Source organism: Cupressus sempervirens, chromosome 10 (assembly GCF_028749045.1).
Source record: "Cupressus sempervirens isolate cs-2001-9-10 chromosome 10, ASM2874904v1, whole genome shotgun sequence".
NCBI lineage: Eukaryota > Viridiplantae > Streptophyta > Pinopsida > Cupressales > Cupressaceae > Cupressus > Cupressus sempervirens.
Genome location: NC_143127.1, coordinates 145,327,968 through 145,616,325, shown reverse-complemented (window position 1 = coordinate 145,616,325; position 288,358 = coordinate 145,327,968).

The window sequence follows — 288,358 nt, the reverse complement described above, 5'->3', positions numbered from 1 at the left end:
AAGGGCAACCCAGCATGCAACCTCATGCTCCTTGCGCGCTCTATTATAGTCTTGTTCATGCGTTCAACCACTCCATTTTCTTGTGGAGTCTTTGGAATAGTTTTCTGTCTACGAATAACATTAGTGGAGAAATAATCTTCAAATTCATGACTGCAATACTCACCACCATTATCAGATCTGAGACATTTTAATTTCTTACCAGTCTCATTTTCAACCAAGCATTTCCATTTCTTAAAAGTTTGAAATACATCAGATTTTTGTCTAAGGAAATAAATCCATACTTTTCTAGTTGCATAGTCAATAAATGTAACATAATAATGAGAGCTACCAAGTGAAGATACCTGAGCTGGTCCCCATACATCTATATGCACAAGCTCTAATTTCTCCTTTTTATTTTCCTTCCCAGTCTTTACAAAACTCACTCTCTTTTATTTTCCATACACACAACTTTCACAGAAATTCATATTAACACATTTTAGACCTGGTAAAACTTTCTTTGAATGAATTACTTTCATACTTTTCTCACTCATGTGCCCAAGTCTATTGTGCCACAACGCTATATCAAAATCTATAGCAGCTATTTGTTCTCCCTGCTCAACTACAACAATTGTTCTTGAACATTCATTTTTCTCTAAAACAATCAAAGTAGAAGAAACAATATGACCTGTACAAAGATATAAGGTGCCTACTTGCACACCTTTTGCTACTACAAGGGAACCTTTTGAAACCTTCCAATTTTTATCATTAAAAGTAACTACACAACCCTCATCACCGAGTTGCCCTACTGAAATTAAATTCCTACTCAGCCTTGGAACATGTCTTACCTCATGTAGTAGCCAATGATTCCCATTCTGCAACTTAATCTTAATTTTTCCCTTCCCAAAAATCTGACAGGGTCATTATCCCCCAAATAAACAAGCCCAAAATCCCCTTGGACATAATCAATGAAATAACCTCTATGAGGTGTAGCATGAAATGAAGGACCAAAATCTAAAACCCATGAATCATCAACACTTTCTAAAGATAGAAGGAAAGCATCCTCTTCGAATTTGTTACTTACCACATTTGTCTCCTTGTCTCCATTTGATTTATCTCCTTCATTTTTCTTTTGGTTTCAACAATATTTCTTTTTGTGCCCTAGTTTCCGATAGTACCAGTAGTCATTCAGTCCTCTTGATTGAGACCTCTTCCCTTTTGACTTTCCTCTTTATTTCCCACAATTTCTAGAGTTAATTCCTCTCTCAGTCATTTTGCCCCTGCTTTGTGCATTCAAAGCACTTCCTAATGTAGATCCACCTGAGGATTTCCTATGAGTTTCCTCACTCAAAACAACACCGATCACATCATCATATTTTAGGGTACTAGATCTAGGAACACAATTACTCACAACCATTACCAGGCCATTATAGCTTTCAGGCAAAGAACACAAAATCAAGAGAGCCCTAATTTCCTCATCAAATTGATACCCACAGAAGATAACTGACTAGTAATTGTATTAGACTCATTTAAATGATCTGCAATAGATCCACCTTCTACCATTTTCATATTAAATAAATGCTTCATGAGAAATACCTTGTTTGAAGCAGAGGGCTTTTCATAGAGTGTCGCTAGGGTTTTCATCAACTCTTTTGTCATCTTTGCTTTTGTAATATTAAATGCCACTGATGGTGCCAAGCATAATTGAATGTTTCTGAGTGCCTTTCTATCCAAAAGATCCCATTCAACATCTGACATAGTTCCCTGATTCTTGGCTTTGCCTTCCAACGGCTTCCGTAAATTATTCTGATACATATAGTCTTCCATTTGCATCTTCCATAACTAGAAGTTCTGCCCATTAAACCTATCAACCCTCAGCTTACCCTCATCTGCCATTGCTCTCACTCAACTGTGAGACTCCCACTCAACCGTGAAACTTTCCTACAGAGGATAACTGAAAAAAAAACTAGGCTCTGATACCACTTGTTAGGATAAACCATGGATAGAAATAAAAACTACATGCAAATATAACCAATAACAGAAAAATAATAGATCACATAGAAATGAACACAAGGAACCAAGATTTAACATGGTTCACCCAATCCCTAGGCTACGTCCACCAAACAAAAAGTCCAATCTTATTACAATCCAGTGATTACAACTTGATTACAGTTCGTAATCCCTTACAACTCAATACCACCGCAAGAAGCAATTTTGCATCACAACATAATGAAAATACCTAACCCTAAACCCTTTTTATACAAGTATTTTATTTGTTTGAGGGTTACAACATGTCGGCCATAATTATGAAGTATATACAGTACTTTCCTGATCAGTCACCATAATCTATCAGGGCAACCATTCTACAATTCTCAAGAAAGGGAAGGACAAGGGAAAGGGGGATGCTATCAAAGATGGGGAACCATGTGCTTTGCAGCGACACCCAGGAGAAAATAATATCTCTATTTTGCAACCAAGGACACTAGGAGGAGGGGTCCTAGGGGCCTAGGAAAGATGGACTAATCTATTTGGAGTCAAACCTTTAGGTAAATCATCTTTCCCTTAAGTTATAGAAAAATTTGATAAGGAAAAGGGGATTTTCACCATAGAAGTTTCCACTAAGATTACTGACCACAACATTTTGGGTATGGTTGCCACACTAGTGGGTAAATTTATTAGTCCTTGACCTAAAATTGATTTGGTAAGGATTTTCATTAGGAAAAAATGGAAGTTGAAAGGTTAGGATTTATGTCTTTTGAGATCTAATGCCCAGAAGATTACTCCAACATTCTTTGTGTGGGAAACTAGATGATGGGAAAATCTACTCTTATTCTCCAAAAGTAGACTTCCAACCTTGAACTGAACAATGAATTTCTAACCTAGGCCCTGGTCTAGATTAGGTTGCTAGAGTTTCCCTTAGAATATTGGCATGAAGATGTTTTTGATGGAATCACTAACTCTTTTGGGGGACTGGTATCTATCGATCTTGTTACTACAGCCAAGAAAAGTCTCACATATGCTAGAATTTGTGTTGGAGTGGTTGAAGGCCAATATATGCCTCAAGTGATTGAGTTTCAATCTCATCTAGGTAGATGAGTGTAGCAAATTGACTACAAGAATGTTCCTTTTTCTTATTTCCACTATAAAAAGGTAGGACATAAAGTGAAGGCTTGCCCTATTTTTAGAGAGAAGTAAGAGGCATGTAAAGCTAAAAAAAACAAGTGGAGAACAAGGAAAATCTTTTTGATGCTCCCAGAAAGGTGTGGAAGGAAAAAGATACAGAAGGAAAGGCCCAAGGGGGAGAAGCTAATGGAGAAAATGTCAAGGTAGATCCCCCAAGGGGACATAACACTCTAGAAGTAAACAATGATCCTAAGAAGGAGGCACAACAAAGACCAACAGGGTCTTGATTAATGTAGTACCAAGTCCTAAAATTACCTTGTAGAAGAATAGAGGGAAGGATATGGTAGTTATTACAGTGGGTTTAGGGAAGAATTCTATTAAGGAAACACCACTAATGCCTCATGTGTTCCAAAATCTTAGTTTCAACCTTTTGAGGAGGAGGTGAGACATTCACAAGAATCCAACTTCAACATGAACAAAGGGGTCTCCCCTACAATAGTCAATAATTTCCTTGAAAGTGTCTTGGCTGCTACTCCTAGTCACCTTTCCCACTTAGAGGCCCTCTTTGATAGCTAAAAGGAAGCCAATGAAGCTCAATGGGTATCAATCAAGAATAAGAAAAAGAAAAATAGTAGGGACCCTTCACTAATCTCGCCTATAGTCACTAGAAGTAGGGTGAAAGTTGATACTAGAAGAAAATATAGTACCCTAGGGAGGAAAAACATGAATCAAATTAGAAAGGAAGAACCAAGAGTAATATTCTAGATGGGACCCAAAGAACCATCCAGGAATCTTGTAGCTAAAATAAAGCATGAAGATAATTTCCTAGAACATTTATGGACTCAATGGAATCCAAAAATAGTAAATTGTTAGAAATATGATTAGGGATCATAGGCCACATATATTTTTAATTTAGGAAACTAAAATAAAGAAGGAGAAAGTTGATTTATTTTGGTAAAGGAATGAGGAAGATGTTTACTGACTTGGAAAGTGTTTTAGGTGGTCTACTAATAATATGGAAGGAAGCCTTTAAAGCCAACATCATCTATTACATAGGTAATATTTTTCTCATGAAATTTTTTTAATCCTAAGGATTAGGATAGATGGTTTCTTTTGAAGCTCTATGCTCCCAATGCTAAGAATAGCAAAAAAAAAAATTGGAATTTAAAAAAATAAAAATTTGGTTGCCCAGATGGGTTATTCTAAGGGCATTGTTATGGGGGATTTCAATACCCCTCTCTTGGCTTCTAAGAAGTTAGGAGGGTTACTACTAGATTTGGAGAGTAGGCAACACTTGGCTGACTTGATAAGGGATTTGGCCCTTCTGGATGTTGATCTAGGGGATGCAAATATACCTAGTCCAATAGGAGAATTGGTTAGGAGTGCATCCAAGTGAGATTGGATAGAACCCTTATTACTTTAGATTGGATGAGTTAATTTTAGTGCAAGCTTTCATTACTGGTGAGGCTTGGTTTGAACCATTCCCCTATCTCTCTTATTCTTGATAGAGTCAATAGTAAGAAGGCTTTTCCATTCATATTTGAGAAGATTTGGCCAACACACCTTGGCCTGTATGACAAAATTAAGGAGTGGTGGGGTATTGAGGTTGATGGTACAAACATATACAAGTTTTCTATGAAACTCATATTCATTAAGTTAGAAATTCAAAAATGGAACAAATTGGACTTTGGCAATATATTCCATGATAAAGAGAGGATACTAGAGGAACTTGTTGAGGTTCAAGAAGAAATCTAGACCTAGGGTTATGATGATATTAAGATGAATACTGAGAAGGAAATCCTTTTTTAACTTCACAACATAATGGGTAAAGAGGAAATGTTTTGGAGGCAGAGGTCTAGGTCAGTCTGGCTCAAGTAAGGGGACAAAAACTCTAGATTCTACCACCTATCTACTATGAAACACAAGACTGCCAACAAAATCTGTGACATTAAAAAAATAAATGACACCATTAAGGAAGATAATGAGATAGTAGAGGAGGCTATTAGGTACTTCTCTTCTATTCTTTCTCAAGATCTTAACTTAGATGTGAAAGACCAAAATGTTAGTCTTAACACCATTCCCAGTGTTATTAGTGATGCTCAGAATCAAGCCTAAGTGGCTATCCCAAAGCTTGAAGAAATTAAAGGAGTGATTTTTGCTCTACCAAGTGAGAAGGCTCATAAACTAGATGGTTTCCCCACCTTCTTCTTCCAGATGTTTTGGGATGTTATCCGATTTGATCTTGTCAAAGTTGTTTAGGATTTTTTAGTGCTAGGAACCTACTGAAAGAGATCAACGCCACCTTTTGGGTCTAATCCCTAAATTCATTGGGGCTAATTATTTTGGCTGTTTTAGACCAATTAGGCTTTTTAATTCTTTCTATAAGGTTCTTTTGAAGTCTTAACCAATAGAATTATCAAATTACTCCTAGAAATTATTGTGCTTCAACAATCAGGTTTTGTCCTTGGTAGAAAATTTTGGACTCCATCATTTGAGGTTCATGAAGTTATTCATTCCCTCAAAGTTAGCGAATAGGAGGTTTTATACTCAAACTTGATCTATCTAAGGCCTATGATAGGATGGATTGGGGTTTTTTGATAGAATCCTTGAAGCTTTGATTTCAATGCCAGAGTGAGAATGATCATCTCCCAATTGGTCTCCACCCCTTCCTTTGTAGTCATGGTGAATGGGACCCCCTTTGACTTCTTCAAATCCTCTAGGGATCTTTTTTAGGGGGGTCCTCTATCACTAATCCTCTTCATCATCCTAGTTAAAGGTTTAGGAAGGCTCATCTATTCTAAAAGGAGCAAAGGGGAGTTGGTGGGTTTGAAACATTCTTCTGGCCCCTTGGTCTTCATTCATCAAAAAATTTTGGATGATACCATTTTGGTAGGTGAGGCTTTGGTGAGAGAAGCCAAATCTATGAAATGCATCCTCAATACTTACTCCAAGGCCTCTGGGTAGCTCATCATCTAGGACAAGACTTTAGTGTTCTTCTTCAATACCCCTTTTGACAGACAGAAGAAAATTGTTGGCATTTTGGGCTATTCTACTAGGGCCCTCCCTTCCATCTATTTAGGCCTCCCCTTGGGGGTTAAACCTCTTGATAGCTTCTGGGACAATCTAATTTTCAAATTCAATAGAAAGCTGGTAGGATGGAAAGGCATCACTCTGAGTCAGGCTAGCAAAGTGTTTTTGATCAAGTCCACTTTGTAGAACTTACCAACTTATGCTCTCATCCTCTTCTCTATCCATTTTAAGGTTGCTAATCATTTGGAAGCTATTCAAAGGAATTTCATGTGTTTAGGTACTGATGAGAACAAGAAACACCATCTGGTGGCATGGTACAACATTTGCAAATCTAAGAAGAAAAGGGGGTCTGGGGATTAGGAAGCTAAAATAGTTCAACTATGCTCTTCATGGGAAATAGATTTGGAGATTCTTTAATACCGATGGTGAATGGAGATATATTCTAAAGTTAAAATATGTTACCAATCTCAATCTTAAATAGTTCATTAGCAGGGATCCTAACCCTAGAGGATCTAATATCTGGAATAGCCTTCTAAGGATGAAGAGCTTAGCCTTTGAGAAAGAGAAATGGAAACTGGGCAATGGTGAAGATATTAATTTCTATCATGATGAAAAGCTTAGATCTAGACCTCTTTTGGATATTGAGTCTTTCAAAAGATGGGCTAATGCTTGTATTGAAAGCTTTGGGAGTAGGGTGAGTTACTACAGGTCTCATAATGACTAGATTAATTTGATTGAGATATCTTAGGAGCTCAAGCCACTGATTGACATGGTCAAGAATATTCCTTTATCACATAGTAATTATTCCATTATTTGGGGGGAGACTATGAATGGCAATTATACAGTGGCGTATAGTGGCCTCAGGCTATGAGACTTTGAAAAACCTTGGTCCAACCCCAGTGTGGGCCAAATCCTAGTACCCAGGGCTAATCCCAAAAATTAAAATTTTCTCCTAGATTATGCTCCAAAATCATATCCTTATGGTGGAAAACCTCACCAAGAGGGGAAATATGATGCCTAATAGATGCATTTTATGCAAAAATCACTGTGAGAGTTTTGAGCACATGTTTATCCACTATCCTTACATTAGAACCAGCTGGTCCCTTTTGTTGTCTTTTTTCAAGATGTCTTGGTTTTTTCCTTCCAATATTTTGGGGCTCATTATGTTACCATGAATGCTAATGCTATGGGGGAGTAGTGCAAAATAGTATTATGATTGTGTTTGTCATTGATGACAACATAGTAAGACTGATAGAGTAGAAGACTGAGATTTGTGAATTAAGGACACCACATTGCATATCTGCCTATGCAAAGTTAACAAAAGGTACTACAACATGTATTTGACATGTGGTCAAGTGCATAGAACTTGAATCAACATCGTACAAAAGCTATCAGTAATTTACAGAGAATCGCAAAAATTGAGCATTAGGGAAACAATTTCTATTGTATGATCAATATAATACTATATATTTGGAATGAAGAGTTGCGTAGTTATCTGGAGGAAGAATACTATCAAATAATGACATCAACAAGTGTGTAGGTACAAAAGCTACACATGTGAAAGTTTGTGAACAACTCAGAGCTGACAACATTAATTAAATGTGCATTTCATTTAATTAAATATGGAGCCAACTCAAAATAATGTTAAGTATGTAGAGCTCACTCAAAATAATGTTAAGTATGTTGAGCTGACTTAGAAGGTTAATAATTGAGTATGGTATAAAGAAAAAGTGTTTTCCAAGTTCTAATCATCATTGGTATGATCAAGGAGTAGAGAAGACTTGTGAATTGCAAAGCAGAAGAGTAGAGTAATTTGCTATGTGTATAAGTGACCTTAAGGGTTATTGATGAGTTCCAAATCTATTTGAATGATCTGAAGGTGAAGAATTTTAACATATTGGACAGAGGAAGAGAGAAGGAGGATTGTTCCACATCTATTATTTTGAAGGGAATTATATCGAGGTCAATTAGATAGTGGGTTTGTTGATCTGATCTAGAAGCTATTTGGATAGTGGGTTCAACTACCCTTTTCAACTCCTAATAGGGTTGGAATCTCCTAACAAGGATTCAAAGTCTCCTAAAAAGGACTCTTTGTACTAAGCATTGTAATAGACTCCTAATAGGGTCTATCCTCTAACAATGAATATTCATATTAGTACATTATTCTGTGGGCATCACTCCCACTGGGGTTTTCCCTTTGATCAAGGGTTTCCCTAGTCAACAAATCTAGTATATGTGTGTATACACATTTCTTTATTATTTTTGTTTACTTAGGTTGATAAAGTAAGAATTTTTTAAGATTGATACATAAGATTCCTCCCCTCTCAGTTATATTGGTGAACTATCACTTCTAACAATTGGTATCAGAGCATCAGGTCCTTGAAAGAAAGTTTAATAACTTTGGGAGATCCATGGAAAATATGTTCAAAAAGAAAAGTCCTAGATTTGATGGCACAAACTATGATAGCTAGAAGGATAAAATTAAGACTCATCTCTTATGCATGGGACTAGGATATTGGCTTGTGACCAAGACATCTAAAAACATTGCAGAAGAAGACAATCTTGAAACCTACACCGAAGAACAAAGAGAAGTGTTTATGTGCAACATAAGGGCAAGAGAAGAAATACTATCAGCATTACCTAAAAGTGAGTACAATTAGGTAAAACTATTTAAAACATCTCATGAAATTTGGAAAACTTTAGAAGCTAATTATGAAGGTGATACACATGCAAAAAAAAGTTAGATTGCAAAACTTGTATTGCACATTTCAAGATGCTAAAATGATGGAAGATGAATTTGTAAGAAGCTATGTTGTGAGAATATTTGAGATTGTTGCAGGAATCACATCTCATGATGGAAAGAAATCTGATGATGAACTAATATGGAAGATCTTGAAAAGTATGACACCATCCTTCAAGTCAGTAGCACAAATGATTCAACTAATGACACCTTGCAGTACTAATTTTACCAAAGAGACATTGCTTGGTATATTGGAAGCTATAGAATTTGATTTGAAATAGTCTGGAGAATTGGAAAAATTTGAGATAACATTTAGTGTATTAAACATCAAACCTAGTTTAGCAAGGAGCACAAAAACATAGGGAGACATTGCTAGCAGCAGTAAATCCATTGAAGAAAAGATCCAAGAAGTAGTGGCTCTTCTTGTGGAAAGAGAAAAGGATGGTTAGAATATATTTAAATGTTGGACTTGTAATGAATATGGTCATTATGCATCTAAGTTTCCTAAAAGAGAAAGGAAGTTTAAGGGTAGATTCAAATCTAGAAGATCTAGAAATTATTTATACACTAATGAAGAAGAAATTGAAGAAGAATCTGATCAAAGAAAAAGTGAAGATGAATTAGGATTTTTAGCTATAAAAGAGGATGATCTTGATAGAGAAATTAGAGAAGAAAGTGTGCTAATTTCACAAGTTGAAAAGAAAGATTGGATCATTGATAGTGTTTGTTCACATCAAATGACTAGTGATATGAACAAGTTTTTCAAATTCAAAAGCTATGATGGAGGAATTGTCAAAGTAGGGAATAATTGAGCCTACCATATTACAAGAACTGGATCTATAACACTTGATGGTAAAACATATACTGATGATGTTTATTTTTTTGATAGACTTAAGCATAACTTGTTGAGTGTTGGATAGATTATGGACAAAGGCTATCAACTACAATTTGGTAAGGATACATGCATTATCAAGAACAAGGAAGGAACACTACTTGGTACTGGCACAAAAACTAGAGGTAATGTATTTTAGTTAAACACCACTAAAATAACATGTTTAGTAGCAAGTATTGACAATAGTTGGTTATGGCATAGAAGATTTTGTCACATTAACTTTGATAACATTGTAAAGGCTAGTAATACACTTGTTGTGAGAGATTTTCCCAAAATCTCTAAGCCCACTAACACTATTTGTAAGGAATGCATTTTGACTAAGTATAAAAGAATCTTATTTCCTAGTAGGCAATTTTGTACTACACAAAAACTAGAATTGATACATATAGATTTGAGTGGTTTGGCAAGAAAAAGAGGATTCTATGGAGAAAGGTACTTTATGATTTTTGTTGATGATTTCATTAGGATGATGTGGGTAGCTTTTCTTAAAGAGAAATCAGAAGTATTTGAGAAATTCAAGATATTTAAGAATAAAGTTGATAATGATTCTGGACTCAAGATCAAAAGCTTAAGATCAGACAGAGGAGGAGAATTTACCTCTAGAGAATTCAATATCTATTGTGAAGAACATGGCATCAGAAGATAATTATCCTCACCCCATAGACCTGAGTAGAATGGGATAGCTAAAAGGAGAAACAAATCAATTTCTGAAGTAGTAAGAGCCATGCTATTTGAGAATGATGTACCAAAGACCTTTTGGAGAGAAGCAATCAATACAATAGTATACCACTAAACAAAGTACATATTAGAAAAGGTATAGACAAAAAACCCTATGAATTATGGTTTGGTCATTCAACATCAATCAAATACTTTAGAATATTTGAAAGCAAATGTTACATCAAAAGAGATGATGATATTGGTAAGTTTGATCCAAGAAGTGATGAAGGTATGTTTCTTGGCTATTCATTAAAAAGTAAAGCCTACATATGTTTTAACTATAAAACAAAAAATATAGCAGAATGCACAAATGTTAAATTTGATGAAAAGTTTGGTACCAATGAAAAGATAATGGACTATAACTCTGATGGAGATGATTACTTTGGAATGACCAATAGAAGTAATGAGTTACATTTTAAGACTAACAATGACTTGTAGAATAATGTGAAAATTTAAAATGTTAGAGATGAATAGAGCACAGTACCTAAGATAAGAATTGAAGCAACAATGCCTACTCCAAATAGGAACTTGATAAAGAATCATCCTGTAGATCAGATAATAGGTAGTAAGGAAAAAGGGGTGATGACAAGAAGTAGAATTAATGAAGAACTATGTCTGATATCACAAGTAGAACCAAGAAGCATAGATGAAGCAATCAAAGATGATCATTGGATAAAAGAAATGGAGGAAGAACTCCAATAGACAATCAAGAATGACACATGGGAATTGGTTCCTAGACCAAACGACAAAAATGTGATTGGCACAAAATGGGTATTCAAAAATAAAATGAATGAACAAGGAGAAGTGATAAGAAATAAAGAAAGACTTGTATGAAAAGGTTATTCTTAGCAACAAGGAATTGATTATGATGAGACATATGCACCTATAGTAGGAATGGAAGCAGTCAGAAGGTTCCTAGCATATGTAGCAAACAAGAATTTTAAGGTATATTAGATGGATGTTAAGTCAGCATTCTTAAATGGAGAACTTGAAGAAGAAGTTTACATTGAGAAACTAGAGGGTTTTCCATTAATAGAAGAAAAGGATATGATTTGTAGACTAAAGAAAGCATTGTATAAATTAAAACAAGCACCAAGAACCTGGTATGCAAGGTTGGACAAATACTTAGCAAAGCTTATATTTACCAAAGGAATGACAGATGGTAACTTGTACTTGAAGAAAATAGAAGATGGTTTGATAATAATCATTATATTTTTTGATGACATCATTTTTGGTGGAAATGATGAAGTCACTAACAAATTCTTAGAAGACATGAAGAATGAGTTTGAAATGAGCATGATAGGTGAAATGAATTTTTTTATGGGATTGCAAATTGTTTAGAATAAAGAAGGTATTTATATTTCTTTGACCAAGTATCTAAAATACTTACCAAAAAGATTTGGTTTAGAAAGTATTAAACCTATTAGAACTCCTATGGTAACTATTCATATGTTATCTAGCAAAGATGAGACTCCTACTGTTGAACAAAAGAAGTACAGATCTATGGTTGGTGGCTTATAGTATCTGACTCATATTAGACTAGATATAGATAATGTAGTTGGAATTGTGGCAAGATTTCAAGCTGACCCTAAAGAATGTCACTATGCAGTAGTAAAAAGAATATTTGAATATCTGAAAGGGACATTAGATTATGACATTTGTTATGATAAAAGAAATGATTTCACTCTTTGCACTTATATAGATGCTAATTGGGCAAGAGATAGGGATGACAATAAAATCACTAGTGAAGAAGCATTTTTTCTTGGAGGAAGATTAGTTTCTTGGCTTAGCAAAAAGCAAGATTGTACCTCACAAAGTACTATAGAGGCAGAGTATGTTATAGTAGCAAACAACTGTAATCAAGTCATATGGATGAAGTAGATGATGAAGAATATTGGAATCACTTTCACATAACCTATTATAATTTATTTTGATAACACAAGTACAATCAACATTTCTAAGAATCATGTTTTGCACTCTAAAACTAAGCACATAGAAATAAAGTATCATGTACTAAAAGAGAAAGTTGCAGAGAAAGAAATTAGATTGGAATACATCAGCACCAAGGAACAGATTGCAGACATTTTCACAAAGCCCTTAACAAATGATACATTTGAATACCTGAGAGGTATTCTTTGGGTTATGCTTCTACCTAGCTTAGAGTAGGAGATGCAGAAGTGCATCAGTCCAGGGTACACGACACCATTGTTAAATTGGAGTAAATGCTGATGCTTCTCCAATGTGGGAGTATTTGTGATAAATAGAGTTAGTCAAGGACTCTTAGAATAGGTAAGTGGTATACAATAGTATCTTTAGATACTTTTAGTGTTTATAAAATAATTTTAGAGCAACAGACCAACTTGTGGTAGTGCTAATAGGTTGATTTTTGTACTACCTTTGACATTGATGTCAATGGGGGAGTGTGAGTGATATGAAAAACATTAAAATGGGAGAGAGAGTAGACATTAGAATAGAGTGATTATATTAAAGTGAACTTGCATTATGGGGGAGTAGTAATAAATATTTGATTGATTGGTATTCTTGGAACTAGATGTTTTTCATCTATGTTGCCATTAGTGCCAAAGGGGGAGATTGTTAGCATCAATGTTGATGCTATGGAGGAGTAGCGTAGAATAGTGTTATGATTGTGTTTGTCATTGATGACAACATAGTAAGATTGATAGGGAAAAAGACCGAGATTTGTGAATTAAGGACACCACATTGCATATCTACCTATGCATAGTTAATAGAAGGTACTACAACTTGTATTTGACATGTGATCAAGTGCGTAGAACTAGAATCAACATCGTACAGAAGATATCAATAATTTATAGAGAACCATAGAATTAGAGCATTAGGGAAATAGTTTCTATTGTTTGATCAATATAATACTATATGTTTGGAATGAAGAGTTGCACAATTAACTAGAGGAAGAATACTATCAACTAATGACATCAGCAAGTGCGTAGGTACATAACCCATATGTGTGAAAGTTTGTGAACAATTGAGAGCTGACAACATTAATTAAATGTGCATTTCATTTAATTAAATATGGAGCTGACTCAAAATTATGTTAAGAATGTGGAGCTGACTTAGAAGGTTAATAATTGAGTATGGTATAAAGGAAAATTATTTTCCAAGTTCTAATCATCATTGGTATGATCAAGGAGCAGAGCAGACTTGTGAATTGTGAAGGAGAAGAGCAAAGTAATCTACTATGTGTGTAAGTGACCTTAAGGGTTACTGATGAGTTCCAAATCTGTTTGAATGATCTAAAGGTGAAGATTTATATATCATACTAGATAGAGAAAGAGAGAAGGAGGATTGTTCCACATCTATTATTTTGAAAGGAATAGTATCGAGGTCAATTGGATAGTGGGTTCATTGGTTTGATCCATAAACTATTTGGATAGTGGGTTCAACTACCTTCTTCAACTCCTAACAAGGTTGGAATCTCCTAATAGGGTTTCAAAGTCTCCTAACAAGGACTCTTTTTACTATGCATTGTAACAAACTCCTAACAGGGTCTATCCTCTAACAAGGAATATTTAGATTAGTACATTATTCTATGGGCATCACTACCACCGAGGTTTTCCCTCTAATCAAGGATTTCCCTAGTCAAAAAATTTGGTCTATGTGAATTTCTTTATGATTTGTATTTACTTTGGTTGATAAATTAAGAATTGTTTAAGATAGATACATAACTAATTCACCCCCCTCTCAGTTATATTGGTGAACTATCACTTGTAACACTTTAAACAATGGCATCTTGAGATGTTGGGGAGTGACATAATGGTTTTATGGAACTAGACCTTACCCCATGTATGCTAGGGGGTTTAGAAAGAGTGGAACAACAAAATTTTTAGGGACAAGGAGACGAAGGCTGACATTGTTTTTCACAAATGTCTTAATGAATTGATGGAAAACTACACCAAGATCAAAGGCTTGATCTCCCCTTCTAGTACTAAGGGTAGGGATAATAACAAGAGGGATGAATGTAGATGGTCTCTTCCACCTAAGGGATGGCATAAGGATAATTTTTATGGGTGGGCAAAGGCAACCTAGGAAAGTTTGGGGTGGGAGGCATCATCAGAAATGCTTTTGGTATAGGGATTACTGCAATTGCAACCCCCCTTAGAATACAAACTAATCATTATGTGGAGGCTATAATAGCTCACCAAACTATTAAACTGGCAAGAGAAATGAGAGTTAAATTTCTTTGGCTAGAAGGAGATTAAAAAAATATTATTGATTGTCTAAATGAGAAGAATAAGCCAACTTGGACAATTGCAAATATCATTAATGACTGCATGCAACATCTCAAGACCTTTGAAAAGACCTATGTGGCACATGAGTACTAGGAAGCTAATCAAGTGGCAGATAGGCTGGCTAACTAGGCAGTTAAGAACAATGAAGTGGCTAAGTGGATAGATGGCTATAATATCATATCAGAAATTAATGAGTTAATTGAAAAGTAAATGATCCTGGGAAGATTGGATATCATGAAAGGTCATCAAGATTGTTAACAAGTTATGTGAAGAAGTCAAAAATATAATGTTTAGATTTATTATGATTGTTAGTGTGTTATAGGGAATGTGCAAAATTGTGATGTAGAAGTATGATAGCACTTGTACTTCACACATCAACAATTTATATCAACTTATTTCAAGTACCGACTTTAGGTAGAAAATTTATGAGGCAAAAATAAGGTCAAAGAAAATGATGAGTGCCAAAGTTTTGCTGATTTTGTAGAGCTTTGATACAGGCTACAAAGGTTACATGGGGGAAGATAACATGGTGGGGGAAAGACATAAGAGGAAACTAGATGACAAAGCCCAGAAGTGGTGAAGGCACTCCAAAGTGTGGAACATTATGAAAAAAGGGAAAATCACAAATTTCATTGAAAGACTCCATGGGTGGAAACCCTCCATTACCAGGAGCATGGTTAAGACCTGGAATAAGGGAATAGTTAAAATTGATGGGGTGGATTTCACAGTGATGGAGGATTTCATATCTATTGTTACTAGCATTCCTATCATGGGAAAGAAATTCTACAGAGATAGGAAAATCTCAAGGCAAGTGGTGGTGGAATTCATAAAGGATCAAGAGGAAAAAAGGCAGTAGTGAAGAAAGGAACACATCATCTCTTGAGCTCCATAAATCCATTGTGGAGGTTTATGCTATGGGTTATCATCAAATATCTCTCTCTCAATACTAGATTTGATCACCTTTGCACCCACCACTTTCTATTACTTAACCACTTTAGGTATGGGGAAAAAATTTCTATTCCCTTCTACCTATACTCTTCCATGAATGAGAACATTAATGATTTTCAAGAGAATCATACTACGAATCCAGTGCTCCATGAGGGGCTTTTATTGTTAACTATGAATTATTTAAGGCTAGGGAAATGAGGAAAAAAATTAAGTATACGAAGGAGGGAAAGAAGGGCAGAGGGAACTCTAAAGAATAGGAAGAGGACTATTTTCCTTCTAATACTAAGGATAGCCTTGAGATGCATACAAACTTGGAGGGAGAAGACTCCCCTCAGTGAGGCTCCAAAAAAAATTCATCCAAAAAAAAAGGAAGGAGAAGAAAACTCTTCCTAAACCTAAGTAGGGCCTTGACACCTCCTCAAATAGGGACTATAATAAAAGGGCTAAAGGAATGGACATAGGGGGAGAAAGTATAGAAGGGAGGAGGATCTTAGAGAAGGGGAAGGAAAGGAGAGGAAGAGGGGCAAGAGAAACATCATCATCAAAATCATTATTAACAAAGAGGAAGATGTCATGACTTCTTGGAGCCAAAAAAGGAAAATCTCTAAGGCCAAGGAGGATAAACAAGAGGTGGAGAAGGAGGGAGTGGAAGGGGACCTCAATTAGAGTGATAGGGAGGAGTAGGAGCAGGTCCATGAGGAATTTGGCACCAACAAGTATAGATGCTCAATCAAGAGGAAAGATAGGAATGTGGTGTGGCAGAACTTTGATACAACTTCTGCTAGAATGGGGATCAATCATGAGTTGATCATAAATCTCATCAAAGAGAACAAGGAGGGTAAAATACAAATGGAAGAGTTGATAGATCCAACCCTAGTAATTTTTAGTGACACCACAAAGGAAAATCTAGATATGGATGTCCTCAATAATGCCAAAAATAGTGCAGTGTGTAGCTTCTACACCACCTAGTGGATTTTTCATGAAATCCAAGATCTTAAATATAGGGTGAGCAGCCTAGAAAGGGAGAACTTCAACTTAAAGAATAGAATAATAGAGGAAGAATAGAGCTAGACAATAGAGTGGAGGAGGTCAAGAATAGGGTCCAAACAATGGAGAGATCAATGTAGATTGTAGTGGAATAAAGCTATAATATTCTCAAAGAGGCCAATGAGAATATTAAACTATTCATTAATAATATTGAGGAGCAAAGAATCAGTAAGGAGGACAACCCTGCCCCCCACAACACTAAGGACAAGACCCTTGAGGATAGATCAAGGAAGTACACCAGATCCAACATGAGGAAGAAGGACACGCTAGAACCTAACCAGGAACTATCAAACTTGAAGGAGGTGGCTGGTAGACTAATAGAGCTAGAAATAAGTGCAGTAGAAATGCTGAGAGATATCTTTTGAGCACCCTAGCTTTTTTTGACTTGTCCTATTTTTTTGTCTTAACTCCTTGGATTTTTTATTAGTTTTATCTTTTAGTTTTAGGGAGATGTTTTAGTTGCTTGCTTTTAGTTTCTTTTGATACTTCATGCATTCTTCTTTGTCCATTCTATGTAGTATAAGGGTCTTAGGGCCCAGTTAAATCTTGTTTTCCTTAATCAAAAACTATATGTAAAAGAAAATCTCAAAGATAGGGTAACAAGGAGCTTAAGAAAATGACTTGAAAAGTAAATTCTTAATGGAGATAAACTATAGAAACAACACATCTATGAATTAAGCCTTTGAAAAGATCAGTAGGTAACCAATGAAAATAGGAACAATGCTTCCTTAATTCTAGTGATGCAACCATTGAAGATAATTTAGTAACCATAAGATGATTCACTTTTCATCAGATCGCAAGGCCATGGAAAGTGTGCTCGTATGAGACAAAAAGCTATGCAAGAACAATGGGTGATCTCTTCTCAAACTAAGTTCATCAAATTTTTTTGTAAAACTATAGAAAACACTAGAATTAAAAGATCTCTCAATCAAAATAATGCAATAAAACTAATTGGCTCCATTACATTCTATGAACATACATTCACAAAAAATAACACACTCAGGAAAAAATAACTACACACTGAATGAGAGTGCCAATAGCATATATTATTGCATCAAAATAATAGCTTGGAATATATATTACATTATTGAATTTACAAGAAACCTTCTCATCAATTTTTTTTGAGAGTGAGATATCTCTTTATGCAAACATATGCTTCTAAACTAATAAAAAAATCTATTTATATACAAAGTGACTCTCTAACTGGTGCTATGTAGGACTCCATCCATATTTATATTATTAAATCAATGTATGAGTCTTAACATATCTTAAAACAAAGAAAGAATGAGAAATCCATTAGATGATGTAAGAGTCTCTAGAGATGCCAAAAATAGAAGCTTCATCTTCAATAGATGTTTGTAGGAGTTAAACTATCATTAGAATGTATTTTTGATGCATGGAAAGCTTTAAATTTGAAATTAGTGGTTAACTTTTGGCACATCTCTGACTTGCTCAAAAAAATTTAGTGTACCTTTAGAGAAGTTCACCTCAAAAGTAGTGCACCCAGTGCACTTGGCACACCTACACACCTCGAAAGCTAGTGCACCTCAGAAGTAGGTGCAAAAAAAGAAATTTTTTACCAAGTGTCAAAACTAAAATTCTAGCTTCTAGGTTTTGTTCCCCTTCATACCAGAGCTATGCCTTGGTATTTTCTCTTGAATTTCTCTATAATCATGGTGACTTGGGTTGCATCTAGAAAATCTAAAGCTTCATATTTGTCCTTCACTTTTTTCCTATAGTTGTCCACCTTGATGCGAGTCTCTGCAAAATCTCCTAATTTTACATCCAAATTTAATAATGCCTCTTTGGTCCTAAATGTCTATTTAATATCATCATCAGTGGAAGCTTCTTCAAAAGTCTTCTAAAAATATTCAACAACTACTTTTATAGTCATCGATTTATCCCTTGAATCATCTTCAAAAATGTCTAAACATGCATCATTGTAATATTTCTCTACCTCTAAAATTTTCTCTTGGGTTTGATACTTGAGCTTATGAATATCTACATGTAGTGTTTCCATTACTTTATTACCATTTGCAATCTTCTCTATCTAATCATCTATTTTATCTAACTTATTAGTTGTATACACATCCATTAACATCTGATGCCTTTGACCCTTTATTGACTACAACTCTTGAAGGTCTTTACCCCAGGTATGCACTTCATCCATTAACCCAAAATCCTAGTTCAAAATAGCCAATAGCTTATCTATATTATTGTGTATATGGTGTAGTAGTTTGAGATTTCTTTGTATAATTTGCATACCTTTCTCTTCAAAACTTTCTTGCCATTTCTTGAAAAGCTTTCAAAAATGGATCAAGTTGTACATTCTCCTTATCCCTTTTCTCAAGTGCTACATTTAAAGTCTCTTTAGGATTTCCAAGATCTAATGGACCAACTACTTCATTTAGATATCCCCTTAGGATCTCATTCTGCTTCTGAAGTGTTATCAATTCTATCTCATCCTATTCTAGGTGTCTAAACACTTTGATTCTTGTTTTCACCATTAATTTGGTAGTATCCACAATGGGTTTCCCAAGCATGACCTCCCTAATTTGATAATCTTTTGGAGTCAAGCCCTCAATAACTACATGTAGAGGAGGGACAACAACATGGATAAAAAAGTCTCAATTCTGATCACTCATTATAATGGCTAGTGCTTATGCATCTTTTGGGGGTGACTTAGGCTTCCTGAGAGCTTCAATTAATTCTCTCATTCCCTCTTCCTTAGTATAAAATTACTGCCTTTTTTTTCTAATCATCACCTCTTTCCTCAACCATCTTAGAGTATGTTCCATTGGAGATTTACCTTTTGAAGAAGAAGTTGTTTATTCTACTATGATTTTCCCTTATCATTCCTCTCTAAACTCTTCTCCTTTTGAGATGGATCCACATTGGGCATCTCTATGTCTGTTGAATCCATAACTCTCACCTCTATGTCTTGGGAAGTTTGTTGAGGCTCATGAACTATTTGTCCTTCTTCTAACACTTCAACAATGGGTATTTATTGTGGCTCTTCTTCCTATTTAGCGTGGACCTATTATTCTTCATTACTTGGAGGGAAAGGAGTAGCTAAACCTTTATCCATGCAAAATGAAACCTAATTTGGTGATGGTGGAGCTATTTCAAGTCCTTCTGACTGAGGTGGTAATTGAATCCAATCCTCTTATGGAGGTTGATTTTTTGGAGTATCCATTATTTTATCACCCACCAACTCAGTTCCTATAGGCATAAAATCAAAATATGACATCTATAAGACATCAGTCTGTTCATCTTCCTGCTCATCAATCCATTGTTGCAACTCATCCTCAGAGGTTGTAGACTGAAAAGGTTGTGTGGGAATGGATGGTGCGGTAATAGTGGAGCTTTTTCTCCATTCTAACTCTATAACCCTAGCAAGACAAGTCCTCTAACTCAATTGGAGGTTATCTTCATCATCTTCATCATCCTTTTCTTCCTCTTCTAGAATGACCTTGGATACTAATGGAAAAGGGATAACCTTTCTAATCACCTTTTGTCTCCTCTTGACTGGATTTTTTCTCTTTCTTCTCTTAGGATCTGATGGGGAGGCTTGTACCTCTTGTTTAGGTGGAGACACTTTTTTTTCTATTTCAAATCCTTGCCCTTGATCTAGTGGTGTCTTTTGAGGATTATCTTGAACTTGCATAACTTCTACATTCTCTAAACCTTGTAGATTCTTAGCTCCTTGTTGTGGCAATGCTTGAGTTGTTCCTTCTTCTAGCTTGACTTGTTGGGGCAAATTTCTTTTCCTCTTTCCCTTACCCTTCTAAGCCCTATAGTATCCAAATTCTCTATCAAGTTGGTGCACTATTTCTAGCCTTACTAGGGATTGAGCTATGAAAGTAGGCACTATCACCTTTGCTCCTCTACCTTTTGTTAGATAGGCTATAGCTTGGAAAACTACAATTTGAGGAATTGGATCCATCTTGAAAGGTATTTTAATCCAATCCTTGGTCAATTGGATGATATTCCTTGCCCTATGATTAATATCAACATTTTCTTCCTTATTGATCTCTGCATTCATAATCGGTCAATCAAAGATTTTATCTTTGTTGTATAAGGAATCTAGGAAATTTTTGTATCTTGTTGTACTATCTTTAAAGGTGCCTTTATATTCATAACACTACCTAATAGATAGATATTCATCCTACAATAATCCCTTATATGGATTTTGTAGTCATCAACTGTGTTCATCCAACGATCCTCTATAGCATCTTCATGTTAAAACTATTTTCTTGCTAAGTATTGCAATCTTTTGATGTCATCAAAATAGGGATGAGGAGAGTTATATTCATCTAAGGGATATTGATCCCACTTAGACTCAAAAGTAATAATATCCTATTTTTGGACCACACTAAATGGTCCTATAGTAATAGGCCATACCTTAGTTTTCTTATGTTGCTTTCTTACTCTCTCATATGTAGACAAGAGTTTTTGTACAATCTCTAGAAATATAAGCCTATCACATGGATACTTGGGGAGCTTCTTGGGATTGATAGCCATTCCATCTACCCTCAAATGAGTAAATGTCTTAAATTGGACATATTAGGCACTAATTTCTATGATATTTTCCACTACCTCCTTTGACATCCTTTTTGCATAATCTCCTTCAATGAACTGGATAATTGTGAAAATAAAGGCATTATTCACTATTTAATATTCCTTACTATGCTATGATAGCTTTTTCTTCACCAATTGGGGGTATACTATATAAGACCATCTGTTCGCATCTTGCATGCTACCCCTTTTGAACAATCCAAGTAGTCTATTGCTCTTACAGCTAAAAAGTACACCAAATAGGATGTCATATAGAACTTTTGATTGCTCTTTACTACCACCAATTGCTCATCCAAGTTCTCATTGAGAATTGAAGCCCAATCAATCGACATCTTTTCTGTTTTGATGGTCTCAATGAAATGTACCATCCATATATTTAGGTGTCTTGATATCAGTAACCCCATGACTCTACTCAAAAGTACTATAGAATATTCAATGTCATCTTTCATATATCCCTTTGTCATATCCACTTTTCCTTCTTTATGTCCAAGAAGAGTCTTCTCAATGAGATAAGAGGATTGAATGATTTTAGATGCTTCCTCTCCAAGTTCTTTGTGCCATGCTTCCACTTGATGATATGTCAATCTAATATATTGACCTGATCTCAGAAAATGGAATACCTTCTCTATGTTCTTAGATCTTAGATGTAGAATGATCTACCTAGTATGCTTTTTGCAACCATTTCTTCTGCGATGTAGTTTTCTACTAACTATTGGAATTATGATATATTTATCATTAGTTACAACACTTATTCAATTCTGAATGCTTACCAAGCTCATCACTCAGTCTATAGTTCATACCAAGCGTTCAATAGTGGTTATCAAGCATAACGATTCATACCATGTTGAACAGTGGTCACCAAGCAAATGGGAAGTTCAACAGTGTTTACCAAGTTCTTAGTGTTCATCGAGTCATCAGTTGAAATCAATGTTTACCAATTGATCAAGGTAAACAAAGGACTTAGTATTTACCGAGTGATCAAGGTAAATGAAGGACTTAGTGTTTACCAAGTGAACAAGGTAAATGAAGGAATCAATGTTTACCAAGTGAAGAAGGTTATCAATGGATTCAATTTTTACCGAGTGACACAATATTCACCAACTCACCAATGGTTACCGAGTTCCAAGCTACTTAGAGTGATTAGTATGGACCATGCCTCTACTCTTACCGAGTGCATGATGATGTAGTGTATTATAGTGGATGCTGAGTATCAAAAGGTCACCAAGTCAGTTTGAGGAACTCGAGTTTTCTACTATCTGGCCGACTCAGTAATGTTTTGTTCATTTGTGTTTGGTCAACCTTGCCAGTGTAAATATTGGAATGGTATATATAAAATGTATTATATCATTTGTAAAATATGATAAAATGTTGTATATCATTGTATGGTGTTGTATTGCAATATTTTGAGAATAGTGAAAGTGAATCAATAGCAGAACAGAGGAATATAGAAAGGTCAACATAGATGCAAAAAAGTTATATCTACCACATTAGGTGATCAGTGCATAAAGGATCTTATTAGCAATCAGTTGTAACTAGATCCATTGCTTCATCCTAACAAGTGAATCAATTTGTAAATCCTTTAACAAGGTGGACTTAGCAGTCTTTTGTAAATCTCCTAACAGAGTGCATACTTCATTGTATGTTTGTAAAAACTCTAACAAGGTGGATCTAGCAATCCTACTTGCTCCTAATAGGGCAGATCACTAGAAGTGATCATTGTAAGCCTTAACATGCCAACTTTATACTGCAGTATTGAAGTTTTGTGGGCATCATCCCCAACCTAGTTTTACTTTCTAACTAGAAGGTTTTTGGGTCACCAAATCAGTGTGTTCATGTGTTATGAATGTTTATCTTTTTATGCATACAGTAGATTAGATGAATGAATGGTGAATATGTTATTATACTAAATTGATTTAAAGTTTTAGAGTTATTGATTCACCTCTCCCCTCTTAGTAACCTTGTTAGTCTTGATTATTTCCAACAATTGGTATCAGAGCATTGTGGTTCTCAAGATAAAGTTTGATAGCTATAGCAAAGATCAAGGACAATGGACATATTCAGACTTGACAAATCTATTGAGAATGAAAAGCTAGATCTGGAAATGGCCATGGCTTAACTCAAAGAAGCAAAGGAGCATCTTTCTCAATCTATAAAAATAAGGAAGGAACTTGCAAGAAAAATGAATGATCATCAATATGTTGAAGAAAAGATTGAAGACCTTTTACCATCAAGAAGTTCAAAAGAGGCTAATGAGACAAACAATGCAATCAAAGAACTCTTAGAGAAGAATGGATCTCTGCAAGAAGAAGTAAGAATGCTAAGAAGAGAAGAAGAGATTCAATCAACAAGGTTATGTGAAATTTTGGAACAAAGGAACATGATGCAAGATGAGATAGAAGGAAGGAACAATGAAATTTAGAATCAATCCCTTTAGTATGAGGATCTTATAGAGAAACTTTCCAATGCAAATGAATAAATTAGAATTCTCAAAGCACAAAATGAAAGAATAAGGAATGATCTGAATGTTGAAAGACAAATCACTGAAAGCTTACAAAGTGACCTAAGATCTGAAAGACAAATCAATGAAAGTTTGGAAAATGACTTAAATGTTGAAAAGAAAGTCAATGAAAGGATGATAAAATCTCAAATAGATGTGGATCAATTGAATCAGAAAAATAAGCAAAATCTCCATAGAAAAAAAGGTAAAGCAGGCCTTGGATACAATAAAGAAGGTGAATCTTCCAAACAAGGTTCCCAAAAGAATCAAAGACCTACTTGCAATCACTGTGGCAAGATAGGTCATACATCTAATAGATGTTGGAGCAATGGTAAAGGAAAATTCAATGGTAAATGCTACAATTGCAATCAGCATGGTCACAAAGCCAATGAATGCAAAGAGAAACCAAAATTTGAAGGCAAATGTCACAAATGCAAGAAACAAGGTCACAAGGCATCTGAGTGTAGATCTAAATCATTCAATCTAGTAGAAAAAATTGTCAAAGCATTATTTGGTTGGGACTACAATACTTGGTGTAGATGTCACTATTGTGGAGAATATGGACACATTGGAGTAAACTGTACAAGGCATCACCTAAGGAAGAAAGATACTACCATAAGATGTTATACATGTACCGAACTTGGTCATATATCCAAGAATTGCATGAACATAGGGAGAGTTGAAGATGAAAAGAAAGCCAGAGCTGAAAACATTTGAAAACAGATGAGACAACAGTGGATTCCTAAATCTACCAAACCAAAAAGTTCAAATGATGGCAATGTCACTCAAGAAGTGGGTGACTCCACCATTTCTAATTAGACTCATCAAGCAGGATCAGGGACTGCATCTTCAAGCCATATCCTAAGCAGTTCCATAATGAAGGAGTGCAAATGACAAATTAGTATTTCAAATACAAGACATAGTTCACTGTGATGCATCTACCGAGCAAGGTTGGTCTCAGACTTAATTGATCTAGGTCCACAATATGAAAGGTTTTGTTTGTTCATCAAGTTTCAAGGTTTATCGAGTAAGTTGGTGACTATCTGACAAACCCTAGGTCATCTCATCTACCTTTGTACCTAAGCATTAATTGCAAATTTTTCATCAGAAAGGCAAAATTTGATCTCATTTTTCACTACGAATTTAGAATATATAGAGTGAAGAGATTTCCAAGAGAACGCAAGTGAGTTCAAGAGATTTGAAGTGATTTTCTAGTGAAGAATTTGTTTTACAAAATCGTTCACTCACCGAGCAGCAATGGCATCCACAAGCACTAGCAGCTAAATCGCTCGTTCCCGCCATAGCTAAATCGCTTGACCTGCATGGAGCTCAATCATAGGTTCCACCCAAGGTACTACTTATAAATGACATTCATACACATTTCAAATGAACTATTCAAGAGATAGGGACACTAGATATGGATAATGCCCTAGCTGAGTTATGCATGGATGGAACCCTTAAACCCAAGTTCAAACATCTGGAAACCAAAGGTTTAACCCATATCTCGCATTTGCCAAGAAATTTCCAAGTGAAATGGATAAGATACATTTTGAGCTGTGTTCATAATGGTTATTTGTGGTTAGAGCAACCCGCTTTGATTACAAAGAAGATGATTCACAGAATCATGGGTTTGCCTATGTTGAGAAAATCCAAAACCACTAAAACCCTAAGTTGGGATGAACTTTAGAAGTTAACCCTAGTTGAATGGGATGGAAAAGGACTAAAACTTAACAATGTATCAGATATAGAGCCAAGATTTGGAATTAGTGTAATTGCATACAAGTTGTATAGTTCTAGTAGATTGAATAGTGTTCCTTGTGAGGCTGTGGACGTAGCCTATAAGGTTGTGAAGAAGAACATGGAGTTTGACCTAGTAGATGTGTTGTTGAAACAACTAAATAAGAACATGGATAGTATAAGGACCTCAAAGACCAACCCCTGTAAATTTGGTTCTTTGTTAGCTTGTTTATTTTTCTATGTACAAAAGTTTTTCCCTTCTAAAGGTACAATTGTATGGAGAAAAGATGTTCCAGTTTTGTATCAGATAAATGAGTTTATTGCAGAAATGGGTGTAAATTTTGATAAGGTTATGGATAACTACTTTGAAGATTTCAAGGAGAGAATGAACAATAGGTTCAGGATTCCTCCTAAACTTGTTGAAGAATATAAGGAAGATGTATGTTTCATGGTTGACTATGACAAAGTATATATATAGGCAGTCAAACCCCGCATTGCATGGGTAAAATTGATTCCCTATGAAGTGAACATTGATGAAACTAGAGACATCATTGAGGCACTGGTAAATGAACCAGTGGATCCCAAATTGCCTGCATTTGGAATATTTGATGAGGCAAAGGTAAGAATAGAACTCGAGATCAAGCTTCCCTAGGAAATCTCCAAGGGAAAGAGGAAGATAGAAAAATTGAAAACTGACACTGGACCTCTAATGCTTACCAAAGGAAAAGGTGAGGAAGAAGAAGCAGAAGAATCTGAAGAAGAGGAGCCAGAAAAGGAGGTAGAGCCTATGAAGAAGAAAGGTAGGGTAATCATTACCAAACCTCAGGTAGTATTCATAAGGAGAACAAGGAAAGGCAATAAGGAAAGTGAAGTTGTGTTTAGCAAGCCTCCTCTCACATTTGTAGATAGGCTAAAACAACTTAGGATTGGTGCAGGAATTAGCAACTTTAAAGCCTTAAAGTATGAATCCAGGACTCCTACTGAGCAAAAGGAAATTGAAGATCTGGTAATGGAGAAGTTGGGAACTTGGAAATTCTCCCTAGACCAATTTGTCTCCCAAATTCCTACAATATTGTTTGATAAAATAAAGGTAAGATGGGAGAACACCGAGCAAACTGTTAGAGACATTTTTGAATAGAAATTGAGAGAACTGGTACCTAGCCTGACAGATGCAGAAATAAAAAAGGCAATGAAGGATCAGGAAGGAAGAATGAATATGAGATTCAATACATGTCTCATATTATTAAAGAATATTGAACTAGTTGTTAAGAATGCAACTGATGTTTGGAATGATACTTATAAACTGCATAAGCCAAGTGATGAACCTGTGGAAATCAAGGATGATGATAGTAATGATGAAGAGGATGTAGATGGTGATAACTCTATCACCATGGATGTAACTAATGAAGATCTCTAGAAATTAATGAAGGAGAAGGAAGAAGAAGAAAAGGAGGAAGAAGCAATTGAGGAGGAGGATGATCCAGTCAAAATTACAGCAGCTGTCATTGCCTCCCTTCCTCACTCTCCACCTAAAATTGTTAAATCTATGGAGATAGGTTCTTCGAGCAAGATTGTGAGCACCATAGAGACATCATTAGCTCAAACTCCTCCCGTAACCTCTAAGCTCCAGGTATCTACAATGGAAGTATCAAGTACTTCATCTACCGAGCTGAAGATCACTTCTTTGTCTATCGAGCATCAGGCAATATCTTCAGTCACTGAGTCATCCACTGCAGCTGTCACTACATTAGGTGTACCAATTCCTCCTACAGTATGTACAGTAAGTTTTCCAGTTTTCACTTTGATTTTGTCATCCCCAGCCACATTGGGTCCAATTTTTGCTCCAGTCAGCTCTTCTACTGCAAATATTCCAATTTGTACATCAGTTTTGGATATGGGAACATCAATTTTCCCATAGTTAGCACTTCTCTCAGTCTTCCTTTAGTTGGTCCTATTCCAATTTTGATAGCCAGTCCAGCCTCATCAACCATTGTCTCTGTTTTCAAAGGCAAAGATTTTAGCACAGTAGAAAAACCAAAGATTCCATTAAAATTTCTGCTTACAGGCAAGATAGTGGATGAGGATGTAGACTTGGATAATGAAATTGTCATTCCCAAGATAGATCTAGATACTACTTTAGTTGATGAACTAAGACTGCTCAATCAGCGTATAGATCTAAAGGCAAAGCAGAAACAACTAAGGAATGAGAGAGATAGAGAGTTTAATATTATTGAAGGAGCAAAGAATATTATTACAGAGGCTATAGGTGTTGATGTTGATACTTCTCAACACATTTTATTACAATTAGAAGAGGCAGTTAATAAATTCAATGAGGATATCTCTGCTCAAGAAAAGTTTATGGAGAAGGCAGAAAAGAAGTTTGATAATAAGGTGCTTGAGCACATTGCTCAGCATATAGCAATAAAATAAGTTGAATTAATGACAATTTTGGCCAACATTGAAAATTCTTTTAATAATGTAACATCTCTTTTTGCTAAGCTTTGTGATGTTACCGAGTATACTAAGGATATAAGAGAGAAATTGAATAAGATGGATAAGGATCTGAAGGCAAGTGCACAAAAGCTGAAGCTTGACCCCAGTTCAAGCTCATCTCATCACCTCAAGATCAATTTTTTGTTAGAGAAGCAGGTAGAGTTTCTTAGAGAAGAAGAAAGGATTCATTCTACACTGCTAGATATCCAGAACATGATTCTTCCTATCATGAACACAATGCAAAAACATATTGCATACTCCAACACATTAATCCATGACAACAATTTCTCTGTTACAAACCATGTGATTGGACTTTCTGTAGAAGTTCAAGTACCTCTATCCACATGCAAAATCTTGCAAGAGAATTGGGATAAGACTCTACAACTCATTCTCAAGGTACATTCTGAGTTTATCTCACATTTTGGTGTCTCTATGCAAATACATTATTTTATTCTTTGGCATTATTGTCAAAAAAGGGGAGAAAGAGATACTCAGAAAGAGATATTGGTGAGATAAATTTACAAAAGGGACAAAGAGATACTATGAATAAAAGTCATATAACTCATGTAAATACCTTGTGTATATTGTATGGGGGAATTGTATGTAAGGAAGCCATGTATATTCAGCAGAATCAGACGTCGGTATGTCAGATGTTGTATCTAAGTTTTGGCTCATAAGTGTTTTTGTCACTAATGCCAAAGGGGGAGATTGTTGGACTTATGATATATTTTGCATTAGTTAAAACACTTATTTGATTCTAAATGCTTAGTAAGCTCATAACTCAATCTACAGTTCATACCGAGTGTTCAGTAGTGGTTACCGAGTAGAACAGTTCATACCATGCTGAACAGTGGTCATCGAGAAAATGGGAAGTTCAATAGTGTTTACCAAGTTCTCAGTGTTCACCAAGTCATCAGTTGAAATCAATGTTTACCGAGTGATCAAGGTAAATGAAGGACTTAGTGTTTACCAAGTGATCAAGGTAAATGAAGGACTTAGTGTTTACCAAGTGAACAAGGTAAATGAAGGAATCAATGTTTACCAAGTGAAGAAGGTTATCAATGGATTCAATTTTTACCGAGTGACACAATATTCACCAACTCACCAATGGTTACCGAGTTCCAAGCTACTTAGAGTGATTAGTATGGACCATGCCTCTACTCTTACCAAGTGCATGACAATGTAGTGTATTGTAGTGGATGCCGAGTATCAGAAGGTCACCGAGTCAGTTTGAGGAACCCAAGTTTTTCTACTATCTAGCCGACTCAGTAATTTTTTGTTCACTTGTGTTTGGCCGACCTTGCCAGTGTAAATATTGGAATGGTATATATGTAATGTATTATATCATTTGTAAAATATGATAAAATGTTGTATATCATTGCATGGTGTTGTATTGCAATATTTTGAGAAGAGTGAAAGTGAATTAGCAACAGAATAGAGAAATACAACAAGGTCAACATAGATGCAAAAAAGTTATATCTATCACATCAGGTGATCAGTGCATAAAGGATCTTATCAGCAATTAGTTGTAACCAAATCCACTGCTTCATCCTAATAGGTGAATCAGTTTGCAAATCCTTTAACAAGGTAGACTTAATAGTCTTTTGTAAATCTCCTAACAGAGTGCATATTTCATTGTATGTTTGTAAATCCTCTAACAAGGTGGATCTAGCAATCCTACTTGCTCCTAACAAGGTAGATCACTAGAAGTGATCATTTTAAGCCTTAACAGGCCAACTTTATACTGTAGTATTGAAGTTTTGTGGGTATCATCCCCACCCCAGTTTTACTTTCTAATTGGAAGGTTTCTGGGTCACCAAATTAGTGTGTTCATGTGTTATGAATGTTTATCTTTTCTTGCATATAGTAGATTAGATGAATGAATGGTGAATATGTTATTATGCTGAATTTATTTAAAGTTTTAGAGTTACTAATTCACCCCTCCCCTCTCAGTAACCTTGTTAGTCCTTATTATTTTCAACACTAACACCATGATCAATTCTAAAGAATGCACCAACACTAGGTGAGACACAGCTTTGACTAACCCTATTCTAATAAAAGTAGATATTATTGGGGACTTCTTGATAGGTTTGTTGCATAGAACTAGGAATGTATTCCAGTCAATATGGCTGAGCTCAGTGTCTTGAATCTCTAAATATTCATCTTGGAAGTGTGATTTTGCCAAAACACCTTGAAACTTCAAAACCACTAGTTTCAGGGCCATCTTTGCAGTGAGAAAGGAAAAGGAAGAAGCCATTGAATATGCACAAAATCAAAATTCATTAGTCCAAAAAAAACTGACTAACATGAACCCTAATGATGAAAAAAATACAACCCAAAAACCCTAATCTCACAAAACTATTGAAAAACACCTAAAACTCATAAAAAACCCTCTAAAAGAAAAATATCACACCTTGCACACATCAGAGGTGTGTTGGGTGTGCTTTCCTACACTTAGACTCTTATAATTTTGGTTGTGCACCTAGCACACCTCATGGGGTGTGTTAAGTGCACACCCTTGTCTTCATGAGCATGCTTTGCCTTAGTGAATGTGCAATTGTGTACCTTTCACTAGGTGTATTTTTAGGTTTAGTTTTTTAAAAATTTCAATGTTTTATGAATGCAAAAGACAGGTAAGGTGTGCACCTAGTGCACCTCATGAGGTGCACTAGGTGCACACCTTATTTTCTATGTCATTTAATTTGTTTTTTGTAGTGTTGTGTATAGGTGCATGGGCGGATTAGTGCACCTCAAAAGATTGGCAGTTATAGGAGAGTGGAGATCAAAGGAGGGAATGAAATGAAGATGAGGAGAGGGGCAAGGGTCCTAGGCTTTATAGGCTTAGGATCTAGCACACCTCTTGGAGGTGCGCAACTACTCAAGTGCATAGCTATGCACTTCCAAGAGGGAAGTGCTTTCCCATTGTGACTTGGCACACTAACACACCTAGTGAGGTGTGCTAGGTACACTATTGTGCATCCTTATATGTTAAAAATTACTTTCCTCCTTTAGAATACAATTTATGGGAATTGGGTTTCTAGGTAAAGACTCAAAATTAGGTAAAACCCTAAATAAGACTAAGACCCTAGGCCTGGGATCTGAAATGCTAAAAAATGAAGTAGTGGGTCCCCATTTCTAGGTGAAATGGGGCATGCATTCTTAAATTGCAACAAATAACTAAAGAAAAGAAATAAAAAAGGAATTTCTTGATCAAAAAACATTCCTTTAATTTGTGTCAAACACCAACTAAATCTTGAATACTCCAAGAATATTTTGAGTCACTCTATAGTCAAAACCTTGGAATCTTGAATCTCCAAGTTTAGTGTGAGTTTAGTGTATCCATTTTCTTTGACATCTTAGAATTCAATCTATTGAAAACCTCTAACAAATTGGAAACACTCTTCCACACTTTTGATCCAATCATTAGGAATCATCACAAAATTTGTTTGTAAATCACCAATTTGACTAGATGAGAGAATTAGTTCTAAGGGCTCTTAATGGGTTATCACTTTTTTATTTAAAGTCATAGATAATCTTCTAAATATTTGCTTGATGTAGCTTGCATGCCACCATTTGATTCTTTGATAAAGCAATTGTTTTGAAACTGGATAGCATATTTGGAGTGCATATCCCTATAATCAAATTACCTTTATCAGAGTTTGTGGAATCTTTCATTCTTAACACCTTTTTATTTTTATTTTCTTTATGTACACTGACCATGCTTAGCTATATGGCCAAGACATTGGTTTCATTTCTCAAATTCAATCTTTAGTGAACATCCCTTGCATTCCTCTTTTAAGAACTTTTTAGAAACTCTCATGCCAAACAATGATCTTAGCAATTCCTTCTAGAAGACCCTTCTATCTAAACTAGTAGGATTTGGACTATCCCTTGTTGCCTTCAACCTTGGTTCAAAAATAGATAAGATAGTTGATCTTTAAATTTTCAAATTTTTGAAAACTTGTTGATCTACAATTCTAAATTCAAGACTAAAAGTACTCTATTACTACAAGTAATATCCATTCCTCAATTGGTATAAGAAAAAAAATCATTAAAATATCTTTCCAAAGAAATACCTCTTCCCAAAAGTTGAAACCAAAAGAATTTTTTTAAAGAGATATTTCAAAATAAAATCTTGAGTGCACCTAACACCTGGACTAATGCAAATTTGAAAGCAAACACACAACTAAAAGCAAACACACTTGTAAAAAGAGAATTTTTCTTTTCTTTTAGGCCTCAAAGTAATGTGTAAGGAATTTCCCATTAATTGGAAATGACACCAATTCCACCTATAAGGAACTTAGCCTAAAAGTATTTTCTCCTAGAATTTTTGTGATCTAATAAGGACCAATCCACAAGAGTTGAAACTTAGTATGGCTGCCCAACTTTTCTTTTACCTTATCCTAGAGTAGAACAAGGTCAGATATTTTGAAAAACTTTATTGTGGCCCTCTTGTCAAACCACCTCTTGACAATAGCCTAATGTTTTTCCATATGCTCCAAAGTATTTGTCCATTTCTCATCCATCTCCAAAAGGTTCATTAACCTAATCTGCACCCTATTAGCATCTTCAATTTACCCACTCATGAATTTTAAAATAGGAATTTTGAGGTTAAGTGGGAATATTGGTTTTTGTTTGTAGACAAGTAGATATGGAGATATTCCTAAAGCATTCTTAACCCTAACTTGGTCTATCCATAACACATATTTGAGTTGAGTGTGCCAATCTCTCAGATTTTCCTTCAACAAATGTCTTATTATTATGATCAAGTTCTTATTTGTAGACTTAGCTATACCATTTCCTTGCAGATAATAATTTGAAGAGAACTTGATAATAAGCTAATTTTCTAGTGCCCATTGAATAAGAAAGGCCAATGCAAAAGATGATCCATTATTGCACACTACACAGAATGACATCCCAAATCTAGCAACAATGTCTTCTTCCAAGAAGTTTGTAACCACCTTAGTCGTGTAATTTTTGAAAGTCTATGCTTCTATCCAATGTGTATAGTAATCAGTAGCCATGAGAATAAAAGTGTGTCCAGTTAATGATGGTGGGTTCACTGGATCAATGAAATCCAACCCCTACTTTGCAAAGGGGTGTACCTCAAACACTAGTTGTAATGGCATTGTAGGATGTCTTTCTTTGTTAGCACTAGTTTGACAAATGTGGCAAGTATGCACATGTTCAAAAGTATCTTTGAAGATCATAGGCTAGAAATAACCTGATCTTAAAATCATATGAGTCATAGCCTTTGCTAAACCATGTCTTGTGCCATACTTATCATGAAACTATTCTAAAACCTCTTTTAGTTCTTTGAATTCCAAACACTTTAGGTAAATCCCTTCATAGTTCATCCTGTATAATTGTCTATCATGTAGCATGTAAGATTTGCACTTCATTTTGAGTCCCCTATACTATGAACTATTCATCCAATTTGGATACTAATTTTGCAAAAGATAGTAAACAATATCTTGGTACCAGACATCTGTTATTATACCTTGGTCAATATCAACTTGAGATACTATAATATTCTTTTGGTCTTCTACATTTGTTTCTCCATTAAATCTAAATTTCTTTTCATCCTTTATCTTGTTATTTGCTATAATTTTTTATAATCCTTGGCCTCTTACTAGCTTCATGGGCTGAATCTCTAAATCAAATTCTTGAAGGATTGCTATCCATTTTCCTCACCTTTCACCTAGTTCATTTTGCATTAGTAACATCTTAACCATAGGATCAGGCACAATTGCATATACCTTGCTCCTAAGTATATAATGGTGGAACTTCTTCACTTCTTTAATCAAAGAAAAAGATTGTTATCAAGGTTATAATAATTCAACTCAACATTTCTCATAGGGAAACTCATAAAGAAAATCGGCCTTTCATCTTCCTTTTCTTTCTTCTACATAAGAATCCTAGCACATGAATGTTCCAAAGAAAAAGAGTAGATTTTGAAAGGTAGTTCATAATCTAGACTCACCAATATTGAAGCCATGGAAATGGCAACTTTGATATCCTCAAATGATTTATTTACCTTTGAAACCCATTATTTTTTTTCCCCTTTTTGAGTAAATCATTAGGGGGATAGACTCTCTCTATAAATCCACTTACAAAATTTCACACAAAATTTATCTTTCCAAAGAAAAACTTAATGTCTTTTCGACTGCACAGAGGTGACAATTTTAGAATGGCTTCAATTCTATTAGGGTCAATTGAGATTCCAACTTCAGAAATGATGTACCAAGGAGTTTTCCTTTAGTAATCCCAAATGAACATTTCTTGGGATTAAGTGATATGCCATATTTATGACATTTGTTGAATACCTATCTTAAATCAGCAATGTGAGTGCTTCAATCCTTTGAAAAGATAGTTAAATAATCTGTACAGATGACTATACACTTGTTTATTAAGTTTTGAAAAGCTTCATCTATGGCTTGTTGAAATGTAGCCCCTACATTAATCAGTCCAAAAGACAAATGCAGCTCCTACATTAATCAGCCCAAAAGACATTCTTTTGTAGGAAAATGTCCCCCATTTAGTCATAAAGGTTGTCTTTAGCCTATCCCCTTCTTCAACCATTACCTGGCTATATCCCAAATATCCATCTAAGAAATACATCATCTTGGAACCATTAACAATTTGTAGAACTTCATCCAGCGAGGGAAAAGGGTACTTATCATTTTACACAAAGATTAATCTCTCCAGTTCTTTTCTACATAGGAACCAAATTAGCCACCCACATAGAATGGCAAATGGGAAAGATCTTGGCATCAAGCAACTTCTTAACATCTTCCATTATCAATGGTTCAATAATGGGGTTAATAGGTCTTTTCCTTTGATAGAATGGTTTGGTATTAGGTTTCAAAGGAATTTCATATGTAATGATCTCAAGATCATATGTTTTAAGCTCTTTATAGCTCCAAGCAATGACACCCTTATATTGCACACCTTTCTGACCCTTACCATTCTAGGATCTTCATTTGTACCCAAATTATATGAATCACATTCCTCAATCCCCTTTTCTGTGATTTTTCTTCTATTAAGCATGAATTCATCATGATTGAAAATGTGCTCCAACTCAACCATTCCTTTAGGAATAGTGTTGGTTTTTAAGTTTAGGATCCCATCTTCATCTTCAAGATCATCATCCTTAGGTTTATCATCTAGAGTGTCATCAATATCTTGCCCTTTAAAGTGGCCATTGCACATGATAAATTTGAGTATATGTTGATCATCTTGAAAGACCTAGAATTTCATAATATTATTTGGGATAAAAGGGGCAGCCACTAGTTCTACTAAAAATCTCTTCAATTTTGTTCTTTTGATTGGTTATAGTGCACTAGATGAAATAGCAAGGGCATCTGCCACCATGTTTTTCCTCCTTGGAATGGACTTTATGTTCAAAACTTCAAAATCATCCATTATATCCCATAATCTCTTCTTGTAAGAAAGAAACCCCCTATCATTGCAAGAATATACCAATTTAACTTGTCTTATAACCAATTGAGAATCTCCTTTGATTATGAGAGCTATGGTTCCTTTCTCTAATGCAAAAAGAAGTCATCGGATCAAAGCTTCATTCTCTACTACATTATTAGTACAACTAAATTGTAATTGATATGTTGTGTAGAAAGACTTACCTTTTGGGTTGATTAACTCAATACCTATGCTAGCTCCTAATTTTCATTAGGAACCATTGAAGTGGAGCATCTAGATTGGATCTTCTTTGGAGCATGTTAGACATGTACATTTTGGCCTTTATTCATTTCAAATCTTCCATTGCATTATACTTTTTAGTAGACTAGGCATGATTTTTCAAGATTGTTAGCACATTTCCTTGATTCTAATTTTCTTGTCCTCTATATGGGGGCCTAATCAATACTAGATTGTTACTCACTCTTAGATTGGGGGGAGTTGATTGTAAAACCAGAGGGATTCCATTTGTCATAGGTTCTTTTTGACTTCAAAAATTATAAGTATTCTAATTGTCATTTCAAAAAGTAAACATTTCTTTAGGTTGAACGTCTGGTTCCTGACTAAATCAAAGGAGAATTATTCATTGGTTGGTTGTTCCACTTGTGTGTTTTGTACAGAATTGTAGGATTCTAGTAACATTGCATTATATTTCATAGGAGGCACATTATCATTTGCTTGTGAATTTTGATTCATTTCTTGATTTCCATTATAATATGAACCATCATTGTTAGGTGTATTTTCACTGTCATCATATTTGTTGATGTCTACATACTGAACATTATTGTTTTTATTATCTATAGGAATGCTTCCATTGTTTGGACAAGTGTTCCATTGTCTATTCTATCTCTAGAAACCATTATTTTGATCCAGAGGATTGAAATTATTTCCTCCATTATTATTTCCTATATTATTGTTCCTAGTGTTGTTGTTCCCACTGAAATTCCTATTGTAGTTTTGATCATAATTGTTGTTTTTGTAAGGGCCAAAATTATTTCTTTGAAATTTGTTATTCTGTCCTTGTGAAAACATCAAGCAAGTTAGATCATTTCTCATTTGAGACATGGTATTCTTTATTTGACCAAACTCAAAGGAAAAAATATTGTCTACTTGAGTGGAAGCTATTGCCTTTTTCTCAATTAAAGTAGCTTTTGGAGGTTCATATCCTAGGTATGTTATATCCAAGGTTTGTAGAGTGGGTGCATGTTGTAGTGGAACTAGATTCATTGGTATGAATTGGCTAGGCATTACAAGTCCTCCAATAGGATATGTTGGCATTGTTGTAATAGCTTGAGCTAGAAGTGTCAATCCTCCATTAGGATTGGCTAGCTTATTGAAGGTAATTGTTTTTGAGAAGACCTTTTCTAATGTGTTGATATTTGTTGCAAGAAGTCTTCTTAGGAAAATAGCAATAAGATGGTCCATAGAATTTAGATAAATCTGAATTGCAGCTTCAACTAGTATAGTGTATGGGTTTTCTAGCTTGCAGTATGCCATATGAAAGGAATGGTTAAAGTGTGAAACCATCTCAACTAGGTCTCTTTTGATTGCTATGAATTGTTGATGTATCACAACTAGGTTGATGAAAGTTTTGAATTCTCCAAGAACAATTTTTCAAAAGTATATCAGTCTCAAATATATCTAGGTGGAAAATTAACATACTAATTAAGGGAAACTTCTCCCAAAGAATAAGGGAATAAGCGAAGAACCACATACTCTTTAGTGATCTACTTTTAGTTGCAAATTTCCTTGAATACCTTGATGTGATCTTCAATAGTTCTTATTTCTCCATAGATAAACCTTGGGAAAAACTTCATAGGATTCTTAGGAAGGTCATTGAGTACACTTGTCAAGTTGATTGGTGAGTCTACAACATTTGTGAAAAAGGCCACCATAGGATTTGGTGTAATAACTAGTGGTTGTTGTGGAGGTGGAACTAAAGAAGATAATGTAATTTTGAATGGAAGTGGTGGAATCCAAGGGAATCCTTTTCACTGTGAGGCTTCTAAAAATAGCTAAGTTCAAAGAACGTGTGTGCACTGGGTGAAGATCTTAAAGCTCATTGAAATGGGGATGATGGATCATAATCTTCTAGTTTGTATAAATTATGGAAAAAAATGCACCTCTATAGAAGTACACTTTTTCAAAAATGTGGCACACCTTGGAACCTTACACACTTGGCACACCTTAGAAGCTAGCACACCTCAACCTTGGTAGTTCAAAAAAAAAAATTAAACTTGTAAAAATGATTTTTTTTGAAATTGCAAGTTGTTCTCTTCTATTCTGAATGATTGGGGCCCTCCTAATGACACTTTTTTTGAGCTATCATTTTGCACAATTTTTAATGATAAGAATCCTTTTGAAATTCTCTCTTAAAAAGCTAATCTGCGATCAACTCCAAGGTTCTAGGTGATCTTGTGACCTACTAGAATCCACTCAATTGAAGATAAATGTATTTGTTCACATGGAGGCCTTTGCTAGTTCTAGCTAATTTCATATAAGATTTGAATCTTCTTCCTATCTCAAAAAAAAATCCACAAAAAAATAAATATATTTTTGTATTTTATGTTTTTAATGAATGCAATCTAACAATGCAACTATATAAATTCCTAACTTAACCAAGTGTTTGTAAAAGAAATTAGTGAAGATAGGATAATAAGGAGTTTAAGCAAATGACTTGAAAAGTAAATTCCTAATAGATATTAACTATGAAAAAAATATGTCTTTGAATTATGCCTTTAAAAATATTGATAAATAACTAATGAAAATAGGAGTAGCACTTCCTTAATTTCACAGATGTAATTGTTAATGGGAATTCAATAATCATAAGATGTTTCACTTTTCATTAGATCATAAGGCCATGGAAAGTGCACTCATGCAAGACAAAAAGCTAAGAAAGAACTATAGGTGATCTCTTCTTGAACTAATTATGTTACTAGCATTTGTAAAACCATAGCAAACACCAGGATTAAAAGATCGCTCAATCAAAATAATGCAATAAAACTATTGTCTCCATTAAATTCCTTGAACATACATTCACAAAATATGACACACTTAGGAAAGAATAACTACTCTTTAAATGAGATCACAATAGCATATATTATTGCATAAAAATAATGACCTGGAATACATATTACATTCATGAATGTATAAGAAATATTCTCCTCAATTTGTGTTGAGATTGAGATAATTTTGTAAGAAAACATATGCTTCTAAACTAATAAAAGAAATATATTTATATGCAAACCAATTCTCTAACTAGTGCTAAGTAGGACTCCATCCATATTTATATTATTAAATGGACGCATGAGCCTTTACATGTCTTTAAAAAAAAAGCATGAGAAAATAAGAAGAAGAAAGCCATTAGATGATGTAGAAGTCTATGGAGATTCCAAAAATAGAAGCTCCATCTTCACTAGATGTTTATAGGATTTAAAATTTCATTAGAATGCATTTCTAATGCATGAAAATCTCTAAATTTGGAATTGATAGTTAACTGTCGATGCGCCACTGACTTGCTCAAAAACTTATAGTGCACCTTCAAAGAAGCACACCTCAAAAGTAGTGCACATGGAACACCTGTGCACCTTGGAAGTAGGTGTAAAAAATGTAAAATTTTACCAAGTCTCAAAACTGAAATTCTAGCTTTTGGGTTTTGTTCCCCCCTTTATACCAGAGCTATGTTTGGGTATTTGCTCTTGAATTTCTCTATAATCTTGGTGACTTGGGTTACATTTGAAAAATCTAAAGCTTCATAATTATCCTTCATTTTTTCCCTTTAGTTGCCCACTTCAATGAGAGTATCTACAGAATCTCCCAATTTTACATCCAAATCTAGTAATGCCTCTTTGGTCCTAAATGCCTATCTAATATCATCATCGGTGGAAGATTCTTCAAAAGTCTTTTGAAACTATTAAACAACTACTTCTACAATCATCAATTTATCCCTTGAATCATCTTCAAAAATGTCTAAACACACATCACTATAATGTTTCTCTACCTCCAAAATTTGCTCTTGGGTTTGATCCTTGAGCTTATGAATATCTTCATGTAATGTTTCCATTACTTTATTGCCATTTGCAATCTTCTCTATCCAATCATTTATTTTATCTACTCATCTATTGTAGACACATCCATCAACATTTGATATCTTTGACCCTTTATTGACTATAGCTCTTGTAGGTCTTTACCCTAGGTATGCACTTTGTCCATTAACCCAAAATCCAGGTTCAAAATAGCGACTAGCGTATCTACATTATTCTGCATATGGTATAGTAGTTTGAGATTTACTTGTATAATTTGCACACTTTTCTCTTCAAAACTTTCTTGCCATTGTTGACAAGCTTTCAAAAATGGATATAGTTGTACATTCTCCTTATCCCTTTTCTCAAGTGTTGCATTTAAAGTCTCTTTAGGATTTCCAAGATCCAGCAGACCAACTACATCATCCAAATATCCCCTTAGAATCTTATTATGCTTCCAAAGTGTTGTAAATTCTATCTCATCCTACTCTAAGTGCCTAAAAACTTCTTTGATTCATGTTATCACCATTAATTTGGTAGTATCCACAATGGGTTTCCCAAGCATGACCTCCCTAATTTGATAATATTTTGGAGTCAAGTCCTCAATGTCTATATGTGGAGGAGGGATAGCAACATGGGAAAAAAAGTCTTGATTATAATCAATCATTACAAAGGTATTGTTAATGCATCTTTTGTAGGTGATGCAAGATTCTAGAGAGCTTTGATTAATTCTCTCATTCCCTCTTCCTTAGTATAATATTACTGCCTTTTATTTCTAATCATCACCTCCTTCCTCAACCATCTCAAAGTATGTTCCATTGGAGATTTAGCTTTTGAAGAAGAAGGATTTTGTTCTACTATGCTTTTTCCCTTATCACTTGTCTCTAAAGTCTTCTCCTTTTGAGAGGGATATGCATTGGGCATCTTTGTGTCTTTCAAATCAATAGTTCTCACCTCTATGTCTAGGGAAGTCTATTGAGGCTCTTGACCTATTTTTCCTTTCTCTAACACTTCATTGGCGAGTATTTTTTGTGGCTCTTCTTCTTGTTTAGCTTGGGCTTATTCTTCTTCATTACTCAAAGGGAGAGGAGTAGCTAAACCTTTATAAATGCAAAATGAATGCTAATTTAGTGATGGTGGAGGTATTTTGGGTCATTATGACTGAGGTGGCAATTGACTCCAATCCTCTTTTGGAGGTTGATTTGTTGGAGTATCCCTTATTTTATTGCCCACCAACTCAGTGCCTACTAGCATAAAATCAAAATATGACATCTGAAAGATATCAACCCCTTCATCTTCTTTCTTATTAATCCATTGTTGCAACTCATCCTTAGAGGTTGTAGACTAAATAGGCTTCATGGGAAAGGATGGTGGAGTAATAGTGGAGCTTCTTCTCCATTCTAACTTTGTCACCCTAGCAAGATGATTCCTCTAACTGAAAGGGAAGTTATCTTATTTGTCTTCATCATCCTCTTCTTCCTCTTCTATAATGACCTTTGGCACTGATGGAAAATGGATAACCTTTCTAATCAAATTTTGTCTCCTCTTGACCAAAGTTTTGATATTTCTTCTAGTAGGAGTTGATGTGATGCAAGAGCATCCAGTGGTGTAAGGGAAATCCTGTATCACCCAAAAATATGCTTAGAGATAGTTTTTGTTTAATGTGTTTTCATTTTTGGATACCCATTTGGGTCCAATAAAGGTTCCAACTCTCACAATTCTGCGATTAGCTTTTTGGGTTAGAGTTTTATTAGTTTTTAATCACCTTGGGATACGTGTAAATGCCAAAAAATAGGAATATGTGATTGAGCCATAATTATGGTTTTTTAGAGGGTGTAAATTGGAGGGATGGTTATATTTTTAATTTAAAACACTCTAGAAAAAGAATCGGGTCAAAAGGCTTCACGGTTAGAAAGTTATTGCAATTTTTTGGTTTCTAGAGGCCTCCTAAGAATGCTTCAAAGTTAGATATGGGGCACTAAATGGCCTTTTACAAGGAAAAAAAATGAGGGACAAGTGAAGCTATCCATAGGGCCATAGAGTGCTTCAAGAGCTTTCCAGAAATGTAAATGGTTTGTCAATTGAAGTTACGGTTCAAAAGTTATGCCTCCCGAAAGTTGGACTACTATTTATGGATTCTTCTAATTTTACACCGACTTCTAACATGATTTTTGGAACCTTCTATTTTGGTGATGGATGCCAACTAGCATATTCTAGAATTTATTCCTAACCCAAAACCATTTGGGGCTTATTCAATACCATTTCTGGCATTGTAAAGGTAGCTTTTAGTGGAGTTAGAGAGAAGGTACTGTGTGGAGGATTTCTTTCTCTAGAATCATACTATTGTAAGCCCATAGGGAAATTTTCATTAATAATAATAATTCCCTTTTCCTATGTGTTCATTCTAGTCTTTGGATGTGTCTGCATAATGATGGGAGGTTCTCACCTCTTGTTCAGGCAGAGACACTTCTTGTATTTCTATTTTAGCTCCTTGTCCTTGATCTAGTGGTGGTACTTGAGGATTATCCTAAACTTGTATGACTTATACATTCTCTGAGCCTTGTAGATTCTCTACTCCTTGTTATGGTGGTGCTTGAGTTGTTCCTTCTTCTAGCTTTTCTTGTTGGGGAAATGTTATTTTCCTCTTGCCCTTACCCTTTTGAGCCCTATAGTGTCCAACTTCTTTGTCAAATTGGTGCACTATTTCTAGCCTTATAGGGGATTGAGCTATGAAAGTATGCACTATCACCTTTGCTCCTCTACCTTTTACTAGGTGGGATGTAACTTGGAAACTATATTTTTAGGAATTGGATCCATCTTGAAAGATATTTTAATCTAATCCTTGATCAATTGCATAAGGTGTCTCACCCTATGTTTAATATCAACATTTTCTTCCTTATTAATATTTACATTCATAATAGGTCAATCAAAGATCTTATCTCTATTGTACAAGGGATCTAGGAAATTTTTAGTATCTTGTTGTACTATCTTTAAAGGGACCTTTATATTCAAAAAACTATCTACTAGATAGAGAGTAATCCTACAATAATCCCTTATATGGATTTTGTTGTCATCCACTGTGTTCATCCAATGGTCCTCTATAGAATCTTCATGTTGAAACTATTTTCCCACTAACTACTGCACTCTTCTGACATTATCAAAATAGGGAAGAGGAGAGTTATATTCATCCAAGGGATATTTATCCCACTCAAACTCAAAAGTTGGAATATCCTATTTCTAGACTACACTAAACAATCCTATAGTAATAGGTCATACCTAGGTTTTCTTGTGTTGATTTCTTGCTCTCTCATATGTAGACAAGAGTTGTCATGCAATCTCTAGAAATATAAGCCTATCACATGGATACCTAGGGAGCTTCTTGGGATTGATACTCATTTCTACTACCCTCAAATAAGTGAATGTTTTAAATTGGATGTAGTAGGAACCAATTTTTGTGATCTTTTCTACTACCTCATCTAACATCCTTTTCACATAATCTCCTTCAATGAACCAGATAATTGTGAAAATAAAGGCATCATTCACTATTCAGTATTCCTTACTATGATTTGAAAGCTTTTTCTTCACCAACCAGGGGTATACTATATAAGGCCATGCATTTTCATCTTGCATGCTACCCTTTTTGAACAATCCTAGATAGTCTATTACTCTTACAACTAACAAGTACACCAAATAGGATGTCATATAGAACTTTTGATTGTTCTTTACTACCACCACTTGCTCATCCAAGTTATCATTGAGAATCAAAGCCCAATCAATCAACATCTTTGTTGTTCTTATGGTCTCAATAAAATGTACCATCCATATATTTAGGTGTCCTAATGTTGGTAACCCCATGACTCTACTCAAAAGTACTATAGAATATCTAATATTGTCTTTCATATAACCCCTTGTCATGTCCACTTTGCCTACTTTATGTCCAATAGGAGTCTTCTCAATGAGATATGAGGATTGAATGATTTCAGATGCTTCCTCTCCATGTTCTCTATACCATCTTTTCGCCTAATCATATGTCAATCTGATATACTGATCTACTCTTGGAAGATTGAATACCTTCTCTATGCTCTTAGGTCTTAGATCTAGAATGATCTCCCTAGTTATGCTTTTCACAACCCTTTCTTTTGAGATATAGTTTTCTACTAATGCCATGATGTATTCTAAAGACTGCACCCACATTGGGTGAGACACAATGTTGACTAACCTTGATAAGAGTATATATCATTGGGGACCTCTTGGTAGGTTTGTTGCATAGAACTAGGAACATGTTTCAGTTGATATGGTCAAGGTCAGTGTCCTAGATCTTTGAATATTCATCTTGGAAGCATGACTTTTCCAAAACACCTTGAAACTTGAAAGCCATTGGTTTCGAGGCCATCATTACAGTGAGGGAGGATGAGGATGAAACCATTGAATCTACACAAAATCAATATCCATTAGTTTGGAGGTAGAAAAATCTAACTAAAATAAACCCTAATGATGAAAAAAATACAACCCAAAAACCATAAATCTCACAAAATTGTTGAAAAACACCTAAAACTTATAAAAAAACCCTCTAAAAAATAAAATAGTGCATGTTGTACACCTTAGAGGTGCACCGAGTGTGCTTTCCTACATTTAGACTCTTAAAATTGTGGGTGAACACCTAGCACACCTCATGGGGTGTGCTAAGTATGCACCCTTGTCTTCATAGAATGCTTTGCCTTAGTAAAGGTGCACAACTACGCACTTTGGATAGGTGTGCAACTATACACTTTTCACTAGGTGTAAGTTTAGGTTTAGTTTTTTATGTTTTTTAATGTTTTGTGAATGTAAAAGAGGGGTAAGGTGCATACCTAGTAGACCTCATGAGGTGTGTGCACCTTTTTTTCTATGTGCTTTAATTTTTTGTATTGTTTTGTGTAGGTGCAAGGGAAAAGTAGCAAACCTCGAAAGCTCAACAAGTATGGGAGAGAAAAGCTCAAAGGAGGGAATGAAATGAAAGTGAGGAGAGAGATGAGGGTCCCAGGCTTTATAGGCCTAGGATCTAGCACACCTTTCCAAGAAGGAAGTACTTTCCCATTGTGACTTAGTGAACTAGTGCACCTAGTGAGGTGTGCTAGTTGTGCTAGTGAACATCCTTATACGCAAAAAATAACTTTCCTCCTTTAGAACACAATTTCTAGGAACTAGTTTTCTAGGTAGAGACCCTAAATTAGGTAAAAACACTAGGTAGAACCCTAAACAAGACTTAGACCCCAAACCAGGGATCCAAAAAGATAAAAAAAAATAAAGTAGGGGGTTCCCATTTCTAGGAAAAATGGGGCATGCATTGTAAAACAACAATAGGTTCGTAAACTCTTTTGTGCACTTTCTTCTCCACATTCACAACCTTATTCTTATTTTTAAGTTTTAGAGGACAATTATTAGCCCGATGACCCATTTTTTTGTAGATCAAGTATGAATTAGGGAGATCTTCAAAAATAACATCTTGAGTCCATTTTCCCAATCTTGAGTTAATTTCCACCTTCTGAGGAAGGTCCTTCAGATGTGCCACTTTGACATAGATCCTAGAAAACAAGAGTTTAGCTCTAGAAGCAGTCATATTATAAATAGAAATAATCTATCCAAAGGATCTAGCTATCCCCTTAAAAATATCTTCATGCCAGATCTCAAGTGGGAGCCTTGAGAGTCTTATCCATAGTGGAGTAGTGAGAAAGAACGTGTCTGAGAGGTCCATATTTGGTTCCCATTTTTTAATTGTTAAGGAGCTATTTCAAAATAACCATGGTCCACCACATAATAACATATTGAAATCCTCCTTACAAGTAAATAGAAAGGAGAAAAAAGCTTTAGAAATTTTTCTCTAATGAAAAACTATCCATACAATACAATCAAAGGGATACCACCACCAAGGGTAGAATCCACAATATTACTAGGATTAATGGGTTGATGCTATTAGATCCTCAAAGAAAGAGAACCAAAAACTTCAACTAGAGTAGAGTGTTGACCAACCTTTGCAATCCTAGTTTGGAGTGATAACATGTAGAAAGAGTTTACACTATCAAAGAGAATTGACTCAACAATAAGAGGTAGATCCATTAGAATGGAAGAGGATAGAATAACACCATCATACAAGGGGTTAACATCATTAGTATAGCCATCAAAGGAAGAGTTTGAGATTGAGACAATCAAATGATCATGATTTGCATCCTTCCACCAAGTGACATCACCCTTACATTGTGAGAGGGAATATTTTATGGAAAAATAGCCTATAGAAAAGCACCAATCATATTGAAAGGGAATGCCCTTGAAATCCAATGATTGGGTCATAGATCTATCCCTAGCTATGAGAACCGCATCCTTTGAGAGAAAATTATATGAGAAATAATGTGCAACAATGTTAATGTCAACTAAAATACTATTGTTATTATTATAAAAAATAATGTTCATAATCCTAAAATGATGAAGAAAAAGTAGAGGTTACTATGCCAAATATTTTTTTACCACACTCATTTATTTTAATTTTAAACATTTATTCATTTTCTAAAATGTTAATTTCCAAATTTGTTGAAAAAGAGAAGATATTTTTAATAGTTATCTTACCCTTGTTTTTGTAGGTTATATTCTTCTTTGACCTTTTTTTGTATCCATGTTCTTGATTTTTATGGTTTTTGACTAAAATATCAATTACTTCTTAGGAGAGTTTTGGGATCTTCTCTTTCCAAATATACACAAAATAACAAAGCAAAAGAAGTTCATCTCATCCTACCTAGTTTGCAACTCTCAAATGATGAACACTTCTCTTCAAAATGTTTTTTATATCTTAGATTAGGGGAGATGATTGAATAGTTGGACATATTATTATAGTTTTTAAAAACATTGTTGATTTAATGTTTAATATTTTAATATTTAATATTAAGCATTAGTAGTGATTTTAGAGTTGTGATTGTTGACCATGGATTCATGAGTGTTGGTATACATTAAATTGAATCCTTAGATCTAAAAAGTAACAAATCAAGTGATTCCAAATTAGTGCACTAATAAAACTTGGCTTAGTGTACAACTATCTATCATTTTTTTGTCATTCTGGACACCTTAAGGTAAAGCATGTGTTGATGTGGAATCATATTTAATGGACTTTAAACCTTAATTATAAGCATGATATTTGAAAAGTAAGCTGATGTAAATCTAAAGAGTAAATATCACAATGAGAAAAAACCATTTAGAAAATTCAAAAACACTTTCATAAATGTTAGATTACAAAGACCTTTTTTCCTTGGCCTAAAACTTGTCCAATTCATGGATCTTCACAAGCTCAATGATTCACTTGTCCAAATTTATGCCTCCCTTGTTTCTCATACTAATAAGTTTTGTTTTTTGGACTCGAATTTTGATTTTGGAATTCAAAACATGGTTTGATGGTCTTAAATTTAGGAACAATTTTATAGTTATATAGGATGGAAAGTTTTCATCGGAATTAAATTTGAAGGCAATTTTTTAATATTGTTATTTCTAATAGAATGAGGGTGCTTCAAAATAGTGGAAAAATAAGTTAGTTGAGAAGAGAGTCATTTTATCCATTCCAACTTATTTGGATATGGTTAGTTTTTAAATATTTCAAACAATAAGTTAGTTTTTCAATTAAGAGTTTAAAATTAAAACAAAACTAACAAACCCAATATAATTGGATTGTATGGTATTCAATGTATCATTCATATTTATGGGTCAAGCCATCATGATTGAACTAATGCATCCAACATCAAATATAGCTACAAAAAATTGTGTCTTTGTTCCTAGGAAAAATAGGATTGTTGGAGTATGTTATCACTATGAGGGGGTGCAAATTGTTGGTTTTAGAATGATCTTGACATTCGAGTGTCAACAAACTTAACCAATTCCACCATATATGCCGAGTACACTATGTATGCTAAGTGAGTGATAGTGGTTGCCAAGTCAAAATCTTATCAAGTGCTGAGTAACTTCAGGTGCCAAGCAAGTAATAGATGCTGAGCAAGATAGAGAATAGTATGTGCCAAGTGATTCAAGAATATTCATGTGTGGAGAAATGAAAAGTATAAAAAGTGTCGAGAAATATAGGAACATTCAAATGCTAAGCATCCACAATATAATATGTGCCAAGTAACACAGAATCAACATTATATTCTGTGCCTTCACAAACTAAGATGTAAACCATTTTTGGAGCTGACCTAGAGAGATTTTGAAGGAGAAAAAGGATAAGGATGAATCATTTACATTCCCTATGCAATCTAAATTCAACCAATTAGAAAAATGGATAAGGCATGCAACCAATGAGAAAAATGCAAGGTATGAGCAGGAATTTGAGATTCAATGTGGATCGTAGATCCATACCTAGCCCTAAGTCTTAACAATCTTTAAAAAGGAGGTTGAAAAACCATTGCATATGTGGATGAGAACAATGTATGGGGAGATTATAGAAAAATTTTAGTGTGAAGAGGGAAAGACTTAGAGGAATAGAGCAGCAATTTCATATCCAGTTGATCAGAACAACACAAGGAACAAGGAACACATAAAGAGATCAAATCAAGCAAGGATCAGAATAGGAAGAGAAAATCTAGTACTTGAAACTAGCAATTGAAGGTTGCACTCTATTAGGTCAAATGTTCTAATACTTTCTCACCATTGTATTAGATGCTGAAATCCTATATTGATAGGTTAGCTTAACAGCTAGGTAGGAGAACCTTTGAAGAAGGTGATTTAAAATCCTATGTATTAGGTGGGTTTAACAACCTATTGTAAATCCTTTAATAGGGTGACACTTCATGTAAAGTGTTTGTAAATCCTCTAACCAAGTCACTATTGATACAATTTAAAGCCTTTAATAGGGCAAGCCTTTCATAGGGCAGACCATCAAAAGTGGTTGAACATATTACTGTAGTAATTCTTGTGGGTGTCATCCCCACCCTAGTTTTACCTTCTTATTCCTAGAGGGTTTCTAGGTTACCAAATATCTCATGTTATGTGTTGATGCATGCTTTAATTTCATATTTTCTTATAATTTTACATGCATGAACTTTAGTTTTAGTTATGTGTTAATAAGGGTTTAAAGGCATAAATCTAGGTACTTCTGATTCACTCACCCCCCCCCCCCCCCCCCCTCTCAGAAGTACTCTTCCCATTTGAGAATTCCAACAATTGGTATCAGAGCTCTAATTCTCACAAAGAGAAGCCTAATAGCTTGGAGAAAAAGGTCAAAAGATGGAAGTCTTCAAAGTTGGGAAGATTATTGACAATCAAGTGATTGATGTGCATTTAGCTCTACACAAGGTAGAAGAAGCCAGAGAGGAATTGAGAAAATCCTTGAAAAGAAGAAAGGAGATAGCCATAGCTGAAAATGACATACACTACAAGGAGATTGACACCACACAAGTTTTTTCCAATGGAGATTCCAAGGAATTTGATGTAGCAATAGTAGAATTGATGGAGAAAAATAGATCTCAAGTGGAAGAGATAAAATCTCTTAAAATGAAACAAGAATCACAAGCCATAATGCTATGTGAAATAATTGAACAAAAGAAGAGAGTAATTGAGGATAGAGCCATGCTTGAAGATGATAAGAGAAACTTCACCAATAGACTAGAGGAGAAGGCAATTGAGTTTGAAAAGATCTCAAACATGTAGCTAGAAACCTTAAGCCAAATGATGAATGCTCATCATGAGCTAAACATGAAGGACATTGAGATCTCCACCTTGAAGATGCAGAATAAATTGAAGAGAGAAAAGGAGATAGAAAAAAGCTACAACAAACCCAATGAGGCTATCAAGTACTTTGAACAATTATTGAAATCACCAAGGGCTAGTAATGATACTTCAGGACTTGGTTACACCGGTATTGAATAAGGAGAATCATCCAAGGCTATAGCAGAAAGGATCAAAAAAGGTAAGAACACCAAACCCACTTGTCATTTCTGTAATAAAAAGGTGCACACTACTAATGTTTGCAGGAGTAGAAAGACCAATCAACATGAGACATCCAAAAATAAAGGTTATTATCACAAGTGTAACATGAAAGGACACTCAACACAATACTGTAGAACCAAAACCATGAGGAAAACAAGATTTGAAGGTCACTACTACAACTACAAAAAGTATGGACATAGAGCTTTTGAGTGCAGATGAAAGCATATGTGGACACCTAAACAGCATGTGAGGAGAAACAACTATGCACACTACTACAATTGTGATTACAACACTAGGCAAAGTTGTCACTACTATCAGGAATATAGTCATGTTCCTTAGAACTACATAAGAACACATTTCAAGGGAAATTATAGTAGATGGTTAAGCCAAACCACATGTTTTAGTTGCTTGAAGATAGGACATGTCAGTAGGAATTGCCCAACAAAGGCCAAGGCACACAAGCTAGAAATCAACAAGGGTAAAGAAAAAGTTTATGTGGAACACATCAGGGCATAAATGAAAAAGACATGGCAAAGAAGAGATGGATCAAGTACATCCAATGGAGAGATCACTTGTCCCAAGAGGTCAAGTGATCACATCTCATCCAATTAAGCACAAAATAGGTACATGCGGCTGATATATATAAAGATGTATCATACATCAGTCCAAAAGAACAAAGAAGAACTGCTAAGAAGAAAATCTGCATGAGAAAAGATGTCAAGTTAAAAATTGAAAATTTTGTAGAAGATGTTGAGCTACCCTTGGATGCCAAGTGAAACTCTAGTATATGCTGAGTTGGAAAGTCTAGTTGATGCTGAATGAGATATGTCAAGTGGAATCCAAGTAAATGAATTACAATGGAAGCCAAGTTATACTCAATCATTCAAGTGTCGAGTGTACAACTGTAATCACTATGCAATAAATGCTAGGATTTGAACCTAATAAAGTTGAAAATCGCTCATTTTCAATCCATTCAAACACAAAGTGAAAATGAGAAGAGAAAAGAGGCGACCAGAAAGTGATTTTGTAGCAATTTGCATTGATCTCAGTAACAATCCAACCTAAACTCTTCAATTTAAAGGTATTTCATCAAGTGTTGAACTACGCAGTATTTGAAAGTTTATTTAAATATTAAACCCTAGTTTAGTCAAGATGGCATTGAGGTCAAAACCACAAAGGAAAAAGATGATCATGAGATTCAACTTGTTAGCAATGAAGTTAAATAGCCTAAATTTAGGCTAATACCTAAAGTTGCCTATAAAAATGACCCAACTAGTGCTTTGTTAGTTATTCCAGACAAACTAGTAATGGTCCAAAATGTCAAGAAATGTTATAACTGTAAGATTGGAGCCATAGGTGACCTAGAAATTTTCAATGCCTTTGATAAGCTGTGTGACAAGGGTATATTGAAGGATGAGTTTCAAATTGTTAAGAAGAAGGGTTTAACTAAAGCCCTAGTTTTCCCCATTATATTTAAGACTAAATGGATTTGCATAGTGTTAAGCAAAATTCATGATGGATCGTTTTGGCTAGAAACAAGGGCTATGAAGATCACAAAGGAAATTGTTCATAGGATTATTGAATTCCCAACCCTAGATCAGCCCAAGACCTTGAGAAGTGACAAAAAGGAGGCCATAGAGAAAAACATTGGTGCCCAATGGAACAATAGGGGAATGACCATAGATATCATCACTAATCCCCTACTTGATTTTACTGTCAGAGTCATAACTCATAAATTCTATGAATCAAGCAGATCGAATAGCATGCCATGCATAATAGTAGATGTTACATACAAACTTGTGAAGAAGGACCACACTTATGATCTGGCAGAGCTCATGCTACAAAAAATTAATGAAAATTTGGGAGCCATAAGGAAATCTAAAGGATCTATAGCAAATTTGGATCAGTATTGGTCTGCATATTTTTCTATGTCATGAATCAATTCCCATCAGTTGGAAAGGTAAAATGAGATCCAAACAAGACAATTGTTACACAAGTCAATGAGTATATTGAGAAAATGGGAGACAATTTTGATGCTTAGATGGAAAGCTACTTTGAGGACTTCAAGAAGTCCATGAAATAAAGGATGAGGATACCAATATCACTGGTTGAGCAACATGTAAATAATATTTGTTTCCTGGTTGACATAGATTATAGCTACATCCAAGTTGTGATACCTAGAGTAAGATGGCTTAGGTCACTTGGATATGAGCTTGATGTAGACCAAGCTTCACCAGCAATCACTACTTTACTTGTAGAAGAGATTGCCAAGGATGCTCCTCATTTTGGCACTTATGATATTGTCAAATATAGGATGGTAATAGACTAGAAGACAACATCTATAGTGAAGAAGAAAGATAAAATGGTAAGAAAAATAAAGAAGACATTTGAGGCAAATATTGGAGGTGAAGCAGGTGAAGAAGAGGTAGATGAAGTAGAAGGTAATAGTGAGGAAGAAGGTGAGCAAGGTCAAGAGATAGAAGAGTTGACATAGGGCCTAGAAGAGGACAAAAAGGAAGGTGCTGAGGAAGAAGAAGTTGAGGAAGCACCCACTAAAGCCAAAGTCACCAAAAGGAAAGCCAAAACTTAGCCTGCACCCCAGCCCAAGGCAAAGAAGGGGAAAAAGCCCATTGAAGTCAAAGAAAATAAGCCTAATACAAGGGCTACCACTAGGGCTGCAACTCAAAAGGAAAAAGATGAAGCCAAAGAGAAGAAGAAAGCCACAATGCAGACTGGTGAAGAACCAAGGAAGAGAAGGAGATATGTTGCCCAACCTAAGTCAAATGAAGAAAGAATAGAGTCAGATGATATCAACTAGTTTAAAGTGGTAAGTTATCCCACAAAGTCAACCATTGACAAGTTATGTGTAAATATTAGAAAAGAAAACTTGAATGGTTTAAAGATTGTAGACTTTAATAAGCTCAATAAAGAAGAGAAAAATAAAATAGAGGAATCAATGTATGCAATGATGGCCGAATACAAACACACACCTCTAGAGTTAGATAGTACAATTCCCAAGGAGCTATAAAAGATAGTTGTAGATAAGTGGCATTTTTGTCTAAAAATGGAAAAGGAGATAAGAGAATCAACCCTAGCTACAATACTACCAGACCTGACTAAAGGTAAAATAGCTAAGGAAAATATAAGGCATAATAGAAAATTTTCTCCTAAAAATAGAGAATTTTTCTTTCTCCAAAATAAAATAGAGGATGTCGTAAATAAATCCACAAAATTGTGGAAGTCAATATACAAGTCAATTGATGATGTTTTTGACAAGGAATATAAGGCTCAGGTCAGCTCAAAGAAAAAAGAAGTAAAAGAGACAACAGAGAAAGTGGAGGAGAAGAAAGGTGAGGAAGAGAAGAAAGGTGAGGAAGGAAGAGTAGAAGAGGAAGTAAATAAGGAGGAAGAAGAAGAGAATACAGTTAAAGAAGAGGAAAAGGCATTAGATGAAGAGAAAGAAAAAAGTGTGCAAGACACACAAATGCCACCTCTTAGCCCTCCTCATGCCACCATCACACCTATAGAGACAATAAAAATAAAGGATGTTATTGAAACTTCATGTCAAAACATCAATCCTTTAACTATAGAGGATCTCTCAAAGATCCTTCACCAATATACTCTATAGGATAGTTGTGTTCAAGCCCTATATTGGTGAGTGTAGATGAATTACAAAGAGCAGTAGTAGCACCTTAGAGAGAAAAGGTGAAGCCAAAGGAACAACCTTTTACATACACTGCTACTAAACTCCAACTACTTCCACCACCATCTCCACCAAAAGTAGTAAGTGATGCACTTCAGATGCCAAGTGCAACAACAAGGGAAGATATAGGAAAACAAGAATAGTCAATAGGTTCACACCCAACAATTGTTAGAGATAAAGGGAAATCAGGAGAAAGGAAGGGAGAGAGAAGAGATGAGGAGCAAGCTACAATACAAACATTGGTTGAATGACCAAAAATAGTACTCCCACTCAAACTCTTCAGAAGCCGAGCACTAAAATGATATCAATGTAAGTTTAAACACTAGGCTTAGGCTCTAGAAAGGTAGCTAGGATGCTTCACTATGGAGATCCTAAACTTGATGAAGAGATCATCATTCCCTCCTATGAATCCAACACCCTCACCATAGAAAAGATAAATGAAATACAAGGTGCACTGGATAGGAGAAAGAGACAAGAAGTATTGAGAAGAGAATACAAATATAGGCAAGCATCGAATGAGATAAGGGACATCTTCATGGATGCCTTTAGCTTGCAGTCACCAGATGAAACAAGGCATATAGTAGAACAACTATTAGATATAGTTGATTAGGTGACTAATGAAGACCATGATACAAATGTAAAATTAATGGAATGGTCAAAAAGAAATTTTCAAGTAAAGGTTAATGAGAAGATATCAAGTTAAATTACACTTGAATAAGTAGAGTTGGTCAAGAAAATAGATAAGACCAAAATTGTTCTTGAAAACATTTTTTCATTGTATAGGAAGTTGTGTGACTTTTAAAATTTCACAAAAGAAACCAATCAAAGAATAATGAGCTTGGAAAGGAACTTGGAAATCTCGAGCATGCAATTACCTAGAGATCCAGCTCAGAGTGAGAAGCATTTTGTATAGACGCTTCACACAAAAAGGGAATTAGCTATATTAATAGAAAAGGAGGCAAACATAAAGGAAAAATTGATGCAAATCTAGTCCTCCATAACCCCACACTTAGAGGTCCTCCACAAGGAGCAAGCATATCCATAAACAATCCTTAAGAAAGATCCAAATCTTTCTACCCTAGATGGACTTGTACACCTTGCTGCAGAGACTGCCATCTAACACAAGTCATTGGACATTGCATTGGAGAATTGGGATGTAGCTCTGGAAACAATAATGGAGGTAAATAGTACATTTTTGGCTAAGTATGGTATTACTCCTTAGAACCCTTTGACATCAGTGTCAAAAAAGGGGGAGATATATAAAAAGGGGAGATATATACATTACGGGGAGATATGTATATATAAAGATATATGGAGAATACCAAATTTAACTTTTGATAATTTTGATTAAATTATTTCATTTTGAGAATAAACTGGAAAGTTTATAGGTAGCCAAAAAGGGAATAGGAATAGGACAAAGAATAGAGAGAATCAGGCACATGACCATAGAATTTTCAATTTAAGAATGGACTAGGCATAATCAACTCAAGGGGAGTCATAAGATCATTTCATTATTGCATAGTTAAGTGTTTTTGACACTCATGTCAAAGGGGAAGATTTTTGGTTTTAGAATGATCTTGACATTCGAGTGTCAACACGCTTAACCAATTCCACCATATATGCCAAGTACACTATGTATGCTGAGTGAGTGATAGTGATTACTGAGTCAGAATCTTATTAGGTGCCGAGGAAGTAATAGATGTCGAGAAAGATATAGCATAGTATGTGTTGATTGATTCAGGAATATTCATGTGCCAAGAAACACAAAGTATAATAGATGTCGATCAATACAGGAACATTTAAGTGCCGAGTATCAACAATATAATATGTGCCGAGTAACACAAAATTAGCATAATAGTTTGTGGCTTCACAAACTAAGATGTAAATGGTTTTTGGAGTTGACCTAGAGAGATTTTCAAGGGGAAAAAGAATAAAGACAAATAATTTACATTCCCTATGTGATCTACACACATCCAATTAGAAAAATGGAGAAGGCATGCAACCAATGAGAAAAATGCAAGGTATGAGCAGGAATTTGAGACTCAATGTGGATCGTAGATCCATACCTAACCCTAAGTATTCATAATCTTTAAAAAGGAGGTCAAAAACCCATTGCATATGTGGATGAGAATAGTGTATGGGGAGATTATAGCAAAATTTTAGTGTGAAGAGGGAAAGACTTAGAGGAACAGAGCAACAATTTCATATCCAGTTGATCAGAACAACACAAGGAACAAGGAACACATACAGAGATCAAATCAAGCAAGGATCAGAATAGGAAGAGCAAATCTAGTACCTAAAACCAGCAATTGAAGATTGAGCTCTATCAGGTCAAATGTTCTAATACTTTCTCACCATTTTATTAGATGTTGAAATCCTATATTGATATGTTAGCTTAACAACTAGGTAGGAGAACCTTTGAAGAAGGTGATTGAAAATCCTATGTATTAGGTGGGTTTAACAACTTATTTTAAATCCTTTAACATGTTGACACTTCATGTAAAGTGTTTGTAAATCCTCTAACTAAGTCACTATTGATACAGTGTAAAGCCTTTGCAGGCCTTTCACAGGGTAGACCATCAGAAGTGGTTGAACATATTGTTGTAGTAATTTTTGTGGGTGTCATCCCCACCCCAATTTTACCGTCTTATTCTTGGAGGGTTTTTGGGTTACCAAATCTCTTGTGTTATGTGTTGATGCATGCTTTCATTTCATGTTTTCTTATATGTTTACATGCATGTACTTTAGTTTCAGTTATGTGTTAATAAGGGTTTAAAGACATAAAACTAGGTACTTCTGATTCACCTCCCCCTAGATCTTCCCATTTGAACATTCCAACACAAATCAATCATAAGAAAACCAAGTATCAAATTTTAAAGCCATTTTCTTTATAATGAACTCAAATGAGACAAATGAAACAATGAGAGGGAGACAACACCATGCACATGAAATATACAACACAAAATATGTCTTGATTCAAAAAATGTTCCAGTAAAAAAACCACTCAAAATACCACAGTATATTAATCTAGAAATATCTTTTACTACTTCATAGGCTAGACAACTATCTCACTAATAAATGTTATCTCACTAATAGTCTTTTATGCCTCACCAGTTTCTAAATTCTTGTACAATCTACTTACATGTATACACAAATATCTTGATTTTAATGTGATGTTCACAAAGTTTTCAATAGATAGAAATGAACTAAATTAACTAATTAAATGGTCAAATAATTTAAATAATATTGTATAGGACCTTTAATGGGGGGGGGAATTAGTAAAATAATATTGGCAAATTGCACATATATAGACCTTGATTGTTGACCTTTATAAGGAGATGGTTGGGCATTGTAAAAAATCATTGTAGAAGTTTATGTTTTCTTTGTATTCCCAAAAGTTGAATGTCAAAGGTGTTGTTTATGCAGTTCTAGAGGTGGAGGATCCTACCTATTTTTTTATCATAGTTTTGATGGTTCACAACTAAAACGACCCTATTCCATCATTGGAAACATCATTTTTCTATTCCACATTGTTTGTCAAGTTTGTGAAAGTCTTTGTCCAAAGTAAAATCTATATCATGCCCTTTTGTCTGAGGTCATTATATTAAAGATATGTTCTAAGTAATATGAAGTTTTTAATTTGAAGAGCTATAATTATTTCAACTTACATGTCTATCAATTCAACGTATATGAATCTAATGTTCATAATGGTGCCAAATTCTGTTAATCATATTATATTCTCTATCTTGTACTACATAGTATAATATATTTATGTTTCCCTTTTCCCCATAATACTAGCGAATCAAAATTTGTGTCAATTGCATGAAAGGGTGGTAACAAAGGTCATAAAACCTTTGTCCATACACTACAATCAAAGGTAGTGATCATACAGTCACAAACATATCATGCAATCTATCACACATGGAAGACATAGTTGTACAACATCCTAGTGTTGTACATGAATTATTTGACCATTCTTTAAGAAGGTCATTAGGAGGGTCATCTATATAGAGTGTATGTTGTTTTCTATGATATTGTATAGAATTACAATACTTGTACATGAGTTTCATCTTGGTAAAATCATTAGGAGATCATATATACCTATAATGCCATTGGGAACTTTATGGTGATGCCTACAATGCATGAGCTATATATTTGAAGAGGCCTACAAAATATTATCTGTTAAAAATAGGGATTACTAAGGGGGTGAATCAGTAATCTACAAACTTTAGTCACTAGCTAGATATTATTTCTTACTTTAAACCATGCTTAATAAAGTAATAAAGTAATGTTGAGTAGTAATAGTAGCAATGCACAAAAATAGCTCATAATAGCATATTTTGTTAACTAGGGAAACCCTGGCCAAGGGAAAACCCTAGTGGGGATGATACCCACTAGATAATATACTAATATATAAGTTCTTTGTTAGAGGATGGACCCTATCAAGAGTCAATGAGAACATTTAGTATAAGGAGTTCCTGTTAGGAGACTTTGAATCCTTGTTACAAGATTCCAACCCTGTTAGGAGTTGTGGTACAGTAGGTGCAAGATAAGCTCACTACCAAAACATGCACTTCTAATTACAAGAAGAGATTACTGCCCAAACAAGTAATCAAAATTCTATAATATAAGTACTATATCTTCTTTCTCAATTGATCTATGATCTTTAGCTCAATTTCAAATTAAAAAATAGCTTATACAAAACTTTGCATATATCACTTTCACAGTAAGTTTGCACATCACAATATTTGCACAACTTACATTCTTCATCACAAAATGTCCTTTTCATAAATACCTTGCCTTTACAAAATATTTTTCTAGGTTTGCTAAGACCACAATCCAATTTTCCAACTTAGATTAAACATCTATAATGTCAGCCCTAATTGGACAAGTAATGATTTTGTAAACAAAATAATCCTTTCATTCAATTTTGTTGCCCTATTTTGCTAAAACATGATTATCTCTATTTTTTACAATTTGTACTAACTTTTGAGGTTATACACATCATCACCAACATGTATAATATCTCCATATAACTTCACTAGTCATAATATGATGTCAAAAATAAGTTATAAACAAAACAATACAGTGTTGTATACCAAATTCTATACTTAAACAATTTTTTGATTACCAAAAGCCAAGTCTCTTTATTTTTGAGGTTTCTTGTAAGAATGTACATCATGTGTTTCCATAATGATAACAATGACATATCTCTATTAGACAATTGTCAACAATCTCTCCCTTTGGCATTGATGGCAACAAAACAAGTAAAATTAGCCAAGTAACAAAAACTACATAAATAGTATAATAACATTACATCTATTACATTTGTCCATATTTACATAATCTCTCCCTTACAATATAATTTATAATATTTATCTTCCTTAAATGTACTTCTATCCTTAATAATTTTCATGTGTACTTCTCCCCCCTTGACATCAATGACAAAGGTTAAAAGTCAAAAACTGTCCAAAACTCTCAAAAGTGTTGTCCTTCCTTAAGCTGATAGGATCTTCATGCAATCATCAATTATTTTTTAAGATTATCCATACCCTTAGTCCATGTCTCCTAAGTGGATTTAGTAGAGGTGATAATCACACATAAAGCATATGATGCAATCTCAACTGCATTAAGATCTGAATAGAAAAAGTTAGAATAGGAGTCCTTGGCCTTGACACATTCTTCCAATTGTTTGTCAAAAAAGATACTTATAGAGAAATAAACTCTTTGAAATATGATATCCTCTTCAAAAATTGTTCCTTCCAAAGTTCCAATTTCTTGATATCATTGTGAATACTGACCACTTGTCCTTCAAAATCATCAACTTTACAAGATGGATGTTGGATCTGGCTAGATAGAGCCTCTAGCTCACTAATCCTTTCTTCTATCTGACTGCCAATGTCCTTAGTTTGTATGATAAAGTACAATTAATCTACAATATTTTCCCATCCTATTGACATTTTTAAAGTTCCTTGATACAAGTATCAAGACTAACCAAATCATTCTTAATGTTCTAACAGATGGTGCTAAACAAATTAGCATCATGTGAAATCTATGCATTTGCTTCTACAACATTTAATAAGTTACTAAATTCTTTATCAAACTATTTTAGTACTACTTGTGCCCTTTTTTTAGGATCTAATTTTGTGTGTTGTACTACCAAAGTACTGTACAATCTATCAATAACCTCCATCAAGGTTTTCTATAGGCTATTTACTATACTATTCTTCTAAATAAGCTTGGATAGGGATGATATCAAATCCACTTGGTCATCATCATCAGTTGCTAGGATGGCAAGTGAAATTGGAGTAGATGAACTAGAAGGTTTGTGTCATCCTCCCTTTTCTTCTTGGTTACTTCTTTCATTCTTTTCTCTTCTTCTTTTTTAGCTTCCAATCTCTTCTTCTTGTCTTCCTCTATTTTCTTTCTTATTTCTTCTTTTGCTATTCTTTTCCTTTCCTCTTCCTTTCTTCTCTTCTCATCCTCAAGTAATTTCTTCTTGGCCTCTTCTATTTTCTTCTTCTCTTCTTCAAGTAACCTCTTTTCTTCTTCACTCAGTCTCAATTTATCTTCAATAGCCTTGGTATTAGGTTCATTTAGTTCGGAGCCCTCAAATGGATTAGTATTATCAATGTTAATGGTAATATTGGTCTAATCTATCTGCATAGTGTCATTCCTCACTAACACTTCTGAGGTTCTAGGTGTATCACCTAATCTAGTAGTTTCATGAAGGAATATTAAACTAATAAAGCATTCACAAAACTAAATAAATAAACACTTATGATAGGACAAGGTTATCACCAAAAGAAAGGCAAACCAAGAATGCTAAGTTCGTTGGACATAACCTATGATGATGAAGCTATGTCCCTAATGGGATAAGGAATGTATGCTCATGTTGTGCTTAAGCTTCCAATGGGTGGGAGTTTTTAACTAAGTGTGTACATGGATGAGGGTTTCAACAATGGAGGTATGGATGGATTTCATCATTATGATGGTGTAAAATGGCCATGATGGAGTAGTTAGTGGAGCTTTATAAGGTTGCATAAAAGTGGGTGGTGGATTGTGAGAGGGAAAGGCTTTATTTATAGGCCAAAGGGTAGAGAATGGAGGGTCATGATGCAAGGATGGAAGAATTGTGAGGGAGGGCTAAGATGCTTTGAAAGGGAAGCACATGGATTGTGCTTGTTTAGAGCCAATAGGGGAGAAACACTTGTCACAAGGAGGATGAGTGTGAGGGGATGGGATAAAGGTTAGTCAAAGGGAGTAATGAGGGAGGATGAGTGTGTAAGAGGGATGTAAAAGACTTAAAGAGGTATGTAAGAGTCATTAATGGCATGTAAGAGCCATTAATGCTCTTGGATAGGGATGGAAGAGGATAAGGGAGACTTGTTGACTTTGGCTTGGGTTAGCAAGTCTTAACCCTTGCTTAAAGTTGTGCACATATTTAGGAGGGGGATTAAACTTAGTTTAGAAAGGGTGTTAGGGGGCAAGTGGCTTGGATTTGATGTGATGGATTAGTTAGGTGGCTAAGTGAGGTTAGTATGGGTGAATGGGTTGGATTAGAGGTAAAGGTAGGGTTTAGAGATATTTTAAGAGTTAGCATAATTTATTAAATGAATTATTTAATAAAGAGGGGATTGTGGGATTAAATTAAATAGATTTGAGGATTTATTTAATTTAATAGAAGAATAGAGATTTAATTGATAAATTAATTTTGGGTTATTGTTTGATTTTGTCAATTGGCCTATAGTTAATTAAATAAATAAATTAACTAGGGGATGATGGTTAATTAATTAAATAATAAATATTTAATCAATAATATGCTAGGAGATGACTAAATATGATTACCTATTTGTGTAATTAGATTTAGGTGTCTACACTAGGTGTTGGAGGAGATGTCTTTGATTCTATCAACATTTGGTTTATTATTGCTATAGTCTCACTTCTTAATTTATCTTTCTCACCCACCATAAATAGAAATGGTCTTACTTTATTTCTCAAGTAAGGTTCAAGATTAGTCAATAATATTTTATTCTCTTCTTTGTCATCAATCTTGCAAATAGTTCTAAGCATAGACTTTCAAAGTTCTAGATCTTCTTCTCTTGTAGGTGCCTTCTTCTCAATAAGTCTTTCATAGACTTTCTAGTTCACTATTCCCTCAATATCTTTCAATTTTAGATTGTTTTCTATAATGTATCTCACAATGGAGATATCAATCTGATCTTTCTCAAAACTATTATACAAATCATAAAATTTGTTCATTTGAACAAAGCTACCTTCATTAGCAATAGCTAAGTTAATCTTTTCTATCTTTAGCTTCCAGGATTGCCAAGCTTTTCCTACTAATTGCTTTGATGATGTCACCTTCTTTTCTTTCTTAACCTCTTGGTCTTCTTCCTCTTCATCACTAGACTCAACAATTGTCAATAATGTCTTTTTTCCTTTTTCCTAGTTTGATGACTTGTTGCTTGACCCTTTTTGTCTTAGTGGTCATAGCTTCCACCGATATCTTAGATTTTATCTTCAGCTCATTAGGCTAAACATCTGACACTACTACATATGGAATGCCTTGCTTCAAAGATGTCTCTACAACATGTTAGTAATGCTTTAGAATAATTGAGAGGGGGGGTGAATCAATTATTCAGGGTCCAAATGTCCAATTAAACTTTTTCATCAAGTAAAGTGAGCCAATTAAACTACTCTTGCATCTAAGCTTAAACTTTTTCTACTTAGCAAGTTACTATAAATCAACATGCAAGAATAACTCATGAAAGATCAACACATAACACAATTATTTACATGGAAATCCAATTTGGGAAAAACCACTAGTAACATGCTACTCAATTCTCACTCTTCTAAAGTGATACCCTATGAAAGGCCTACCCTATTAAAGGCTAAAAGACACTATTAAATGTGACATATTTAAAGGATTTAACCACTTTGTTAAAAGTGGGCCTAGTTAGAGCACTTTAGAACATTCACTTGGAATGCCACCCTGTTAAAGGATTTACAAATGGCTCTTAAACCAACTGAAGTCCATAGGATTTTACCCTAGCTTGCACAACTGTTAGGGAGTAACAACAAGGGCTTTTGACCTGATACAACTCACAACTTAAGTTGTAGATTTTAGATCTTTGTTCAGCTCTTCACAACTTGCTTGGCTTTCAGTCTCTGTAGCTTTGACAACTTTTCCTCCTTTCAAGTATTGTCTCCTTGAGTCTCCATGCTCGATATACCAGTGCAATCTCTATGTAACCACTTATCAAAGTAGAGCCTTTATGCTCTATTCTATCTTCTCCTTGATGCCTTCTTCTTGACACCCTTCAACCACTTCACAATTTGGCACACCAACTACTCTTGCTTCTTGGCATGTGACTCCTTAAATAGAAGTCTAGAATTTCTTTTCCCACTCAATTCTTCCTTCCTTTAATTTTAGTTTGAATTTATTAGGTAGGATTCATTTAATCTAACCTACATCTTATTCCTTCTAGAAACACTATGAAGAATCCTCTTGAATTTTCCTAAAAATGGTTTGTCTAAATTTTTGTGCCACTAGCTCATCATCCTTATCCTCCATTTAGTTCACAAAATTTAAGGTAACAACTTTGTTGACTCAAATCTGGAAAATCTTTGACTTTTCCAATAATGCAATAGCTTGGCACTATTGAAATTTTGGTACTTGGCACATACTGTATTACTCAGTATTAACTATGTTTTACTAAGGCTTGGCACTTACTGTGGATTCACTCGACATCCACTAAATTTTTTTTATCCTTGACACATATTACTTTTCTTAGCACCTAAATATTCTTAGCTCCTTTTGTATCACTTGGCAAACACTAGAATTTTCATTTTCTTGGCACTAACTGAAAATCTACTTGGCTTGAACTAGCTTGCTCGACAGTCACTAGTGAACTTAGTTAAGCTTTGCAGTCAACCTTGTTTCAACTTATTCCTCCAATGTTTCTAAGTGTGTCCAACCTCTATATCTCCACATATATATTCAATACATCACTTTACCATTTTCTTAATTGACCCTTGCACTTCATTACAAAACCATAACTCAACCATTTCCTTAGGTGCTTTTGTTACATCTTGTTGATTAAATCCTCTTCATCAATCAACTAAGTGATAGTACTTGGATCTTATAAGCAATTGTCATTCCAAAAAATAGTAGGTTTGACATCAATGACAAAAAAATAATTGAAAACATTCTTTAACAACCATCTTCCCTTTTTGCAATAATCTCCCTCTTTGATAGTGTTCTTTTTCAATCATATTTCCAACAATCTGCCTCTTTGGCATTGATGGAAAACCAAACTGATCAACCAAGTTATCAAAATGATAACTAGGTTAAAACTATAAATCAAATTCCAAAAAGAAAAATGTGTTACCATCAGTTTTCACATCTCACTCTCTAATCTACTATCATGATTACTTTGCTTCTACTTATCCCTCTTAGCTGTGGCTTACCACTATTCACTTTGATCTCTTATTGCTCTTGATTCCCTCTTACATTATTTTTCCATTCGTATGCTTTGATCATGTTTTGCTTATTCTAGTATCAGTTACTTCTCCCTCTATCCATTTGATCTTGTAGACAATTTCTTGCTACTTCTACCTCTTTGACAACAATCCCAAAGATGTACTATTTTAGCATCTTAATATGCAAGTGTAGCATTTGCAAGTACTTCTAATTTCTCTCTTTTTCACCTTTCTTGTGATTGATTTGGAACTTCAGCTCTTTGATTAGTTCAGGTAGAAATCCCAAAATAATTATCCTTTGCATTAATTCAAAATATTTTAACAATCAACTTATTTGATGCAGGCCAATCTTTGATGTTACTTAAGTAGCCTTGGCTAGGGGTATCACCCATAACTTACCTCTAGGATACTCAAAAGAATCTTTAGGAAGTGCTTTTGTAAAGATGTCAGCTATATGTTCCTTTAAGCTAACATATTCCATTCTTACTTCCTTGTCTTCCACCAATTCTTTTACATAGTGGTACTTAATTGTAATATGCTTTTTTTTGCCATGCATCATTAGATTCTTAGATATGTTGATGGCACTTGTGTTATCACAATAGAGTATCACAGGTTTAGTTACTTCTTCCTTCATACCTTGCAACAAATGTTTGATCCAAACAATGTTGGTGCAATTGATAGTAGTAGTAACATACTTAGTTTCTGCTATGGACTGTGAGGTACAAATTTTCTTTTTGCTAGTCCAAGTAACCAATCTTTTACCTAATAAAAGTGCTCTCCACTGGTGCTTTTGCTGTCATCAATATTACCTCCCCAGTCTGCATCAATGTATGTTCTCAACTCAAAATTTTCACTCGTCTTGTAATACAACCTAAAATAATATGTCCCTTTTAGGTACCTCAATATTTTTTTTACTGCCATCAAATGATTTTCTCTTGGATTTGCAAAAAAATCTTGCCACTATTCCAATAGCTAATGCAATGTCTAGTCTACTATGCACAACATACTATAAATTTTCAATCATTGATCTATACATTCTCTTATTCACTTTAGCTGACTCATCATTCTTGGATAACTTATGTCCTATTACCATTGGTATATTGACTGGTTTTGATTCTTCTAATCCAAATGTCTTGAGTATCTCCTTGATATATTTTGATTGGGTCACAAATATGGCATGCTTCAATTGATGTACTTGCAAACCAACAAAGAATTTGATTTCTCCAAACATTGACATCTCAAACTCATGTTTCATTTGGTCAACAAAATCTTTGCATAGGACATCTTTTCTTTCAAATATTATATCATCAACAAAGATTTTAGATATCAAAATATCTTTACCTTTTTCTACCTTGATATACGGATTGTTGTTATCATCTATTCTCTCAAATCCTATCTTCACAAGATATTTTTGCAATCTCTCATACCATGCTCTAGGTGCTTGCTTCAAACCATAGATTGCTTTATGCAATTTGCAAACCATATCTTTGTTGTTGTCATCAACAAATCCCTCAAGTTGTTCTATGTAAACTTCCTCTTCCAATATACCATTTAGAAAAGTAGACTTTACATCCATTTGGTAGACTTTGAAACCTTTATAAAAAGCATATGCAAGTTGTGTTCTAACTCCTTCCATTCTTGCAACAAGGGAAAATGTTTCCCCATAGTCTAGTCTTTCTTCTTGTGCATAACCTTTGTAGACTAGTCTGACCTTATTTCTTATAATCTCACCATTCTCATCAAGCTTGTTTCTAAATACCCACTTTTTCCCAATCACATTCTTATCAGTTGGTCTTGGAACTAGAGTCCAAGTTTTGTTCTTCTCAATCTGATCTATCTCTTCTTCCATAGCTTTATGCCAATTATCATCTTGGAGTGCATATTTCACTATTTTTGGTTCAACTTTACTTAGAAGACATGATTCATTCCTTAGTTTGTTCCTTGTCATTGGTCTAGCTTCCTTGTCTCCAATGATTTTTTCTGCAAGGTGATGTCTTCTCACATACTTGAATAGTCTTGGTTCTATCCTTCTTTCCATATTTGGTACTTCAACTTTACAGTCACTATGTACATCTTCATTTGGTATTTCATCATCTCTTTCATGTGTACTAATTTTAGAGTCAGAATGTGCATTATCTTCATTCTATAACTTAGCTTTTGAATGTAGCTCAATATTCACTGGCTGTGACTCAGCTGATACTGAAATTTGTTGTTGATTCCTAACTTGATTGGCATCATCATCTTCAATAGGCATTCCTTCATAGAAACATAAAAAAGATCTATAATCTTCTAGTTTCTTGTATTCATCAACTTGGACTTCTGCATGCTCATCAAAATTTAGATTTGCAGTCTCCACAATCTTGTTAGTGTTAGTATTCAAACACTTATATGCTTTACTTCTAGTGGAGTATCCAAGGAATATGCCTTCATCATTTTTTGCATCAAACTTGTTATTCCTAGTATCCTTAAGAATATAGCATTTACAACCAAATACTTTGAAATGTTTTAGATTAGGTGAGTGACCATACCATAGTTCAAAAGGTGTTGCATTTGTACCTTTCTTGACTTGGACTCTATTCAAGGTGTAAATATTTGTACTTACAACTTCTCTCCAGTGCTTCAGAGCAACATCTTTCTCCATCATAAAGGTTCTGGCATAGTCAATTACTGATCTATTCCTCCTTTCCATAGTGCCATTCTGTGGGGGAGTTCTTGGTGCTAATGTTTGTCTCTTCATTCCCTTGTCATTGCAAAATGTCTCAAATTACTTTGATGTAAAATCTCCTCCTCTGTCTAATCTTAGGTACTTCAGACTCTTTCTTATTTCCTTCTCAACCCTGGCCAAGTACCACTTAAACATTTGAAATGCATCAGATTTTTGCTTTAAGAACATGGTAGTCATCATCCTAGAATATTCATCCACAAATATCATTATGTATCTATCTCCTAGGTAGCTTTGTACTTCTATTGGACCACATAAGTCAATATGCACTAACTCTAGTACTCCTTTGGAAGTGTAGGTTTTGCTCTTGAAACTAGACTTAGTCATCTTTCCTAGTTGACATTTTTTGCAAATTGTATTTTTAGGCTTCTTCAACTTAGGGAGACCTCTGACTTTCTTCTTTTTGTTGATGCTAATTAGATTGTCAAAGTTGACATGACATAACCTTCTATGCCATAACCAAACATTATCAAGTCTAACAATAAGATAGGTTGCATCTTCCAAATCTAGGTAAAATAAATTACTCCTAGTTTGTTCACCTTTTCCTATTAGATTTACATTAGTGTCATAGATTTTTGAATTTTTTTTCCAAATTCTACTTTGCAACCTATATTTCCTAACGGTGATATACTCAGCAAATTGTAGTTCAATCCTTCAACATAGTATGCATTATCATATGAAATTTTCTCTATAAGTTTAATAGAACCTTTTTCTTTGATTTGATGTGGAGCATCATTACCAAATCTAACACTAATTCAATGATACTGAGTAAAGGTAATAAACTTACTTCTATCTCCTATCATGTGATGTGAGAATCCACTATCTATGATCCACTTATCATTCTTATTCACATAGGTTACCAATTTTGTTGCCTCATCCTCATCTAATTCATCCTTCATGGCTACATAGACTACTTCATCATCATTCTCATCAGAATCCTCTTCAAAAATGTAGCATCTTTCACCTTTGTCCTTGTAATCTCTGCTATCATCTTATTTTTTGCTCTTGTACTTGTTTCCTTCTTTGTAGTTCTTCTTCTATGTACACCTTGCAGAAATATGTCCTACTTCATTGCAATTAAAAAAAATGATAGGTAGCTTACCTTTGAATTTACCTTTTCCTCTATGACATCTTCTAGCTAGTAATGCTTCCAATTGTTCCACATCTTCCTCATCTGTGCTGCTATCACTAGATACATGTTTTCCCTTTTTCTTCTTTGATTTCACCTCCTCAATGTCTTTCAATGTCAGCTTGGTCTGGAAAGAAAATTCAAGATTCTTAGGTCTATAGTTATCAAATTTGGACAATTCAAATGTAGTAAGTCTTCCCACTATGCCTTCAAAAGTTAGTTAGTTTCTTGGTACACACTTTAGTTCTTAGATGGCTGAAACTCTAATAGCATAGATGGGGAGAAAATTTCTTAAGTATTTTCTACTAATAGTGTCATCTTCTAATTAACCACCTAACCTTCTTATTGCACTTACCACTTCTTTCATTCTTGAGGCATACTGAGTAGCATTCTCACCTTCCTCCATTTTCATGTCATCAAACTTTCCTCTAAGACTTTCTCTTTTTTATCTTTGAACATTCTGATCTCCTCCATAGATATCTGACAGGGCTTGCCATATCTTGAATGTAGAGTCACATCCCTTGATGTCATCAAATTCAGCATAGTTGAGGGCTAAGGCAATCTCTAGCATTACTTGATTATGCTCCTTCCTTTTGTTCAAATCATTTGTAGTAAGGGCTCTAGCTAGATCTACATGTTCCACTCCAATTGATGTTTTTGTATAATCACCTATTGATCCAAGACGTAGTTTCATTAGACTTTTCCATGCAATGAAGTTATCTCTATTGAGCTTAGGAACTTCTCTCTTGGACATCTTGATCTTTCTATTTCTAGCGCCTTTAAACTAAATCAATAGATGGCTCTGATACCAATTGTTAAAAATGCTTTAGAATAACTGAGAGAGGGGGGGGGGGATGAATTAGTTATTTAGGATCCAAATATCTAATTAATTTTTTTCATCAAGTAAAGTGAGCCAATTAAACTATTCATGCTTTCAAGCTTAAACTTTTTCTACTTAACAAGTTACTATAAATCAACATACAAACATAAATCATGAAAGATCAACACATAACACAATGATTTATGTGGAAACCAAATTTGGAAAAAATCACCAGTAACATGCTACTCAATTCTCACTCTTCTGAAGTGATGCCCTGTGAAAGGCTTATTCTATTAAAGGCTATAACACACTATTAAATGTGACTTGCTTAAAGGATTTAACCACATTGTTAGAAGTGGGTCTAGTTAGAGGACTTTAGAACATTCACTTGGAATGCAACCCTATTAAAGGATTTACAAATGGTTGTTAAACCAACCTAAGTCCGTAGGATTTTACCCTAGCTTGCACAATTGTTAGGGAGTAACAACAAGGGCATTTGACCTGATACAACTCACAACTTAAGTTGTATATTTTAGATCTCTATTCAACTCTTCACAACTTGCTTGGCTTTCAGTCTTTGTAGCTCTAACAACTTGTCCTCATTTCAAGCATTGTATCCTTGAGTCTCCATGCTTGATGTATGAGTGTAATCTCTATGTGACCACTTATCGAAGTAGAGTCTTTGTGCTCTATTCTTTCTTCTCCTTGATGCCTTCTTCTTGACACCCTTCAACCACTTTGCAATTTGGTACACCAGCTACTCTTGCTTCTTGGCATGTGACTTCTTAAATAGAAGTCTAGAATTTCTTTTCTCACTTGATTCTTCCTTCCTTTAATTTTAGTTTGAATGGATTAGGTAGGATTCATTGAATCTAACCCACATCTTGTTCCTTCTAGAAACATCGTGAAGAATCCTCTTGAATTCACCTAAAAATGATTTATCTAAATTTTTGTGCCACCAGATCATCATCCTTATCCTCCATCTAGTTCACAAAATTCAAGGTAACAACTTTTTCAACTTAGATCTAGCAAATCTTTGACTTTTCCAATAATCTAGCAACTTGGCACTATTGAAATTCTAGTGCTCAACATACTGTGTTACTCGACATTAACTATGTTTTACTGATGCTTGGCACCTACTATGGATTCACTTGGAATCCACTAAATTTTTCTAATGATCGACACCTATTACTTTGCTTGGCACCTAAATATGCTTGACTCCTTCTATATCACTCGGCACACACTAGAATTTTCATTTTCTTGGCACTAATTGAAAATCTGCTTAGTTCAAACTAGCTTGCTTGACACTCACTAATGAGCTCAGTTAAGCTTTGTAGTCAAACTTGTTTCAACTTATTCCTCCAATGTTTCTAATTGTGGCCAACCTCTATATCTTCACATATATTTTCAATACATCACTTTACCATTGTCTTAGCTAATCCTTGCACTTCATTACAAAACCACAACTCAACTTTTTTCTTTAGGTACTTTTGTTACATCTTGTTGATTAGATCCTCTTCATCAATCAACTAAGTGATAGTACTTGGATAAACAATTATCATTCCAACAAATAGAAGGTTTGACATTAGCGACAAAACAATGATTGAAAACATTCTTTAACAACCATCTTCCCTTTTTGCAACAATCTCCCTCTTTGATAATATTCTTTTTCAATCAGATTTCCAACACATCATATATTGACAAAGGTCTTATATTTAGTATGCCTTGGTTTATAGTTTGCCTAACTACCTTAGACTCAATCTCATTCATACTAGCCCATGATAAGGCTTTCTTCATAATAGACTCTATCTTCTTGTGTGATGCCTTCTCCAGGATTGCCTGATGAGCTGACTGGGTAATCTTGTCATAAGTTCCAAATCTATATTCTTCTTTATCTTTCTCTAGTTCCAACAATAAATTAATATAACTAACTACTATATCATCCTTTAATTCATAACATAAGGGATCAAGAAATGTTTCTCAAGGTGCTACTGCTTGTATATAAGTATAATCTATATCAAACATAATGAAAATGTCTTCTTTAAATCTATCTACAATTGCAAGTGCAATTCTGAATCTCTATCTCATCTTATTCTAAATTGTTTTCATTATTAGGTTTCCACTGTCCAATATCTTATCTATAGGATGCCTTTTGCATACTTTTGTGATCTTCTCCATTTTACATCTGTCACTACTCATTATCTCAGTGACTGATAAATATGGAAATCTTTGAAGTACATGAAAGAACATGTGATTGATCAATGACTGAAATCTAAACACACCATTCTTAGTCCTCTTGATATTTTCTAGGTTCTCTAAGAGCTGCATTCCTAGAATTTCACTAAGATTTACTTGTTCCTTCTCTACACATATCTTATATGTTGCATAAATCAATTTGGCTAATAGTTCATCAATCTTTGAGCTTGCACATATAGAATAGCAATGATTCTACTTCGAAATCTTACATCATCTTTCTTGATGGTGCTGATCACCATAGCCTTTCTATTATACACTACTTTAGTATAGCTCTCAACTTTCTTGTTGACCATTTTCTCACCTATACGTATACTGCCTTGTTTACTAAGATCAGTTACCTCATGAATAAGGTTGGTAGAAATATCAATTACATTATCTTGCATCCATAGTTTCCCATCATGTATCCTAATTAATATGATCTGTGTCCATTCATCTATGTCCAATTCATGGTAGAAATGATATTTGAATAGGTCTAGTTCCTTTAAATTTTAAAATCTTGGTTTCAAAGTCATGTCATGATTAAAAACTAATTCCATATCCTTGTTCATGTATTCACTACCAATAGACTCAAATTTACTATTAAGATGACTTCCTACATCTTCAAGATATACTATGTTGTTTAGAGTGATGGATAACGCCAAGTCAGGGTTTCCTTCATTAGGTTTTATGGAAACAACCTTCAACTTAGGTTTTTCCTCATTCTCAACATTGTGAACCACTAATATATCCATGATTCTATGAAATATGAACTTTTACTAAATAAATTTGCAGAAAAATGATAATATACCTCTTTCTAAAAATAGGGTTTGCTTCAAAATTTTCTTAACAAGTTACTTCTAAGTACTCTTCACTTTGGATATATTTGCAATGAAGTGAAAATCAATTCTATACTCCATTTATTCCTTCAACTTGAACTTGCATTAATTGCATACTTTGTAGACATGAAAAAGTTGTCAATTACATTCTATAAACAAATAAATACTCAAGATCATTTATCTAATCTTCAAATGCCACTTCAGGTTTTCCATAGCTATTTTCTATCATGAAAAAACTCTACTAAACTCTTCTCTATGAAATTCTTTTAAAAAACATACTTTTCATCTTCTGCTATAGAATTAACCTTTTCTATAATACTAGTAACTCTAAATTCCTTCATAACTTGTTTAGATAAGCTCCAAATTACAAGTGAGCTTAGGTACCATCTAAACTTAATTGGATACACTTTTTCCTAAATTTTCTATGTCTAATTCAATTTCTAGATGAATTTTCCAAATTATGATGTTGTGAACAAGCTTAATTCAACTTAGTTAAATCAAACTCAACAACTAACTTCGATCTTCTTGTCTCATCATCATCTAGCTTTTCCTTTGAGATATCTACTCCTCTTAAAAATGGCTCATTAATTTCTTCTTGAAATTCACTAACAATGTTTCATTGTCCCTCATTGTCTCTGTTAGTTTTAGAGTTCCTTTCATGGTTCCTTCTATCATTTCCAACATTCTTTCCATCATTCCTTTTGTTCCCAAAGTTTCTTCTATTGTTCCTTCTATCTCTAAAGTTTATGTCCATTCTATAGTACTTTTCTATATGTCCAAAGTTGTTGCACAACTGACATATTGATGATCTACTTCTAGGATTCTACTGATCATCAAGTGCATGATAATTATGAGCATTATGTCCTAAGTTGTTGCACTTATAACACACAAATTGTCTTCTATCTTCATAAGGTCTTCCTTCTCTTGATGTCGTTTCATTAGATCTTCTTCTATTTGTAGGCTTAGTATTTCTGGACATTCTACTATTCCTTCTATCATTATCATACTTAGTTTTCCTACAATCAATTGCTTTATGATGTGTACAATGACAATTATGACAATAAAAGTCCTTAACATGATTAAATGACTTATTTGTACAATCTCTTTTCATATGAATTATTTCATTAAAAAAAAAACACTTACCTCTAAATTCATACCCGGTTTCCTTAGGAGATTCCTCCTACTTTAGTTCATTCAAAATTTCAACGTCCTTGTCATGTCCAACTTCTTTGAATTTATCAGAAGATTGATTGGATCCAATCTTATCATCAAATTTACCTTTTTCTTTTTTATCTGATCTAATCTTAGGTTTCTTTGTAGACATGTTAATTAGATAACCAAGACCAGTCTTATCATAAGTAGGTTTTTGTATTGACATTGAATCATCAAGCTTTTCTCTACTAGAATAATGCTTCTCAAGCTACTACTTGTATTGACTTAATTCACCTTTCATAATAGTATGTAATGAACCAAAACTCTACTATTTCTCTTCTTCATTAAAATCTCTAGATGTTGATTCTCCAATTTGAATATTGCCTTTTCTTTTCTCCTCATTATCTTTCCTCTCATGAGACCATTTGGAGATCACATATAAATAGGTCATCAAGACCTCTGAAAAGTCACACCCTTTAGACAAATATGGTTATATTATTATTTATTAGGGTATGATTAGTTGGTTAGAGAAATATGGAATATATTGTAATATTAGTAAGAATGAATGTTTGCAAAATATATATTGATATATAGATTGATAACAATGATATATAATTAACATCTTATATTGATAATATGTATTATTAAAATCTAACATTAGAATAGATATATTTATTACACAATAATAATATATACATTCATATAATATTAATTATATATTATTTTTAATGATTATATATTGTATTATTATGTTAAATAATGATATATTATTATACATATTTGAGATATATCAATATATATGTATATATCACATATATTTAATATTATTTACCTTATTTATTATAAATAATATTTGTATATTTATATTGTACTATCATTTTTCATATTGTATTCATTATATTATTTACATGATATGGAGATATAGATCTATATGTGTACTGCAAATTTTCTTATTATATATTTATAATAGACAATAATAAATTATATTATTCATTTAATTACTAAATCTTGTAAATGTGGGGACATGATATTATCTTGTCTATATATTAATTAATTATATCAACTATATCATTAGCTCATAATATAGAACGTTGCTATATTAAATTAATTAATCAATTCATTACCCTTAGTTATCAATGTGATAATAGTTAGATATATTATCAATTATAGATTTATAATGTAATTATAACATATATATATTATATTAATAATATCATTATTCATAATACTATTACATAATATATTTCTTTGTATATTGTTTATAATTATTTTATAATATTATCATTTATAATCAAATTATTTATTTATTATTTAATGCAATATTTTATATTACAATTATGCTATAATCTAATATATTGTTTTATATTGTCAAATATATTATTGTTATAATGGATTATAATATTATTATTCTTAATTATTTTCACTGTATAATATGTTATTCAAATATTCATATATCCTTAAATTTGGGCTCATGACAAGTTCACCCTTCCACAAATTGCTTGTCCTCAAGCAATTCCTAATTTCCACTCAACTTAAAGATCAATGACCCATTCCTTGATCATTTTTCTTTGGATTATTAAAATAATGATTATGCTAACAAGATTATGAAATATAGATATATACAATGCATAAACTACTAATGCATAAAGTCACAAAGTAGACACGAAGTATACATTAATACAAGAAGACACGAAGTAAGCACGAAGTAGACACATAAGTGCATGAAAATACAAAGCAGACATGATGAAAACACATCATGCAATCTTTTTTGACTCTTTATATTTTGATTTTCTTAATGAAGTAGAGTAAAGGAAATGATTTATAAAATATACTTCCCTAATATGCCTTTTGATCATGGACCTGCAACACAAATAATTATTAGCATATAATAGCTCCAAAGGAAAGATGAGTCCCTTTCTCATTTACATAATCCTTTGGAAGGAATCAATTATGATGACCTCTTTTTAATCTTTAACCTAATATTCAATTTTAGGCATAAATTAGGAAATCATCAAATTTAAACAACCTATGATCCTTTCTGCTATTAAGTTATGTGAGGAGTTGAGCATTAACATTAATTTATTGGTTTCCATGGAAGATTTCTCCTCATAGTGTCAGGTCATCTTCTCTTATCCTGATTATGATCATTTCGAGATGGTAGAATGACGGTGCAGAGGGTGCATGAAATAAGCTCCAAGCATATCCAACAAGTGCTTGAAATTACTCTGCCTTTCCCCCCACCAACTCCCTATCTCATAATTTCATAATGTGAATGAGAAGATGAGTATTAAATTTAATTTACTTAGTTCATTTGAAAGATTTCTTCTTATAGTACACAAACAACCTTCTCTCTCCTTGTTACGATAATCTTGATGGTAGAATGATGGTGCAGAGGGCATGTGAAACAAGCTCCAAGTGATTTAGACAAGTGCTCAAAATTACTCCGCCTTTCCCCCCACCAACTCCCTATCTAAGATTACATAATTTGGATGAGAGATAGACAGTTTGTACTATAATTTAAATGTATTCTAATTGCTCATTTTTTCTTAAATCAACATTTCATTTTTCATATATTTTGATTTCATTTCTTTGTAACTAGAATCATTGATAGACTATTCAATATTCTTCACAATAACCAATGTGTTAGTAAAAAGAAAGACACTATCAATTATTTCATAGCAATGTATGCACAAAAAAAAAAAAAAATCTTACCTCATTATCCTTATGTGTTGAAGTGGTGATTATAGGATATTTATTCATTATTTACTCTTAACTACCTTAAGGATCCTTATAGATTCAACCACCTTTGCTGAATAGTTCCCCACTTCTAGGTGAATTAAGCACTTTGGGAGATTAGGTAAATCATGGAGATGTATCGAAATACCTTTGCACTAATGATTTTCCTTTGTCTATTTCTCTTTCTTTATGAGCTTGCCTCTAACAAAATTTTAGGCTCCCTTACCTTGGAAGTGTCAAACTCCCTCTGAATCTGGTATTAATATCCTCTTTCCTACAAGACATACTTGAAAGAAAAGATCAAAGCAAGTGCTCGTAGAGAAAAACAAGAAATAAGAGAAAGATTTATATCATACTCAAGATAAGTAATTTTGCACAATAAATAATTCCAATATATATAATAATCTAATTGAAATACATGTCTTTCCAACATTTTATTTCCTTATCAAATAACTAACTATGATTATAAATTCTAATTCAAAAATTAATAAGGAAACATTATACACATAGTTAGTTATCTACATAATTGAATAATTTATTATTCATCGTTTAATGATAATATAATAGTTCTATTGGTAATATTAAGCATGACTTTTTTATTTATCATTAACTCTATTATATTTAGGTTCATATAATGTTAGAAATAATAATAATGATAAATTTCAATAACCCTTATAAAAATATATATGCCTTATGTACTTTACACTTACCTATCTACTAATTTTAGTGATTGCCAACACAACACGAGCAACCATTGAGAGTTTGATGCACATTGTGCACTTTGGGAAAATCTCAATATTGTCAAATGCTTCTTTACTAAGGAGCAACGTAATTGTAGCACCATGACATCTCTCCACTTTGTAGTTGAAGGAGAGCATGACAAATTTGTTGTAGAATGAGCCCTGAGCATGATAGAGTTGTTGGATTTTTATATTTTCTTGATCTGAGTTTAGTAGTTTTGTTAAATAGTAATTTTGGTGATTGGAATCAGCTCTCATTACTTTTACTTTTTCATACTTATGTAACCTTTTACAGTATATGGTTTTACCATAGAGATATATTTTTCACAAGCCTCAATATAATTCATTGAATATATATATATATATCTGTTTGACTTTGTTTATAAACCACCTACTGCTGATCACCTAATCTCTTCCAATATTACTTATATTAAGTTTGTGGTCTTGGTTCAAACTCAACAACTGTACATGATACATATTTTCCTTTTCAATATTGTAATTATTTTGAGAACACATTATAACTGGATTTTTATGTTGAATCGAAAGTCTCTCCTTTGATGCCTTCATTATTGCTCTGTGGTTCCTCATAGTAGCATTTGCTCATTGTCGAACTATTGAATTTCCTTTTGAATAACTTCACAACCTTGAAGTATCAGCAGTAACAGTAAATACTTAACCAAACCATTGATTATATATTACTCACTTTGGAAGGGTCTGATTCTTTATACTCATTGTCATTTCTGATCTCACCAACTTCCACACGAATAGTGGACTCGATCCTCCCTTGTCTATGCTGCGTAGGATTATGGTAATGTTGGTAATTATTGATTATGTAACCAATTCAATAAATCTGATAATGAAGTCATTACAAAAAATGCTCATGGGCATTTGTGACAGCATTCAACCAAAATGTGGGTGTTGGGTGTCGATTAATGTAAAAAGAATCATGATGCAATATGTAGTCAGTGCTGTTAACCTTGAGTTTGTACGCTAATGTATCTTATTTTCTCACTTCATTTATTTTTGTTATCAGGGCTCCTTGCTTGATGAGTCTTGGTGAATGTTCACACTGCTCAATCAGAATTTCCTTCTTGTTTTTTCTATTTTTTCTTTCTACTTTTCCCTCATGTAGTGTGATTTGTCTGCCATTATTTCAAAGTGGAACGTTAATGCAGTTTTGTTTGTTGGGTATGTCTTTTTTCACTGCAATCACTTGCATATTTGACGTGAATGATCAGTTTGCATGCAGATCACACAGATCTATAAATTTTTTTATAAAAAAAAGTGTTGTCATTGGTCTCATTTGTTCTCTCTATTCCTTCATAACTGTCCTCATATTATTTGAATGATTCTCAATATTATATCAATGTTGCACCCATTGTCACCCATTATCTTAATCGTTGGCAAGTGTGGTAGTTATAATAGCTCCTTTTATTCGTTGATCAATCTTGGTATATGATCATTGTTAATAAGAATCTTTGGTTTCTCTAACTGTAATACAAGACAAAGATTTTTGGTTATCTTGGATAAGACATAGTCTCAGTCATAATATTTTTCATACGATTTAATTCACACTAATTCATTCTATCAATTAGTCAATGGTAAGGTGGTTTACATTGATCTTCCTATCCATGTGATGGATAGTACGAAATTCATTATTTTCCTTCAGCTATGACTGGTTATGTCTGACATTTGGGAAGCCTATCGATAATGTCATTGTGCGTATCGTAGATGTATGGGAATGGTGATTGGATGTCTCCATCTGCATCTATGTGACTAAAAATTTCTCAGTGGGGGAAATAATTCTTGATTCCTGCAATTGAGTGTTCTAATGATGTAAGTGCTTCAGTATCACTACATGGATTTATATTTCTTTTCCATTTCTTGCGATGATTGTCTTCGAGTCCTTGTCATTGAATTTTTTTTTTTTAACGTTTGGCTCATGATTGAATAATTAGGGCAAGTACATGGTTCAATCCTTTGAATCATCAAGTTAATACTTCCTTCATTGTTCCTATCTATATATGATCAAAATCTCCTACCATTTACATCCCAATTGCTGGCTGTGTATGGTTGATTGTGCTTTTTAAAACTGTTACTTGACATGAGACTCTCCTTTACCCATCTTTCAATGCACTCCTTGTGCTTTTCATTGGTCTAATTGTGCTTTTCATTGCTTTTAACTATGCTTTTCTATGTTGGCTTTTTGAATAACATCCATTTGTAGTTTGTCGAGAATGGCGTCTACATATTCTTTGGTGGCTAAGGTGAATATTATTATCCTGTAGTTGTTTCTCACTAGTTATGCCATCAGAAGGTCTATTGCGGGTCTCTTCTGTACGTAGTATGTGATTGTACTAGGGGCTGAGTGTTCCTGATGGCCTCTCACAGAGATTGTGTAGTCATATTGGGGAATGACTGTGGAGCTTGAATAAACAAGGGTGTTCTCTAGATCTAAGACCATTGTTTTCCATTTGGGATTGTCGTTCTTGTTGTTGACGATGAGTTTCATCTGATATATTCATATATTTCTATTGCTTAAAACTTGGACTAACTTCATTTTGATTAGTCGTCTCTACATTCAATCTCTTTTGGCTGGATGAGGGTCTCCAACTTGTTTGTTTCTGTGGCTTAAGTAATAGATGCATTCTATCTTATATCGATGACAAGCCTCTTTTCCTGCTGCAGCTTGCTTGATATTCTTCTTGTGACAATGTCCAATCTTCTAGCTGAAAATAACTTTTTTAAATTTTTATTTTATATACCTTTGATGACTATATATATATATATATATATTCCTTATATGTTGATCATTGTTTTCAGATTCACCCTACAAGATGGTAAGATCATGGCTCTAATACCACTGTAATGAACCAAAACTCTACTATTTCTCTTCTTCATTAAAATCTCTAGATGTTGATTCTCCAATTTGAATATTGCCTTTTCTTTTCTCCTCATTATCTTTCCTCTCATGATACCATTTGGAGACCACGTATAAATAGGTCATCAAGACCTTTGAAAAGTCACACCCTTTAGACAAATATGATTATATTATTATTTATTAGGATATGATTAGTTGGTTAGAGAAATATGGAATATATTGTAATATTAGTAAGAATGAATGTTTGTCAAATATATATATATTGATATATAGATTGATAACTATGATATATAATTAACATCTTATATCAATAACATGTATTATTATAATCTAACATTAGAATAGATATATTTATTACACAATAATAATATATACATTCATATAATATTAATTATATATTATTTTTAATGATTATATATTGTATTATTATGTTAAATAATGATATATTATTATACATATTTGAGATATATCAATATATATGCATATATCACATCTATTTAATATTATTTACCTTATTTATTATAAATAATATTTGTATATTTATATTGTACTATCATTTTTCATATTGTATTCATTATATATTTATAATAGACAATAATAAATTATATTATAATTTATTTTATTATTCATTTAATTACTAAATCTTGTAAATGTGGGGACATGATATTATCTTATCTATGTATCAATTGATTATATTAACTATATCATTAGATCATAATATAGAACATTTCTATATTAAATTAACTAATCAATTCATTACCCTTAGTTATCAATGTGATAATAGTTAGATATATTATTAGTTATAGATTTATAATGTAATTATAACATATATATTATATTAATAATATCATTATTCATAATATATTTCTTTGTATATTGTTTATAATTATTTTATAATATTATCATTTATAATCAAATTATTTATTTGTTATTTAATGCAATATTTTATATTACAATTATGCTATAATCTAATATATTGTTTTATATTGTCAAATATATTATTGTTATAATGGATTATAATATTATTATTCTTAATTATTGTCATTGTATAATATGTTATTCGAATATTCATATATCCTTAAATTTGGGCTCATAACATAGTATTATACTTATGAAGTTCTTCATGATCTTCTTTTAATGTTTCAAACTCAGATGTCTTCTTTGCCAAACTAGCTCTTAGATCTGCATTTTTGGTTTTCAAATCAAACTCAATTTTGCTAGGATCATTCCTCAAAGTCAACTTCAGATTTGTAATTTTCAATTCATACTTTAGGATCTTTTACTTTGTTCTTATCTTTGAATAATCATCATCACTAGTTCTAGATTCAGTAGATTTAGGCTTGGATCTGAGATGTTCAATCTTTTGCTTCAATTGACCAATGTATACTTTGGAATTTTCATATCTATCCTTTAGCTTATCTCTTTCTTCAATAAGGATATCAATTTGTTCAAGAGCCTCTTTAAGGTTCTTCATCAATTGTTCTATATCCATAGTGATCTTACTCAAGCTATTAAGCTTCTTCAAAGTAATTATGCTCTAATACCAATTGTTAGAAATATGGATTATTGAGAGAGGGGTTAATTAGTAATCTACAAAATTTAATCACCAACTTGATATTATTTCTTAATTTAAACCATACATAACAAAGTAATAAAATAATGCACAAAGATAACTCATAACATCATATTTTGTTAACTAGGGAAACCTTGGCTAAGGGAAAACCCTAGTGGGCATGATACCCACTAGATAATATACTAATATATAAGTTCCTTTTTAGAGGATGGACCCTATTAGGAGTCAATGAGAAAATTCAGTATAAGGAGTCCTTGTTAGGAGACTTTGAATCCATGTTAGGAGTTGTGGTATAGTAGATGCAAGATGAGCTCACTACCCAAACAAGTAATTAGACTTTTTTAATATAAGTATTATCTCTTCTTTCTCAATTAATCTCCAATTTTTAGCTTAATTTTGGATCACAAAATAGTTTATACAAAACTTCACATATATCACTTTCACAGTAAGTTTTCACATCACAATATTCACACAACTTACATCCTTCATTGCAAAATGTCCTTTGCATAAATACCATGCCTTTACACAAATTTCTGTTGGGTTAGCTAAAACCACAATCCACTTTTTCAACTTAGAGTAAACATTTAGGATGTTGGCCCGAATTGGACAAGTAATTATTTTGTAAAACAAAAATCCTTTCCTTCAATTCCACTATCCTATTTCATAAAACATGATTATCTCTATTTTGTATAGTCTGTACTAACTTCTAAGGGTATACACTTCATCGCCAATATGTATACTATCTCCATCTAACTTCGCTAGTCATAATATGACGTCAAAAATAAGTTATAAAAAAAACAATACACTATTGTATACAAAATTCTATACTTAGACAATTTTTTGATTACGAAAAGCTAAGTCTCTTTATTTTTGAGGTTTCCTATAAGCATGTACATTATGTGTTGCCATAAATGACAACAATTACATATCTTTATTAACCAATTGTCAACATTGCCATATTAGAATTATCTTTCGGACAAGATTGAGATTATCTTTGAGATGAGATATAGATCACCTTTAGGATGAGATTGAGAGATTCTTTAGGAAAAGATCCCCTTTGGGTTAATATTATGATGTAGTGCAAGGTAGGAGAATCCCCAAAGGAGATGTCCTAGCCTCCAACAAATAACCACACAATGGAAGATAACCAACAATGCAAGATTTGGAGCCAAGTCACAATAATTTATTCATAGATATAACTGATTACATGCAATGTGTCGAGTTGTAAGGCCTTCCTAATTATGGCCAAATACAAAGAAATTAATATTTTCACAATATCTCTCAAGATCCAATCCAAATCCTAGCTAGTCTAGATCCACACTTTGGTAGAAAACCTCCAAGGAAGATCCAACTGGTACTGGCAAGCCCACCAAGAAATCTCCTTGTTTCCCAAGCCTCAGGCACTAGCCTTTCTTCAAAATTTTCTCCTCTACCACCTCCTTTTCTCCAAGATGCATGAATAATGACTAAAGAATTTATCACAACCCCTACTTATACAAATCTAAGCTACAAGGCAGCCTAGAATGCTAAAAAATAAATAAACCTAACATTAAATACTTGAAGAGCCACAAGTTGGCCTCTAACAAAAATTAAATGCCAAATTCCCTTAAAGGCTTACAATACTTATTAAATACATCAAAATTAATTACCCAAGACCTAAATAGGTCCACTCAACCCTACTAAATTTTTTTAATCATGCAGGATAGCCAACTACCCTAGGAAGCTCCTACATCAGACTCCCTAGGTATGAAAAGATGTTCTCAGTAGCTGGAAGAACATCTTCTAGCATTCAACACATAAATCTCAAATTGGTTCTTCACATGCATGTCCTCTAAGTCTTCAAATTTTACACTCTTTCCCTTTCTCTTCTTTTGCTTCTTCACATCCATCCTTGGTGTTCCATAGGTTTTCTATCCACACTGATCACTAACCCTTTCATAATTTTTCAATTGAACTCGACTACCAATACTCAAGTTCCTTCTACTGACCTCTTCATTCTACAAAGGAATCATGGAATGTGATGCAGGAGCATCCAGAGGTATAAGGGCAATTTTATGTCAACCAAAAAATGTACTTAGACTTAGTTTTTTTTTCATGTGTTTTCATTTCCGAATACCCATTTGGGTCAAATAAAGGTTCCAACTCTCACAGTTCCACTATCAGTGTTCTAGGATAGAGTATTTGAACACCTTGGGATACATGTAAATGCCAAAAAAAATAGGAGTATGTAATTGAGCCATCATTTTGGTGAACTAGAAGTTGTAAATTGGTTGGATGATTGTAATTTTCATTTAGAGCATTCCAAAAAAAGAATCAGGTCAAAAGGCCCCACAGTTTGAAAGTTATCGCAATTTTTTAATTTTTGGAGACCTCCTAAGAATGCTTCAAAGTCAGGTTAGGGGCATTAAATGACCTTGAATAGGGCTTAAAAATGGGAGAAAAGTAAAGCTGGTACATAGGGCTATAGAGTGCTTTGAGAGCTTTTCAAAAATGTAAACGATTAGTTAATCGGAGCTACGACTCAAAAGTTATGCCTCCCGAAAGTTTGGTTATCGTTTCTGGATTCTTCTAATTTTGTGCCAACTTCTAATGCAACTTCTAGAGCCTTCTATTTGGTCGGTGGATGCCAACTAGCACTTTCTAGAATGTATTCCTAATCCTTAACCCTTCGAGGTCTATTTAAGCACATTTTTGGCATTGTAAAAGGCAGTTCGGAGGGGAGTTTGAGAGAAGGTACTGGGAGAAGAAATTATCTCTAGTTTTATGCTATTGTAAGCCCTTAGGGCATGTTTTGAAGTCTATTTTCTCTATACTGAATGTATTAGCATATTTACACAGTTAATACAATTTTCCCTTTCCTATTGTGTCCATTATGTGCTTGGGTTGTGTCCCCATCAGAATGCTTCCTACCTCCTTTCTCAATTGTAAACACATTCTTGACATAATTATGCACAACTTTGCAATCATACTTCTAAGGTATACCAAGAAACACATAACAACTGTTCATGTCAATAATATCACACAATACTTGATCCTTATAATACCTAATCTAGAAATTAACAAGGCATTGCTCCCTTACTTACAAAGCATGCTCACCTTGCAACTAGCCAATCCTATAAGGATAAGGATGTCTCACTCTTTTCAAACCAAGTTTCTAAACCATCTCTTCAACAACAAGATTACCAGTACTACCACCATCCACAATGACATTGTAGACTTTACCACCAAACTTACAATGAGTCCTAAAAAAATTAATCCTTTGACAAGATTTCCTCTGACCAACCAATACTCATCAAGCCAATAAACTCTTTCCCTACTCAGGTTCATGGTCTTCAACCTCATTCATAGTAACAACTCTTCTATCACCATCCTTTTGCAAACACTCATAAGATCTATGTCCTTATTCATGATATCTAAAACAAGTGCCCTTAAACTAGCCTCTACCCATCCTTCTCTTCTACTCAATAGGTTTTGGTTCATCTTCTGCACTTAGTTTAGCCTTTGCTGAGTAGTTTTGCTTCTTCTTCCCTTGAGAAAAACCTTGATTGTTCCTCTTTAGGTTCTCCTCTACTCTCAAAACATACTAATAAGCATCCTTAACTAAAGAAATATTCAGCATACCAACATCATCCCAAATATTGAATCTCAAACCATTAATGTCCTATACTACCTTCTCCTTTTACAATTATCCATGCCCAAATTGAATAGTCAACTTGTAGAACTCCTCAGTGTAATCTTTTATAGTCATATCCTTCTACTTTAGATTTTGTAACCTCTTAAACAAATCAAGTTCATAATTAGTAATAATGAACTTAGCCTTCAACTTAGTTACCATCAACCTCCATCTAGTGATCTCCACTTCACCTTCCTCTTCTCTATCCCTTTGTAGTTCCTTCCACCAAAGAGAAGCATTTCCCTTTAGCTTCGATTGTACCAACCTTACTCTAAGTGGATCCTTAATATCCTCAAGCTCAAAGTAGTCTTCTAATTCAGAAATCCAATTAATCAAGTTTTCAAGATTTAAAGTACTTGAGAAATTAGAAACCTCCATCTTATGCTTCAACTTCAATTGAGATCCAGGTCTAACAAAATGACCAACCCATTTTCCCATAGGTCTCTCCATACAATCATCTCTAACCTCACCACTTGATCTAGCAACTTTAGAGTCTTCAACAACTTCCTCATATCTTCCTTCGGCACCCACATGTTGAGGTACACTACCTAAAGCAATCACAATTTCAGCAATCATGTCACTCTTCATCAATGCCATCTTAGATCTAAAACTAGCTTTAACCTCCTCTATTTCAAATCTAAAATATGCTTTAACCTTCTCTAAGATCCTTTCTTCCATAGCATCACTAACATCATCAATAGCCCTAGGGTCCAATCTTCTTGGAGGCATCTTCCAAGATTTTTACAAACTGTAATAAATCTACTTCACAAGTCCTAGTGCAAACTACCTCAACTTCGATGCTTGGTCTACACACTTAGAAACAACCTTTGCTTTAATACAACTTGATGTAGTTCAAGGTAAGAGAATCCCCAAAGGTTATTTCCTAGCCTCCAACAAATAACCACACAATGGAAGACAAACAACAATTCAAGATTTGAAGCCAAGTCACAATAATTTATTCATAGATATAACTGATTACATGCAATGTGTCAAGCTATAAGGCCTTCCTAATTATGGCCAAATATAAAGAAAGTAATAGTTCCACAAGATCCCTCAAGATCTAATAAAAATTCTAGCTATTCTAGATCCACACTCTGGTAGAAACCTCCAAGGATGATCTAACTAGTACCCACGAGCTCACCAAAAAATCTCCTTGTTTCCCAAGCCTCAGCTACTAGTCTTTCTTCAAAATTTGTTCCTTTACCACCTCCTCTTCTCTAAGATGGATTCATAATGACTAAATACTTCACCACAACCCCTACTTATACCAATCTAAGCCATAAGTTGGCTCAAAATTCTAAAAACTAAATAAACCTAACATTAAATACTTGAAGAGCCACAAGTTGGCCTCCAATAGAAATTAAATTAAAAATGCCCTTAAAGGCTTACAATACTTATTAAATATATCAAAATTAATTACCCAAGACCCAAATAGGTCCACTCAACCCTACTAAAATCCCTTAATCATGCAAGATAGCCAACAACCCTGGGATGCTCCTGCATTGGATTTTCCTTTGGCTAAGTCACCTTTGGATGAGATTTAGATCACCTTCATTTTGAGATTGCCTTTGGGTTTAAATATGCTTCTAGACATCACTATTGTATCAAAGATGGTGATATTTCCATCTTGTTGATAAAATTTAATCATAAAGCCAAGTGATAGATTGGAAGATGCATTGAGGGAGCTAAGATGGAGTAAGCAAAGACTTTGTCTGACTTTCAACATGATATAGGAGAATCTTGGGTGTAAGAGCAATCTTGCATCACCCAAAAATATTTGTATTTCAGTCTTTTCTATTTTAATAAGGGCTAGTAGACAGGGTGGTTACTATTTATGGAAACTTGCCATTTTTAGTAGGTTTCTCATATGAGCTCAAAATATTCTCATTTTCTATAGGAAGGTTCATTTTTAAGTTGTAAGCCTGCCATAAAAATCTCATTGCTCAAGCATAAGTATTAGAGAATTTATTGTAGATTTTTGGTGGAAAATTTTGTTGAAAAATATTTAGGCTCACCATTGGAGGTCTTAGAGTGCCTAGATGAGGTCATAAAACTTGACAAAATAGCACTAGCATGATTTTAAGCCTATAGATTAGGAGCTGGCATTTCCAAAAAAGTGGTTATGATAGCCATTCAGAGAAACAATTCGTGAGTTAAGGCCTTTAGAAGTTGGGCTACCAAAATTTCTAAAATAATTTGTGAAAGATGTATTTGGCTGACTCTATGTGTATTTAGGATTTGTCAGCCCTAGGTATTAAGTTTGAGCATCTAGAAATTTCCCGAGTGGCATACAATTACCCATTTCAAAAGGCCCAAACATTGTCTAGGGCAGCTATGGGTGATAGTTGGTAGCTTGTCTTGCATATTGTTGTAATGAAGGCACCCATGTGGGTTAGCATATTGTATTTATGAATTCTGTAATTTTGCATTTGTGGTGCAAATAAGAAGTCCACATTTTGTTCTTGCATTTTCTATTATTTCTATGTTTCTATTATAAGTTTATGGTATTAAGGGGAGCTCACTGCATCAAGTGGTATCAAAGCTAGAGTTCTTGAGTGTGCAGACAGATCGCCAACTATGAGGCAATTTGCACTAGGACCGTGGTTTGGGCTAAGCATGTAGATAAATTACTTATTGTGAGGCAGTTTATAGCAAAAGCATGAAAATGCCTCCATGAAGAGAGCATGGTAGAAGAGCTATAAGTGTTACACCTGAGAGTTTTTGAGCCCTCCAAAGATAAATGCAAGCATTGGAAGAACAAATGCATAAAGGAATGAATCTTCCCATAAGAGATGTAAGCGAGGATGAGAATGAAGTAGAAGAAATGCCAAAGCAGAAGCAGTTCTAAATCAAGAGGAAGAAAGGTTTTTTAGGGCCATCTTTAAGATTTAAAAAAGACCTAAGTTTGAGATTCCCACATTTTTTAGAAATCTCAACCCAGAGGAGCTGATAGATTGGATCAATGAGCTAGAGGAGTACTTTGAGTATGAAGATATTGACAATCCTAATAGGGTCATGTTTGCAAAGGAAAAACTAAAGGGACATGTCAAGATCTGGTGGTAGAAGGTTTAGTTGGAGTAAAATAGAAAAGGAAAGGACAAAATCACCATATGGGATCAAATAAAAGATAAACTAAAGTGACAATTCATTCCTGTAGATTATGAGCTTGATCTATTGAAGAAAATGCAAAGGTTGAAGCAAGTGGGAAAATTTGTTCAAGAGTATACTAAAGAGTTCTACCAATTTCTCATTAGAACCAACCATGCAGAAGCTGATAAGGAGAAAGTTGCTTGTTATCTTAATGGGTTAAGGCTAATTCAGGATGGGCTAAGTCTAGTTTGAATGAATAGTATTGAGGAGGCATATCAGTTTTCCCTAAGAGATGAGGAGAAACTGAGCAAGAAGTTTAACAATAAGAATAGTGGAAGAGGTTGTGGTGGAAGATCTGGTGGATGATCTTATGGTGGTCATAATGATGATCAAAAGAACAAGGGTGAGGTTGGAAGTAGCAATCAGAACTAGATGGGAAATAATTTCAATCATTTTCATGATTAGAACAATAGAGATTAGAGAGGAAGAGGCAAAGGAGAAGGATTTGAAAGAGAAGGCTTCCATGGAAAATATTTTCATTATGGAGAAGAAGGGCATAGAGAATTTGAATGTACCCAATGCCAAGGAAGGACAAATTAAAGAATAGAAGGCTAGGTCAGGGTTACACATTTTGATGAAGATGTCAAATCCTCACATTCTTAAGATATTGAAAGAGGAGAAGTCTTAGTTAACTGAAGAGTCTTGTTGAGTGGTGAGAATGAACCTAAACAAAGAAGGAGCTTGTTTTGCACAAGGTGCAGATGTGAAGATGAGTGTTGTGATGTGATCATTGATGGTGGAAGTACTAACAATCTGGTGTCAGAAATAATGGTCACCAAGTTGAAGCTAAAGAGGCAAAAACACCCACATCCATACCACATTGCTTAGGTGCAAGATGACCATAAGGTTATAGTCAAGTGCTTAGTGATGTTCAAGATTGGAAGCTACAAGGATGAGGTACTATGTGATATCATACCTATGGACATATGTCATATGTTGTTGGGTAGGCCGTGGCAGTTTGATAGGCATGTTGTACATGATGGGTGAGAAATAACCTACACTCTAACTAAGGATGGAGTGAAACATAAGTTGAAGCCATTAAAGGATAAAAAAGAAAATGTATGTATGTTGTGAGAATATGTTTTATTGATAGAAAAGAGTTTCTTAAAGGTATGAAACATGAGCATATATGTTTTTCTATAATTCCTAAAGATAGTAAACAAGAAGTAGAGGAGGTACCTATAGAAGTTGCATATATGTTGGAAGAGTTTTTTGATATAGTATCAGATAATGTACTTGAAGAATTGCCTCTAGTGAGGAAGATTAGTCACCAGATAGATTTGGTTCTAGGAGATAGTTTTCCAAACAAGGCAATGCACAGAATGACACCAACAGAAAATGAAGAGTTGAATAGACAAGTTCATGAGTTGTTGTAGAAGGGGTTGATTTGAGAGAGTCTGAGTCCATGTGTTGTACTAGTAGTATTAGCACCAAAGAAGAATGGAGGATGGAGGATGTGCACAGATTCTGATGCTATCAAAAAGATCACAATAAAGTATAGATTTTCATTGCCAAGGATGGATGAAATTATGGACTATTTGAGTGGAGCTAAGTATTTCACAAAGATAGATCTGAAGAGTGGGTACCATCAAATTCATATCAAAGAAGGTGATGAGTGGAAGACAACTTTCAAGACAAGGAAAGGATGATATGAGTGGTTAGTCATGCCTTTTGGGCTAACCAATGCACCAGGAACTTTCATGAGGCTCATGAATGAGGTACTAAAGGAGTTTCTAGTTAAGCTTGTCATTTTTTACCTAGATGATATATTGATTTTTAGTAAGACATTGGAGGAGAATTTGATTCATATTCACAAGGTATTTGATAAGTTGAGGGAAGAAAAGTTGTTGATAAACTTGAGGAAGTGCAATTTTGTAAAGAAAGAGTTGGTGTACCTAGGATTTGTCGTCTTAGGAGAAGGTCTAAAAATGGACCCAGAGAAATTGAAGGATATCCTTGAATGGCCTATTCCAAGGAGTGTGATAGAAGTAAGATCTTTTCATGGACTAGCTACATTTTACAAAAAGTTCATAAGAATTTTTAGCAGTATTTGTGGAACCTTGACTGAAACAACAAGAGGGGATAGGAAGGAATTTAAGTGGACTGTAGGAGCATATAAGAGTTTTAATCTGTTGAAATAGAAAGTTACTAAGAAACCTATTTTAACACTTCCTAATTTTAACAAAGTGTTTCAAGTAGACTATGATGCTAGTGGTATTGCAATAGGAGCTATTTTGAGCCAAGAAGGTAGACTTATTGCTTATTTTAGTCAGAAGTTGAATGATGCAAAAAGAAAATATTTTGTTTATGATTAGGAATTTTATGCTTCAATTCAAGCACTAAAGAAGTGGAGACACTATCTCCTTCCTAAGGAGTTTGTTTTGCATATTGATCATCAAGATTTGTAATATTTGAATAGTCAAGGGAAATTAACCCAAATGCATTTAAAGTAGGTTGATTTTTTGCAGCATTATACATTTTTTTTGAAACACAGGAGTGAGAAGTCTAACAAAGTTGTAGATGCTCTTAGTAGAAGACAACTTTTGCTGATAGAAATGTAGAAAGGAACTCAACACATTGTATCTAGATGATCCTAATTTTGGAGAAGCGTGGATGGCTTGCAAAAAACCTGTTACACTTGATAGGAAAAAGTGGTTGAATTTCATGATCCAAGATAATATGTTGTTCAAAGGAAGCCAATTGTGCATTCCCAAAAGTTCAATGAGAGAGAATCTCATCAAGGAGAAGCATAGTGGAGGATTGGCTAGACATTTTGGCAAAGATAAAGCCATAGCTTTGGTTGCTGAAAATTATTACTGGCCACAATTGTAGCAAGATGTGATGATGTTTGTACAAACTTGCAAAGTATGTCAGATGGCGAAAGGAGTGAAGTAGTATATAGGGTTGTACCAGCCATTACCTATACCAAAGAAGTCATGGGAGGATATCAGCATGAATTTTGTTCTTGGATTACCAAGGACACAATGCAGGCATGATTCTATTTTTGTGGTGGTTGATAATTTTTCAAAGATGGCACATTTTATTCCTTGCAAGAAGACTAGTGATGTTGTTCATGTAGTAGAGTTGTTTTTCAGAGAAGTGGTGAGATTACATGGTCTTCCAAAGAGTATAGTTTTAGATCAAGATACCAAATTTATTGGGTATTTCTGGTGTACATTATGGAAGAAGTTGAAGATAGATTTGAAGTTTAGTTCATCACATCATCCATAGACTAGTGGATAGACAAAAGTTGTAAATCACAGTTTAGGAAACTTGTTGAGATGCTTGGTTGGAGATAAACCAAAAGGATGGGATATGATTTTACCATAGGTAAAATTTGCATATAATAATTCTATCAATAGGAGTACTGGTAAATCACCATTCCATATTGTATATGGGAGTAGTCCCATAAATGCTTTTGAATTGAGCCAATTGGATAAAGGAGAGATAAGTAGTGCTAAAGCAAAATATTTGGCTAAACATTTGAAGAACATCCATGAGGAGGTGAGAAAGCACATCATAAAGATTAATATATGGTATAAGGCTAAGGCAGATGTGAAAAGGAGATATAAGAAATTTTAGATTGGAGATGAAGTCATGGTTCATTTGAGAAAAGAGCATATTCCAGTGGATACATATAATAAGTTGAAGATGAAGAAGTTTGGACTGTGCAAGATAGTGAAGAGGCATGATTCTGGCAATGCGTATGAAGCGGAGTTTCTTGCTAAATTGAATATTTCACCAATATTTAATATTTTAGATATGATAGAGTATTATGAAGGAGGTGATGTAGATGAAGTTGCAGAAGCACAGTAGAGCATTCCAGCAGCTATTTCAGCTACAAAGGAGATTGAGGAGATACCAGATATTTGTGTTGGAAAAAGTACTAGAAACAAAACTTATGAGGAATATCTGGTCAAATGGAAAGGGAGACTAGTTGAGGATTCATCATGGCCAGCAAAGGAGGAGGTTAGCCATCTTAGTTTTCCTCTAAATACTTGAGACATGATGGGGTCACTTCTCAAATGACCTTGGGTGTCTGATGTAGGAGCATCCAAGGTGTAAAAGCAATCTTGAATCACCCAAAAATATTTATATTTTAGTCTTTTCTATTTTAATAAGGACTAGTAGCCAAAGTGGTTACTATTTATGGGAACCTGCTATTTTTAGTAAGTTTGTCACATGAGCTTGGAATGTTCTCATTTTCTACAAGAAGGTTCATTTTAAAGTTGTTAGCCTACCATAAAAATCTCGTTGCTCAAGCATAAGTATCAAAGAAGTTATTATAGATTTTAAATGGAAAAATTTGCTAAAAAATATTTAGGTTCACTGTTGGAGGCCTTAGAGTGCCCAAATGAGGTCCAAAAACTTGATAGAAAGGTGCTAGCATAGTTCTAAGCCTATAGATCAAGAGCTAGTGTTTCCAAAAAGTGGTTATAATAGCCAATCAAAGCAATGGTTCGTGAGTTATGGCCTTCAAAATTTGGGCTACCAAAATTTCTAAAATAATTTGTCAAAGATGTATTTGGCTGACTCTATGTGTATTGTTAGGATCTATCAGCCCTAGGTATTAAGTTTGAGCATCTAGAACCTTCTCAAGTGGCATACAACTGCCTATTTAAGAACGACCTAAACATTGTCTAGGGTAGCTCTGGGTGATAGTTGGTAGCTTGTATTGTAGATTATTGTAATGAAGGCACACATGTGGGTTAGCATATTGTATTTATGAATTCTATAATTTTGCATTTGTGATACAAATAAGAAGTCCACATTTTGTTCTCGCATTTTCTATTATTTCTATGTTTCTATTATAAGTTTATGGTATTAAGGGGAGCTCCCTACATCACAACACAAGGCCATTGATATTGACCTTCCTTCTAGGGATCAAGCAATAGGAAATGAAAAAACTCACTTTGATTGAGTTGTTGAAGAAAATCAAGTAGAATTATGTTATTGGTGGATGATAAAGGGAATATTTTTCAAAGATTATATATAATTGTGAATGAAGTATTCATATTTTCAACATCAAATAACATACAATAATAAGTTGAAGTGGTATATTGACAAATGGATATATGAGACTTTATATCCTAATAAGGATAAAGACATACTCCCAAACCCACCTCAACAATATGAAGACATGGACAAGAAAGACACAATAATTGTCCTTTCAAGTGGAGAGAACCTAAACCCTCAAGACTACCACTAAGGTGAAGAGGATTACATTATATTTGGTTGACTATGAACTTTATCCTTTAGTTTTGCATGAGGCATATATGATTTCAATCTTTCTATGTGAGAAGATTCCTCATAGAAATAAAAAAAATCTACCTAAGATATGAGACGTTAGAAGAGATTGATTAGCATGATTGCATGAAGGATATGGATTAGAGCATCAATATGTTTAATGATTGGATTCTATGGGATCCTAATGACTCCAAACATGATGATGCAACAAAAAAAATCTTGATATGATTTACTTATCTTGACTTGGTCCAATGGATACTGCTACCAACATTTGTGCTTAGTTTGAGATACTAAATCTTGGAATAAACAAACTATTTGATGATGAATATCTCGAGGGGAAACAATCTTTGGGTAGAGAGGATTTGAGATGTCCCTAGATTTTTGATAAAATGAATTAATTAATTAATTAAGTGTCCCTATATTTTAAATTATATTATTAAAGTAATTTAAATTAATTAATTAAATTAATAAAAGGGGGCCCAAATTAATAAAATAATGCCAGGTGATTGTAAATCTCTAGACACCACTTGGTGACCTTTATAAGGAGATGTCTAGGCATTATAAATTATCATGGTAGAAGTTTATGTTTTATTTTGAAGTTGAATGTTGAAGGTAGTTTGTACACATTTTTGGATGAGAAAAATCCTCCCTATTCTATGATTGTATTTTCTATAGTTAACTACCACAACCACCCTAGATGTGATTGGAAATATAATTGTGATATTTCACATTGCATATCAAGTTTATGAAAGTCTTCATCCAAAGGAAAATTTGAATTTTTCCCTTTTTGCTAGCAAAATGGTTAGTGCTCCTCTTTGGATTCTTGACAAGGGACTAACTACCTCTTGTGGATTCTATAGGTCTAGTGGTTGTGAGCATTGATAGCCAATATTTTGGTGCAATGACAACTACACATGTAACAAGTGGTATCACATTGGCAAGTAATTCTTTTGGTGTAACAAAACTATATGTGTAACACTTAAATCTGAGTTTATTATTTTGAAGATCTCTTTGAAGTAATATAATTTCTATAAATTGAAGCATTATCATTAATTCTACTTGCATGTCTGACAATTCAACATCAATCAATATGGTGTTCATTACTGTGCCAAATTGTGTGAACTAGATTATGTTTCCTATCTTGTACTACACAGTATAATATATATTTTTCCCCTTTGTACCATAGGACTAATTGTTTGAGCATGAAGGAAATTTATTGGAGGTGAACAAACATATGTGTCTATTACATAGAAGGGGGATAATTAAGGTCATAAAACCTTAATTATTGTTAATATTTTTAAAGGTAGTGATTGTATAGTAAAAATCATATCATACATTTTTTGGTACATGGAAGACATAGTGATACAAAATCCTTAGTTTTTTATGTGGACTATTTGACTATATAGATCAAAGGTCAATCAAAGAGTCATCCACACAAATTGTTTATTGTTTTATATGTTGTCATACAAAAATATCACACCTATGTGTGAGATGCATCTTGGTGGAATTATTGGGAGGTCATATGTCCCTGTAGATCCATTGGGAACTTTACAATGAGTCCTATAATGCATGAGTCATAAGAATGGGGAGGCCTATAGAAAATTACTAAATTTGAATTGCCTTTGGGCTAGAAATGAGATATCCTTTGAGTAGATACCAAAATTTCCTTTGGACAAAGATGGTTAGGTTGAGATCATGTTTTCAATAGGATTCCCTTTGGGTAGGCTAAGAGTCTAAGATTAACCTCAAAATAAGGTGGGCTTCAGGATGAGATTGACATCACCTTACATTGAGACCCCCTTAGGGTCAAAAATCCCTTCAAGTTGAGTTCCCCTTCAAAATGAGATCACCTTTGTACCAAAATATCCTTTGTTCAAACATCACATTAATTATAGCCACTACAATATAGCACCAAACATCATTAAATATAAATATCTTTATATTGGATAAGGCTTGATAGTAGGTCATGAATTTTATAGTTTGAGAAAAATAATTTTGTTCAATTACAACTGAGTGTGCAAAAAACTACAAAGATAATTCATTTGAAAATAAAATCCCTCATTGTATGTATGTCTAAAATTTCTTCTCTATAGGTATAAACAAGCTTCATAATTCTAATTTGAAAAATTGGTCACAAAATAACCAAGTGAACTGAATACAATTGTTTGATCACCACATTATAGTTCCACAATATGATATTGAATAATGAATACATATGTTGATATTTAACATTATTGGTAATCACTTTATCATAAATCCTTCATTTCCTTTTTTTATATGTTCATCAATTAATTATATCTTTTTCATGAATCATTTTCAATTAATTGAAATAATAAATAATTTTTTTCAACCTTCAATATAATATTTTCAACAAACTAATACTTAATCAAAGTTATCTTTGAATAAATCAAAAACCTCTTTTTAAAATGATACATTTATTGATGTAATATCCTTATCAAATGATCATAAATTGTGCATCAAGTAACATTCTTGATGATACTCCATAGTCATAACCAGAACTAAGCATGCCATAAATTTGGAAGATAATAAACACTACATGCATGAAGAGACATAACACTCTCGAATTGATTTATATGACAAATAAAAATGACTATATGAGATTCATATAAAATGGTTGTTTGTGACTGACATAGCATGAATATATGTGAATGTAACAATCAAAATTAAAAAAAATTAAACGCTTGAGTTGGGATTGTACTTGAAAGTCATAAGTACACATATGCATATGATACATAAAAAATTTAAGTATTCACAACATTACAATAATCACATACGAAACTTATATAGTTAAGAATAGAATAAACAAAGTCCAAATGCATGAAAATCATAAAATGCATTTTCATTTTTTCTCCATTTTGTATAGATTCCATTAGATTTTCATCTAATTCGCTTCTTTATTCCCAAAAGCTATCATGATAATTCATACCTCATTCCCCTTTAATGATTGAAATTCTCACATATATATATCAACACTTCATAGGGTTGCATCTTTACATTAATATATTTAATAAGGTAGTTATTATATTATTATAATAGTTATATATAATTATATATAAATAATATATATTAATATTAATAATATATGATTATATATTACCATAATTAAATATTACTTCAATATATAATAAAGATATAATATCATATATTATTGTCATATAGATATGTACTAATTATCTATGGCATATAATTATCTAACTCATAGATAGATTTATATGTATAATTAATACTTACAATTATAAATTATATAATATAATAAATGATTATTATAATATTATAAATTATATCTTAATATAATTATAATATTATCGATTATTAATATTATATACTATTTATGTATAATTAATTTATATACTGAAATGGGGATATCACAGTCATAATGCAACATAAGTTATAGGTTGATCATTATACTACCAACCATGGTTATTGAAGTTATTGGAAAAGATGAAACTACAAAGAGGTGAGATTAATTAGGATGAATCATTTTCATGTGTTACTTGTGAGCCACATTCTTCTTTATGCTCATGCACTTTAACGTCACTTTCACATATGGATGAATATATCAAAAGGTTAGGCTTATTACACATACCAAAAAGTATATCAAAATGAAATTCATATTAAATTTATAATATCAATTTCATGATACATAGCAAATAAAACATTTTTTTAGTGTCAAGGAATTAATCTGTTTCCATTTGACTACCAAATTTATTATGTATTTTTAAGTGCATTGTATCTAACCATAATTAGTTGAGATCAAATAGGGTGTGTCCAACCTTAGTATTGATGAGTAGACTATACACCAATGGATTTTTGTCTTTGATAATTAATATCAATAAAAAATAATAATTGATTATATTATGTTGTTAACAATAACACAAGATGTTGCAATAAGAAATCAAAATGTGCAAGATCACTTACAAGACTAGATGCCCAATGTTTCACTATAGAAAAAAGATATAAGAAGTGATGTTTCTTAATTTAATTCAAGATAAAAGGAATGAAAATATAAAAATACCTTTATAAATTTTTGAGCTTCTTCTTGTACGAAATAATTTGGTTGTAAAGAAGAAAGATTTTAATTAAAGTCTTTGAGGAAAAGTATATTATGTTAAAGAGTGATGTTATTATGTCTAAATGAAAAGTGTACTAACGAATCATATTAAATATCCATATATATATATATATATATATATATATATATATATATATATATATATATATATATATATATATATATATATATACACACACACACACACACATATACATATATATATATATATATATATATGTGGAATATTCATGTGTTGTATTTAGGAGAATAAAACCCAACAAACATTTTTTTTTCTATAGGGTCCACATATTGTGAGTTTCATATATTAGAATATTCTAAACCTACCATATTTATGTTTAAATATACACAAAATCATAGTTAGTTTTATTCTTCATGTGTTGGTTATCCATGATAACTTAATTAGATATCATGTTGGTTAAATAACTTGCACTTTAACCCAACAAATATAAACATGTCACTGTGTACATTAAGACAACGATTCTAGTAATTATCATAATCTACATTATTATTTATAATGTGGTCAACATACAAATTTTAGAAAAAGAAAATTATGTTATTTATAATGTGGTCAACATACAAATTTTAGAAAAAGAAAATTATGTTAGCAATTCATAAATCAATGGGCTTCACACATTTTGGATAGGTAAATCACTATAAGTATAAAACTAAAGATTGCCTATAGTCAATTTATAGGAAAGTTCCAATCAATCATTTTGTATGATGATTTGTCTACTCTTGATGTGGATTATATTATTAATTGAATTGATAATAAACTTAACATTATATGTATTATTTTTGTATTGGTAAAAAGGCTCATTGAGATTTTTCTATAAGATGTCAACTTATTATGAAACCAACTAATGATGAGCTTAACATGGTAGATAATATTGACATGTATTGAGTGACAACTTACAAATAAAATTCTAGAGTTGCATTCAATGACCATAATAATGATTATGTAGTATTTTTAATGTGTTGATAGATGCACTTCTTTTTAAAAAAGCATGAATACAATTATAATTAAGATATAATTACCACATTGAGACCATAATATATGCAACTTAGTTTTGAGACTCAATTGTGCAATAGGATTATTTTCTTTGGTCCCTTTGTATTTATGTACTTTGATCTTAATTGCCCATTATTAACACTAAACCATAAATATGCTAATAGATCCTTGTTATTGTGGTTGTCAACCAATTAATTTGAATCTCTTTGTGTTTTTGCATTTGAGTGTTTCCATGTTCCTTCTTAGACTATAGACTAGCATGTGGACTAAATTTTTTCTCAAATAAATTATCTACAATGGTCCTATTAGGCTAGAGAACAAAGGGATATTCTCAATTAGTTTAAATAAAAAACATGGCTTATGATAATGGGAAATAACATCATCTCTAGTTTAGAGTAGTTGTATCTTGTGGTCATGGTGATAATGCAAACCAAAGCAGAGAACCAAAAGAGACAAAGACAAACCCACATCTCAAGGAGATGATTTTGATTCAACTAAAAGATTACCCTTTTTAATTAAGAACTTCCTAGTTTACTTCAACCAAAAAATAGAGTTTATTTAGTTGTAAGAACTAGAAGGATATTAATATTAGACTCTTAGAAATGAGGCAATGAATAACAATAGTATTACAAGGGTTGCCATCTAAAGGCCTACATAGCACCCAACATGGCCTATGATCCAGTCACAAGATTTGTGTCATGTTAATTATATTGGGCACCATTATTCAGATCTAAGGTTAATAAATAATTTATAATGACCTATTATTATTATCTAGAGGGTTGCATATGATATGTAGAGTTTTTTGTGGGAGAGTTTTGATTGCTATTTTCTATGGTGAAGGTAGTGTCCAACTTGTTGGTGTTTTGAAAATACAGACCTAAAATAGCACCAAGATCCAAAATAGAGGTAGATACCTAGGGGTTAGCTATTTTCCATCTTCAGCAAAACCTATTCTAGATCTAGACCAACTTAACAAAGCACATGGTCTTTGTACACTTTAGGCTCTATAGGACAAGGTAGATAAACCTAGGGATTATATCATTCATTTATTCTCTTTACCCATTATTCATCCCTCACTATAGAAAATGGTCTAATATCTTCTTAAAATTGAAAATAACTATTAATTTACAACAACCAACTACAAACTCAAAGGCTACTACAATAATTGAATGACCAACATGTAATTCATTCTCACAGACTAGGATAATTGATTTAGATCTACATGTGAATTATGCAACCAAATAATTGCCTCAATTTGTATCTAAATTGATGACTAGTTCTTTATCCATTTTTTATATTAAGTAAAAAAATTTTTTTATAGGGGTGCCTAAAATCCACTAGTTAACAACAAAATACTACTTAAATCTATTGTTACACAAAGTTGTATCGGTAATTTTTCATCTACTCAATTAACTTGCAATTAAATATATTATCTATTAATCCTAATTCACATTCTTATCATATCCCTACCATATACTTAGAAACCCTATCAATTGATAGAAGCATTTACTTAATTTCTTGAATAAAAAGAAACAATGAATTGACATACAACATATCTAAGATGCATTAAACTGAAATGAACCTTGCTCATTTAGTCTCTGAATACTAAGTGATTCCTCTCTTTGTATTCATCTCCATGAGAATGATACATTCATTTGATACAAAACTCAAAATATAACATACAGTTCATTCATTCATCACTATGATCTTGAGATACAAATTTGAAACAACATCCATTTGACACAAAATTTGGACCAACTATAAAATAGCATAAGCACTAAAGAAAAAAAGAATCCACACCCTCACTCCACATATTGGAAATCCTTTTGTAAGAAAAGGATTTGAAAAAGCTTCAGATGGAAGGAAACTTGTCAAATTTTGATTTAAAACAAATATAAAGATAATTAAGATATTTTTTCTTTACAAAAATTCCTTGTACTTGGACAAAAAATAGGAAGCAATTCCAAAATTGGTAGGTGGCAATTTCTTTTTAGGTGTCTCCAAAATGAGCATGTGTACAACATTAACAACTTATCGTAATCACTATCATTTCTCTATTTTTTCTCTTCTTCCATCCAATTATGATCTCTAACTTCTTCCCATGGCAAAGATTTAATTTCTCAAACTACTTCCCACACATAAATCTCTCTTTTCATTAGCCATTCAGTGCCCTAACATCATCCAAATCACTAAGTTCCTTATTCCACATGGCATCTATTATGGATTTTGTTTTGGTTACAAAACGGTTCACATCAATTTCTATTTTGAAAAGAGAATCAATTAAATTATTGAAAGTGACATCATTTGTTTACTATCAAAAGTGGTTGTTACTCCTCCTAGAGTTGGTATTGAGTCAAAAGAATTTGACCACACTTGCCAATCTTTCAATTTATTTTTAGCATTCAAAATTGGTGGGATGTAAGAATCAATTCACCTTGTCATAATTTTCATCTTATTTTGCACAATTTGCAACTTACCAGTAAAGAAACCAATTAATTCTTTTATTGTCTCCAAGCCTTCGTTTACTTTGAAAATTTTATCTGCTAGATCAGGCTTCTTTTCCATTAAAAAAATTAATATTTCAAAGAATTGATTGTATGGACCCCATTGATTAAAAATAGGTGATATTGGGACTCAAAATTGCATCCCTAATTTTGAATACCATCCTAAAAATTGAGCCCTATAAGTACATTTAATGCATGTGTACTCGACTATCCTATTGAGACCTATGAATTTTTTAATATTTCTAACACTTTGAATAAAATATATCCATTTTTCCTATAAAGATAAATTATCATTTCAAGTCATTCTATGAAGTTCCATTTTGAGCAATGTTCAAACCTGCATTTTGCTCATGTTAAACAATGACAAGAAGCCTAGTTTACATTTGAATATCTTACACCTAATTATGTTTCATGACTCACTACTTTGGAAGTGATAAGTATACATATTAGAGAAACCTATATTTCAATTTTCAAGTCATTTTGATATGTTTTGACTAGATTTTTAATCCCTCTAAGTTGGTTGTTTGTTGTTGTCATGCTAATGCAATTTGTTCAAAATTCTAGGAGGCCTTGTTTGACTAGTTGTAACTTTGAATTAGTTGACTGTGTTGGTTTGATTTTTTAGAGTATAGAAAAAGTCTAAAATTTTGGTGAAAAATCAGTTTAGGTCTTTGCATTTTGCAGACTAGGGTTTTAACTTATCATAATTTTCAATAATTTTAGGTTACTCTAGTCATGCCCTGATTCATGTGTTGACAAAATCTTTTGAATTCTCAAAGTTTGTCTCTTAACATGGCTATTATAGTACCATAAGTAAGCCCTAGGTCTCCTGTGTTTTTCTTTTTTAAACTCAGGTGCGATCATTTTAAAGTTTCCAAATATTCCCTTATGTTCTTTAGCTTTCATGCCCTACATCTCCTTTCCTTTTAAGGAGCACTACCTGATTGTGACAAGATCAAGGGCTGTCATTTTGTCATTATGATAAGATGTGAGTTAAGTGACCATCACGACATAGCAACTGCCATCAAACTAAGATGTGGTGCCTGGATAAATGGAGGTAGTGACTGGAAAAGTTTTGCATTGGTTTTCAATCACATGAACTTTTTTTTATTCCTTGAGCTGGAAAAAAAATTGGGGATCCCAATAATATTTCAGGCTTTGGTACTCATGTCTTTTCTATCGGAAAGTTCAAGTCTCTTACCAATAGCGAGGTAGTGATCAACCTGGAAACCTATGTCATGACAGTTGTCAAACTTCCTAATGGTCATTAAAGAGTCCCAAGTGGCATAATAAATGATGCTATCATTGTTGTGTCAGAACTACTAAGTGGGTAATTGTGATGTGACATGCTTTTGTTTTCCAGTGCTGAGTTTTGTTAAGTCACTAGAGCTTGCTAGCTTGCTAATCAAAAAATCTAGGCCTCTTTCCATTAGCAATATAACGAGTTTCCATGAAATGAGCATACGGTGGAACCTAGGCAATGTGGAAAGATGATTGGAATTAAAATATTATTTTTCTTTCACTAGCTGTGCAATATTTATCATGTCATTAGTCTTCTGGACCCATCCCCCATTCATAAAATGTAGGAGGGATTTTGATTGTCAGATAAAGCTAAGATCAATGATTCTTGCTATCTCACCATTAAAAATATTGTGTGGTTTACTCCATGCAAGACAGTGAATATGGGACCCACCTCATCTTAAGAAGTTCATGAAGTTTCTTTACCCTTGGATTGATCTTAGATCAATGGCCATCACTATCTCGCTATGAAGATTTTCTCGAAGGATACATACAATGAGATAGTGAATATGGGGCCCACCAATATTCTTTTAAGCAATGCAGTTGTGTGTCATCCACATGATAAAGATCAAATCAATGGTTGTCATTACTTCACTGTGGCAAGGTGCTTGTTCTATTATGTATAGCGAGGTACTGACCTGTCGACACATGTCCCCAGTTGCTAGTGGATCCAAACAAAGATGCCACTAGGAAGGGAGCTATATATGTGGTCCGTTATCATTGGATTGATTGACCAACTTGTCAAGTAGAATACTTGTCACCTTTTTTTGCATCCCTTGATCATAGGATTTGTTAACATCAATGGCACAGATTTTAAAAACAAAAGGTGGTGCCTCTCTGTGTATTTATTTGATATGAAAGCTTCACATGTGTAAAAAAAAGAGTATAACACAGAATATTTTCTCAGTCCCACCTTATGCAAATAAAGATTTCAAGCCTTTTTTGAGTAGAAGCAATTAATGAGAAGATTGTATTTGGCAAGTGTGTGAAGTAATTTGTTCATGAAAAGATTGTAGAATTGCAGAAAGGAATAAGAAAGAACTTCAATTAAGTAACTATACTATAATTTATCTTGTGCTTCAGTCTTACAAGTATAGTCAAAGAATGCCTCCAATGGACTCATCGAATCTTAGGTTGTGGATAGCAGAGGGATTTCGTAATGAAGGCAATCGGGTCTGGGATGTTGATACCTCACAAACTAATTTAAATTTTCTCAAAAGATGGTTTGCAGAGAGGAAGTTGTTTACTCCACTTGCCAATATCTGGAATTCTAACTAAGGAAGACTAGTAATCCCAAATGTTTTTGTGGATTATGATCTCCTTGAGACTACGGCAAAGAGCTATGATCGAGCCACTACAGTAGTGAAAAGAGAAAAGGGTGAACTTGGAAAAATTAGAATCTTGTCAGCAATAACATCTTTCTTTAAAGAATTTTTCAAGAAAGTATACTTCAATACCAGGGTAGTAGAGATATATAGAGCCTTGTGCAAAGTTTTTTGAGAGGGTGAAGAATATTTTATACTCATGGGTTGCATGCGTATAATTACTCTTACCTTTTGTTAATGCACCTATTTCTTTTCAAAAGAGGGACATATTTTAGTAGAGGAATGGTTTTGAATGTAGATAAGGCTAAGGAAGTAGAAAATGCTCATTTTTTTTATATCTAACAACCACATTTCCTTTAAAGCTCTGATGCTTCATATTAAGTGGCAATCCCATTACTTTAGGATACTGGTATAACCAAGGAATGGTGACAAGTAAGAGTGACTCTCACAATACAATATAATGATGATGAAACCCATGGCTTTAGATTAGTTTCCAATCTTTAGAACAAATTTCATCATTGGTAGGCTTAACAGTTGCATACACAAAGGAATCAGAGTTGTAGCCAAATCAGAATAACAAAATATAATAGAAAGGGACTCGCAAAGGAATTTTTGAGCTGCATGTATTTTTGTTATTTGTAGTTTTGTCTTTTTTGATAGGTGTTTTAAGTCTCTTGTGTAAAGGACACCTATTAATCACAATTGCCCTTTGCTTGTGGTAACTCATGCTATATAAATGAGTTTTCAAGGCATTGTGATGGTCTAAAAATTTTGTATTTCTTCAGTTATTCCAAGATAGTACATTTAGTCTAGTCATATGCAGTTGTTCTGAGTTTATTTTCAGTGATATTTTTTTGATAATGAATAGAAATGCAGAGTTAGTATGATTCTCTGGTTTCCTTACTAAGTTCCTATTGGTTATTGTATTAGTCAGCAAGAAGGATAATGCAAAGGGATATTTACACCAAAATCTATCTTACTATTTTTCTATCTCCTTTTCATGAGTTTATTAGTTTTGAGATCATTTGGATAATGTTCATCTAATTGAATGCATTCTGGATGGGGTGTGTATTGGTTATATAGTTGCTTTTAATTCAATGAGTTATGCAAATGCTTCAATATGGTAGAATTAATGAGTTTATGAAGATGATATCATGTAAGAATGGAAATAGGTGATTATAGTTGATAGATTCAATTACAAGCTAATTGAAAAAGGTCTCCTGCCAATAATCAACTCTATTGCCCACTGGATAAGGTACTGGTCTTATAAATAAAAAATGATCAACAATAAATTCTACCTCTACATGTTAAAACTATTTTAAATTCAAAATCATTCATATAACTATTTTTTTCAAAGTTGTAATGCTAGTCACCACTCACTTACATCTAGTTTTTTCAGTCATAGGTAGCTACTATTCCCATAAACACTTGTAAAATCTAGGAGAATTAGGACTAGATCTGCTTATAGGGGATGCATATAGATTGAGAGTTTCAAAGAAATTGATAAACTGTGTATGTGCCTAAGGATAGAAGATGAGAATTAGAATGAAACTAAGATTAATTCATACAACAGTTTGCTTTAGAATCATCCCTAGGTATACCCACCTTGGTTTAGCAGAGCCTAAAGAGTAGGAAACCATCCTCGATTTTGTTGAAGTTGGGTCCAGATGATCTACTTGTGTAATTGATTATGAGAATTAGCTAATCTTTAGATTATTTGAGCATTTTTTTGCTCATTATTTTTAAAACATCAAAAAAATGGTGACTATGCTGGGGAATAATGCTTTATGTGTCATAAACTAGTGTATCATTTAAGATCTGTTATCCCTTGGGTAGAGTCTAAGGTAGATGTTTTATTGAGATATTTTCTATGGTCTTGAGGGTTATTTGTATTTTATCTGTGGAATTTATTGAAAGAAGTGTGATCCATTCAAAAAAATTTCCCATTCTCATAGGGTGGATGGTGACTCATAGGGTTTTAACCATTTTTCATTATTTAGAAGATTTGTTATCTCAAAATCATGGAAAAAAAAAGAAACACACGAGAAAATGTGAAGAAAAACTGGAGAATCAAATTACAAACTGATCTCCCTCCTAGGGGAAGACAAAATTGGGTTGTGAAGAGATCATAGATGCATAGAGAAGACCATCCTTGAGAGTAAGAAATAAGGGGAGAGAATGTTCATTTTTTTGCTATGGAAAGGGAATCATCTTGCCAGAGTTTTAGATCCCATCCTGGGCTATCTAGTGATGACTTTTTTAGCACACCCAAAGTAATATGCCAAGGAACTATAGAGCTACATAATACACTTAGTTTAGAAAAAAGGAATAACAATAATCTTTTTCAATGAAGTATGAACACTTTCTTGTCTAACTATTCTCAAGGAGAAGTAGCACCAAAACATCTAGATCCTGAGAGTTTCAATGATGAAAAAATTGCTAGTTAAGAGTTTACTATCCTAGATCCTATGAGATCGAAGTCTTGCAAATGCAATTGGCTGAGCAAGAAGCTATAAATAAAAAATTAAAAAAGGAAAGGAAGGAAAAGATTACAAAAGCCTTTGAAGAAAAACAAACATTACTTATAAAAATTGCTACCCTAAAGAAGAAAAATGAAATAATAGCTAAGGCATGGCAACCAGAGATTATAGGTCAGGTTGAACAACTTAAAATACAAGAACAAGAGCTATTGGAAACTTAGAACTTGAACCTAGAAGGACCTGTAATACAAAAAATTAAAAACTATAGTGCTCTAGAAGTTAACAACAAAAAAATAAAGAATATAGAGCATACTGTCGAGGTTAAAGATAAGGGAAAACAAAAGGAGATTGGTGTTAAGTTCCACGATTCCATGTCACTTTCAGATATTGAGCTAGAAAAGAAAAGCAAAGAGAAGGATGCCCTAGTTAAGAAATTGGAAATTGCAAAAAATGAAGCAGCCATAGTTGAGATAAACAATAAGATCAAATTCTTGGAGAATGATAAAAGGCAATCTGTAGCTATGCCTAAAAATGATGGTGGATCTAATGATGCAAATCAAAATACTACTAAGGTACTTGCTCCTTTCTTATCCTCATTTTCATATAAAGTAGATATTAACAAATATATTGGTGATGCTACCACTAGTAATACTGTGGGTAACATGAGGAAAGATATTGACCATTATCCTAAGCTTGATTTACATAGAAGACTCATCCAATTAGAAGGTTGTAGGCAAATATGTTTTGATGGAATCCCTAGTTACCCTAATCCTATTCCACAAGAAATGAGAAAAAGGTTGCCAAAATTCATTGGGAATAATTCTATAACTAATGAAGACCATTTGAGGAGTTTTCTTGATATAATGAGTGATTATGAGGTTGAGGCTGAGGATGTTATTATGAAGTTGTTTGTTCAGCCCTTAACTGAAGATGCTAGAGAATGGTTCAAGAGACTTCCTAAATTATCTATTATTGATTGGAAGGATATTGAATACTGTTTCAAGGAACAATATGGTGACAAGCAAAATCAAAGCTACATTTTGAGTGAATTCAATAATATCAAGAGGTTACCTAATGAATCTGTCGCTGAATTTAACATTAGATTCTAGAAGAGAATGTACAAGCTAATGCAAGCCATACAATTAGATGATAAGGTATGCTTGATTACTTATTTGAATGCTTTTGATGATAAAATGGCATACCAACTTAGGGATAAAGAACCTAGGACTTTAAGAGATGCTTTTAGAATTTCCATAAATGTGAAAAATAATTTGAGAATTTTAGGAAGGGTTGAAAGTAAGAGAGATAACCCTAGATTGTTTGGAAATAAGGGAAATAGAAAGGAGGATAGCAAAGGTGTAGGTGGGAAGAAGCAAGAGCCTAGTGAGATAAGTCAAGTTTTAAATGCTATAAAGAATTTAAATATCCCTCAGGTGAAAAATGATAGGAATCCTACTAAAAATAGGGTCCCTTGCCAGTAAAATTTCAATTGACAAAATAGGCTGCAAAATTTCCCTTATACTACCACTTGGAAAGATGGTTAGCCAAATGTCCCTTCCCCCAAGAATAAAAAAAATAGGGTCACCCCTGATCCCTTATCTAAAAACTCTTTAAATGTAGTAGATGAACCTGAATTCACTACTGAACCCATATGGTGTTTTGTGTGTCAATTACCCCATGCTCCTAAATCTTGTGCAATAGCCTTGTCTTTCCCTAGAAATGAGAAGGTAGTAGAAAAATGTCAAGAATATCAAGAAGACCAAGAGGATGTAGGGTGTAACACGTTTGAATGACATTATGATCATTCTGACTGTGAGGATCATGACAAAGATGTAAATAAGCAAAGGTAGTTTCAGAATAAAGTGCAACAACAAGTGTTCTCTAATGAGAGTGATGTTGAAGACACTATATGTAACATGGTAAGTGCCAAAGAAGAAATCACTTTAAGGAAGCCTTCTAGGGAAGAGATTGACCAAATTGCTACAAACATGATAGCTCAAATATAGACTAGAAACATGGTTAAAAGGGAAGGAAATAACAAGATGGCTGGCATGTTTATAAAGGGAGTTAATACTAAAAAAGGGGAAGCTATGAAGCCTAAAGAGATCCCTACTAAGTGTTGGAGTTGATGAAATCCAACTTTGAAGATGCCCAAGATCACCTACATGCAAAAACTTGTTAAAGAGAAGCCAAGGAGAGAAGAGCGTAGAGCTAGGGAAAAACCCTAAACGGACATGAGAGACAACAAATATGCAAACACAAGAAGATATGTATTTACAATATACTAAATATCTTGATATTGTTATGAAAATACAATGAGGGAGCCCGAATATAAAGAGCTTCAAGAATCTCCTAGAACAAGCTAGAAGATGCTAGGAGATAAGTGTGACAACTAAGCATACATCCACATAAGGTGGAAAGACCTCGAACAATGTGAGAGGATAAGTATGACTTAGGAGAAAAAACTCTCATATTGTCAACAACTTATAACAAACTCCTAGACTACAAATAATAAATAAAATGTATTTACCTAAGTAAGCTTAAGTAATAGAATAAATAATTAGTAAATTAATTATTTACTCTAGCACCCCCCCTTAAGTGCAACTTAGGGAAATTCCTTAAGCTCACAAAACTAAGAAATGCAACAATGTAGAATGGGTCTTAGCAACAAGGCCATTTTAGGTACCCATGTACAATGCAAAAGAATGCAACCTCTGAAAATAGGGAAAGAGAAAATCACATGGGAAAAACCCTCCCCCAAAAAGAGGTATGAACCTAGTGAAGAACTGAAGAAGCCTCCAACTAGGGGAATGTCCTCTAAAATAGGAACAAAGAGTGATCATGAAGAGCATCATTGAAACATGAAGAGCCAAAAAATCTACCATGAAAAAGAAAATTGGTGATCTAAAGAACCTCCATGGAAGAAGAAGGCATGAACCTAGCGTGTCTATATGGTAGGTGATCCATCTCACTGAAATGCATAGGTAGCCAGCTACTGCAATCACCTTGTATATAGGATCAGCCAATGAATACATAATTCACACTATTGAACCATCAAACCATAGATGTATTAGAACAACAGTATAACCCCCCCTTAATGCAAATGGGGTGAGATGATAGGCAACTAAAAAGGTGGGCCAAAAATCTCCTATAGACGAACCAAGAATGATAAGAGAGGAAGAGGTACAAACACCTATAAAGACACGGTCACATTGACGCTACATGGGGCTAATGTTATGGAAGGGACACTCACTTGACAAGGGAGAATTCCTAAAACAACAAACAACTATCCCCCCCATGGTGCTTTATAAAAATAGTGCATGTACAACTGACTCATAAACAACATTCATGACCCTTGGAATGCAAGAGTGACACTTTATCTTAGTGTGATACATAAAAATGCTTCAAAATAATAGCTACAATGATGAAAATTGAAAGCAAGCTGATATAAAACAAAGTATAGCCTAAAACAAAGGAAACCATGCCAAAAAAATGATCCTCGAGCCTAAAACACTCAAGATATCCACCATATAGCAAAAATGCCAAAAATATGATAGAAAGAGCATGGGCCAAAGTCTAAGGAAAATGACCACATTTCTGAAAAGGTGACAAAATCAGCTTTCCAAAAATATAAAGTTTTCAAAAAACTGATGTGGGATGCAAAAGATATGCTTGCTGGAGTCAAAAACACAACTTTGGACTTCAACTAAAAAAATATACAACAAAAATGCATCAAAACTTAAAAATACCTACATCAATGTCTCCATCTTGGAACCAACTTTGCAACACTTCTTTCAGATCGTAAAAATACCTCTATATGCTCAAGTTATGGCCAAACAACTACAAGTAGGTCAAAAAGGACCTCAAAGAGTGTAAGAGGTGTGTTGATGTAGTGCTAACATCATGCTAACATTAGCATTTCATAGGAAAAAATTTGACGGCCATGAGGCTGTCACAGTAAAAAAAGTGCCATGTGGCACCTAGGCCACGTGTCACCCCCACATGCTGTCAAGTGGCACTGGCTAGGCTGACCCCGCTGATCTGGCTATTGAGTTGGAGTTGGGCGGTGGAAATAGGCATAGCGGCACTAGATGCAGTGTGTTGATTAAAACTACCAGCAAAGGCATAAACTTTTAGTGGAGACTATGAAATAGGAGGAACCACTGGAAGAGGTAGCAGAATGGGTGGTGCCTAGGTTGCAGCAAGGGCTAGGTGCTATTTGGGCAGCACTACTACAGTCTGCCAATGCTGTTGCTAGCTACGGTGGTCCACGGGCCAAAAATCATTTGTACGATCATACAAAAGGGCCTGGGAGTAAAAAAAATTTGCCTCTTGGAACTCTGTCTCTAAAAATGATAAGTTTTATATGAATCATGACTACAAATAGCCTTCCAAATCCAATGGAAGCATCCATTTGGGCCGAAAGTACTCCAAAAATGTTCTATTCCCTTTATTTGAAAAAAAATGCACAAACAAATTAGGGTTTGTGACTCCAAATCATGGCTTCAAAAATTCTTCAACCAAGCAGTAGCAGGGAGGCTCTAATACCATGTTAGAATTGATGAAATCTAACTTCGAAGATGCCCAAGATTACCTACATGCAAAAACCTATCAAAGAGAAGCTAAGGAGAGAAGAGGATGTAGCTAGGGAAAAACCCTAAATGGACATGAGAGACAAAAAGTATGCAAACACAAGAAGATATGTATTTATGATATACTAAATGTCTTGATGTTGTTATGAAAATACAATGAGGAAGCTCAAATATAAAGAGCTTTAGGAATCTCCTAGAACAAGCTAGAAGATGCTAGGAGATAAGTGTGCCAACTAACCATACATCCACATAAGGTGGAAAGTCCTCGAACAATGTGAGATGATAAGTATGACTTAAGAGAGAAAAAACTCTTGTATTGTCAACAACTTATAACAAAATCCTAGACTACAACTAATAAATAAAATGCATTTACCTAAATAAGCTTAAGTAATAGAATGAATAATTAGTAAAGTAATTATTTACTCTAATACTAAGAAGGTTAAGATTACAAATAAAAAGTGGGAACCAAAGAAGGAAAATAATCCTAAAGTTGGTGAGTTCCCAAATAGTGTTCCAAGGAAGTTAGATGAGAAGATACCAAAAGAAATCATTACAATGATAGAAATCACCAAGGTGAGGTAAGTATTTTTGATAAGTATCATGATAAGAGGAGTATAGACATTGATAGCTCATCTGATTCTTTTATAGATATGACTACAATGTTATCACGAATCATTGTCAAACTTCCTTTATCTGAATTATTAAGGATCCCTGAACATAGAGATAAAGCTTTAGCATGGTTGGGAAATACTAGTACAAATGTAAGACATGAGTGTAATGAAAACCACAGTCCCAAAGAGAGTAGTAAGGAAAATGTAAAAAAAGAAGAAGCTGAAGTAGTTGTATCCCAGATTCCTTAGATGTTTTTGGAAAGCTCTATTAATGAATGTTTGGGAACTGTTGATCCATTCTTCTTGATTATCATAGTAAATGGTAAAACATTAAAAAATTGTATGATTGACACTGGTGCTTCCAACATTGTTATTCCTTTTGAAATAATGAAGGAACTAGGTTTGAAGGTTGACACCAGTCTAGATGCCATGGATAAAAGAGAAGTGATAGTCATAGGTACTATTAATGCCTTACCTTATAGACTGAGAGTCTGTCTAGACAAAGAACTTACTATGAGTGTACTAGTTGTTGATATTCCACCTTAGTGTTGGTGTTTTAAACCTACTAAACAACAAAATGTTCAATACCAAAATGATAACACTCATATGACCTAAGGATTAGCTAATTCCCATTATCAGCTACATGAGTAAACCATTTGGACCCAACTTCAACAAAACCAAAGGATGGTTTCCTAATGTTTTGGCTCTGCTAAACCAAGGTGGTTGTACATAGGGATAATTTTAATGCAAACTACTGTGTAAGGACTCTTTTAGTTTTATTCTAATTCTCATCAATTACCCACTAACATGTGCAATTTACTTCAATTCTTTCAATATTCTCAAACTTGTATACATCCCTTATTTGTAGATTTGGTCGTCATTCTCCTTGAGTTTACAAATACTCCTGGAAATAGAAGCTAGCTAAGACTCAGAGAATAGATATAAATGAGCATTGACTAGAACTTATAATTTTGAACAAAATTGAATGAAAAATGATTTTGATTTTATAAATTGATTTGATATGCAGCAGCGAAATTCATCCTTCTTACTTCTGATTCATGAGACTAGTGCCTTATCCATTGGGCAAAGAATTAACTATTGGCGGGAGATCTAATTTAGATAACTTGTAAATGAATTAATCAATTGTAATTAGCCATTTCCATTCTTATGAAATATCCCTTCATGAATTCACAAACCCTACTAATTTACTAAAGCATTTATATAATTTCTTCAATTAAGAGTGACAATGAAATCAGTATACAACCCATCCAGATTGCATTCAGCCAATTAAACCTTATTTAAATGACTTCAAAGTATAAAAACCCATAAATTGAAGACAGAAACTGATGACACAAATATAGTGTAAATACTCTTTTGTATTATCCTTTTCATATGACTAATATAGTGACCAATAGAAAACCAATTGAAAGCCCATAATAGATTGCTATTTTTGTCATTCAATATGTTATCAAAAAGTACAATGGAAACAAACTCAAATCAGCTACACTCTATTGGACCAACTAAATGTACTTTTCTTGAGAGAAAAAAAATTATACAAGTCTCGGACCCTCACAATGCCTTGAATATTCATTTATATAGCATGAGTTGCAACAAAAAAAGGGCAATGGTGACTGCTAGGTGCCCTTCAAATGATTTTTACATAAATTTTTAACAAAAGGAACAAACTATGCATAAGAAAAAGGCTATCACATCGAACATTTCTTGGTGGGTCCCTTTCTATAATATTTTCATTGATTGAGACAAGAGCTTTAATTCTTTTATTTATTCTTTATCCTCAGATTAAGTGGTCATTAAATTTGAAAGTGATGAATCATCTTTGATTACCTGCAAACTTACTTTAATCTAGGGATTTTCCTTGTCTTCATCATTAACCGTGAAGGTAACTTTCACTTTTGCATTTCCTCCTCCTCTTCTTCCACTTCATCATCTTGTAACAACTGCTCTTCTGACATAAATTTGTTTCTCCACTCATCATAAGCAGTGTCCTTTGGCCAGTCAAAACTTAGCACCTCTCTTTGTATAGTTATTAAAGAAATTGCAAATGCCTCTAAATGAACAAAATCCTTTTTGATGGCATTATAAAATAGCTGCACTTTCACTAGTTCCTCAGTTGTTTTTGCCCATAGCCGGTAGCCAGTTTCATTAACAATATTATTCATTCTTTCACAAGATATCTCGTCCAATTATTTTTTCAATTCTTCTTTTTCCTTTATTTTGTCAATAGTCTTTAAAGCACAAGGAAATAGACTAATGTTTTCAGCCATATATCTGGAAAAACAATTTATTAATCTTTTCTAAAAAGAATCTCTTTTGTCATCCAAACCTTCTAATTTATTCAATAAATCAAAAATCTTCTCTATTTGATAACAAGGTAGCTGGATGATAGATACGTACATAATTGTAATATCATTGTTTCTTTCCCTCCATTTTTTCACAAGATGCCTCAATCTATCCTCATCTCTTCGTAGTTCATCCCTAATGGATGCAATCCTTGCCAATTGATCAAAAAAAGTTAACCATTCTATCCTATCTATTAAATACATCACACCTTGTCTCAATTTCTCTTCATATTGATTTTTAAATTCTACATGCAGTTCATAAAGCTTGGTTTTCTCTTCTTCAAAATCCTCTACAGTGTAGAATTGAGGCCTTTCAGGGGTATCAGGTACCTCAATAATTGGAGTGGATTTGAAAGGCTCAATAGGTGGCCTGGGAGGGTAGACAATCCTGAGTCTACTGGATTCTTCTATTTTTCTTTTCCCCAGCACCTTCTCCATTTGAGATACCTGATTCTCCAATTTTTGTATCAATGTGCCCCTTTCTTCATATGCCTTCAGCACTTCTTCAAATCTAGCACTTAGTTGGGAAAATCTATCCTCTTCTTAACTAGATGCCACACTACCAAATTTTAGCATTGCTAAAGCCATCCCAATTATTTTTTTACTGCCAACTTCACCAGCCCTGAAGACTGTCAATGCACCAGTATGCTTTACAATAGAGATTTCCTGCATCCTTGTTTTATCCCTTTTCTCAATAGACCAAATTAAAAGGGCTTGGTGGTCATCACTAAATTTGACTCCTCTATAAGCTTTTAGTATCTCTTCTTTAGTTTTTAAGTGGACATCCTTTTTTTTTCTTACTGAATCAAAAACCATAGCATTCATTATATCCCATTTAGGTACGATAAGGACTCCTGATTGCTTAACTAATTACCTTCTAGCCTTAGGTGTAAATTGGGCAAAATCACTCAAAAACTTGGATTTTGCCTCTTCTTTAATAATAGAGTCTGGTTTATCTGGTTGCTCTGCCCTTATCTTTTCAGAAGCTTTTTCAAAATTGCCTATATTTAACCTCCACAAAAACTATGCAAATGCCCTAGATTTCACAAAATTTTCATCATTTATAAACCTCTCAGATGCTTGGGAAACTATAGGATCAATTTCCTTACCTTGGTAATCAACAATAATGAGCTCCAAGGAAGGTGTAGGGGGCTCTTGCGGTTCCCCAATCTCCAGATCTATGGAAGTAACAATTACATCCCCTTCACCACCAATTTGTCTAAGTTGTTCCTTTAAAGATGTTTCATCATCATGGGACTGGCTTGGGGAGTATTGTTCTGGCTAATAAGAAGAAAACCCTTGTTCTAACTTCTGCCTTTTTGGAGCACTGGTTGTAGGTGGACTTCCTGGCCTTTGTCTTTGATGAAGAGGACCCTATTGAAAATTTTGAATCATCACATATCCTGACCTTCTTTGTAAGGTATATTGGCCAGGAGCAACTATGTTTTTACTATTGATTTTCCTTTGCACTTATGCAGCCCTGTCTGGATATGTCTCAACATATGTAGCCTTCTTTTCATTCATAGCTTATATTATCTCAGCAAAACTATTCATCAAGGCCTGCATCTTGGCTCCCCAGTATTTCTTTTCTTTTAATAGATCATAGTGGGGGTCAAAAGCATTAATGAATTCAAGGGTTTTGCTAAATTCTATCCATTTTTCTCTTCTCAATTCTTGTTCTTGTAAAGTAAGAACATTTCTAATTACATCCTCAAGATAGTAAACTTGTTGCACCATGCAGGAAGCTTTTATTCTCTCCCTGAAGACATCATAGAATCCTTTAGGATCATTAAATCTGGCATGAGATTCTGCCATGTTATATCTGTCTAGAAACAAATTCAAATGCTTCCACCCTTTCCTTACAAAGACAAAATCATGGGTCACAGTAACAATTGGAAAAAATGTGCCCTTCCTAGTCAACTCCCTCTCGTCTATGGTGCCTATTTGCCATAACAACTCAGCTATTCCTATCTTCAAAGGCACATGAAATGGTAGCACATGAGGCTTTCCCAAAAAGCCATATACTCTTATCACTATTGAAACATTGTAGGGAATTATATCTCTCCAATTATGACTCACAAGTAGCCCTTTAGCATGATCCTTGGGTTTGACCAATTCTAACAATACTTGTGGAATTCTAGGGCTATCTCCTCTCAAGAGAAATCTAAGCTTTGATGCAAAATACCTATCAAACTTCACATAATTGGCACCTATGGCTTTTGAGGTCATATCCACACTCCACAACTACACTAAATTCTTTTCTCCATCCTTAGTTGTCTCTAGCTTCATACCCTTGGAAAAGAAGGCAAGTCCCTTATGCAAACATATATGCATAAGGATTGAATACCCATAGAAAGGTCTATCTCCTTTTCCCCTTGCTATCCCCACTAGGCCATTGTGAATCTCTTTTGCAAGAAATGTTGTGAAATCTAGAATAGTGCTCATTCCAAATTGAAGAGTTTGAGTCATTACGAAGACAAATGAACCTGGGATTTGTTCGACTTATCCACTCCAAAAATCTTACAAAGAGAAACATATAATGCCTGAGCTCTAGTGTTAAAATTTCTTTTCAATAGTGGCTCTGGGGTGCTGGTAGTAATCATAGAAAAAGTACCAATTTTAGCAGCATGCTCCTATAGTGGCCCCTTTTTCAAGTAGATGTTTTGTGCATCATACCTTGCTTGAAAATCACCCATGTCAATAGTTTCATGCACAACATGGTTAGGGTTGAGATTGAAGACTTCTCTAATTAATTTAGGGCAAACTCTAAAGAGGTTCACTCCAGCATGATTCTTTACCCACGCTGTAATTGGATCATACTTCTTGGCCAAATCTACTAATAAATCACCATCGAAGAAAACTGTGGGGACTACTAATTTTCCAATATCAAACTCTGAGACATTGCTCAGAGGAGTATCTAGTCTTCGCTCTGAAAACCATTTTCTAAATAATTCCAAACCTCCCATGGAGACCTAAGCATCTCGTACCCAATTGGCCTTGTCATAAAAACCCTCTACTACGGCTACTATAGGGTTTTTAGGAATCAAGTCCCTCCCCTTAGTTATCTCATGCATCAACAAAGGAAATTGTTCCAGAAAATCATGATGCATACCCCTCTTTGAATATTTGGTTTGCTCAAAAAATTCCTTTTGTGGAGGCATTTTCTAAAATTTCTAAGTCTTACTCAGCAAATTCTTAATTTTCACTGGTTATAGATCACTTACCTGCTAAAATATGTTCTTCTTTCTGCAATTGTCTCTATAAATTTACTTAAGTCCTTGAGGAATTATGTGCCCTAGCTCTAGAAATCCTTTTTCTTTGAGAAAATCTACAATCTTTTAATCCATGTGTTCTGACAGCAATTAAAGTTTCTGTGCCCATGACATTGCCTCTTCACTTAGCACACCTATCACCCACCACCAACGAGCATGCTTAATTACATTTAATATTTTCTAGCATTGTATGACTCGACATATTTTCTAAAGCTTAGTCTAGGTCCCACCATGCCCTCTTGCCCACATTATTTAAATATCGAGCGATTCCATATTGTGGGAATGTGGGCTTCGTCGATCTTATCTTAATCAATGGTGATCATATATTGAAATGACTACACATCTAGTCAACTGATCTAACCAATAAGAAACTTCCTCTATGTTCCATGTCATCTGATAGCTTTCCATGAAAGATACACTATTGTTACTTTTCTGAGAAAGGCAGGCCCATGATGTCCCTCTGTGTGACGTGTCAAATGCCCACTTCCTCGCATTATTTAAATATCACACAACTTCATAATGCAAGAATGCAGTAATCATAGATCTAGACAAGATCCATGGTTGGTGAACTTTGATCATAAGGAAAAAAAAATTGTCAATTGAACAACCAATGACAGCACAGAAAAATAAAACGTGCATAGGGTACTGACCAGTTCGTAAAAGGTTCTGATCAATTATGACAAACAAGAACTCTTGCGATGTACTAAGTATTGAACATTAGTAGGGGCTATGGGTAAAAAATGCATTTCCCCACATTATTTAAAAACCTCACAACTTCATAATGTGGGAATGCGGGAAATCTTGATCTTGAGAAGATCTATGGTGCTAAAAAAATACTGCGACTTGGCCCCTCTTTCAATAAAATGAAGCAATTAAAACAACTCTATAAATTTTATCGAAAGATTAAAAGGTTATTCTATCATAAATAAACCCTTAGGATAAACATGCCCCACCAAAATATATTTGAGATCATACCCTTTTGAAATTTTCAAAGACTAGGGCAACACAAAACACAAGCATAAGGGTTTCTCACATACTTAGGGTTTTTTCATGGATGACTTGAGAGACAAACCCTGAGAATTTAACAGGAAAGTACAACACATGGAACAGGGGACAATTAGAGCAATCTAAAAACTTTCAAAATCACTTGAGATAAAAATCGTAAGTTGCACAATTCAAAGACTTAAATAATTTTCATCTAAATATCAGGAATTATTTTATACTGTGACAAATTAGACCAACATTGGCTCTGTCTAGGGATGATAGACTATTTAAGTCTATGCAAGAATTTAGAATCTATGGAAGAGCAGATCACATACTTAGTGTAAGAATGACAACTTCTTCAGAGAGCACAGAGCAACACACAGGAACAAAAACCAAATTGTACAAGGAAACTTACAGGGATTTACAAAATATACAGAATGTACAAGGAAGCCTAAAACTACTATTCATGGAAAACAAATACTTTAAGAAAAGTACCTCTTCAAGAATTGTCCATGAACTGGCAATTCAAGAATACCTCCAGTTAATTCCCTCAAGAAATATGAATCTTCTCCATTCTTATCACAAATGTTATATGGACCAAGCCAGATTGGGTCAAATTTTCCATGTTTTCCCTTATCTTCCATCTTGGCATTCCACATCAATACCATATCTCCCATTTCAAAATTTCTCTCAAAGACCCTTTTATCATATAAGTGCTTCATCTATGATTGGAGCTTAGCATTTTGAACAGAGGAATCTTTTCTTGTCTCCTCTAACTGTCTGATGTCATCCAGTCTGAGCTGCATCTCATCAATGCTATCATCTTCATATAAATGAATGAATTTATACATCTCCTTTAGATTATTTTTGGGAAGTCTGGCCTATATACCATAAACCAGGTCAAATGGGGCACAACCAATGGCCTTTTTAATAGTAACCCTATCAGCCCATACGGCTAGTGGTAATTTTGAATCCCATGCCTTCTTGTTTTCCCCTAGAATTCTTTTGATAATATTTAATATACTCTTATTTCTTGACTCTTCCTAACCATTCCCTTGAGGATGATAAGGTGAGGATGTATATTCTGTAATTCTATATTTTCTACAAAATTCTTTGTATTCATCAAATCTGAAACACATAGCATTATCATTAATTATCTTCTGTGGGCAACCAAATCTAGTTATAACGTTATTCAAAATGAAATTGATCACCACTTTACTTGTAGCATTCTTGGCAGGGATTGCTTCAACCCATTTGGTGAAGTAATCAGTTGCCACTAGAATCTAGGAATGTCCACCACTTGATTTGTTTGAGATTTCACCTATGAAATCAATCCCCCACTGCTAAAATGGTGCCTGTACTTCTACGGGTCTTAATGGTAAATTTCCAAAAAAATTCAATTTTCCACTGAATCTTTGACAAGTGTCACATGTCTTAACAAATTCATGAGCATCTTTGAAGAGTGTTGGCCACCAAAAACTAGATCTAAGGACTTTGTGGGTTGTGGTTTTAGCCATGTAATGACCTCCACACACACCTTCATGCATATCTTTCAAAATCCTCACAGCCTCAGTTTCATCTACACACTTCAAAAGTACTCCTTCCATGCTCCTCCACCATAACTATCCTTGTACTATACCATATCTTATAGCATGCAACTTAAGGGATCTCCTTTGATTATTAGTTAATTCTGGTGGGGACTTCATTGTTTGCAAATAATAAATTACATCTTTGTACCAGTCAGAGATGTCCATATCACATAGGTATTTTCTGCAATTATCATCCAATTGGTTAATTTGGTTTGCCTCTAGATTTGCATCTTCCATCAACTTGGCTAAACCTTGACCTCTGACTAATTTAGTAATTTGGATGTCAATGTTGAATTCTTGTATTCTATTGATCCACCTATACCTCCTGCTAGATACTTCTTGCTGTGAGAAAATATCTTTCATAGTAGTAGTGGGGACAAAAGCAATAACTGTAGCACCCACTAAATAACATCTGAAGGCCTTAACTCCTTTGACCAATGCATATGCCTATTTTTCACTAATATCATACTTTAACTCAGGTGCTTGCAATGATTTGCTAAAGAATGCAATGGGTTGTTCATAACCCTCTTCATTTTTTTGTAACAGTAATATAGCCACAGTGTGAAATGAGGCAAAAGAAAATATGTGCATTGGTTTTTCATAATCAAGGGCTTTGAGAACAGGGGCATCTTTAATGGCTTGCTTAATTTTTTGAAGCACAATACTAGGTTCACCTTCCCATTTTATCTCAGATCCCTTTTTTAACATTCTTGATATAGGCCTACTAACTTCTGCAAAATTTCTCACAAATATTATAAGAAAATTTATCTATCCAAAAAATTATTGGATACCTTTAACACTCTTGGGTTTCTAGATCTTATCTATTGCTTCTACCCTTTCAAGGTCAATCCTCACTCCATGCTTGCTAACTAGGTGTCCTAACAATTTTCCTTCAGTGACACCAAAGTTACATTTCCTTGGATTTAAAGATATTCCATATTTAATGGCTCTAATAAATACCTTCTCTAAGTCCATGCAATGATCATTTTCATCCTTGGAGTAGGCAGTAAGGTCATCCTAATACACAGCCAAAATTTTTTCAATGATATCAGCAAAAGCCACATCCATGGCCCTTTGGAAAGTAGCTCCAACATTAGTAAGCCCAAAAGGCATCCTGACGTAGACATATGTACCCCAAGGAGTGATGAAGGTAGTCTTAAACTATTCTGATTCTTTTACAACCACTTGATTATATCCTGAAAAACCATCCATCATGGACATCAATTCTTAACCAGTGACCCTTTGCAACATTGCTTCCATATTTGGCATACCATAATTATCCTTTAATGAAGATATGTTAAGGTTCCTAAAATCAACACATAACCTTATATCTCCATTTTTCTTTCTTACTGGTACTAGATTTGACACCCAAGAGGAATGTTTGATAGGCTTAATGATGCTAGCATCTCTTAACTTAATCAGTTCTGCTTGCATTTTGGGAGCCAGGGTTGGATTTATAGGCCTTTTCTTTTGTCTAAAAGGTTTAGCATCTAGTTTCAAAGGGATTTAATGTTGAAATAGATCTTCCCTATAGGCCTTTAGGTCATCATATGACCATGAAAACACATGTCTATACTTCCTTAGTAGACCTATCAAACCCTATCTTATCTTAGGAGACAATTTTTTACCAACATACACCTTCTTAGGGGTTTCTTTAGTTCCCAAATTTATCGCCTCCAAATCCTTAGCATTATATTCACTAGTATGCATTTGAGATCTATCATAATTATCAAAGATAGCTTCCAAGACAACTAAACCTTTTGGTATTTTGTTTTTTTTCATTTGCACAACTTCTTGTCTGAAAATAGTTTCTCTTCCATCTATGTTCTCTACATATGCTGCACAATCAATCTCTTGCCCTGATAACATATACTCACAATTCAAAAACCTTAAAATATCTTTATCATCCTTAAATACTTGCAAAATTTGGACATTTTCAAGCACAAAGGGTCTGGTTTGAGTCTCAATTTTAGATATACCATCAAATGTAATATCATCAAGTTTTATAGATATATTTTCCAATAAATCAGCCATCTTATTATTAGATCTATCCTTCCAATTTGTCCCAAATGCATCAAAACACTCAGTCATATCCCATACTACATTTCTATATTGTTTTAACCTTTTATTCTTTGACACATAAATATTTCTCACCTGAGATACAACTAACTCATAATCCCCTATCACATGTATACATTTTACCCCATGCTTATGAGCCAGTCTAAGTCCTAACAACAAAGCCTCATATTCTGCTAGATTATTAGTATAGGGGAAATTCAATGTGAAAGAAAAGTTGTAGGTTACCCCAGCAAGAGAGATTAATAAAATACCTGCACCTGCTCCATCTTTGCAATAAGCACTGTCAAAGAATATGGCCCATAAGTCACCTTTATCTGTCTTTGTATCAACTTCCATCTCTATCTAAGATCTTTACTTGCTTTTCTTCAGTGTTAAGACCTCAGATCTGAATGCATTGACACTTGTATCCACAAAATTTGTCATATCATCCTCAACTTCCTCTACTATCATATATATTCTTTTTGGCTCTTTGTTGATCTTTACAAAATTTCCATCAATATTAAAAGTAGCAAATGATAAGTCACATTGTAAACTTCCTCCCATGTCAGCACTCCATTTTCTAAATAATAACATGCCATATTGAGGAGGTATGTCAACAACCAATACACTCATAGTGAGTTCTTTATTTGGACAAGCTATCAATCTATAAGGTAGGGCACTAATAGTGCCTATGACTATAACTTCTCTCTTGTCCATGGCACAACATCTTCCTTGAGTAGTGTCAACCTTCAAACCTAATTCTTTCATTATTTCAAAAGGCATGATAGTACTAGAAGCACCAGAGTCAATCATACAATTCTTCAATGTCTTACCATTCACCAAAATGCTTAAGAAAAATGGCTCAACATTTTCCAAGCATTCATTAATAGAGTTATCCAGAAATATATGAGGAATTAAGACACAACCACTTCAGTGTCCAGTTCCTTCATCTTTTTCTTCTTTATTTCCTTAGGAACATGATTTTCATTACACTCCTAATTTACTTTTACCTCAGTGTTCCTCAACCATGCTATAGCTTTATCTCAGTGCTCTGGGATTCTCAGTAATTCAAATAGAGGAACCTTAATATTAATCTAAGACAAAATAGTAAACATATCTATAGAAAAATTTGAAAGGTTATCATTATTCACATTCCCTTTCTCATCATGTTTATCCAAAGTATTCAATGGATTATGATGACTTTTATCTTGATTAGTGACATTCTATGATACCTTTCCATCCCTCTTCTTGGAGATATTATTTGAGCACTCTGTATTCTCTAGGTTGCCCCCTTTCCTCAGTTCCCATTTTTTTATGTGCAAACTTACCCTTCATAGTAGGGGACTCTTTAGGTTTCACAATTTCCCCTTTCTTATGGTCGATCCCCTTTATAAAAACACTAGCTACCTTATTTCCCTCACCTCCTTGAGCCATACTTCTAGTTTGAACTTGAGCCACCATATTAGCAGTGATTAGGTCAATTTCTTCTCTAGAGGGCTTTCTAAGGGTCACTTCTTCCTTTGAACCTACCATGTTACACACATTATCCTCAACATCACTTTCATCAGAAAATACTTCCTGCTAATTGACACCATGAAAATATCTCTGATCATTTACATCTCTGTCACAACCTTCATTGTCAAGAAAATGTGAATCAAACATGTTACATCCTACATCATCATTGGTTTCCTCATGTTCCTGACATTCTTCCACTACATTTTAATTTGTAGAAAATGACAAAGCTACTGCACAATATTTAGGGGCATGAGGTAGTTGACAAGCAGAACACCATGTAGGTTCGACAATGAATTCAGGATCATCTACCAAATTTACAAAGTTTTTGGATAAAGGATTAGGGGTCACTTTGTTATTAGTGTTCTTGGGGGGAGGAACATTAGGTTGACCATCCTTCCAAGTAGTACCATAAGGGAAATTCTACAATCTATTTTGTCTACTAAAATTTGATTGGTAAGGGACCCTATTTTTAGTGGGGTTCCTATCATTCTTTACCTAAGGGAGATTCAAACCTTTTATAGCATTTAGAATTTGACTCATTTCATTAGACTCTTGCTTTTTCCCTCCAGTAATCTTTTGTTCTTCCCTTTTATTTCCCTTATTCCCAAACAACCTAGGGTCATCCCTTTTACTTTCTAATCTACTTGAAATTCTTAGATTATTTTTAATGTTAATAGCATTCCTAAAAGCTTCCCTTAAAGTTATAGGCTCCTTGTCCCTAAGTTGATATGCTATTTTACCATCAAAAGCACTCAAATAAGTGATTAGGCATACCTTGTCATCAACTCGCATGGCTTGCATTAGCTTATACATCCTTTTTTGGAACCTATTGTTGAACTCAGTAAAAAATTCATTTGGAAATCTCTTGATGTTATTAAATTCAGTCAAAATGTAACTCTGACTCAACTTGTCACCATATTGCTCCTTGAAACAATGTTCAATATCCTTCCAATCCATGATAGACAATTTAGGAAGTCTTTTAAACCATTCTTTGGCATCTTCCATAAGTGACTGAACAAACAACTTCATTATAACATCTTCTGCTTCAACTTCATAGTCACTCATCATATCCATAAAGCTTCTTAAGTGATCTTCATAGGTTATAGTATTATTTCCAAAAAATTTAGGCAATCTTTTTCTCATCTCTTGAGGAATAGGATTGGGAAAACTAGGAATTCCATCAAAGCATATCTGCCTATATCCTTCTAAATGGATAGGTCTTCTTTGCAAATCAATCCTAGGATGGAAGGGAACATTTCCTTTGAAATTATTATTAGCATTGCTAGTACTAGCATCACCATGAGATTTATTTTGATCTACCCTTTGTGAAATAAAAAATAAAAGAGGAAAAGGTACCTAAGAAGTATCTTGATTTTCCTTATCACATCCACCATCTACATTACCCTTAGGCACAGTTGCAGATTGCTTCTTAGCATTTTCTAGGAACTTAATCTTATTATTCATCTCAGCTATAGCAACCTCATTTTCTACAATCTCCAATTTCTTAGCTAAAGCATCTCTTCCTTTTCTTTTCTTTTCCAGCTCAATATCTGAAGGTGACAGAGAGTCATGGATTTGGACAACTTGTACTAGTTCATTGATCCTAATAATAGCTTCCTTCTATTTTCCTTAGCCCCTACAATTGGTTCCACACTTTTTACTCTATTGTTATCAACTTCTAGAGCAGGGTAATTCTTGACTTGTTGTACTACAGGTCCTTCTAAATTCATTTTCTGAGTTTCCAACAATTTTTGCTCCTGCCTCCTAAGCTATTCAACTTGTCCTACAATCTCAAGCTACTAGGCAGTAGATGCTATCTCATTTTTCTTTTTTAGAGCAGTAATCCTCCTCAGTAATTTTTTTTTTTCTTCATAATTCTTCATAATCACCTCTTCCCTCTCCTTCTAAAATCTCCTATTAATAGTTTTTTACTCAGCAAGCTGTGCTCTCAATATTTTGGTCTCATCAGGATCAAGGATAGTGAATTCAGACCTAGATGTTTTCTCATCATTAAAACTTTCAGGCTCTAAGTGCCTCGGTCTAACCTTCTCAGGGAAATAACCTGACATGAAAGGGTTTGTGCTATGCTGGAAGAGATTATTGCTATTCCTACCCTCCAAACTAAATATAGGTGGTTGCACAACCTTTTCCTAACATATCATTTCAAGGGTATTGTAGAAATCATCATCAAAAAAAGTTGGATGAGATCTCAAAACTTTGGAGAAAGGTACTATTTCAATAGTGGAATGGTGAGCGTTATTTTTATCTACTGCTTGATCCTGTGAATAGCTCCTCTTCTGCATATGGTTTCCCTTCACGGCCCAATTCTATCTTCCTCTAGGAGGGAGATCAGTTTGGAGTTTGATGGCCGGATTTTTCTTCACATTTTCCCATGTATTTCTCTTATTCTCCATAATTTGGGACAACAATTTTCTTAATTTTGACACTGGTTAAAACCTTTTGAGTCACCATCCACTCTATCAAACTGGGAAAAGAACTAAACAAATAATAAATCCTTTAGTAACAATCACGGGTAAAATGTATACCACTTCCAAATCCATGGGAAAATTCAGTATAAAAACCTGCAACTCTACCCAAGGGGACACAGATCTCTAATAATTCACTATTTATGACACCACTAAGTGTAATTCCCTAACAGAGTTGTCATTTTGTTGGTGTTTTAAAACTACTGAACAAAAAAATATTCAATACCAAAATGATAACACTCATATGACCTAAGGATTAGCTAATTCCCATTATCAGTTACATGAGTAAACCATTTGGACCCAACTCCAAAAAAACCAAAGGATGGTTTCCTACTCTTTTGGCTCTGCTAAACCAAGGTGGGTGTACCTAGGGATAATTTTAATGCAAACTACTATCTAAAGAATCTTTTAGTTTCATTTTGATTCTCATCGATTACCCACTAACACATGTGTAGTTTACTTCAATTCTTTCAATGTTCTCAAACTTTTATACATCCCTTATTTGCAGATTTGGTCGTCATTCTCCTTGAGTTTACAAATACTCCTGGAAATAGCAGCTACCTAAGACTTAGAGAATAGATATAAATGAGCATTGACTAGAACTTATAATTTTGAACAAAATTGAATGAAAAATGATTTTGATTTTATAAATTGATTTGATATGCAGTAGCAGAATTCATCCTTCTTACGTCCAATTCATGAGACCAGTGCCTTATCCATTGGGCAAAGAATTAACTATTGGCGGGAGATCTAATTCAGATAACTTGTAAATGAATTAATCAATTGTAATCATCCATTTCCATTCTTATGAAATATCCCTTCATGAATTCACAAACCCTACTAATTTACTGAAGCATTTATATAATTTCTTGAATTAAGAGTGACAATGAAATTAGTATACAACCCATCCAGATTGCATTCAACCAATTAAACCTTATTTAAATGACTTCAAAGTATACAAAGCCATAAATTGGAGACTAAAATTGATGACACAAATATAGTGTAAATACTCTTTTGTATTATCCTTTTCATATGACTAATACAATGACCAATAGAAAACCAATTGAAAGCCTAGAATAGATTGCTATTTCTATCATTCAATATGTTATCAGAAAGTACAATGTAAACAAACTCAAATCAGCTACACTCTATTGGATCGATTGAATGTACTTTTCTTGAGAGAAAAAAAAATTATACAAGTCTTGGACCCTCAAAATGCCTTGAAAACTCATTTATATAGCATGAGTTGTAACAAGCAAAGGGCAATTGTGACTGACAAGTGCCCTTCAAATGATTTTTACATATATCTGTAACAAAAGGACAAAACTGCGCATAATAGAAAGACTATCACATCGAACATTCCTTGATGGGTCCCTTTCTATTATATTTTCATTGATTGAGACAAGAGCTTTAATTCTTTTATTTATTCTTCATCCTCAGAGTAAGTGGTCATTAAATTTGAAAGTGATGAATCATCTATGATTACCTGCAAACTTACTTTAATTTGGGGATTTTCCTTGTCTTCATCATTAGCAGTGAAGGTAACTTTCACTTTTGCACTTTCCTCCTCCTCATCTTCCACTTCATCATCCTGTAACAATTGCTCTTTTGACATAAATTTTTTTCTCCACTCATCATAAGTAGTGTCCTCTAGACAATCAAAACTTAGTGCCTCTCTTTGTACAATTATTAAAGAAATTGCAACTGCCTCTAAATCAACAAAATCCTTTTTGATGGCATTATAAAATAGCTGCACTTTCACCAATTCCTCAGTTGTTTTTGCCCATAGCCAGTAGCTAGTTTCATTAACAATATTATTCATTCTTTCACAAGATATCTCATCCAATTCATTTTTCCATTCTTCTTTTTCCTTTATTTTGTCAACGGTCTTTAAAGCACAAGGAAATAGAATAAAATTTTCAACCATATATCTGGAAAAACAATTTATTAATCTTTTCTGAAAAGAATATCTTTTGTCATCAAAACCTTCTAATTTATTCAATAAATCAAAAATCTTCTCTATTTGATGACAAGGCAGCTGGATGATAGATATGCACATAATTGTAATATCATTATTTTTTTCCCTCCATTTTTGCACAAGAGGCCTCAACCTATCCTCATCTCTCTGTAATTCATCCCTAATGGATGCAATCCTTGTCAATTGATCAAAAAAAGTTAACCATTCTATCCTATCCATTAAATACATAACATCCTGTCTCAATTTCTCTTCATATTGATTTTTAAATTCTACATGCAATTCATAAAGCTTGATTTTCTCTTCTTCAAAATCTTCTGTAGTGTAGAATTGAGGCCTTTCAGGGGTGTCAGGTACCTCAATAATTGGAGTGGATTTGAAAGGCTCAATAGGTGGCCTAGGAGGGTAGACAATCCTGGGTCTACTAGATTCTTCTATTTTTCTTTTCCCCAACACCTTCTCCATTTGAGATACCTAATTCTCTAGTTTTTGTATCTATGTTCCCCTTTCTTCATATGCCAGACACCACGCTGCCAAATTTTAACATTTCTGAAGCCATCCCAATTAGTTTTTTACTGCCAACTTCACCAGCCCTGAAGACTGTCAATGTGCCAGTAGTATCTCTTCTTCAGTTTTTAATTGGACATCCTTTTGTTTTCTTACTGAATCAAAAACCATAGCATTCACTATATCCCATTCTGCTAAGATAGGGACTCCTAATTGCTTAACTAATTGCCTGCTGGCCTTAGGTGTAAATTGGGAAAAATCACTCAAAAACTTTGATTTTACCTCTTCTTTAATAACAAAGTCTAGTTTATCTAGTTGCTCTACCCTTATCTTTTCACAAGCCTTTTCAAAATTGCCTATATTTAACCTCCACAAAAACTATGCAAATACCCTAGATTTCACAAAATTTTCATCATCTATAAACCTCTTAGAGGCTTGGGCAACTATAGGATCAATTTCCTTACCTTGATAATCAACAACAATGAGCTCCAAGGAAGGTGTAGGGGGCTCTTGGGATTCCCCAATCTCCAGATCTATGGAAGTAACAATTACATCCCCTTCACCACCAATTTGTCTAAGTGGTTCCTTTAAAGATGTTTCTTCATCTATCTAGATTGGGGACTGGCTTGGGGAGTATTGTTCTAGCTAAGAAGAAGAAGACCCTTATTCTAACTTTTTCCTTTTTGGAGCACTAGTTGTAGGTGGAATTCCTAGCCTTTGTCTTTGATGAAGAGGACCTTGTTGCACATTTTGAATCATCACATATCCTGACCTTCTTCATAAGGTATATTGGCCAAGAGCTACTATGTTTTTACTATTGATTTTCCTTTGCACTCCTATAGCACTATCTGGATATGTCTCAACATATGTAGCCTTCTTTTCATTCATAGCTTGTATTATCTCAACAAAACTATTCATCAAGGCCTACATCTTGGCTCCTCAGTATTTCTTTTCTTTTAATGGATCATAGTGGGGTTCAAAAGCATTAATGAATTCAAGGGTTTTGCTAAATACTATCCATTTTTCTCTTCTCAATTCTTGTTCTTGTAAAGTAAGAACATTTCTAATTACATCCTTAGGATAGTAAAATTGTTGCACCATGCGGGAAGCTTTTATTCTCTCCCTGAAGACATCATAGAATCCTTCAGGATCAATAAATATGGCATGAGATTTTTCCATGTTATATCTATCTCAAAACAAATTCAAATTCTTCCACCCTTTCCTTACAAAGACAAAATCATGGGTCACAGTAACAATTGGAAAAAATGTGCCCTTCCTAGTTAACTCCCTCTCGTCTATGGTGCCTATTTTCCATAATAGCTCAGCTATTCCTATCTTCAAAGGCACATGAAATGGTAGCACATGAGGCTTTCCCAAAAATCCATATACTCTTATCACTATTGAAACATTGTAGGGAATTATATCCCCCCAGTCGTGACTAACAAATAGCCCTTTAGCATGATCCTTGGGTCTAACCAATTCTAACAATGCTTGTGGAATTCTAGGGCTATCTCCTCTCAAGAGCAATCTAAGATTTGATGCAAAATACCTATAAAACCTTATATAACTAGAACCTATGGCTTTTGAGGTCATATCCACACTCTACAACTACACTGGATTCTTTTCTCCATCCCTAGTTCTCTCCAGCTCCATACCCTTGGAAAAGAAGGCAAGTCCCTTATGCAAACATATATGCATAAGGATTGAATACCCACAGAAAGGTCTATCTAATTTTCCCCTTGCTATCCCCACTAGGCCATTGTGAATCTCTTTTAAAGGAAATGTTGTGAAATCCAAAATAGTGCTTATTCCAAATTGAAGAGTTTGAGGCATTATGAGGACAATTGAATCTGGGATTTGTTCTACTTCATCCACTCCAAAAATCTTACAAAGAGAAACATATAATTCTTGAGCTCTAGTGTTAAAATGTCTTTTCAATAGTGGCTCTAGGGTGTTGGTAGTAATCACAAACAAAGTACCAATCTTAGCAGCATGCTCCTGTAGTGGCCCCTTTTTAAAGTAGATTTTTTGTGCATCATACCTTGCTTGAAAATCACCCATGTCAATAGTTTCAAGCACAACATGATTAGGGTTGAGATTGAAGACTTCTCTAATTAATTTAGTGCAAACCCTAAAGAGTTTCACTCCAGCATGATTCTTTACCCACCTTGTAATTGGATCATACTTCTTGGCCAAATCCACTAATAAATCACTATCGAAGAAAACTGTGGGGGCTACTAATTTTCCAATATCAAACTCTAAGACATTGCTTAGAGGAGTATCCAGTCTTCGCTTTGAAAACCATTTTCTAAATAATTCCAAACCTCCCATGGAGACCTGAGCATCTCGTACCCAATTGGCCTTGTCATAGAAACCCTTTGCTATGGCTACTATAGATTTTTTAGGAATCAACTCCCTCCCCTTAGTTATCTCATGCACTGACAAAGGAAATTTTTCTAGAGAATCATCATGAATACCCTTCTTTGAATATTCAGTTTGCCCAAAAAATTCCTTTCGTGGAGGCATTTTCTAAAATTTCTAAGTCTTACTCAGCAAATTCTTAATTTTCACTGGTTATAGATCACTTACTTGCTAAAATCTGTTCTTCTTTTTGTAATTTTCTCTACAAATTTGCTTAAGTCCTTGAGGAATTCTGTGCCCTAGCTTTGGAAATCCTTTTGCTTTGAGAAAATTTGCAATCTTTTAATCCATGTGTTCTGACAGTAATTAAAGTTTCCACGCCCATGACATTGCCACTTCACTTGGCACACCTGTCACCCACCACCAATGAGTGCATGCTTCATTACATTTGATCTTTTCCAGCATGGGATGACTCGGCATATTTTCTAAAGCTTAGTCTAGGTCCCACCATGCCTGCTTGCCCACATTATTTAAATATCGAGCAGTTCCATATTGGAGGAATGCGAACTTCGTCAATCTTATCCTAATTGATGGTGATCAAATCTTGAAATTACTGCACATCTAGTCAATTGATTGAACCTATAAGAAACTTCCTCTGTGTTCCATGTCATCTAATAGCTTTCCATGAAAGATACACTGTTGTTACTTTTCTAAGAAAGGTGGGCACATGATGTCACTCTGTGCAATGTGTCAAATGCCTGCTTCCCTCCATTATTTAAATATCACAGAACTTTATAATGCGAGAATGCGGTAATCGTAGATCTAGGGAAGATCCATGGTTGGTGAAATTTGATCATAAGGCAAAACTTTTTGTCAATTGAACAACCAATGAAAATGCAAAAAAAAAAATGTGCACAGGGTACTGACCAGTTCGTAAAAGGTTCTGACAAATAAGAACTTTTGCAACACACTGTGTATTAAACATCAGTAGGGGCTATGTGTCACAAATGTGTTTCCCCACATTATTTAAAAACCTCACAACTTCATAGTGCAAGAATGTGAGAAATCTTGATCTTGAGAAGATCTATAGTGCTAAAAAAACACTACAACTTGGCCCCTCTTTCAATAAAATGAAGCAATTAAAACAACTCTATAAAGTTTATCAAAAGACTAAAAGGTTATTCTCTCATAAATAAACCCTTAGGATAAACATGCCCCACCAAAATATATTTGAGATCATACCCTTTTGAAATTTTCAAAGACTAGGGCAACACAAAACACAAGCATAAGGGTTTCTCACATACTTAGGGTTTTTTCATGGATGAATTGAGAGACAAATCCTGAGTATTTAACAGGAAAATACAACACATGGAATAGCGGACAATTAGAGCAATCTAAAAACTTTCAAAATCACCTGAGATAAAAACCCTAAGCTACACAATTTGAAGAATTAAATGATTTTTCATCTAAATATCAAGAATTATTTTATACTATGAAAAATTAGACCAACACTCAGTATGGTATGTTATTATCTAGAAAATGGTGTGCTACCATGGGAGAAAGTTTGTAATGTGATCTATCATTTTCTACTTTTAACATTGATGGGAATTTGGTAAAAATAAATACAGAACCAAAGAGCATATATATGATAGAAGAAGATATTGAGGATGATATGACAAACTTTGTGGATATAGATGTAAATGCATTCAGAGCAGAGGTTTTGACTTTGAAGAAGGAAATGCATAAATCTCAGATGGAAGTAGAAGCTAATATAAAAATAGATAAGGGAGATTTATGGACCATGTTCTTTGATGGTGCTTGCTGTAAAGATGGAGTAGGTGTAGGTATTTTCTCGATATCTCTAGTAGGGGTAACATACAAATTCTCTTTTACTTTAAGTTTCCTTTGTACCAACAATATATTAGAATATGAGGCTTTATTATTAGGCCTTAGACTAGCTCATAAGCATGGAATAAAATGTTTACATGTTATAGGAGATTATGAATTGGTTGTATCCCAAGTGAAAAATGCTTATGTCTCAAAAAATAAGAGATTAAAATAGTATAGAAATGTTGTATGGGATATGATTGAATGTTTTCATGCATTTGGGATAATTTGGAAGCATATAACAAACAAAAAAATAGTATGTTAGATAATATAGCAATAAAACCTGATGATGTCACATTCACTAGCATATCCAAAGTTTAAACTCAAACTAGGCCCTCTGTCCTTGATAATGTCTAGAATTGGCATGTGTTTGAAGATGATAAGGATATTTTGAGATTTTTGAATTGTGAGAATATGTTGTTAGGACAAGAAATTGATTGTGCAGCTTATGTAGAGAATATAAATGGAAATGATACTATTTTTGGGTAGGAAGTTCTACAGTTAAAGACCAATAAAATCCCAAAGGGTTTAGTTGTTTTAGAAACTATTTTTGATAACTAGGATAGGTCACAAGTAAACACCAATGAGTATAATGCCAAAGATCTAGAGGAGGTAAACTTGGGAACTTAGGAAATACCTAAAAAGGTATATATTGGTAAGAAATTGCCTTCTAAAATTAGGAAAATTTTGATAGACCTGCTAAGGAAGTATAGATATGTGTTCACATGGTCATATGTTGACTTAAAAGCCTATAGGGAAGATATTTTTCAGCATGAGATCCCTTTGAAACTAAATTCTAAACCATTTAGACAAAAATAGAGGATAATAAATCCTACCCTGGGTCCCATGATGCAAGAAGAATTAATCAAGTTGAGAGATGTTGGGATTTTAAAACCTATCAGGAATTCCTCTTGGGTATCCAATTTAGTTCCTATTAGAAAGAAAAATGATGATATAAAGTTGTGTGTTGATTTTGGGAATCTAAATATATCTTCATTAAAAGATAATTATGGTTTACCAAACATGGAGGCCATGTTGCAAAAGGTTACTGGCTCAGAGCTCATGTCCATGATGGATGGATTTTTAGGTTATAACCAAGTGGTTGTCAAGGAGTTAGAATAGTTTAAGACTACTTTTACCACTCCATGGGGTACTTATGTGTATGTCAAGATGCCTTTTGGGCTTACTAATGTTGGAGCTAATTTTCAATGTGTAATGGATGTGGCATTTAATGATATTATTGATAAATTTTTAGCTGTGTATCAAGATGATTTAACTGCTTACTCCAAAGATGAAAATGATCATTGCATGCATCTAGAGAAAGTATTTATTAGAGCCCTCAGGTATGGTATTTCTTTGAATCCTAGAAAGTGTCATTTTGGTGTCATAGAAGGAAGGTTATTAGGGCATTTAGTTTGCAAGCATGGAATGAGGATTGACCCTGAAAGGGTAGAAGCAATAGACAAGATTTAGAAACCCAAAAGTGTTAAAGACATTCAGTCATTCTTTGAATACATCAACTTTCTTAGGATATTTGTGACAAATTTTGTAGAAATTAGTATGCCTATATCAAGGATGCTAAATAAATGATATGAGATAAAATGGGATGGTGAACCTAGTATTGTATTCTAGAAATTAAGAAAGCTATTAAAGATGCCCCTGTCCTCAAAGATCCAAATTATGATAAACCAATGCATATATTTTCTTTTACCTCATTTCACACTGTTGCTGCAATATTGTTACAAAAAAATGAGGAAGGTTATGAGTAGCCCATTACATTCTTCAACAAGTCTTTTTAAGTAGCAGAACTTAAGTATGACATCAATGAAAAATAGGCATATGCACTAGTGAAGGGAATCAAGGATTTTAGATGTTACTTAGTGGGAGCTACTGTCATTGCTTTTGTTCCTACTACTGCTTTGAAGGAAATTTTTTCACAACAAGAAGTATCTAGTAGGAGTTGTAGATGGATTAATAGGATACAAGAGTTTAATATTGATATTCAGATTACCAAACTAGTCAGGGGTCAAGGTTTGGCCAAATTGATGATAGAAGCCAATCTAGAGGCAAACCAAATTAATCAACTTGATGATAGTTGCAAGGATAATTTTTGTGATATGGATACCTCTGACTGGTACAAAGATGTAATTTATTATTTGTACAATATGAAATCTCCATTAGAGTTAATAGAAAATCAGAAAAGATCCCTCAAGTTGTAGGCCATAAGGTATGTTATAGTGCAAGGTCAATTATGGTGGAGAAATATGGAAGGGGTACTTTTAAAGTGTGTGGATGAGATCGAGTCTAAAAGAATTTTGAAAGATATGCATGAAGGTATGTGTGGTGGTCATTATATGGCTAAAACCACTGCTCATAAAATTCTTAGGGCTGGTTTTTGATGGCCAACTCTTTTCAGAGATACTCATGAGTTCATAAAGGTTTGTGATGCTTGTTGAAGGTTTAGTGGAAAGTTAAAATTCTTTGGGAATTTTCCATTGAGACCAGTTGAAGTGTAGGTACCATTTCAACAGTGGGGAATTGATTTTATAGGTGAGATCACAAATAAATCTAGTGGTGGACATTCATGGATCTTAGTAGCCACTGATTATTTCACCAAGTGGGTTGAGGCAGTCCCTACTAAGAATGCAACAAGTAAGGTGGTGATTAATTTTATTCTAAATAATATTGTGACCAGATTTGGGTGCCCATAGAAGATTGCAATAGATAATGATATGTGTTTTAGATCAGAGGAATATAAATTTTTTTGTAAGAAATATGGCATTACAAAGTACACATCATCACCCTATCATCCCCAAGGAAATGGTTAGGCAAAATCACGTAATAAGAGTATATTAAAAATTATCAAGAGGATTTTAGGAGAAAATAAGAAAGCCTAGGATTCAAAATTTCCATTACCCTTATGGGCTGATAGGGTTACTATGAAAAGGGCCATTGGATGTGCTCCATTTGACTTGGTTTATGGTATATAGGCTAGACTTCCACAGAATAACTTAAAAGAGATGTATAAATTTGTTCAATTGTATGAAGATGATGTCATTGATGAAATGCAACTCGGAATGGATGACATATTACAACTAGAGGAAGCAAGGAAAGAGGCTTCTATTTAAAATGCCAAGTTGCAAGCACAAATGAAGCATTTATATGATAAAAGAGCCATTGAGAGAAAATTTGAAATAGGTGACATAGTACTAATGTGGAATGCTAGAGTGGAAGATAAAGGAAAGCATGGTAAATTTGACCCAATCTGGCTTGGCCCATATAACATTTGTGATACAAATGGAGAAGATTCATAATTTTTGAGAGATTTAACTGGAGATATTCTAGAATTTCCAGTTCATGGACAATTCTTGAAGAGATACTTTTCTTAAGGTATTTTCTTTTCCATGAATAGTAGTTTAGAGTTTCCTTGTGCTCTTGTACATTGTGTATATTTTTTAGATCCTTGTGTTTTTCTCTGTATAGTTTGGTCTCTTGTTTCTATGTGTTGCTCTGTGCTCTCTAAAGAAGTTTTCATTTAAAAATTCAAGTATGTGGTCTACTCTTCCATAGATTCTAAACTCGTGCATAGACTCAAGTAGTCTATCATCCCTAGATAGAGCCACTATTGGTCTGATTTTTCACAATATAGAAAAAGTCTAAAATTTTGGTGAAAAATTAGTTTAGGTCTTTGCATTTTGTAGACTAGGGTTTTCATTCCTCATAATTTTCAATAAATTTGGGTTACCCTAGTCATTCCTTAATTCATGTGTTGTCAAAATCTTTTGAATTCTCAAAGTTTGTCTCTTAACACAACTATTATAGTACCATAAGTAAGCCCTAGGTCTCTTGTGTTTTTCTTTTTAAAACTCAGGCGCAAGAATTTTAAAGTTTTTGAATATTCCCTTATGTGCTTTAGCTTTCATGCCCTACATCTCTTTTCCTTTTAAAGAGTATCGCTCGATTGTGACAAGATCGAGGGCTGTTGTTTTGTTGTTATGATAAGATGTGAGTTAAGTGACCATCACAACATAGCGACTACCATCAAACTAAGCTACAGTGCTTGGATAAATGGAGGTAGTGATTGAAAAATTTTTGTGTTGGTTTTTAATCATGTGAACTTTTTTTTTACTCCCTAAGTTGGAAAAATAACTAGGGATCCCAAAAATATTTTAGGCTTTCGTACTTGTGTCTTCGCTATCAGGAAGTTCAAGTCTCTTGCCGATAGCGAGGTAGTGATCAACCTAGAAACCTATGTCAAAATAGTCAAAAAACTTCCCAATGGTCATTAAAGAGTCCCAAGTGGCATAATAAATGATGTTATGATTGTCGTGTCAGAACTACTAAGTGGGTAGCTGTGATATGACATGCTTTTGTTTTCTTGCACTGAGTTTTGTTAAGTCACCAGAGCTCACTACCTCACTAATCAAAAAATTTAGGCCTCTAGCCATTAGCGATATAGCGAGTTTCTATGAAATGAGCATACGGTGGAACCCAAGAAACATGGAAAGATGATTAGAATTAAAATATTATTTTTCTTTTTCCAGCTATGCAGAATTTATCACATCGTTAGTCTTCTAGACCCACCCCCCCATTCATAAAACACGAGAGAGATTTTGATCATTAGATCAGGCTAAGATCAATAGTTCTCACTATCTCATCATAAAAAAGATGTACGTGGTTTACTCCATGCCAGATAGTGAATATGGGACCCACCTCATCTTAAGAAGTTCGTGCAGTTTCTTTACCCTTGAATTGATCTCAAATCAATGGTCGTCGCTAGCTTCCTATGAAGAGTTTCTCAGAGGATATGTCTAAGGAGATAGTGAATATGGGGCCCACCATTATTCTTTTAAGAAACATAGTTTCATGTCATCCACATGATCAAGATGAAATCAATGGTTGCCATTACTTCATTCTGGTAAGGTGCTAGTTCTATTATGTATAGCGAGGTAGTGACCTGTTGTCACATGTCCTCAGTTGCCAGTGGTACCACTAGGAAGGGAGCTATATATGTGGTCCATTCTAATTGGATTGACTGACTAACTTTTCAAGTAGAATACTTGTCAACTTTTTTTGCATTCCTTGATCACAAGATTTGTTAACATTGACAGCATAGATTTTAAAAATAAAAGGTGGTACCTCTCTATGTATTTATTTGATATGAAAGCTTCGCATATGTAAAAAATAGAGTATAAAATAGAATATTTTCTTAGTCCCACCTTATGTGAATAAAGATTTTAGGCCTTTTCTAAGCATAAGCAATTAATGAGAAGATTATATTTGGCAAGTGTGTAAAGTAATTTGTTCATGAAAAGGTTGCAAAATTGTAGAAAGGAATAAGAAAGAACTTCAATTAAGTAACTATACTATAATTTCTGTTGTGCTCTAGTCCTATAAGTATAGTCAAAGAATGCCTCCATTGAACTTATCAAATCTTAGGTTGTGGATAGCAGAGGGATTGCTTAATGAAGGAAATCGGGTCTAGGATGCTGATATCTTGCAAACTAATTTAAATTTACTCAAAAGATGGTTTGTACAGAGGAAGTTGTTTACTCCACTTTCCAGTATATGGAATTTTGACTAAGGAAGACTAGTAATCCTAGGTGGTTTTGTGGATTATGATCTACTTGAGACTGTGGTAAAGAGTTATGATTGAGCACTAAGGTAGTGAAAAGAGCAAAGGATGAACTTGGAAAAATTAGAATCCTATCAGCAATAACATCATTCTCTAAAGAATTTTTCAAGAAAGTATACTTCAATACCAGGGTAGTAGAGATATATAGAGCCTTGTGCAAAGTTTTTGGAGAGGGTGAAGAAGATTTTATACTCATGGGTTGCATGTGTATAATTACTCTTACCTTTTGTTAACGCATGTCTTTCTTTTCAAAAGAGGGATATATTTTGGTAGAGGAATGGTTTTGAATGCAGATAAGGCTAAGGAAGCAAAAAATGCTCATTTTTTTATATTTGATAGCCATATTGCCTCTAAAGCTATGATGCTTCATATTAAGTGACAATCCCATTCCCTTAGGGTATTGGTATAAACAAGAAATAGTGATAGGTAAGAGTGACTCTCACAGTACAATATAATGATGATGAAACCCACGAGTTGAGGTTAGTTTCCAATCTTCAGAATAGATTTCATCATTGGTGGGCTTAGTAGTTGCATACATGAAGGAATTAGAGGTGCAGCCAAATTAGAATAATGAAATATAATAGAAAGGGACCCGCAAAGGAATATTTCATCTGCATGTCTTTCTATTATTTGCAATTTTATCTTTTCTGATAGGTTTTTTAAGTCTCTTGTGTAAAGGACACCTGTTAATCACAATTATCCTTTTCTTGTGGCAACTCATGCTATATAAATGAGTTTTCAAGGCATTGTGATGGTCAAAAATTTTTGTATGTCTTCAGTTATTCCAAGAAAGTACATTCGGTCCAGTCACATGTAGTTGTTCTAAGTTTATCTTCAAGGATATTTTTCTAATAACGAACAGAAATGCAGAGTCAGTATGATTCTTTGGGTTCCTTACTAAGTTCCTATTGGTGATTGTATTAGTCAGCAACAAGGATAATACAAAGGGATATTTACACCAAAATCAGTGTTACTATTTTTCTATCTCTTTTTCATGAGTTTATCAGTGTTGAGATCATTTGGATAATGTTCATCTGATTGAATGCATTCTGGATGGGGTGTGTATTGGTTATATTGTTGCTTTTAATTCAATGAGTTATGTAAATTCTTCATTAAATTGGTAGGATTCATGAGTTTATGAAGAGGATATCATGTAAGAATGGAAATAGGTGATTATAGTTGACAAATTCAATTACAAGCTAATTGAACAAGGTATCCTACTAATAATCGACTCTGTTACCCACTGGATAAGGTACTAGTCTTATAAATTAGAAATGATCAAGAATAAACTCTACCTCTACATGTTAAAACTATTATAAATTAAAAATAATTCATATATTATGTTGTTCAAGGTTGTAATGCTGGTCACCACTCACTTACATCTAGTTCTCTGAGTCACAGGTAGCTACTATTCTCGGAAACACTTGTAAACTCTAGGATGATTAGGACCAGATCTGCTTATAGGGGATGCATATATATTTGAGAGTTTCAAAGAAATTGGTAAACTATATATGTGCCTAAGGATAGAAGATGAGAATCAGAATGAAACTAAGATAATTCCATACAACAGTTTTCTTTAGAATCATCCCTAGGTATACCCACCTTGGTTTAGCAGAGCCTAAAGAGTAGGAAACCATCCTTAGTTTCATTGAAGTTGGGTCTAGATGATCTAATTGTGTAATTTATTATGAGAATTAGCTAATCTTTAGATTATTTGAGCATTTTCATTCTGGTATTGAGCATTTGTTGCTCAGTAGTTTTAAAACACCAATAGATTGAATTGAGAAATTTCCTTTTGCATTACATTATAGAGGTTAGACACTTGTTATGTACCATTTTGGAGCTTATGAAAAATATATTTGACTAGTTTTCAAATGTTATTCCAATTGCAATTTGTGAAATTTTACTAGTGTCTTAAAGTGAAATTGATCAATAGCCCTATTCGGGATGTCATAACTTTGAATTCATGATAGATGAGACCAAATAGATTGTACCACTATTTTTTACTCTAAAAATTCTTTTGGTGTGCTAGTTTTCAAGTCTTGATGAATCTATTTGCACATTTTCCTAGGTCCATTCTGTTTGCAAAAAATCATTTATTTGTCAGTGTTCCTAGTTCTGCAAATCCATGTAGCCCACTTTGATTATTTACCAAATTTACCCAATTATGTGTCATGAGCCCAAATCCTAGATTTATACTCTCCTTATGATAGTGAATTAATGTCCCAGTTTTTGTGCCCCTATGTGTTAGTTTGACCTATTTTCAAAGTCAAAATTAAATGTGATTTATGGTTTTCTAACATGTTTTCCTTCAGGTGGTTTTAAGTGAACAAATTTGACAGTCAATATCTTTTGACTAAATGATCATCATGAAATGAGATCTGATAGGGTGAGAGAATGTGGGATAGAGAATTAGTATGTCTAATTTTAGGGCTTAGTTAGGTGTTTCAATTAGTTTTTAAAGGCAGACAGAGGACCTCTTGGCACAAAATTGGTAGTTTGTAGGAGAGGTAAAAAATGAGTTTTAAAAGTTGAATCATTATTGCAAATTGATTCCAGGCAGTGAGGTAAATTCATTGGATCAATTTAGAGAGTCAAGTGTTTCAATTCAATTTTTTTTAGTCAGACCCTCATTGGAGCTCGACTAATTTTCATCTGATTACAATCTTGGGGATATGTGAAAATATTTATGGGCCTATATAAAAAAGAGAATATGATGGAAATTACCAAGCATCATGTATTTTATGAAATCAATAGTCCTACGGTTTGGGTTAGTTCCCATCATGGCCATTGTTTTTTGAGGACACATTTTTCAGAGAAAGATCACTCATACATGATTCCTCCCCTCAATGTTATTATTGTTAAGTTCAAGATTCAAAAAAGAATGACCTCCCAAACAACTGACAAAGACTTTTGTGTGCTTATGGGGGACCACCCATACATTTTTTCCACCTATCTGATTATTGGGGAAAATTATTTGATGTATTCCATTCAGGAGCATTCAAATTTAGTCTCATTTTAACTAGTTTCAATTAAGTAAACAGAATGATTATGTTTGGAAAGAATTTAACATGTAGATAATTGGGAATCTATATTTAATTTTTAAATGTGAAAACCACCTCTCTGTCCAAGTTCTCTTTCTCCCCAAGAGATTATATATTATGGCATTAGAACTAGTTCAGTGACAACTTTCTCTCCAGATGGGTGTGTCTTTTAAATTGAATATGCCACAAAGGCTATTGATAATAAAAAAACTGTGATTGGCATAAAGTGTAAGGATGGAATTTTTTTGGGGGTATAGAAGCTTATTGCTTCTAAGATACTTTTAGAAGAATCTAACTAAAGAATTCATGTCATCCATCACCATGCTAGCATGGGTATTTTTGGGTTAGTAGCAGATGGTAGGAAAATTGTAGCTTGTGCCAAAAGGGAGCTAATCGATCGAGAACACCAAAGAGACCTTTGTTGCATGTGGCACCCTTGATCCATGCACTGAAGTACCAGATTCCTATTTTTCAAGCACATTCAGGTGTAGCAATTTAGAGTTGGTTTTTGGAATGATAAACTAGGTGTGTGCCAAGGTTGTTAAGGATGCAGATAGTAATGGTTTTTTCATCTCTAAATTAGTTTAATGAATATTTTATCAGCATCTCAAATGCATACCTAATGTTTTTGTCAGAATAAGTTTTCTCATTAGATAGAGGAGATATTTTGGGTTTGTTAAAGAATAATGATGAGATTCCTTTCATATTTTTTTTGTAGAGAAAAGAGAGAGGCTTTGTAGTAGCAATGGATAGAGATTCAAGTGGACATGTGTCACTTCCAGATCATATCTAGTTTCTTTTTTATTTCCTATATTTTTATTTTTATATCTCGTAAGGGTTGGTTTTAGTCCTTAGAGATTTTTTACTTCTATAATACCACAAGGATGGATCTAGTTAAGGTGTAGCAATTTAGAGTTGGTTTTTGGAATGATAAACTAGGTGTGTGCCAAGGTTGTTAAGGATGCAGATAGTAATGGTTTTTTCATCTCTAAATTAGTTTAATGAAGATTTTATCAGCATCTCAAATGCATACCTAATGTTTTTGTCAGAATAAGTTTTCTCATTAGATAGAGGAGATATTTTGGGTTTGTTAAAGAATAATAATGAGATTCCTTTCATATTTTTTTTGTAGAGAGAAGAGAGAGGCTTTGTAGTAGCAATGGATAGAGATTCAAGTGGACATGTGTCACTTCCAGATCATATCTAGTTTCTTTTTTATTTCCTATATTTTTATTTTTATATCTCGTAAGGGTTGGTTTTAGTTCTTAGAGATTTTTTACTTCTATAATACCACAAGGATGGATCTAGTTAAGTTGAAATTTCTATCATGACTATGATTCCACCATTTCTTCAACATTTTTCTCATGTGATGAACAACAAGTAGTGATAATATAGATAGTTCTAGTTTATTCAATAGTTTCAGAAGTTGTTTCCATGCATCCTTTGTTGGAAATGATTGAAAAGATCATGAATGAAGAATAATGGAACTGGTAAAGAATGTTTTCAATCATTGTTTTGTCATTGATGTCAAACTTTCTACTTGCAGGAATGACAATTTCTTAAGTGATCCAAATACTATCAATTGGTTGATTGACAAGGAGGAGGCAATAAATAAGATGTAACTAGTACACCTAGAGAAAGGTTGAAGTTATGATGTTGTAATGAAGTATAAGGATCAACTAAGGCATTGATGAAATATTGTATTGATGACATAGTCTAAGAGGATGGACACAGTAAGACACATCAAAGACGTAAGGTTTAACTAAGTCATTTGTAAAGCCTAACTAAGTTCATTAGAGAGAGCCAAGCAAGCTAGTTAGAGTTGAGCAAATTCTTAGTTGAAGCCAACCAAGTTCAAATTCAGTGTGTGCTGAGCAATCCTTCAAGTGCTAAGTAACACAGGATTGTTTAGGTGCCAAATAATTGTTCAAGTGCCTAGTAAGTCAAGAAAAGACTTCAGTTGCCAAGCGTCAGTAAATGCAATAGAAGCTGAGTAACATAGAAGGAGTTGAGCATTAGTAAACCACTGATGCCAAGTTGCTACATTATTTGTTAAGTCCAAAGATTCGCTAAATCAGTAGTGATAAGTTTGTTACATTGAATTTTGTGAATTTTTTGGATGATAAGGATGATAAGTAGATGTTACAAAATTTTATGTAAACCATGCAAACCAATTCAAGTTGAATGTTGATGGATTTATCATGAAGTTTCTAGAAGAAACAATTTAGAGGGAAAACAATATCATTTTCTCATATTAAATCAAATTTATGAGCAGGAAGATTTGAGCAGGAAATGAAGAACATAACTTCTTTATAAGGAGTTACAGGTCAGAGATCAAGTGTGTGTGAGAAGGAGTTGGGCATAAGAGTGGTCGTATGAAGAAGCCAAGAGAAGGCTAGTGTGAAGTGTCAAGAAGAGGACACAGTGAGGAGTAAGCACAGAGCATCAAGAATCTGAGTTGATCAAGTGACCATAGAGTGCATTGGCATAATGAGTGGAAGAACTCAAGGAGACAGATCTTGAAGGGTGGACATGCTGTCAGCACTGTAAGGAAGAAATGCCAAGCAAAGAAAGAACTGAAGAGTGATCTAAAATCTGCAAGGTTAGAGTTGCAATCTTTATCAGGTCAAAACCTTTCTAATACTTTCTTACCATTGTATTAGACATTGAAATCCTACATTGCTAGGTTAGCTTAATAGCTAGGTGGATAAGCCTCAGGAAAAGGATAGAAGATCCCCAAGAGAAGGATATGAGATTCTTAGGAGAAGGATAAGAGATCCTTAGGAGAAGGATAGGAGATCCTTAGAGAGGGATAAAAGATTCTTTTGAGAAGGTGACTGTAAATCCCATGGACTTGGATGAGCCTAACAGCTCTAAGTAAATCTTTTAACAAGGTCACATTTGATAGTGTGTAAAGCATTTAACAGGGTAGGCCTTTAACAGGGCAAACCATCAGAAGTTGTTGAAATCAATTATGCAGTTATTTTGTGGGTGTCATCCCCACCCCAGTTTTACCTTCTTATTCTTGGAGGGTTTCTAGGTCACCAAAATCCTTTGTGTTATGTGGTGATGCATGTTTACTTTTCATGATTGTTTAATGTTTAATCACATGCATGATAATTTCAATTATATGCCATTAAGGATTTGACAAGAAAGTAAAAGGGCTAGTACTTTTGATTCACCCCTATTTTATTAAAAAAACTTGTATTGGACATTATTGGACCTTGAATAATTGATTCACCCCCCTCTTAGTTATTCTAAAGAATTCTAACATCCTTTTTGTATTTGTTTCAAGGAAATGAATAAAATGTAGTAGCAAGTTAATCCTAAGTCTAAATATTGTCTCATGTTCATATTGTTTGTGATCTTTTGTATTTTGTGAACAAAGAGCATAAAACTCAATTAGAATCTATTCTAGGTTGTATGTTTTGATTTTTTTTCTTATGATCCAAGGAGTCATTAGTTTATCATCATAGGCTTGTATATTTCATGAAGGGATAGGTTGGGTATGAGGTTCAAAAAGATACATATGTCTGATTCACAAGGTGAATGGACAGATCAAGAAGTCTTGATACATGAAATGTCCTAATGATTTCTAGAAATGTATGTCAGTGATTTGTGGGATTACCCAATAGATAAGGTACTGATCATCTACAAGATCAAAGTGTTATGTTTTTCATGTTTGCCTTATGTTGAAATCAAATCTTTTACCTTTTTGTTAAAGATCTAAAAAGTGTTACCCTCACTTAGCTTATATAGTTCATATGTCATGATTCTAGCTATTTCATGTTTATGTTGTCTACATAAGTGTTAGAAGATTAAAGGTATTATCTTATTTTTTATATTCAAGTGTATACTTTAACACTAGTACCATATAAGTGAATCTGAGGTACACCCACCTAGGTTTTGTAGACCCTAAAGTAGAAGGGTTAAGCCTTATAGTTGGCCTTAGTGTCTGAAAGGGTATGTTGTAGATGGGAAGTAGCTACCCCTAGATGCATTATGTTCTCATTATGTATTTTAAAACATGACATTTTGAAACTCCAATAGGTGATAGCCATGATAGTTCTTTATTTCATATATGCTTAACATTTTGAAAATAAATGAATAGGTTATGAGCCTAGAGAGGTCTTCTTCAATTTTCTATCGTGTGGCCTAGCATACCCTTTAGAAAATTAGTTCTTATTTCACCACCTTTTTGTGGAGCTTCAACATCTATACTCATTATTTGTGGCTTAGCATCACTCTGAACTTTCTCTATTGTTTGAGTTAATGTCTCTTGAGTGGTCTTTGTTGGTTGCTCGCTCTTGATTTCTACTCTACTCTGCTATGTTTCTTTGAGCTAATCTTTTAAGGATGCACTTCATCTTCTAGCACACTAGCCTTTTATTCCAACTCATTTATTTTCTAACCATAAACATATATCTTTTTTATCTCTTTATCATACAATTTTATGATATCAATATAGTCATGGAAGGTCCTGGCTAACCTAGTTTTAATTTCCTCAACTTTGGCCTTGTTCTTAAATGAAAAATGTTTTAGGGCCTTTGAAATTTATATATCAGAAGTGTTTTGAATTTTCCACACTATCATGTTTCCTTGAGAAGTGCTCTAAATATCCATCAGCTTTGGCTTATTTGTTTCAAGTTCCATGTTACATACTACCAAGTACTTAGAATCTATGTTAAAACCTGATCCTCTTTGGAGACCATCAACAAAAAATGCCTCATATGAAATTGGATTTTCTTGTTTCTTGATCAGATCAAGTATGAATGGTTGCTCAAGATCCCATATAGGCACTGAAAGAATTCTACTTCTATGCACAAGGTCTCTAGCCTCTACAGGAGTCATTTTCTCACTCACAGGATCATTTTTTTGAATTTTGTCTACCAATTCTTGAATCTTCTCCTTAGACTCACCTACTTTGAGATTTAAGACCAATTCACTCAATTTCACTCTATACAAAGTTTTTTGAACTCAACAGACTTCAAGAATTCATTATCCTCCATGAACTTTTCTACTTGGATGACCTTGTCATCCATTCTAGCTATCATCAGTTATAAGTCATTTATGGAGTTCTCCAATACTATTGCCCTATCTTGTAAGTAATTTTATCTTAAGTCAACATAATACTATTTTTTTTCCAAGCATCAGTTTCAGTGTCCTCTATTTTACCTTATCAGGTATTTGGACCACTTTTTACCTCTTGTTTCCGTTGGCAACCTATGACATTGTTGTTGGCTCCTCCTCTTCAACTTCCATGACTACATCACACTCTAGGGACTTGGGGTTTACCCTCCGTTCTTCACCTATTGGCTCTTCATGTATTTGGGCTATGATATCACTATAATTTTCCACCATTTTCCTTAGCCTATATGGGTATGGGACATCTAAGTAAAAACCTTTAAAATTTAGGTGTTTCCTCTTTAATTCATTCTCCACCCTCTAGATATCATCAAATTCCTTAATTTTTCTATAGCTTCCCCTTCAACTACAATATTTGTGATCAAATCCTTAAGGGAAAACTCCTTGGTAATAGGCAACATATAACTCCTAATCTCTTTCAATGTATTTCTCATAATTTTTTTTGGGTCATACATTCTATATGGGGTGGTAGATAGGTTATAATGCCTAAGGAAAGTATGAATTTGGTCTAGAGATTCTCTTCCAATTGAAAAGTCTTCTATCTTGAAACATCCACAGAAAAAGGTTCCTTTGTGTAATTTTGGCCCTAAGTATGCTCTATTTACCATGATCAACTACCATAAAAATTCAATGATTGCAAGGCTAAAAGGGATATACTTTGTTAATACATGAGGTGGCTAGGGACATGCATAAAATCTCATAAGAGAAAAAGTTTGAAACAAGAAGATATTACCCCAATTGTGATCTAATAATTTTTTTCCAAGCAAAAGGGTTGTTCTTAATACACTCTTCAAAATTTCAGGGGCCCTAAAGAAGTTGGGGTCTAACATTCTCATTATTATTGCTTTGATATTATTGAAAAAAGAAATAGAATCAAAGTAGTGGTAGTATCTATCCCATACTCATGTCCACAGTTGTATTGGTAGCTCTCCATTCTCATCAAATGTCTGGTCAATGAAATCTAGATCAATGTATCCCACATTCTTGTACAATATAAGATGCATCAACAATGAATAATGGTAGAATTTTAAATTCCCCAATTCTCCTCTCTATGTTGATTCAATCTGTCCTTGCATCTTCTCAATGATTAAAGCCATTTAATCATACTCCACATTGTAGAAGGCATCTTGCACATCCCCAACTATTATGTAGATTGATCCATATATTATATTAGAGCCATCACTTCCCCCTACCTTGTGGACACCATACACAATTTTCAAAAAATAACTTTTCAATTTTCTCACATGCATTATTTTGTCTAACTTTTTACGGAAATATCCTACCCTTTTGAGGTCCATAGGGATATGATGTAACATTGTCTACTTGTATTCCATTCAAACTATCCTTGAAGATCATCTATATCAATTTGGATATTCATTTTTCCTTCTAGTGTAAAATCTTCAATGAACGAAGCATGGTCTAGTGTACAAAGAATAATCCTATCATGTATGTGGAATGATTTGGTTGCTAGATTGTACAATTTGATTATGGCTTTCACCAAATCAACATCCACATATACCTCTGGGAATAAAATCTTCATCATGTTTCTTCTCCATGGGTTGTAGATAGGGATCTTCTCAAACCTATTATTGTAAAAGTATCTGAACAACTCATATCCATTTAGACAAGGGAAAATTGCATCTCTATAGAATGCTTATGGGTGTCTAAAATCATGATCATTTGCAAAAATGACATTTGACAAGTCTAGGAATAACTTCATCCACTCATCTACATATTTATTTGGATTTCTCTACCAAGTTTTTCCTCCTTTGGAAGTTGATATTTCTACAACTTCCACATCCTTAGCTTAAATCTCTTCCACCTCCTTCTTTGACATCTTTTCTACAAATAAAATCTAGTAACTCTATTTGGAAATAAAACTAAAAACTCTACAAATAAAGTTTGAAAGCTTTGCAACTTCTCAAATTTATAGTGCTTTGTAAATGGTATCTTTTTTAAGCTTGGAAAATGTCTTTTATGTCCTGCATACTTCATCAAAGTCTTTGTTGCATTGATTCCCTACATGCACAAGCTTTAATTCTTAATTTTTCTATCATCTCATGGAGTGTCGACTTGATTATCTAGCTTAGCATTTTATTATACTTTTAAAACCTTATTCATTGAAACCATTCTATCATTTTCTAGCTTAGAGAAATAAAAATCACTTTCTTATGTTATATTTAGGGCTTGTGATCTTATGCATTTTGTTTGAAATTCAAAATCTTCATAACCCTGTAGATAATAAAATTTACCCTTGTGATCTTATGCTCTATCTTTTTTTGTATCAACAAAGAACACTTATATCTTACCTTATGGCTTTATGCTCACTATTTTATTGTAAGATCAAGAACATTATCTACAATGTTATTCTCAAACTATGAACTTATGTCTGGCAATCTTCAACCATCTGCATAGTATTGAAATTGTGTATTCAAGCCTATCTAATCTTACACTTCAATAGTACCTATAGCATTGGGGATTCTTTCTTGCTACGTTATGATGTCATGCTAATAGCTTAAAAAAAATCCATCATAACTCTAGGATCTTTTCCTCTAATTATTGTCTTAACCCTCCACCCATACACTAGTTGTTACCTTCACTACTTACCATAACCCCAAAGGATCTAACATTAGCTTTACTTTATTTGTATGACCATACACTTGACTCTTTACCATAGCATTAGGACCTTTCTTATTTCATCCTCTGATCTTATGCTTCACCTTATCTCATAGCTGCAAAAGTCTTTGTATTCTACCTTTACAATCTTACAATCTTCCACTTTTCATATCCCTCAAAGACTTTATTCACATGTTCTCAATTATTCTATTATTATGCACTAGACCCCTCATCGTAAGATTGTAATCATCATATAACTTGAAATTATACACTTTACAATCCCCCACTTCTAATCCATGTGTATGGTTGGGACTCAATAGAGAAGAATTTATGTTTTTACCCTACTCCTTTCATCATAAGATCGTAACACTTGCTCACCTTCATAAAAAACACTTATGATGTTATTTTTATGACATGAGCATAAGATTAGAACCCATGTAAATTACTTCTATGCTTTTACACTTAAGTTAGATGTTGTGACATCGAGAAACCCATGAATTACTACTTACAATCTTGCACTTTAAAACCTTTTTTTGTAACATCGGGAAACCAAAAACCAAAGACTTACAACTCCAAGCTAATGAAATTGATTGTGAGATCTTAAAGAAACAAGGAAAATTTGAAAATCAAATGTGATCTCCCACTAGACACAAAACCTAGGGTTAAAAACAACTTGATCATGGAATAAGAAATTTTTCATTGATAAGCACGAGACACAAGTCTTAGAAAATTTGGATGATCCTAGGTTAGGGGAAAAAATTCAAAATGGATTAGGGCACAAACCTATTAGGTAAGGATTTTTTATGAAAAACTTGACAATAATAGATGAGAAACCCTAATTTCACAAAACTCTTCATGATATTTTCACAATATATTTTTAGAATTTTAGCATATTAAAAATATAGGCTATCGATGACTTTGTCTGGAGATGATGGATAACTTGTATCCATGTAAGAATTTAGAATTTTTGAGTTAAGCATACCACAAACCTGATATCATATGACAAAATTTGGAGAGAAACTTTTGACAAAGTAGGGGAACACACAAAACAAACAAGAACCACATGACATCACATAGATTTAAAAAATATACAAAACCCTAAACTAATGCTCATGGAAAAATAAGTACTTCAACAAAAATACATTTTTAGGAATTTTCCATGAACTAGAAAACCATAATACCTCCTGATAGTTCCTTTATAAAATAAGAATCCTCTCCCCAATTCTAATGAATTAAGTATGGACCTAGCCAAATAGGATCAAATTTTCCATGCATTCCCTTTTCTTCTAGCCTAGCATTCCACAGTAGCACTAGGTCCTCAAGCTAAAATTTTCTTGCTACTATCTTCTTATCATATAGGTGCTTCACTTGGGCATGCAACTTTGCATTTATGGCATAAGAATCTCTCATTATCTCATCCAATTGTAGAATATCATCTATTCTAATTTCCATTTCATCAATGATGTCTTCATCATATTTTTGGGAAAATTTATACACCCCCTTAATTTTTTTTGTCCATATATTAAATCAAATGGTGCATATCCTATGGCCTTTTTTATTTTTACCTTGTCATCCCTTCATGCCAATGGTAATTTGGAATACCAAGCCCTCTTATTTTCATCTAAGATCCTCTTAATGATCTTTAGTAAACTCTTATTAATTGATCATGCCTATCCATTTCCTTGGGAATGGTATGGTGATGAAGTAGACTTGGTAATGTAATACTTTTCCCAAAAAAAAGTTATACTCTTTAGATCTAAAATACATTTCATTTGTTGGAATTAACAAGTGGGAAGATTTACTTCTAAGAGGGAAGGGTGAATCAAAAGTAACTAACTTTAACTTTTTCACATCTTTTTAACTGTAACCATTCACATGCATCTAATTTATCTAATAAACATGAGAGTAAAGACATGCATGAAAATAGATAACACACAAATTTGGTAACCCAGAAATCCTCCAAAACTAGAAGGTAAAACTGGGGTAGGGATGACACCCACAAAGTATCACTGCAACAATGTGTAATTTTTCAAGGTTACAATTTTTGACCACTTCCAATGGTCTTCCCTATGAAAGGCCTCTCCTATTAAAGACTTTACACTTTGTTAATAGTGACCTAGTTAAAGGATTTCACTACCCTACTAAAAGTAGGCCTAGTTAAAGGAATTTCATACATTCACTTAGAATGCCACTCTATTAAAAGATTTACAAATGGCTACTAGGCCAACCTAAGCCCATAGGATTTCCATATCTAATACAATTGCTAGAGAGTATTAGAAAGCTTTTGACATAATAGATTTGAAATCTTCAATTGTTGATTGTAGATCCTTGTTCTGCTATTACTAATCTGATCCTTACTTGATTTGATATGTCACTCTGCTTGGTTCTAATACTCTATTCTTCAATAACTAGATTTTACAATGCTATTTTGTTCTTTAAGTCTTTTAACCTTGTGCACTTCGCTATAGTTCACCCATACATCTCCTCTCCTTATTCACACATAATGGGGTTTCATTCTCCTTTTAAAGATTTTGAAGACTTAGGGTTAGGTGTGAATCTAAGATCAATATTAAATCTTCATTTCCTACTCATTTCTTGCACTTTTTCTATTAATTGCATGCCTTCTACATTTTTCTTATTGGCTACATGTTGATTACATAGGTAATGTGAAAGATTCATTCTTATATTTGAGATCCTTCAAGATTCATTCCATATTGGCTCCAAAAATGGTTTACATCTAAGTTTGTGAAGGCACAAACTCATATGCTCATTTAGTGTTACTCTATACATACTAGTTGCTGATGCTCAACACATATAGAAAAATTGGTTCACTCAGCTCCTATAGCAATTTTTTTTCACTCGAAATCTATAGTGAATCGACATCTATACTCTAACTTGGCACTTGAACTTTTCTTAGCACCTAAAGATTGCTTGGCACCTAAATTTCACTCAACACCTATTGAATTCTCTGGCTTGACATACATTGTAGCTCAGCTTCTGTATTATACTTGGCATTAGCTTGAGAATTGGTTGAGTGTGTTGACTGAGACAAACAATCTCCCCCTTTGACATTAGTGGCAAAAAAAACTTAAATAAACATTATAAATCTGATCTTTATGAGTATACTACACATTCTATTCAGCATATGTACAAGACTTCAAAAATTTATTCAAAATTTTGCATACCTCAAAATCTTGTAACTCCCCCTGAGCTGATGTGCCATTACCATTCTTGTAACCAAAATTCTTGTGCTGAATATGTCTCATGTTGATATATCTAATACCTTTTTCCTTATCTACCTTTACTGTAACTATGTACCCTATTTTTTCTTCCTGCACTCTATATCTATTCTCTTTTTACATCTCCTTGCAGTTTTGCATCTATTTGGTTTTATTACTTCCTCAAAATGTGAATTGGAATATCTCCCCCGTTGGATATTCTTTATTTCTTCCATCAAAGAATTTATTAGTATACATTCTTATTTACATCTCCCTAAAAACATTACATCTCCCCATTCATATTAGATACAATAAATAATGAATTATATCCAAAGAATGTATTATTCTCCCCTTTTTTGACACTTATGTCAAAGGGTCCTAAGGATAAATGGAATACTTTGCCAAAAATGTTTTATTTACCTTCATAATCATCTTGAGAGAAGAATCCCAATTATCTAAAGCTATCTCCAATGACTTGTGCTAGATGGTTGTCTCTGCTACAAGATGAACAAGGCCTTCTAAAGTAGAAAGATTTCAGTCTTTCTTTAGAAATTTTTTTGGATAGGCCTGCTCCTTATGGAGTACTTCCAGATGTGGAGTTATGGAGGATTGAATTTGCATCAATTTAGCCTTAATATTGGCCTCTTCTACTATCAACATAGCTAATTCTTTTTGTGTGTGAAGCATAGTTGCAAAATGCTTCTCACTCTAAGCTAGATCTTTTGGTAGCTAAGTGCTAGAAATCTTTAGATTTCACTCCAAGCTCAGTATCCATTAGCTTGTTTCCTATGTGAAGTATGATAAATCACACAACTTAGTGTACAATGAGAATACATTCTCAAGTACTTTCTTCACATTTTCAATCTTCTTTGCCAATTTAACTTGTGAAAGTGTTATTTCACTTGATATATTCTCATTTACTTTCATTTGAAACTTCTTTTCTAACCATTCTGAGAATTTAACATTAGTTTCTAGGTCCTCATTTTGTACTTGGTTCACAATGTTGGATAGTTTCTCCATTATGGGTTGGGTTTCATCAGGTACTTGCAAGTTGAATGTATCAAGAAATATGTCATTGATTTTCACTAGTTCTTTCTTTTTCCTATACTCATTTCTGAGTATGTCTTGTCTCTTTCTCCTCTCTAGTGTCTCTTGCACTTCATTTATCTATTCCAGGTTCATGGTTCTTGAGTCATAGCTGGGTATGACTATTTCTTCATCAAATGCAAGGTCTCCATAGTGAAGTACCCTTGCAACCTTGGTAGTGCTCGAGCCAAGTGCTGAAATCTACAATTGTACTGCATTAGTGCTCAGCTTCTTATTAAGAGTCCCTAAGGTGGGAAAGTTCACCAATGTTTGTATTTCCTCCTATTCCTTAGGGGTTTTCTCTTCTCCTTTCTCATCTTATCCACTACCTTGATCAATGATGATAATTTGTGGAGGTGCACCTTGGGTTTGTGCTACAGGAACATCTTACCTTGTTTGTTCCTTTGCTTGCTCCTTGGCAACTTGCTCTTTGGGTTGATCTATTGTAGTTGTGGGAGGTTGTGTAGGTTGTTCTTGTTTTTTTTCCTTCTCCCTTATTATCTTTGCTAAAGCTTTCTACAACTCATCAACACTCATCAAAACTAGATTTGTGCAAAGTTGTGCTTGTAATGTAGATTGGTGAAGGATCCTCTTGAGATCCTCTATAGTTAAAGGATTGATGTTCTAAGCTAAAGTGTTAGGAACATCTTGTACAATTACTGTATATCTAGGTGTTGTATGTGGAGGGCTTGGTGGTGGTAGTTGGGTGTCTTGGAAACTCTATTCAGTTTGTTGTTCCTCAACTGTTGACTGTTCACCATGTGTCTTCTCCACTATCTCTTTTCCTGTCTATTTCTCTCCTTCATCTTTTCCTTTCTCTCTTTCTTTATCTTTCTCATTCTCTTCTTCTTTATCATTTGTACCCTCAAATGGGTCTTCCTACCCTTCCTTTATAGTTGTCAAACCATATATTAATTTCCACACTTGTGTGGATTTTTGGACATCTTCAATTTGATTTTGCAAAATTTTGAAGGCTTTGTATTTGGGTACAAATTTTCTCCCATATTTCTTACTAGCCTTTGTTATTTGACCTGTAGTAAGGTTTGGAATTACATTAGCCAATTTAGACTCTCTTATTTCTTTCTCAATTTTGAGACAATAATGCCATTTATTCTCAACTAATGAGCTTAGCTCCATAGGCATTGAATTGTCTAGTTCAAGTGGAGTAGTCTTGAACTTAGCCATCACAGTGTAGATAGATTCTTCCACTATGTTTTCTTGTTCCTTTGACAACTTATTAAAATCTATGGTCTTTAAACCAAATAAATTTGAATTATCTCTAATATTGTTGTAAATGTTTTCTAATTTAGATGTGGCAAAGTGGCTTACCAATATAAATTGATCTTCATCAGACTTTGTTCTTTCCTCGTCTGATTTTGGAGGTGCAACATATTTTCTTCTCTTTTTCTACTCCATAGGTCCTTATTGTTTTGTTTTCTTCTACTTTTCCTATTCCTTTTCCCCTTATGTTGTAGCCCTAGTGTTAGCCCTTCTAGTTGTCTTGGTTGGGCTTGGCTTTGCAAGTTTCTTCTTTTTCCCTTTGGGTTGTGCAACTGGTTACTTTTGAGCTTTCCTTTTCTTTGGTGCATCCTTTAGTGCTTCCTACTCAACACCTTCCTCTTCATCTACATCCTCTCCCATACATTGGGTTAGGGCAAGTGCCTCTTTTTCTTTCTCTCCTTCATCACCTTAGGCATCTTCACCTTCTTCCTCTACTTCTTCTACAATTCCTTCCCCAAATTTGGCTTTTAGCTTCATAACAAGCTTGTCCTTCTTCTTCAAAGTGGAGGTAGTTTTAAACTCCATATCCACTTTGGATCTCACCACGTCATACGTTCCAAAATGTGGTGCATCCTTGTTAATTTCTTCTGCTAATAAAGTAGTTATGGCTACTAATGCTTCATCTATGTTTATTTCATACCCAAGAGGTCTCAACCATCTCACTCTTGGTATGGTAACTTGTATGTATGTATAGTCTATATCTACAAGAAAACATACATCATTTAAATGTTTCTCTACTAAGGAAATTGGAATTTTGAGCCTTTTCTTCATTGATTACTCAAAGTCCTCAAAATAACTACTCATCAAGGTCTCAAAATTAGCTCCCATTTGGTCTATGTATTCATTGACCTTAGCTATAATTGACCTATCATCTTTTCATGCCACTTTACTGAAAGAAGGAAATTCATTCTGAACATAAAAGAAAATACATATCAAAATGGCACCAAATTTGCATTGGGCTCCCTTTGTTCTTCTGATGGCTACTAGATTTTCATTGATTTGTTGTAGTTGCAGCTCTGCAAGATCATATGTATGATCCTTCTTCACTAGTTTGTATCCAACATCTACTACAACACAAGGCACAATGTAGAGTCTGTTGGACTTGTAGAATTTGTATGCAATGTCCCTAATAGCAAAGTCAACTAGAGGGTTTTGGATAGTGTCAATTGTCATCCCTCTCTTATTCCATTTTGCATCTGTGTTTTTCTCAATGGCCTCCTTAGAGTCACTCCTAAGGGTCTTCGATTGATCTAGGGTTGGGTACCCTGTCACTCTATGTACAATTCTCTTTGTGATTTTTATAACACCATCCTCCAACCATAAACTACCATCATGCATTCTACTCAACACTAGTCTAATCCATTTAGTCTTAAAAATAGTGGGCAATTCTAGGGCATGCGTTAAACCCTTCCACTCAACAATTTTGTACTCTTCCTTCAACACTCTATTTTCACACAATTTCTCATATGCCTCCCTCATTTTCATGTCACCTATGGCTCCTATCTTGTAGTTATAACATTTCCTTACATCTTGAACCATTACAACCTTTGGGGGTATGATGGATAGGGCTCCAGCTAGGTCATTCTTGTATGCAACTTATGGGATTGGATGGAAACTGGGTTGACTAACCTCTTTTGATACTAATTGAACCTCAAATGATTCCTTCTCTTGAGATTTTCTAGAACTAGAAGCCATTTTATACAATCTAGGGTTTTAACACAAAGAAAACATGAAATTGCGTAGCTCAACGTAGCTATAAATACCTTAAAATCAATGGAATTGTGTTGGAATGCTATTGAAATCTTCCTATACATTGGATTCTCTACTTTGGATTCATTTTGCACTCTTTCTCATCTTTGTTCTTCATTCTCGATGAACAAAAATTAATGAAAATGTGATAATATACCCTATTTTTATCTCATTTAATGCTCAGTTCATTTACAACTATCCACTTGACTTTTGAAGGATTCCACATTACTTGGCTTCCATTGTCTTTTCACCACTCGGCTTCCATAGGTTTCAACTAAGATTTCTTCTTCACTCAGCTTCCTCTACCAAATTAGCTCCTACTATTTTGAAAATCAACTCAGCTTATACTAAATTTTTACTCGGCATCTGAGGACAACTTGGAAACACTTGTGAAATCTTGAATTTTTAACTTTGCATCTTTGTTCATGCTAATCTATTATTTTTAGTACTTTCTTTTCTAGGAACTGATGTATGGTAGAACTTTGTAAATTAGTCCCATATGCCTTCTCTTGCTTAGTTTGATGAAGTGTGACCACTTGACCTATCAGGTGAAGTGATCCCTTCATTTGATGTGCTACTCCCATCTTTCTTCTTCCATGTCTTGTTCATTTCTCCCTTGATGTGTTCAACATCTACCTTCTATGTACCTTTTTCATTCTTTGAGTTGGGTTCCTTTGACTTTGTTGGGCAATTTTTGCTGATATGACTAGTCTTCAAGTAACTAAAATATGTGTTTTGGCTCAACCATCTATTGTAGTTCCCTCTAAAATGTGTCCTTATGCAATTTTTAGGAATGTCTCCATATTCCTAACAATAATGATAGCTATACCTAGTCTTGTAGTCCCAATTGTAGTGATGACCATGGTTGCGTTCTCTTGTTGCCTAATTTGATGTCCAAAGAGGCTTTGATCTACACTCAAAAGCTCTATGTCCATAATTCTTGCAATTGTAGCAGTGACCTTCAAATGTTGGTGTTCTGCTAGTTCTAGTCCTGTAGTTATGTGATTGATGTCCTTGTTTTTTGCTCTTATGACAATGACTTCCATTATTAGGCTTGTCATGCTGATGGGCATTCTTGCTCTTGCATTTATTAGAAGTATGTCCCTTTTTACCACAAAAATGACAAGTAGGTTTAGTGTTCTTACATTTATTACTCCTTTCTTATGTAGTCTTGGAGGACTCTCCTTGTTCAGTGTTGGTGTAACCAAATCCTAACGTATCTTTACTAGCCCTTGGTGATTTTAGTAGTTGCTCAAAGTACTTGATGGACTCATTAGGTTTGTTGAATCTATTTGAAATCTCCTTCTCTCTTTTTAGATCATTTTGTAGTTGTTTATTTTGCATCTTCAGTGTAGAGATCTCAATTTCTTTGAGATTTAGTTCAGGATGTGCATTCATCATCTGACTCAGGGTGTCCAGCTACATTTTTGAGATTCTTGCAAGGTCAATTGACTTTTCTTCCAATTTTTTGGTAAGATTTCTCTTGTCTTCTTCTAGCATAGTCTTATCTTCAATGACTCTTTTCTTCTATTCAATTACCTCACAAAGCATCATGGCTTGTGATTTTTGTTCAATCTTGAGTATTCTAATTTCTTCTACTTGAGCTCTATTCTTTTCCATTAGGTCTACTATTGCTGCATCAAACTCTTTGGAATCTCCATTTAAAACTAGATTTGAGGTTTCAATCTCCTTGTATTGTGTGTCATTCTCGACTATGGCAATCTCTCTCCTTCTTTTTAAGGATTTCTTCAATTCTCCTCTAGCTTTTTCCAAAGCATGTAAAGCAAGTTGCATGTCAATTGCCTGATTCTCTATGATCTTCCCAAGTTTGTAGACTTCCATTTCTAGATCTTTTCTCCAAGCTATAAGGCTCCTTCTTGTGAGAACAAAGTTCTGATACCAATTGTTGGAATTAACAAGTTGAAAGATTTACTTCTTGGTGCAGGGGGGGGGGGGGGGGGGGGGTTGTGTGAATTAGAAGTAACTAACTTTAACCTTTTCACATCTTTTTAACTATAACCATTCACATGCATCTATTTTATCTAATAAAAATGAAAGTAAAGACATGCATGAAAATAGATAACACATAAATTTGGTAACCTAGAAACCATGTAAAATGAGAAGGTAAAACTAGGGTGGGGATGACACCCAAAAAAATCACTACAACAATGTGTAACTGTTCAAGGTTACAATGTTTGACCACTTCCAATGGTCTACCCTATAAAAGGACTATCTTGTTAAAGACTTTACACTCTATTAAAAGTGACCTGGTTAAAGGATTTCACTACCCTGCTAAAAGTAGGCCTGGTTAAAGGACTTTCGTACATTCACTTGGAATTCCACCCCATTAAAGGATTTACAAATGGTTGCTAGGCCAACCTAAGTCCATAGGATTTCCATATCTAATATAATTGCTAGGGAGTATTAGAAAGCTTTTGAACTGATAGCTTTGCAATCTTCAAGTGCTAATTTTAGATCCTTGTTTTTCTCTTACTAATCTGATCCTTGCTTGATCTGATATGTCAATCTACATGGTTCTGATACTCTATTCTTCAATAACTAGATTTTGCAATGTTTTTATGTTCTTCACTAAGTCTTTTACCCTTTTGCACTTCGCTATAATTCACCCATACATCTCCTCTCCTTATGCACACATAATGGGGTTTCATTCTCATTTTTAAAGATTTTGAAGACTTCGGGTTAGGTATGAATCTATGATCAATATTAAATCTTCATTTCCCACTCATTTCTTGCACTTTTTCTATTGGTTGCATGCCTTCTACATTTTTCTTATTGGTTTCATGTTGATTACATAGGTAATTTAAAAGATTCATTCTTATCTTTGAGATCCTTCAAGATTCATTCCATGTTGGCTCAAAAAATGGTTTACATTTGAATTTGTCAAGGCACAAACTCATATTTTGATTCTATATTACTCAATACATACTAGTTGTTGATGCTTGGCACATATATAAAAACTACCTCACTCGGCTCCTATAGCAATTTTTTTTCACTCGAAATCTATAGTGACTCAACATCTATACTCTACTTGGCACCTAAAGACTGCTCGACACCTGAGGTTCACTTCATAGCTATTGAATTCTCTAGCTTGACATACATTGTAGCTTGACTTCTGTATTATACTTGATATTAACTTGAGAATTGGTTAAGTGTGTTGACACTCAAATGTCAAAACCATTCTGAGACCAACAACATTATCTATGACTATCTTCTCAAGGCAACCAAACCTAACAACGATGTTGTTCAAAATAAAATAAATCACTTATTTTTTGGTAGATTTTTTGGTAGGGATTGCTTCCACCTATTTTGTGAAATATTTAGTAGCTAGCAAAATCCAAGCATGTCCCCCACTTCACTTATTTTCAATTTTACCTATAAAATCTATTCCCCATTTCTAGAATAGTGGTTGCACTTCTACTAGTTTTAATGGTAAATTACTAGAGATTTTTAGCTTACCACTAAATCCTTGACAAGTGTCACATTTTTTCAAAAGTTTATATGCATCCTTAAAAAGAGTGGGCTACCATAATCTTGCTCTAATCACCTTGTGAGCTATTGTCTTAGCTATGTAGTAGCCTCCACATATTCCACCATGCATCTCATTTAGGATTTTTGGTGAATATTTCTCATCAACACATTTGAGTAGCACACCTTCCACACTCCTCCACCATAGCTACCCACTTACAATAACATATCTAATAGCTTGTAGTTTTAAGGCTCTTCTTTGATTTTTATTCAACCCTAGTGGAACTTTCATTTATTGTAAGTAAAATATTATCTCCTTGTACCAATCACAGATATCCATATCACATAATTCATTTCTACAATCACCATCAAGTTGGTTCATTTGGTTTTCTTCAAGATTAGCCTCTACCATAACTTAGCAAGTCCTTGTCTTCTTACCAACTTGGCAATATAGATATCTATGTTAAATAATTGAATCCTATTGATCCATCTACATCTTCTCCCTGAAATTTCTTGTTGTGAGAAGATATATTTCACTACAGTGTTGACTACAAAAGTAATTACATTGGCACCAACTAGATAACAACTAAAAGCTCTCATAACTTTGACAAGGGCATATTCCTACTTCTTATCAATCTCATATTTTAATTTTGCAGGTTGGAGTGACTTACTAAAATATGCAAAGGGTTAATCATATTCCTCTACATTCTTTTGGAGTAAAACTATTGCTATGGTATGGAAAGAGGCAAAAGAAAATATGTACATTGGCTCTGCATAATCTGGTGTCCTTAGCATTGGTGCATTTTTATAGCATCTTCAATTTCTTGGAAAGCAATAGATGGTTCACCTTTCCAATCAATTACTGCTCCTTTCTTAAGCATTTTGGAAATAGGTCTACTGATCTTAGCAAACTTTGTCACAAATATTCTCAAGGAATTGACTTGGCAAAAGAAGGATTAATACCTTTGACATTTTTAGGTTTAGGGACCTTATCTATGACCAAGCAATACTTCTTTTTTTACTTCAAAAGAATACTTCAAGGCTTCTACAAAAATCTTATCTAGATGCCTATAATGGTCCTCAACCTTTTTTGAATAAGTTATTGAAAACATATTGATAAAAGTATGAAAAGGTGTTTCAGTCATTTTTTTGTCACTGATGTCAAACTTGCTACTTATTAATGTACTTAATTATTCTTTACACTTTACTTAAGTTTAATTAGGATAAATGCATTATATTATTATTTATTAGTTAAACACTAGAAGTATGTGTACTCATATGAGTTGTCTTATTGACAACACATGAGTTAGCAACTCTAATTCAGTACATGTTGTCTACAACATAATTTTATGTGGCACACCTATGTAGACTTATCCTCTCATCACCATACTAACTCATGTGCTTAGTTGTGAGGCTTATCGTATTTCTAACTCCTACTCATTCTAGAAGAATTTTAGAGGCCTTTATATATAGGCACTCCTAGTGTACTTGTACAAAATTTGTTATTAAATAATATGATATCCAAAGATTCATACATTAATTTGATTTCATATTGTTATTTTTATCATATTTTATTGGTCCATTTTGTGCTAGCCTTGTGCTTCTTGATCTTGGATTCATTTTTCCCTAAGGAAAATTCTTCATGGTATCATAGCTATACCAAATTCATACACTACTTTCTGGTAAGACACCTACTTAGATTATTTGAGTACTATAATTTATTTGATTGATGAAGAAAATTTGATCAAATGAGGTAATAATAGCACCTAGAGGAAAGGTTGAGTTATAATGTGAAAAAGGAGTACAAATATTAGTTAAGATGGTGATGTTATACTGCATTGATTATCTACTTAAGGTTGCAAGGAATGGATAGATTGATTAGGTTCATAAGAATAAGTAAAATGAATTGAGTCTACCAAGCTTAACAATATGCACAATAGGTGCCAAGAAAAGTTAGTGTAAGCCAAGCAAAAAATTAGTTGGAACTAAAAAAAGTCAAATTTTAGTGTATGCCAAGTGATATAGTGTACGGCAAGTAAAGTTTAGTCGATACCAAGTATTAATAAACTTTAGTTCATGCCAAGTGATTTGATAGTGGGTGTCAAGAAACATATTTTTTTTAAAGCATCAAAAGAAAGTTAACATCGAGTGACAAAATTATGAGAAAGATTGTGAATTCAATGAAGTTGAGCCAACAAATTTTATTTCTTGGATTGTATGAAGCATGTGGAAGCTAAGCTTGATGAGATGGTGGCACAAAATTCAAGATGAATTATTTTAAGGTGAATTCAAAGAGGATTGAAGGAGAAGCTTCTAAAAGAGTATCAAATGAAAAGATGGGTAGATTCATTGAATCCTACCTAATCCTAACTAACCCTAAAATGGAAAATAGAGGTTAGAAGAAAAGGTTGTCATTTGCAAGAACCTAAGGAAGACAAGGATTATAAGCTATTGCTTCATTTAGTGACCAAAGAGAAGAGACCAAAATTGGAAAGAAAAGAAAGAAGGATTAAGGGTATGGATGCTTGAAGGGTGAACAAGCTATCAGAGATGAAGTCTGTGAAAGACAAGTAGAATGGAGGATTGAAATAGAGATCTATAATCTGCAAGTGTGTTATGATTTTTTATCAAATCAAGCCTTATTGTTTTTCTAATCATTGTACCAGTCTAGGGTAAATCCTTTGGATTAAGGTTGACCTCATAGTCATTTTTAAATCCTTTAACTAGGTGGAATTTCAAGTGAATGATCTAAAGTCCTCTAACAAGGCTCACTCCTAATAGGGTGATTGAAATCCTCTAACTAGGTCACATTTAATAGTGTGCATTGTAACCTTTAACAAGGTTGGCCTTTCATAGGGCATAACTTTAAAAGAGTGAGAATAAGTAACATGTTATTGGTGGTTTTTTCTCAAATTGGTTTTCCATGTAAAATCATTGTGTCAAATGTCTTATTGAATATGTTATGTTTCATGCTTACTTTTTTGCAAAGTTGATTTGACTGTAACCTACAAGTTTAAGTCATTGTATAATCTAATAGACCTACATATGGACCTTAGAAAACTAATTCACCCCTCCTCTTAGTTATTCCAAATAATTCCAAAAATTAGTATCACAACCATCTGCTTAAGAGGACTAGTTTGAAGGTACTAGAACAAAAAGATCAAGATGTCAAAAAGAGAGGTACCCAAGCTTAATCGAGGTAACTTTTCTACATGAAAAAGTTTGATGAAGCTACACCTAGGAGGTCTTGGAGATCATGCACAATCTACCATCATCATAGAGCATGTCATTCCTAATGGATCCCTAATCACTAAAGATCTAAAAAAGAAAAAAGAACACACCCAAGAAATGTTGGAGATTGCCTTTGCCCTAAGCTATGCTGAGTTTCATGATATCAAGGGTTGGGAAAATGAAAGGAAAATGTAAGATTCTCCTTACAAAATTTATGGAGACAAATTTTCTAAGAGCCAAATCTAAAAGTCTTAGAGGTAAGTTTGATGATATGAGAATGCAAGAAGGTGAGAATGTTGCTCAATATTGCTCTAGGATAAAAAATGTTGTCAATGCAATAAGAGGAGCTACTAGTAAGATAGATTATGAGACTATACTAAGAAAAGTTTTGAGAAAATTGCTACACATTTATGGTACTAGATTTTTTGCAATACAAGAACTAAGATGTATACTAGGTTATAATCTAACTCTTGAAGGTCTGGTAGGTAGGCTCACTACTTTTGAGCTATCTAATTTTGATAACATCAAGTTTGATAATGTTAAGTCTTCTTTCAAAGCTAAGCTATAGTTGAAGAAACCTAATGAGAAGAAGAAAAAGCTAAAATATGTTTCCAGTGATAGTGATATAGATGAGGAGGATGGAGAACAACTTGAAGCACTAGTGGCAAGGATATTTCATAGAGGGAAAGGAAAATTCAAAGGTAAGTTACCTATCATGTGTTTTAATTGCAATGAGGTTGTTCATATTACTACTAGATGTCTATAGAAGAAGAATTATAGAGTTGGAGACAAGTATAAAAGTAGAAGAGATGAAGATGGTTAAGATTACAAAGACAAAGGCAAGAAGTCTTGCTACATGGCTAAAGAGGAAACTAAAGATGGATCTAACGATCATTGTGATGAAGTGGTGTATGTTGTAATGAAGGATGATTCTAATGAGGATAAGGTAATTGCACTAGTGTCTTGTGTGAATAAGAATGATAGATGGATCATTGATAGTGGGTGTTCATAGCACATGATTGGAGATAAAAGTAAGTTCATTACCTTGAATTATTATGATGGACATAGTGTAAGTTTTGGTAATGATGCACTCTATTTGATAATAGGAAAAGGTTCTATCAAACTCAAGGAAAATATTTTATGTGACAATCCTTACTATGTTGAAGGACTTAACTATAATTTTTTGAATGTTTCACACAAAAATAGTTTAAGTTGTAAGGTTGAGTTTGAAAAAAATATTGCTAAGATATAGGATACTGATGGAAAACTAGTTGGAAAAGGTGATCAAACTAGAGGTAATTTATTCTACCTGGATATGGATGATGCTACTTGTCTATTTGTAGAATTTGATGATGTGTTGCTATGGCACAAGATTTTATGTCATGTTAATTTTAATAACTTGGTTAGTATTAGTAACATGAGAAGAGTCAAATGTTTGCCTAAGTTGAAGAAACCTGACAATATAATTTGCAAACAATGTCAGTTAAAAAAATGACAAAGTCAAGTTTTAAGAGTAAGACTCGCACCTCTAAAGGAATATTGGAGATTGTTCATATTAACTTGTGTGGACCAATTGATATGCAAAGCTACAAAGGTATGAAAGGCTTCAAAATTATCTTGTGAAGATTGGATTTGAGAGGATTGATGATAACAACAATCTATACTTGAAGATAGGAAAATGAAAAGGTATTCTACTATCTGAAATTTTTGTTGATGATATCATATTTAGAGGACAAGATACTTTGTGTAAAACTTTCACAAATGAAATGAAGAAAGAATTTGACATGTCTATATTTGGAGAGATCAAATTCTTTGTGGGTTTGCAAGTACATCAAATGAAATATGGTATATACATCACTCAATCAAAATATATAAAGGAGATACTAAAAAAATTTGGATTGGAAGATTTCAAGCTAGTAAGCACACCTATGGTGATAGGACATAAATTGTCAAAGAATGATTATTCAACTAAGGTGAATCAAACATTGTACAGGTCTATGATTGGAAAATTACAATATGTAGTACATTGAAGACCTAATATTACATTATCTATTGGGATAATTACACAATTATTTACCAATCCCAAGGAGAATCATTTGATGGTTGTTAAGAGAATAATGAAAAATTTGAAAAGCATAGAAGACTATGACCTATACTACAAGAAAAATGAGAAAATTAAATTTAGAGCCTACACTGATGCTAATTGAGCTGGAAATATTGATAACAAAAAGAGAACTAGTTGAGGAGATTTTTTCTTAGGAAAAAGACTATTTAAATGGACTAGCAAGAAAAAAAATTGCATATCTCAATCTACTATTGAAGTCAAATATGTTGATGTTACAGTAAATTGTACAAACATTGTATGGATTAAACAACTACTCCAAGGTATGAAGGAGGAAATCATTGAACTTGTGATAATTTATTCTGATAATGCAAGTGTAATAAATATATCAAAGAATCTTGTGATGCATACAAAGACTAAGCACATTGCAATACATTATCATTACTTGAGAGAATTAGTTCAAGATAAAGAGGTGAAGATGAAATATGTTAATATAATAGAGAAAATAGTTGATATCTTCACAAAAGCATTACCTAAGGATGCTTATGAGTATCTATGAGGTAAACTTGGGGTGATACCCCTATCCAAGGTTATTTAAGAAGCATGAGAAGTGCCCTGTGTAGACACCTAAATTTGATTACACTATTTTAGTAATCCTATTTAGTTATCTAAAAAGGAATTATTAATTAAATTTCTATTTAATTAATCCTTTTTCATCCCCTAGTTGATTAATTTAATTAATCATCTATAGTCCTAATTGATAAATCAAATAATCTATTATTTATCAATTAAATCCTTTTCTCCTATCTAATTCCAAAAATCCCCATTTATTAAATAAATCTATTTGATAAATGAAATCCTCAAATTCAAAAAGCCCTAACCTATCTCTAAACCTCCATTTAGCCTAATCCACCCCATCCACCCATACTAACCAAGCTTAGCCACTAACTCACCCACCTTCATTAATGCCATCCACTTGCACATCTCTAACATCCCTAATCTAATCCTAAACCCAAGCCTAATCCACCCCCTAATGTTGTCACATTCCTTAAACAAGTTTAAGACTTTCCTAATCCAAACCAAAGTCTCCCCTCAAAAAAACCCAACCACTAAGTCATGAGTGCTCTTACAAAACATAAAAGACTCTTACAAGCCCACTCATGACTCTTACACCCATCTTCCACACTCTTCCCTCTTCCACACTCATTCCTCTTACATCCCTCTTACATACTCAACCCCACTCATCATGCCTTTAACCAACCCTTTACCCTACCCTCTCACACTCATCCTCCTTGTGACAAGTATCACCTTTCCATCGGTGCTAAACAAGCACAATCCATGTGCTCTCCTTTGAGTGCATCCTAGCCCTCCTTAAGCCTTCATCCATCCTTGCATCTAATCCCTCCATCCCTCTACCCCTTAGCCTATAAATTGAATCCCATCCCAAGCCATTTCATCAACAATCTTTGAGCTAAAGTTACCATGCTATTTTGAGAACCAAAGCCATCAACCATACGCCTATAATGCCAAATTGAGAGCTCACAAAGCTACCAATTTGCCATTACCCATCTCCATTGAAGCAGCTCTTGAGCATCTTGAGCATACATCCACATCAAAAGGACACATCTACAGAATCAAGAAAGCATAGAGTGTTTTCTCTTGTGAGGTTTGCACTTCTTGTTTGCTTTCTTTGTCTAAGCATATATGTGAATTTAGCTTTTGGTTTGTGAATGTTTACTTTATTTGTAAATGTTCTTTGCATACTAATTCTTGTTCTACATTTTGGCACGCCCGGTGGGACCCCACTATGGGTCATTTAATCATCTATTTTCATCTATATGTCATTTTCCTAACCATCTAATGTTTGTTGTTGTTTGAGTGTGTTGTGAGGGTGTTTTGCTTGTTTTTGCAGGTTAAAGAATGCACTTAGGAAGAAAAAATACCATCTAAAAAAAAAAATTCGCGTTTTTCAGCTTTTTTGGCACAGTTTTGGCGTCTGCAACCTGTTCTGTCTGTGAAAATCCGCGTCTGCAAAAATCGACGTCTGCAAAAATCCGCGTCTGCGCAAATCGACATCTGCAAAAATCCGCATCTGTGAAAATCAACGTCTACGAAAATCCGCGTCTGCGCAAATCGACATCTGCGAAAATCGTCATCTGCAAAAATCTGCATCTGCTCAAATCGGCGTCTCTACTTGTCACCTGTTTTCTGTGCCGCAAATCTGTTCTGTCGTCTTTGAATACTAGCGTCTCTGTATTTTAGCATCTTCGTATTGTGGCATCTCTACTTGATAGACTGTCGTCTCTGCCTACTTATGTTGCATTTCTGTTTGAAAATCTTTATTTCTGCACTTTGTAGCTAAAAAAAATTAAAAAAATAAAAAAATAAAAAGAGTATAAATCAAAATTTGAATTTTAGTGGTTTCGTAGGATTTAGACCATTTTAAGCATTTTTACGCGTAGAAAAAACAACAAAAAAAGTTTTAGAAAAATTTCCCATAGTTAAGCTCTCATTTTTGAAGATTTTGGCTAACTAACTAAATTATTATTATTTTTTTTTGTCTCATTGCAGGTTGGAGCACATATGGAACCACTAACCATGTTTCTTGCAGGTTTTAATGTTGCTAAAAAATGAACTTGAATGCTTAACCATTTGTCTTTGAATGCATGTTGCTAAAAAATGAACTTGAATGGTTAAACACATTTTCCATTGAATGAATGTTGCTCAAAACACACTCTTGAATGCCATGGATTAAAATCAACTTTCCTTGGAATGCATGCTTAAAAAAACAAATCCAATCTTGAAAGCCAAGGATCAATTAACCATTGCAATATCAAACACTTCATTTGGAGCTTCTAAAATTGAACAAAACAAATCTCTTTTCCACATGCAATCTAGGTAAAGTTTGATTTTTGGACATTTAAGAAACTTTGTTAAGTTAAAATACAAATTTACAAAAATCAATTTGAGTAGTTCCTTGGACTCACCTCTTTTCTAATCACCCATCAAATATTAACCATTGGTTGCAATCTTAGCGCCATTTATGGGGATGGGTCTACTTGAAAAAGGTGTTAAATGTTCCACAATCTAACTCACTCACTTGGTCTTTGAACGTTTGCTTTAACTTTATCAAAATTCTTAAATGGCCAAAACTCTAGATTAAATCGATCACACTTCAAGTTTGGGCACTAAAATTGAACAACAACTGACGTGGAGAGCCTTCGGGCGCGCGCTTGAAATCGAATCTCACACACTTTTGTTTTGGGCTTAAAACAAACTCACACTCAATCTTGAATGCCTTAAAGAAAATTAATTGATACTTGACGTGGAGGGCCTCCGGGCATGCGAGTTTGCTTTTTTTGACCCTAACTCTTCTTATTGTTTGCATTCTTTGATCGATTTACTTTTGTTGGTGCTTCAAGTTGAAATTGAACATTGTCTCTTAAACATGAGTGCTTGCAAAGTCTATATTAGCACACATAAGAGTTAGTTGGTAAAAGAACAAGCGTGTTTTTTAGCCCAAGGTCATCCAAGTCTTCTCTCCTCTTGTCATCTTTTGAGGCCATCTTGGGTGCATAAGATTAGGATCCAAAACCTTGTTTCTTTTTAGGAGGCCTGCTTGGGGATTTCATCACCCCTTGAACGACCTCAACTCCAGCGTTCCAGCGGAGTATAAGAATCGGGAGGTGAATCGAAAGACACCTCTCTTGGGATCAAGATTTTGTCATTCAGGCTAAGCCTCAAGGAACTTTATACCCTTAAGAAGTGAAAGAGGAGAAGTGGGTTACCGCTCCTCTCAGCTGTGTGACATCCTTTTGGTCTCATCTAAGGATTTGGGCCTCACCTACCTTGCGTATATCGAGGACTCCCTAGCTAAACCAATTATCTGTCTTGCAGAAAACCATCTAGGATGTTAATGTGTTTGGAGTGACTGATCAAAACATTTGTAGAACATACACACTCCTCGGTGCAAGTATCACATTTTGAGAACCACAAACTTCTATCTAGGTGTTCCTATCTATTGCTTGTTTTTATTTATTGAATGAATGTTTGCCAAACTTGGTCAATCCTAGCTTAGGGCACACTTAGCATAGTCACTGCCTATTTTGGAAGTTGAACAAGTTGAAGGAAAACAACTGAGATTTTTCCCAAAGCCAAGCAAATTCAGGAATTTATGTCGGAACAACCCAAACCCAAACAGAAGTTTCACAAGGTCAAACTCAAGCCATCTCTAGCATACCAAGAACTTTCAGCCAAGAGAAACGAAATAATACCAAGCCCACGAATTGCCAAACTCCACAAAGCAGAGGACAAAGCTACCGACGAAGCACTTCAAGAGGCCTGGTTAGAGTGCACCATCAAATTTAGCCAACATCCAGGAGTTAATCCTGCTTATGCCTTACCAACTAGGCATGATTTCTATGATTAGACACCCTTGTTTCTCCACATCTTCTTGGATAAGCTTCACTTTAGAGTCATCTTTGTAGAAAATCCAGCCATCTTAGGTTATCCCCTTAAGCATTATTAGCTCATCCATATCATTTAGAATCACACCATCTAGCCAATAATTGAAAATCTACACATCTAAGCTTTCAAAATTGTTGTCACCTTGCTAAAAGTTTGCCATTCCTAAAATCTTCCAAATCCACCAATCTCACCAAGGTTATCCCTTTGAGAGAGCTTTGTCTAGGGTAACATAGCTTTGTCACTTGTTATCCCTCATCACCTTGAGCTAAAGGTTGGGATCCGCAAGTGGTCAATCTCGTGTTCTTCCTAAAGGATCATCAGTCTATCCTTAAGTTGACACAATCACCACCAAGCTTGCACATAGGAAAGTAGACCTTTTGTACTTTGACAACATATCTTTGAAGTTAGAATCCCCAACCCAATCCTCCTTAGGTTTTTCCATATAGCTTTGCCTCAACCTAGGAAATCATTTGCATAGAAAAGCCTTCCCCCTTTTGCATCCATCAGCATTATTGCATCTCATCCCTAGGAGCATTTTTCGTGCCACCTGTCACTCGCTTAGCCAAGAAGAAAGAAACAATGGAGCCCTATCATTTGGATCGAACAGCCTCACCCCCCTTGAGCACTCAGCCATCCTTCAGCCCAGAGCCAGCTATGCCATCACCTACTGACATTGAAGCTTTCATGAACCAACCAGGAAATGTAGTATTGGTAAACGCCATTATAGACAAAAACAAAGAGACAATCATGGCTAATTTTCGAAGGGAAAATGTAGGAACCTTTGACTTTGGAAGACCCCCTCCATTATCAGATCCATCTCACCCATTGTTTGGGCAGCTTCCACCACAAAGAGCTAGTTGATCAGCTGACCTAGCATTTTACAAAGCTTCAGTTTACACAAGTGCCTCAAATGCAGAACAAGCCAGCAGATGCCATGGCCACTATCGGCTCGCTCTTGGAAATTCCCCAAGAAGCTACGCAGTATGAGTTTTTAGTTGAGCAGCTCCTCACACCTGCCTATGCGAATGAGGATTCAAACCGTGTTTGTATCTTGGTTGGTCCCCAATCCCCTTGGTACCATGAAATTCACGCTTACCTTAATGATGGTATCATATCCACTCACCTCACACGTACCCAATGCTAGAACCTCATCCAAAAATCATCCCGCTATGTTATCATAGCCAATACCCTATATCGTCGAGGTTATCACGATACTCTCTCTCGATGTTTAGATGAAAATGAGGCCGCGATGGCATTAAAAGAAGTACATTTTGGACTTTGCGGTGCCCACACGAGTGGTATTGTCCTAGCATGAAAAATCCTTAGAGCAGGCTACTATTGGCCTATCATTGAAGAAGACTCTTGTGACTTTGTCAGAAAGTGTCTCCCATGTCAGCAGCATGCAAATCTTGTGCACGCTCCAGCACAAGATCTACAGCCTATTGCACCACCTTGGCCTTTCGCTTGTTGGGGCCTTGATCTAGTTGGAACTATCACCCCTCTCTCATCTGATGGACATAAATGGATAATAATAGCTATAGACTATTTCACTAAGTGGGTGGAAGCAGTCCCCCTAGTCTCAGCTACAGGAGTTCAAGTCTCCAAGTTCATCTTGTACCACATTGTTTGCCGCTTCGGCATCCCATCCACCATCTTCACTGACCACGGAGGTAACTTTGAAAATCTCAACATGGAAGAATTATGCACTTCCCTCTGCATCCATCACCACTTTTCTAGCCCATATTTCCCACAAGGTAACAGCCAGGCAGAGGAAACTAATAAAACCCTCCTCAAAATCCTAAAGAAAGTTGTCAATGATTCCAACCGTGATTGGCACCTTCAAATGAATCCGGCTCTATGGGCCTATCGAACTTCCTTCCGTACATCCACAGGCACAACTCCATACTCCCTAGTCTATGGTGCCGAAGCAGTATTACCTATAGAAGTTGAACTTCCCTCACTACGCATATCTTTGCGAGGGCAAATCTCAGATGAAGAATACAGAGTAGCTCGACTCACCCAGCTAGATCTCTTAGACGAGAAGAGACAACAAGCCTATGACCATCTCACAGTCTATCAAACTCATCTCAAAAGGAATTTCAACAAGAAGGTGCTCCCATGATACTTTCAGCCAGGTGACATGGTCCTCAAAGAAAATATGAAAGTCCAAGTAGATTGAGAAAAGAAAGGTAATTTTGAACCTACATGGCTTGGTCCCTATGTGGTTACTACCTCCTTTGGCTCCGGAGCCTATCAATTATCTACACCAGAAGGAGAACTCTTGAATGATCCCACTAACATCATTCATCTCAAGAAGTTCTATGCTTAAAGATCCTTGGTATACCTAGCTTTTGAAAAAAATACAAAAAAAAATAGTAAAGAGAAATAAGCGTCCAATGGTGAAAACTTGGCAATTCAAGCGCCTTGGATAGGTACCTTGGTGAAAACTTGGTAATTCAGGCACCTTGTGTGCTAAAGACTAATCCATTATCTATCACTATCCTATCCCTCATCCATCCACCCACCATCCCATAAAACACCTGCTTGTTCCCTTGGTGTTCCAATCAAATATCCAAAATCTGATGGAGCTTGTCAATACCTCCTGTATAGCTTGTAAATCTTGTACCCAAGCTTGTATTATACCTTGTAAATCTTGTACCATACCTTGTATATATTCGAATCTTGTCCAAAGCTTGTACCATATTCCAGCTTGTAAATAATCTTGTATCCTAGCCTGTATCCTATCACATGCACACACAGAATCCCATTTCCCTTAAGCTTTTCACAAACCATCTACCTATCCACCTATCAACTATTATAGACATCCCATCCTTCACAAACATTTTCATCTCACAAAAAAACAAAACATGAACAAACTGGTACATTTGTAACATATCTTGGTCTGTTAGCTTATACATCCTCTTTAGCTTAGTATCATTGTATCTATCCGGCTTTCATGTTAGTTCATCCTTGGTCAACATCTTGCACACATCGCACACCTTGGTTAGATATTCCAATGCATCCTTTAGCTAGATCTCCTGTCACCAAAGTATTATCCTTCTTAGTTCAGCTTGCCAGATGCATCACTCATCCAGATCCATCAGCTTAGGTGCTCTCTGATAGATCCTTGCAGGATATAGCTTTCCTCATGTCTGATCTTGGTCCGTTAGTACCTCGTCCTACCCATCTCGTTGGCAAACAGTTCTCTTTTGGATTTTCGCTTTCTTTGGATTTGGGATCTTCCCTTTTGGGTCTTGAAATATCTTTTCCAAGCAATCTCCTTGTTCCCTCCTCAAGGTTGCCATGATCTTCCATATCATGGTATGCTACGAATGGGGCAATTAGAGCGTAAGGTCTTGATTAGGTCTTTTGCTTGTTTTCTTTTTCTTCTTGTGGGTTACCTAGTGTCATTTCCACGCTGCTTCCTCTGGGATTCATGTGTGATACTGGGGCAATCCTTATGTGTTTGTTTCGAGTCAGTTCGTCAGTCCTCTAGACGGTTGGTGAAAAGGCCTTGATGTTCTTGGTAACCCTGGCAATTAACCAACAATCCTATAGAAAATCTAGTGCTCAACTACATGGTGGAACTTCTCTTTGAAGTATCCCCCCGCTCAAAAAGCTTCAATGGATTCCCTTCATCTCCATTATCCCCCATCCATATCCTACATCTGTTGCTCCTACCCTAGCTTATGCATCAGTATCTATTTGAATCACTCCTCATGCTTAGCTTTAGGGATCCACAATCCTAGTCTTAGGGATCCACCAATCAAATCAATCCACCAAGCCTCATCTTTCGAGATCCACAATCCTAGTCCTAGGGATCTCCGAAACCCATCTTTTTCCAATCTGACTCTTTGAAATCTTGTTGCATCATCTTTATCATTCTATCATCCATCTCCCTACCATGGATTCCTTTTATAGCACTCCGCTCCTCCTCCCCCCCCCCAATCTTGGAAAGTCTTAATCTTGCTTTACTGTTGTGCCCTTGATTTCCCTTCATCATTCTCCCATAGTGAGAGTTTGAGCTCATTCAGCCCCTTCTCTTTGCCAACATGTGTCTTAGCTCATCTCAATTTCTTGTACTTTTCAAGAAGTCATCGAGCCTCATTTCTCTCCCCGCCACCTTCTTGAGGGGGCATCATCTAAGTCTAGTCTCTCCTCTTCTTATCTGAGACTGGGGCAACCTTGTTGCTAAAACATCTTCTTCGTGTCATCTTCATTCGAACTTCTTTGAAATAGTGTTGTCTCAACACTATGTCAAAGAGGGACAAAATGTAGACACCTAAATTTGATTACACTATTTTAGTAATCCTATTTAGTTATCTAAAAAGGCATTATTAATTAAATTTCTATTTAATTAATCCTTTGTCATCCCCTAGATGATTAATTTAATTAATCATCTATAGTCCTAATTGATAAATCAAATAATCTATTATTTATCAATTAAATCCTTTTCTCCTATCTAATTCCAAAAATCCCCATTTATTAAATAAATCTATTTGATAAATGAAATCCTCAAATTCAAAAAGCCCTAACCTATCTCTAAACCTCCATTTAGCCTAATCCACCCCATCCACCCATACTAACCAAGCTTAGCCACTAACTCACCCACCTTCATTAATGCCATCCACTTGCACATCTCTAACATCCCTAATCTAATCCTAAACCCAAGCCTAATCCACCCCCTAATGTTATCACATTCCTTAAACAAGTTTAAGACTTTCCTAATCCAAACCAAAGTCTCCCCTCAAAAAAACCCAACCACTAAGTCATGAGTGCTCTTACAAAACATAAAAGACTCTTACAAGCCCACTCATGACTCTTACACCCATCTTCCACACTCTTCCCTCTTCCACACTCATTCCTCTTACATCCCTCTTACATACTCAACCCCACTCATCATGCCTTTAACCAACCCTTTACCCTACCCTCTCACACTCATCCTCCTTGTGACAAGTGTCACCTTCCCATTGGTGCTAAACAAGCACAATCCATGTGCTCTCCTTTGAGTGCATCCTAGCCCTCCTTAAGCCTTCATCCATCCTTGCATCTAAGCCCTCCATCCCTCTACCCCTTAGCCTATAAATTGAATCCCATCCCAAGCCATTTCATCAAAAATCTTTGAGCTAAAGTTACCATGCTATTTTGAGAACCAAAGCCATCAACCATACCCTTATAATGCCAAATTGAGAGCTCACAAAGCTACCAATTTGCCATTACCCATCTCCATTGAAGCAGCTTTTGAGCATCTTGAGCATACATCCACAGCAAAAGGACACATCTACATAATCAAGAAAGCATGGAGTGTTTTCTCTTGTGAGGTTTGCACTTCTTGTTTGCTTTCCTTGTCTAAGCATATATGTGAATTTAGTTTTTGGTTTGTGAATGTTTACTTTATTTGTAAATGTTCTTTGCATACTAATTCTTGTTCTACACCCTGCATCAAAAAAGATGATTGACATATGTTACACATTGATGCAATGGATCTTACTTTAGGAGTTGGCTAAAGTAATCAAAGAGATGGAGCTACAAATTAGTCACAAGCTAGGTGATAGAGGAGAAACTGAAAATTTTCATATTTGGATATTAAGATGATAAGTCTTTAGCATTGTTGTCAAAGAGGGAGAAAGACAAAGAAAGAGACAAATAAAGAGAGAAGTTCAGCAATCCAAAGAGGGAGATTATAGAAAATACAAATAGAAGAAACATGAAATATCTACTCAAAGGGAAATAGTACTGAGAGAGATATAAGAAGTGATCTAGAGAGAGTCATAAGGATGAGTTGATTTTTTATTGATCATAACATAATTTTCTAACCTATTCAAAAGATGAAATTTTCTAATAAAGGGAGAGATTTCAATACAAGAATTTTTGTTTTGGGGTATTATTGTTGGTCGTACTAATCAATTTTAGTTTTCCATCAATGCCAAAGAGAGAGATTGTTGTAAATAGATTGATACAAGTATGAGAGTGTGTTTCAATCATTGTTTTGTCACTAATGTCAAAATTGCTACTTTCTGTTGAAAATATAGATGAAGTAATTGAGAGGGGGGGGGGTTGAATTAGTTACCACAAAAACAAATCCACAGATCCCTTAGATGTCTTAAATAACTAGTTACTACTGTCACTCGGTAGCCACACAAAAAAAAAATGTTGTAACTCAGTAGATGTACTGTGTATTATCTTATTACTGATCTTTAAGCATTCACAATTATTAACATGCATGCAAAAGGAAATAACATGAACACAAGAGACACCAAATTTAATGTGGAAATCTAATATGGTAAAAACACCAAGTAAGTAGCTACTAATTTTCACTCTTTTGAAGTGAGCCCTATTAGGAGCCAACCTTGTTAAAGGTTACAAAACACATTTTTAGGTGTGACCTTGTTAGAGGATGTATTCACCCTACTAGGAGTGGCCTTGATAGAGGACTTAAGAATAATTCAATAGAATTGTCCACCTTATTAGAGGATTTACAAAATGGCTGCTAAACCAACTCTATTAAGAGATTTACAAATCACTATTACAATGATGAAAAAATAAAAATGAAGTGAGCTAAATGAGATGCAACAAAACTTTTCTGATATAGATCTCTATTCTAATTCACTAGATCCTCTCTAATTGAATATATCTTTGCTACTTCTCAAGGATATCTGATCCTTCTTCAAAATTTGCTCACACTTTCCTCTTCACACAATCAACTCACTTTCATGCTTGCTCATTACAACTTAGAATTCACAACTTGACCTTTTATTTATACCTTACAAATTGTCAAGTTAGTTCATTTACAAGTTACAATAACCAATAATCATTACATCAGTCGGCTACAAACATTACATGAAACAATTAAACTTTATTTTCCAAAATAATGAAATCCTTCATTGGTCGACCCTGCTCAGTAAACATTGCTATAGAAATGATTTCTAGTGTTAACCAGGTGAAGCTTAATAATCATTGTGAACTTTGCAAAATCCTTTGGTGATTGAGTGAACTTGGTAAACATTTACTTTCCTTCGCTGACCTTGTGAGCTCGATAGAAACTAACTTCTGCCACAAAATCCTTCAACACTCGAGTGAGATTGGTAGAAACTGTTTCCATAATGTAACATTCAGGAATGCTTAGTAGACTCTATAATTCACTTTGCTAACCATCTAATCTTGGTAGACTCTATTTGATAACTAATAGTACATTTGTGTAAATCAAAGACAACACACAATTGAAAAATTGTGTCCAACAATCTCCCTCTTTGGCATTGATGGCAACACAGCATGTCATAGCAAATGAAATTTGAGAACAAGTTTTTTTTTGACAAAATATTTCTCCCTCTTAGATTTTATTCCACAAACTTTTCAAATATAGTAATCTCCCTCTGTGAAGGAATTACATAGCTTCTTTTCATACAGAAAACTCTCCACAAACAAATTCAAATTTTAGAAAAGATATGATAGTATGCTCTCCCTCTTTGACAACACATGCCAAAGAAAACACAAACCAAATGAGTAACAATGTACTTTAAGTACTAATTCATATGCAATGTCTCCATAACTATTTTGCATCAACTAATAGATCTTTAACTTGATACCTATTGATGCATCACTAAAACTTCATTTTAGTGAGCTTCAAATAGGGGAATGACCCCTAACTTATCTCTTAGATACAAGAATGCATCCTTAGGTAATGGCTTGGTGAATATGTTAGCAATTTGTTCCTTTGTATGGACATATTCCAATCTGATCTCCTTATCCTACACCAATTCTTTGACAAAATGATATTTTATTGCAATGTGCTTGGTTTTTAAATGCATCACTAGATTTTTAGATATGTTGATTGCACTTGTATTGTCACAAAACATAACAATAGGTTCTTTGATTTCCACCTTCATGCCTTCCAATAATTGTTTGAACCAAACAATATTAGAATAGTTCACTACTGCTGCAACATACTCTGCTTCAGCTATAGATTGTGATGTACAATTTTATTTTTTACTTGTCCAAGAACCAACCTCTTTCTAAGAAAGAATGCTCCTCCACTTGTACTTTTTCTATAATCAATGTTTCCTGCCCAATTTGCATCAGTAAACACTTTCAAATCCATAATTTTTAGTGCCTTTCAAGTATCTCATGATCCTTTTGATTGCCATCATGTGATTTTCTCTTGGTTTTGCTGAAAATTTTTCTGGAATACCAATTGCAAGAGCAATATCTAGCCTTGTATGGACTACATACTGCAACTTTCCAATTAGTGATCTATATACAGTTTGATCTACCTCTTTTGATTCATCATCCTTGGTAAGCTTTAGTCTAGTGCACATAGGAGTTTCAACTAGTTTACAATCTTCCATCCCAAACTTTTTGAGTATCTCCTTGATGTATTTAAATTGAGTGATGTAGATGCCATTCTTACTCTACTGAATTTGAAGACCAACAAAGAATTTAATCTTGCCAAACATAGACATTTCAAATTCTTGTTCATTTTCTTTGAAAATTATTTGCATAGATCATCATTTCCTATAAACAAAATGTCATCTACAAATATTTCTTCCAAAAAAATCTTATTATCTGGTCCTTCCTTGATATAAAAGCTACTGTTATCATTAGTTCTTTGAAAACCAATCTAAATAAGATAGTTATGCAATCTTTCATACCATGCTCTAGGGGTTTGATTCAGACCATACAATGCTTTGTGTAATTTGTAGACCATGTCCTTCTTGTCTAGATCAACAAAACCTTCAGGTTGCTCAATGTAGACTTCTTCATCCAGTATACCATTGAGAAATTTAGATTTGATATCTATCTAATAAACCTTAAATCCTTTTTATGTAGGATATGCAAGTAAGGTTCTGATACCTTCCAATCTTGCAATAGGAGCAAAAGTCTCTCCATAGTCTATTCCTTCTTCTTCAGAGTATCCTTTGGATACTAGTCTAGCTTTGTTTCTTGATACCTTACCATCTTCATTCAATTTATTTTTGAATACCAACTTAGTTCCAATCACATTCTTATCTTTAGGCCTCGGTACAAGAGTCCATCTTTTGTTCTTCTCTATTTTCTCTATCTCTTAATTCATAGCCTCAATCCAAATTTTATTTTTTTAATGCATCTTTGACATTTCTAGGTTCAAAATCAGCAAGTAAACAAGTACCTTTTAGCTTACTTCTTGTCATAGTACCTTCAGATTTATCTCTAATGATCTGATCTAGTGCATGATGTCTCCTAACATACTTGGCTAAAATAGGTTCCTTGCCTTTTGAACGAATTGCATTGTCATCCTCTTGCACTTCAACTTTAGGTTCTAGCTATTCTAGTTGTTACTCAAGCCCTTCAAACTCAGTAGGCATTGGCTCGATAGCATCTAAATGTGACTTGGGTTCCTATGGCTCAGTTTGAACTTCTTGTAACTCAGTGACTAAAGACTCGAGAGTTGAGGATTCTTGATTGACAGATGTATCTGGCACTGTATCAAGTTCAATGAAAACAAATCTCCTATAATCTTCAAGTTCCTTTTTTCTTTCTTATTTAGTCCTTTCTAAAAACTCATCAACTTTCACATGTGCACTTTCTAAAACTTTGTGAGTAGACAAATTAAAACATCTATATGCTTTACTCTTGCAAGAATATCCCAAAAATATTCCTTCATTGCCCTTCACATCAAATTTACCTTTTCTAGATTCTTTCAAAATATAACATTTTCTTCCAAATACTTTTAGGTAACTTACATTGGGTTTATTGCCATACCATAATTCATAGGGGGTTTTGAATGAGTCCTTCTTTAGTTGTACTTAGTTCAAGGTATGAACTGCAGTGTCGATAGCTTCCTTCTAGTATTTACTAGCAATGTTCTTTTCAATCATTAAAGTTCTTGCACAATCCATGATAGATTTGTTCCTCATTTTAGCCATTCAATTATGCTTGGGAGTTCCAGGGGCTGATACCTATCTTTTGATTCCCCTTTCAATGCAAAAGTTATTGAAATTATGGGAGGTGAATTCACCACCTTTGTCTAACCTCAAGCATTTTAGTCTTTTCCCTATTTCCTTCTCTACTCTGGCCAAATACCATTTGAACTTCTCAAATACTTCTAATTTTGCTCTCAAATACATGATAGTCATCATTCTAGAGTAATCATCAACAAAAAGAATGAAGAACTTTTCTCCAGTATAACTCTCAATTTCAATAGGTTCACACAAATCAATATGCACAATTTCTAAAACTTCTTCAAACTAATAGCTCTTACTTTTAAAGCTAGTCTTTCCCATCTTACCAATCTGACAATTCTTGCATAGACCAACATCAACTTTCTTTATACTAGGAATGCCTCTTACTTTCCTGAATTTTCTTATTTTCACCAAGTTATCAAAGTTCACATGACATAACCTTCTATGCCATAACCAACTTTCTTCAACTTGAGCAATAAAGCATGAACATTCACCAAGTTCAAGATAGAACAAGTTACCTTTTGTTTGTATGCCAGATTCGATCAGCTTTCCTTTTTCATCCAATAGTCTTGCTTTTCCATGCATGAATTTCACTTTGAATGTAATATTGATCAGTTGTGCCACACTCAACAAATTGTATTTTAGTCCTTCAACCCAATAGGCATTATCACATACAAGATCTTTGGTTAGCGATATTCTTCCTCTTTATTTTATGCAATAAGGTTCATTATTACAAAACCTCACACTACCACCATCATAGTCTTCAAAAAGTTCAAACTTTGTTTTATCACCAGTCATATGATGTGAACAATCACTATCTATGATCCATGTATCATTTTTTCTCACATGAGAGATAAGTGCCATCTTATCTTCCTCATCATTATCAAATTCATCTTTCATAGTAATGTAAACAATTTCATCTTCACCATCATTAGAATCATTATAATCCTTAGCCATGAAATATATATTCTTACCTTTGTCCTTGAATGATTTGAAGTCTTTCTTGCCATTGCACTTGTGACCTTTCTTTTCATCCTTGTTTTTCTTGTTTAGGCATCTAGCAGCAATATGACCACTTTCCTCACATGAAAAATAGATTAGAGGAACCTTACCTTTGTATTTTTCTTTGCCTGTAGAATATTTCCTTGCTAGTAGAGCTTCAACCACCTCAAGATCACTGTTAGAACTCTGTTCTGATTCTTCCTCACTTTTTGACTAAGAATCCTTTATCTTCTTGCCCATTTCTTTGATTGAAAGCTTGGCTTCAAATGCCAATTCAATGTATTTGGAAGCTAGAACATAGTTTTCATAGTTATCTAGCTCAAATGTAGTCAATCTTCCTACTATGGCCTCTAAATTTATCTTATGATTTGCTTCATATCTTCTTTCTTGAATTGTAGAAACTCTAATTGCATAAATGGGAAGTAATGTTCTAAGAAATTTACTTACAACTATTTCCTCCTCAATATCTCCTCTAGAAGCCTTGCTTACAGTGATGAGTACTTTGACTTTTTCAACATATTTGGCAATGTTTTCATCCTCATTTGATCAAATTGTCCTCTTAGACTTTCTGCTTTGGCTCTCCTCACATTATCATCACCTCCATAGATATATTTTAGCTTGTTCCACATTTCAAAGGTAGTTTTGCAGTCCTTGACATCAACAAATTCTTCATAGCTTAGGGCAAATGCAATGTCTATCATCATGGTGTTATGAGTCTTCTTCTTAGCAATGTCATTGATAGATAGTATACCAAAAGGAGTTACATATGCTTCATCAAGATATTTCAATCATGTAACTCCAATGGAAGCTAGATGGAGTCTCATGAGACCTTGCCATGCTGAAAAGTTATCCCCATTAAGCTTTGGAATTTCCCTTTTGTAAGACATCTTGATCTTTAGCTTAGATCCTTAAAATTCTTCCTGCAAGCACCAAAAGATCTGACACCAATTGTTGGAAATATAGATGGGGTAACTGAAAGGGGGGTGAATTAGTTACCACAAAAAAAAATCCAAAAATCCCTTAGATGTCTTAAATAACTAGTTACTATTGTCACTCGATAGCCACATAGAAAAAATATTGTAACTCGGTAGATGTACTGTGTATCAACTTATTACTGATATTTGAGCATTCAAAATTATTAACATGCATGCAAAAAGAAATAACATGAACACAAGAGACACCAAATTTAACATGAAAACCCAATATGGAAAAAACCACCAAGTAACTAGCTACTAATTTTCACTCTTCTGAAGTGAGCCCTATTAGGATCCAACCTTGTTAAAGGTTACAAAACACACTATTAGGTATGACCTTGTTAGAGGATTTATTCACCCTACTAGGAGTGGCCTTGCTAGAGGACTTCAGAACAATTCAATAGAATTATCCACCTTGTTAGAGGATTTACAAAATGGATGCTAAACCAACTCTTTTAAGAGATTTAGAAATCATTGTTACAATGATGAAAAAGCAACAATGAAGTGACCTAAATGAGATGCAACTAAATTTTTCTGATACATATCTCTATTCTACTTCATGAGATCCTCTTTGATCAAATACACCTTTGCTTCTCCTTAAGGATATCTGATCCTTCTTCAAAATTCACTCACACTTTCCTCTTCACACAATCAACTCACATGCATTCTTGCTCATTACAACTCAAAATTCACAACTTGACCTTTTATTTATACCTTAAAAATTTTCAAGTCCAACTCATTTACAAGTTACAATTACCAATAATCATTACATTTGTCGGCTAAAAATATTACATGAAAAAATTAAAATTTATTTCCCGAAATAATGAAATCCTTCATTGGTCGACCCTACTTGGTAAACACTGCTCCAAAAATAATTTCTAGTGTTAACCAAGTGAAGCTTGATAAACACTACAAAATTTGAAAAATCTTTTGGAGACTGAGTGAACTCGATAAACACTGACTTTCCTTCACTAACCTTGTGAGCTCAGTAGAAACTGACTTCTACTACAAAATCTTTCTACGCCCAAGTGAGCTCAATAGAAATGGTTTCCATAGTGTAACATTTAGGAATGCTCAGTAGACTCTATAATTCACTTTGTTGACCATCTAAGCTCAGTAGGCTCTGTTTGATAACTGATATGAAATTTGTGTAACATCAAAGACAACACACAATTGAACAATTGTATCCAACACTTTCTAGTAAGAAAATTTCTTATATAATTTGAGTACTATCATTTGTTTGATTGATGAAAAGGATTTGATCAAATGAGGTAACAATAGCATCTAGAAGAAATATTGAGTTATGATATGGAAAAGGAGTACAAGGATCAGTTAAGATAGTGATGTTATAGTGCATTGATTATCTACTTAAGGTTGCAAAGGACAGATACACTGATTAAGTTCAGAAGAACAAGTAAAATGAATTGAGTCGACCAAGCTTAATAATTTGCATAGTAGGTGGCAAGAAAAGCTAGTGTAAGTCAAGAAGAAAATTAGTTGGAGTTGAGGAAATTCAAATTTAAGTGTATGTTGAGTGATACAGTATAAGTTGAGTAAATTTTAGTCGATGTCAAGCACTAGTAAAATTTAGTTTGTGCTAAGTGATTTAATAGTGGATGCTAAGAAATGCAGTTTATATTGAGCATCAAAGGAAAGTTACTATCAAGTGACAAAATTATGAGAAAGATCATGAATTTGATGAATCTAAGCTTACAAGTTTGATTTATTAGATTGTGTGAACTATATGGAAGATAAGCTTGATGAGCTGGCGGCATAGAATTCAAGATGAACCATTTTGAGGTGAATTCAAAGAGGATTGAAGGAGAAGTTTTTAGAAGAGAATAAAATGAAAAGATGGGTAGATTCATTGAATCCTAACTAATCCTACCTAACCCTAAAATGGATGACAGAAGTTGAACAAAAAAATATCTTTATTTTCTATTTATAGAGATGGCCAATCAAAAGAAAAGATTGTCATGTGTGAGAACCTAAGGCAGATTAGGAGTCTAAGGTACCAAAGAGAAGAGATTGTTATTGGAAAGAAAAGTAAGAAGGCTTAAGGGTATGGATGCTTGATGGGTGAACAAGCTATCAAAGCTGAAGTGTGTGAAAGCCAAGCATAATGGATGAAACATAAAGGCTCACTCCTAATGGGGTGATTGAAATCCTCTAACTTGGTCACATTTAATAGTGTTCATTGTAACCTTTAACAGGGTTAGCCTTTCATAGGGCATCACTTCAGAAGAGTGAGAATGAGTAGCATGTTACTAGTGGTTTTTTCTAAAATTAGATTTTCATGTAAAATTATTGTGTCAAATTTGTTATTGAATCTTTTACATTTCATGCTTACATTTCTACAAAGTTGATTTGACAATAACCTATAGGTTTAAGTGATTGTATGATCTAATGGATGCATGCATCATGAATATGCTTTATGGATATGGGTTCAATAAGCTATGAGAAATTTTATTTGTATATTTGGACCTTAGATAACTGATTCACCACCCCCCCCCCCCCCCCCAAAATTATTGTAAAGAATTCTAACATAAGCTATCAATCCATCCTGATAAACCACCATGAAATTATCAATGTATTCCTTAAATTCAATGTCCATGGATCCTTGGAATGTATCTCCTACATTTATCAAACCAAAAGGCATCTAAACATACACATATGTCCCCCAAAGAGTTATGAAGGTTGTCTTGAACTGCTCCTTTTCATTAACCAACACTTGGTTGTATCCAGAAAACCATCCATCATGGACATTAATTTAGAACCAGTGACCTACTACAACATAGCCTCCATGTTTGGAAAGCCATAGTTATCTTTTAGAGAACCAATATTCAAATTCCTAAAATCAACACACAACATAATTTCACCATTTTTCTTTCTAACTAGCACTAGGTTAGATACCCAAGAAGAATGTCTTATAGGCTTAATAATCCCCCCATCTCTAAGCTTCATAAGTTCTTCTTGCATCTTGGGGGCTAATGTGGGGTTAAAAGGCCTTTTCTTTTTTCTAAAAGGCTTGACATTCTCTCTTAGTGGTATTACATGGTGAAAAAGGTCTTCCCTATAAGCTTTAAGGTCATCATATGACCATGCAAAGACATTCCTAAATTTCTTTAGCAAATTAATCAAGGATTTTCTAATTGTAGGAGACAAAGTCTTACCAATGTACACCTTCTTAGGTGATTCAACTATTCCAAGGTTCATTTCTTCAAGCTCTTGTGGGTTTTTGTCTTTGACTTCTAAATGAACTCTATTCTAATTATCAAAGACACTCTCTAACACCACCAATCCTTTGGGCACTTTTTTTTTTTTAATTGCAAAATTTATTGGCCAAAAATGGTCTCCTTCCCATCTATGTTCTCAATCAAAGTGCTACAATCTAGTTCCTAGCCATGGTACTTGTTTTCATTAAGGAGAAAAATCAAGACATATCTATCATCCTCAAATACCTATTAGTTCTCTATTTAATCAAGAATGGATGGCTTGTTCTACATATTAACCTTAGAAACACCAAAAAATGATATGTCATCAAGTTTAATGGCTACATTAGCCAATAGATCATCCATCTTATTATTACTCCTATCCATCCAAGAAATACCAAAAGAATCAAATACTTCAATTTGATCCCAAAAAAAATTACTATATTATTTTAACCTCTTTTTCTTGGATTCATATGTCTCCTTTATCTAACACAACCAATGTTGAATTACCAATAACATGCATTTTTTGATACCATGATTTGCACTTTCAATCCTAGCAATAGTGCTTCATACTCAACAATGTTATTAGTACAAGTAAAATTTAGGCTAAATGAGTATCTAAATGTATTTTTATCTAGAGATATGAAAACTACTCCATCTCTTAACCCATCCCCATCAAAATACATAGTCCAAAAATTCTGAGAATCTAGACATTTTTGTTGCTTCTTGTAAAATTAATGGGACTACCCTTTCAATTTCTTCAATACTGATTTCAGCTCTAAAATAAATCATCTCTATATATAGAAAATAAGTAGCATATGTATCAATATTATCTTCAAGCATGTGGGTAACTCTAACTTCTCTATCAACCTTAATGGCTTTATCTCTTTTGTGAAATATGGCATAAGACAAATCACATTGTAGGCTATCTCCCATTGCAACACTTCACTATCTTGAGATAAAAATTCCATAGTGTAGTAAGCTAGTCATTGCTAAGTCAACATTTGGATATGTAGCTAGTTTAAAAGGAAATGCATTAACTATTCCTATGATAGAGACCTCTCAGGCATCCATGGCTCTACACCTACCTTGCTTTGTATATACCTTTAAACCAAGGGCTTCCATGATTTTAAATAGCATGATAGTATTTGAGGCTCCTGAATCAATCATGCAATTTTTTAAGATTATGTCATTTATGATTAAACTAAGGAAGAAAGGGTTAATGTTCTCTATATATGTTGCAGATGAATTATCCAAATATATCTTGAGTATTTGGGACATGACTCCTTTGTCTTCCTTTTCTTTTACTAGAAATGTACTTCTTTCCCTATTGATGACTCCCTTTCAGTAGTATCACTATTCTTGATTCCTCCTAACCAAGAAAGGGATTTATTCTTGTGTTCTTATATTTATCCTAAACATCTCATATAGAGGGACTTTAATAGTAATTTGTGACAACATGGAAATCATGTCTAACTAGATCATATGCAATAAGTTTGAAAATATTACCTCTAACTACTTGCACTTGAACCATGGGCTCCTTCACTTTTCTAATGACATCATGATTTGATTTATTTTCTTGTGTATTGATGATGCAAGTGATAGGGTAGAGATAGTGTAGTTTGGGAGAGATCAACCCACAAATAGACCTTAAAAAGGCTTGAGAGCCAAAAGAGACCCTAGAACCCCACACTTGCACCTTTGCATAGAATGAATCAATACATGAAACTTACTCAAAACATATTATCATGAAAAAAGGCTCAAGGGATGTTTTTTTTACATCAACATGGTCATATTGACTAAGTTTGAGGATCCCAAAACAAAGAAATTGCATAGTTCCTTCAATACACCCTTGGATTGCTAGTAGCCCAAGAAAGTATATTTTTGGCCTGCAACTTGAAGACTTTGGATTAGAAAAAAAAAACTAATCATAAAAATAGTTACTATTTTTTATGTACTACAAGACCCAAAAGTGATGAGATCCTATCAACAAGGATACTGTCAAAACCCCTGCAACAACAATTAGGCTTAAAGGGCTAATTAGGGTGCTTTTACAAAATAAGTGCCAATTAAATATGTGAAAAAAACATCAAACCAATTAGGTTGAATAGAAAACATACCAAATAGACTAATTTCAGAGTTATAGGCTATGGAATTAATTTTTGGAGTCCCAAACGTTTGCTATCACAAAATAGTGCATTGTTGCATACATGAGATATACACCTAGGGCATTATTTTTCTCCCTTGTCCTTGCATCTTAGAAATTGAAACAAAAATAATCTTAAAGAGGACTAGTAGTACAAGGATTCCACCAAAGGCCATCAATTTCCCATGCTGGAATCTAGAGTTATGAGACGATTTCTCTAGAAGCCCTAGAAACCCTCAAAACTCAGGCTGCCTGCACTAAAATAGTGATAACTTGAGTTTTATAGCATTTCAAGACCTCAAACCAAATACATATGAAATATAACTCAACTATTCATCCAATAGTGCTAGGCTTACATCCCTATGCATCTGTATAAGTTTGTACCATACAAAAAACTTGACTAGAATGCAGGAAAAATGGTTGTTCTTTATTGATTTCAAGGCAAAAGTATACACCATTCCTTCTAACTACCTAAAAGGGCTATATGAAAGTATTCCCAAACTAATACATAAAATTTTCAAAGGTTGTGACCATTGGGAGAGTAATTACAATCATTTTTCCTAATTATGCAAAAAGTTGCAAAGTTGCATAGGAACCTTTGCAACATTTGTTGCATTTTTACATTTTAAAGCCTCAAGGGCATTTTAACCATCCAATTGAGTCCCATTTGACTCTATGCAACTAATACGCCCTATATTATAATTAAATTCATTCAATTTTCATGAATTTTACCCTTGTGACCTCACTAAGTAATAGGCTTATAAAGCCACCCAAATTGCTAATGGGCCACACAAAGGGTTAAGAGTAAACCTAGGTGTCTAGAATCATTACCTTATTGAAAACATAAAAAAGTAAAATAGAACAAGGACATAAATGACCCAAAAAAATTTATTTCACTGTTTCATTATAGGGTGCTTCTACACCAATTGACCTTGACTATTTCTACACCTTGGAACTGCACTTTCTTTTGGGGTTCCCATTTCTTATTATTATTGTCTTTGATTTTGACTATCCCTGGATTATCTTCTTTATTTTCATCATCTATTTTATGAGTTATGTCCTTGATGAAAATACCATATTTTTTTCCCACATTATTGTTTACTATTCCATTTCTAAGATTATAGGTGTTGTGAACTTGGGAAACCATCTCAGTAGTTATTCTATCAATTTCCTCATTAGATGGCTTCCTCAAATTCATATGCTCAACATTCGATATCATGTTGTACATCATATCATCATCTTTATCTTCATCATCTAAAAATACCTATTGATGATGTTGTTAATACATATTTCTTTGATTATTAACATCAATCTCAAATTCTTCTAGATTAGATTCTTCACCATTGTCACATTAATTAATCATATTACATTTCACATCTCCATGGTCCTTCTCACCTTCTTTAGACTACGCTTGCTAGTTTTTGGAAAATGATTTGGAAACATCACAATAGTTAAGAGAATGAGGAGATTGGAATATAATACACTAAGGAATGTCCTCCATCATATTTACATAATTTCTCTATAGTGTTTCTAGTGTATCTTTATCCTTTAGGCCTTGGGTAGAGTTAGGAATGGGCTTTGCATCCTTCCATTGTTTGTTATAAGGGTAATTTTTCAATTTGGTATGCTTGTTATAATTGTTATTGAATTGAGGCTTCTCACTAAAATGGGACTTATTTGCATGGTAGACTAGTGGGTTTAAGTTTTGAAGTAGATTTAAAACTTGATCCATCTTTTCATCCTCAAGCTTCATTGTAATAGGTTTATCACCTTCTTTTCTATTACCCCTAGCATTGAACAACTTTGGATCATCTCTCCTTCCAAGTTTGCCAGATGCTTTTCTATTGTTTTCAATATTGACAACTATCTTGAAAGCATCCCTCAATATTATAGGATGTTTTTCCCTCAAAGTATAGGCCATATTTCTATCAAAATCATTGAAATATGTAGTGAGACACACATTCTCACCTAGTCTCATAACTTGACACAATTTATACATTCCCTTCTGGAATCTTACATTAAAATCATATGTTGGCTCATTCAAACATTTCTTTATGTTTTAACTCATTTAGCATAAAACTTGTATTAGTATTATCACCATACTAAAAAATATTCTCTAAGTCATCCCAAGAACTAATACTTTCATCAGGTAACCTTCTGAACTAGTCTCTTGCATCCTCAATGAGTGAGTGAACAAACAACTTCATAACCACATCTTCATGTTTCACTTCCTAATCATTTAACATTTCTACAAAATTTTTGATATTTTCTTCACTAGTTATAGCATTTTTTTTTCTCGAGGATTTAGTGATCTTATCTCTTAGGTCATTTGAGATTGGATGAGGAAAACCCAGGATACCTACAAAGGTCTTTTTTTTGTATTTTTCCATGTAGATAGGTCTCTTTTGGAAACCTAAAATATTTGAATTACTAAGTCCTACCCCTTGGTTTTGTGTAGGGATTTGAAATTTTTGAGTAGTAGATGTTTGACTAAAATTCATGGAAGAAGAAGTTGGTATTGACTAAGATAAGTTTTGGCTAGCCACTATAGGCCCACAAACTAGAACAATAGGCACTACTTGTGAGAATTGGTTTGGTTAGGATGCTAGACTAGAGGTTGACTTAAGAAAATGTATCTTTCTTCTTATCTCTATGGCTTGAGCCTCATTTTCAACTTTCTCAAGCTCTTTAGCTAGATCTTCCCTTTCTTTGTTTACTTTTTCCAACTCTAATTCAAGTTTTGACATGACAAGACTCTTAGAGGGAGCTTGAGGCTCATTGATATGTGTCCCTACAACATTTTTTCCTTTGTCATGGTTCTTATTGTGGTCTCCACAACACATGCCCCATTCCTAGTGAGGAATGGGGACCCCCCCCCATTTTTTTGACTCTCGGACTCACAATTTGAGTCAGGAGAGGAAATTTTTTTTGAAAGTTGAGTCCAAAAACCAATAAAAAAAAAATTGAAAAATTGAAAATAAAAAATATATATATATATATATATACATATATAAATTAATTAATTTTTAAAAAAAAATCTCGCGTGCACATGCATATCGAGGCACACGCGCATGCAAAGAAAGGAGGAAGGGAAGTAATAAAGCCCCCCCCCCCCCCCCCCCCCAACTTTTTTTTTTTGTTTTTTGATGTTGAAGAAGTAGAGCTAAGAAGGAAAAGGTATGGAAACCTTCCCCCCTTTACTTTCCATGAAGACCTAGCACTCACACACGTGTGACTAGAAGAGGAAGCATGCGGCATGATGTTGCGCATGCCCTTTTGGATGCACACCCACCATGCCACCGCATCGCCCTTTTGGGCTACGCACACGCAGCTTTGCTGTAGCTCTCTTCTAAGCCGCGCAGTGGCCGCTGCCGTTGTGCCCTTTTGGGCATGCAGTGGCCCGCCGTTGCACACACCTTTTGGGCCACGCAGTAGTTGTGCCCTTCTAGACGTGCGGCGGTGTGCCATGCTACCGTTGTGTGTGCCTTTAGGGCCGTGCATGACCCCCACTGTGCACACCTTCTGGGCAGCACGCAGCCATTGTCGTAGTGCCTTTCTAGATGCGCGCGCGGCAATGGCCGCGCCCTTCTAGGCATGCGTGCAATGCTGTCACCGTGCCCTTTGGGACATGCATGTGTGGCCACTGCCATGCCGCTCTCAGACATGCATGCTGCTGCATTTCAAACCCCATGTTTTTTTATTATTTATTTTGTTTTTTTTTATATATATAGTTAAAAACCCAAAAAAATAAATTTAAAATATCACAACAAATAAAATAAGTGCTAGAATATCATTTTAATGTTTTATATGTATTCAGTAATTAATTGTTCTTTTTCTTTGTGACATACAAGTAATATAATGAAATGGTGTCCACATTCGGATCAACAATAAAGCCAGTTGTGTACAAGTTCCAAGGCGTAACCCCAAAGTCACGATTGCACAATGAACACTCTGAGATCAAAGACATAGAACTTGGACACATAGACTTGGGAGAATTTTTGACGGTTTTTAATAACCCAACTAAAAGATCTTCTTTGAGATTCACCTTAATCCAATTTGGATTGGTAAATGCAACATCACATCCTAGGACCGTTCAGTCAGCTGAATTGATTATGACGTTATCTTGACATTTTGTTCCCAAGGAAAGGGTGGTAAAGAGCATCACTGGGGAAGTGGTTTTAGATCTATGACCTGATAATATCGAGAGAGTTTTTCACTTACCTAGAGCTAATTAGTTTATCAGGCTTTCATATGACGCAATTGAGAGGTGGCATAAGGATCATCACCAAGAGGCCATCGACATCATATATTCCTCATACTTCATTGAGAAGCCATCTCGGGAAAAGACAATCAGTAAAGTAGATATGGCTCAAGGATACATGAAGGATGACATTAGATATTCAATCATTCTCTTGAGCAGAGTTATGGGATTGCCTAAAATGGGTCATCTTGCTCCATTCATGGTTAACTTCATTGAAACCATCAGACATGCAAAGATGCCACTGGATTGGGCCACCACACTTAGTGAGAATGTGTGTGATCATTTGCGGATAGTAAAGGACAAGAAGAAGTTTTATATGACTTCTTATGTGGTATATCTACTTGCAGCAAGAGCCACTAACTATCCCGAGTTGTACAAAAAGGGCAGTGTGCAGGACCCTAACGAATGGCCGTATATAGTTTATCCTTGGCTAGTTAAGAAGAAGCTCTCACCACAAAGCAAAGAGTACAAGATTGTGAATGATGCCTTTATCTTTTCCATCATTCAATTCATCGAAGATGATTATGGAAAGAGATTATCTGATGAGGCCAAGGCACAGATCACAACTCTCAGTGCATATTTTATCGAGTTTCAAAAATTCACATACATTTGGGTTGGCGGTGCATCTATCCATCCAAAGAAGCTCCCAAGGTACCCAAGTGACAAGTTGGTTCTAATAAAAATTTCTTGGCAGATTTAGTCAGATTATGAGTGGATCAAGAAAAAATGAATACCTTGTTGGGATTGGCCATTTGTAATAGGAGCATACCAGGTAAAGAGAAAGCAGAATATCCTGACTTTCGAGTGGGACTGGGAGAACTATCCTCTCGAAGAATATAACTCTCCCTGACCATTCTTTGACAATGTTGGTAAACTGGAAAATCTGGCAAGAAAAGAGTTCTACCATGAGGATGCCATTGAAGATCAGTAGATGAATGCCACAAATGATTATGATGTTCGTATCAGGGACTATTGTAGAATGACTGTATTTAGTAGAGAAGGCTCTCCATTTTACCATCCTGGATGAGATAAGGCTACAAGATTTGTAGGAGCTACTGGATCCCTTATTCAATATAGATAAGGTTGGTGATAGGCCCATTCTAAATGTAGAAGTAGATAGGGAGGAGGGAGATGATATTAATCATCGAGCAAGACATGTCATCAGAATGACAAAGAGTTGGATCAAGAAACCCTTTCCACTTGATTCGATTTCGGACATAGTGATATTCCATGCACACGCTCACCTAGAAAGGGTAAAAGGGAGGAAGGTCACAGTTCCTATCTTTGCACTCTAGTCTCCTATTAGGCCAGAAATAGTATACCAGCTTGATCATCTAGTGAGATTCTACCATCCTTCAGAGAAGAAGAAAGAAAAGAGGAAGAGAGCCTCTCCTCAGAGGATCTAGATAGAGCATGTTGAAGAATAGGCTCCTTTGTAGCAACATGAATCTACTTCCCAAGACCCTTGAGACCCTAGAATTTCTCATATCCAGGTTGATTTTCCATTGCCTCCTATTTTGTCAAGCCAACAAGAGGGAGGAGAGATTCAAGAGACATCCATTCATTCAATGCATGAAAAACCCACTTCTCCTATGGTTCTACAGAAGAAAAGGAGGGTTAAGGTTAGAATGAACAAGAGGCAGAGAGTTCATAAAAGATTAGTGCCTAATCCATCTGTTCCTAAAACCATTCCCAAGGAAGAATCAGATGAGGATGAGACAGAGTCAGATGGGGAGGAAGAACAAGTGCCTTTACAAGGGAGAACTTGACTTGCCAAAGCCACATAACTGGAAAGAAAGAAGAATGTCACAAATACCCCACCACCCACCCAAGCTGAAACACTAGAGCTCTCTTCTTCAGAAGATGAAGTACAATGATGGGTGAATGAGCAAAGAGAGCTAGGTGATGATATTCTCTCCATTCTAGATTTTGATTTCATGCTAGTGGGCAGAGAATTGGTTGGAGATAAGATTAGAGATACTCCTACAGGTGAATTTCAACAGCAAGACTGGATGCATATGCCACCTCCCCATCTTCACCTCAAGCTATGATGGTAGATAAGGTTTTAGTGACACCTCCACCTCCGAGTTCAGAGGAACATGTTTAGAAAGAATCATCATTACAAGGAGAACTAGAACCAAGGACTACTAATGAGCCATCAAAAGAGGCACAGGTAATGGAATGTATACAACAGCCTTCCCAAGAAGTTGAGGATCAAACTACGGGATCTACAAAAACTAAGATGATAGAGGAAGAACCCTCACAAAAAGAAACTCCAAGCAAAAGTGACAGATGGAAGGGTGTAGTTGAACACATCCCTTCATCATCTAGAGCCAAGGTTATAGAAGGACATATCCCGAGATGGTTCCAAAAGGAAACAATGAGAAGTGCTAAACATCAATTCCTTGCTTTAGAGGATGATATTTGTGACATTGCAAAGATTTTGAACAAGCCTGACTCTCCATTATAGGATGCAACACCATTTGCATTCATTACCACTACTCGGAATCAGGACTTATTTGCACAAGTGGCTTATCCCTCAAAAGGTATAGATGAAGAAGCTATCCACCTTCAGGACTATGAAGTAAAGGATATCATGTTAGTGAAACCTACATGGGATACTTCTTGATAGATGATGACTATGGGAGTCAAAGAGGTTCTTAACCATATGGAATGTGATGAGATTGAAATCAGAGCACTTCGAAGGCAAGTTGAGAGCTTGAAAGGATATCTAGCTGAAGTTATTGGTCCTCTTGATTCTGAACACCCTGAGGAGAGTTTGACTACCATTCTTAAAGAAGGGGACGGTGTACGTCTAAATCCATTCTTGAGAGCTTGTCAGGATTGGCGAGACAACCTTGAGGATAGGGGTGTCACTATAATTACAGGAAGTCTGAAATTATTACATGCTACACAAGACAATGTTGATAAGATCATGGAAATTTTGAGGTAGGACTTCAGCATTATGGATGAGGTACGGGTTTGGAGCAAGGATTTGAAAATTCTGTAGGCCCTAAAAGGATAACGGTACAACATTCTGATTGATGTATATATCAGAGAAGAGATAGACATGATAGATGATTGGATAGAAAATATTGTAGAGGGAAATAAAGTGATGGAAAAATTACATGATGAGATACATAGGCTCAAGGACCAAGCTCAAGAGCATATTTTGGAAGCAGAAAAGTTATATAGTGATGGATGCTTAGATATTTTTGAAGATGAAGAATGAGAGAAGCTTTTACCAGCTGAGGTAGTTGTAGAAAACTTCAGAAAGACTTTAGAGGAAGCGTCCAGTGATGAAGACATCAGACAAGCCTTCAGGACAGAAGAAGCATTATTAGAGTTGGATACCAAACTCTGAGATTTTGCAGAAACTTGAATTGAGGTGGACAACTACAGGCAGAAAGTCAAAGATAAGTATTAGGCTTTGGATCTTCCCAATGCTACTAAGATTACTAAGATTATAGAAAAATTCATGGGATAAAATCCAAACATATCTTTAGGATGAAGATGAGCAAAACCTAGATGACAGAATTTCAATTTTGACACTTAGAAATTTTTTGAGATTTTTGACTTAGTCAAGGTTCGTAGCTCCACAAGTCCACAGCTCCATTATTCAAAGGTGCACTAACAGTTGACTACCAGTTCCAAAAATAGCACTTTCCATGCATTGGAAATGCATTTTGATGGCAAGTTAACTCCAACACACATCAAGTGAAGGGCCAATTTCTATTTTTGGTGTCTCCATGCACTTCTACTTCGACTGATGGCTTCCTCCTACTTTCCCTCTCATGCTTTCATTATTTTTGACATGTAAAAGGCTCATGCATACAATCAATGAATAAAATATGGATGGAGTCCCTCTAAGCACCAGTTAGATTACTAGTTTGTATATATTTAGTTTGTTTTAATATTTTAAAAGCATTTTATTGCATTAAGATATCTCTCACTCTCAACACAAATTGAGGAGACAATTTCTTATAAATACCCCATTGTAAAATGTAAAAAGGGCCGCCATTATTATGCAATAAAATTATGCTTTTGGTGCTAGCATTTGGAGTGTAGTTATTCTTGCCTGAATGTGTCATTGTTTTTTGGATTTTATTCATGAGATTGTGATTGAGCCAAAGGTTTATTGCATTTTTTCTAGTTGTGCGATCTTTTAGTTCTAGAGTTTGCTATAGATATATGAATTCTGTTGACGTAACAAGCTTGAGAAGAAATCACCCGATTATGTCTACATAGCTTTTTGTCTCGCATGAGCACACTTTTCGTGGCCTTGCGATTTGATGAAGAGTGAAATATCATTCGATTTGTTAAAGATTCTCACCGACGATTGCATCATTGGATTCTAGAAAGCATTGCTCCTATTTTCATTGGTTTCCTACCGATTTCTTCAAAGGTTTAACTTGCAACGTGTCATGTTCTGTAGCTTATGTCCATTTAGGAATTTCAATTTCAAGTTATATTATTTCATGTTATTTGCTTTCAGTTTTTTTATTTGCTTTGCTAACCCCCCCTGTTAGAATAGGACCTCATAGTAGCTGCATTGTTAGAGTTGCATTCATTGAAAAAAATAGAAAATACAAAAATATTGTTCTTTTGGTGTGATATTTAGAGACAACAGACAAATTTTACTTGATTCCAAGGTAAAAGAGTTTTTGGAACCAGCAAAGGACTCCTCGTGAACATTCACATTTATCTTCTACTGAGCGGATTTTGGTAGGTCGCAAGACAAACACTGAACCTTGGAGTGGATTCTTAAAAAGATTTGCTTTTCAAGAGACGAATTACACTATGGATTCCTTCCGTTGACCTTGTGCAAAATGAATGCCCAATAGTTCTTAATGGTTATATCTATAAAATTATTTTCTATAGGTTTGTAGGACTAGAATTGTGCGATGATAGGTCCTTCCTTTTCTTTCAACAAGCATTCTTGGTCTTGGATCTTTGACCTTATTTCTCCAACATCTCCAAAAATATTTGAATGCAAAGAAGAAGATCTCTCTTCTAATTTTCTATTTTTCTCTTTGAGATCCTCCATTCTTCTAAGAAAAGCTTCTCTTTCTATGAGGGAATTCATGGTGATAGCTTCCTTTTCCTTTTCCAAAAGAATGAGCTTGGCCTCCTCCTGTACAAATTTCTTTCTAAGGATCTAAATTTCTAACAAAAACTTATTAGGGTCTATAGAGGTGATCTTTCATTCTACTAGATCATCTAAATCTATGAGGTTTCTCTCAATATATGGGATTTATCTAGGATTTGGTCTAGTATTCGGAGTATTTTTATAACCCCACCTTTGGTTCACTTCCTTTGATACTTTGGGCTTAAAAGAAATGTTTCCTACATAAGAGACTATTTTATGCTAAAAATCCTTTCTTCTAGTAATGGGGTTATGAATATTTCATCTAGGAGTCTAGTGTTCTCAGATTCAAAATTAAGAGAAGAGGATTATCTTTCTATCATTGGTTGGTATTGTGAATGAATAGAAACACTGCCTCTAGGCTTTAATGTGTGGTTAGGATCTCCCTTCTTCTTTTTCTAGTTATTCCTACCTACATGAGGTAAATCTATGTACAAAGGCACTTCTAGATTATTTTTGTGAACGCTCTAGTATTTTTCCTTCTGTCTTCCATTTTCAAAATATTACTCAAAATATATAGCACTAGTTACAAAACCTTTGACCAAGTTTCCACCCACTTGGGGAAAAATATTTTTTAAAGGCTAGGAGATAAGAAAATTTTTAATGAGAAAAGAATATCTAAAAATAGATCTAACACAAGGGCACAACCAAAAATAACTTTAGTATAGTGTATTTTAGAAAATGTAAACCATGGTTTGTAGACAAGGCACAATTCAAACACAGCTTACATTGTGTACTTCCTATTGTATTGGGATTTTTTAGATTCTCAAGGTTTCTCACTTGAAGAGACCAATACAAAATATAGGTACATGATAACTAGACATGCAACTACAGATGTATAGCCTAGACTAGAGACTCTAGTATTTCACATAATGATTTTCTTTTTATATCTCCCTAGTAGAGTCACCAATTTGTTGGTGTTTTAAAACTACAGTTCTAAAACAACATCAAGATATTAAATAGAGGTAGATACCTAGTAGTTAGCTATTTCGCATCTTCAAAAAAATGATTTTGGATCTAGAACAACTTAACAAAGAACATGGGCTTTCTACACTTTAGGCTCTATAGGCTAAGGAAAAGATACCTAGCGATTATATCATTCATTGATTCTCTTTACGAATTATGCATCCCTCACAAAAGAAAATGGTCTAATATCTTCTTAAAATTAAAAATAACTATTTATTTATAGTAGCCAGCTATAAACTCAAAATCTATTACAATAAGTGAATGACCAACATGTAATTCATTATCATAGACTTTAGGATGATTGATTTTGACTTAAATATGAATTATGAAACTAAATGACTACCTCAATTTGTATATGAATTTATGACTAGTGCCTTATCCATTGTTACATATGGTTATATCAATAAAGTTTTGATCTATTCAATTGACTTGAAATTAAATATATCATTTGTTAACACTAATTCCCATTCTTATGATATCCCTCCCATATACTTAAAAACCCTATCAATTCATAGAAGAATATACTTAATTGCTTGAATTAAAAGCAACAATCAATTGACATACAACCTATCCAAGTTGCATTAAACTAAAATGAATCTTTCTCATTTAGTCTTAGAATAAAAAGATATGAAAAAGGAGATAGAAACTTAGCACACAGATACTTAGTAATTCCTCTCTTTTTATTAATCTCCTTGATAATGATACATTCATTTGATACAAAAATAAAAATATAACTCAAAATATAACAGCTAGTTCATTCACTCATCACTATGTTCTTGAGATGCAAATTTGAAATGAGATCCATTTAACACAAATTTAAACCAACTATAAATAATATAATCACTAAAGTAAAATAGAATTCAGATCCTCATTCCACATCTTGGAAATCCTTTTATAAGAAAAGGATTGCAACAAGTTTTAGATGGGAGGACACTTATCAAAATTTGATTTTAAAAAAATACAAAGATAATTCAAATATTTTCTCTTTATAAACATTCTTAGTACTTAGAAAAAAAACAAGAAGCAGTTCTGAAACTAGCAAAAAGAAATTTCTCTTTAGGTGTCTCCAAAATGAGCATGTTTACAACTTTAACAACCTATTGTAATCATTTTCTTTCCTCCGTTTTATCTCTTCTACCATCTAGTTATCATCTCCAACTACTTCTTATGGGCAAAGATTTAATTTCTCTAACTGCTTCTATTGAAAGCATGAATGATGAATATATTCCAATGGGGGAGAATTATAGAAACTTGATTAGATCATTATCATGATGATATGCTACATTCATGACTATGTTTGTCATTGATGTCAACATAGCAATTTTTAGTGGTATTTGACAAAAGAACAATGGTAAATATTAAGTTGGTACAGATAGAACATTGAGTATTTTTACTAGCAAGGTTAATGAGAGATACTACTAAGTGTCTAGTATATGCAACTAACCTTGCACACACAAAATATTGAGTTTGGAAGAAGTTATGCAAGTTTTGGTGAAGATTGTTGAGAAATAGAGTTTACAGAAGCATGTTCTGGTAAACTTGTCATATCTCTTAACAGAGTTGTTATTGTTGGAATTATAGATGAAGTAATTGGGGGGGGGGGGGGGGGGGGGGGGGGGGGCGTGAATCAGTTACTACAAAATTAAATCATGATCCCTTACATGTCTTAAATAACTAGCTACTGCTGTCACTTCGTAAACACTTCACAAAATGTTGTAACTCAGTAGATTAACTTATTATTGAACTTTAAGCATTCATAATTGTTAGCATGCATGCAAAAGTAAATAACATGAACACAGGAGACACCAAATTTAACATGGAAACCCAAATATGGGAAACAACCTTGTTAAAGTTTACAATACACACTATTAGGTGTGACCTTGTTAGAGGATTTAATCACTCTATTAGGAGTGGCCTTGCTAGAGGTCTTTAGAAAAATTCAATTAAATTGTCACCTTGTTAGAGGATTTACAAAATGGTTGTTAAACTAACTTTATTAAGAGATTTTGAAATCAATGCTACAATGGTTAGAAAGTAACAATAAATTGACTTGAATGTGATGTAACTGAATTTTTTGATTACAGATCTCTATTCTACACCATTAGATCCTCCTTGATCAAATATAGCTTTGCTGCTCCTCAATGATCTCTAATCATCCTTTAAAATTTTCTCTTATAATAATCAGTCCTCCTTCACATTCACAAAACATCAAATCCATCACACACACTTAGAATTCACAACTTGACCTCTTATATATACCATTCAGATTATCAAGTTGGCTCATTCACATGTTACATTTACCAATAAACCATGCATTAGTTGGAAACAAATATTAAATTAAACAAATAAACTGTATTCCACAAAACAATGAAATCCTTCATTAGCCGACCCTACTCGATAAGCACTACTTCCAAAAACAATTTCCTAAGTTAACCATCTTAGCTTGGTTAATATTGCAAAATCTACACAATCCTTTGGTTACTGAGTTAACTCAATAAGAACTAAATTTCCTTTACTGACCATGAGAGCTTGGTAAGAACTATCTCTGCCATATTTCCCTTTGATGATTGAGTGAGCTTGATAACAGCTGAATTTCCTTGTTTAACCTTGAAAGCTTGGTAACAACTATTTGCACAAGGTAAAGCCTGAAAATGCTCAATAGACAATTTAAACCTTCTTTGCTAACCTTCTGAGTTTGGTAGACTTCTTTTGCCCTTCTGACCAACTAAGCTTGGTAGACTCTATCTGATGACTGATATGACATTTTTGTAACATCAAAGACAATGCACAATTGAACAATTTTTTTCAACAATCTCCCTCTTTAGCATTGATTGCAACACAACATGTCATAGCATAATGAAATTTGAAAACAACTCTTTCTAACAGAATGCTTCTCCCTCTTATGTTTCATTCCACAAAACTCCTCAAATACAATAATCTCCCTCTTTCATAATAATCTCTCTCTCTTACATAAACTCTCTTTTTCTTGCAAATTTCATAAAGATATGACAATAAAATCTCCCTCTTTGACAACACATGCCAAAGACAAAACAAAACAAATGAATAGCAATGTACCTTATGTACAAATTCATATGCAATATCTTCATTACTTTGCTACATCAACTAATAGATCTTCAATTCTATTCCTATTGATGCATCACTAAAACTATATTTTAGTGAGCTTCAAGTAGGGGAATGACCCCTAACTTACCTCTTATATCCATTGATGAAGACATTAGACAAGCCTTCAGGATAGAAGAAGCATTGTTAGAGTTGGATACCAAACTCGAGGATTTTGCAGAAACTCAAATTGAGGTGGACAACTACAGGCAGAAAGTCAAAGATAAGTATGAGGCTTTGGATCTTCTTGATGCTTCTAAGATTACTGAGATTATATAAAAATTCAAGGGCAAACATCCAAACATATCTTTAGGATGAAGATGAACAAAACCCACATGACAGAATTTCAATTTTGACACTTAGAAGAATTTTGAGATTTTTGACTCAGTCAAGGTTCGTAGCTCTGCAGGTCCACAGCTCCACAATTCAAAGGTGCACTGACAGTTGACTGCCAGTTCCAAAAATAGCACTTTCCATGCATTAGAAATGCATTTTGATGGCAAGTTAACTCTAACACACATCAAGTGAAGGGCCAATTTCTATTTTTAGTGTCTCCATGCACTTCTACTTAGACCGATGGCTTCCTCCTACTTTCTCTCTCATGCTTCCATTTTTTTTGATATGTAAAGGGCTCATGCATCCAATTAATGAATAAAATATGGATGGAGTCCCTCTAAGCACTAGTTAGATTACCAGTTTGTACATATTTAGTTTGTTTTAATGTTTTAAAAGCATTTTATTGCATTAAGATATCTCTCACTCTCAACACAAATTGAGGAGATAATTTCTTATAAATACCCCATTGTAAAATGTAAAAAGGACTGCCATTATTATGCAATAAAATTATGCTTTTGGTGCTAGCACTTGCAGTGTAGTTATTCTTGCCTAAATGTGTCATTGTTTTGTGGATTTTAATCATGAGATTTTGATTGAGGCAAAGGTTTATTGCATTGTTTTTGTCTGTGCAATCTTTTAGTTCTGGTGTTTTCTATAGATATATGAATTCTGTTGACGTAACGAGCTTGAGAAGAAATCACCTAATTTTTTCTACATAGCTTTTTTGTCTCGCATGAGTGCACTTTTCATGGCCTTGCAATTTGATGAAGAGTGAAACATCATTCGATTTGTTAAAGATTCTCAATGACAATTGCATTAGTGGACTCTAGGAAGTGTTGCTCCTATTTTCATTGGTTTCCTACCAATTTCTTTGAAGGTTTAACTTGCAGCGTGTCATGTTCTATAGCTTATGTCCATTTAGGAATTTGAATTTCAAGTTATTTGATTTCATGTTATTTTCTTTCAGTTTCATTATTTCCTTTGCTAACCCCTCCTGTTAGAATAGTATCTCATAGTAGCTACATTGTTAGAGTTGCATTCATTGAAAAAAATAGAAAATACAAAAATATTGTTCTTTTGGTGTGATATTTTGAGACAGCAGACAGATTTTACTTGATTCCAAGGTAAAAGAGTTTTTGGAACCAGGAAAGGCCTCCTTATGAACATTCACATTTATCTTCTACTGAGCATATTTTAGTATGTCGTAAGAAACACTGAACCTTGGAGTGGATCCTTAAAAAGATTTTCTTTTTCAAGAGAAGAATTACACTATGGATTCTTTCCATTGACCTCATCCAAAATGAATGCCCAAAAAAAGTGGTGCTAGAAGGAGGGCCTACAAAGAACATACTATTGGAAACAAGAAAGATTTGATCAAGTTTCAAAAATTTTGCACCCTTGCAATAATCTACACTATGTAAAAAGTTCAGAAATCACTTCTAAAATTTTCAGAAATTCAGGTCCGCAGCTCCATAGATCTGCAGGTCTGCAGCTTCGCAAGTCCGCAGATCTACAAGTTTGTAGGTCTGCAAAATTCAAAAGAAGTGAGGAAGTGTACTTTTGCAGAGGTGCACTTTTCCAAAAATTGATACAAGTTGGAAGATATTAATCCTAGATCCCCATTCCAGTGAGCATTAAGATCTTCACCAAGTGTCCAAGAATTTCTAGAGCTTACTCATTTTCGTAAGCCACGTAGTGACAAAGGAATACCTCAAATTCAGCCACTTCCATTCAACATTTCATCATCCTCTTCTACTCCACCGCCCATTCAACCACCAGGTGGACCTCCACATATTCCAATAGTCCCATCACCATTCCAGCTGCCTTTAGGTCCACAAAATCCTCCGATGGCCTTTTTTGCAAATGTAGTTGATTCACCCCTTAGCTTGAGAGGTGTCCAAATTTACCTCCCTAATAATCCTGAGAATTTTTTTCCAAGGTTTATTTATGGAGAAACAAGAACCACCAAAGATCATGTCAAGATTTTTAAGGAAATTTGCAATCGGAAGCAAATTGCCAATGAAGATGTGGTTCTTCATTTATTCCCCTACTCTTTGGGGGAAATTGCCTTCAATTGGTATGTGAACCTACCACCAGGATGTATTGGAGACTGGGACACTTTCAAAAAATCATTTTTGGAACAATTCAAAACATTCATCAATCCAGCAGTGATACATCAACAATTCATATCAATAAAAAGGGACCCAACTAAAATAGTTTCACGTTTCAATAATCGTTTTCATATGGCCTACCGCAAGTTGGAAACACCGTACACAATTTCGATTGAAGTTTCCATCCAAGTTTATTTCAATACCATGGATCCTCTTACTACAATTTTTCTGAGAAGACTTCCTGCAACAAATATTGACACACTGGACAAAGTCTTTGCAGAAGCAATCATGTTCACAAAAGAAGCTAATCCTAATGAAGGGGGAATGATGCTTCTTATGCAAATAGTTCCTACTATGCCAAAAGTTCTTGTGGAAGCACCCACTATATCTAGTTAGTTCATACCTATGAACCCAGTTCCATTACAACAGGTACCCGCTCCACAAACTCAAGCAATAACATATCTAGGGTATGAGGCCTCGAAAATAGCCTTCTTTGAACAAAAGGCGACGGTTCCTGTGGAAGTAGATAACAATCTCCTTTTGAAAGTTGGTCAGATGAAGAAAACCATGTCACAAATGAATAATGAATTGACTCATCTTAGATTATCTCAAGGACAAAGTAACAACTTCCAGAGAAACAATGATGGCCCCTACAACAACAATTTTGGTCAGAATTACAACAGGAACTTCAACAATAATGGTAACAACAATGCAGGAAACAACTTCAATCCTCCTAATCACAACAATGGCTTCCAAAGACAAAATCAACAATGGAACACTAGACCAAATAATGGAAGCATTCTTGCCGATAACAACAGCATTCAGTATGCTGACATTAATCAGTATGATGATAGCCAAAATATGCCTAGCAAAAATGGTGCATACTACAATGGTAATCAGGATGTGAATCAAAACCCACCAATGAATGATAATCCTCCTCATGTTCAATTCAATGCAATGCTATAAGAATCTTATGATTCTACATAAAATGTACAAGTGGAACAACAAGCAAATGAAGAATTCTTGTTCCCTTTTAGTCAAGAACCTGATCTTCAACATGATGAGATGTTTGCCTTTCGAAATGATAATCGAAACACATATAATCTCAGAAACAAAATGAATCCCTTGACCGATGGAATTTCTCCTAGTTTGCAACCAATCCCACCTAATCCTAGATCAAGCAACAATCCACCACTAGTAAGGCTAGCCTAAGGAGGACCATAGTATCAGAATCAAGTAAACATATCGACAATACTAAAGAACCCTGCTTCATCTACCAAAAAATATAATGCAGTTGAAGAATTGAAGAAAATAAAAGCCAATATGTCCATGTTTGACATGTTGCAAAATTGTCCACAATAAAGAGAAGCACTCATGAAGACACCAGATAATACAAAGGTTCTCCATAATATGAATAATGTCCCTCAAAATATGGTGCCGCAACAAGTAAATGATGTAGAAGCAATGCCTACTATGTTCAAGGACAAAGTCGAGGTACCCCCATTTTTGCTGAGCATAAGGATATATGGAAATAATCTTCACAATTTTCTTATTTATTTAGGAGCTTTGCGTAATGTGATGCCAGTATCAATAGCTCAAAGGCTAGGAGTTAATCCTCAACCCTCTAACCAAGTGGTAATATAGTTGGATAAAATAGAGGTAAAAGTCATTGGAGTATTGAAATATGTGCGGATACAGCTAACAGTTGATCCTTGGATCCAAGATATTGTTGACATACATGTGGTTGACATCCCAGAAACATACAGATTACTCCTAAACAAAGAATGGACAAAATATCTTAGAGGATGGTTCTCTGCAGATTTCACTCAATTATGGTTACCATGGAAAGGTTTGAACAATAAAATCAAGATAGATGCTAAGCCCAAACTAAAAATAATGATCACAGATTACAACACCCCAAATGAGGTAGCATTCTTACAATCTGATTTGGGTTCATGCAAAGTTATGGCATTGAACATGGTTCCAAACAAGACATCTCAAGATGAAGATGAAGAACCTAAGGTGTTGATACCTAAAAGTGAGACCGTGACACAATTCATAGAAAGTATGGTGACTAGTCTACAGTGTTTAGGAGAGGAAGCTAACCCCAGTATCCTCCTCCTTCCAAGATTTTTTCGGTTGCACAAAGTTAGTCATTTAGAGTTTGAATGTTCAGCATGCTAAGAAGTAGTAGAAAAAATTTTGATACAAATAATGGGAAGCAAAAAGTACAAAGACCTCAAGTGATGAAATTATCCAAAGTCAAAGTTCAGTGAATTCATCCAACCTTATTGAGAAAACTGAAGAGGAAAGTGAAGATTTAAATGTATCATACAATGATACCTCTTCAGATGGTGGAGGTTTATCTTCTCCTCCTCTTGGGATGATTAAAATTCAGAGAAGAATATGATATGTTAAAGGTAAAGGATGGACCTCAGTAGTCATTCATCCTAAACCTAAAGTTGAATGAATCGCTAAGCTAATAGGGGAAATTCAAGAGAAGAAAGAAAAACACACTCTTCCTCTATCCATGGGGTATGAAGGAGATTCATCAAAACCTACACGAGAAAAGTTACAATGGGTACCCAAGAAATAGTCATTCAAGGCTCAAGTAAAAGAAAAGTTAAGGACGAATAAGCACAAAGTCAAAAAACCCAAGGAAAATGCAGTTTGGACACTCCGCTTTGATGGTTCCAGATGCAAATCAAGAGCCGATGCAAGTATTGAACTAATCAACCCAAAAGGTAGGTCTTTCTATGCCGCATATAGATTGTAGTTTAGATGTACTAATAATGGTGCAAAATATGAAGCCTTGATTAGAGGACTTCTCTTTGCATTGGAAAAAGGAGTCACTACTCTTATAATCAAAGGGGATTCTCAACTGGTGATAAGACAAGTAAAATCCATATACTTATACAACAATAGAAGATTAATCGCTTATAGGAAAAGGGTATGGGATATAATGGATGACTTTGAAGCTCTGAACATCAAATCCATTCCAAGAAGAAAGAATGTGATAGCAGACACCCTTGCTATTTCAGCCAGTGCTCTACAACTAGTAGAAAGAACAAAGTTGAAAAGATTCTTAGTTGAATTAGTTGTTGTTCCTGCCATTCTCAACAATATCACAAACTTTTAGGTCTTCCACGATGATCAACATATACTCGAGTTTATTATGTGCAGTCGCCATTTCCAAGGACAAGAGATTGATGATACACCTAAAGACAAGCTTGAAGATGATGAGCTTGAGGATGATGATGGAATCCATAATTTGAAAACCAATAGAATTTTGAAAGGGATGGTTGAACTTGAATGCATCTTTGACCATGATGAATCAACACTCAATAGAAGGGAAACTCAAGAGAAAGGAATCGAAGAATGTGACTCGTACAATTTAGGTATTGATGAAGAATCAAAAATGGTGCAAATAGGAAAAGCTTACAATCAAAAGGAACAAGATGACATGTTCAAGTTGCTCACTAAGTATAAAGATGTTATTTCTTGGAGCTATGAAGAATTAAAGACTTATGATCCTGAGATTATCACAGATGACATCCTGTTGAAACTAGATGCTAAACCTTTCCGACAAAGACAATGATCGATAAATCCAATAATCGAACCACTGATTATGAAAGAAGTAAAAAAAGTATTTGATGCTAAGATCATATTTCCTATTTTTCATTCCACCTAGATAGAAAATTTGGTCCTTGTATGAAAAAAGAACAGAGAGATTAGCCTTTGTGTTGACTTTCGTAACTTGAACTTGGCATCTCAAAAGGATAACTACCCTCTACCCTTGTTAGATGAAGTGTTGAAAATAATTAATGGTTCAAAGATGATGTTATTCTTGGATGGTTACTTAGGATATAACTAGGTGATGGTCGATGAAGAAGATAGGCTAAAGACTACTTTCACAACCAAGTGGGGAATATTTGCCTACAGAAGGAAGACTTTCGGGTTGATTAATGTGGGAGCTACATTTCAATGAGAAATGGATGAAGCTTTCAAAGGATTGATAAATAGGTGTATAGTCATCTACATGGATGACTTGATTGTCTTTTTGAAAGATCGAAGTACTCATATTGCTGATCTAAGGCAGGTATTCAATAGATGTCGTAGGTATGGCATATCGCTCAATCCCAAGAAATGTTCATTCGATGTTACTAAAGGAAAGCTCCTAGGACATATCATTTATGAAGTTGTAATTTCCATTGATCTAGATAGAGTTGAGTCTATTTTGAAGTTAGTGCCTCCTCATAGTCAGAAGGAATTGAAATCTTTCTTTGGAAAGATAAACTTTGTACAAAAATTCATAAGTGGTTTCACAGAGATAGTCCGCCCCCTCAATGATTTACTAAAAAAGGGAGCTAAAACAGAATGGGTACTAGAGATAAAGAAATCCTTACAAGATATCAAGGTTGCCATTTCCATAGCCTTAGTTTTGGTAAGTCTAGATTATGGGTTACCCTTCAAGATTTATTCCTTTGCTTTCAAACATTCTTGTACAGGGATCTTGATGCAAAAAAGAGAGGAGGATGAATAACCCATTGCTTTCATGAGTTGTCCTCTAAAGAACGTTGAGTTGAAATATTCAAATCTTGATAAATAGTCCTTTGCGCTAATCAAGGCAGTAAAGAAGTTTCATCACTACATACTCAGAAGTAAGGAGTATGCAATTGTACCTGACCCAACGGTAAAGACGCTTTTGATGCAAAATGAACTTGGTGAAAGAAGAGGAAAGTGGATGGCAATTCTTCAAGAATTTGATCTAGAGATTTAACCTATGTGATTAGTCAGAGGCCAAGGATTATCCAAAATGATCACTGACAACCAAGAAGGAAATCAAAAGGAATTCAAATTTAATGACGAAATTGATGAAGATGATCAAAAGAAGATGGTTGTATCACAAGTTGATATCAATCAAGGTGTGGTGATAGATGTGTGGTACCAGGATATTATCTATTATCTCCTACAAGATCAATGTCCCAAGTGGATGAGCAGTTTGCAACGTAGGGGACTTAAGATGAAATGTGAGTCTTACAAGTTACTTGGTAACAAGTTGCATAAAAGAAACTATGAAGGGATTTATTTGAAATGCTTAGGACATGAAGAAGCTAAGGATGTCCTGGAACATTTTCATGATAAGTATGGTACGGGACATGGTTCAGAAAAAGCAATAGCTCACATGATTTTAAGATCAAGTTATTTTTGGCCCTCAATATACTTTTGAACATGTACGTTCCTGTCATACATGCCAAACTAGTGCTAACAAAGAGAGGCACCCAGCAATGCCACTGCAACTGATATACAAGGTGCACCCTTTCGCAAAGTGGGGATTGGATTTCATTGGTCTAGTGAATCCACCATCATCGACTGGACATGCATTCATCCTTACAGCTACGGATTACTGCACACGATGGACGAAGGCTGAGACTTTCAGAAATTGCACTGCTAAGGTGGTGATAGACTTTTTGGAAGAACATACTGTTACCAGATTTGGAATGTCATTTGCTCTTGTATGTGATAATGGATTTGCATTTGCATCTACATTTTTGACACAATGGGCATTTGAAAATAGTCATCATTAGATTCTCTTCAAATTATTACTGGCAAGGAAATGGGGTAGTGGAGTCTACAAACAAAAATTTGATCACTATGATAAGATGACTGCTGAAGGAGAACCCTAGGGATTGGCATACACAATTGAAATACACCTTGTGGACAGATCAGGTCAGAGTGAAAAAGGCCTTGGGTACTTCTCCCTATCTACTTGTTTACAGGCAAGAACTGATATTCTTACTCAACCTCAAGATTCCTATTTTAAAATTCATGAGTGGGTATGCTGATGACACTGACAAAGTACAAATCTGATTGATGAATCTTATGGAAATCAATGAGAAATGAACAACAACATTAGAACACATGGCTAAACATCAAGTCATTGTTAAGAGATGGTTCAACAAGAGGTCCACAATAAAATCCTTCAGGATTTTTAACCTAGTCCTACTTTGGGATAAGGCGAAAGAAAAGCCAGGAAGCCATATCAAGTTTCAATGCTTGTGGATAGGCCCATATCAGATTACAAAAATTCTCAAAGAAAACACATTTAGGCTAAGTTCCTTATAGGGGGAGTTTCTACCTTTTCCCGTAAATGGGCAATTTTTGAAACATTATTTTGAAGCCTAAGAAAAAAAGAAGTTTAGGTTTCATTTCCGCACATAGATTAAATTTTCATTTCTGCAAGTGTGTTTTCTTTTTTCTAAGTTGTGTGTTTGCTTTCAGTCATGTGTTTTCTTTTAAAGTTAGGTTAGTCCTAGGGGGCAAGGTGTACTTGGGAATTTTTCTCAAGATTTCACTAACCACTCTTTGGTCCCGATTTCAAGAGGAGGTATTTCTTTGTCAAAACATTTGGATGATTGTGTGTGTTTTATACCAACCAAGTAACATATATCTCTTATGGAATTAAAGGGAATTTCATTCTAGAAATTAGAAGCCTAGACTAACAAGCTCTCAACACTTTACAAATTTAAAGATTTGATGGTGTTAGGTGTTGTTCAATTTCAAGTCAAAGATGACGAGAAATGATCCAAATTCTGACTGGTTCAAATAGGAGGGGTCTCGTTGGAAGGTTGCTAAGATCATTGTTTGAGGTAAGATTTTCTTAAAAAGTTCTAAAAGAGGAACACAAGGGATGTTCATAAGAGATCGAATCTAAGTGTAATCAGGATACAAAAACTTTTTTTTTTTTTTAAAAAGGGATGGTGTTAAGGTAGAAGGATTCTACCGATCTGAAATGGCTAGAGATGCATTACAAAACAAAGTGCCTTGCAGTCAAAAGTATTGTTTCATCAAAAAAGTAGCATTTTAAATGGTATGGAGCAATTATGTAAAAAAAGAAGTCTAAAATTAAAAGAATGTGACATCCCACCAAGAGCCCTCGAACTAATTCTCTTATCTGGTCAAGCCATCGATTGACAAAGAGCCTTCATGGAAATTCTGAATGAATGAACTGGGAGGGGTGTAAGATTGTTTTGAGTTGACAAAGGACTTTGATTGACTACAACCTAACATATCAAAAGGAATGAATACACAATGCACACACTGAGCTGGAAGGTTTCAAGTTTTGAGATTTTAATTGAGAAGTCATTCAAAAGATGTTTGGGATGTTTGAAGCTTGGTTGGTGTTTGACACACATCGAAAGAATGTTTGCTGATGAAGAAATGCCTTGGTCATATCTTCCTTTTTACGAGGCTATTTGTTGTGGTCTCCACAACACGCCCCATTCCTAGTGAGGAATGGGGACCCCCCCCTATTTTTTTGACTCTCGAACTCACAATTCGAGTCAGGAGAGGCAATTTTTTTTGAAAGTTGAGTCCAAAAACCAAAAAAAAAAAAAATCTCATGCATGCACATGCAATGAAAGGAGGAAGGGAAGTTATAAACTCCCCCCCCCCACTTGTTTTTGTTTTGTTTTTTGATGTTGAAGAAGTAGAGCTGAGGAGGGAAAGGTATGGAAACCTTCCCCCCTCCACTTTCCACGAAGACCTAGTGCTTGCACGCGCGTGACCAAAAGAGGAAGCATGCAGTGTGGTTTAGTGTGCACCCTTTTGGACACGCACGCTATGCCGCCATGGCGCCCTACTGGGCCGCTCGCACATAGCACCACCGCAACACCCTTCTAGGCCATGCAGTAGTGGCGTGCCGCTATGTGCACCTTCTAGTCCATGCGGTGGTCACTGCCGCTATGCCCTTCTGGATGCACGGCGGCATGCCTTCAGCACCACAAGCGACCACCACTATGCGCACCTTCTGGGTAGTGCACGGTCGCCACTACAGTGCCCTTCTAGACACGCATGCGGGGCTGCCACCGCACCCTTCTAGGTGCGCATGTGGCACTGCCACCATGCCCCTTTGGGACTCACGTGCGTGGCTGTTGTCATGCCCCTCTTGAACGTGCGCACCATCATGTTTCAAACCCCATTTTTTTAATTATTTGTTTTCTTTTTTTATATATATATAGTTAAAAAACCAAAAAAAAAAAATTTAAAAAAAAAATTAAAAAAATCACAACAAATAAAATAAGTTCTAGAATATCATTTTAATGTTTTATATGTATCTAGTAATTAATCATTCTTTTTCTTTGTGACGTATAGGTAATATAATCAAATGGCATCCACATTCAGATCAACAACAAAGCTAGTTGTGTACAAGTTCCAAGGCGTAACCCCGAAGTCACGATTGCACAATGAACACTCTGAGATCAACGACATAGAACTTGGACACACGAACTTGGGAGAATTTTTGAGGGTTTGTAACAACCCAACTAAAATATCTTCTTTGAGATTCACCTTAATACAGTCTAGATTGGTAAATGCAGTATCACATCCTAGGACCATTCAGTCAGCTGAATTGATTATGACCTTATCTTGACATTTTGTTCCTGAGGAAAGGGTGCTAAAGAGTGTCACTAGGGAAGTGGTTTTAGATCTATGACCTGATAATATCGAGAGAGTTTTTCACTTACCTAGAGCTGATCAGTTTATCAGGCTTTCATATGAAGTAGCTAAGAGGTGGCATAAGGATCATCACCAAGAGGCCATTGACATCATATATTCCTCATACTTCATTGAGAAGCCATCTTGGGGAGAAACAATCAGTAAAGTAGATATGGTTTGAGGATACATGAAGGATGACATTGGATATTCAATCATTCTCCTAAGCAGAGTTATGGGATTGCCTACAATGGGTCATCTTGCTCCATTCATGGTTAACTTCATTGAAACCATTAGACATGCAAAGATTCCACTGGATTGGGCCACCACACTTAGTGAGAACATGTGTGATCAGTTTCGGATAGTAAAGGACAAGAAGAAGTTTTATATGACTTCTTATGTGGTATATCTACTTGCAACAAGAGCCATCAACTATCTCGAGTTGTACAAAAAGGGCAGTATGCAGGACCCTAACGCATGGCCATATATATTTTATCCTCAGCTAGTTAAGAAGAAGCTCTCACCACAAAGCCAAGAGTACAGGATTGTGAATGATGCCTTTATCTTTGCCATCATTCGATTCATCGAAGGGGATTATGGAAAGAGATTGTCTGATGAGGCCAAGGCACAGATCATAGCTCTCAGTGCATATTTTATCGAGTTCCAAAAATTCACATACATTTGGGTTGGTGGTGCATCTATCCATCCAAAGAAGCTCCCAAGGTACCCAAGTGACAAGTTGGTTCTAATGGAAATTTCTCGGTAGATTGAGTCAGCTTATGAGAGGATCAAGAAACAACGAAGACCTTGTTGGGATTGGCCATTTGTAATAGGAGCATACCAGGTAAAGAGAAAGAAGGATATCCTAACTTTCGAGTGGGAATGGGAGAACTATCCTATCAAAGAATATAACTCTCCCCGGCCATTCTTCGACAATGTTGGTAAAGTGGAAAATCTAGTAGGAAAAGAGTTCTACCATGAGGACACCATTGAAGATCATTGAATGAATGCCACAAATGACTATGATGTCTGTATCAGGGACTATTGTAGAATGACTTTGTATTTAGCAGAGAAGGCTCTCCATTTGACCATCCTAGATGAGACAAGGCTACAAGATTCGCAGGAGCTACTAGATCCCTTATTCAATATAGATAAGGTTGGCGAGAGGCCCATTCTGAATGTAAAAGTTGATAGGGAGGAAGGAGATGATATTAATCATTGAGCAAGACATGTCATAAGAATGACAAAGAGTTGGATCAAGAAACCCTTTCCACTTGATCCGATTCCAGACACAGTGATATTCCATGCACACGCTCACCCAAAAAGTGTAAAGGGGAGGAAGGTCATAGTTCCTATCTTTGCACTCTAGTCTCCTATCAGGCTAGAAATAGTCTACCAACTTGATCATCCATTGGGATACTACCATCCTTTAGAGAAGAAGAAAGAAAAGAGGAAGAGTGCCTCTCCTCAGAGGATCCAGATAGAGCATGTTGAAGAACAGGCTCCTTTGCAGCAACATGAATCTACTTCCCAAGACCCCCGAGACCCTGGAATTTCTCATATCCAGGTTGATTTTCCATTGCCTCCTATTTTTTCAAGCCAATAAGAAGAAGGAGAGATTCCAGAGACATCCATTCATCCAATGCATGAAAAACTTGCTTCTCCTATGGTTCCATAGAAGTAAAGGAGGGTTAAGGTTAGAATGAACAAGAGGCAGAGAGTTCTTAAAAGATTAGTGTCTAATCCATCTATTCTTGAAACCATTCTCGAGGAAGAATCAGATGAGGATGAGATAGAGTCAGATGGGGAGGAAGAAAAAGTGCCTTTACAAGGGAGAACTCAACTTGCCAAAGCCATAGAATTGGAAAGAAAGAAGAATGTCACAAATACCCCACCACCCACCCAAGCTAAAATGGTAGAGCTCTCTTCTTCGAAAGATGAAGTATAATGATGGGTGAATGAGCAAAGAGAGCTAGGTGATGATATTCTCTCCATTCTAGATTTTGATTTCATGCCAGTGGGTACAAAATTGGTTGGAGATAAGATTAGAGATACTGCTACAAGTGAATTTCAACAGAAAGATTGGATGCAGATGCCACCTGAGACACAAGGTCCACATCCAACACCCCCATCTTCACCTCAAGCTATGATGGTAGATAAGGTTTTAGTGACACCTCCACCTCCAAGTTCAGAGAAACATGTTAAAAAAGAATCATCATTACAAGGAGAACTAGAACCAAGGACTACTAATGAGCCATCAAAAGAGGCACAGGTAATGGAATGTATACAACAACCTTCCCAGGAAGTTGAGGATCAAACTACAGGATCTATAGAAATTGAGAGTATAGAAGAAGAACCCTCACAATAGGAAACTCCAAGAAAAAGAAACAAAGGGAAGGGGGTATTTGAACACATCCCTTCATCATCTAGAGCCAAGGTTACAGAAGGACATATCCCGAGATGGTTCCAGAAGGAAATAATGAGAAGTGCTAAACATCAATTCCTTGCTTTAGAGGATGATATTTGTGACATTGCAGAGATTTTGAACAAGCCTGACTCTCCATTAAAAGATGCAATACCATTTGCATTCATTACCACTACTCAAAATCAGGACTTATTTGCACAAGTGGCTTATCCCCCGAAAGGTATAGATGAAGAAGTTGTCAGCCTTTAGGACTATGAAGTAAAGGATATTGTGTTAGGAAAACCTACATGGGATACTTCTCGATAGATGATGAATATGGGAGTGAAAGAGGTTCTTAACCATATGGAATGTAATGAGATTGAAATCAGAGCACTTTGAATCTTGAAAGGATATCTAGCTGAAGTTATTGGTCCTCTTGATTTTTAACGCCTTGGGGAGACTTTGACTACCATTCCTAAAGAAGGGGAAGGTGTACGTCTAAATCCATTCTTGAGAGCTTGTCAGGATTGGCGAGATAGCCTTGAGGATAGGGGTGTCACTATAATTATAGGAAGTCTAAAATTATTACATGCTACACAAGACAATGTTGATAACATCGTGGTAATTTTGAGGTAGGACTTCAGCATTATGGATGAGGTACAGGTTTGGAGCAATGATTTGCAAATTCTACAAGCCATAAAAGGACAAAGGTACCGCATTTTGATTGATGTATATACCAAAGAAGAGATAGACATGATAGATGATTGGATAGAAAAGATTGTAGAGGGAAATAAAGTGATGGAAACATTACATGATGAGATACATAGGCTCAAGGACCAAGCTTAAGAGCGAATTTTGGAAGCAAAAAAGTTATATAGTGATGGATGCTTGGATATTTTTGAAGATGAAGAATGAGAGAAGCTTTTACCAGTTGAGGTAGTTGTAGAAAACTTCAGAAAGACTTTAGAGGAAGCATCCAGTGATGAAGACATCAAACAAGCCTTCAGGACAGAAGAAGCATTGTTAGAGTTGGATACCAAACTCGGGGATTTTGTAGAAACTTGAATTGAAGTGGAAAACTATAGGCAGAAATTCAAAGATAAGTATGAGGCTTTGGATCTTCTCGATGCTACTAAGATTACTGAGATTATAGAAAAATTCAAGGGAAAACATCCAAACATATCTTTAGGATGAAGATGAGCAAAACCCAGATGACATAATTTTAATTTTGACACTTAGAAATTTTTTGAGATTTTTGACTCAGTCAAGGTTCGTAGCTCTACAAGTCCGCAGCTCCACAATTCAAAGGTGCACTGATAATTGACTACCAATTCCAAAAATAGTACTTTCCATGCATTGGAAATGCATTTTGATGGCAAGTGAACTCCTACACACATCAAGTGAAGGGCCAGTTTCTATTTTTGGTGTCTCCATGCACTTCTACTTCGACTGATGGCTTCCTCCTACTTTCTCTCTCATGCTTTCATTTTTTTTGACATGTAAAGGGCTCATGCATCCAATTAATGAATAAAATATGGATGGAGTCCCTCTAAGCACTAGTTAGATTACCAGTTTGTATTTATTTAGTTTGTTTTAATATTTTAAAAGCATTTTATTGCATTAAGATATCTCTCACTCTCAACACAAATTGAGGAGACAATTTCTTATAAATACCCCATTGTAAAATGTAAAAAGGGCCGTCGTTATTATGCAATAAAATTATGCTTTTGGTGCTAGCATTTGGAGTGTACTTATTCTTGCCTAAATGTGTCATTGTTTTGTGGATTTTATTGATGAGATTGTGATTGAGCCAAAATTTTATTGCGTTGTTTCTAGTTGTGTGATCTTTTAGTTCTGGTGTTTGCTACAGATATATGAATTTTGTTGACATAACAAGCTTGAGAAGAAATCACCCAATTGTGTCTACATAGCTTTTTGTCTCACATGAGTGCACTTTTCATGGCCTTGTGATTTGATGAAGAGTGAAACATCATTCAATTTGTTAAAGATTCTCACCGATGATTGCATCAGTGGATTCTAGGAAGCGTTGCTCCTATTTTCATTAGTTTCCTACCAATTTCTTTGAAGGTTTACCTCACAGCATGTCGTGTGTTGTAGCTTATGTTTATTTAGGAATTTCAATTTCAAGTTATTTGATTTCATGTTATTTGCTTTCAGTTTCATTATTTTCTTTGCTAACCCCCTTGTTAGAATAGGACCTCATAGTAGCTGCATTCTTAAGTTGCATTCATTGAAAAAAAATAGAAAATACAAAAATATTGTTCTTTTGGTGTGATATTTTGAGACAGCAGACAGATTTTACTTGATTCCAATGTAAAAGAGTTTTTGGAACCAAAAAAGGCCTCCTCGTGAACATTGACATTTATCTTCTACTGAGCGGATTTTGGTAGGTCGCAAGACAAACACTGAACCTTGGAGTGGATCCTTAAAAAGATTTGCTTTTCAAGAGATGAATTACACTATGGATTCCTGCCATTGACCTTGCGCAAAACAAACGCCCAACAGTTCTTAATGGTTATATCTATAAAATTCTTTTCTATAGGTTTGTAGGACTAGACTTGTAAGATGATAGGTCCTTCCTTTTCTTTCAACAAGCATTCTTGGTCTTGGATCTTTGACCTTATTTCTCCAACATCTCCAAAAATATCTGAATGCAAAGTAGAAGATCTCTCTTCTAATTTTCTATTTTTCTCTTTGAGATCCTCCATTCTTCTAAGAAAAGCTTCTCTTTCTATGAGGGAATTCATGGTGATAGCTTCCTTTTCCTTTTCCAAAAGCATGAGCTTGGCATCCTCCTCTACAAATTTATTTCTAAGGATCTCAGTTTCTAAAAAAAACTTATTAGGGTCTATAGAGGTGGTCTTTCATTCTACTAGATCATCTAAATCTATGAGGTTTCTCTCAATATATGGTATTTATCTAGGATTTAGTCTAGTATTCGGAGTATTTTTAGAACCCCACCTTTGGTTCACTTCCTTTGATACTTTTGACTTAAAAGAAATGTTTCCTACATAAGAGACTATTTTATACTAGTAAATCATTTCTTCTAGTAATGGGATTATGAATATTTCATCTAGGAGTCTAGTGTTCTCAGATTCAAAATTAAGAGAAGAGGATTATCTTTCTATCATTGGTTGGTATTGTGAATGAATAGAAACACTACCTCTAGGCTCTAATGTGTGGTTAGGATCTCCCTTCTTGTTTTTCTAGTTCTTCCTACCTACATGAGGTAAATCTATGTACAAAGGCACTTCTAGATTTTTTTTGTGAATTTGCTTTAGTATTTTTCCTTCTGTCTTCCATTTTCAAAATATTACTCAAAATATATAGCACTAGTTACAAAACCTTTGACCAAGTTTCCACCCACTTGGGGAAAAATATTTTTTAAAGGCTAGGAGATAAGAAAATGTCACAAGAAAAGAATGTCTAAAAATAGATCTAACACAAGGGTGCAACCAAAAATAACTTTAATATAGTGTATTGTAGAAAATGTAAACTATGGTTTGTAGACAAGGCACAATTCAAACACAGGATACACTGTGTACTTCCTATTGTATTGGGATTTTTTAGATTCTCAAGGTTTCTCACTTGAAGAGACCAATACAAAATATAGGTACACAAGAACTAGACATGCAACTACAGATGTATAGCCTAGACTAGAGACTCTAGTATTTCACATAATGATTTTTCTTTTTATATCTCCCTAGTAGAGTCACCAATTTGTTGGTGTTTTAAAACTACAGTTCTAAAACAACATCAAGATATAAAATAGAGGTAGATACCTAGTAGTTAGCTATTTTGCATCTTCAAAAAAAATGATTTTGGATCTAGACCAACTTAACAAAGAACATGGGCTTTCTACACTTTAGGCTCTATAGGCTAAGGAAAATATACCTAGCAATTATATCATTCATTGATTCTCTTTAAGAATTATGCATCCCTCACAAAAGAAAATGGTATAATATCTTCTTAAAATTAAAAATAACTATTTATTTATAGTATCCAACTATAAACTCAAAAGCTATTATAATAAGTGAATGACCAACATGTAATTCATTATCATAGACTTTAGGATGATTGATTTTGACTTAAATATGAATTATGAAACTAAATGATTGCCTCAATTTGTATCTAAATTTATGACTAGTGCCTTATCCATTGTTACATATGGTTATATCAATAAAGTTTTGATCTATTCAATTGACTTGCAATTAAATATATCATTTGTTAACCCTGATTCCCATTCTTATGATATCCCTCCCATATACTTAAAAACCCTATCAATTCATAGAAGAATATACTTAATTGCTTGAATTAAAAGCAACAATAAATTGACATACAACGTATCCAAGTTGAATTAAACTAAAATGAATCTTTCTCATTTAGTCTCAGAATAAAAAGAGTATGAAAAAGGCGATAGAAACTTAGCACACAGATACTTAGTAATTCCTCTCTTTGTATTAATCTCCTTGAGAATGATACATTCATTTGATACAAAAATAAAAATATAACTCAAAATATAATAGATAGTTCATTCACTCATCACTATGTTCTTGAGATGCAAATTTGAAACAAGATCCATTTAACACAAATTTAAACCAATTATAAATAACATAATCACTAAATAAAAATAGAATTTAGATCCTCACTCCACATCTTGGAAATCCTTTTATAAGAAAAGGATTACAACAAGTTTTAGATGGGAGGACACTTATCAAAATTTGATTTCAATGCAGTACACATAGGAGTTCCAACTGGTTTGTTGTCTTCCATACCAAAAAATTTCAATATGTCCTTGATGTATTTAGATTGAGTGATGTAGATGCCATTCTTATTCTGATGAATTTGAAGACCAATAAAGAATTTGATCTCACCAAACATTGACATTTCAAATTCTTTATTCATTTATTCTAAAAATTCTTTACAAAGATCATCATTTCCTATGAACAAAGTATCATCTACAAATATTTCTACCAAAATAATCTTATTATCTGCTCCATCCTTGATGTAAAAAGTACTATTATCATTAGTTCTTTCAAAACCAATCTGAATAATATAGTTATGTAATCTTTCATACCATGCTCTAGGGGCTTGTTTCAGACCATACAATGCTTTATGTAATTTATAGACCATTTTCTTCTTGTCTGGATCAATAAAACCTTCAGGCTATTCAATGTAAACCTCTTCATATAGTATACCATTGAGAACTATTGACTTGACATCCATTTGATAAACATTCAATCCTTTGTATGTAGCACCTTCCAATCTTGCAATGAGAGCAAAAGTCTCTCCATAATTTACACCTTCTTCTTGAGAGTGTTCTTTGCATACCAGTCTAACTTTGTTCCTTGACATCTTACCATCTTCATTTATCTTGTTTCTAAATATCCACTTAGTTCCAATCACATTTTTGTCTTTAGGCCTAGGTACAAGAGTCCATGTTTTATTTTTCTCTATCTGTTCTATCTCTTCATTCATAGCTTCAATCCAACTTTCATTTTCTAATGCATCTTTGACATTTCTATGTTTAAAATCAGCAAGTAAACAAGTGCCTTTCAACTTACTTCTTGTCATTGTTCCTTTAGATTTATCTCCAATGATCTAATCTAGCGCATGATGCTTCCTGACATACTTGGCTAGCACAGGCTCCTTGCCTTTTGAATGAGTTGCATTGTTATCCTTCTATGTTTTAACTTTTGGTTCTAGTTCTAGTTGCTTGAGCTCGATATTTGTTGATTTGGTAGTTTTTTCTTGCAACTCTGGTCCTTGCAATTTGGTAGCCATTAGCTCAGTTTGAACGTCCTGCAACTCGATTATAGAAGACTCTGGAGTAGAAGATTTATGATTGATAGTTGTGCTTGGCACTGTATTAGGTTCAATGAAAATGAATCTCCTATAGTCTTTAGGTTCCCTTTTACTTTCTTCTTCAGTTCTTTCTGTGAACTCATCAACTTTTACATGTGCACTTTCTATGACTTTGTGAGTAGACAAATTCAAACATCTATATGCTTTACTTTGGCAAGAATATCCCAAAAATATTCCTTCATCACCCTTCACATCAAATTTACCTTTTCTAGATTCTTTCAAAATGTAACATTTGCTTCCAAATATTTTTAGGTAAATTACATTGGGTTTGTAGCCATACCATAACTCATATGGGGTTTTGAATGAGTCCTTCTTCAACTGTACTTAGTTCAAGATATGAACTATAGTGCTGATAGCTTCCTTCCAGTATTTGATATCAATGCTCTTTTCAATCATTAAGGTTCTTGAATAGTCCATGATAGATATGTTCCTTCATTCAGCTATTCCATTTTGTTTAGTAGTTCCAAGTGCCAAAACCTATCTTTTGATTCCCCTTTCAATGCAAAAGTTATTAAACTCATGTGAAATGAATTCACCACCTCTGTTTGACCTCAAGCATTTTATTTTTTTGCCTATTTCCTTTTCTACTCTGGCCAAATACCATTTGAACTTCTCAAATGCTTTTGATTTCTCTCTTAGGTACATGATAGTCATCATCCTTGAGTAATCATCAACAAAAAGAATGAAGAACTTTTCATCAGTATAACTTTCAATGTCAATAGGTCCATACAAATTAGTATGCACAATTTCTAAAATTTCTTCAGACTGATAGTTCTTGCTTTTAAAGCTAGTCTTTCCCATCTTACCAATTTGACAATTCTTGCATTGACCAACCTCAGGTTTCTTTATGTTAGGAATTCCTCTTACTTTCCTAAATTTACTTATTTTTACCAAGTTATCAAAGTTCACATGACACAACCTCCTATGCCATAACCAACTTTCTTCAACTTGAGCAATAAATCATTAAAATTCACCAAGTTCAAGATAAAACAAGTTAACTTTTGTTTGAGTGCCTGATCCAATCAGCTTTCATTTGCCATCCAGCAGTCCTGCTTTTCCATGCATGAATTCCAATTTGAATCCATTATTTAGTAGTTGTGCCACACTCAATAGATTGTGTTTTAGTCCTTATACCCAATATGCATTATCACATAGAAGTTCTTTGGTCAGTGAGATTTTTCCTATTCCTCTTATGTAACAAGGTTCATTATTACCAAATCTCACACTACCACCATCATAGTCTTCAAAATGTTCAAACTTAGTTTTATCATCAGTCATGTGATGAGGAAAACCACTATCTATAATCCATGTATCATTTTTTCTTACATGAGAAATGAGTTCCATTTCCTCATCATTATCAGATTCATCCTTTACAACAATGTAAACAATTTCATCTTCTTCTTCATCACCAAAGTCATTAGAATCTTTAGCAATGAAACATGTTTTCTTACCTTTATCCTTGAATGATTTGAATTATTTCTTGCCATTGCACTTGTAACCTTTCTTCTCATTCTTGTTCTACTTATTTGCGCACCTAGCAGCAATATGTGCATTTTTTTCATAAGAAAAATAGATTAGAGGAACCTTACCTTTGTATTTCCCTTTGTGTCTTGAATATTTTCTTGCTAGCAAAGCTTCAACCACCTCAAGATCGCTGTCTTAACTTTGTTCTTATTCCTCATCACTATTTGATTGAGAATCCTTTATCTTCTTGCCTTTCTCCTTGAGTGAAATCTTAACTTCAAATGCTGATTCAATGTTCTTGGCAGTTGGAACATAATTATCATAGTTTTCTAGCTCGAATGCAGTCAATCTTCCAACTGTGGCCTCTAAAGTTATCTTATGATTTGCTTCACATCTTATTTCTTGAATTGTAGAAACTCTAGTTGCATAAATAGGAAGTAAAATTCTAAGAACTTTACTTATAATTGTTTCTTCCTTGATATCTCCTCCAGATGCTTTGATTGCACTAACACTTGCTTTAACTCTTTCAACATATTTTGCTATGTTTTCATCCTCTCTCATCCTCATCTGATCAAATTTTCCTCTCAAACTTTCTTCCTTGGCTCTTCTCACATTATCATCACCTCCATAGATATCTTTCAGCTTGTTCCACATTTCAAAAGTAGTTTTGCAATCCTTGATGTCATCAAATTCTTCATAACTTAGAGTAGATGCAATATCTATCATCATGTTGTTGTGAGTCTTCTTTTCAGCAATATCATTGATAGATAATGTACCATCAAGTTCTACATATTTTTCATCAAGGTACTACAACCCTGAATCACCAAAAGAAGCCAGATGAAGTCTTGTCAATCCTTGCCATGCTGAGAAGTTTTCCCTATTAAGTCTTGGAATTTCCCTCTTATAAGACATCTTGATCTTTAACTTTGATCCTTGAAATATTTTCCTACAAGAATCAAAAGCTTTGATACCAATTGTTGGAATTATAGATGAAGTAACTAAGAGGGGGAGGGGGTAAATCAGTTACCACAAAAGAAAATCTTAATCCCTTAGATGTCTTAAATAACTAGTTACTGTTGTCACTCAATAAACACTTCACAAAATGTTGTAACTTGGTAGATTAACTTATTACTGAACTTTTACATTCATAATTGTTAGCATACATGCAAAATTAAATAACATGAGCACAAGAGACACAAAATTTAATGTCGAAACTCAAATATGGGAAAAATCACCAAGTAACTAGCTACCAATTTTCACTCTTTTGAAGTGAGCCCTGTTAGGAGCCAACTCTATTAAAGGTTACAATACACACTATTAGGTGTGACCTTGTCAGAGGATTTAATCACCTTATTAGAAGTGGCCTTGCTAGGGGTCTTTAGAACAATTCAACTAAACTGTCACCTTGTTAGAGGATATACAAAATGGCTATTAAACCAACTTTGTTAAGAGATTTTGAAATCACTGCTACAATGGTTAGAAAGTAAAAATGAATTGACTTGAATGTGATGCAACTAAATTTTTTGATTATAGATCTCTATTCTACACCATTAGATCCTCCTTGATCAAATATAGCTTTGCTACTCCTCAATGATCTCTGATCATCCTTCAAAATTTACTCTTACAATAATCAGTCCTCCTTCATATTCACATTACATCAAATCCATCACACACACTTAGAATTCACAACTTGACCTCTTATATATACCATTTAGATTATCAAGTTGGCTCATTCACACATTACATTTACCAATAAACCATGCATCAGTTAGCTACAAATATTACATTAAGAAAATAAACTTTATTCCACAAAACAATGAAATCCTTCATTAGCTGACCCTGCTCAGTAAGCACAACTTTTAGAAAAAAATTCCTAAGTTAACCATCTTAGCTCGGTTAATACTTCAAAATATGCAAAATCCTTTGGCTATCGAGTTAACTTAGTAAGAATTAAATTTCCTTCGCTGACCATGAGAGCTTGGTAAGAACTGTCTCTACCATAGTTCCCTTTGATGACTGAGTGAGCTCAGTAACAACTAAATTTTCTTGTTTAACCTTGAAAGCTTGGTAACAACTATCTGCACAAGGTAAAGCCCGAGAATGCTTGGTAGACACTATAAACCTTCTTTGCTAACCTTTTGAGTTTGGTAGACTCTATCTTTTGCCTTGGTGACAAACTAAACTTGGTAGACTCTATCTGATGACTGATATGACATTTATGTAACATCAAAGACAACACACAATTGAATAATTATATCCAATAGTTATTTTGAGAAGAAAGGTTAAAGGCATTTAGAAGACATGATGGAGTTGAGGTGGTTAATCTTTCTCATCATAATATTACATGTACAAAAAGTTATTCAAGTTACAAGGCAACAAATTGTTGTTATCACTAAGTAAAATGTGTTCTTAATTATTAGGTCCTATAATAATTAATTGAGAAGGTGTAATAGATGACTCAAGGGAATTGTTTAATGGACTTGGTATAAAGGAAGGACATTTTCCTTTATTTTAAAAATCAAGTATGAACAAAGCAACATGAGAAAAAAGAGGAGAAAAGATATAAAGATGTTGAGAAATCAGGTTGATATGTGAAGATAAGTAGAGCAAAGTGAAGTTGGAGAAAACTTCATTGTCGAGGTTTTATTTTGAGATCTGAGGTTTGTGACTTGGTCTATAGGGTCTAACAGTGACTTGTCTAGTTGAAAAGACAAAGGAAAGAGCATAAAGCATAGTATGAATAATTATTTTGGAAGGAATAGTTGAGAGATCAATTGGATAATGAAGTTTAGTGGTCTTGCCCCAAAAGTTGTTTGGATAGTGGGTCCTTCTTCCTTCTACAACTCCTAATAGGGTTAGCACAACTTTTAATAGGGTTGGAATCTTCAAACAAGGATTCAAAGTCTCCTAATAAGGACTCTTGTTTACTAAATGTGTTTATAGACTCCTAATAGGGTCCATCCTCACTGGGATTTTCCCTCTGATCAAGGGTTTTCCTAGTTAACAAATCTGGTGTAATTGTGTAAGTTCATCTTGTTATAATTGTTGTTTACTTTGGTTACATGGTTAAGTTTAATTAAGGTTGATATATGTTTTAATTGAATAAGTGATTCACCCTCCCCCTCTTAGTTATCTTGGTGGACTATTATTTCTAACAATTGGTATCAAAATGGTAGGTCCTTGAAGATAAAGTTTAACAACTTTGGGAGATCCATGGCTAACATATTCAGAAAAGATAATCCAAATTTTGATGGAACAAATTATGATAACAAGAAGGAAAAGATAAAGACACGTCTATTGTGTATTGATCTAGAATATTGGATCTTGACAAAACCAAAAAAGACAATTGTTGCTGAAGATGAGTTGGAAACTTCTATTGAAGAACAAAGATAACTTTTCATGTGCAACATGAGAACTAGAGTAGCACTACTATCTGCACTTCTTGAAGTAGAGTACACCAAGGTAAAAGTAATTGATACTTATCATAAGATTTGGAAAATATTTTTGAAGGTGATGTACATTCTAAGAAAATGAGGCTACAAAATTAGATTTATGCATTTCAACATTCTAAAATGATGGAAGATGAACTATAAGAACATATGTAGGTAGAATATCAAAAATTATTGCAAGTATCAGATCTCAAGGAGGAACCAAGGAAGAAGATGAAGTGATTTGGAAGATATTGAAGAGTTTAACACCACCATTTAAGTAGGTAACTCAAATGATATAGATGTTAATCCCTTGTGCCAAAGATTTCACCAAGAAAACATTACTTGGGAGACTTGAAGCAATTGAGAATGAGCTTAGATAGTTTGGAGAATTGTCTAGAACAAAGACAAATTTTAGTGCCCTAAACATTTGACCTAATCTATCAAGGAGCATGAGTGCTAAAGGATATTTTTCTAGCAGTAGCAGATTTGATGAGGATAGAAAGATAGAAGGAGTAACCCTTCTTGTGAGAAGATAAAAATATGGTAAGAAAATATTTAAATGTTGGACTTGTGACTTTAGTCATCATGTATCTAAGTGTCCTAAAACTGAGAAAAAATATAAAGGAAAATTCAAACTTAGAAGAGATAGAGATTGTTTATATGCTAATGGAGAAGATTATTTTGATGAACAAGCATAAGTACTAGTGATGATAAAATAGGATTTGTGGCTAGTAAAGAAGAAAGTTCAGAGAAAATGGCTTTGCTATCATAGGTTAAAAATAATTTTATTGGATAATTGATAGTGTTTGTTCACATCATATGACTAGTGATATGAAAAAGTTTGTTGATTTCAAAAGTTATGATGGAGGCATTGTCAGAGTTGGAAACAATGCTTGCCATGTTAAAGCTATTGGATCTATAACTCTTGATGGTAAAACTAAAAATGAAGATGTATACTTTGTTGATGGTTTAAAAAAAAATCTTTTGAGTGTTGGACAACTAGTGGATAAAGGCTATTATTTGCAGTTCACAAAGATGTGTATGAATAGAGACAAAGATGGAAAGATAATTAGAACAAGAACTAGATCTAGGGGTAATGTATTTTAGCTAAATCCCACTAAAATTAAATGTTTGGTTGCAAAGGTAGATGCCAATTGGTTATGGCATAAGATATTTAGTCATATCAAATTTGATGGCATTTTGAAAACTAGTAATATGTTTACAATCAAAGATTTTCCTAAGATTGTAAAGCCTACTAACACAATTTGCAAGGAGTGTGTATTGGCAAAGCATAACAGAACTTCTTTTCCCAACAAGAAGTTTAATACTAAAAAAAAGTTGGAGATTGTACACAAATATCTTAGTGGTCCTACAAATACTAAAGGATTCTATGGTGAAAAGTACTTTATGATTATTGTTGATGACTTTTCTAGAATGATGCGGGTTGCATTTTTTAAAGAAAAATCTAAGGCATTTAACAAGTTCAAGATATTCAAGAATAGAGTTGAGAATAAATTATGTATGAAGACTAAATTTTTAAGATCAAATAGAGGAGGAGAGTTTACTTCAAATGATTTCAAAATCTTTTTTGAAGCTAATAGAATGAAAAGACAACTTTTAGCTCCTCTAACCCCTAAACAAAATGGCATTGCAGAGAGAAGAAATGGGTTAGTAATAGAAGCAACAAGAGCTATGTTAGATAAGAATAATGTATCCAAGATATTTTGGAGAGAATCTATGAATACAATAGTTTACACTGTGAACGAAGTGTAGGCCAGGAAAGACAAAAGTAAGACCCCTTATGAACTATTGTTTGGTCACTCACCTATGGTTAAGTTTTTCAAAAAAAATTGGCAAAAAATGTTATATCAAAGGAGATGATGATATTGGTAAATTTGATGCTAGAAGTGATGAAGGTATTTTTATTAGATATTCATTAAAAATAAGAGCTTATAGATGTTATAATCTAAGAACTAAGTCTATTGTTGAAGTGCAAGTGTAAGAGTTGATGAGAAATTTAGGATACAAGAAAGAATAGTTGACTATAATTCTAATGATGAGAATGTTGTTACTAAAAAGAATGATGAAGTATTCTTTGAGACTAATAATGATTTGCAGAATGAAAGTGAGCTAAGGTAGGAACATAGTTTAGAACCTAGAATAGAGCTAAGAGTTGAGATAAAAAAATCCTAGTTCTAGTAAGAGTATGAGAAAGAATCATCTACTAGAGCAGATCATCAACAACAAAGATAAAGGTGTGATAACAAGAAGTAGAATCAATGAAAAACTATGTTTGATATATCAATTAGAACCAAAGAATGAAGATGAGGCATGCAAAGATGACTACTGGAAGTAAGCTATGAAGGAAGTATTAGATTAGATAGTGAAGAATGAGACATGAGAATTGGTCCCTAGACCAGTAGACAAGAATGTGATAAAAAAAAAAAATGGGTATTCAGGAACAAGATGAATGAACAAGGTGAAGTTGTAAGGAACAAAGCAAGATTGGTGTGTAAGGGTTACTCATAGCAAGAAGGAATAGACTATGAAGAAACCTATGCTCCTATGGAAAGAATTGAAGTAGTAAGGTTGTTCTTAGCCTATGCAACACATAAGAAATTTAAAGTGAATTAGATGGATGTCAAGTCAACATTTCTAAATGGAGAACTTGAAAAAGAGTTATATATTGAAAAACTTGAAGGTTTTCCCTTGATAGATGATAAGCACATACTATTTAGATTGAAGAAAAGAATTAGATGGCTTAAAAAAAGAACTCATAACTTGGTATGCAAGGTTGGACAAGCATCTACAAAACTTGGATTTAGAAAAGGTATGGCAGATAGTAATCTATACATAAAAGAAATAGGTGATGGATTGTTGATTTTGGTAATATTTGATGATGATATCATATTTGGAGGAGATAATAGTGAAAGTGACAAGTTTGCAAAAGAAATGAAGAAGGAATTTGAAATGGGACTAATATGGGAAATGAAATACTTCTTAGGATTGTAGATTGTGCAGGATAAAGAAGGAATTTTTATTTCTCAAACTAAGTATTTGAAAGATATATTGAAAAGGTTTTGTTTGGAAACATCTAAAATAATTGGAACACCTATGATAATTGGACACAAGTTATCTACAAAAGATGAGACACCTACTATTGAGTAGAAGAAGTACAAATCTAGGATTGGAGGACTATAATATCTTACTCACACAAGGCTAGATATAGAAAACGTAGTTGAAATTGATACAAGATTTCAAGCTAACCCTAGAGAAGCACATTATGCAATAGTTAAGAGGATATTTAGATATCTAAAGGGAACATTAGAGTTTTGATTATGCTATGAAAAATATAATGATTTCACTATATATGCTTATACTAATGCTGATTAGCCAAATAGTATGGATAATAGAAAGATCACTAGTGGCGGACCATTATTTCTTGGACAAAGATTAGTTTCTTGGTGAAGTAAGAAGTAGGATTGTATCTCACATAGTATAGAAAAGGAAAAATATGTTGTAGCAGCAAACAATTGTAATCAAGTTGTTTGGATGAAGTAGATGTTGAAGGATATAAAGATAGAATTTAGTGAAACTATTGTCATACGTTGTGATAACACAAGCATAGTGAATATGTCTAAGAATCTAGTACTGCATTCTATGACTAAGCAAATTTCTATCAAATATCACATGTTGAGAGAGAAAGTTACAGAAAAGGAAATCAAATTAGAGTATATAAGCACCAAAAAGTAGATTGCAGATATTTTCACTAAGCCTCTTGCCAAAGATTCTTTTGAATATTTGTGAGGTATGCTAGGGGTTGTGCCCTTACCTACATCAAAGTAGTTGATGCAAGAGTGCATCAGTCTAGTGGTACAAAGAACTATTTTTTGTCTGGACTAAATATTGATGCTTCCTCTATGGGGGAGTATCTATGATGGATAGAGTCATCTAGGACTCTTAATGGATGTTGTTTTGAATAATTTCTATGGATGCTTGAGTAGTTTAGAGACAATTGTTATAGAGATTGATAGGATGTAATGATAGATGGTTGTTCAAACCTTTGTGATTAATGTCAATGGGGGAGAGATTATAACATGAAAAAAAAATTGATACATGGGAGAAGTGTGTAAACAATTGATGTCAATAATAAGGTTAAGGAAACATAGAAGCTAGTATGATTGATGAAGAGGATTTGAAAAGAAAGGATGATAGTCTTTAATGGTTGGTATTTTTGGAAATAGATGTTTTTCATCTATGTTTCCATCAATTTGAAAGGGGAAGATTGCTGAAAAAATGATTTTTGATGATATTCCTATGGGGGAGTATTATAGAAACATAATTAGATCATTATCATGATGATATGTTATATTCATGACTATTTTTTTCATTGATTTCAACATAGCAGTTCTTTGTAGTATCTGACAGAAGAATAATGGTAAAGATTAAGTTGATACAGAAAAATCATTGAGTATTTTTACTAGCAAGATTAATGGGAGATACTACTAAGTGTCTATTATATGCAGCTAACCTTGGGTGCAAAAAATATTATGTTTGGAAGAAGTTATGCAAGTTATGGTGAAGACTATTGAGAGATACAGTTTACAAAAGCATGCTATGGTAAACTTGTTATATCTCCTAGGAGAATTTTTATTTTGAGAAGAAAGGTTAAAGGAATGTAGAAGAAATGATAGAGATGATGTCGCTAATCTCTCTTGTCATAATATTACATGTATAGAAAGTTATTCAAGTTACAAGGTGACAGATTGTTGTTATCAAGTAAAATGTGTTCTTAATGAGGTCCTAAAATAATTAATTGAGAAGGTGTAATAGCTGACTCAAGGGAGTTTTTTTATGGGCTCAGTATAAAGGAAGGACATTTTCCTTTGTTTTAATCTTTAAGTATGAAAAAAGAAAGAAGAGAAAAAAGAGGAGAAAAGATATAAAGATGTTGAGCACTTAGGTTGATATGCAAAGATAAGAAGACTAGAGTGAAGTTGGAAAAAACTTCATTACCAAGGTTTTTTTTTGAGATTCAAAGTTTGATATTTGGATCTAAGGTTTGTGGCTTGGTCTACAAGGTCTGATATTTATTGGTCTAGTTGATAGGATATAGGAAAGAGGATAAAGCATAGTATGAGCAATTATTCTACAAGAAATAGTTGAGAGATTAGTTGGACAATGAAGTTTAGTGGTCTTACCCCATAAGTTTTTTGGACAGTGGGTCCTTCTACCTTCTATAGCTCCTAACAAGGTTGACACAACTCCTAATAGGGTTGGAATCTTCTAACAAGGATTTAAAGTCTCCTAATAGGGACTCTTATATATTAAATGTGTTTATAGACCCCTAACAGGGTCCATCCTCTAACAAGGAATATATATATTAGTATATCTTTGTGGGCATCATTCCCACTAGGGTTTTCCCTCTATTCAAAGATTTCCCTAGTTAATAGATCTAGTGTAATTTTGTATGTGCATCTTGTTATAGTTGTTTTTTACTTTGATTACATGGTTAAGATTAATTAACATTGATAAAAAAATTAATTGGATAACTAATTCAACCCCCTTCCTTTCAATTATCTTGGTGGACTATTATTTCTAACACTTTCCACACATAAATCTCTCATTTTGTTGGCCCTTTAGTTCCCATAACCTCATCTAGATCACTAACTACCTTATTCCACCTAGCATCTTTTATGGCTTTTCATTTGGTTACAAATTAGTTCACATCAATTTCTACTTTGAAAAGAGAATCAATTAAATTATTGAAAGCAACATCATCTATATCACCATCAAAAGTGGCTATTACTCCTCCTAGAGTTAGTATTGAGTCAAGAGAATTTGACCACTCCTTCCAATCTTTCAATTTTTTTTTAGTATACAAAATTGGTGGGGTGTAAGAGTCAATCCCCATTGTCATAATTTTCATCTTTTTCTACACAATTTGCAGCTTACCAGTAAGAAAACCAATTAATTATTTTACTATCTCCAAGCCTTCCTTTATTGTGAAAATTTTATCTAGCAAATCAGGCTTCTTTTCCATTAAAAAAATTAATCTTTCAAATAATTGGTTGTATTTCCCCCATTGATAAAAAATAGGTGATAGCCATGATAGTGCTTCATTTCATATATACTAAGCATTTTGCAAAGAAATGAAAAGGTTATGTGTCTATTGACAGATATTTTTTAATGTGTTTAGCATGTGTCCTAGCATATCCTTTAGAAATTTAGTTCTTATTTTACTACCTTGTTGTGGAACTTCAACATCTATACTCATTCTCTATGGCTCGGCATCACTTTGTACTTGCTTTATTGTCTGAGTTGATGTCTCTTGAGTGGACTTCGTTGATTTCTCACTCTTGATTTCTACTCTACTCTACTCTATTGCTTTGAGAACTTTCTTAGCTCTTCCTCATATAGTTTTTTGATATCAATATAGTCATGAGCTAACCTAGTTTCAATTTCCTCAACTTTTACCTCATCCTTAAATGAAAAATGTTTTGGGGCCTTCAAAATTTCTATTTTGAAATATTTTTGGAAGCATGAATTATGATGATATTCCTATGGGGGAGTATTGTAGATATGTTACTATGATGATATGTTACATTCATGATTGAGTTTGTCATTGATGTCATAGTAGTTTTCTATGGTATCTAACAGAAGAACAATGGAAAGATCAAGTTGTACGAATTACTAGTTGAGCATTCTAACAATCTAAGGTTATCGGAGATACTTTTGAGTATCTAGTATATGCAGTTAACATTGAAAGATGAAATGTTAATTCTAGAAGAAGTTATGTAAGTTTTGGTGATGTCTATTCTAAGATAGAGTTTACAGAGGCATGTTTTGGTAAACTTGTTATATCTCTTAGCAGAATTGTCATTCTAAGAACTGAGGTTGAGAATGTATAGAAGACATGTTGGTGATGATGTGGCTAAGATCACTCATCATAATTTTATGTGTAAAGAAAGTTATTAAAGTTGCAAGGTAGAAGATTAATGTTATTGCTAAGTGTAACATATTCTTAATGTGGTCCTATAATGATTAATTGAGAAGGTCTAATAGTTGACTCAATGAATTATTTTATCAACTCGGTATAAAGGAAGGACATTTTACTTTATCTAGAAGGAATGAGATGGTATGAAATTCTACTGATAAGAAGTGATTATAAGTAGTACAGGAGTAGAATGCAAATTTAAGCATAGTAGAGTGGAAGTGAAGGAAACTTCATTATTGAGGCTTTGTTGAGTGATTTGAGATATGATATTTGGATTTCAAGATTGTGACCTGGTTTACAAGGTTCGATAGTGGTTGGTTCAATTGAGAGAACAAAGAAAAGAAGAAAATAATACTAAATTGCATGTTTGAGCAGTGAGCTCTTCTTGTAGTTGAAATTGCATGTTTAGGCAATGGGCTCTTCTTGCATACATTTTACTACAACTCCTAACAGGGTTGGAACAACTCCTATCAAGGTTGGAATCTCCTAATAGGGATTCAAAGTCTCCTAATAGGGACCCTATGTACTAAATATTGTAATGGACTCCTAATAGGGTTCATCCTCTAACAAAGAATATTTATATTAGTACATCATTTTGTGGACATCATTCCCATTGTGGGTTTCTCTCTAATCAAGGGTTTCCCTAGTTAACATATCTGGTGTAATTGTCTATGTGTATCTTATTATGGTTGTTTACTTTGGTTGAATGGTTAAGTTTGTTTAAAGAAGATACAAGTTTTAATTGTTGGATAATTAATTCACCCCAACCCACACACACCCCCCCCCCCCAAATTATCATGGTAGACTATTATTTCTAACAATTGGTATCAAAAAATCAAGTCCTTGAAGATAAAGTTTAAAAACTTTGGGAGATCCATGGCAAGCATGTTCCAGAAAGATAGTCCTACATATGATAAAAGAAATTTCAACAACTAAATGGTGGAAATTCTTGGTGAGTTATTAGACTTGTATAAAGAGAAAAGTATTGAATTTTTAGATCCATAATCCTTCTATTGTATATAGAAGAATAGAATCCCAAGGAAAGACGGATCCAAATCCAAAGAAGATATAAGGATAGAGGAAGGTATTTATCTACTTACAAAGATAGAACCATAAGGTATGAAAAATTTTGTTTGTTGGACATGTAAAGAATTTGGTCATATTCATATACATGCCCTAAGATATTAAGGAAAAATAGAAAGAGTTCACTCTTTGATGAAGATGAAGAATTTAAAGCAAGTATGGAAAGATTCTTGAATGATTGTGATAAAGATAATGAGCTTGAATTGGTTAAAGAAAAGGAAGTAGTAGAAGAGATAGTTTTGGTAACTATTATTGATCCTAAGGATAACCATGAAAGTGTGGAAGTTATCAATAGAAATGATTTGTAGAATGGGAATCAGATTGAAGAAAAGAGATTTGATCCTAGAATAGAAGAAAGAGTTAATTTGAGAACTCCTAAACAAAATGGTATAGCAGAGAGAAGAAACAGATTAGTAACAAAAGCTACAAGAGCTATGTTAGCTAAGAATAAGGTATCAAAAACATTTGGGAGAGAAGCTATGAATAAAGTAGTCTACACCATGAACAAAGTATAAGTCAAGAAAGACACAAATAAGATCCCTTATGAATTATGGTTTGGTCACTCACCTATAGTTAAGTATTTCAGAATTTTTAAGAGTAAGTACATATCAAAAGAGATGATGATATTGGTAAGTTTGATACTAGAAGTGATGAAGGTATGTTTCTTGGTTATTCATTGAAAAGAAAGGCTTATAGATGCTATAATATGAGAACTAAGACTATTATGAAAAGTGAAAATGTGAGAATTGATGAGAAATTTAGGATGCAAGAGAGAATAGTTGATTATAATTTAGATGATGATGTTGTTACTAAGCCAAGAAATGATGAAGTATTTCTTGAGACTAACAAAGATTTGTAGAATGAAGGATAGCCAAAGCAGAAACAAAGCTCAAAACCTTTAGTAGAGCCAAGAGTTGAGATAGAAACTCCTACTTCATGAAAGAATATGATAAAGAATCACCCATTTAAGAAGATCATCAAAAGAAAAGATAAAGGTGTGATGAAAAGAAGAAGAGTAAATGAAGAATTATGTTTGATATCTCAAGTTGAACCTAAGAATATAGATGAAGCATGTAAAGATGATTATTGGAAACAAGCTATGAAGAGGAATTGGATCAGATAGTAAAAAATGAGACATGGGAATTGGTCCCTAGACTAGTAAAAAAGAATGTGATAGGAACTAAATGGATATTCAAGAACAAGATGAATGAACAAGGAGAAGTTGTAAGGAACAAAGCAAGATTGGTATGTAAAGGTTACTCATAGCAAGAAGGAATAGACTATGATGAAAATTATGCTCTAGTGGATAGAATAGAAGTAATAAGATTATTCTTAGCCTATGTAGCACAGAAGAAATTCAAAGTATATCAAATGGATGTGAAGTCAACATTTCTAAATGAAGAACTTGAAGAAGTGTACATTAAGAAACCTAAAGGATATCCTTTGATAGATGACAAGGACATAGTAAGTAGACTAAGGAAAGCATTGTATGGCTTGAAGAAAGCACCAAGAACCTGGTATGCAAGGTTGGACAAGCATTTGACAAAGATTTGATATAATAAAGGTATGGCAGATAGTAATGTATATTGGAAAGAAATTGATGATGGTTTAATGATTTTGGTAATATTTTTTGATGATATCATGTTTGGAGGAAATGATGAATAAAGTGAGAAGTTTGCAAAAGAAATGAAGAAATAATTTGAGATGAGTATGATAGGAGAAATGAAATATTTCCTAGGATTGCATATTGTACAAAATAAAGAAGGAACCTATATTTCTTAGACTAATTACTTGAAGGATTTACTGAAAAGGTTTGGTTTGAAAACATGCAAACCTATTGGAACACCTATGGTAACTAGACACAAGTTATCTACAAAGGATGAGACACCTACAATTGAGTAGAAGAAGTATATATCTATGATTGGACGATTGCAATATTTGACTCACACAAGGTTAGATATAAAAAATGTAGTTGGAATTGCAGCAAGACTCCAAGCTAATCCTAGAGAAGCACATTATGTAGTAGTCAAAAGGATATTTAGATATATGAAAGGAACATAAAATTTTAGATTATGGTATGATAGATCTAATGATTTCACTCTAAGTGCTTATACTAATGCTAATTGGGCAAGTAGTATTGATGATAGAAAGACCACTAGTGGTGGATTCTTCTTTCTTGGAGGAAGATTGGTTTCTTGTCTAAGAAAGAAGTAGGATTGTACATCACAAAGTATAGCAGAAGTAGAAGATGTTACAGTAGCAAAAAATTGTAATCAAGTTGTTTGGATGAAGCAAATGTTGAAGGATATAAGGATAGAAATCAGTAAACTTGTTATCTACATTGTGATAACACAAGAACAATAAATATGTCTAAGAATCTAGTATTGCATTTGAAGACTAAACACATTTTAATTAAGTATCACATGTTGCGAGAGAAAGTTGCAGAAAAGGAAATCAAATTGGAGTATGTAAGCATGAAAGAGTAGATTGTAGATATATTCACTAAGCCTCTTCCCAAAGAGACTTTTTAGTATTTGTGAGGTATGCTAAGAGTTATGCACCTTCTTATATCAGAGTAGAAGATGTAAAAGTGTATTAGTCCAGTATAACAGAGTTGTATTGTTGTCTAGACTAAATGTTGATTCTTCCTAAATGGGGGATTATCTATAATGGATAGAGTCATCTAGGACTCCTATTGGATATTTCTTTTGAATAGTGTCTTTGGACACTTGAGCAAGTCAAATTTAGTTATTGTAGAGTTTGATGTAGTAAAGTTGGTTGCTAAAACCTTTGACATCGATGTCAATGGGGGAGGTGTTTGACATGAAAAATAGCATGGAAATATATCATGTACAATATGACAGTTGGAGAAGATTGGCATGAGTACAGTAAGTTTGAAAGAAGCACAACATGGAATGATAGTTTGACACAAAGGACATTGAGGAATATTGATGGGGGAGAATGATTGATGAAGAGGATTTGAAAAGAAGATGAATAGTCTTTTTCTTGGTATTCTTGGAACTAGATATTTTTCATCTATGTTGCCATCAATGCCAAAGGGAGAGATTGTTACAAGATTGTAGGAAGCATGAATGTTGATGATATTCCTATGGGGGAGTATTGTAAATATGTTACTATGATGATTGAGTTCTTCAATGATGTCAACATAGAAGTTTTCTATGGTATCTGACAAAAGAACAATGGAAAGATCAAGTTGGTACAAAATTTTAGTTGAGCATTCTAACTATCTAAGGTAATGGAAGATACTTCTAAGTATCTAGTATATGCAATTAATGTCAAAAGATGAAATGAAGTCTAGAAGAAGTTATGTAAGTTATGGTGATATTTGTTCTAAGATAGATTTTATAGAGGCATGATCTAGTAAACTTGTTATATCTCTTAGTAGAATTGTTATTCTAAGAACCAAGGTTGAGGATGAGTAGAAGACATATTGATGATGATGTGGCTAAGATTTCTCATCATAATATTGCATGTACAAAAAGTTATTCAAGTTGCAAGGTAGAAGATTAATGTTATTGCTAAGTCTAACATGTTCTTAATGTGGTCATAAAATGATTAATTAAGAAGGTCTAACAACTAACTCATAGAATTATTTTATGGACTTGGTATAAAGGAAGGACATTTTTTTTTATCTAGAAGGAATAAGATGGTATGGAATTATACTGATGAGAAGTGATTGTAAGTAGCACAAGAGTGGAATGAAAAGTTGAGTAGAGCAAAGCATAAGTGAAGGAAACTTCATTGCCAAGGTCTTGCTAAGTGATCTAAGGTTTGACATTTGGATCCAAGGTTCATGACCTGCTCTACAAGGTCTAACAATGGTTGGTTCGATTGAAAAAACAAAGGATAGAAGAAAATAATAGTAAGTTGCATGTTTGAGCAGTGATCTCTTCTTGTAGTTGAAATTTCATGTTTGGGTAGTGGGCTCTTCTTGCATACATTGTACTACAACTCCTAATAGGGTTGGCACAACTCCTATCAGGGTTGGACTCTCTTAAGAGGGATTCAAAGTCTCCTAATAGGGACACTATATATTAAATATTGTAATAGACTCCTAATAGGTTCCATCCTCTAACAAGAAATATTTATATTAGTACATCATTCTATGGGTATCATTCTCACCAAGGTTTTCCCTTTGATCAAGGGTTTCCCTAGTTAACATATCTAAGCAATTGTCTATGTGCATCTTATTATGGTTGTTTTTTACTTTGGTTGAATGGTTAAGTTTTTTTAAAGAAGATAAATGCTTTAATTATTGGATAACTAACTCCCCCCCCCCTCCCCCCCACTCTTAGTTATCTTGGTGGACTATTGTTTCTAACATTCTATAGTAGAAGTGTTTTGCATTGTCCACACTATAATGTTGCCTTGAGAAATGTTATGAATATCACAAACTTTGGCTTAATTTTTTTAGTTACCATGCACCACACTATGAAGGACTTAAAATATATGTTAAAACCTAATCCTCTTTTGAAACCATTAGCACCAAATGCCTCATATGAAATTGTATTTTCTTGTTTCCTGATTTGATCAAGTATGAATTCTTTCTCAAGTTTTGATTCATGCACTAAAACAATTCCACTTCTTTGCACAAGGTCTCTAGCCTCTACAAGAGTCATTTTCTCACTCTTAGGATCATATGTGTGTAGTTTGTCTACCAATTCTTGAATCTTCTCCTTAGATTCACCTAGTTTGAGCTTTAAGACCAACTCACTCTATTTCACTCTATACAAAAAAACTTTTGAACTCAATAGACTATAAGAATTCATCATCACCCATGAACATTTCTACTTGGATGATCGTGTTATCCAATCTAGTTTTTGTCAGTTGTAAATCAGCTAGAAAGTTCTATGCTGCTATTACTCTATGTTGTAAGTCGTTTTGCCTTAATTTAGAAAAATATTGATTATTCCTAGGCATTAGTTGCAGTGTCCTATGTTTTATCTTATTAGGTATTTGGATCACTTTTTGCCTCTTATTTCCCTTGGAAACCCATGACATTATTGTTGGCTCCTCCTCAACTTCCAAGACTACATCAGGGTCAAGGGACTCAAGGTTTACCCTCCCTTCATCACCTATTGGCTCTTCATGAATTTATGCCATGATATCACTATAATTGTCCACCATCTTTCTTATCATGTATAGGTATACAAAATCTAAGTAAAAAATCTTAAAATTTGGGCCTATCCTCTTTAATTCATTCTCAAGGTCAAGGGACTCAAGGTTTACCCTCCCTTCATCACCTATTGGCTCTTCATGAATTTATGCCATGATATCACTATAATTGTCCACCATCTTTCTTATCATGTATAGGTATACAAAATCTAAGTAAAAAATCTTAAAATTTGGGCCTATCCTCTTTAATTCATTCTCCGCCCTCTGGATATCATCATATTCCCTTAATTTTTCTATAGATTCCACTTCAGCTATAATATTTGTAATCAAATCCTCCAAGGGAAACTCCTTATTAATAAGAAACACATAACCCTTAATCTCTTTCAAAGTATTTCTCATTATTTTTTTGGGTCATACATTCTATATGGGGAGGTAGATAGGTTATAATGCCTAAGGAAAGCATGAGTTTGGTCTAGAGATTCTTTTCTAATTAAAAAGTCTCCTATCTTAAAACATTTACACAAAAAGGTAACTTTGTACAATTTTGGCCTTAAGAATTCATTTTTTACCATGATTAGATGCCATAAAAATTCTATGATTGCAAGCTTAGGAGGGATATACTTTTGTAATATATGAGGTGCAAGGACATGCATAAAATCTCATAAGAGAATTTTTTTGGAACAAGAAGATATCACCTCAATTATGATCTAATATTTTATGTTTAGGAAAAAGGGATGTTCTTAATAAACTCTTCAAAATTTTAGCAGCCCTAAAGAAGCTGGGATCTAACATTCTCATTATTACTACACTGAAATTATTCAAAAAAAAATAGAAACAAAGTAATGGTAGTATCTATTCCATACCCATGTCCACAGTTGTATTGGTAGCTCTCTATTCTCATTAGATGTCTAATCAATGAAATCTAGATTAATGTATCCCACATTCTTGTACAATACAAGATGCATCAACAATAAAAAATGGTAGAATCTAAAATTGTCAATTTCTCCTCTATGTATCGATTCAATCTATCCTTGCATTTTCTCAATGATGTAAACCACATAATCATACTCCATGTTATGGAAGGTATCCTACACATACTGGGCTATGATGTAGATTGATCTATACATCATATCAGAGCCATCACTTCCCACTACCTTGTGGATGCCATACACAATTTTCTAAAAATAATATTCGTATTTTTTCAGAGGCATCATTTTGTCTACCTTTTTAGGGAAATCTTCTACCCTTTTGAGGTTCATAAGGATAAAATGCAGTGTTTCTTTTCCAATGTAAAAAATTTTATTTCTTTCAAAATTTCCTTGAAGATCATCTATAGCATTTTGGACACTCATTTGTCCTTTTAGTCCAAAAGCTTCAATGAATGAATCACGGTCTAGTGTACAAATAATAATCCCATCATATTTGTGGAATGATTTGTTTGTTGGATTATATGATTTGATTATGGATTTAACTAGATCAACATCCACATATACCTTTGGGAACAAAAGCTTCACCATATTTCTTCTCCATGGGTTATAGATAGGGATCTTCTCAAACCTATTTTTTTGAAATTTTCTGTGTTGACATTAACATCAATTTGTTTATTAGTGACTCACACTTAGTCAATTTCTTACGTTGCTACCAAGCTCTACGGTTGCTACTTAGCTTATTTTTTAGTTTCTAGTGTTAACCAAGTGCTCCCATTCCTCCCAAGATAAGCATTCAATATACAATTGCTATTGAGTTTCTCAGTTGCCACTGAGCTTCAAAACCTATGTATAGTTCATGCCAAGTGTAGTAGTGTTTATTGAGTTGTTCAATGCAAGTGATGGAAACCATAATGTTCATTGAGTTCCATAGTGTTAACCAAGTTTCATAGTGTCAAACATGTTACATAGTTTTAACCATATTCTCTAGTGTTTATTGATCTCACAGTGTTAGTGATGTGAATCTAGTATTGGATGAGCCATGGAGTGTCAACTAAGTGATTTAGTTTATGTTGAGTTCCATAGTGTTCATCGAGTCACACAGTGTTGATTGAGTTCAAGTTACTTGGAAGTGATTAGTATGAACTAAGCCTCTTCACCAACTATGTGCCAGACAATGCTGAGTGTTGATAATAGTGGCCAAGTATCAAAAAAATCATTGAGTTTGTATTCAAAACCTGAGTAACAATAGTTAGGTCAACTTTGTGGATTTTGGTAAAACTTGTATTGTAGCCAACTCTAGTAAGTTGTGATTTGGATTGGTATATATGTAATGCATTATATCATATCCAAATAAGTAATAAGAAGAGTTAATGATGAGTAGAAGTGTGAATTGAAGAAGGCTACAAGTAGTATAAGGGATAGTAGAGATTTATCTACCAAAGCAAGGTGATCATTACAATTCAAGGAATCTCAGCTAGAAAATTAGAGTTTTAGATCAGAGAACAACCACCAGTTCATCCTAATAGGTGTATTAGTTAAATTTTTTAACATGGTATACTTAACAATCTTTGATAAATCTCCTATCTGAGTGCATAATTCATTGTATTTTTTTGAATCCTCTCACAAAGTGGACCTCACAATCCTTATTACTCCTAATAGAGTAGATCATTAGAAGTGATCAATTATAATCCTTAGCGGGCCAACTTTATACCATAGTACTAATGCTTGTGGGTATCATCCCCACCCCAGTTTTACTTTCTAATTGGAAGGTTTTTGGGTCACCATATCTTGTGTTAAATTGCTATGAATTTTTATTTTCTTTCATGCATGCAATTAGATGAAGATATTATATGAATGACTAATTGCTGATATAAGATTAAGATTTATTGGTTCCTAATTCTACCCTTCCATCTTAGTAACCTTTCCCACCTCATATTTCCAACAATCTAAACAACTCATATCCATTTACACTAGGGAAAATTGTATCTATGTAGAATGCATATAGGTCTCTGAAATCACGATCATTTGCAGAAATGACATTCAATATGTTTGGGAATATATTTTCCCACTCATCTACATATTTATTTGGCTTTCTCTACCAAGTTTTTCCTCCTTGTTAAGTTGATTTTTCTTCAACTTCCACATCCTTAGCTCAAATCTCTTCCGCCTCCTTCTCTAACATCTTTTCTACAAATAAAATTTTGAAACTTTGTCTGCAAATAAACTAAAAACTCTACAACTAAAGTTTGAAATCTCTACAGCTTTGCATATTTATCATGCTTTTTAAATGGTATCTAGTTTCATTTTGGAAATTTTATTTTATGTCTTGCATAAGTCATCAACTTCTTTTATGCACTGATTCCCTACATGCACGAGCTATAATTCTTAGTTTTTATGTCACCTCATGGAGCATTAACTTGATTATCAAGCTTAGCACTTTATTGTACTTTTAAAACTGCATTTTTCAAAACATTTCTATCATTTTCCAGCTCAAAGAAATAAAAATCACTTTCTTATGTTATTTTAGGGTTTGTGATCTTACGCCTTCTGCTTGAAATTCAAAACCTTCGTAACACCATAGACAAGAAAAGTTACCCTTGTGATCTTATGCTCCATCCTTTTTCATATTAGCAAAGTACCCTTATTTCTTACCTTATGGCTTTATGCTCACTAGTTTATCATAAGATCAAGAATGTTATCTACAATGTTATTCTTAAATTGCATACTTATGCCTAGCTATCTTCAACCATCTATGTAGCATCAACATTGTGAATTCAAATCTTTATAATATTAAATGCTTCAATGTTACCTATAGCATTGGGGCTTCTTTCTTATTGCCTTATGATCTCATGCTAATAGCTACACAAACCTCCATCGTAACTCTGAGAGCTTTTCCTCTAAGTGTTGTCTTAACCCTCCAACCATACACTAGTTGTTACCTTCACATTTAGAGGCTCTAAAATTAGCTTTACTTTAGTCTTATGACCATATGCTTGAATCTTTACCATAGCAATGGGACACTTCTTATTTTATCCTCTGATCTTATGTTTCACCTTATCTTATAGTTGTAGAAGTCTTTTTATTCTACCTTCATGATCTTATGATCTTCCACTATTTGTATACTTGGAAGACTTTATTGACATGTGCTCAATTCTACTATGCTTATGCACTAGGTCCCTCATTGTAACATAGTAATCATCATATAACTTGAAATTATACACTTGGCAATCTCCCACTTCTAATCCATGTGTATGTTTGAGGCTCCATAGAAAATCATTTATCCTTCTACACTACTCCTTTCATCATAAGATTGTAACATTTGATGACCTTCATAAAAAACACTTATGATGCTATGCTTATGACATGAGCATAAAATTAGAACCCATGTAAAGTACTTCTATGAGTTTATGCTTATGTTAGATATCATGACATCGAGAAACTCGTGAATTAAAATTTATGATCTTGCACTAAACCTCATTTTGTAACATAGGAAAACCAAAAATCTAAGACTTTGACTCCACGCTAATGGCATTCATTGTGAGATTGTAAAGAGACAAGGAACATTTGAAAATCAAATACAATCACCCACTAGACACAAAACCTAGGGTTAAAACCAACCCAATCATGGAATAAGAAAATTTTCAATTATAAGCATAGGACTCAAGTCTTAGAACATTTGGATGATCCTATGTTAGGGGAATTTTTTTGAAATGGACTAGGTCACAAACCTACTAGGTTAGGGTTTTTATGGAAAACTTGACAATAATATATGAGAAACCCTAATTGCACAAGACTCTTCATGATATTTTCAAAATATATATATTAAACTAATTAATAATAATCATTACTTATTTTAAATATCTATAAGCCCCTCCAAAATAATCTAGTCTAATTTGAAAATTCTTAACTAAGTTTATTAAATTTCCACAATTTGCATTAGATGTTTAATTACTCTTATGGGAGCAATTATATAATAGTTTTTAGCATGAAAGTTTTAGATCATACTACATGATCTATCATGAGGATGCATAAGAGCAAGGAAATGAAAATATAGATTGCTAATACAAATTTGTATTTTCAATTCCTTACTATCCTCAATAATGATAGATCATGTAATATGATCCTAAATGTTGATGATAAAAACTATCACAATTAAATGAAACATATAAAATGCTTATAATTAATCTTATGTTAAAACATATAAAATTATTTTTGACTAATTTTATAAAATAATTATAATAATGATAATAAATTATATAATAGTAAATTGATTTTTAAAATTTATAAAAAAAACATTATATAAAACGAAGTTCAATTTATTTTTTATAGGTAATTGACTAAAGCCTAGATTATTTATCATTCATTTTTATTATTATTGTTAGATTAATTATTATTATGTGTTAATCTCAAGTAGATTTGAACCCAAGACCTCCCCGATGAGAGGCTCGCAATTTACCGATGTGTTGTAGGATCTTGTCTAAAAATAAGTTCAATTATATTACACATATTTTTTAGAAATAAACTTATAAAAAAATATGATGAGTATTTTGAGATTCACTTAAAAATTAAAATATGTAGCAAAGAAAAATAAATCATTTTAATATTATTATAAATTTATGAATAAATATTCCTATCAGTCTTAAGAGGTGATTTGGCAAGTATGACAATATACTCTGCAATGAAAGAAATGAAACTTTTTTCTAGTAATCTAACATTAACGGTCTAAAGGCTTATTATGAATTGGGGATTTTTGAAAACCCTAAATGTTCTATGTTCTGTAGCAATCTACCTTCTAAAATTGATAAATTGAAATGAATTTCCCTTTGATTGGAGATAATAGGAATTCAAGGAATGTAGATCCACTCATAGGAATGCAGTCACACAAGGTAGGTGAAATCGATGTCAATATAAAACATACAAGTCAAATTGAAGAGAAATTAACTTTGGGTAAAGGTATCATAGAATGAAAGATTTTATAATGATGTACATGAGACCAATGGTGTAAGATACCTATATAAGCCCCCTTAATTAGTCTCGTGATATTTTTCTAGGCTATCCCTTTTGTTGTGGATCTACATAAGTAAGATGGCCCCCTTGTAAAGTCTTGGCCCTTCGAAAAGCTCTTTTATGTTGTTCACCTTTAAAGTGTCCTTGTGTTGATTGTGAATATCCTTGTATGTGGTGCAATCTTTCACATAATGTCACTCTATTTCCACCACTCCCTTGGTGAAAAACCTCCAAATTTTATCCTCCCACTCTTCTTTAAGGACATTCCAACTACTAGCTTCACATGTCAAATGGTGTGATTCAGACCTCAATTGGGTCATATAGATTTTTTCCTTTCCTTTTGTCTCAGCTCCTAAGTATTCTTTGTCACCATGTTCACATGTGGGGTTAAATTATTTGACATAGTAGGATTTTTTTTTTTGCCTAATTGATTTGTCCACATGGCAAATCTGATTTTTTCTACCACCCATTTTTTATTTCTAAGTTGGTTTCCGGGTACTCTTAGTAGTCAATGTTCCATTTTTGAACTATTTTTTGTTTTGTTTCTTCCATGTCATCTTCTAATGGTCAAGCTCCTCATCAACCACCATTATAGGCCAATGATTTTTATCCATTTTACCCACATTTTTTAGATACCTCAACAATCAAACAATTACCAAGGCCTCCACCAGGAACATGCCTGCCTCTGCCAAAACACTCTTGTAGGGAACTATTGACTTGAGTTGTAATGAAATGCTTTTGTATTCTTTTAATTTTTCTTTAATTTTGGTTTGATACACTAATCCCCCATAACTCACTTCCATATAGAATAATCCAGATCTACCAATAGCTCAAAGAGGGTTTTCCTAGTCTTCGAATCCGATAAATCTATTGTCTTGCACCTATTTTAAAGAAGGTAAGAGGCCTTCCACCCCCCCGTATTATTTTTTGTCTACATGTCTCTCAACCTAGTCAGTAGTGGAAATTGATCCCCAGATACTTGTATTCTTCCATAGTCTCCAAAGCTTTGTCCTCAAATATGAAAGTAAGTTGTTGTTTTGTTTTCCTCAAGGAAAAGACCATGATATTAGTCTTAGATGTGTTAACCTCCATCATTGCCTACATTCAAATGTTTCCTTAGCCCATAAGTTATTTTAGAAATAAGGATAAGATCATCAACATAAAGAAGAAACCTAATCACATGATCAACTAGTTGAATTCCCTATCCATTGGCTTTGTTTAGCCATTCCTCTAGCTTGTTAATATAGAGGCCAAATAAGGTAGGAGATAGTGGAATACTCGGTTTGACCCCCACATTGCTACCAAAATATTTTGACATGCCCTTTTTGGTTATGATTTTTTCTTTAACATGTTCATAAAGCTTGTAAACATCAGCCATGTATTCTATTGGGACCTCCAATTCTTCCATTATGTTCTATAGTCTATCCCTAGGGACAGTATCAAAAGCCTTCTTAAAATTAAAAAAGTAGTAAAAATACTTTTCTCCCTATTTTTTCTACACTCTCCCAATGAGATATCTTAGAGTAATGTAGTGATCAATGGTGGAGTTTTTTGGTCTAAAACCCACTTGTCCTATAGCTATTTTTCCTTCTTTTTCTATCTAATTGCTGATTCTATGCTCTAACATACTCCCATAAAGCTTTCCTAATAGAGGGTTCACCATGATGGTGTGGTAGTTGGAAGGGTTATTAATGTCCCCACTTTAATAAAGAGGGATAACTACACTAGTGGTCCATTCAATGGCAAAACAACCTTGTGTGACCTTATTAAAAATGTTCTTGATGTGCAAAGGCAAAACATCTATACCCCGCTTCAGAAATTCAACTTATAGCTGATCAATATCGTAAGCTTTTCTACTCACTGATCTCCTTATTCCCATATTAATGTCTTCATCAAAAATTAATTCAACAAAGTTATTGATTATGGGAAGTGAAACTTCGCCCTCCAGTCTGTCATATAGAATTTTTGCATACTCTATCCTTTGGGAATCCATAATTTTATTTTCAACATGTTTTATAACTTTTTTGTAGCTTCCTCCAATGGATTTGATCAGTTGTTTGTATTCTCTTATGGTTTCTTTGTTTTCCTTTCTCCCTTTAAGGTCTCTTTTTGTGGCCTTGCATTCTTTGTCATACCATGGGTTCGCTAGAAAAGTGCTTGAGATGCTCTTCTTTATTATTGTTCTCTTACAAACCTTTAATGCTCTCTAAATTAGTTGGATCATTGAGTTATTGCTAATGTGTTCTTTCTTATCATTATTTACATTGAGATTTGTGTTGTCATGATGTAGTTGGATCTATTGTTCAAGAGCGGTGCAAAATAGCTCTTTATTTTCATTGTTTATAAGGATCTTTCCCTCTTTATGTCCTTTTGTGCTATCATCTTGAAACTTAACTCTTTTTACCCTTGTAACTCTCACATTGTAATTAATAAAGAGGAGCATATAGTCTAAATTTAGCTCCATAGGACATTGTTCAATTCTAAAATCAGTTATCTTGGTGATAGATGAGTGAGAAAACATCATATAATCCACTATTATTTTCTTGTTATATGTTTTATAGGTGATTCTTTTTTATTTTGGCCACATCTTCATGTCATTGCAAACAACTAGCCCATGAAGGTTACATAGCCCTAAAATTTTGGCCCCAAAGTGACTCACATTGCCTTTTTTTGTTCTATGAGGTCCTTTTATTTATATTTTCATTATCCTCTTTTAGCCACAAGGGGTTGTTGTCCTCTATAAATTCATTATCTAGTTGAATAGATTGGTTACTCACGGTCCTAACATTAAAATCTCTAATAAGGATTGTATCTTTGGCATAACTAAAAGAATGCATGTCTTTATAATGCAGGAGGATACTAGGTGTAAGAGAAACCTTGCATCACTCAAAAATATTTCTTTTTTGTTGTTTCAATAAGGGTTGTCTTAATGAAGATTTTTTTTTGTGGAATCTTTCTACTTAGTAAGTCAAACATACGAGCTTGAAATGTTCTAATTTCAAAGGTGAAGGTTTATTTTAGTTATATCAATTTGTCAATGGAGTTCCATAGTAAACTTATATGTATTTGTGAAGTTATTATAGATTTTTGGTGTAGTTTTGGTATAAAAAATTTAGGCTCAATTTTGAAGGCATTAGAGGCCCTGAATGAGGCCCAAAGACTTGATGAATGGGCACTTACATTGATTTGATCATGTAGATCAAGAGATCTAGTTTCCAAAAAGTGGTTATAATAGCCATTTGGAGAAATGGTTTGAGAGTTATGGTCTTCTGAAGTTTGGTTGCCTGAAATTTTTAAAATAAATGTCAAAAGTGTATTTGGCCAACTCTATATGTATTGTCAGGGTATATTGGCCCTAGGTATTAAGTTTGAGTGTCTAGAACCTTCCCAGGTGGCATAAAATTTCCTATTTAAGAAAGGCTCAAACGTTGTCTAAGACAACTCTAAGTGATAGTTCACAGCTTTGTCTTGTAGATTACTATAATGAAGGCATCCATATGGGTTACCATATTGTAATTTTGAATTTTGTAAATTTTTCATTTGTAGCAATAATAAGAAGCCCATATTTTTCCCTTGAAATTCTTTTTGTTTCTTTATTTATTCTATGTGTTCATGATATTAAGGGGAGCACCCTTCATCAAGTGGTATGAGAGCTAGAGTTCATGAGTGTGTGGACAAATTGCCAAATATGAGGTAGTTTACACTAGGACCATGGTTTGGGCTTAGAGTGTAGATAGATTACCAATTGTGAGGTAGTTTGAACTAGGGCTTTAGAAAAAATGCAAATGCCTCCATGAAGATAGCATGGTGGAAGAGTTGAAGGTGTTACGCTTGAGGATTTTAGAACCCTCCAATGGAAAATACAATAATTGCAAGAAAAAATGCATAGAGGAATGAATCTTTTCATAGGAGATGATGAAAGTGAGGATAAAAGAAAATAATGAAATGTAGACCAAGCCATAGTAGAGGATGTTCTTAACCCAAAGGAGGTGAAGCTTTTTAAGGTCATTTTGAGTATTAGAAAAAGACTTAAGTTTGATGTTCCCACATTTTCAAGAAATCTAAATCCAGAGGAATTGATCAACTAAATCAATGAATTAGAAAAATACTTTGAATATGAAGATATTGAAGATCTAGATAGAGTCAAGTTTGTGAAGGCCAAACCTAAGGGTTATGCAAGGATCTAGTGGTAGGAGATCTAGTTGGAGAGAAATAAAAGAGGAAAGAACAAAATTACTACATGGGATCAAATGGTAGCTAAAATGAAGTTATAGTTCATTCTCGTAGATTATGAGCTTGATCTGTTGAAGAAAATACAAGGGTTAAAGTAAGCTGGAAAATCTTTTCAAGAGTATATCAAAGAGTTCTACTAAGTTCTCATTAGGACCACTAATGTAGAAGCTAATAAGGAGAAAGTGGCATGTTATATTAATTGGTTAAGGCAAAGAATTCAAGAGGAAATGAGTCTTATTTGAGTGACCAATATTGAGGAGGTGTACCTCTTTTCCATAAGAGTTAGGGAGAAGCTAAGAAAAAATTTTGATAACAAAATAGTGGTAGAGGTCCTAGTGGAAGATCTAGTGAATTGTCTTATGGAGGCTAAAATGATCATTAGAAGAATAAGGATGAGGTTGGAAGTAGAAGTCATAACTAGATAGGAAATAATTTCACTTATTTCCATGATCAAAATAATAGAGATTAGAGAGGAAGAGGTAGAGGACAAGGATCTGGAAGAGAAGGCTTCTATGAGAAATATTTTTTATTGCAGAGAAGAAGGGCATAAAGCATTTGAATTTTCCCAGTGCCGAGGAAAGGAATAATGAAGAATTGAAGGTCAGGCTAGAGTTACACATGTTGATGGAGATATTAGATCATCACATTCTAAAGATGTTGAAAGAGGAGAAGTCCTAATTAATAGAAGATCCTAGTGAGTGGTCAGAATAAACCTGATCAAAGAAGGAGCTTGTTTCGCACAAGGTGAAAATGTAAAAATGAGTGTTGTGATGTGATCATTGATGGTGGAAGTATTGAAAATATAGTGTTAGAAAATATGGCTACAAAGTTGTAAGCTAATTAGGTAGAAACACTCATGCTCATATCGTATTCCCTGGGTGCAAGATGATCACAAGGTCATGGCCAGTGAGCAATGCTTAGTGAAGTTCAAGATTAGAAGCTATTAGGATGAAGTTTTGTGTGATATCATGCCTATAGACATTTATCATATATTTTTGGGTAGGCCGTGGTGGTTTGACAAGCATTTTGTACATGATGGGTGAGAAAATAACTACACTTTGACAAAGGATTGAGTGAAACATAAGTTGAAGCCATTGAAGGAGAAAGAAGAAAAGATATGTAATTCTACTAATATATGTTTCATTGATGGAGATGAGTTTCTCCAAGGTATAATGAAGTATGAGCATGTGTTTTTCCTGTAACTCCAAAAGATAGTAAATAAGTAGAGGAGGTACTTGCAGAAGTTGCAAATATGTTGGGAGAGTTTTCTAATATTGTGTCAAATAATGTACCTAATGGATCACCTCCAATGAGGAAGACCAATCACTAGATGGATTTGATTCTAGGAGCCAATTTTCCAAACAAGGTAGTGCACAGAATGACACCAGTAGAAAGTGAAGAGTTGAATAGTCAAGTTCATGAGTTGTTGTAGAAGGGGTTGATTTGAGAGAGTTTGAGTCCAAGTGGTGTACCATTAGTATTAGCACCAAATAATAATGGAGAATGGAAAATGAGTATAGATTATTATGCTATTAACAAGATCACAATCAATTAAAGATTTCCCTTGCCAAGGATGGATGATATTATAGAATTTTTGAGTGGATCTATATATTTCACAAAGATAGACTTGAAGAGTGGAGACCATCAGGTTCATATTAGAGAAGGAAATGAGTGGAAGACCACTTTCAAGACAAGGGACCGGTTTTCTCAGTGGTTAATCATGTCTTTTGGGATAACCAATACATTGAGCACTTTCATGAGGCTCATGAATGTGGTACCGAAGGAGTTTTTGGGTAAGTTTTTCATTGTTTACCTAGATGATATTTTGATCTTTAGTAAGACATTGGAGGAGCATTTGATGCATATTTGAAAGGTGTTTGATAAGTTGAGGGAAGAAAAGTTGTTGATAAACTTAAAGAAGGGCAAGAAAAAGGAGTTGGTGTACCTGGGATTTGTAGTCTCGATAGAAGGTCTAAAAATAGACCCAGAGAAAGTTAAGGCTATACTTGAATGACCTACTCCAAAGAGTGCTATAGAGGTAAGATATTTTAATGGACTGGCTAGTTTTTTTTTAAAAATCATTAGAGGTTTTTGTAGTATTTGTGGACCCCTGACTAAAACAATGAGAGGGGATAGAAAAGAATCTAAGTGGACTATAGTAGAAGATAAGAGTTTTAATCTATTGAAACATAAATTTATAGAGCAACCTATTTTAGCACTTCTATATTTTAACAAGGCATTTCAAATAGATTATGATGCTAGTGATATTGTAATATGAGTTTTTTTTTAGCTAAGAAGGTAGACCTGCTACTTATTTTATTGAGAAGTTAAATGATGTCAAAAGAAATTTTTTTTTTTTTATGATCAATAATTTTATGCTATAATTCAAGAATTGAAGAAGTGGAGACACTATCTTCTTCCTAAGGATTTTGTATTGTATACTAATCATCAAGCTTTGCAATATTTGAATAGTCAAGAAAAATTGAACCAAAGGGGTTTGAAGTGGGTTGATTTTTTGTAGATTTATACATTTTTTTTGAAATAGAGGAGTGGGAAGTCTAAAAGAGTTGTACATTCTCTTAGTAGGAGAAAAAAATTTCTAATAGAGATGCAAATTGAGGTAGTTGGGTTCAAGGAACTCAAGAATTTGTATCTAAAGGATCTTGATTTTTGTGAAGCATGGAAGGCTTGGACAGAACCTATTACACTTGACAAGATGAAGTGGTTGGATTTCATAATCTAAGATGGTATGTTGTTCAAAGGAAACTAGTTGTACATTCCTAGAAGTTCAATGAGAGAGAATCTCATAATGAAGAAGCATAGTGGAGGATTGGCTAAACACTTTGGGAGAGATAAGACCATTTCTTTGGTTATTGAAAACTATTATTGGCCACAATTGTAGCAAGATATGAAGAAGTTTGTACAAATTTGCAAAGTATGTTAGATGAAAAAAGGCATGAAGTAGAATATTGGATTGTATCAACCATTACCTATACCAAAGAAGTTATGGGAGGATGTTAGCATGGATTTTGTTCTTGGATTACCAAGGACTCAACAAGGGCATGATTCTATTTTTGTAGTGTTTGAAAATTTTTCAAAGATGGCACATTTTATTCCTTGTAAGAAGACTAGTGATGTTATTCATGTGGCAAAGTTGGTTTTTAGAGAAGTGTTGAGATTACATGGTCTACCAAAGAGTATAGTTTCAAATAGAGATACCAAGTTTGTTGGGTATTTCTAGCATACATTGTAGAAGAAATTGAAGATAGTTGTGAAGTTTAGTTCATCACATCATTCATCGATTGATCAAAAAATAGAAGTTGTGAATCATGGTTTGGAAAATTTGTTGAGATGTTTGGTTGGAAACAAGCCAAAAGGTCGGGATCTAATTTTACCATAGATAGAATTTGCATATAAAAATTTTGTCAATAGGACTATTGGTAAATCGCCATTCCAAATTGTATATGAGAGCAATCCCAGAAATGCTTATGAGTTGAGGCAGTTGGATAAAAGAGAGATAAGTAGTAATGAAGTAGAAGAAGTTGCTAAACATTTGAATAATATCCATGAGGAGGTGAGGAAACACATTATCAAGATGAATACATAGTATAAGCCTAAGGTAGACATGAAAAGGAGGTAAAAGAAATTTTATATTGGAGATGAAATTATGGTTCATTTGTGAAAGGAGCATTTTCTAGTGGGTACATATGATAAGCTAAAAATGAAGAAGTTTAGACCATGCAAGATAGTGAAAAGGCATGATTCTAGAAATGTCTATGAAGTGATGTTGCTATGAAAATTGAATATTTCACCAATATTTAATATTTCAAAATTGATAGAATACCATGAAGGAGGTGATGGGGATGAAGTTGTAGAAGTATAGTAGAGAATTCTAGGAGCTAGTTCAGCTACAAAAGAGATTGAGATATTGAATAGTCATACTAGAAAAAGTACAAGGAACATAACGTATGAAGAATACCTAGTCAAATGGAAAGGGAGGCTAGTAGAAGATTCATCATGGATAATAAAGGAAGAGGTTAACCATCTTTTTTTTCCTCTTAATACTTGAGATGTGATGCGATCACATCTCAAATTACCCTGGGTATCTAATATTGGAGCATCTTGGGTGTAAGAGAAATCTTGCATCACCCAAAAATATTTCCTATTCATTGTTTCAATAAGGGTTTTCATAATATAGAGTTGTTGTCTATGGAGGCTTGCTACTTAGTAAGTTAGTCATATGAGCTCAGAATGTTTGAGTTTTAGAGGTGAAGGTTCATTTTAGTTATATCATTTTTTAAGTGGAGTTTCATGGCTAGCCTATATGTATTTGTGAATTTATTACAAAATTTTAATGTGTAATTTTGGTATAAAAACTTTAGGCTCAATTTTTAAGGCCTTAGAGGCCTCGGATGAGGCCTAAAACCTCAACTAATGGGCACTAGCACTAATCCAAGTCTATAGATCATCAGTTGACATTTCCAAAAAGTGGTTATAATAGCCATTTTGAGAAATGGTTTTAGAGTTATGGTCTTTCAAAGTTGGGTTACTCAAAATTTCTAAAATAAATATCAGAACTATATTTGATTGACTCTATATGTATTGTTAGGATCTGTCAACTCTAGGTATTAAGTTTGAGCATCTAGAACCTTCTTGGGTGGCATAAAATTAACCATTTAAGAAAGGCTAAATTATTGTCTAGGACAACTCTAGGTGATAGTTCATAGCTTTGTCTTGTAGATTATTTTAATGAAGGCACCCATCTAGGTTGGTATATTGTAATTCTAAATTCTGCAAAAAAATTATTTGCGGTGATAATAAGAAGCCCATATTTTTTTCTTGCAACTGTTGTTGTTTCTTTTTTCTATTATGTGTTTATGATATTAAGGGGAGCACCCTTCGTCACTTTCTTTAGAGCTACAAATGGATCTTCATTGTCAAGATTTATCTTTTTGTAGAATTTAGAGTTTTTGGTGCAAAATAGCATGCTTCCATCCATGTGATCTCCTCATTATCCTCAATATTTACATTGGTTACCACCCTATAGATATATGGGGAATCATCATATGAGGTGTGACTAAGGTCAGATTCTTGGGTTGATAGAATTTATTGCCCCCCATGTTGAGAGTGCTTATTGTTTGCTAAATTGTGGAAGCATCGATTGTGTATTTTCCTATGGTTTAGACCAAATGGGGGTTTGAAATCATATCAGGAATGGGTGTGACCTTCATTCCATTTACAAATGAGTAACTTGATTTCTGTATAGATAATAATTCGACCTAGGTCAAGGGAGAATTGGTCTAGCCTCCTCTTTTTTGTATAAATTTCAACACTCATAATTATCTTTCATTCTTCTCTTCTCAAACTCTACTAACAAAGAAAAGATCTCAGTTTGAATGCATCATTTATATATCTCAAGTCTATCTTTAACATCAATTCTAGTTAAATTGTGGGGGCATGATTTTAGGTGAATGATCGGGGCATAAAATGCATTGGTATAATAAATATAATTCTGTGGGAAGATTTACTTATGAGAGGGGGGAGGGGGGTGAATTAGAAGTAATAACTTTAATCTTTTAAATTCTTTTAACTAAAACTATTCACATGCATTCAATCTATCTACTGAACTTGAAAGCAAAGACATGCATGAAAATAGAAAACACACAAATTTAGTAACCCAAAAACTCTCCAAAATGAGAAGGTAAAAGTGGGGTGGGGATGACACCCAAACAATATCACTACAGCAATGTGTAACTATTCAAGGTTACAATGTTTGACCACTTCCAATAGTCTTCCCTATGAAAGGCCTGTCCTATTAAAGATTTTACACTCTATCAAAAGTGACTTGGTTAAAGGATTTCACTACCCTGCTTAAACTAGGCTTGTTTAGAGGACTTATGTACATTCACTTGGAATGCCACCTTGTTAAAATATTTAAAAATGGTTGCTAAGCCAACCTAAGTCCATAGGATTTCCATATCTAATACAATTACTAGAGAGTATTAGAAAGCTTTTGACTTGATAACTTTGCAAACTCCAATTGCTGATTCCAGATCCTTGTTCTACTCTAACTAACTTGATCCTTGCTTGATTTGATATGCTACTCTTTGATATTCTAATACTTTTTTCTTCATCAACTAGATGTTGTAATGTTGCTCTATTCCTCTAAGTCTTTTCACACTTCCCTCTAAATTTCACTATAGTTCACCCATACACTTCTTTCATCCACACATACAATGTGGTTTTGTCCTGTAAGGCCTCACCCCCACCCATAATAGCATAGTGATACATTATTATTTTTATACTCATGACTCAATATGTCGAGACACTATTAGATACACTGAACATTATTATGTTATTTCATGTTGTGTGATGTTTTACTTTCAAAAATTTGATTTCATCATTTAAATGCTTTATGAACATGTATACTAATGAAGTAAGTGAATGCAAAAGTAACACCTAGATTTTTGTAATTTTAATGATTGAGAATATGAGTAGAACAAGATAAATAACTGATTATTTGAAAGATGAATGTTTTAATTTATGAGATTTCCCTAATACATTATATACATATGTGCATGTGATTTTCTTGAGCTATTGATGTGTGCAATGAGTGTGAAAGATATTTTAGTTGAGAAACCTAACAAAAAAATGAAACTAAACCCTATGTACCATTTTTGGAAGCCCCATTGTTCATATTTTATTTGTATCATGAGATGTATGAATGTATCATCCTGTAATCAGTAAATGTTAGTGTTTCATAACAATGTTTTTATAGTGTCTTTTGACACTCATGAATTTTATATGCATTCCAACATGATAGTTAGGGTTAATCGAATAACCTAATATTCTAAGTCAGACTAAGTTAGTGACCTTTTTGCTAATTAGCTTTTAATTGAGATTAATTACCCCTAATCCAAATTAATGTTTAATCTGCATTTTGAAGATTGTTAGGTAGTCCTAAATTTTCCTAGCATTTGTTAGGTCCCTAATTTATACTATAGGCCTAAAAAATATGGAATCTAAGTACCCAAGGGGTATGGGTATGGGTTGAGGGCATTTTGCACCCCCCTAGCCCCTTTTGTTGACTTTTATGGTCACTCAAAACCCCAATTTTTGCTTTATTGCGAAAAATGATAGTTTTCATCATGGGTTGGATAACTGTAACTCCACCTTGAGGTTATCCTTAGGTTTAGTTGAGTTAGAAGCCTCTAGAACTTTAGGCAAGTGGAGGAGTTATTGCTTCTTAGAGGTGGTTGAGTTTAGGACCTTATTTAGAGGCAATTTTGAGAAGGTTTTGGGTGTTCACCCTGTTGGTGTTTTATTTTGATGTTAACAGTACTAAAACTACTAGGCGACAAAAGGCTTAGTACCTAGATATCAGTACATACACAACCTAAAGAATAGCCAATTCTCATTATCACTTGCATATGCAAAGTATTAGGACCCAACTTCAATAAAACCTTAGACGGTTTTCTACTCTTTTGGCTCTGTAAAACCAGGGCGGGTGCACCCGGGGATGGTTCAAAGATGGAATAATTGTATGAGAATTATCCTTAGTTTCATTTTGATTCTCATCTCTAAATCCTTAAACATATAAGTAAATAACTGATAAACACATCCCTTGAACAGATATGGCCAAGAAATCTTCTATAGCTCTGTAGATGTTTCCAACAACAATGGCTAAATGAAGCTAAAACAATCTAGGCAGGCAAGTGCTGGCCAACTTTGAAAATCTTACAGGAAAGATAAATGAAAATTGATTTTATGATGTATTTTGGAAAAAGATAGTTATAATATACTTCTCTTTTGGCTGAAATACTTTCGATCAGTGCCTAATCCATTGGGAATTCAGAGTCAAGTAAATTCTTAGATCTAATTTGTTGCCTTGCAACGAATTTTCATCAGCAATTCTTACCAGAATTTATCATTCAAAAATCCTTATTAACACCCGAGCAACCTCATCACATTCATCAAAGCTTTTACTTAATCCATTGAATTAACAGCAATAACAAATGGATGTACAGTCTTACTAAATTGCAATCAATTGCATAAGCTTTTACTCACACAACATCAAGGTAGCTTAGTACTAAAAAGGAGACAAAATTCAGAGAAGAACAGATATGGGGACAGTTCATAACTTGTATTCATTTCCTTTGAAAATGATATATCCTTTACAAAAGACCCAGAAAAACCTTCAGAGAAGAAGCACAGTTCTTTCTACATTCATCCATCTCTCAGAAAATTTTGACAGAAAAAGCATACTATAAATTTCTTTCCAAAAAACATTTGGACCAAAAAAGAAACTAAGCACAATACTTAGTGAAAACCAAATTCGGACCATTCTTTAGCCTTGGGATCTCACTTAAATAATGTGAGATGCAACAAGCTTCAGGCTACAGAAGGTGACAGGTGTCCTTCTTTTTGAAAAACAAAAAAAAACAAGAATAACAGAAAGGTCGATTATAACAGCATTTCTTGGCGGGTCCCTTTCTGTCATGCTTCTTGGTTGTTATGATCTGCTCTCGCAATCATTCTTCATCTTCAGAGTACATACCCATAAGGTCTGCAAGTGATGTATCATCTTCTGTTACATGCAAAATCACTTTAACCTGGGGATTTTCTATGTCATCATTGCTGACTACAAGAGTAACAATTACTCTTACATCTTCCCCGTCATCTTCTCCTGACATCTGTTCACTAAACTGATCTTTCCATCTGTTGAAAGTATCATCATCTGGCCAATCAAAACTTAGGGTTTCTCTTTGTATCTTTATTAAAGAATTGGCATTTTCTTCTAATTCATCGAATTCTTTTCTTATATCAGCATAATACAGTTGTATTTTTACCAGCTCTTCATTTGTCTTTGCCCAAAACCAATAGCCAGTCTCACTGATGATGTTTGTTATTCTGTTATCAAATAATTCATCCATTTCCTTTTTCCATTTGTCCTTTTCCTTTACTGTATCAACAGATTCTAAGGCACAAGGAAATAGGGTGAATTTCTTAGCAAGATATCTTGAAAAACAGAGTGTCAATTTCCTCTGTAAAGAATCTCTTTTATTTTCAAAATTATCTAATTGATTTAATAAATCAAAAATCCTCTCAACCTGATGGTAAGGCATTTGAACTGTAGATATACAAATAATTGTAACATCATTATTCCTCTGTCTCCACTTCTGTGTAAGGGAATCTAGTCCATTCTTTTCTTTATTTAACTCATCTATGAGGGTTACAATCCTTGTCAACTGGTCATAAAAATTTGACCATTGTATTTTATCCCTCAAGTATGTCACACCCTGCCTCCATTTCTCTTCCTACTGATTTCTAAATTCTATCTGCCACTCATGTAATTTGGTTTTTTCTGCTTCAAATTCCTCTGCAGTATAGAATTGGGGTCTTTCAGGGGTGTCAGGTATCTCAATAATAGGGGTTAATCCCACAGATGACTGTGGGGGATATGCAATTCTTAATGTACTGGATTCTCCTATTTTTCTCTTTCCAAGTACCTTTTCTAATTGAGATACCCTGTTTTCTAACTCAATTCTCCTTTTTACCTCTTGATTATAGGCTTCTACCACTACTTCATATTTATTATGCATATCCATCATTTCCCTCTCTTCTCTTTCCGCAGTAGCCAGGGCAAATTTAGAATAATCCACATTCATGTGGGCTGCCTGTACATTTGAAGTGTCAGCAACTCTTCTTACAATGATACTCCCTGTCAATCCTGAATCATCAGGCTGTGATGAAGTAACCCTGGATCCTCTTCTCAGGGACCACATAACAAGGGCAGCTTGATCATTTCTGAATGCTGTACCCAAGAATTCCTCTTTATTTGGATCCTGGAGCCCTAAATTATTTGAAACAGAATTAAAAACTAATGCGTCAGCAATGTCCCAATTGGGCAATAATAAAACATTAGCATTTTTTACCATCTGTCTTCCCTCATCAGGGGTTATATTTTGGAACTCTTGAACCATTTGTTCTTTTATTAGATTTTGAATGGAGGCCTCATCCATTTCTGGATGTTCTGCTCTCATATTATTGCACCTTTGCTCAAAAATGTGCATGTTTACTCTCCACGCAAACTGATGGAAAGCCCTAGATCTTACAAAATTGTTATCAGACAAAAAATGCTGACTGGCTTGTTCCAAAACAGGGTCCAATTCCCTTCCTCTGAAATCTGCTGTAGTTAATTCAAAACTTGGTACAGGGGGTTCCTGAGGGTTCCCTTCATCAATCTCTGCTTGTGTAACAAAAATTTCTCCTTGTGACCCCATTTGTTCGAATTGCTCACTGGTGAGTTGTTCTTCCTCAACTCTTATTGGGGTTTGAGAAGGTGAGCCACTTTCATCAGGGGATTCTTCCTCCCTTATTATTCTTCTTCTTTTGGGGGAAGGTTCAGGGGGTCTTTCTTCTAGGACAGTGCTGGTGGATCCAACAATCTGTTTTTCTTTATGCACAACGGGCACCTGCTGTCGGACAATAGTATACCCTATTTTCTTCCGTACCACCAGTGGACCTACTCCAATGTTGGGAGTGAAACCCAATTTTCTCATAATTTCTCTGGCTTTATCTGGAAAAGAATTAATAAAATGTTGTTTCTTCTCATTCATTACCTCCATTATCTCAGAGAAATTACTCATGAGCTTATATACTTTATCTGCATTGTTTGCAGCATTACTAAGAGGACTGAAATTTTTATCAAAACAATTAATGAATTCCAAAACTTTTGAATAGACTCTCCATTTTTCTTTCTTTATTTCTTGCTCATGGAGAGAGTATTCATTTCTTATTATATCTTCTGGAAAATAGAATTCATGCTGGACTGGACGCAGCTTGATTCTCAATCTAAGGGCAGAGTTAAAGAAACCTTCTGCATCACAAAAACGAGAATGAGACACTGCCATTTTATATTGATCCAAAAATTTATGGAGGAAGACCCACCCTTCTTTAGTTATCACAAAATGGTGGGCTATAGTACAAGTAGGAAAAATTGATCCAGTCCCCCTTTTGTGCAAAAAGGCTTCCTCCACTCCTCCTAACTGCCACAAAAATTCAGCTATCCCTACCTTCAAGGTTACCTGATAGGGTAACACATGGGGTGTTCCTTTGAAACCATAGACCCTGATGACCGTTGAGACTGAATATGGGATAATATCTCCCCAATTATGTGAAACTTTTAGATTGTGGGTTTTGTCCATAGGCCTGATAAGATGCATTAATGCTTTAGGGATTCTGGGATTATCACTCAATAAGAGGCACCTTAGTTTGGAGGCAAAGTGCCTATCAAATCTAACGAAGCTAGCATTTTCTGCTTCCCAGGTCATGTCTGCACTCCATAATTGGACTGGTAGTGCTTCCCCTTCTTGTTCTCTATTTAAAACCATTTCTTTACCAAAATAAGTGGCCCCTTTAAAAAGAAACATATGCATCAGTAAGGAATACTGACCCCAAACCTTTTCCACCTTGCCCTGTGCAATCCCCACCAATCCATGATGGATCTCATTTGCCAAGTAGGATGCAAAATCAAAAATTATTTCCACACCAAAAGAAGAGATTTGGGTGATCATATACATGAAGCTCACCAGAATAAAATCTTCTTCGCCCTCTCCGAAAACTCTGCACAGGGTCCTATATATCTCCACTGCCCTGGCATTAAAACATGATTTCTTGAAGGGCTCTTTAGAAGATGATGTTATGGTTGGGAGGCCTCCAATTCGGCCTATGTGGGCTTTCAGTGCACCCTGTCTAACTACATCCCTCTTGGATATATATTCTTTTTCTAAATCTATCAAATTAATGGGCACATGATACATGGTGAGGGGTCCCAGACTGAATACCTTCCTAATCTCCTCGAGACTGATGGTAACTAAAGCCTCACCATCTACTCTCCTCACTACCTTAGTGGCTTGGTCATAGTTTTTTGCTATGGCTTCAAGCAAGTCAAAATCCATAAACACGCTGGGAACAACAAGCTTCCCAAGATCAAAATTCCAAATGTTGGCATGAGGGGCATATAACTTTCTCTCTGCAAACCATTTCTTGAATAAACTCAAACCAGTCTGAGCAGTTTGAGCATCCCGGACCCAATTACCCTTATCATACAATCCATCAGCTACCCTAAGCCTAGGATTGAGTGAGGTTAACCTCTTAACTTGCACCGTTTCTACAGTGGACTCAGGAAGTAATTCAAGCAAATCATCATGCACATTTCTATCCAGGTAGTTTACTGCTCCTGTAAATCCCTTCTTAGGAGGCATCTTGGGCTATCCTCTTTAAAACTTAAAAGCTCACAAAGATGATGGTAGTTTTACTTACTTGAATTCTATCTCAATTTTCCTTTGAATTCCTGCAAAATTTCAGCGAACAGATAACTTGACAATTTCTTAACAACCTTGGCACGCTTTTCTTTAAGTAATAGCTTCTGCACAGGAATGGCTTCAAATCTTTTCTCGCGAGAAATGAAACTGATGCAATCTCTCTGTATTATACTCTATTTTTTCTCACGGATGAAGCTTTCTTGTCTAATTAATATAGAGAGTGGCACTACATTTTTAATTTAAAACTACGCCGTTGATCTTCAAAGATCCTACGATCATGCGGTACAAAGAGAACAACTAGGAGTTACACTTGCCATGTCAGTCATATTACCCAATGAGAGCTTGCCACGTACATAATTCTTTCTTTTGATGGCGCTTACCTTTAAACCCACTGACGACGGAGAACACGTGTCAGCATGTCGCTACTTTGTTATGCATAAAGAACAAGCACCTTGCCATAACGAGGCGGCGACAACCGTTGATCGGATCAAGAAATGATCGAAAGATACGCTACAGGGCTTCTTAAGAAAGAAGGCGGTGGGCCCATCTCGCTATGTCGCTGTAATTATCTTCCTTGCAACTCATCATAACGAGATAGTGAGCTCCGTTGATTCACTTTAAGCTGATGTTCCAGATTTCTTGTACATTTAGTCAGGTAAGCATTAATGAGAATCAGATCTCTGCATAGCTAGCACATGTCAAATTTTATCAGTCACCTGTCATTACACGTCATCATAGATCTTGCCGATCTTTTACCATTTTACGGGGTCTCGCTAACTCGCTAACGGTGAAGCATCTCAACTTTCCGATAGCGAGGTAGCGAGCTTCGGCACTTAAAAGGATTCCGTGCTGGAAAAAGAAAGGGGGTACCCAGTAATTACTTCCGTTAATTAAAACTGATTCTGACAACAGTATTCATGACAGGTCATGCCACCTGGTGTAATTATGATACAAGCAAGATGCAATGTCATCATTTTAAGATTTTCACATGGCCTCGCTACTTCGCTAACGGTGAAGTGCCTGAATTTTCCGATAGCGAAGTGGCAGAACTTCCGGAAAAATCAACATTCCGGCTCTGATGTCAGATATTCTAGTGGGTCCTTCTTCCCCTTTTTATGGCAAATTGCAAAGTGTACCTGCACAATAAAGTAATTAATAAGCAAATCTCCGATCGCCGCACCTTCACTTCATGGTCCCACCGCTTAAAAAACTCGACACTCGCTATCTCGCTATACTTAATGAGCATGCAACTTTCAATAGTGAGATAACGTCAGCGGTAGATCTAATCGGATCTGACGGTTGGGACAAACAGTAAGAAAGGTAACCCGGGAGAGAGGAAAAGGAATACGGAAGCATATTCGCTTCTTTTGAAATTTGAAAATTTTCGCGCCCGACCATTTATAAAAAGAGATGAATATAAGGCTTACAAGGCGAATATTTCTTATAGATGGTTTATCCAAAACCTTATACTTCACTTAGACATAGAACTTCTGACTTTTCTATGGTTTAACTGAAGAATTTTTTACTGCTAAAAAAGTCAGACCAACAGTGGCTCTGTCTGGGGATGATAGACTACTTGAGTCTATGCAAGGATTCAGAATCTATGGGAGAGCAGACCACACACCCGGGAAATGACAACTTCTTCAGAGAGCACTGAGCAACACACAAAAACAAAAACTCAGACTGTACAAGGATTTATAGAAAACAGGACGCTGGGAAAACCTAAAACTAATGTTCATGGAAGAAACTAAGTATTTTTTCAAGAAAAATACCTCTTCAAGAACTGTCCATGAACTGGCAATTCAAGAATATTATCAAATACATCTTTGATTATGTAGGAATGTTCACCCCAAGTATTCTCAATGAGATATGGGCCTAACCAAATGGGGTCAAATTTGCCATGTTTTCCTTTATCTTCAATTCTGGCATTCCACATTAAGACTAGGTCTCCATTTTCAAATTTCTTGTTTACAGTTCTTTTATCATAGAGTGTTTTGACTTGTAACTGCAATTTTTGATTTCTCAGAGATGCTTCTCTTCTGGCTTCGGTCAATCCTACCAGTTCATTCATTCTTTCTTTCATTTCATCAGTAGTATCTTCATCATATGACTGGATGTAATTGTATAATCCCATCAAATTGTTCTGGGGCATTCTAGCTTGAATTCCATACACTAAATCAAATGGAGCCACCCCAATTTCCTTCTTTACAGTTACTCTATCAGCCCATATTGCCAACTGTAACTTGGAATCCCATGCCCTTTTATTATCGTCCAAGGTTCTCTTAATGATTTTCAACAAGCTTTTATTTGTGGACTCAGCTTGTCCATTCCCTTGTGGATGATATGGGGCAGACGTTGTTCTTGTCATTCCATATTTATCACAAAAATTTATGAATTTCTCAGACCTAAAACACATAGCATTATCTGTGACAACTTTCTGTGGACATCCAAATCTAGAAATGATATTATTCAATAAGAAATTATTTACTACTTTACTAGTTGCATTTCTGGTAGGGATAGCCTCTACCCATTTTGTAAAGTAATCAGTAGCAACCAGGATCCAGGAATAGCCAGTACTGGACTTGGGAAAAATTTCTCCTATGAAGTCCAGACCCCATTGTTGAAAAGGTGCTTTAGTTTCAACTGGCTTCAGTGGAGTATTTCCTGAGAATTTCAGCTTCCCAGCAAATCTTTGACAAGGATCACATTTTTTAACCATAATTTGAACATCTTTGAACAAAGTGGGCCACCAGAAACCAGCTCTCATTATCTTATGCGCAGTAGTTTTGGCCATGTAATGTCCTCCACATACTCCAGCATGCATTTCTTTCAAAATCTCATTTGCCCTTTCTCTGTCAACACATTTCAACAGAACTCCTTCAAAGTTTCTCCACCATAAGTTATTTTGAACAATTACATACCTGATGGCTTGCAATTTAATATTCCTTTTTTCATTATCAGGCAGATGGGGAGGAACTTCCATGTGTTGCAAATAATGTATAACATTAATGTACCAGTCACACTGGTCCATGTCGCATAAATTAGTTCTGAAATCATCATTTACTAGGTTTATCTGATTAGCTTCCAGGTTAGTTTCGGCCATAAGTTTGGCCAAACCTTGACCTCTGACTAACTTAGTTATCTGCATATCAATGTTAAATTCTTGGATTCTATTGATCCATCTGCATCTCCTTCCTGACACTTCCTGCTGAGAGAAAATATCTTTAACTGCAGCACTAGGTACAAAGGCAATAATAGTAGCACCTACCAAATAACTTCTGAATGCTTTTACAGCCTTTACCAAAGCATATGCTTGTTTTTCATTTATTTCATACTTCAGTTCAGCATGCTGCAGGGATTTGCTAAAAAAATCAATAGGCTGTTCATACCCTTCTTGGTTTTTCTGTAATAAAACTGCAGCCACAGTATGGAATGATGCAAAAGAAAAGATATGCATGGGTTTTGTATAATCTGGGGTCTTCAACACTGGAGCATTTTTTATCGCAGTCTTTATATCCTGAAATGCCTGTGAAGGTTCACCATTCCAATCTATAACAACTCCTTTCTTCAGCATTTTTGAAATGGGTCTACTGATTTCAGCAAAATTTGTAACAAACCTCCTCAGAAAATTAACCTGGCCAAAAAAGGACTGTATACCTTTCACGTTTTTAGGTTTAGGGACTTTATCAATAGCCATTACCCTTTCTGGGTCTATTTTTACCCCATCCTTGGACACTATGTGTCCTAATAACTTTCCTTCTGTAACCCCAAACGAGCATTTCTTTGGGTTTAGGGATACCCCATATTCCAGGGCTTTTATAAAAAAAATTTCCAAGTGTTTGCAGTGATCTTCAGCCTTATTAGAATACGCTGTAAGATCATCCTGGTACACAACCATAAATTTGTCAATATATTCATGAAATGCTACATCCATGGCTCTTTGGAAAGTAGCTCCTGCATTAATCAAGCCAAAAGGCATCCTCACATACACATACGTTCCCCAAGGGGTTGTGAAGGCTATTTTGAACTGTTCACTTTCTTTTACCAGAACTTGATTATATCCAGAAAAGCCATCCATCATTGACATCAATTCAGAGCCGGTCACTTGTTGCAACATAGCTTCCATATTAGGTAAGCCATAATTATCTTTTAGAGATGCAATGTTTAGATTTCTAAAATCCACACAAAGCCTAATATCTCCATTCTTTTTTCTTACAGGAACAAGGTTTGAAACCCAAGTGGAATGCCTAATTGGTGTGATTATTCCACCATCTCTCAGCTTTGTCAGTTCTTCCTGCATTTTTGGGGCAAGGGTAGGATTGATTGGCCTCTGTTTTTGCCTAAAGGGTTTTACATTTTCTTTCAACGGTATGACATGCTGGAAAAGGTCCTCCCTATAAGCTTTAAGGTCATCATACGACCAAGCAAAAACATGCCTGTACTTTCTAAGTAGGTCAATCAATGCTTTTCTGATTTGAACTGGCAGATCTTGGCCGATGTAAACCTTTTTAGGGTTTTCATTCGTTCCCAAATTCACTTCTTCTAGCTCCTGCGGTTTGGGGTCCTTTATTTCTGATCTTACTCTGTCTTGGTTATCAAAAATGTTCTCCAAGACTACCAATCCCTTAGGCATTTTATTTGTTTTTAATTGCATGATTTCTTGACCAAAAATGGTTTCCTTCCCATTTATGGTTTCAATCAGTCCATTGCAGTCCATCTCCTACCCATGGTATTTGTCTTCATTTAGCAAAAAATTTGTGATATCTTTGTCATCTTCAAACACCTGCCAATTGTCAATGTTGTCAGGTATAGAAGGTCTGTTTTGAATCTCAATCTGGGAGATTCCTGCAAATGATATTTCTTTTGGCTTGATAGCTACATTAGCCAGTAGATCAGCCATTTTATTCTGGGTTCTATCTCTCCATGAGATCCCAAATGCATCAAAGAATTCTATTTGATCCCAGACCGCATTTCTATATTGTTTTAATCTCCTATTTTTTTAGGAGTACGTTCCTTTAATCTGAGAGATGATCAACTCAGAGTCTCCTATGACACACAATTTCTTAATTTTGTGATGTGTGGCCACTTTGAGACCTAGCAGCAATGCTTCATATTCAGCAATGTTATTTGTGCAAGCAAACTTCAAGGTGAATGAATACCTGAAGGTGTTATTTTCAGGGGATACAAAGACTACACCTACCCCTGCACCCTCTTTAGAACTAGCCCCATCAAAGAACATTGTCCACAGTTTTGGTGAATTCATGCAACATTCAACCTCATTTTCAATGATATCAGGTAAGTTTTCCACTTCCTGAATAATTAATTCAGCCTTGAAAGCATTAATCCCAGTGTCTAGGAAACAGGTGGTATCTTTGTCAATTTCTTCACCTAAGATGTGGTTAACCCTTGGTTCCCTATTTACCCTGACAGCTTTGTCCCCTATATGGAAAGTGGCATAAGTAAGGTCACATTGTAGGCTTCCCCCCATGGCGGCACTCCATTTTCTGGAAAGCAGCATCCCGTAATGTGGGGGTATATCCACTACAAGGACAGACATGGTTAATTCCACCTCAGGAAATGCAGCCAGTTTGAATGGTAAGGCATTTATAGTACCTATTACTGGAACCTCTCTAGCATCCATCCCTCGGCATCTACCTTGCTTAGTATCCACCTTCAATCCTAGGGCTTCCATTACTTTAAAGGGCATTATAGTGTTGGAAGCTCCAGAATCTATCATACAGTTTTTTAAGGTTTTCCCTTTTATGATTAAACTAAGGAAAAAAGGATCAATATCTTGTATGAACGCAACTGATGAATCATCTAAGAACATCTGAGGAATTTGGGATATAATACCATTGTCCTCTATTATTAATGGGGTCTGTTGGGCTACAGCTTGATTATCAATACTATTGTTGTTTGCTATCCCACCCAACCATGACAAAGCTTTATTTTTATGTTCTTCAATTCTAAAAAGCTCAGACAATGGTACTTTCACAGTAATTTGAGATAACATGGCAATCATATCAACAGGTTCAACCATAGTAGGTTTTACGATAGTACCTGGGATCGGAGTCTTTTGAGTAGTGGGCACCACTTTTAGCTTGACAACATCCGGTTCTGATTTCTCTGGTTGCACTACGGTCTTTGTTGCTTCAACTTTCTGAAATTGAACCTTCTTTTTTGGTTCCCATTTCTGACCCTTGTTCTCCTTGATCTTAGACACATCTATACTGACTTTCTTGTGTTGATCATCTGTCTTATGAGTGGTGTCTTTGATGAACATACTAGATGGCCTTCCTGCTTCATTAGTTATTGCTCTATTTCTCAAATTGTAATTACTGTGGACTTGTGAAATCATTTCGGCTATAATTCTATCAATTTCCTCCTTGGAGGGGATTCTTAGGTTTGTGAAACCTACTTCAGAAAATGTATTGCATACCTTATCTGTATCATTCTTTTCATCATCTGCAAATATTTGCTGATGATGTAACTGGTAAGCAATCCTCTGGCTGGTAACATCATTCTCAGGTTCTTCTGAATCAGAATCTATCAAATCATCAGATGTGTTCGCCATATTGCAACTTATATCATCATGGTTCTTTTCTTCTGTTTCTTCTTCTGCTTGCACTCCTTGAGCTTGGGTGAATGATTGGGCAACAACACAATAATCAGCAGAATGAGGTGATTGGCATATAATGCACCAAGGTACATCATCATTCATATTTATAGTGTTCCTTTGCAGGGGGTCTGGGGTACCCTTATCCTTCATATTTTGGATCTGGTTAGGAACTGGTTTACCATCTTTCCATTGGGTGGTGTAAGGATAATTCTGCATCCTAGGCTGTCTATTGAAATTGCTGTTATTCATAGGGGTTCTCTCAGTAACATTTGTCTTGTTGAAATTAGTGGGATTCATTTTCTTAAGCATTTCTAAAACATGGCCTATAGTAGGTTCTTCAGGCCTTTTTCCTATGGGAGTTTTGTCACCTTCCCTTTTATTATTGTTCTTAGGGTTGAAAAGCTTAGGATCATCCCTCCTCCCTAATTTTCTAGAGGCCTTTCTATTATTTTCTATATTCACTGCAACTCTATAGGCATCTCTCAGAGTTTTAGGATCTTTATCTCTCAATTGGTAGGCCATTTTACTATCAAAGGCATTAAAATAGGTTGTAAGACAGACGTCTTCATTTAACCGCATAAACTGAAATAGTTTGTACATCCCTTTCTGAAATCTCACATTGAAATCAAATGTGGATTCATTTGGATTCTTCTTGATATTGTTGAACTCATTCAACATGAATCCTGCATTGGTATTGTCCCCATATTGTTCCTTGAACAATTTCTCCAAATCACTCCATGAAGTAATACTATCATCAGGCAACCTCCTGAACCAATCCCTTGCATCCTCTGTGAGTGAATGCACAAATAATTTCATCACCATATCCTCATGTTCAACTTCATAATCATTGAGCATGTCAATGAAAATTCTTAAATGTTCTTCACTAGTGACAGCATTATTTCCAGAAAACTTCACCACTTTATCCCTTAAATCAAAAGATATGGGATGGGGGGCACCAGGAATACCGGAAAATGATATTTGTCTATATTTTTCAAGGTATATAGGTTTCTTCTGGAAATCGGGAGCGTTAGATGTACTAGCTGCATTAGCTTGAGTTAGGAGAGCAGCTTGGGATAGCTGTGGTGGGACAAATGGGACTTGAGTGCCAATATTGGAAGATGAGGTAGGAGCAGATTGGGGTGCTTTCTGAGTCGGGATTATGGGAGCATTAACTGGTGCAGGATTTGTAGGTGGGATAGACAAACTAGGCCATGAATTTAATGTAGAATTAGACTTTATGAATTAGATTTTCCTTCTGGTCTCTGCGGCCTGAGCTTCATTTTCAACCTTCTCAAGTTCTTTTGCAAGGTCTTCCTTCTCCTTTCGAGCCTTCTCTAGTTCTAGATCTAATTTTGATATGGAGGGTTGTATAGGTTTGCTCGGTATAGCTTGAGGCTCATTTATTTGGATTCCTACAGCCTTGCCTTTCCTTTTATCTGGAACTGTTCCAGTGGGCTCTATTGGATTAACTTGAATGGGTTTATAAGCTTGAATTTGAGCAATAATTGGTTCTTGTCTTTGATTTAGGAGTTTTTCCTATTGTTGAACTTTAGCTCTTAGATTATCAATATTTCCAAAGACGTCCTGATGGAGAGTGGGGATATTCTCTTCTAATTTTTTATTTTGCTCTTTCAAAGCAGCCATCCTTCTTAGCAAAGTATCTCTTTCTATTATTGCATCCAAAGTGGCTCGCTCCCTTTCCTTTTCAAGACAGATGCACTTAGCTTCTTCCTCAGCAATCCATTTCTTCAAAAATCCTATTTCAGATTGCACTTCTTTAGAATCAGCAGAGGTTGCCTCGGAATCAGCAGGATCATCTAGATCTATAAGGTTCAGTTCCATATATGGGGCTACTCTGGGATTAAAAAGGTTATCAGATGAACTTCTGAATCCTAGCCTACAATTTATATCTGCTACAGGCCCTGGTCTGGGTGAAGCAATTCCCATAGTAGATACGTCTTTATCTTGAAAAACTCTCTGATCTGGTAATGGGGTACTGAAAATACCTCCTAAAAGTCTTGTATTTTCAGATTCAGAACTAAGCGAAGATGATTCTCTTGCTATTATCGGTTGATAATGGGAATTTACAGAGGCATTACCTCTAGGCTTCCAAGTAGGATTTGGATCTATTCTTTTCTTATTTTGGTTTTTCCTACCACCTTGGGGTAAATCAGTATACATTGATACATCGGGATTGGCTCTCATGTAAGCCCTTATGTTTTTTCTCTTGTCAGCCATATTCTCCTTTTGTTACAATAAGCACTAGCTTCAAAACCTTGACTGAGTCGCCACCCTTTTTCGGGAAAATATAATAACACTCCTTACTGACAGAAAGAAAACAATACACGAGCGGGAACAAAAATACGGCACAAAGAGATCAATCACTGATGTTGTAAGACTGCAACTCTTGCTTTGTTAGATAAGACACTCGGATAAGCTGGATGTGTCAGTGTGTAGCAATGGTACTTGGGTTTGTATCTTCTTTAGATTCTCGAGTTTTGACACTAATGAGTCCCCAGCAGAGTCGCCATTTTGTTGGTGTTTTATTTTGATGTTAACAGTACTAAAACTACTAGGCGACAAAAGGCTTAGTACCTAGATATCAGTACATACACAACCTAAAGAATAGCCAATTCTCATTATCACTTGCATATGCAAAGTATTAGGACCCAACTTCAATAAAACCTTAGACGGTTTTCTACTCTTTTGGCTCTGTAAAACCAGGGCGGGTGCACCCGGGGATGGTTCAAAGATGGAATAATTGTATGAGAATTATCCTTAGTTTCATTTTGATTCTCATCTCTAAATCCTTAAACATATAAGTAAATAACTGATAAACACATCCCTTGAACAGATATGGCCAAGAAATCTTCTATAGCTCTGCAGATGTTTCCAACAACAATGGCTAAACGAAGCTAAAACAATCTAGGCAGGCAAGTGCTGGCCAACTTTGAAAATCTTACAGGAAAGATAAATGAAAATTGATTTTATGATGTATTTTGGAAAAAGCTAGTTATAATATACTTCTCTTTTGGCTGAAATACTTTCGATCAGTGCCTAATCCATTGGGAATTCAGAGTCAAGTAAATTCTTAGATCTAATTTGTTGCCTTGCAACGAATTTTCATCAGCAATTCTTACCAGAATTTATCATTCAAAAATCCTTATTAACACCCAAGCAACCTCATCACATTCATCAAAGCCTTTACTTAATCCATTGAATTAACAACAATAACAAATGGATGTACAGTCTTACTAAATTGCAATCAATTGCATAAGCTTTTACTCACACAACATCAAGGTAGCTTAGTACTAAAAAGGAGACAAAATTTAGAGAAGAACAGATATGGGAACAGTTCATAACTTGTATTCATTTCCTTTGAAAATGATATATCCTTTACAAAAGACCCAGAAAAACCTTCAGAGAAGAAGCACAGTTCTTTCTACATTCATCCATCTCTCAGAAAATTTTGACAGAAAAAGCATACTATAAATTTCTTTCCAAAAAAAGTTTGGACCAAAAAAGAAACTAAGCACAATACTTAGTGAAAACCAAATTCAGACCATTCTTTAGCCTTGGGATCTCACTTAAATAATGTGAGATGCAACAAGCTTTAGGCTACAGAAGGTGACAGGTGTCCTTCTTTTTGAAAAACAAAAAAAAACAAGAATAACAGAAAGGTCGATTATAATAGCATTTCTTGGCGGGTCCCTTTCTGTCATGCTTCTTGGTTGTTATGATCTGCTCTCGCAATCATTCTTCATCTTCAGAGTACATACCCATAAGGTCTGCAAGTGATGTATCATCTTCTGTTACATGCAAAATCACTTTAACCTGGGGATTTTCTATGTCATCATTGCTGACTACAAGAGTAACAATTACTCTTACATCTTCCCTGTCATCTTCTCCTGACATCTGTTCACTAAACTGATCTTTCTATCTGTTGAAAGTATCATCATCTGGCCAATCAAAACTTAGGGTTTCTCTTTGTATCTTTATTAAAGAATTGGCATTTTCTTCTAATTCATCGAATTCTTTTCTTATATCAGCATAATACAGTTGTATTTTTACCAGCTCTTCATTTGTCTTTGCCCAAAACCAATAGCCAATCTCACTGATGATGTTTGTTATTCTGTTATCAAATAATTCATCCATTTCCTTTTTCCATTTGTCCTTTTCCTTTACTGTATCAACAGATTCTAAGGCACAAGGAAATAGGGTGAATTTCTTAGCAAGATATCTTGAAAAACAGAGTGTCAATTTCCTCTGTAAAGAATCTCTTTTATTTTCAAAATTATCTAATTGATTTAATAAATCAAAAATCCTCTCAACCTGATGGTAAGGCATTTGAACTGTAGATATACAAATAATTGTAACATCATTATTCCTCTGTCTCCACTTCTGTGTAAGGGAATCTAGTCCATTCTTTTCTTTATTTAACTCATCTATGAGGGTTACAATCCTTGTCAACTAGTCATAAAAATTTAACCATTGTATTTTATCCCTCAAGTATGTCACACCCTGCCTCCATTTCTCTTCCTGCTGATTTCTAAATTCTATCTGCCACTCATGTAATTTGGTTTTTTCTGCTTCAAATTCCTCTGCAGTATAGAATTGGGGTCTTTCAGGGGTGTCAGGTATCTCAATAATAGGGGTTAATCCCACAGATGACTATGGGGGATATGCAATTCTTAATGTACTGGATTCTCCTATTTTTCTCTTTCCAAGTACCTTTTCTAATTGAGATACCCTGTTTTCTAACTCAATTCTCCTTTTTACCTCTTGATTATAGGCTTCTACCACTACTTCATATTTATTATGCATATCCATCATTTCCCTCTCTTCTCTTTCCGCAGTAGCCAAGGCAAATTTAGAATAATCCACATTCATGTGGGCTGCCTGTACATTTGAAGTGTCAGCAACTCTTCTTACAATGATACTCCCTGTCAATCCTGAATCATCAGGCTGTGATGAAGTAACCCTGGATCCTCTTCTCAGGGACCACATAACAAGGGCAGCTTGATCATTGCTGAATGCTGTACCCAAGAATTCCTCTTTATTTGGATCCTGGAGCCCTAAATTATTTGAAACAGAATTAAAAACTAATGCGTCAGCAATGTCCCAATTGGGCAATAATAAAACATTAGCATTTTTTACCATCTGTCTTCCCTCATCAGGGGTTATATTTTGGAACTCTTGAACCATTTGTTCTTTTATTAGATTTTGAATGGAGGCCTCATCCATTTCTGGATGTTCTGCTCTCATATTATTGCACCTTTGCTCAAAAATGTGCATGTTTACTCTCCACGCAAACTGATGGAAAGCCCTAGATCTTACAAAATTGTTATCAGACAAAAAATGCTGACTGGCTTGTTCCAAAACAGGGTCCAATTCCCTTCCTCTGAAATCTACTGTAGTTAATTCAAAACTTGGTACAGGGGGTTCCTGAGGGTTCCCTTCATCAATCTCTGCTTGTGTAACAAAAATTTCTCCTTGTGACCCCATTTGTTCGAATTGCTCACTGGTGAGTTGTTCTTCCTCAACTCTTATTGGGGTTTGAGAAGGTGAGCCACTTTCATCAGGGGATTCTTCCTCCCTTATTATTCTTCTTCTTTTGGGGGAAGGTTCAGGGGGTCTTTCTTCTAGGACAGTGCTGGTGGATCCAACAATCTGTTTTTCTTTATGCACAACGGGCACCTGCTGTCGGACAATAGTATACCCTGTTTTCTTCCGTACCACCAGTGGACCTACTCCAATGTTGGGAGTGAAACCCAATTTTCTCATAATTTCTCTGGCTTTATCTGGAAAAGAATTAATAAAATGCTGTTTCTTCTCATTCATTACCTCCATTATCTCAGAGAAATTACTCATGAGCTTATATACTTTATCTGCATTGTTCGCAGCATTACTAAGAGGACTGAAATTTTTATCAAAACAATTAATGAATTCCAAAACTTTTGAATAGACTCTCCATTTTTCTTTCTTTATTTCTTGCTCATGGAGAGAGTATTCATTTCTTATTATATCTTCTGGAAAATAGAATTCATGCTGGACTGGATGCAGCTTGATTCTCAATCTAAGGGCAAAGTTAAAGAAACCTTCTGCATCACAAAAACGAGAATGAGACACTGCCATTTTATATTGATCCAAAAATTTATGGAGGAAGACCCACCCTTCTTTAGTTATCACAAACTGGTGGGCTATAGTACAAGTAGGAAAAATTGATCATGTCCCCCTTTTGTGCAAAAAGGCTTCCTCCACTCCTCCCAACTGCCACAAAAATTCAGCTATCCCTACCTTCAAGGGTACCTGATAGGGTAACACATGGGGTGTTCCTTTGAAACCATGGACCCTGATGACCATTGAGACTGAATATGGGATAATATCTCCCCAATTATGTGAAACTTTTAGATTGTGGGTTTTGTCCATAGGCCTGATAAGATGCATTAATGCTTTAGGGATTCTGGGATTATCACTCAATAAGAGGCACCTTAGTTTGGAGGCAAAGTGCCTATCAAATCTAACGAAGCTAGCATTTTCTGCTTCCCAGGTCATGTCTGCACTCCATAATTGGACTGGTAGTGCTTCCCCTTCTTGTTCTCTATTTAAAACCATTTCTTTACCAAAATAAGTGGCCCCTTTAAAAAGAAACATATGCATCAGTAAGGAATACTGACCCCAAACCTTTTCCACCTTGCCCTGTGCAATCCCCACCAATCCATGATGGATCTCATTTGCCAAGTAGGATGCAAAATCAAAAATTATTTCCACACCAAAAGAAGAGATTTGGGTGATCATATACATGAAGCTCACCGGAATAAAATCTTCTTCGCCCTCTCCGAAAACTCTGCACAGGGTCCTATATATCTCCACTGCCCTGGCATTAAAACATGATTTCTTGAAGGGCTCTTTAGAAGATGATGTTATGGTTGGGAGGCCTCCAATTCGGCCTATGTGGGCTTTCAGTGCACCCTGTCTAACTACATCCCTCTTGGATATATATTCTTTTTCTAAATCTATCAAATTAATGGGCACATGATACATGGTGAGGGGTCCCAGACTGAATACCTTCCTAATCTCCTCGGGACTGATGGTAACTAAAGCCTCACCATCTACTCTCCTCACTACCTTAGTGGCTTGGTCATAGTTTTTTGCTATGGCTTCAAGCAAGTCAAAATCCATAAACACGCTGGGAACAACAAGCTTCCCAAGATCAAAATTCCAAATGTTGGCATGAGGGGCATATAACTTTCTCTCTGCAAACCATTTCTTGAATAAACTCAAACTAGTCTGAGCAGTTTGAGCATCCCGGACCCAATTACCCTTATCATACAATCCATCAGCTACCCTAAGCCTAGGATTGAGTGAGGTTAACCTCTTAACTTGCACCGTTTCTACAGTGGACTCAGGAAGTAATTCAAGCAAATCATCATGCACATTTCTATCCAGGTAGTTTACTGCTCCTGTAAATCCCTTCTTAGGAGGCATCTTGGGCTATCCTCTTTAAAACTTAAAAGCTCACAAAGATGATGGTAGTTTTACTTACTTGAATTCTGTCTCAATTTTCCTTTGAATTCCTGCAAAATTTCAGCGAACAGATAACTTGACAATTTCTTATCAACCTTGGCACGCTTTTCTTTCAGTAATAGCTTCTGCACAGGAATGGCTTCAAATCTTTTCTCGCGTGAAATGAAACTGATGCAATCTCTCTGTATTATACTCTATTTTTTCTCACGGATGAAGCTTTCTTGTCTAATTAATACAGAGAGTGGCACTACATTTTTAATTTAAAACTACGCCGTTGATCTTCAAAGATCCTACGATCATGCGGTACAAAGAGAACAACTAGGAGTTACACTTGCCATGTCAGTCATATTACCCAATGAGAGCTTGCCACGTACATAATTCTTTCTTTTGATGGTGCTTACCTTTAAACCCACTGACGATGGAGAACACGTGTCAGCATGTCGCTACTTCGTTATGCATAAAGAACAAGCACCTTGCCATAACGAGGCGGCGACAACCGTTGATCGGATCAAGAAATGATCGAAAGATACGCTATAGGGCTTCTTAAGAAAGAAGGCGGTGGGCCCATCTCGCTATGTCGCTGTAATTATCTTCCTTGCAACTCATCATAACGAGATAGCGAGCTCCGTTGATTCACTTTAAGCTGATGTTCCAGATTTCTTGTACATTTAGTCAGGTAAGCATTAATGAGAATCGGATCTCTGCATAGCTAGCACATGTCAAATTTTATCAGTCACCTATCATTATACGTCATCATAGATCTTGCCGATCTTTTACCATTTTACGGGGTCTCACTAACTCGCTAACGGTGAAGCATCTCAACTTTCCGATAGCGAGGTAGCGAGCTTCGGCACTTAAAAGGATTCCGTGCCGAAAAAAGCAAGGGGGTACCCAGTAGTTACTTATGTTAATTAAAACTGATTCTGACAACAGTATTCATGACAGGTCATGCCACCTGGTGTAATTATGATACAAGCAAGATGCAATGTCATCATTTTAAGATTTTTACGTGGCCTCGCTACTTCGCTAACGGTGAAGTGCCTGAATTTTCCGATAGCGAAGTGGCGGAACTTTCAGAAAAATCAACATTCTGGCTCTGATGTCAGATATTCTAGTGGGTCCTTCTTCCCCTTTTTATGGCGAATTGCAAAGTGTACTTGCACAATAAAGTAATTAATAAGCAAATCTTCGATCGCCGCACCTTCACTTCATGGTCCCACCGCTTAAAAAACTCGACACTCGCTATCTCGCTATACTTAATGAGCATGCAACTTTCAATAGCGAGATAACGTCAGTGGTAGATCTAATCGGATCTGACGGTTGGGACAAACAGTAAGAAGGGTAACCTGGGAGAGAGGAAAAGGAATACGGAAGCATATTCGCTTCTTTTGAAATTTGAAAATTTTTGCGCCCGACCATTTATAAAAAGAGATGAATATAAGGCTTACAAGGCGAATATTTCTTATAGATGGTTTATCCAAAACCTTATACTTCACTTAGACATAGAACTTTTGACTTTTCTATGGTTTAACTGAAGAATTTTTTACTGCAGAAAAAGTCAGACCAACACACCCAACCTTTAGTTTTAGAGTGGAATTTAGAATTGAAGGAGAAGGAGAGGAAAGCAAGCTCATCTCAAAATTGTGCATTTTCCATAACCTAATTTTTGAAGGTAGGAATACTTCACCTCATTTTGTTCATGTTGTGCTTCATGTTTTAGTTTTATTTTTTATGTATGTTTGTGTGTGTGTTGAGTATGTTGGAAGGGATTGAAATAGGTTTTCTTAAATGTCTTTCCTTTGTATTTTGTTTTGAATTTTTGAAGGGATTGTATGGGTGTATTGGCATTACTCACCCTTGGATAGGGTAGAAGTGGCCATGTATGGGGGAAGGTCTTTAGTTGGACTCCAACCATGTAGAGTCTCTTCTCTAGATGAGAAGAGGGAGAGAGGGTAGGGTGTTATGGGCCCTTACTCATTAGCACAAACCATGTATGAGTTTTAGAATGTAAGAATGGAAGAAAAAAAGTTCTTGAATTTTAGCCCTGAAAGAATACCTATTTTGGTGTTGTGCCTAATGTCTCCTATTGGAAAAATCCACCTTCCCCCTAGTTTGGTTCAATGTTGAACTTGTTGTGTAAACCCAAAATGGGAGTGAATGTCTAATTTTGTCTTCATGATATGTTTGGTTGTCTCCCAGTTAGCTTTCATTCTCTTCATGATCACCATGATGTTTTGTAGAATTTGAAATGTATCCCTTGTTAAGGGCCAAGAAGGAAATTCAACTTGTTATTGGAGTTCAGCTATGTTGAGGAGATTTATCCTCAGGATTTAAATCCTATGTAAAATATATTTAAACTTACTATTGAAGTGGAAACAATGTCGAGTTTTCTTCCTAGTTCTTTCCCAATGAAGCCTTTGAATCAAGTGGTCAATAAAATAATGATTGAGTAATATCCTTGAGTATGAGATTCTTGTATTTTTCAATTATATGTATGTGTATCGAAAATTAGATAAAATGATGTTTACTCTTCCTATGGTAATCTTATGTTTTTGAAATTTTACTTATTTGATTAAGGTTAATTAGGTAAATATAATGATGTATAATCTTGCATCTTAAAATCAAAATATGATAAAGAAGATTCATTGGTTGAATTGTATCTCATTTAGTCATTTTCAAGAGCATAAGGAAGTTAAAATGTTCAACTCAAATATTCATGTTTTACATTTCATCCTAAAATAAACTTAGAAAAAATATAGGACCCAAAAAAATATTTCCCTTTGGTAAATTTACATAACTTAAAAAAAAATCCCATACTTAAACAAAAAAGGGCCTTCAAAAAAAATGTGGTTCCAAGAGAAAAAAGCCCTCTGGATTTTGTATGGGAAAATGTTTTAATCCCTTGGAGGAAACAAAGACTATTCTTTCATGATTCCTTTTTTAAATCATATGTTTAAATCAAATAAATCATAAAAATTAGATAAACAAAGAAAGAAATTATATTTTCTAATATTTTCCTCAATATCCTAATCTCAACAATAAAACTTTTTCAATAACTACCCTAAATCCTATCCCCTCAACTGCAAACCCACCTAACTAACTTTTTCACTTAACTCATTGCCAAAGGTGGGTGCAAACCCTCTTGGCTTGTCTACCATTGAATGCTTTATTTGATTTGCAATTTGGGGGCGAGGGGGGGGGAGGTGTTCTGTCATTTTAGCGGTTGTACTAATGACTGAGCAAGTTTTTTTTTATTGGGTAGTAAAGTTAGTACCCAAGCAAGCTTAAAACATAGTTTTAAAACTTTATCTCTTTATTACCTTGCCTCCCCACTTGCCTTCACCTTGCATTGGCCACCCAGACCTCATCTAGCATTTTGACAAGCCTTGGATAGTGTGTAGGGATTTGGGCCTTGGGCCCACATAGGAAGGAAGGAGATTTTAGGCATAGGAAATTAAAATTATGGGTACCTTTGAATGTGTATAGGTTAATTTTAACCTCAAACCCTTTTTCATAGCCCTTTTTCTTACCTAGGCCAGCGTGCTTGTCTTCTCACCTTGGACTACAATTTGTTTAGTCTCTTGCCACGTAGGGATGTTGAACCTAGGCATAGGGGGAGAAAGGGATGTGGAAAGGAGTGGGGAGTATGTGGGGTTAAGGGGGTTAGTTTAGGAATGTTTGTTTTATTTTATGTTATTAGTTATAATTTAGTTTAGATTAGTAAGTAGTTTAAAATAAAAGTTTTTAGATTGGTTAATTTTTAGTTGTTAGTAATTTTCACATTGTATGTTTTAAATTATGAATTTGTTTTAAGTTTTATTAAATTAGTTTAGTTAGTGATTTGTAAAGTTAGAAATTAGTATTAACTAAAGTAGTTAGTATATTTTAATTTTGTTCATTTTAGTTTAGGTTTTTTTTTAATTAATGTAGTTGAGGATTAGAATTTTTAGAGTACTGTTAGTAATAAAGTTTATTTAATTATAATTTTAGTTTTAGTTTAGGTGTTAGTGTTATTTAGTGTTAGTTTAAATATTGATTTGAGTATTAGTTAAAAGTTAATTATATGGTTTTAAATATAAGTTATTTAGTGATGTTAAAAATTCTATTTATTTTAATGTTAGTAATAATAATAATTATTAGTATATTATATATCAATTTTAGTTAGTTTTTAATATGTCAAAATAATTAGATCTGTATTTATTTAAGATGTTATCTAAATGATTTAAATGTATTGTTCATCAGTAGTTTTTAAGTAAGTAAAGATGATAGTGTGTTAAATCTTTTAATTAATTGAAAATAGATTGTTTAATTTAATTATTCGATCTAATAATGAAAGTGTAATTAAACGGTCTTTTCCTACCTATTATTTTCAAAACCGAGATGTAGTCTTAAAGTTATGTTAGGGGAACCTATTGCTATCTTTCATGTACCTATGCTTTAACTTGTGTAATCAACATATTAACTTAGTGAAATTAACTTTTTTTTAAAAATTATTACGTGTGTTTTTGCCCTTGCATTTTGGGCATGACATGTCCTCCTTTTAAGGATTTCAAAGACTTAGGGTTAGGTTTGAATCTACGATCCATATTAAATCTTTATTTCCTGCTCATTCCTTGCACTTTTCTTATTGGTTGCATGCCTTCTCCATTTTTGTTATTGGTTGCATGCTGATTGCATAGGAAATATAAAAGATTCATTCTTATCCTTAATATGCTTGGAGATTCTTCTATGTCGGCTCAAAAAATGGTTTACACAGGTGTTTGTGTAATTACAAACAACTATGTGCAATCTATGTTACTTAGAACTTGTTACCTCTGATGCTCAGTTCATATAGAAAAACTGGCTCACTCAACACCTATAGCAATTCTGTTTTACTCGGCATCTATAGTGTCGCACCTATAGTGACTCAACTCTTGATCTTCACTTAGCACCTAAAGATTGCTCAACACCTAAAGATTACATGACATACATTGTAGCTTGGCATCAACTATTTACTTGGAATCTATACATATTTTACTCGGCATGTGTTACTAGCTTCGCATGTGTAGACACCTAAAAATCCTTTAGAAAATAAAGTATTTTTATTTTCTGAAAAAGTCCTGATGACATCATCATTTATTAATTAATTAATTATTTAATTTATTTATTTATTTTTATGCCATTAAATCCCTTTATCTTAATTAAAAATATTTAATTAAGAAATCCCTCCCAAAAATGTTTAAATCTTATTTAAACATTATTTCCTTATTTATTAATTATTTAATTAATAAATTGACCAAAAATCCCAAAATAAATAATTTATTAATTTTTTTCCCAAAAGTTGGCCAATTTCCTTAAGACCAATAACCTCTTCCAAAATCTTCTAATCCTTCTTTAATTTCGATTAAAGGCTAATCTCATCATTTCCTACCCCTAATCCCAACTCAAAATATTTAATCAAGATTAAATATTAATCCTCATGTTTATTAAAAATATTTTAATAAATATCTCCTCAACCCAAACCCTTGAAATAAATAAAACTTTATTTATTTCATAAAATCTTATCCTAGGAAGTCTTCATCCTCATCCAAAGCCTAAACTCTTCTAGAAGATGTCTTTAACCCTAATCCTAATCCCCTCCTAACCTTGTCACATTCCCTAAACATGGGTTAAAACTTACTAACCCAAGCCAAAGTTAACAAATATCTCCTCCTTTACCCACCCTCATTAATTGCAATCCACTTGCCATCCACTTGCCTAGTCCTAAGCCATCTCTAACCCTTCCTCTAATCATTTTTACAACCCTAAGCAAGCTTAAAACCTCCCTAAACCCTCAAATTCGAATTTCATGGTATCTCTCACAAATATCTTCAACCACAAAACTTTATAAAGCCCAAAAAGTCATAAATGTTCTTACAAAGCACTTATGAAGGGTCTTTATGAAGATTTTATCCCTTGAGCCTCATTTGTTGACTCATCCTTCCCCTTTCCTCCATCCTCTCACCATGTGACATGTGTCACTCCTTGATTGGTTGTAAGGAAGCACAATCCATGTGCTCTCCTCTCATGCAATCTAAGCCTTCCATGAGCTTTTTCCCATCCTTGCATCTTAGCCCTCAATCCCTCAAGCCTCTTGCCTATAAATTGGATCCTTCCCCTTTACAAAACAACACAATCCATGAAGTAAAGTTATAATGCTATTTTGAGAGCCAAATCCATACTAAAGCCATCTATCCACACCAAAAATCCTTAATCATCCATTGAAGCCTTTGGAAGCATGTTGAGCATACATCCTATCCATTTAGATAAAGCTACTCAACAAGAGAGCTTCTTATTGAGAGAGTCCATTAATGGCTCATATTCTCAATTGAGAGCTCATCTTAGTATATCTTGAAGTTTATGAATTTTTTTTAGTTTGTAGAAGCTTTATTTAAATTTAGTTTCTATTAGCATAGTAACATTGCTCATATACAATTCATATCAAACCATCTATGAAATTTGAGAAATTTATCTGCATGACAGCTACTCCAATGATTACCTTCCCTTACTTAATAGATTGCAAGTCTATATACAAACCTCTTAGTAGTTCATAATCTCTATCTTGCTCCTTCTTTACTTTTGCTTTAGTTTCTTTAAGTCACTCCTCTGCTGCCATGATCATTTTAGACTTGAAATGTATTCTTTGAAACCACTCAACTAGGGGCACATCTCCTTTAGGTAAAATATTTTCTTCAACAACCTCCTTTACCTTCATGTGGATGATCATATTTAATAAGGAAACACAATCATCTCTCTTGGTTTTCTCGATAGCCAAGGTGGCTCTATTTGATGATATGTTATCTTTCTTTGTTTTGAATCTTACTATAGCATTACCAATCTACTCTATAATGGATAGTCCTTTCACCTTGATCTTCTTGCTCCATTCTCTATTGATTTGTCAAAAATTCTTATCTTCCTAGAGATGGGAGATAAGTGGTTGAACATCTATAGTGATGGGATCACTAGTAATGGGCATCCTAGAGATCCTTGCCAAAGGGGTGACTAATTGCCTTATGAAACCATTCAATTCCTATATTCCCACTTTCATCCAAACCATTGACAACTTAAGGCTTTCCACCTATCCTTCAATCACCTCATTTGTTAACTTCTACAAGTTGGCTTTGGTATCATGTCTAGCCTCCCCAAGATCCACCAAATGCATGGTGAAATCATCTGTAGTTGGGTCCTTAATCCTTCCTTCTTTAGTAGGTTTTTCTATTTCCATTGTCAAATGCTTTGTTTTAGGGTCTTGTCTAAGGATAGACAAGGTCTTTTTTTTCTTAACCTTATCAATTTAGATCTAGAGTAGACAACAAGGGATAAGGTATCCTTGTTAGGAGCACCTTCATCCTTCCTCTTTCTCCTCCTATCTAGAGTATCTTCCAACCATGAATCTATGCCTATTACCTTTGAAACCATCCCAACAGAATCTATGCTAAGGATTTTTCTTTTGACCAGAGTGATTTCTTTTGTGGTTAAAGAGAAGGGATTCTTTTAGGCTTGTGAAATGAGCTTTGAGGAATCTTGGCCTTTCTTTATCTCTACAATCTTCTTGATTACTTCATCTAATTTAGTGGACTCACTATCACTACTTCCTCCACCTCCTAAGTCCCCTACCTACACACAAGGGTTGCTTGGTAGGATAAGTGCAATGCTTGCAAATGGAACTGGACTACTATGAGGTGAGAAAACTGGAGTAATAGCACTATCTTTTGGTTCATCCACATTCTTCTCAGCTTTTGGCTAGGCACCAATCACTAGGAGGAAGTTTTCTTGACAAGTCTTAGCCATAGGGATTTTTTTGTCTGGAGGTTGATCACCTCCACCTAATGGTTGAGCTAGTCCTTGAGTTATGGCCAAGGTTACACCTGATGTGCCACCTTGAGAGTAGGAAGTAGTGGCAACTATTGAAGAAGCTTGAGTGGGTGTGCTTTTACTTTGACTTCTTCTTATTGTAGTTGACTCAAACCACTTCCTAATCCTTTTTAATAATTGTGGCCATCATGACATCTAGCTCTTCTCTAGCATCCTCATAAGGCTCTGAGTAGATAGAAGTATTTCTTAGCTTTGTTAAATAGGTATTATTATACATATTTTTCACATCATCTTCCACTCCCTCCACATTGATAACAACTTTATACATTTTAACTTGATCTACTATGAATCTGGCAAAAGCACAATCATGGCTCTTGAATTCATCCTTACAATTGGCCCAGTGGTCTTCAACAGTGGCAATGTGTTTGATAACACTTCTAATTTACAAAACCTCCCTTGCATATCCATTTGGATCAAACATAGGCCTCAAAACCTCATACATCTCCAATTTATATTTCATCTCAAAAACATTTAACATGTTCTTTACATCAGAACAAGACTCACAACTAAAAGCTACCACCTTCATAGGAAACTCATAGCCTTTCTTCTTTAGACTCCCACTTAGCACATTCACTTGGATCACTTGCCTCACAATCTCAATCGACACAATCATATCATTCGGATATCTCTATAGCTTCAAGGGGATTCCATCGAAAGCTACAAGACACAAATATGAAAATGATGAGAACTGGATAAAATAACTCCAAAATTGACTCATGGCCATCATAGCTTTGAGACTAAATCTCCTCTCTAGGCATCCTTGGAGCTCCTTGCAAATTCTCAAGGTAAATGCATCATTGACTCTTATATACTCTGCATAACTATTTTCCAATTGTAAACATGGGCAGAACTCATAAGATTTCATGTCATTAGAGAAATTTTCTACTATTAAGAAACCTAGTCATAATTGTAGAGAATCTAACATGTAAATCAGAAAAATAGGACATATAGAAGGTACTTTAGAATTTTGTAGCATGAAGAGCATTGGAAAAAATCTCACTTGCCTCATGAGCCCAATCAATATATTGGGTGTCAGAGAAGATAACTTGCACCAAAAAGAAATATTGATCAATGAAGTTTAAAGCTTCTACCTCACCTTTCAATCTTTGCAAGAGAACCAGGATGTCAACAATCTCAAGCTTGAGATTAGTAGCAAAAAGAATCTTAGGAACCTTACTCTTAGTGCTTTGTGGTTTTTGAAACCATGATAGCATGATTTCCTTCCGCCAAATCATTTTCCTCACAAAAAACTTAGAGATAGATCTATGAAACATCACATCTAAAAACTCCTCCCACTCTAGAACTCAAAGGAAATTTACCATAGTTTTCCTATCAATGGAAATAAATACTATGTCATCTAGCAATATAATCTATCTAGTGTTTGGGTTATAATGATTTATGCATTCATATATCAACTTGAGAGCTTAGACTACAACTGAAAAACCCTCTACTTTGACTAGCCTACATCCTCAAAGCTTCTCAATAATGGGATGATTAGGATTTGATCTCACTCTCTTCTAAAAATCTTGCATGCCATAGAAATGAAGAGAAGTATCTATGAAATTCTATAGTGAAGACTTGATTCCATTCAATCTGTCAAAACCCACAAATCTAGTTTCCTTTTTATATAAAACTAAATTTTGAATCTAGAAAATGAAAGGAATAGCAAATGTGTAGATACTAACTTATTGAAAATTTAATGCAATTTAAATAGAATAATAGTTCAAGAAAGAGCAGTATTTTTTGTAATTGTTCACGTTTCCACCTATATAGGAGCTTTAATTCATCTGTTGATCTTTAGAATTCATGCCACAAGAATTAATTGAGGGAGAGATCCATTGAAATAGTAAATGCATGATTTTAACATTTATCTAGGCGTCTTTTCGCTATTCCATTACCCCAACAGTGACTTTCTATCTTCCCATACTTACTTTCCCATTTCCCATTAAGTTTTGGGAAGTTATGAACAAAGTACTCAATAAGAAAATATCTGCTAAATTGATTTTTTCTTAATAGATCTTTCTCGCAATGGTTAGATTATTTCCATTATCATCTTGAGATGTTTTGCACATGAAATATGGGTTTAATTTCCTTACAAACTTGATTTTCTTTAAAATTCAAAAAATTATCCTCATGAGTTGAAAACTAGCCAAGGAGAAGACAATTTCCATTTCTCCACCTAGGCTTCACTTTTAGCTTTACCTTTTGATTATGTTTTCCCTTGAGTTCAAAAATGTAGAATAGTAGTGCACAAAATCATTAGGGTCCCACCTTTTGTTTCTTTTTTCTTCTCCTCGGGGGGTTTTCAACCCTTGAAGGTGATTTCCCCCTCAGGAGAAGATGAAGTCTAGATTTCTGCAAGCTTCTGTTCTTATGAGAAAATGATGGACTGAAAGAAAATATAACTTTTGCAAATAATCTTTGCATGTTTCTTGAATCTCCATCAAATTAGGTACTAAGCTACCCACAACATCCCTTGACACAAAGGAAAAATCATCTAGCTATGAAATGTGGAGAAGGAGAAAATGAAAAATTCGATGAAGATTCCTTCCACCTAAGGGGACTTAGACTTTTATATATCTAAGACCTTACTAAAGTGAAAATTTCCACTTTATAAATTGGTTAGAGGATGAAAAGTGGGGCAACAGTTGACTATGATTAGGGACTTGGGTAATCTATACCCAAGCAAGGAATTTCAAATCTTTGGTTTCACAAAATCAAAAGGTGGTTGCACCACAAAACTAAAGCAAGGAAAAACAAGGAAAAGAAGAAGGCAAGGGAAACCTAACTAGGAAAATACAAATAGGAACTAAACATAACTATAGTACAATACAGGGGTTATCTATTCTCATTTTGAAGTTTGATAAAGTTTCAAATCCTTACCATTGTATGTCATGGGTAGCACCTCACCATCTGGATATGCCAATTTAAATGAGTTTTTCTCAAATGCCTAATGAATAGTAGATGGACCTTTCCATAAGGTATCAAATTTCTTATGCATACCTTTTGGTGCTTTTCACTTATCCCACAATAACACACTATCTCGTATCATGAATTTCTATGGTGTCACTCTTTCATCAAACAAGCTCTTCACATGCATTTGGTGTTGTTTGATATGATCTATGATTTCTTCTCTTTGCTCTTTGAGTTTTCTCAAGTACAAAATTCTCTTTTCTAAACCATCTCTATAGATATCATCTTCAATTATTGTCCTTAGTTTGTTTGTAGCTAATTCTAAGGGTAATGGAAGATTAGCTTTAGTCCCAAAGACCAATTCAAAAGGAGATATGTTGATTGCCCTTTTAGGTGTCACCCTATCTATCCATAGTACCTTGTGAATTTTCTTGTGCCAAGTCTTCAAATTATCTAACACCAATTTCTTGACAATATTCATCAAATTTTGTTATTGTATTCCACTTGACCATTTCCTTTTAGGAAATAGTCAAATGAATGCTGACTATGATACCATGCTCAAAACAAAAATTAGCAATCTCAACTAAAGAAAAATAGGCCATGTTATCCATCACTAATTTTATGGGGACACCAAACCTAACTAGGATGTTTTCTTTAATGAATTCACACACCACTTTAGAAGTAGTTTTCTTAGTTGCTTTGGCTTCTACACACCTAGTGAAGTAATTAGTCGTAGTTATAACATACTAGTGACCAGCACTAGATGCTGGGTTTATAGGCCCAATGAAATCAAGACCCAATTGTTGGAAAGGACCTTCAATGATGACAAGTTTGAGAGGTAGAGCAGCTAATTGAGGTTGTCTAGTGAACATCTTACATTTCTTGCATTTTGACACCTAGGAGTAGGCATCCTTAAATAGTCCAAGCTAGTAGTAACACTATCTCAATATTTTCAAAGCTATAACTAAAAATGAGAAATTTCCACCACATGCTTCATCATGAAAGGTTCTCAACAAATTTTCTTTTTGTTACTTGTGAATGCATCGAAGGAAAGTACCATCTATAGCTTTTTAAAATAATTTGTCATCCCAAATTACATATTTAGTCACTTTCAACTTGAGATATCTTCTCTATTTTGCTACTAGGTCTTCTGGACATTCTTTATATGTTAGTAAGTAATTAATATTCTTGAACCAAGAATCTTGCATACTAACTACTAGTACTAGTTGCTTCTCTCCTAGTTCCTTTGCTTCTTTGACAATTCTATTTTCTACAATTTCTTTGCACAAGCGCTTGATTTGAATGTCATACTCTTGCATTTTTTCTATCCATGTCCCTCTGGCATTACACCCTACATCTTGTTGCATCAACACACTTTTTACTACTATGTCTGGTATGTAAACCATAAAATGTGAGTGAAAGATATAAAACCTAAAATTCTTCAGTGCCTTAACTACTGCAAAAGCATGTTTTTCAATTTTTGAGTATTTGAACTCATGATTTTTGAGAGGTATACTCATGAAGGCTATAGGGGCTTGTATCCCTTCCTTGTTGTCTTTCATCAAGATTGTTGATAAAGTGTGTTTAGAGGTATAACAGTAAATGATGAAATCCAATTTATAATTCAGATGACATAGTATTGGACCATTAGTAATGGCAGTATTTATGTTTTGGAAAGCTTTTTTTCTAACCTCATTCCATTTAAAATTTGAATTTCCTTTTATCATATCTACAATGCATTTAGTAGTCTCCATAAAATCTATCTAAGAAAATTTTCCTATCCAAAAAATGACTTAACTCCTATTTTATTTACTGGCAGGTTTAACCTTTGAATGACCTCAACTTGCTTTGGGTCGATTTTGATACCCTCCTAGGAAACTATATGACCAAGAAGCTTTCCTTATGTAACATAGAAAATGGATTTTTTGGGATTTAGGGAGATTTTTTGTTCTTGGCACCTTAGCAATACCTTCTTCAACTATTCTATGTGATTTTTTCTTTTCTTTGAAAACACACTGAGATCATCCAAGTATATAACAATAATCTAATCTTTTAAACCAGCAAATATTTTTCTCAGACAACTTTGAAATTTGGCATCAACATTAATGAGTCCAAAATTCATTCTATGGTATGCAAACATACCCGATAGAGTAGTGAAAGCTATTTTGTATTGATCTTTCTCCTCTACTTCTATTTGATTATACCCTAAGAAATCATTGAGCATGGACATCATTTTAGCTCCAACTACTATTTGTTATACATAATCCATGTTAGGAAGAGAAAATTTGTCTTTTAGGGATGCATAGTTCAAATTCTAGAAGTCAATAGAAATCCTTATTTCTCCATTCTTCTTCTTAACTGGCACTTTATTGGCTACCTAGGTGGAGTGAAGAATGAGACAGATAATCTTTTCTTTTAACATCTTGTCCACTTCCTTGAATATAGAATTAGCTACTTTAGGATTATAATTGCTCTATTTATGTCAGAAGGGAACTCTGTTAGGCTTTAGGGGAATTTGATGTTTTACCTTCCCACCCCTATAACTTTTCAAATCTTCATAGCTCTAGGAAAATACATCTTGGTATTCTATGAAAAATTGTCTAGTAGCTTCTTTCTCTTCAAGTGAACAACACTTTCTAATGTTAATCATTTTGGGACTATGAGTATCTCAAATATTCACTCCTTCATACTCACCTCTAGTAGGACCTTTTTCCATTCTCTTTCACTTGATGTTGGCATCATGTCTATTAAAAAGTCTTTCCAGAGACACAAAATATGGGGGGATGATATTACCTCACAATCAAACTTTATCAGTTTGATCTTCTCTTTGCCCATGGTTGAGGTCTCCATGATTTTCTTTCTTTGATGAGTATTTACAAGTAGCTTTGTCATTTTCTAAGAATAATTGCAAACTCTTGTCATCTTCAAAGACTTGCCAAAATTCTATATTGTCTAGAACAGAGGATCGATACACAATCTCAACCTGGTATTTCTTATCCTTGAATTTAGGATGAGGTAGCAGCAAGGAAGTAGAAACAACTAAGGAATTGGCTTTGGTATTCATCTCCCTCAATAGAAAAAGTGTCAAGGCATTCTATTTTGTCCCAAACTCTATTTCTATAGTTTTTCAACTTGTGATTCTTCACAGAGTATTGCCCTTTAATTTTTCTCACAATAAGTTTTGCATCACCTCAAGCTTTTAGGATCTTTATTCATTTTTCCTTTGTAGCTATTATTATAGTGTCTTTAGTATTTCCAAACTACAATTTAAAAGCCATGGGTTCAGACTCTTCTTCAAGAGGTATTAATACTACACCTATGCTACATCCTTACAAGGAACAACTTCCATCAAATTCTAATGTCCCTATGGAGAAAGACTCTTTTTCTTCGCCAAGGATTTTTGGTTCTAGATTTTTGATTCCTTACTCATTCAGAGCATCTTCAGTAAACAACATGTAATTTCCAAACTCTATTTCTTGATAGAGGACCTGTGCTTTAGGTTTGTCTGACTTTAATACAATAAATTTTTTCTTCTCCTTAGGTTCCAACTTAACTTTATTGCTCCTTACAGGAATAATTGCTTGAGACCAGTCATGTTTTATTTCTCCCTCTAAATCTTAGAAAAAACTCCTTCTTAGGAGAAGGCCATAGCTTGTTAGAATATCCACAACCAAAATAGTCAATAATAGTTTCTTTTTTAGATGAGAAGGTAGTGATACTTGAGCATCTTTGATTTTTCCAAGCAAGGGGACTTGTTTAGCATCCATAGAATAACACATTCCATGAACTTTAGTAAGTGTGAGGCCCAAGGCTTTAGCTATAGAATAAGGCATCGCATTGTCTGGCATGCCTGAATCTATTATCCAATTACTTAATTTTCATCTATTGATATACAGTGAGAGGTAGAATGGGCCAAGTTTTTTCCCAAGAGAGGTCACTAGGATAGTGGAATCTTCTTGGTTAAATAGTTTAGATATCAAAGATTCATCTTCCTCCTCAATGGTCACATTATGATTCAAATCTAAAGCATTCCCTTTACAACAATCTACTAATATTTTCAACTTGGAGGGATGAGATTTCAGATAATCTATAGAGGAGATTTGAATTTTTGACTCTTCACAAAATTGGACTCTTGTCCTTACCTATTTGAGATGTTGATGCTCCTTGATCAATGAAAATATTATTTGATGAAGAGTTGGGGTCACTTCCTAGAGCATGACTGGAGTATTGCTTTTTGAGCTTTTGACCTTGAGTTAATACTGTGTTTAAAGTTCCATCAATAGTCACATAACATTGAACCTTTACCTTAGAAT